The sequence below is a fragment of the Agelaius phoeniceus genome, chromosome 3 (genome assembly GCF_051311805.1).
Source record: "Agelaius phoeniceus isolate bAgePho1 chromosome 3, bAgePho1.hap1, whole genome shotgun sequence".
NCBI lineage: Eukaryota > Metazoa > Chordata > Aves > Passeriformes > Icteridae > Agelaius > Agelaius phoeniceus.
Genome location: NC_135267.1, coordinates 47,610,082 through 47,872,905, shown reverse-complemented (window position 1 = coordinate 47,872,905; position 262,824 = coordinate 47,610,082). Strand labels below are relative to the sequence as shown.

At 42.6% G+C, this 262,824-nt stretch overlaps 4 protein-coding genes across 10 annotated transcripts; 3 read left to right on the top strand and 1 right to left on the bottom strand.

Moving 5' to 3' along the window:
• The first annotated feature begins 4,276 nt into the window (after window positions 1-4,276).
• Window positions 4,277-17,634, top strand: TUBE1 (tubulin epsilon 1). Of its 2 annotated transcripts, none has more exons than XM_077175209.1 (12): window positions 4,277-4,383; window positions 4,457-4,530; window positions 6,284-6,336; window positions 7,488-7,542; window positions 8,099-8,214; window positions 9,199-9,320; window positions 10,610-10,797; window positions 11,603-11,778; window positions 12,559-12,699; window positions 14,210-14,350; window positions 15,224-15,398; window positions 16,451-17,634. In XM_077175209.1, exons 1-12 carry the CDS (start codon window positions 4,359-4,361, stop codon window positions 16,607-16,609), a joined length of 1,425 nt encoding a protein of 474 aa, XP_077031324.1. In that variant the 5' UTR covers window positions 4,277-4,358; the 3' UTR covers window positions 16,610-17,634. The 2 variants fall into 2 exon arrangements, with proteins under 2 accessions (XP_077031324.1, XP_054485871.2); XM_054629896.2 differs by having other exon boundaries at window positions 7,485-7,542.
• A 420-nt stretch (window positions 17,635-18,054) lies between these two features.
• On the bottom strand, window positions 18,055-25,425 carry CCN6 (cellular communication network factor 6). Its single transcript, XM_077175210.1, has 5 exons — window positions 25,363-25,425; window positions 21,817-22,090; window positions 21,220-21,462; window positions 18,930-19,123; window positions 18,055-18,525 (listed from the first exon to the last, which is right to left on the bottom strand). The coding sequence occupies exons 1-5, from the start codon at window positions 25,423-25,425 to the stop codon at window positions 18,244-18,246; spliced, it is 1,056 nt and encodes a 351-aa protein (XP_077031325.1). The 3' UTR covers window positions 18,055-18,243.
• Window positions 25,426-88,709: 63,284 nt separating this feature from the next.
• Window positions 88,710-226,727, top strand: FYN (FYN proto-oncogene, Src family tyrosine kinase). 4 transcript variants are annotated; one of them, XM_054629023.2, is made up of 15 exons: window positions 88,710-89,111; window positions 149,955-150,025; window positions 173,815-173,949; window positions 186,247-186,504; window positions 187,034-187,130; window positions 191,656-191,754; window positions 192,853-192,956; window positions 197,170-197,319; window positions 199,116-199,280; window positions 199,756-199,911; window positions 203,531-203,710; window positions 205,486-205,562; window positions 205,666-205,819; window positions 214,335-214,466; window positions 224,824-226,727. In XM_054629023.2, exons 4-15 carry the CDS (start codon window positions 186,258-186,260, stop codon window positions 225,030-225,032), a joined length of 1,770 nt encoding a protein of 589 aa, XP_054484998.1. In that variant the 5' UTR covers window positions 88,710-89,111; window positions 149,955-150,025; window positions 173,815-173,949; window positions 186,247-186,257; the 3' UTR covers window positions 225,033-226,727. The 4 variants fall into 4 exon arrangements, with proteins under 4 accessions (XP_054484998.1, XP_054484997.1, XP_077031322.1 ...); XM_054629022.2 differs by lacking the exon at window positions 199,116-199,280 and having other exon boundaries at window positions 88,711-89,111; XM_077175207.1 differs by lacking the exon at window positions 199,756-199,911 and having other exon boundaries at window positions 88,713-89,111.
• A 7,331-nt stretch (window positions 226,728-234,058) lies between these two features.
• TRAF3IP2 (TRAF3 interacting protein 2) lies at window positions 234,059-260,697 on the top strand. 3 transcript variants are annotated; one of them, XM_077175206.1, is made up of 10 exons: window positions 234,062-234,521; window positions 241,779-241,864; window positions 242,107-242,856; window positions 245,929-246,118; window positions 248,342-248,517; window positions 250,010-250,098; window positions 251,794-251,862; window positions 254,145-254,261; window positions 255,375-255,449; window positions 260,093-260,697. In XM_077175206.1, the coding sequence occupies exons 2-10, from the start codon at window positions 241,849-241,851 to the stop codon at window positions 260,237-260,239; spliced, it is 1,629 nt and encodes a 542-aa protein (XP_077031321.1). In that variant the 5' UTR covers window positions 234,062-234,521; window positions 241,779-241,848; the 3' UTR covers window positions 260,240-260,697. The 3 variants fall into 3 exon arrangements, 2 of the variants coding, with proteins under 2 accessions (XP_077031321.1, XP_054485937.1); XR_013181339.1 differs by lacking the exon at window positions 260,093-260,697 and having other exon boundaries at window positions 234,059-234,521; window positions 251,794-251,857; window positions 255,375-255,454; XM_054629962.2 differs by lacking the exons at window positions 234,062-234,521; window positions 241,779-241,864; window positions 242,107-242,856; window positions 245,929-246,118; window positions 248,342-248,517 and having other exon boundaries at window positions 250,023-250,098; window positions 251,794-251,857.
• The last annotated feature ends 2,127 nt before the right edge of the window (window positions 260,698-262,824 follow it).

Genomic DNA, 262,824 nt, shown 5'->3' with positions numbered 1-262,824 from the left:
AGACTTGGCTTACTCTGGATAAAGAACTGCAACCTCTGGATACACAGGCACAGGAACTCTTCAGTAGCTAGGACCCCATCACAGACTCTCCACTTGCCTCTAGAGTCCAGTTTTGGGTGGTAAGGGAACAACACAGTGTGGCTCCAGTAGCCACTGCCTCTCCTTTCACCAGCCTCGTCAGCTCTGCTCATACTTTCAGCCCCATTCCTCTTCTGCTTGCCTTCTCCTGAACACATCCCCTTTTCCCTTCCCTGCAGCTCTCAGGTAATATGCTCCAAGGACTGATTCCCTTTCCAACTCCAAGCTTACAGATACCCCCTTCACAGGGGAGTGATATATAGACCCTTCTTTTCCTCACTCCAAAGCCCACTGCTCATGCTTGAGAAGCAAGCATGAACAGTATCCCTCTGCAGTCTCTCTGGTTCAGGCATGGATCCTTAAATCCAGTTGCCTTCAAATGCCATCGTTGTCTCAGGCACCAAAACCAGTATGCTTGCTCAGCTTTTTCTGCTCCCAACTACTACCCAAAAATGGAACAGAAAATTTAGGGCTTTTGCTTCAGGAATATTTTATTATTGGTGTTGAGGGTGAGTATCCTCAGACCAGTGAGCTGGGTTCCCAGTGGTTACAGAGGCCATGGGTGGTGTCAGAGCTGTACAGCTGGGAGGAGAGGTAAAAAAGGAAGTCTCTCTCCTCCCAGTGCCAGTGAGTTGTTAGATTGGCTCAAAAAAGCTCATGACATCACAAGCTGAGCTAAGCTTCCTCAGGCCCTGGTCTCCAGGACCCTGTTGCTGGAGAGAAAAGAACAGCAGATTCCCTGCTTAGATATGTTGGTTACAAGGATTACTGAAATTCCGTTTGAGTTGCTCGCAGCTGCTCAGCAGAGATAGCCAGGAATAGCAAACGCTTGTGGCCCCCAAGAGCATCAGAGTTTAGTGAATGCTGGGATTAAGTGGAGCATTGTATGTTAACTGGTACACACATACTCAGAATGTTTTTCTGTCTCACACCTACTTCAAACCAAAGCATATTTTCTCATATCCACATCCAAGCTCTGTGAATAAACAATATTTCTCTTAGCCATATTTGCTGCAATGTGATTTGGTTTCATTCTGTGGATTTTGTTTAAGAATTAGTTTTCTGATTTAATCAGTCCTTTGCATACTTTATATATGGAAAAGTAAAAATACACTAAAACAGTGTATGAATAAAAACCAATTAAAATTCATAAACTGCTACTATTCAATTTACTTCTCTTTACTATATCACCAGCTAATCAACACAGCACTATTTTGGAGGGTGTCTTCATCAATTTTCCCTTCTAGGCTTCAGAGGTGTGGGTTTTCCCCCTGCAGAACAGGGTTTGCAAAGAAAAACACAATAAACCCGAGGATACTTGCAGACTCAGGAGAGAGCAAAAAATAATGTAAATTTCCCTGCCCCCAACATCCACATAGACCTTTAACATTGCCATTTCATATGTGCCTAAGAAAGCCAGTCTGTGATGCATTATATTGCACATACCTTTGCACTCATTTTAAGGGCTGCTGGTGTTTAAGAGAGGGCAACTGTCTAAAGATAAATCTTCCCAGAATTCAATTTGTCTCCTGTATCTATCTTAAAAATTATACCTTCAAAGTAAAAGCCTTCATCTACAAAGATTTGGGAAAAACCTTCAAGTTCTGAGCTACATTGTCAGATTGTCCATTTCCATTTTTAACGTGAATATAACTATCTAAATTCTGCAGAAAGCCTACAAGAAATGAGCACTGACTCTAAGTAGATTATAATTTTTCTCTGGCACCTTCAAGGTTTTAATAAGTGTTGTTATAGCCATTATCTAAATCAGGGCTGCAGCTACACTGTTACTGTATCTCAAAATATTCTGAAACTGGACATTTGCATGACTGTGTAATAAAGAAATCAATTTCAAGATCAAATGTTCAGGAAACTGCTCCAAAATAGAGGATTTAAATGAGATCTCAGCCCCCTCTATCTCTTACACCTCAAGATTTGTAGAGAATACCCTTCTCCTCAAGAACCCAGTGTATGGACAACAACCTGAACAGAAAAATGAAAGATGAAGTGTTACAAGCTTGACAGTAATTTTCCAAAATACAACAATTCTAAATTAAAAAAGACTCGAACAAACAAAAAATGGACCAAAAAAAATCAAAATTACAAACCAACAAACCTTCATATGTGAACTAAGTCACAATGTAAGTCAAAGGATAACATTAGTTCAAATTCCAGTGTATTCTCCCTACAGCAGCATGTGGCTTAAATAGTCAAATGACTTATTAAAAAGATGCTGAAAGCATAGCACACATATTTCACTTGTGATGCACTTTTGGCTCTTGTTACAGTGTAGGATTTAAAGGTTATTCACAGATTCACTGTGGTCCATGGAGATTCATTTCCACTAAAAAACATAGTAAGTTATTTATACAATTATCCAATTTGTGTCCCAAAGCTGTGGAACACCATTCCTGTATAACACATCAGCAAAACGTTACTGAGAAATTAAGGGTGAGAAACACCTATTACTATAAGTCTGTTGTCAATTCACAATTCTTGGTGTTTCCAAGCTCAAAGAGAATAATCACTTTATATCTGCCTTCACAGACCACTTAAAGAACACTGGAAGCCAAAGCTCAGAGTGTCTTGTTGCAACATCACGATCAATAGAGTGAATCTGACTAAGCTGAATCTTCATGGGACATAGGCACAAAAACTACAACTAATTTAAAAAAAAGTTGAAAGTGGAGCTAATTACACAAGAAGAAAGAAAATCAGATACAGTAATATCAAGAGATTCTGTAGAATTTAAATTAAGCATTAGAATGCTTACAAGCAATGTTGTACTGCTTTTAACTTTAATTAAGGCTGAGAAGACATGTGAAGAGAAGACTTTAAGGACATGACAGTAGGCAAGAAGTATAGAAGCGGTTTGACATCTAATAACATGAACAGAGCACAGCCTACGAGTTTGGACCACTTCAAAAAAACACAGGGAACAAAATTAAGTTATAGTTACATCTAATCTGTCCAGAGAGAAAGGACTACCTACTTTCCTGTTTAATATTCATGTAGTTTTATACTGGTTATTAGTTTATAGAAAAGACAAGTTTGAAGCAGTAGTACTGTATTCATGCTAAACATGCCTTTAACGCTAAAGCCATTGGTCCTTTTCACACATTTCATACGTGACACTTGCATAAGCTTGGGCCACCCAGTACTTTTTCTTAAGAACAACATGATTTCAATTAAGTTTCACAAATTTACTCTGTGTATCAATTTCTTGTATATAATGCATGCTGTACAATATTTTATTTGCTGCAATATATACATAATCTTCCCAGGAAAGTTGTTTTGATTTTTTTAAATAGTCATTTACTAGAAATTTATTTTCCCATAGACCTACAATTAATCTCTACCAAGTCATGTCTAGGATTTAAAAAAAATATTTAACAATTTTTTTGTACACCAGAATTATAAATAATCTATTTGGAAAAAGAGTATTTTGTTGGAAGGTTTCAGCCATAAAACTTAATGGACTGGGTTGCATGGAATTGCTTTTGTCCTCCCACAGGAAGCAGAAATGCCATCTGTGTCACAAGACAGCTTTCTGCAGGCTTTGCATGTCCCACGTTCTTTACTGTTTTAGTCCTGGACTTGGCAGTGCTGGATTAACAGTTTATGGTCTTAAAGGTCTTTTCCAACCTAAAGGATTTTATTATTTTGCAGCCGAGCTGTGTTGCGGACCAGGCTTGCCATGCTGAGACAACAGCATCTCTACACTCCTTGTTTTTTCACTGCAGACAATTATATGCACAATATGAAACTGAGCTTAATGTGCAAGCCTGGTGGGAGGGTACATTACAGCATTTCCAAATGGCCGCTTTTTCATTTAATTTTTAGTTTGTATTTTCACACCGTTTCACACATTTCACGCTCTCTCCCTGAATTATGTATTTGGGCAAAATAAAGCGCTTTATTATTGCAACATTTTATCCATAAAGGATAATGAACTGTACTGTATGGAAATACTTTTGTTCTCTTGTACAGAGACTTTATGTTGGGTTTTTGTCAGGCCTCCTGCATCTGGGCCTCAGCCGAGACCCCGCAGCCCCTCTCGGGTCCCCCTCAGACCCTCCGAGTGTCTGCAAACCTCACCACACCCCCGTGCTGTTCGCCCCCCCCCTCCCCCCCGTTCCCTAATGGCACGTTCCACTCGCGGCCGGGAGCCGGCGAGCGCCCGCGGCTGAAGCGCCGGTTGGGACGTTCCACCGCAGGAACTCGGGGGGCGCGGCTTCCGGGCGCCGATTTCGAAAGAGGCCTGCGCCGGCGGCTCTGCCATGACCCAGTCGGTGGTGGTGCAGGGTAAGGGGGTCGCGGCGCCCGGACCTCCCGCCGCCCCCTCCCCGTGCCTGAGCCGTGTCTCTCCCCTTTGCAGTGGGACAGTGCGGGAACCAGGTGGGATGCCGTTTCTGGGACCTGGCGCTGCGGGAACACGCCGCCGTCAACAAGGTAAGGGCGCCGCTGCCCCGCCGGCCCGGGCGAGCCGCCCTCGCTGCCGTCCGCGTTCGTCGCTGTGTCTGCAGAGCGCTGTGTTTGTTTGCTTAAACCAAGGGCTCTTCACTGTGGGTACAACCACCCCCAGCTTCTTGTGCCGTTTCACTAATCATGAAAACAAAACGTAAGGTTAACTCTCAAGAGACCCTGTTAAATCAGAGGGTGGGCAGTCACCAGCCGTGTGAAGTTTAACGGGGATTAGCGCATCTTGCATCTGGGATGGGACAATGCTGGATGTATGGGCAGACTGGAGAATGAGAGGCTGGGAAGCAGTGCTGTGGAAAGGGACCTGGGGGTCCTGGTCGATGGCAAGTGGAACATGAGTCAGCAGTGCCCCGGAGGGCCAGTGGTGTCCTGGGGGGCGTCAGGCTCAGCATGGCCAGCTGGGCAAGGGGGAGGATTGTCCCACTCTGCTCTGCACTGGGGCGGCCTCACCCCGAGTCCTGGGGGCAGTTCTGGGTGCCACAATGTAAAAAAAACCACATTAAGCTGTTGGAGGACGTCCAAAGAAGGGCCACGAGGATAGTGAAGAGTCGAGGGGAAGCCATATGAGGAGCAGCTGAGGTCACTTGGTCTGTTCAGCCTGGGGGAGACTGAGGGTCTCATGGCAGTCTGCAGCGTTCTCCTGAGGGGAAGAGGAGGGACAGACACTGATCTCTGTCATGACCAGTGACAGGACCCAAAGGCATGGCCTGAAGTTGTGTCAGGGAACATTTAAGTTACGTATTAGAAAAAGGTTCTTCACCCAGGCGGTGGTTGGCCACTGGAGCAGACTCCCCAGCGCCAAGATTGTCAGAGCCCAAGAAGCATTTGGACAACACTGTCAAGCACATGGTTTGACTCTTGGGGTGTCTTTTGAAGGGCTAAGAGTTGGACTCTTACGTTCCTTCTAGGTCCCTTCCAACTCAGAATATTCTGTGATCACTAATTCTGGCCAGCTTTCTCCAGCATTTGCACCCTGGAAGCTCAGTGTGTCTGCCTACAGCCAGGCATTAGCAGGTCTGAGGCTGTTAACAACACAGGACTTTGCCAATGGCAGTAAAGCAAAAGAGGACACTCCCAAAGCCCACCATTGTTTTCCATGTTAGTTTATGCCATGGCTTGCTGTGCAGTTTTACTGACCAAAATAGCAACATGAAGGGGGCATAGGATTGTGCTGAGTACCCTGGACAAAATCACACTTTTCTTGCTGTGGCTATAAAGCACTTAAGGTATTTAAACTTGTCAGATCTCTTTAGTTTTATGTTGGGGTAAGTAATTGCCATTGAACCCCTTGGCAGGGAGTTCAGGAATCAGTATGATTGGGCTGTCCCCTTTGCAGAACTCCATGGGCATTGGTATCACAGGCTTGGAACTCATGATGAACTGAGAGTTGTATCAGTGATGAACTGAGTCAGCTGAAGAGCAGCTTTTCAATTTAATCATTGCATTGGGATCTTCAGTAAACGACTACAGTTGCTTAATCTTGTGCTGAAAAATTAATTTCTTAGTTACATTCTCTCAGTTTTTAATAACAAGCTGATGTTTCAACGAAATGTTCTTTTTGGAGATGACTAGAACTAGCTGGGTTCTACAGAGATGTTAACTCAGTTTCAAGTTGTGAAGTTTGACAGGTATCCTTCAGAGGTCCCTGCCAACTTAAATTATTCCATGAAAAAACACTGAGAATTTTTGACATTACACGTAATTTTGTGTTGTTTCCTTTCAGAAAGGAATTTATGATGAAGCCTTAAGCAGTTTCTTTAGGAACGTAGATACAAGGTAAGTTTTTATCAACCAGTTCATGAGATTACTCATGATCAGAAGGTAGATCAGAAAAATAAATATTGTTTTGGGGTTGGTTTTATTTCCTCTTTGAATTCTGTTAGTCCCTGAAGAGAAATTCTCTAGGAGGATTTACGGTGCTATAGTATAGTCCTGCAGGTGTCATGTAGGCTGGAGGAATCACATGGGTATTGGAGGCTGCTGTGAGCTGCTCACCTAATGAGAAGTGTCTAGAGACCATCTCTGAGTGACAAGTTGGAAAATTCTTCAGTAATCCAGTGCAGCCCTGTACTCTTTTCCCCTTGTCCCTGATGGGACTCGGTAGGCTCAGAACATCAGTGCTGAATTTTAGCTGATGTTTTGTGAATATAATGGTGGTTAAATGTGGGATGGTCTTAAGACATACCTTAAATTTAGGCTTGGCCAGCTCCCAGATTAGGTAAGTAATGGAAGAGGAAATAAGATCAGTCTTCCAGTATCCCTGCCTTTTTTTCCCAAAACCTTGTGCTGAATATAGTTTGGCCAGACTCATAGTTTGGCCAGTATCTCATCATTTGAGTGGGAAAAAATGTAACATAATGTATAGTCCCCTATGTTGGCTCAGTACAACCAGTCCTGGGAAAGAAGGAGGATTTAGCTGTGTCAGCCCAGCAGGATTGCTGAACTGGTAAATCATAATAAGCAGAACAAGTCAAGCACAGAACTGTGCTGGTGCAGTTACAGAGCTTTCACACCTGGAGCCCAAGCACAGCGTTGTACTGCTCCCACTGAAAAGCTCATGTGGAGCTTTTTTCCATTGTTTGATGAGGATACACGTATCACATGCTGATAAAAGATAATCCTTTCCAGTTTTGGCAGTGCTTGTAGAATTGCTACAAAGCAGAGGCTCTGTCTGAGAGTGAACTTTTATGCTTATCTTTCAGCTTCTTGAAGTAATGTTTAGGATAATTCTGCGTGAGTTCATGTCCTGTAATTGCATTACTTTCAGGAATTATAAGGTATTAGCAGCATATTCAAGGTGTTTCTGTTTGCCTGCGTTGTCATAGTCTTCCAAACACAATATATAAGAGATAAAATTTTATTGTAGTATATATTTTATGCTGCAAATATGATCTTTGATTTTTCTGTTACTATTTTTTTTTCAGAAGTGGTGATAATGGTCCTGATATTTACAAAGGAAAAATCTGCTCTTTAAAAGCACGAGTAAGGCAATCTATAAAGGTCACTGTTTTTACATTGAATATTTATGCCCAACTGTGTGGGAATTCTCATGAAGTTCTTAAAATTGCATGCAGGTTTAAGTATTGCTTTCAAAGTAAAATTTCTAATACTTTTATTAATGCAGTAATGCACTTTGCTGCCAGTCTTGTTGAGTAACTCATATTGGAATTTTAATAAAATGATTGCAGATATTATTAACTAAGGGTTGGATTTCTTTGAGCCACTTTAAATGATTAAGAAGCAAGGAAACTTGAAACATAAAAATGTTTTAATTTTTTTATTCCTAAGTAGTGGGACAAAACATTATTAAATTTGAACAAAATTTCATCTGAAATGCAGTCCTATCAAACAACTAGCAAATCAGCTAGGGTGAATCTAGTTGGTCTCCTAGTCAACAACTAGGGTGGGAGAAGGTTTCTCTGGAGCAGAGTAAAAACAGAATTCCTTTTGTATTGTCAATAATTTCATATTTCTTTGTGTGATTATTTCAAGGGTGGTTTGCTTACTGACTGAATTTAAATTCTTTCCATTCTTGAAGGCACTGTTGATTGACATGGAGGAGGGTGTGGTAAATGAAATTCTACAGGGACCATTGAGGGATGTGTTTGATAGCAAGCAGCTTATCACAGATGTTTCTGGTTCAGGAAACAACTGGTGAGAACCTCTTTAGAACACATTTCTTAGCAGCTAATTAGATGGTATTTGAAAGGGGAAATGAAAACCGTAGCTTTCGTTCTGCACCTGGAGAGCTGCAGCATTTTACCAGCAAACTTGGAGTCACTGTTGCCTGGAGGAGGGCTTTGAAAAGGCTTTTACAGAAGAATAATTCTGCTGATATATCATTTTATCTCTTTTTTCTTCTTTTTTGATTTTCTTTACAAAAGAGTGTGCTTTTTATTTTTATTTCTTTGGCATTCAGCTGCTTTCATTACTTAGTTGAAGCCATAATCTAGTTTGAGACTGTGCAGCTACTGTGGAAATGAGATATATGAACAAATGCACTTCTGATTTCTAAGCAGAGTCTGGCTTTGTGCATATAAACTACATTACCAAAAGAAAAATTCAGAAAAAGATTGGTTAACATAATGAATTCCAAATTTTCACAGAGACCTTAAGGTGCTCTAATAATATTCAGTGCACTACAGACTGGAAAGCAAATCACCAGCAAATGTACCAAAAGAGAGTGCAATATGGAGAGTAAAGCAGTCTTTACCATCTAGCAGACAAGTGTGTTGAAAATGAGCTGCTTGGGGTTTTTTGTTACTAGTAGCAACTGACTTGCATAGTACTCAAAAGATTATCTGTACATTTATTACATGGGGATATCCATTGTTAAGGACTATGTAGCTTTCATTACTACAACTGGATTATCCAGCGTGGGAGTTTTTCCTTTCCAGTACAGAATAATAAGTGTATACTCCAAAGTTGTGAACTTAGATCTCTTTGCATCCTCCAATTTAGAACCATGTCCTGACTCCCATATGCTCGTATGTAGTCACAACTTAGAAACTCTCACAGATGAGGTGTTGCACCCAGCTTTGGATCCTGAACTCTAAAATGTCACACAGAAGGATTTAAAATTAAAAATTTAGTTTGATTTTTTGGGGGAAGGTTTTAAAGTACTTTTCATATCCTCAGGGCTGTGGGTCATAAGATATATGGCTGTCAGTACCGGGAAAACATAGTGGAAAAGCTGAGAAAAACTGCTGAACATTGTGACTGTCTACAGTGTTTCTTTATAATTCATTCCATGGGAGGTGGTAAGTAATCTTTTTATGGGGAGTATGACTGCAATAGCCACAGATGAAAAAAAAAGCAAACATGGATATTGAAAAGAAAATCAGTATAATAATCTATGTCATTCAGAAAGCAGATTAAAAAAATTAACATAGTACAATTAAGTGGACCTGTAATTATTTATCACTAGTTATATTAGAGCACTGAGGAGCTCTGATGTGCTACCCAGAACACAAATGCAGCTAAAATTCTAAAGATGAGGCAGTGAGTAGGTCAAGACAGGTACCAAAGACAAACACTGAGATATTACTGATCAGAAGAAGGGTCAGTGACTTCTGAACACCGACAGCATTGTCATAATCATTTTAATTGTGGGGAAAGAGTTTTCCAAAAGGCTTTGAAGGAGACTTCTAATGTTGCTTAACTTTGGAAAAACTTTGTTTTTCTATTTTCCTTCTTCATAATTCTCTTGAATCTGATCTAGTTAATTAATAAGCCAAAAGGAAGAATCCTTTGTGGTGTAAGTTTTGTCATTATTGCATTGCCATTAAGCCTTCCTACCCCAGAAATCTGAGAGTAGCATGTATTGTAACTGGTTATGATGTGTAAAAAGACACAGAAAATAGCTCTAAATATGAAGCAAGGATTTTGTCAAAGGCCTTTTTTGTGGCTTAATTTCAGATACCCTGGAGGTACTGTTTCTGTTATTCTGAAAACTGCTGTCTTGTTCATAGATTAAACTGTCTGCCACTGAGAATGTAGCTGAATATTCAGAAAAAGACCACAGTTCAGTTCTCTGTTTCGAACTCAGGGCTGTGTGCTTAGTGTTAGTGAGGAAAAAAGCCTGTCTGCTGGGGGGAAGGGGCAGTTCTGTTTTTACTGAAGAATGAGAAAATTTCATAAAGAAACCCTAAAATGAAAATAGTATTGTTTGGGGCAGTTCAATGCTTTTAAGCAAATGTTGTGTTTCATAATTCAAATTAAAGAATTCAAAACAAGAAGTAGAAATACTAGGTCAGAAAAATGTTTGTTACATCGTAGGCCTTTTTGGTTTGCAGAAATTTTTCAGACTGTATTCTTCAGTCTGACTGACATACTGTGGGAAGTAATTTTATTACATAATTAATTTCCTGTCTGGGACAAACCTTCCTGCCTTAATTATATTTGAGTACCCTCTACTGTCTGCCAAATGCTTCAGAAAATATTCATTAATATATATAATTGAAAAGTTGTATGTCTCCTACATGAGTCGTAGAGCCTAAGATAATGTGGGGAACCTGTCTTCTCTCATTATGTCTTCATTCATAATTAGGGACAGGATCTGGTCTTGGAACTTTTGTACTAAACTTGCTTGAGGAGGAATTCCCAGAAGTATATAGATTTGTTACTTCAGTTTATCCCTCTGGTGAAGATGATGTTATTACATCTCCATATAACAGTGTTCTGGCTATGAAGGAGCTTAATGAACATGCAGACTGTGTGCTACCAATAGAGAATGAAGTAAGAAATAATATACTATTTATGTAATTTTTTTTATTAGAATGTGGAAATGTCTCTTCCTTTTCAGTACTGATTTGCATACAAAATATCCGAAAGCATAATTTCAGTTTTTAAAGTAATAATTTAACTTCTAAGTCGCAAGCTTTTGAAATGGACATGGGTATCACTAAAAAGTCGCTCTGCTCCTTCAAACTAAGGTAGAGTAAATTTTATCATGTCTATTTCAAGATAAACGTGAAAAACTTCTATTTACTGAGATAGTGTCTTCAATTCTTTTAACAATCAATTTGTGCATGGTATTAGTAGGGTGCTTCAAGGACCTCTGATCTCTCCAGATTCCAACAAGCTTAACTGTGCTGATTAGTGATATGGGAATCATAGATATACCTGACCTTGCAAAGTGCTAGACTCATTTGAATCTAGCTTCAGTGGCTGTCTTGGTGTTTGTTTATGAAAAAAGCAAGAGAAAATGAAATTTAGTTAGAAACTACATTTTTTGCTTCACAGGTGTTCTCTTCTAAAACTGCTTTTTAAATTTTCATAAGCATTTTGAATAGTTGAATAAAGTTCAAACTTCTGAGTCAAGCTGTGTATGTATTTGTGATATGTAAGGCACAGACTTAGAAACACTTCTATCAACTGAAATTGCTCAAAAGTTGGACTTAGATGTATCAAGGTATAATCTTTAACCTAACATTACAATGTCTGAGCTTTCAAGATTATTAGAAATTAAATGTGTGGTACTGAATTTCAAAGTTCTGTACTCAATACTACTTCTGTGCTTTTTTTTCCCTCTCTTTCAAAGTCTCTGTTTGAGATAGTTAATAAAATTCATCAGATGATCAATTCTGGGAAGTTAGGATCAACTGTGAAGCAAAACAGCTTGGTGACATCAAGTGCAGGCAGTGCAAAAACAGTACCTGAGAAGCCATTTGATGCAATGAATAACATCATTGCCAACTTGCTGCTGAACCTGACAAGGTAAAGTTACAGGTTATTCCTCTGTAACAAAGTAGGATTGCTGGAGGTGGTGGGTGCTGTAAATATGCAGGCCTGCATCAACTTGAGTAGTATTAATTACTCATATTACAGTATGAGTCTTCTCTTTATAAGAACTGGTTACTAAATGCTAAAGTACTTGGAAGTATTCAGATTGTAGTGGTGCTGCTTTAGCCATGATAATCTTAAGCCTGAGGTAAGTTTATAGGCAGAAGGAAATTGTCTTTTACAAGTGCCTAATGGAACCCATGGAGGTTTGGCTTTCTAGGCATTATTTTGTAAATATTGTCAGATCATTTGTGCTCATAAACTGTCTATTGCTGCCAGAAATATACTTTATACTTCTGGTTGGCCTGTTTTTCTTTTAAACAGCTTGTCAGGAATGCTAAGTCACATGTGTTTTACTATAGCCTGTTTAGTAAAAGTGGTAATAATTAACTGGTATTAACTAGCTGGTACTAATTAACCAGTATTAAGTGGTATTAAAGATTATTAATGATAATAAATCAATGCTAAAGACTCCAATTGGGAAACAAGGAATCGCTCTTGGTAACTTACTCTTCTTTAATGAGAAGTATAAGTAAGACATAGCACTGTTACTGACAGATGTGAAAGTTTTGTGATTATACTCGAACACTTGCTTAAATGCCATGTTGTTTTACAGTTTTATTGTACAGAACAGCTGGAAAATAGATTTCACTGTTTTATAGAAGTGATGTACTTAGTTTGTATCAGTTTCATAGCAATTTGTTAATTTTTCAGCTCTGCTAGATTTGAAGGTTCCCTAAACATGGATCTTAATGAAATCAGCATGAACTTGGTTCCATTTCCTCGACTTCATTATTTGGTTTCAAGCTTGACTCCTCTGTATACACTGGCAGATGTTAATGTTCCTTCTAGAAGGTAAGAAAAAATATTATTGGAGTTTCACATTTAAAGCTTAATTTCTGATTTTTCCATAGTTTTCATTTAAAAATTCTATTCTGTAGTCAAACTAAGGGTAGAAGTTCTGAAACTTGTATATCTGCCACATTTTCAAATTCATCCTGCTGATTTATGGAACATCTGCTGTCCCTTTTCTATGTAATGGTTGAGCCAGTAAACTTGACATGCTTTTAATCTCTGCTGGAAGTGGTTCTGTTGGGAAAATGTATTACTTAGAACCCACACCACAAGTTTTTTTGAATAACAGCTTGTACTTGACTGACAAAATACTCTAAAGACAAACAAGGGATTAACTAGGCTCTTTGGGGAAATACTTCAGTATTTATCTTACTTCAGTCTGGAGATGCAGTGAGGGCAGTGAGCCTAGTTAACATCTTGTTTTAATGTGTCAAATTTTGTGAGATATTTATCCCATTGGCATAGCAGAAAGATTACCAGTTAAAATAGATTTTACTGGGTTTGGTGGATTATGTTCAGTCAGCAAGAGTGAGATAGAGACAAATAGTGGTAGAGACAGCTAAGGGTAAGTGATGGAAGTATGCAAAGTGGAGAAGAGGGCAGGACCACACTTATTTTCCAAGTTGTGACAGTCAGATCTGTTGAGAACATACCTTGAGGATATGGTGTAGGGCTGGGGGAAGGTAGCTGACTATGAGGAGGTGGTCAAAGATGTTTCAGAATGAAGAGGGAACAGTAATATTTTTATTGCCTTTATTTTTTTGTAATAGGCAGGTTGTGGCAGAGATGATACAACAAAAAAAGAAATAGAGGTTATAAATGTACAGTATTTGGAACCAGTGGAAAGAATGTCTTAGATGTTGTGAGTCCACAGAACACCATCTTTGGTATCCCACAGTACAGTGAAACTTGGTTAAGGAAGTGAAGAGAGAAAGAATGTGATCTGCAGTGTCATCTTTTAAAGTAGTCATGTGTGATAAAATTAGAATAAGTAGACTAGGCAAGTAGATATAGCCTGTCTTTTCCCAAATCATTAATCAAAATTAATACAGTTCTATGACTCATTGATCCTTTTAAATAATGAAGTGTAACAGGCAGATAATCAGTTCTGTAAGGGTCAGCACTTTGATATCCCTTGTCAGATCCTTTCCAGTGAGATTGTCCACTCAAATTGCCACATAACCAGAACCCCAAGTAGTTAAATCCTTTTACATAATTTTAAGACTTTGTAACCATTGGCCTCAAATTGTCTTTATAAAGGCAACTTCTCTGATTCAACAGTGGGTTGTAACTTGTGGTTGAGGAAAAAATGGATCTAGTGTGTTTTTAAAAACTCTATTACCAACATATGTATATATAAAGGTTTGAATCTTTCCTATCATTTATGGTCCTGGGTTAAATGTACCTTTATCCAGGATTTTATGAACTTTTAAACCCTGAAGGGGGACATTCTGAAGAGCCTTTGTATCCTACTTTAGTAAGAGTAGATAACTGTTTTCTTTTCACCCAGGTTGGATCAGATGTTCTCAGATGCCTTTAGCAGAGATCATCAACTAATTCAAGCAGATCCAAAGCACAGCCTCTACCTGGCCTGTGCACTTCTTGTTCGAGGAAATGTGCAGGTTTCAGACCTTCGCAGAAATATTGAAAGGTTTGTAATACCACACAGAGTAGTCATGGGATTTGTACAGATATTGGCAGTTGTCCAGAGCATTCCAGCTTTTCATTTGAACAGTTTCAATACCAAATCAGTTTAATCCAACTTCCTTTTCTTAATTTTAGAAGGGAAGAAAACATAATTAACTTATGTAATGAGTGAAAAAAAAAGTTATTCCTGGATTTTCAAATAAAGGGAGGTGCTACTCCTGTCTTCCTCAAAATTGCAAAAAAAAACAAAGTCCACCCTTTCAGGGGTCTCCCAACAGCAAAGGATGTTGGAGTAATGAGTTCTGTAGTAGAAGTTTGGTTTTGCTGAACAGAAGGCCCTTCTCTTTCCATGGTTACTTTCACATAGGTAGGAAATAATCTTTATTTTAACAACTCTGTGTTGTGTTAGCACCCATTTTCTTTAACAGTATTGAGCTACATAGATGTAACAGGAAAGCCAGGCAAAATGGAATTTATAGGCAGACAGGGTTGCATGGGGAAAATTTCTGGGAATCTAAAGTATTTTACTTATTTCAAAACTACAGGTAGACTGATTACCCTCACAAAGTATTAATCTGCCCCTTTATTAAATTATTAAATCTCAGAGTGCTTCCAGTCTCTTTTATAGAAACAGGTACTTGTAACTTCACTTTTCAAATCCTGATGCATTAAATTAACAAAACACAATTGATGTTTGCAATTTAAATTTAACATAGAGACACAGTGGTTTAGTCTGAAGTCTAAAATACCTTATTCACAGTGATAGTTATAACTGTCTTCCTTAATCCTGAGTGCATAAATGTTAATCTTTCAGACTGTTAGTTGTTAGCCTTTGTGTTCTTTATATTCCTTAGTTAATTAGATTTTTGTATCACAGGTTGAAGCCTTCTCTGCACTTTGTCTCCTGGAATCAAGAGGGCTGGAAAACTGGTTTGTGTTCAGTACCTCCTGTGGGTCATTCCCATTCCCTTCTGGCTTTAGCAAACAACACCTGTGTAAAACCAACTTTCATTGAACTCAAAGACAGATTTATGAAGCTCTACAAGAAAAAGGTGCAACTCTTATCATTATAACATCCATAGTCACTAATCACTAGCATCTTGCAATATAGAAACCCAGATCTTAGTGTTGTGAAGAGACTGTTTATAATTAACAGCCCAAGGGTTTCATTTGTGTGACCAGGTGACTCAAAGCCCCATCCAACCTGGCCAAGAACACTTGCAGGGATGGAGCATCCACAGGTTCTTTGGGCAACCTGTTCCAGTGCACAGTAAAGAGTTTCTTCCAAATATCTAATCTAAACCTTTTAGTCCGCCGAGCTTTCTCTCACTTCACTTTCTCAGCAGGACCGGAGAAAAGTACAGTGAAAAACTTGTGGGTCAAGATCAAGACGGGGAGAACAACCACCAGTTATTGTCATGGGCTAAACAGACTTGGCATTTGGAAAATTAGTTTAATTTATTGCCAATAATAGTAGAGTAGGATGGCAAGAAATAAAAAAAAAAACTGAAAACACCTTCACCCCCACTCCACTGCCTTCTTCCCAGCCTCAGAATTCTGTTCCTTTTTTGCTGATCTTAGTGTCTGCAGGACTGTTTCTCTCACATTTTCTTGAGTCTTCTGTCACAGCTGTTGTGCAGCATTTTTACCCCCCAGTTGTCACAGAGGCATTACCAGCATCACTAGTGGTCTCAGCTGTGGCCAGTGGCAGGTCCATAGTGGAGCTGGCTGGGATGGTTCTGTTCAGCATGGGGGCAGCTCCTGTTATCTTTTCACAAAAGCCACCCCTGCAGCCCTGCACTTCCCTGCTGCCAAACCCCTGCCATGTAAACCCAATCCACAGCTGGTCTGGTGTACCCAAGAACGCAATATGAAAAGATGGATTTTAAGAAGTCAGTAATATTGACTGTGATTCACTAGGGGATTGTTACCAGACTTGCCAAGTGTTTAAACAAGGGATGTCATGATACAAATCTCTAAGTGCCATTTCAACACTGCTTGCACTCCCCCCCTTCAGTACAGGCTAACTGGTATTTACTGAGCCAAAGCAATCAAATACCAAGAAAAGGATAACACTGATTTTTTTTTTTTTTTATCCTCTTAGGCTCACCTTCACCATTATCTGCAAATAGATGGGATGGAGCAAAGCTGTTTTTCAGAAGCTATATCCTCTTTGTCTGACCTAATAGAAGAGTACAATGAATTGGATGCTACAAAAGGTGGGCCTAGAATAGATCCTTCAAGACTGAAGATAGCTGTTTAAAGAAGGAAGAACTGATTTTAAAAACAAAAAAGCACTTTCCCTAAACATCCAGCCACTTCAGTTAACCAGAATGACTTTCAGCATGCCTGGCTATTGTAATTCCAAAGTGGGACCAGCAGAACAGCTTCCTTTCCTCAAGAGTGATCATTAAGTGGGGAGCCATGCCTGTGAGAAAGATTTGAAGGCACCTAATTGTGGCTGGTATCAGTAAGGACAGTAATCCTAACTGTGGAGTAAATTGACACACAATATGCTGTGAAGAATAGGAGGAGAGGTTGCATGTAGCAGCCAAAAGTGTAATTATTTTCTTAGACTTTCAACTTCCAGTAAACTAAAGGTTGGTCTTGCTTCAAGGAAGGATCACCGTTGCTAGATTTAGTTTTTAACAAGCAACTACAAAGAGAAGAAAAGCCCATGTAGTCTTTTCAAAGATGAAAGCAAGTCTCTAATGAAACTGCTTTCTTACACTTTGCAGTAGACATTTCAGAATGCTCTAAGCTATGTTCCTCATTTTGGTATTTCTGCTCCTGTGTTGTAGTTAACTATATTAGAGGATTCTCAGTTAATACCAAAATCAGCAATAACAGAAAATTTTAAAAAATAAATTTTGTTTCAAGTATTATGCTTGGAATATTAATTAATATTTTAATGATTCATATTAATGAATACTGAGTTGCACTTGATAATGAGATAATACAGAATACCTCTGAGTAAAACATGCACTTATGATGAAGTTAATACCATTTGTAGAAAAACGCTTATAGCCTTGAAAGAATGCAAGTAAAATAGATGTTTTAATATTTATAATTATCGGAGTATCAAGCAGCTTTTTATATTACAGTGAGAATTTTTCCAGAATAGAATGTACAGCTATTTCCAGTTGCTTGCCAGTGAGCTGTTACAGATCAGAATGGATTGATTTCTTGAAATTTGAAGTCCTTCTAGTAGAGTTGGAGTGGATATGTAAGTAAGCACAATTTTGAATGTGTAAGCCCAGAAGTATTCAATAAAGTATTGTGATAACATTTGTTGAGAAATGAAGAATGTTGAGAAAGAAAAAGTTCTAAAACTATAAATTTTCTTAAGTCTTGCATCTATTATCTGCAGTTGCCCACTTATTTGTTCCTTTGCACATCCAGTGTTTATATCCATAACACTAGAGAAAGACTGTTGCAAAAAGCAGTCTGAGATTGAAGTTGACAACTTCTGTTTCAATATTTCAGCATTGATGTGTTTTACTATTTCAGATGTATAGCAGAAAATGTTAATTTAAGAATGAAGAATGACAGATGAAGTATTACAGGGCAATACATCTATTTGTATCTGTAGGCAAAAGCTTGTTACCATGGGGTATGAAGCCCTCTTGCTGTACCTTTCACAGTCACCAAGAGTTCTTGCTTGAGTACTGCTAGTGTCGGATACATCCTCAGGAATGTATCTCCTCAGGAATGTAAAAACAGTTACATTTAAAAAGATGCCCTCTGGCGTTTTACAGGTGCTAGTTAATAAATGAGTGAATATTCACTTCTGCAGTTTCATGATAAACACTGCTGTGGCAGGGAGTCAGGCAGCTGCCTCTTCAGGGTGTGAATGTGCTGTTGCACTCCCTGTGTTACAGTCAATGGTGCAATTTGTCATAGGAGTTTGAGTTGGGAAAATATATCTCCTGGAGCACTGCAAATCCTCTGGCACACACACGATGTTATCCACATCATCTTCCACCTGAAGAAGCCTTCGTTGGGACACTCAAACTGTACAGTGATCATTTTGGACTTGTTAGGAATGCAGCACCTCTTGTCCAAGCATACACCACAGAAAGTTAGTTTATATCTTTGAGTAGTTGAGCATCCAGAAAAAACTAGCTTCTCTGCTGTTGGAAGCTGGAAGGTTGGTTGGCATGTTTTTCCCTTTGGAATCTTTAATATTAAAACAAAGAAAACTCTGAACATTAATTGCAGATCATGTAAGAAAAAGTTGCAACATTTACTTAGAAATATCTTGAAAGTTACGCAGTCTGAAAGCTGCCTGTTTTTTCCTTTGTCAGTCAACAAACAGGAGATCCTTTCAGAGTGACTGTGCATCAGGACAGCATTAGCAGCACTTACATTTCAGGACATTACATTCTTTTGTTTGAAATTGTACATCTGTAGTTGGCTATTGAAACAGGAACATTAATGGTAGAAAACATAGAAGAGTTATTTTAAAACCCATAAAAAAGAAAGAAGTAAATGTTTTATTAGTACTTGCTAATATATCCATTTTTCCATTGGTTCCAATATTTTCATTTTCTATTAGGAACTAATTTTATGCTAGAAAATACCTTTATTTTCTTCAGCATATTGGTCAGACAAGGCTGGATGAAGCATAATCTCTTTTCTTTTTTCATTTCACATTTTCTGTTGTCGTTGGTCACTCTGCTGGATATGCCTATGCCACAGGTCCTGGAACAGGGTGTCCAGGGAGTTGCCTGTATGAGGCACTTTTTCTTCAAAACTAGTGGTAAGCTTCTGTAAGCTAAGACAGCAATATTTTATTTATGCAGCCCCAAAAGGATGAAATGAAAATACAAGGATAAGAATTTGATTTCTGTTCATGAAGGTACTTCTGTAGGTAAACCTAAAAATGAGACATAAATAACATTTATACAAAATTCAGCTGAGCTGCAGTTACACTTTGGTGATACTGGATACTCAGATCCTACCAAGGACTATGAAATTGCATGTATTATATCACCTTCCAGTTTCATTTGATGAAAATGTTGTGTGACAAGAGATAATTGTGGAATTCTTATGAAATGTCCAGATTTTTCTTTTATTTTAGGCCAAGCATAGTTTATAAAGGCTGCTGAGAACATTAATATTTGTGTCTTCGTAGAAATTGATAAGACTTTAGGTTTTGTATTGAGGAATGAAATTATCCAATCACTTTTAGATACCACTAAAAAGCAGGAGGGCTGGATTAGGTGGAGTGTACTTAAAAATGAAACAAAATTGCCATGGAAAAGTTCTACAGAAAATCTGTGTGGAATCTGTGCATTTACATAAGAGCACATGCAGAATTACCTGGAATTACCAGAACTGCTGTCTACTTAGAAAGTAGACAGCAATTTAAAGATTTCATTGAAGTAAGCATTTTAAAAGCCTGTCACAGATCTGCAACAAATAAAAGGAAGTTAAATGGTTGTTTATACTTGTTACATTTTTTAAAGTATGACCTAGTTACATCTCTGTGTATCTGAATTAGGTAAATCAAATTGAATAGAAAGCCAGAAAACAAAGCAAGAGGAGTAAAATGAAACTTAAGCACTTACTATCCACTCTAACAGAAAAGGGACTTTTCAAAATACATATTAGCCCATTGAGCCATCCATGGAATTTATGGACAAGTTGACAAGATAATTCTGCTGGACTGGGAGGGGGAAGACTTTACTTGGAAAAAAAATTTCCTGGTATTTTTCTCAGAAGGCTCCCAAAGAGCACCATCGTACAGCCACCACAGGGACAGGGTGATGGGTCCCTGAACTGAGCCCAACAGAAAATGTGCTTTGCCAGCTGGGTGTCTGCTCTGAGGACTATGCTGTACAGCTGATCCAAATTCCAGAACCATAATTCGAAGTAAGGATGATTTTTTTTTTCATTTGGCTTACTTGTGTCACCACTGCTTACATGTGAGAAGTTGTCCAAACTGGACTTCAGGTTTTGTAAGCAGGTCTATTTACCTGCAGATTGATTGATGTGCAGCAGCTGATTTTCTCAGCAGCTTTTGATAAAGTTTTTCTGATAAGTGTTGCTATCCTTTTATTTTATTGATCCATGATAGTGATTCAGTCTGCTACCAAATAAATGGCTCTGCTTTCTGGTACCTGCATTGGCTGTAACAAAGATGACTTTCACCATGGAAAGTTGCACATGCACAGGGAAGGAGATGGCACAAGCATAGCAGCTGTGGCCAGGGAAGGGCTGGCATAGCTGCTTCTGGCAATGGTGCTGCCTTAGAGTGCAAAAGAGAACTAGTGTTAGCTGCAGAGCAAGAATGGACTTAAAGGGACTATCCACTGACCCTGGCAGAGCTGCATGGACAAGCTGATGAATGCTTTTCATCAGGCTGAATTAAGAACTGGGTGGGGGGAGTATTGTTCTTGCAGTGACCAAAATTTGTGAATGCAGGAAAGCCACTAAGGCAATTTTTATAATTTTCTGCTTTCTATTGAAAGAAGAGACCTGTGTTTTGTTAATATATGTATGAGAAAGCCAAGACTGGCTAACACCACAAAGCAGGAAAAAGTGGGGCAGTTCCCAGGCTGCAAAATGGCTGTCCAGCAGCATCCCTAATTGGGCTGATCCGATGAGCAGCAGACCTCTGCAGAAAGATGCTTTGGCCAATTCCCTGGTGACAGAAGCCAAAAGCCTTTCTGCTTTTCACATTTATTAGGTTTAGAGAAATGAGTCTGTGACCTGAGAGTAAGAGGGGTAAGTGGGACACAACAGTCACTCTTGCAAAAGCCTTGAGCAAGAATTGGGCAAGGGCCAGTGTGCTGGCTGCTGGAGCCAGGGACACTAAATGCAGAAAGGCTCATGTGCAGAAAAGTTTACCAGTGTAGTCAGGCTCACCTGACATCAGTCTGTAGTTGGTTGATTGAAGTTGCTTGTCCTGTCCCAGGCCACAGATGGATTGTCCTGGCTTCTTTCTGCCTGAGACCTGGGCACAGGTGCTTCCTGTTAATCTTGGTGTGAATGCAGGGGTACATCCGATTGTACCACTGACACACAGGCACTTATAAAGCCGGTTGGGCTGAAAGGTTTGCCCGTTGGTGTAATAAACTCCATTGAGCTCACATCCTACAGCTACCAGATCTGAAAATGGTGAACAGCAGTTACTAATATGGGAAGAGCACATGGGTCTTGCTAAACAGGGTGCTAAAATGTGGTCAGTCTTTATGACATCCACAGCTTTGTAAATCGGACATCAATATGTCTGCCAATAACAGGCTTGGGCACAATGACCTGGTTTCACTAATGCAGGTAAGTTGAAATTCAGTCCCAGCCCTACTCTCAGATTCTCTGACTGAGCAGTTGGAGGACTAAATTAGGATGAATTCTTTAGCACAGAGCTGTGCAGCACCTGCAAGCAGTTTTCCTCCAAAACCATTCACCTGGTGGTCCCCACCCTCTTGGATTTCAAGAAGGGAACATGAAGGAGCAACTTACATGCACACACGCCTGTTTCATACCTAGGCTCGTCTTCTGAGTAGTCACAGTAGAGCCCTTTGTGGGGATCACAGACATCTGCTTCATTGCAGGGCTCTCCTGCCTGCTTGGCACAGACCTTACAGCAGCCACAGCCATCCTTCACCAGGCTGACCCCAGGGGTGCAGGCTGGCACCGGCGGGCAGCGGCACGGCCAGCGGCAAACCTCCTTGCGCTGGACTTCACCAGTTTCTCCAGGTTTATCTCCAGGCTGCTCTGGTGGGCTGTGGAAAAACTTACACAGAGCGTGCTATTTTGAGCACTGAATGCAGTATGTGTAGCTGGAATAGCATAAAATGAAGTCAAGATGGAAAAAACTGACAAGTTGCATGAAAATGCGCAACATTTCTCATTTGACAAGATCAAAAAGTGAGAGCGGCTATGAGGATTAGGTAGAAGGCAGAGGACCATTTTTATCAGTATCATACACTGAGATGTTCCACCAGTGAGCCTGGCCTACTGCTTGTACAAAACACAATTCACTGGTTTTTCCCTTGCCTTCTATAGAACAAAACTGAAAAGAAGTTTTTAAAAAAGTATTTTAAAGTAGATGGTGGTTTTATTGTAAATATTTCTTCCTAGAAACCTTCTATCAAATTAATTAGCTTTTGATTCCTCACAGTGTTTTATAGCCAGCCACAGTCCTGTGTGCCAGTTCTGATGGCAAGACCCCTTTAAAATAGGGAACCTCTTTTGAATGTTACTTTTGCTCCAAAATTTGAGTAGATGCTTGGGAAGGAGCATTATAATATTTACAAATGCTCTTGTGCTAGATGCAAAAAATTAATCCTAGTGAGGGAGGTAATAGCTGTACTGAGTTTAATAGGTCACTTTCTAAGAGTGCATTTATTTGCATGACTAAGCCTTCATTGAATCCAGAGCTTACAGAGCAAAAACACATCTCATTAAAGAGATTTGTATCGGCAGCAGGAAGCTAAGATCTAGCCAGAATTTACTGGTTTACACATTCTGTCACAGAATTCATGTCTTTTTCTCTTTTTTTTATTTATTTTCTTTTTTTTTTTCTTAAGTAAAGGAAGGACAAACTAATTCTTGATGGGCCTATTTTTCTGAGGTATGGGGGCAGATTAAGTTAGCACAGTGTGAAAGGATCTATTTGAGATAGCTATAGTCTATCTGCATATTTTAAGAACTACAACTAAAACGTAGCAGTTTAGGTCTTAGCATTCAATGTTTTCATGCTGCTGATTTCAGCAGAAATGCAGATTGTGGTATAGTTATTCTCCATGGATGACTGGTTCTGTAGTTAAGTGGGGGCATGCACAGCATTGGCCACTATACAGCACAGGGCCTGGAAGCCCTCTCATCACACAGCTCTGACTGCCCAAAGAGCAAAAGGGAAAGAAGACCAAGCCCTTCATCAGGTGCCAGTATCACCATCAAGCTTGCAAAAAAACACCCAGAACATATATCCTATATTTTTTTTCTGGGCATGTGAAGCCCAGCCTATCAGTTTCTGTCTGTTCCTGCAAACTGTGAGGATCTGCTGGTGTAGAAATCACGTCCAGCAGACATGCTGAGGGAAAGGGTTCATTCAGCTGGGGTTCCTTGCTGCTTAATTTCCAAACTGGAAGTATCTGCAGAATTCAGCATTTCATATGTCATAGCCCAGGAAAGCTCTTGCAGCATAATTGAGCTGGCTTAATTGAATGCAGTAGTAAATGACCTTTTAAAAGCCTTTTTTCTACCCCTAATTTCCATTTTTCATGGTCATTTACAACTATACTTATGATATCTTAATCTGCAGCCACTAATGAAGCTCCAAAGTAGTAGCTTTCAAATCCTTTGGCTGAATGATTTTTAAGCTAGATATTAATTTACATAAGCAATTCATATAGTAGATGGATGTTAAACAATGTCATGGGGTATTCCATGCAGTATAAAGAAGATAGTTTCATAAATGTGTTATTTGTTAAAGGATTTCTTCTAATCCTTTCTACCTAAATTCAGCAATAATACAGAAACAATTAACTCAAGTATACTTTTTAAGGCAGCTAAGCCTTTCCTATAGACCCTAATGTTAATTTGATGAATGTGTGCATTGGAATATAAGGGTTCTTAAAGAATTGTTCTGGAAACAAGACAACCAGGTGTTCCTGTACATTTAGCAGTCTTTAAGACAATGCATTTGCTTTAGGAAACAGTTCCTTGCTGCTTCTTTCTTTAGAAGCAGAATATTATTATTATTTTTGTTATTATCATCATCAGGGATTTGGCCATATGCCAGCAATATGAGGTTATGTGGCTTGAATCAGATATCATGTTTCAAAATGGGTATGTGTAGCAGGAAGTAATCTTATGAGCTTCACCCAATATGTTTAATTTGTATTACAAATTGAAACATGCTTTAAAAACCTACCGACCTCTACTTAGGGGAGTCTTCTCTCCTTTTTTTAGGGAGAGGTGTCTGCTGAAAGGTGGGAGACAAAAAAGTCCTTACAAAGTAAGAAAAACACCATCGGGTGAATATCTGACAGTTTTAACTGTGGAATTACTGAGAACTTCAGCTGACATGAAACATCTTCACATATCTATTAAGTTACAATGAAAATGTAAAGTTTGCTTGTACAGTTTACAAGTTAAATATTTTTCTAATTTGTGCTTCCCCAGGTTTCTATACCAAAGCTATTCACATCACACAAGCCCCTTGCATATTTTTCCTGATCCTAAGGGCAGATCAGAAAAAGAGACCACTGTGTAAGAACCCTTCATGTTTTGTTTGTTTTCCCATGTTTTAAAGATCGAACAAGGTCAGTATGGCATAAATAAGCAAATATCAAAATAGGCAATGTACTATCACTAATGTTTGATTATCTTAGACTAGCTTTAAATAGGCAGAAAGGGGAGGGAGACAGCCATTTGAAAATTCTGTTGACATTCATCTTAATTGTAAAGGAAAAATACACTGTATACATGTAAAGTGGATTTTCAAAATTAGGTAAGTAAGTAATGAAATTGGCCTTTGACACAAACACCTTTAGGAAAAGCTGTCACTTAAAATTGTCTCATAAGAGCCAAAGTATAGCACAGCCCAGGTTCTTTTCTTGTTTGTAAAACTAGGCTGAAGTCCGACTGCTGCATGTGTTTATATATATTTGCAAACACATGTATATATGTATATATGGAATATAAGCATGAGTAAGATGTTTACTTTCTTACTGCATCAGGTAGTAATTTTTGCTTATTTAAAAAAAAAAAGAAAGAAAGAAAAAAACAAAGCAAGGTCAGTGACAATTTAAGCTTCCCTAACACTTTTGTCTTCCCACTAAGTCATACCAGTGTACAGAGAGAAAAAAAATTACCAAAACATAACCGATGCAGCAAATAAGCTGCAAATGAAATTTACTGAGGAGTAGGGAATGGCTCCTTATTCTTTATGAGGAATTTACTTCTCTGAAATTTAATTTGTCATAAAGCAAATAAAAACTTTTAACCAGGACAAGGTGAGGAAAGGGAAAATCTTTTTCTCCTTTTTAATGAACTTACCTGTTGAGTATAAGGGATGATGAAGATGGTGGGAACAAGGAGCCACCGCATGTTCCTGCACATTCAGAAGTGAAACTGGGAGATAGGGAACAGGCTGAGCTGTGTCAGAGGAAGCACTGAACACAAAGCTCTCCTCTGTCTCCCTTGCCAAGCCAACTTTCCCCAGCACATGCAGGAACACATACACGCATTCACACTTGAAATTCTCCTCTTCATACTGAACCAGCTTCACACTGAAATTTCCAACTGGCCTTCGTTTCTCTGCCCACTGCTAGAATACAGATTTTCACACCCTGCTTGATCCCATCCAGCTGATTCAGCCAGACTTAATTGAGGTCGGGTAGGGTGACATCTGATTCTTAAAGTCTTGCTGCTAGAAATGCTGTGTTATTTTTAACTTGTCTTTAAATCTATATTGCAGGAATTTCTGAAATCTGAAGGGCAGACCCCCAAATACATGTATTTTCTGAGATGGAGAAAGCAGAGTTCTTCAAAATTTCTAATGTATTGTGCCTAGAAAATCATTGCATAAAAATTCACAATCAGTACATGCCCTCTAAAGAGGGAAGGAGATGCTATAAAGTGTTAAAATGCTGCTACATATTCAGCACTCTTTCTTTCCATGGGAAAGCCCAAACTATAATATACTTTTTCCTAAAGTATGCACCTTGTCTTATTACTGTGTCATGGAATTTAAGGACAAGATAGTTCAAATCTCCAAATTCCCTCCCCCTTAATACTATCAAGGTGATGTGTTTGATTTTTAAGCTAACATGTGAGGGTCTCCAGGGTAAGACAAAAGCTCCAGAGCTGCAGCAGTGGTGTTGGTGGTGCCCTAGTAAATGTTTTTCTTTCACATTTGTCCTTGCTCAGGCACCTCCTGAAGCCCAAGAGTTACTAGGGGAGGCTGCCAAAGACCACACTGACACTGCAGCCATGCGTGGACAGAAGCAGTAGTGGGAGTAGGGAATCAAATCCAGTCCAAGCATTTCTATTTGGCTCCTGGACTTGGAGCACCACATGCCCTCTGTGGTTACAAATGCAGCTGGAACTGCCCCTCCAAACTCTTGAGCATTTAGCTGTAAAACACTGAAAAACTGCTTTACTTCAGTACAATCACTTTGTCACATAACTCAAGATGAAGGTCCGGCAGTACCTGGGTGACAAGTGGATGCAGCAGACCATTTCATTATGTTACTCTGGTGCATGGCAGTGCAGACTGAAGCTTGTGTTTCCCCTTGAAAGCTTATGAACATAGCACACAGGTTTCTCTGAAGTCTCTTCTGTATCCTATCAAAACATAGCTTCTTTCGTAGAACCAGAAGGTAGCTGAGGCTGGAAGAGGGCCCAGGGGGTCTCTAGTCCAAGCCCAGCTCAAGCAGGGTTCCTTCTGAGATCAGACTGCATTTACTCATGGCTCTGTCTATTTGGATCTGGAAAACCTCCAAGGGTGGAGGCTGCTAAACCTCTCCTGGCAGCCTTTCAGAGGGATAATAATGAGCAGTGCCGGCTGTCTGAGGACATTCCAGGTTCAGTTTTCTCTTGCTGCCCCAAAGACACCCCTTTCCCTCTCCAGCCTGTAAGAAGTGAGGAAGGCCAGAGGACTAGCACATCCATTCTTCTTCTAGTACTGCAAGGGGAGCACACAGCATTCATTTGAAATGTGTCTTTTCACATTGCAGAGATAAAAAATGTGACCAGTGCAGGACTGGGAATGCTCTGTGTGAGCTGGCAAAGACTGGTCTGATGTTAATAATGGTCCCCAGTCTTGGGAAATAGGAGAGACATATTTCTGTAGGATTACCCATTGGTTTTATATGGTGTATTTTGTTGGAATCACCTGGAGAACATGTTATCTGAGCTTTAGAGAATGAAACTTCAAAATCGTGGTTAGAGTATAATTAAGCTGATTGATGGAAAATGTTGGGTTTGGAAGGAGTGGGAGGAATGTTCCTCCCTGAGGAAGACATTCTGGTGATATAACACATGAAAATGTCATTTTAGGTGGCCGGATGAATGCTCACATGTGTGCAAATTCATCAGCATACCTCTTCAGCCTGAGAAGGGCCTGCTGCTAGGAGCACCACTCCTGCTATAGTAGGACTCAGTTCTCCAGGACAACAATGTGCCTTCACTGCCTTTCCCTAAAAAAATGCACTTAAGTGAGGCTGGACCTTGCACTGCAGCACAAATCCCTGCATGCATAAGTAGCCATAAGACCACAAAGACAGCAGCACTAACTCCTATGCATAAATAGTGCACCAGGGCTTTGACTACTGAGTACAGGAGTCTGTGTCTCTGCTACTATTGGCTCTGATTTCAATAAATAGAGGTGATCTGCCCTTTTCCTCTCCTGCTGGTTTTTAGTGATCCCCTACAACTTAAGAACTAATGTTTTTAATGCCACGTCCAGACTCAGCAATAGTTTGTCTGTATGCATCCTCCTTGCCAAATCTCCCTTGCAGATTTGATTACATAAAGCATCATTCATTTCCTGAGCTAAACCTGCTCTGCTATCTGGTGCCATTCTAATACCACCCTGAACGGAAATGCAATTTAGTCGTATATTCAGTGACCTCTACATACTGCACACATCTCTTTGGTGAAAAAAAATCATCTTCCTCTCCGTGAAATATGCCATGTAAATCCATTGTCTTAAGAGATGGAAAAGTATGAGTTATAAACCCATAAATTGATATAACCATGCATTCTAACTGGATACAAGGTCTTAGACAAAATGCCAGAGGTACTAGTTATTGATACTTGTTTTGGGCCAGGATTTTCAATACTCCCTACCGGGCTTGGTGGAGTTACTGCAATAAAATCCATCAAAGCCAGGGTTGGGTTTGGTCATTCCTAGTAACTGGGTTTTAGTTCCAGATCCACATCAGATCTGGGAGTTCACCTTTTGGCAGGAAGATTTTTGCACATTGTCCTGTTTCATTGTTCTTTGGGCATGGATGTTGCAGAGAGGACTCAGTCAAACTTACAGTTTGTGTCTCTTCATTCAAATAAATAGATGGGTAAAAAGAATAGGAAGATTATATGACAACATATTGCCCTTGGCTCACCCTGTCTCAGATGCTGTTTTCTCACTTGGGTTTTGGAAGGAAGCTGCCTTCTTCAAAACAGTGCCCCCAAAACACTGATGGATTTTGCTAGGAGCTCTGCTTGCTATTGCTGACAACTTGGGCACACAGAGGCAGAGACGTCTCCCTGCTGGGAGTGGCAGGTTTGGTGCCAGGCAGCATGGCACGCACAGGTCCTGGGATTAGCCATGCTCAAAGGTATGGTGAAGTTCCCAGCTGGAAGCCTGAGGCCAGGAGCTGTGACAGTCCTTGCTGAGGAATCACCCACCCACCACCAATACACTGTTGTGAGGTTCCTCTCTTCTCTGCTGGTCAGCTGCTCAGCTATTGTAAATTTGGGGCATTTTTGCTTCTCTTCAAATTGATTTTCAGACAAAAGTTGCACTCAAAAATGTTCCTTCTGGAGCGCCACCAACAACAGCACATTCTCAACAGGCTGACTAAGGAACCTCTCCCAGGATGATGGAGGTATTTCCAATGAGACAGAAATTCATCTTGTCCCGCATACTCACTGCAGTAATAGCATGTGCAACACTGAGGTGGCTGTTAGAAGGGCAGAAATGCTTTGTACAATGGCAGCTATACCATGTTCCCCACAGTGTGCCACTGTTTCTGTTTCAGCTGTGCTCTGCTTCCAAACTAATTCAAAGTTTCTCTGAGCTATAATAGGAGACCTCATATATGAAGAAATTTACATGCAGGTTTAAGACTAGGTCCATTTTCAAAACTGATTTATGCAGGTAGTTGTCTCTATCCTATTTTCTTCTAACACTCCTTAAATACAGAAAAGATGACATAAAGTGCTTGTATTCCAAAGCACACATCTCTGAAATGTGAAACTAGGAATTCTCAGAGTTTTTAAAGTTGAATATTTGTCATCAACAACATGCTGAGTTTCCATGTTTCTGGTTAACAGATCATTTAAAAATATCTGTACACACTGAACAGGATCAGTCTGTGCTCTGCCTAGCTCTGTGGGGCAGGCTGTGTGCAATCAATCCAGAAAGGCACAGCCTGCAAAAAGCGGCCAAAGTGAAGGAATAAAAATGAAGACAAATTGGGGGCCCACTGAGCAAGGCAAAGAAGCTCAACTGCACCGAGCTAACCTATTACACGCTGGAATTGGCTGATTCTGCACACAGTGCTGCAGCTCTGCTCTTTTCAGTTTGATGCTGAATTCACTGTGACAGAACAAACTCAGATCAGCCCAAACCATACTTGCAAATCAGCTTTTCTCCTCATGGCCCAGCTCTGTGGGCACCCCAGCACTGGCAGCTCCAGCCTCTCCTTCCTTTCTCCCCCACAGCTGGGCTGCTTTGCAGAGCAGGCAGGCAGCTGCTCCTCAGGGAGAAGCGCTGTCAGGATAAATATTTGAGCAGGGCAGCTAATCCTGCATGTCAGGAGACATGTGAATGTCCGCTGAGGCTTGTACAGTTCTCAAAGGGTTTCCATTGTTAGTTAGAGGAGGAAATGGTGAAGCAGCTTCCCAAGCTCCTGAACTATTTACACATGTAGTTTGTGTGCCAGCTAAAAAACATTCCTGATGGAAATGAAAATAAGGTCCTAGTCAATGTCCTGCCCAAACCTTCCTTGAGGGTAAGGCATGGGAAAGACACAAAAAAAGAGTTGCATTTTTTTCCCAAGCCATCAGTTGGGTTTTTTTTTTTTAATTTTATTTTATTCACAGTACATACTTTATTAACCTTTAAAAAAAACCCCACATAAATACTAATGCATTTACATTGCTGTCTCTGGATTTATTTTGGCACCAAAACACAAACTCATCTCTTTGGTCTCCACAGGAAAAGTACATGATGCTCTCTACAGACCCAGAAACACACAAATTGTAGGGCACTGGCCAGACCTGGTGCCCATTTTTCATGCCAAGTGTCTCAGGAAGTGAAACAGCTAGAAAGGGGAAGGGAGGCTGTGCCTGCTCCTCTCCCTGCTGGTGGCATCATCTCCGCTTCTTTCTCTTCATGAATGAAGAAGGTCACCACCACGCCCCCCCTCCTGCATGATGCAAGGAAGCTGCTCCAAGTTTCAGGGCTGAAAGGATTTATTCCTTCATTCAACAGGTACATTAAAAATAGCAGAAGCTGGGAAACCAGTGGTGGAAAGTCCAAAGAGCAAATTCTGGGTAGGCACAGCAGATCTGACCAGGGTCCAGGGTTCACAAAGATGGTAACAGCCCATGTTCAGATGCTTGAATGGGAAGATTTTGGAAAGGGCGTAAGAGAGTTCTTGTCCCAGCCCTCAGGCTACGTCTTTCAGGGTCTACAAAACACTAAATTATCCAAGAAAAAAAAAAACCCATACCTGTTTATGACAAGGGTATGGAAATGAAGGGTATGAAATTTCTTGATTTTTCTACTTTAGAATCTCACCTCAGCATATTTGTATCAAAGTTCAAAACCTATGGGAAACTCAGCCTTCACACTTGGTTGTTTTTTTTTCCATTTTCCTTTAGAGAAAAGGCACCAAAATCGACAAACATCCAATCAAAACCCCACATCAACTCAAAAGAGGGATTGCAAGCTTGCAGGAAAATGCAGCTGAGTGGTATTGGGTTGACCCCCTCAACTATTCAGTTGTACAATTATCCTTCCTCTTGCATGCCTACTGCAGAATTCCCTGCAAATCATCAGGGGAAAAGCAAACACCTCTGCTGCACAACTATGTCCATTTACTTTATCCCAATATTTTGGTCCAAATAATGTGTTCACCATCACCATCAAGATGAAGAAGAAGAGATGGCAGGAAGGACTCAGCAAGTGACTTGTCCTAGTGTCATTTGCCATGTGGGTGGAAGGGGAAGGATAGGAAAAAAACAGGAAAGGGTTAAGTCAGAAGTCTCCTGGCTGAATGATTGCACCTGAATCAGACATTTCCAATCCAGAAAAGCCCACAGGAGAGTTCAAACAAGAGAATAATGTGTCTGGGATCCAAGGTTTTCAGTACTGTTTTGCTTAAAGGATTATTTCATTTGCATTTTCTATAAATCTGTCATGACCTATTGAGAGCTTCAAAACTTTCCATATCTATTTCTGCAAAAGTTGCACCTCAAAGATGTCACCTTATGGTTTTTTGCCTCATTACAATTCTCTCTCCCCATGTGGCGGGGGACATGGTGCTGACTCCAAGTGGGACAATGCAGTGGCAGAAAGCAAAACCAGGGAAATCTAAATGGGAGAGAGAAACAGAAGGTTTAGGGCTGCTGGAGCCAGATCATTCATGAGGCAGGTGTCCCCTTGTAGGAGAATAGAATATAAGAAAATAAAGATAGTGTAGAAAGTAATCTTACCCCTAAGGAGTTGCAGCTGGGCCAATTATCAAAGATTAGGAAGAGGCCTGACTTTAACAGGCCACAGCTGTAGCCAATGAGAAGAAGAGTGCTATAGAAGAGTGGTTGGCTGGCTGAGAAGGGAACTGGAGTCGGTTGGCTGCTTTGTGAGGAAGAAAGTGTCAGTGCTCTGAAGAGTTGCCCATGAGAAAACATCAAGGTATGGAACTTTTGTGATAAGGAGACAACAGTATGGAACCCCTGCAATAAAATGACCACATCCCCTCATCACTGCTCTGGTCTCCTACCTAGAGACCTCAGCTACAGCTGAGGGGTGCAGGCACTGCACCTAATACTTCATCCTGCCATTCCTGCTGGCCAGTTAGCAAAGGAAGGATACCCTGGAGTACCTGGGTAGACACCCAGCAGGCTTCTGAATAAACCAGGCATGGCTAATTAGGAAAAAGGAAGAAAACCTTCCCAATGTAATTTGAAGCAAGAAAGATATTAGGGTTTTCTTTCATATATTCTCAAAAATGCGTCCATCCCTCCACCACTTGCCTTTTTAGATCTCTTTCAGACCACCTTAAATTCACTGGAGAAATGTTCAGTCTTGCATTAGGTACAGCCCTGCCATCTGTCAGATTTTTTTCTTTAAATTAAACACTTGTTTAATATCAGGGGGAAAAATTGCAGCAGTGTCTTGGTTTTTTTTATTTCAAATACATGTTTGCTCTCCTAAATGAGTTCAGAAACAAGCAGTAACCCTGACATTTCCTGGGGAATCCAATTCATCTGGAATCTCATCCAGACATCCCAAGGTTGGACTCCTGCCTCAGAGCCTGTCTCACCAAAACTGTAAACCAGTTTTAGTGATTGCAATATCCCCCTTCTGTGGCCATCTTCATGCATGAAAAGGAAAAGGTTCATTTTAAGGGAAAAAGTTTGGGGTTTTTCCTCACAAGACCAACAGGTCATGCATGTTTATCTATACTCCAGAGAGACTCTCTGGGAGAAGACTACCAAGGTAGCAAGAGACCCTTTAACCAAAGAAAGAGAGGGGATAGGAAGACAGACAATGGGAACCTCAAACCAGACAAATTCTTGTATTTAACAGAATGAGCTGCAACACAATATATGGAGGGATGTAGCAGTTCTCTGCCTTTGTTTTAGGTAAGATTCCTTTAAGTGTTCTCCAGTGGGGACAGGTACATGTAGCTAGGAACCCTTTCTGTTTCTGGAGAACCACAAGTACTTTCATGGTGCAGATCATTTCTTCAAACAGACACTTCATCTTCAAGCTGAAATGAATTGCATCTGTTTGAATATCTCTGTACCTTTTTGTCTCTGGTGACCATGCTGGGATCTTGGGGTGACATCTGATGAGACAAGTGTGAGTTTTCTGTCCAGGCATCTCTCTGGCACAACTACTTGAATGAAACAAGCAATTGTTCCCAAAGCTTAGGTGACCAGGTACACTGTAAAACTTTATGCGTAGACATGCTCAGGTGACCCACAGTGCCTTCTGACCTTCTCTCTGAGTTTCTGAAGCTGGCACCACAGCAGAACCATTAGCATGGCATAGGCAGTCAGGACCAGCCCGTGATCCAGATGACTTTGAAAAGTGCTTTTGGTTCCCTGCATCATATGAGGGGCAATGACAGAGGATGGCCCTTTGGCAGCACCCAGAGGGAAGTCCCAGAAGAAATCCCCCAACAGCAAGCATTGACCTGGCAGCTCTGCCCAACACAGCACCCTCTAAAAAAAAAAAAAAAAAAAAAATTAAAAAAGACTCACTAGAGCACCTCTGAGCATGGAGGATTCATTCATTGTCACTGTTCTGATTCACTCTTCTGAAGATGTTGAATATGCTCACATTACTCATTCACTCTGAACAGAAGAAATGAATGCTCTGGCTTCTGTTTCCATGCACTTAAGCTACATTCAACAGAAAAGAAGCCCCAAGTGGCTTTTGTTGAGAGACCCAGGTAAGGTTAGATAAACTAGCAACTGGATTTTTTCCTTATGAAACTATGAAAGGTTGTTGTCATTATATTGCAAAGGTTGCATATTGTTGTCCCTTTATTGCTAGAGTTTTGTACCTCCTTGATGGTTCTCATAGGCAGCTCCTCCAGGCACTGACTCTTTCTTCTTCTCACAGCAGCCAACTGACTGCAGTTCCCCTCAACCAACCAATCCACTCTTTTATAACACTCTTCTTATTGGCTACAGCTGTGGCCTGTTAAAGTCAGGCCTGCTCCTAATCTTTAATAATTAACCCAGCTGCAACTCTTTAGGGGGTAAGATTACTTTCTATACTACCTTTATTTATTTATATTCTATTCCCCTACAAAGGTGGTATTTAGAAACTGCTTATTTGAGATGCTGTTGCAACTGTGGACAATGGCAGATGTTCCCTGAAGCATGCTGTTTGTAAGTAGGATATTTAGAACAGTTGCTGTATTCATGGTTGGGAGCGTGCATTGTGCCTCCAATGGTCTTGTCCAGTTTCACACAGTAACTCTTATTGCTGTGTCAAAACACAGGCAAATTTCCTCTCTGAAAGCCAGCAGGCAGATAAAGGAAACAACTGCAAATAATGCTGTGGAGTTTCTATACTGACACAGAAACAACAGGAAAAAACTCCTATCTAATCTGTACTTGTGAGGTTTTCCCACCCTCCAGAAGTTCTTCCCCACAGTGGACTCAGACTAACTCAAAACCTTTCAGAGGACTTAGTCCTGCCCCAACTACAGCTAGATCCTGACAAAAACAATGGAGAACCGAGGCAAAAATGCCTCCCTGAGTCATGTATCTGATCCAAGGCAAGGTCACAGTGCTGGGAGGCAGCCCGGGGTGCACACGCATGGATGAGCGGCACTCCTGACACCCAGCCTGGGTTATGATGACAGCAGAGAGAAGGTGACATTAAATGCAGAACTCACGCTCCAGACCTTTGCCATGGGCAAATGCACTCCCACAGACATAGCCCAGAGGATGTAACTGCAGTGGTACAGAAGGGTAAAGCTCAGCTGTCAATTAAAATCTCAGCAAAGTCTCACTTAGCACCCACATTGCTCATGGGCAGCCTGAACTTGGCCCAGACACAGAGGAGGCTGGAGGGGAGGACAAAAAGACACACCACTTCAGGCAGGGTGGCCACACCATCTAAATTTAGCAGCTCATGTATGGATTGTAACACCCCAGCTCCATGCACAGCCCACATAGTCTTCCGGCATCTTCAAAGCAATGAACCAAACTCAACTTTTCCTCAGTGATGCTGGGCCTCCAGCTGCTCACATTCTCCCAAACAAACAGGGCTCAGCATGGGTCTGGCACCCTTTGCAGGAGTTAGGGTGCAGACACGGATCCAGTTTTGGGGGGAAGTGAATTTACTAGTACAAATATGAGCAGTGCTGTGCCTGCAGCCCTCAGGGCCCGGTAATGATCTCTGCTCTGTTTTATTATAGTGGAGAGGCAGCCTCTGGGTCTAAAATGTACCTGGTTGTTTTTCCATGTACCTTCTGCTAACAGGATCCAGAGTGCAGTTGCCTATTATGCATTAAATCAGGAAATTACTATCATTAAAAATCACTTTATTCAATCAGTTTTATAGTCATCTGGCAGTTGCCAACTTTTGTCTTCAACTGCACACTGAGACTGTGTTTGTGTGACTGTCAGCCCTTTGTAGGTCTCTCGAAAATACCAGGTACACCTTTAAAATATCTACCTGGGGTCCTGCAAACAGAGTTGCCATGGCAGCATGGAAATCTGGCCCAGCAGAATATCTTTGCTTGCCTTTTCAGATGTGACAAACCATTCAGAGAATCCAATGGATACTTCTCTAAAACAAACTGGGCTTAAAGAAAACCTGGTTAGTCCCTCTCTCTTAAAACAACAACCTGAGACCTAAAATCAGTAGTCACATAAGAAAAGGGGGAGGCCAGTGGCATGAGAGGCCTGATAGGATCTGAAACTGTGTAAGCCTGTCCTGAGATCAGAGCAAGTCCCCAGCAATGGAAAGACACACGTGTTGCTGTTGGTGGCTAGAGCAGCCCTCAGCACAGCAGTGTCTCAGCTCTCCCTTTGCCTTCTGCTGATGTCTGTCTCAGTAGCAATTACTGCTGTTGAAAATACCTGCCTTTATTCTCCTTCCTTCCTTCCTTTCCTTTTGACAGGATAAACTACTGCACTCGAAAAGTACACAGCTTTTGCAGTTCTCCTGAATATCAGTGCTGCTATAAAACGTTTAGAAAAAATGCACACAATGCAGAAAATAATACTGAACAGCAGTTGTTATATTTTCATCATGCCATAGGGGTGCCTAATATTTAACTGGTATTACAAGCTGAGAGTACCTTCCCTCCAGGACCCCAGGCCTCACTTCTTCAAAGGCTTCAGGATGTGCTTTCATCTGACCAGTGCAGTTGCACTGAGGGGCTATTTGATGTGCATAAAGGTTTGTGCCTAAGTGTTTGTAGGGCTGGAGCCTGACCTATGAGCACAGAACATTGGAGAAAACTACAAGGAGTAGCAGATCAGTTCAATCTTGATTGGATGAAATCAAAGCTGAGGCACTCAGCAGCGCCAAAAGCCATTTAGGATGAGTAACTTCTGACCTTTTGAGAGGGAAATACAGAAGTTCTTCTTAAATGCTCAGACTAATTGAGTCCCATCGAGGCCTGAGGCATAAAAACATCCTCAGCTCTATCAGGTTGCTCACATTATGTGTCCAGATGTACAGTGATGAACACAGGGAATCCCTCCTGATTTATTCCCTGTCACTTGACCTATAATTTAAAATCTCAGAGATCCCTACATCTTTATATTCAACCTCACCCAACACAGAGCTTTATTTTGAGCCAGATACTTCCAGAACTGAGTGCAGAAGCTTCCTGTTGACCTACAGCATTTCTGCCTGCAGATTGTCCAGTCTAGATTTGAGGAACACTTTCTCCTGTGTAAACAAGTCCAATGCATATCCCCAGCCTATCTGACTCTGAAGTTCAACTGCTTGACTATCTTGCTTCTTTTAAATAATGACCCTTTAATATTCTCTGAATGTATCCCAGGCATTTATGTATAGGCTATAAGGAACTCCCACATTGATCTTCTCTTGTGCAGGCTACAGGACTTGCTGTATCTTCTTCTATATTGGCCTTCTCCTTTTCTCTATCAGCCTTTTCATCTTCTTTTTGTACTTTGGCTCACCCCCAATCTCTGATGGAGCTCCTGCTAGTGCGAGTTCCAGCACTGTGCAGGGTGAGTCCTTTTGGTCCAGATTCCCTCAGCCACCAATTCTCACAAGTGACTCCTTGTTCCCAGCATGGATCATGCACATCAGCAGCACAACAGAATAAGGGATCAACTAAGCTGCAGCTTTTCTCTGGGTGCTCTGTGCCCTCTAAGATCTCTTTGCTTATAAAGGGTGGGAGAGAATGAAGGAGGAATAGAAACACATCTGGGTCATATCTTCTTTGTTTGGATTTTATTGCCCCTCCTTTCACTTAGGAAATGTCACTAATTTAGAAGCCCTATAGTGGAATGCTCTTGTTGACAGTCAGGGTCAGAGCAACACGTACTGGAAAAACCATAACAGAACAAAAGCTTTTACAGATTTTCTACAAACTCAGCTGCCATTCCCAGCCAAGAGTAGCTGCTACCCAGCAGCCCAAAGCAGAAGCACCCCATGGGATGGCCTGAGTGCCCCTGTCCCCATTGTCAACCCCTGCCAGCCTCAGCACAGGCTGGCCTTGGCTTACAAGGCAGGGACAGTGCTTTACAAAGGAGCTGGTCACTTATTCATGGGTTGGGGTTTTTCAGACTTACTGTTGGTTAGATAAGCCAGTCTCTCTTGAAATTGAGGGAGGAGTTGCAGCATTAATAAAAGACAAGACAGAGAAGCAATGAACCAGACCAGCATGGGTACCTGCATGCCCAGCAGCCCCAAGGGAGGCTGTTCAGGGGTGTCTCCACTGGCCATGGCCACTTGGAGAGCAGGGCTTGACTTGACTGTCAGCTGCACTGTCTCCTGGTTTTGCCCAGGCTCTTGTAGACAGCTGCCTTGGTAAGGCTGGCAGGAGACTACAAGCCCTTGTTCCTGAGGCTGTCTGCTTTGTCTAAGTGTGGGTGGCAACACACACTGTTTCACAATCATTATTCTCCTTTACAGAGGGGCAGGAGGAGAGTTTGGGCTAAATTTTGTAGTGGGGAAAGACTGAATGTTTCACAGTCCCCTTTGTGTCCTGCCAAGGTCTTAAACATCAAAGAAATCCTTATTTCTACAGAAAGCAGAATATCTGCTGGGAGATAGGAGAGAGTAATTGCCCCACACCCAGCAGCAAGTCCAGCAGATCCAACATTTCTCACCACTTAGGTTATGAATGCCGTTTTGGAAGTGTCAAGCAGAGCACTGTGGCAAAGCCTATATCCTGATAATCAGGAAAAAAACCACAGAAAATGTGAAAGTGGCTTTGCTGTGATATTCCTGGATGGCTACAGCTCTGAGAGGCAACCATTGAAGAGTTCTATTTATAGCAACAACAGCTCTAGTGTCACCTAATGGGGACTGAGAATTTGGGTCATAAGCTGGAGCTTTTGCAAAGGGACTTTTCCAAAGGTGGCTCTGCTCTGTGCAGTGCTGCACACTGAGCATCAGCAGGTCGAAGAGGAGAGGAGAGGGAGAGGGAGAGGGAAACTGTGGAGCTCTGGGCAGGTGGTGCTGCAGTGTCTGTACAGAGGGGGCCTAGGACACAAACCAGGACTTCAGGCAGCTGCCAGTGCCAAGCAGGAGCCAGGGCAATTTATAGAAGAGAAGTACATGCTACCCATGATTTAGCAGCTTACTTTGTCAGAGGGAAGCAGGGAATGATTATGGTATTTGCCCCAGAGACACGTTTCAAAAGCTGAGTAAGTAAAGAGGAAGGCATAAGCAAAATTTGTTGTGAGACAAGAAATATTAATAATGAATGGATGCTTTCCAGAGTGGAAATAGGTTAGTAAAACAAGCTGCTTCTCTGACCAGTGGCAATTTGGGAAAAGATTTAGAGAGCGATGTGTTAATTTGGCTAAGAATAGAAAAACAGAATCACAGAATCACAAGGCTGGAAGAGACCTTAAGATCATCGAGTCCAGCCTGTTCCCTGACACCTCAACTAAACCATGGCACCAAGTGCCACATCCAGTCCTTTTTTAAGCACATCCAGGGATGGTGAGTCCACCACCTCCCTGGGCAGGCCATTCCAGTACTTTATCACTCTTTCTGTGAAAAACTTTTTCCTAATGTCCAACCTATATTATATACATTTAATTTAAGCACAGCTGTAATGTGCCACAGAAGCTACAGATGAGTGTCTACAGTGACCATGACTGGGATTACAAAAGAAAAAAGTTTTGAGACTTAGGAGATGTTTTGTGATGTAACACTCCTGGTTATTCCTGCGGGCTTTTGGGGGAGGGTCCTCTGTGCTCCCCCTTCCCAACAGCTGGACAGAAAAGGCTTGGGTTCTGCAGCAGCAGCTGCATTTCAGGAATCACATCAAACAGCACAGTGTTGCAGAAAAAATACACAGTAAAAAAAGCCCAACTTCTTTCATCTGAAAAACTATCCAAATTTCACTCCATAACAAAGCTGGGCCAAGGCATGACCTCTGATCAAAATGAAGGGGCAGCAGCTGGGTTAGATACCCCAAACTACCTTTTCATCTGAGGCTGCAGGACACCAGCTCTCTGCCACAAAAGAACAACACAACTCCACAATTTGCCTGGAGAAACTAAAGATTTGGAGCCAGGGCCGTATTTTCTTGGAACATCAACTGAGTATCCATAACTGTCCCCAACCCAAGGAGTGGTGCCATGTTGACACACAGGGAAGAAAGAGCTCATCCTCCCAAATGTGAACTGATACTCCTAAATTAACACACTCAACAACCATGCCACAAACCTCAAAACTCGTAAAGTTGTTTTGAAAATCACATGATTTTTTAAAAAGGACATTTCTATTATTTTTCTGTTTACTCAGTCTCTAGACTTCTGGTCCCTGAGGTTAGCTCTGCAGCCAAAGGGCTACAAACTTTTTCCAAAACTGAAAGCCTGGTTTGCCAAGGAATTGTTTAGTCACACAAACTGAGACTGTAAGGAAAAAACACCAAAGATCACAAGACTCCTGATAATTTTCTGGACTTGTCATCACACATGATTTGTCATGTAAGCTTGTGGAGAACGATGGTTTCAAAATCCTCTGAAATGCTCTGGTTTTATGGAAACTCCTGAAGAAGTAAATACTGGATTTCCTTTTTAACTTTTTCTTTTATTTTTCCTTTTTTCTTCTGTTTTTCCTTTTTTTCTTTTGTGGGGTTTGATTTTTATTTTTTTTTAGGGGAGCCGGGGAAAGTTCTTCTGTTTGTTTGTTTGGTGGTGGGGTTTTTTTATTTTGTTTTTGGGAGGGGCTTTTTTGGTGTGGGATTGGGTTTTTTGACTAGTGCAGTATTTTTAGTGGTTTTATACTTAATATTTCAGAATCTATGTAAGGGAGCATTCAGAAAGAAACAGATTTATGTCCATCCAGCTGGATTCAGCTGGGAAACATTCACTCCTCTCTTCAGCACATTCCCTAGTTCAGATTTTCTAATAACAGAAGAGAGAAGTAAATACTCCTTTTATTGAGCAACAGGACAGAGAGAAATGGAATTAAATGCGTAATACATGAAAAATTAGTTTGTAAAATAGGTCAAAAGAACTTTTTTGTCAAATTTTATAATTTGTAATCCCACACACAGTTCTGTTAACCTGCCAGTTAACAGTTACTTTAATAAAAAATAAGAAGCAGCAAAACATTTCATTACTTTGCCTTTTGTCTGTCTGTACTGTCAGTAAGATACCAAAGAGGAGTAGCTAGCTATCAGAATTAAACACCCTCTTTTCCAAAGTCTGATCATGTACAAATATATGGTACCAGGCACTAAAAGAGGGATTTTTACAGCTGTGGAGTTTCTGTGTCTGTCACCACAAGACCTTTCATGCTGGGGTGTGCTGAGAGAAAGGCAAAAGGCTCAATGATACCCATGCCTTTCTGCCTCCTGATATTTCTGCCTGCAACCAATGCCATTGCCCTGTAACATCAATAAAGCCACAACCACGCCAGGTCTCTCCCCTCCTGCTTCCTCCCAAGCTCAGTAAATAAACTTCCTGTGGCACTTGCTAAAGTCCAGACAAACATATTTCTCAGCAACTGTGAAAGCTGCAGTCCCTCTTCTCCTCACCACATGTGTGTAAGGAAGCTCAGTTAATGTGCCTAGCCTTAGCACTGAAATGAAATTCTGATTTTATCATAACACACTAGCTTGACAGTCTCTCACTAAAAGAATGAAAAGCTCCACAATACTTGTCCTCCCAACCTCACATGCCACTTCCTCAAGGTTAAATAGCTCACACTGCACTGCTGTCTCCACTACTTGCACATAATTATATTTTCTGTGTAAGTTTGTGTGTGTTCCTCATCTCACAGCAATTCATATGGACACACTCAGGTGGCATACTCCTGTGCCAGCCTTTGGAAATTGTCTGTTTTCTGTGAGATTAAGTTCTTCCCTCCTAATTAAAAGAATTGCTCAAATTTGGCAAAATTAATTGAATATACTATTAGCTAATTTATTTTTAGTTAGACCTAAGGGAAAATCCAATTATAGATGACAAAGTTCTACAGTGGATCTCCATCTTCTCCTTTCCCCTCAAGAAACTATTTCTGAAGAGCCAAATCCTCCTAACATTTCCTACCTCCAGTACACCACCACCACTGCAGGCTGTCTGGAGAGCCACTTGTGACCAGCCTACAAACCAGGGTGACCCCAAGGACCTGAAGTCTGGGTGCTGGAGGTGGCTCTGAGGGATGGCAGCTCCCTCCACCAGCCTGCATTCTGTAGAAAATCAGGCAGTACCCACTCTCTGTAGCTGCAGTGTCTGCCCCAACTGGTGCCCAGGTAGGAACTTAAAACAATTCCCTGGTGATTAAATTGAATATTTGCTTAGGAAAAATATCTTTGAGGGTAAACATTTCTTTGAAGGGCATTGCAGTTCTTCAGCCTGATGCTTCATAGTTATGCACCTCAATGGCTTTTGGACACCCTGGTATTTCTCAGTGGAAGCTCTCCTGATGGTGCACTGACAGTTTCCCCAGGCAGAGCTTTGTCTTGGTAGAAAGGAGCAGTACTGCAGCACTGGCTGGCAGGCTCTGCAGGGAGTGCTCTGAGGAGCACAGTGCATGGAGTGCATGCACACAAACTGAAACTGCCCAGCTGACAGACCACAACAACTCCATTTTACCAGGCAGGGACATAATTCTCCCCTTACAAATAAGAAGAAAGTGAAATTAAAAAAAAAAAAAAATTAGTTCTGTGCTAACACTCACCTGAGAGGCCTCTGGCATTCAGGTCCAGGGCAGTACGTGCACTCTGGATTTAGGATGCCCTGTCAGAACCACCTTCTTCCCAAATCAGGATGTTTTTTACAAAAGGGCTCTGCTTCCCTCCTGAATGGGAAGGGAAGGGAAGGGAAGGGAAGGGAAGGGAAGGGAAGGGAAGGGAAGGGAAGGGAAGGGAAGGGAAGGGAAGGGAAGGGAAGGGAAGGGAAGGGAAGGGAAGGGAAGGGAAGGGAAGGGAAGGGAAGGGAAGGGAAGGCGTTTCAGTGTGACAGTTTTCATGCACAGCTTAGGACAGCAGTTAAAGGTGTGTTTCCAAAGGAGACTGACTAGCCACAGCAGAAACAGAAGATTTCTATATGCATACATGTACACAACACTACCATAGATGTGTTGCACAGTATAGCTAAACTGGTAGTAGCTATTATATAGTTATAATATTAGTAGCTATTGTTCAGGTGAACAAAGAGTAGAAAGGGAAAAAAATAAAAACAAAAAAGGAAAAGAAAACAGTGAAAAGAAGAAATCAAGTTGTTCTCCCAAATGCACACAATAATTACACTGGCTGTTTGCTGTGTGCCCCTCTACAGCCTCAAGGCCAATTCACTGCCTCTCCAGAGGCAGAAAATGCCAGTGACTCTCAGGAGGGTTGCCATTCTGCTGTGAGAAGTTTCTCTGTCCAGACTGAAAATGTTGCATTTTGCAGTCTGCATGAAAACTGGATGCTGCTGCTTTCATCTGGCCATCCTCAGCACTTGGTTTTCAGACCGCATTTGCATTTCCTTCGCTGTAGGGCAAACCAGAGCCTCCCACCACTTCAGCATGATAGCAAGTGACCTCAGGGCCCTACAAACCCCTCAGGGCTGGTGAGGGCAGCCCAGCTCCCCCGAGGGTGGCACCAGCATCCACCTCCATCTGCAGTCAGTCCTTCTTGCTGAGGCTGTGCAGCAGGAAGCCAGAGCCTGGCCCAGGCAATGGCACCCCTACGAGGAGGCTGCCTAGAGCAGCTCTTGACATTGCTCCTTCAACAGGCCATGCTCCTCTCAGACCCCAGCAGGGGTGTCCCTCACCTGGGTGCAGGTACCTGTGGTGTCAGCAGCCAAGGAAGAAAGAGGGTTTGGGGGGGCTGTGCTTCAGTGGAAATGGCCTGACAAAGCACTGCAGGGTGAGGTTTGCTGCCTATTGAAGGGTCACCTGCAGTTGTGGATCAGCATGGGCTGTGGCAGGCACAGCCTTTGCCAACCAGTTCCCCAGAGCCAGCTCACCAGCTCCCAGCCACTGAGCCACCAGCCACTGCCCTGAGGGCTGGAAACAAAACTGCCCAAAGGCTTAGTGATGCTCTCAGCAGCATTGCACAGCTGTTGAGTGCCTGGCACTGGGGAGAGGTGGTTTGCAGCTCTGCTGGTGCCTGCAAGGCAGTGGTGACCCATTGGAGCTGCTGCTGAACCATTTCCTCTGACCCTTCTGTGGGGTTTATCTTTGTGTTCCACTGCAGTGACCGAGAGATCTTGCTGCTGGGACTTGGCTCCTCCACTGGGAAGGCTTGGGGCTGTAATTTGTCAGACCAGATGCAGCTGTCTGTAGGGGTTTTTTTGGGTTTTTTGAAGGTCTTCAATTGCAAACAAGGCAGATGTTTGTTCCAAATACACATCTAAGGATATCCAGCCTTCGTTTGTCCTAGTGATAATAGTTTTTATCCATTATTCTTTGTGTGCATTTTGTTTTCTCAGAAAGAGGGGTCTAAGCAAGTCAAATGATTCACATGCAAGAAGGGTCTACTCCTGTCCTTCAGCTGGAAGGGGCACATGGGGTGCCCAGGGCAGCAGTATGCAAGCAGCAGAAATGCTCCCCAAGACCCCTCCTGGCTTCCAGGAAACCCCCCTTGGCACTGCACAGAGATCTGCTTTCAACACCAGCAGCTTTTCCTCCTGTGAGCACCCTCACAAAGCACAGAGCACAGAGAATCCTGCTGTACAAAGAGAAGTGTGTATTTTTGTTACAAACTCAGTGGATATAGTAACTGCATGCATCACCTTTTTATGCAGATTTCTCTCTGCCCGGGTGAGATGCTGTCACTTCTCTACTACAAAGGGATGCAACTCTCAACATCTGAGCTCTCATTTTCCCTCCATGCCCAGAAGATCTCACCTAGCCTGGAGAATAGCCAGACATCTGTGCTGTGTGCAGGGTAACAAGTGTCCTCTGTTTTCTCCCATAAGAATGATAAGGCTTTCACTGGATGTACTCAGAAAGAGCAGACCTCTTGCTCTGCTATCAGATGTTCTCCCTTATGGAAAATGCGAGCCCCAGGAAATAGTTATGGCTCTACATCATTTCAGACAGGGCCTGGCCTCAGCCAGATTTTCAAAGCCCTTTTAAAAATAGATTTTCACTCCCCAATTTCATTTTCTATCCAATTTTCTCTCAGTGCTGCACCACGCCCACTCTATTTCTCCTTAAACTGAAATGCTTCCCACCACTGCTGCCTTTCAACACCCCTTGCCAGGCTTGTCATTTACTGTACATCTGCATTTTGCAAGCCACAGCCAGCAGCCAAAAGGACAGAGCCTTTCATGTTTTGCTTAGCACCAGAGGGGGAGGAAGCAACATGTTAAAAGGAGGCACCCACAGCTGACAAGGCACCCCAAAATGGGATAGGTGTGAGGCTGAAGGAGCAGTGTGGGAATGTCTGGTGGCTCCACAGTACTTAAGCAAGGAAGATGCTGGGGCAGTCTGACACATGAAGGTTATTCAGGGCTAAGAGCCTTCTTGAGGTAAATGTTCCACTGCAGTCACCAAAGAGAGAGAGCAAGTTTCACAGTCAAGTCAGTATTGCAATTTGGAGAAGAGCCTTAAAATACAGTGTGAGCTAGATAAGTTGTAGAACTGAAGTGCAATGAAACTGAGATTTAAAAAGACAAATGTGAAATGCTTCCTATCTAAGGGAAACATCAGTTGCATAAACACAGAAAGTAGGGATGTTGGTTTTGCACAGCACAGCCCAGCCTCAGATGAGAGTGGATCCTGAGCCACACAGGAGCACTGCACATGCATCCCAAACAGGACCATTGCTCATGCTAAAACCAGCAGGGGCTTTTCCTGAGGTAGACTGGCACAGATAGGTCTTGGTGTGAGAACAGCATTTATCTGTGGGGCATCCTTCTGTCACAACTGACAAAAAAAATGCTGGAGGAAATCCTGAGAGAGAAACAAACAAAAAGAGTTTTAAACAATCTGACAATTGAAAAAGGTGTAACTAAATGTTCGAAAGAAAGAAAGAAAGAAATCAGTGAGGTGTAGAAGATTATTTCTACAATTGCACAGACCACACCCCCTTCCATTTATTGAGGACAAAATAACAAGCAGAGCACAGAGAAAGCAAGGATGAAATTAAATGCACTTTTAAGAAACCATGCAGAATTTCCACAACTGATGGAAATAGATGGGACATGCTGTATTGTCCAAGCAGGCCTGTGCTCCTGGCTGCAGCTACTGTGGGCTGCAACAGCCAGAGTTTCATGCAGCAGCACAGCCCTGACATCTCCTGCAGCTGCAGGGTGCTGCTGTACCAGGTTGTGTTAACCAGGCTCCCTCCTCCTCCCACCCACAGGAACTTTGCCCCATTGCCCCTCTGACAACACTTCCCACACTCCATTCAGTCTAATTATCTTAATGAGCATTTTCAACACAGGTATCCTTGGAAGGATTTTCTTGCTCAGTACTACAGGCACTTTACAATGTTGCTCATCTTGCCCATAGAAGCTTTTTTTCCCCCCTTTGTTCATATCGCAGCTAATCTGTTGAAAATCATGTAAATTTATTTTGTGTGGGTATCCAAAATAATACAATCAGCCAGCAGAGAGAGGTGCAGAGGGACCTTCCCACAATGTGGCACTTCAGAGGGTCACCCTGTCCTCTGGCTGGAGCTGGACACTGCCTCCTGCAGAAATGGTGAGTTACTTTGAAATGCTGAGGAGGAACTGGTAACCCTTTTCCTAACTTCAGGATTTCAATTTTTTCCCAAAGAGTGTACTGTGGGTGTTCTGAAAGATTTATTTTGCTGTTCAGAGGAAGGCTATGCCATGCTATAGCCTCCTCCCACAGCTCTCTTCTGCAGAGGCTGGGGACCAGAAAGCTCCTTGGAGCCCCCCAGTGCTCCACAGCTCCCCAAAGCCACTGGGCTTGCATGGCAAAAGCAGATGGGTTCATTCACTGGAGCAAGAGGTCTGCAGGGAAGTGTCTCATGGGCTCAGTGAGCAAGAACACGGGAGGACTAAACTGTTTATGGTTTCAGCTGCCAAATTTTATGTCTGCTTCTCTGTAGTGAGGGTCACACTGCTCTTGTCTTTCATCAGGCACTCTGGTGTTTAGTTTAGCCAGCACCCTCCATATCAGAAACCCCTGGGCACATATACAGGCCTGGGTTCTCACTTGGAGACAAGGGATACCATGGCAAGGCGTGGCAGATGCCCATCAAATTTTATATATCTGGCTACACCAATGCACAAAAGACGCTTCTTCTGTACAACAATGATGAGAGGACTGCACACACAGTGTGGCAGCAGGAGGTGTCCCAGTATCCCAATAGATTCCCTCCAACATCTGCCCAAGAATAGATTTTTCTTTTGCTTTTAATATTTTTTTCAGTTTGAAAAGTAGAAAACACGCAAAGCCACAGGGTACAGTAAACTGCTCAGAAGGGCAATGATCTGAAGTTGTAGAAATCACCACAGTGCTGTGTTAGGACACTGGGAATTCAAAATGTTCAACAATAAAAGGACAGCTCACATTCAAAGGTGACATTCAAAGCAATTCAAACAGCATAATAAAGCAGTATGTAATGAGGTACACAGCTCCTATCAAAGGTCCTCTTATTAAAGAGCTGCTGAGTGTGCTGTGCAAAAGGATTTAAAATAGACATTTCTGGTTAAACAAGGTCTCTTTCTAACATATCTTCCTTTTTGACTGTTCCTGCAGTCAGGGAGGTCATATCATAAGGCTAAATTTGTGACGACACAGCTGTTTCCATGGCAGCTAACTATTGTCATAAACACTGAGCTTTATGATTTCACAGCTGGATTAAGAAAAAAAGAGAACCAGGCTGGAAAGGGGGGAAGTTTTTTATTCCAATGAGAGTTAGGGGAATACAGAAGATTGCAGGCAAAGAAAATTGCTTTTTGCGTAAATGTTCTTTTTTAAGTTTACCCCAGTGTGAAAGTCCTTTTTAAGGGATGTAATTTGGGTAACGATCCCTCTCCTATTTGAATGCTCACAAGGCTAATGAGCAAGCTTGTCTATTTTTGGAACACTTCAGCAGTAAGGCTGGATGTTTTGCAGCAGGAAGCCAACAGTACTAAAATGTGTTTTCCTCACTTTCCTGAAAGCTCCTGACCCCTTCCTCCATGATTTTCTGTAACTTCACCATCTAGAAAGCAATGCACAGGTGAGGTTAGGTTATTTATGATGGTGAATAAACCCCACCAGCCACCCTTCACCTCCTCATTACTTGAATTATGGCTTCTTTTCTCAATTATATTGAAACGTCCGTGACTACTGAATGAAAATGCCTGTCAAAGTGGACAGATTGAAATACAACTGTGTTTTTAGGAAGAGTTGTTTTCCTGACATGGTGATTTATGTCCTTAAGTTAAATTAGTATTGATAATTATCAGTAGCCCTTGAATATGAATATGCAGTCAAAGAGATTTGGCTGTGGGAGACCAGAAGTGGTCTGTGGTGCCAGACCACCAGAAAGTGAAATATACCATCACACCTTGGATGACAGGACTCATTTTGCCAGGAGCAAATCCCAGGACAGCTTTGTGGGCATGAAAGTCCATTCCTGCATCCCCAGCCTCGTATCCCAGCCCCTCTATGGGCAAGAGTGAGGCCTGGAGAGATCCCTGGTGCCCATCACTTGCCGAGGGCAAGCTCCTCTCCAAGCAGCATCCAGCTCTGCCTCCAGGGGAAATTAGGCTGAGGTGTCTGTAGGTCTCTCCAAGGAGAGGAGTAAAAGATTCAGTTCTCTGGCAGCCCTCAGTGGTCCCTGAGGGGTGTCTGGCAGGTAACTGGCCTGTGTGAGAGGGCTCCTTTCATGCAGCTACAGTGGAACAGGGCAACCTCCATCCTCACTGTCTGGGAAGAAGCAGCATCACACAGTGAAATCCACAGTATTCCTGTAGGAATACAAGTGGTGAAACATCCTGTGTTGGCCTCCATCAAAGACAGAGCTCAAAGCTAGAGGAAGATTATTGCTGTGTGTCCTAGTGATTCCCCTGGAATTTCTACAGCAGAAACAAGTTAAACGTAATTCATCTTACAAATAATTAGCACATTTCATTTCAAGAAATCCCAGCTGACTTTACCTACTAGGCACTAGATTAGTGTGTCCTGCCCTAAAAATGCATCTGACATTTAGCTTTCTAACAAAGAAAATTCATGTGCAGGTAATCTACCTTGTCAAAATATAAAAGAACAGCACAGGCAGTGCTACAGGCTGCAGAATTTCTTCCTGAGCCATTCCAAAATGAAAATGTTTTGGAGCATGAAGGCTGGGCAGCCACAGATCCAGCGTGCTGATGTAGCCTGAGTTTACTGACTATTAAAGTCTCAAGGGAGTGGGGTTTTATTTTCTTTGAAAGAAACCCAAAATAAACAGAAAGGTCACTTTGTAAGGCTGCTTCCTTCCCATGAGATGGAAAATGGCCTTGCTCTGCAGGCTGGAATTGCTAGCTCTGGATACTGAGAGCTGTACACTAGAGGTCACTGCTATAATAAAGGAAAGAGCTGTCTAGCAGCTAAGGCACCCTATTTATTATAAGGTGACTCACAGTGAAAAGCAACAGCTAACTGAATTATACTGTATCAAGTGCAAAGAATCACTGAATAATCCTTATTCAGCTATGGATGAAAACTGAGAGATATTGAGATTTTTGGAGAAAAGGGATAAAGGCACATATAAGGCCCTTTATTTTGAAACACCAGTTCACTTTTATCAGTTTCTATTGCTTTAATTTGAACTTGATAATTATGTCAGCCTGTGGGATTTCTGTCACACTGGTCCTCTTCCTTATTTTTTTTTTTTTCTCTGAAATGGGTACTACTGGGTTGGCTTATCTTTACCAAAAATCCAATGCTGCCTTTATCTCCAGCATTCAAGTTCTGCTTAACTATACTAGCAATAAATGGACACAAGGAATTTTAATATGAGTCAGAGATGCAAACCAGTGGGTAATTAGTTGAGGATTACAGATGGGATGCCAGTGAAATAATTTCCTGGGGAGAGATTGTCACTGCTTACTGTGCACAAGTCAACTTATCCCGAAGCTTCCCAAGTCTCCAAGCATGCTTGCCTCCTTGTATCTGTTTCTTTATACTCTTAATTAGTGTCTGGGACTGTTTGTTTAATGAGGCATCCCACACTGTGGCAGTGTAGCTTCTCTCTCACACGCATCTTGTAGGGCTGAGCACAGATGATCAGCCTCAATTTTCAGCCTGTATTTCCCAAGCTTGTGTCATAATGTTATGGTGCTAATTAAGTCTCTTTTTTCCCAACCTTGCTGAATTATTAATTTCATTCAAGATCAAGCCATGTAACCTGTCCACAGCCTGTTTGCTGATGATTCATGACATTTCCTGTTTTGTTTCCTTTATAGGAACCATGGTTCCTGATGATTTTGCACATCTTCATGTGGCACATCCTGTGCAGGGAACTTCTTATCACAGTAGACAACAACATATTTTGTCAGCTGTTTCTCCTTATTCAGTCTTAGTTCCAGCATTTCCCATCCTTCTGGCATTATTTTATCCCATGCACCTAATTTTCACAATCTCATTTTTCTCCTGCATCAAGTGGCATGTGGAGCAGGAATATGACAGAGAAAGATATTTTTTTAGTGGGCAGCTGTGATGCAAGGTCAGCTCATCTCCCAGTCCTGGCCGATGCCCATGCTCACCTCTTGTAAAAGTTCTCATGTTTCATCTTGGTCACGTGTCAGACACCAAGAGACAAACTCATCATCACTACAGAAGCCACCTAAGGCCTGATCAGCTTTGGCACAGATCACTCCATCTCTAGAAAGCATTCTGCCAAAACATTTTTAATGAAACTCAGTTTACATATTTCTTTTGTAGCTATCATCTTTCTAATACCTGAGTAGTCTTCCTTTTTCCTTGCTTGCTTTCTGTCACTAATGAATAGTCAAAGAATTACTTCTCAGTTCCTCTGACAATACTATTCAAATGTCTGCAAATTATTTTTTCCCTTCTGAAATCTGATCTGCTGTTACACTTTTTAGGCTTCACACCTGCAACTGAAATTTAGAGTCAGCTTTGTAAAGATGCTTTATACTACAGGTTCAGGTTCAATTCAACCTTTGCCTGTCTGTTATTTCTCCTATGCCTTTTTCAGCATGATCATTTCTCAGGTTTCCTACATCTTCTTGAGAATCCATTTTCACTTTGTATACACCAAAAACTGTTTCCAACATTCATCCCATTGCTGAGTCACTCCCCACCCAAGAGAAAGTTATCGGAGAAAAATTATTAGGGTTTATTTTGGTCTAATAATTTTCATTTAAAGTAGCATGCGTTATATAAAGTATGTAGTGTGCTAGAGCAAATTTTGGGAAGCAGCAGTTTGGACCTATGAGTACTGGTAGTGTTTTAAGCGAGTATTAAGACTGCTTTCTACCAAAATGTCTCTGGTCATGTCCATTAACTTTCTACACTTCTTTGTGAAGCTGTTGAAATGCACACAGGCTTAGGGGAAAAAAAAAAAAAAAAAGACCAATTATTTTCTGTGCCCTGAATTGAATAAGCAAAATGAAATATGTTGGTCATTTGGAGGAATTCCTGTCATAGCATAATTTCCCTGGTGTTGCTCAATAATTGCAAAGCTCTTCTAGAAAATACATAAATTTTTCCTGCCCTACCATACATCTGCTATGAAAGGAAGTCCCCAGAAAAGCCCCTGAGCAACCCAGGGTGTCCTTCTCTGCTGCTCCCTCGAGCATCCTCTGCCACAGTGCCTGTCCTCCAGGCCTCAGGAGCCTGGGTCCTGCTGCAGCCACTAAGCTGCTTCCTGCCCTCCTTGTCATCATCAACTGCCAGGCACCCTGCTGGCACCCGGCCTGCAGCATCACTCTGGGCCTCCCTGCAGTACAAACAAATAACAAGCAAGGGGGTTGCCTCAGAGCTGCTGCCCAGACGGTGTTTCCAGGTCAGTGGTTCCCTCTCTTGGAGCTTGGAAGCACTCATGGCAGTGCCACTGCCACTTGAGGCCACGACAGAACAAGGTCATGAGAAGAAAAGTTTAAAAATCAGTGCTTCAGACTGTTCATTTTTCTCAAATGGGGCTTTCTTTCAAATGCCTTCGTAGAGTATTGCTCACACTGACCTTTCCAATGTTTCATAAGAAATAGGGAAGACTACACTCACGTTGGGTGTATTTTGGTGCTGTTACATGCAATAAATCCAGAAGCTGACTCCATTTCTGGGCTGGGCTGCTGTACATGCTCTTAATTGTCACATACTCTCCATTCCTTCTCCTGGGGTCTAAACATGTGCGCACACATGGTTTATTCAGCTTATACCCCTACTCCTTTATTTGAAGGTACCTTGGCACCCTGAGATCTCCAAGGAGATTTTTTACATGAGCATCAGCATTGTCTGGAAAGCTTTTTGGTGATGTGTACATGATATCTGGGGAGGGCAGAACGTTTGTCAGAAGACCACAATAGGAATGATTCTGAAATTTAGTCATAAAACAGAAGCAGGCTATGTAGCTGACACCTTCATCAATTTTTCTAATTCATACCAATTCATTCCACAGAGGAGTGGTTTTGAAGACTCTGGTAAGACTATAACCTAACCTACATTAAATTCCAACTCCACATTTTATATAATACTTTTGTTGAGTGTCTATTTCCCTTTTGCAGTTACAGAAATTCTAAGCTTGCATATGAAGAGAAGAATGAGTCATAAGGTGTGTTGCTTCATCACTTATTTACCTGGAATGCATGAAGACACATGGTTGCAAATACAAGAAGCAATTTTAATGTCAGATCTAAATGTTTCCAAAACATGGGTGGAAGAAGGACAAACGCCCTAGTTAGCTTAAAGATGGAGCTGGGGTGAGATTTGGGATACAACTTCCTGCAAGCACAAGGACCTGACCTTAGTGACCTCCCAAGTCCTTTCCAGGCTGGGATTTCCACATCTGCTTTATCCAAGTTCCCCAGCGGGTCAGTCTGATCGCAGCGCGCTTCTCCCTGAGCGAGTTCATGCTCTCACATGGTATTTGTATGGATGAAGCTTTTCATTGTTTTCAAGTGTTGTCAAGGAGTAGGATTGCAACTTTACACGCGAAATTTCATCATATCACTTGGCTGAACGCTCCTTGGGGCTGGGATGGAAGCATAAAATGAATTTTCAGATACTAAACAAATCAGTATTTGTATTTAGCAAGTTGTACAGCTGAGTCATGGAAATTTGTGTGTAGAATTTCATTGTTTGAATGGTTTTGGCTTTATTTTTTTCTTGTTAAAATGCCTAAGTCCTGGCATCAGCTTCTTCTTGCTGTTTTCCAAGGATGTTTTTGGAAAGATCTTGGAGTCTAATACCACACTGTGCAGACAGACTCAGAAACCACAGAGCTCAGCCATTTGAGACACTCTCAAGATTTTGGGACAGGAAGCTCTAAAACACTTTGATTCCCTCATAATCTAAGTTGTTTAGGGGAACAATGTTTGTCCATGTTATAAAAATAGCCATGTGGCCCCAGAGCGCTGTCCCTTTGAGTAGCACATGCTGGCCACCACTGTACAAGACATCTTCACTGGGACAGCGAGCATGGCTAGTGTAGAGCCCATGGAAAGGTCTGGGATGACTAGAGAGGTCCTCTGAGCAGTAAACCTTCTCAGAGGAGCTTTTACATACCATTTTCAAAACTCTTTATGTTCACAGACTGATAGCTAACATAGGGTTAAGCTGTGGGAGCTCCTGAGCCTCTGTGACTGTGGAGGGAAGGTTTCCCTGGTTTGCAAAGGATCAGTGGTAGGCAGGCTGCTGTCCAGCCAAGCCATGCAGATGGCCCACATTATAAAGGAAAGATCACATCTCCTCATAAAGACTTTTGTTCGGTGCTCACCTGCTATTCCTCCTTTCCCATTCCATTTTTTCCCAATCAAAATAAGAGTGCATTGATTGTGAGCATATTGCCGTCCTTCGTGTGTGGAAAACATGTCAAAACAAAAGCAAGATATCTGCAAAGGGTAATATTAACAATGTCTCTCTGCCTCAGAGGATTCTAGAGAAATTCATTAATTTATTTGCAAGATGTTCTGACTAGAGTAAGGATCCTGTAATTAAATTCCATTTACTCATTGTCAATGGCTTTATGTGTTCTTTGTAAGAAAACAAAGGAAAACATAAACATGCAAAGGTACTCAATTTCAAATAAGACACACAAAGGACTCTTATGCTCACATGGATGATTCTTTTTTCTCAGGCTTTCTCATTGCCCAGATTACTTTCCATAGACATGTGGCATTTCATAAACTGCATCTCCGTGACTACAGGGATGTGGGATTTCTGGAGACAGCACAAGGTGACATGTACCATCCTATCCTCCCTGCCTGTGTAACTCCTCCTTAATGGATGACTACCTACCACTATGCCACCCTGGCAGGACACTGCCTCATCCCCCAGCTGCAGGAGACACCCTTGCTGCAGGAGACTTCCACCATGCTCTCTCTCTCTCTGGCAGACCCTTAGCTCAGAAGGGCTCTGAAAATTAACTTCTGGAGTTTCATCATCAAGCAGTTTGCAGAGACAAGGGCAGGGGGAGCACAGCTCCCATCGCAAGGCTAGGAAGAAGCATTACACAAGCAAGGGGGAAAGGAAAGTCTGATGGCAAGATCCTGGGACTCCCTGCATGCAGCAGGGGATGTGCTTCTGGGACCACAAGTATACATGTACAAGCAGAGAACTGGTTCATCAGGCCATTTAAGAGATGCACAGGGATAGAAGATACAACATCTTGGTCACTAATCTGAAGAACTTTCATTTTAGCAGAGCTGCTGAGGCAAAATCTTAAGAAGACTGTTAATGAAATAATTACCTATGATTATCATTGACCCCTGCGTGAATCTGCATTTCTGTGAAGTCTGGATCAAAACAATTTTTTTTTTTATCAGAAGAAAGAAATTTTTACAGAACAATGCAAGGTTATCTGCAAACTTAAGTGGGAAGCACTGTGGAAAAATGAGCTCAGTGGAAGGTGCTAATTGGGCTGATCTGCACAGTGTCTGAAGGAGATAAACAGTCTGCAATCTAAAACCAAACTAATTTTTTAAATGTTTTGGGGAAAAAGGTGAAGAATACACCACAAAGCACAGCCCTTTCATGGCAAGTCCAGGGAAGCACAGGGCTTGAACTTCTTTGATTCATTTGCTTATAAGAAATACATGTCTACACAAAAACTTTCTCTTACTGGCTCTATAGTGGGTATTGCTGTACCCACTGCTGCCATTCAGACTGGACAAGGAGCTAGCAGATGACTATTTTCCAACTTGATTAAAAGAAGTCATCTCAGAAAAGTATTCTTTGTCCTAACAGTCATGCAAGAAAAATGTATATGTCAACATAGAGGAACAGAGAGAGTCAGATCATCAGCTCTGGTAAAATTAGAAAGAAGCACAATGGAATCTATTAATGCTACTCACAAGCAATAGGGACTGTAACATAAAACTGAAGAAACATAAAAAGCTTGATCATCCACAAAGATTACAACAAGTTAATCAGAAATAACAGCAGCAGGGGACTTCCTATGCCAAGAACAGACTTCACTTTCTTGAATATCATGCTTACAATAAACTATTCTGGACAATAAGCTGCAACATGAGCATGAGGGCTCTGGAAAATTAGAGAGCAGTCCCATTTTAGTTTTTGAGTTAGTCTTGGTTCAGAAAGAAAGATAACAGAAAGGGATACACCCCTCAGTTGGTGTTCACATGGAGGATACCCACCTACAAGGAAATCTCTAGGTCCTGAGTATTGCTCTTGCTAGCACAGGGCAACACTGAGGGCACTGCCTGTGATGCTGCCATCAAGAAAAGATCCTCACATCCATGAAGAAAACCTGACACAGACCTACAGCCAAAAAGCACAGCCAGCAGTAGGTACTTCTTGCAAGGATGACAGTAGTACTTCAACCAAACACAAGAAAAGATTCAAGCTCAGAGGCTAAAGGGGTCACCTGGGGGTGCTGCTTGGCAAGAATGTCAGTGATTGCATCCTGATGTGGTTTCACCCCATCCAGCAGCCAAGCCCCACACAGCTGCTTGCTCACTGCCATGCCAGCAGGATCAGGGAGAGAGTCAGAAGGGTAAAAGCTGGAAAACTCACAGGCTGGGATGAAAGCAGTTTAATAGGGAAAGCAAAAGCTTTGCACACCAGCAAAGCTAAACGAGGGATTAATTCACTGCTTCCCATGTATGGTAGAGGTGGCCATTGAGTCATGGGGAAAATGCATGTATTGTACTTGAATATCTGTATAGAGGCTTGCCCCGGGAGGTGCTGGTTGTCCTTGATGGGCTGCAGCTGCAATGTCCTTAATTGGGCTGCAGCTGTGACCAATGAAGATAACTGGGATAAAAGGGGGCAGGTTAGCCTATCAGGGAGAGCCTTGAAGGAGCCCTGAACTGAGAATGAACAAGATGCAGAAGAAGATGGAGTCTGTGCTGTGAAGATCTGCAGCTGTAAGAATACATCGTGGAGGTATGGACTCTAGAAATAGAACAACAACAATATGGGACTCTAGAGAAATAGAACAACAACACCCATGGGCAGGTGGGTTTTCAGCCATCTCCAGGAGAGCAGGGCCCCATCACACATAATGGTGACATGCCAAGACATCATCACTTCAAATGTCCTCCTCTTCCTCCCTATTCCCTCAATTTTATATAACTATTATTTATGTAATGTACCTGATGTCATATGGTCTGGAACATCCCTTTGGTCAGTTGGGGTCACCTGTCCCAGCTGTGTCTCCTCTCAGCCTCCCATGCACTCCCAACTTCTATGCCAGTGTGGCAGCAAGAAAAGCAGCAAAGGCCTTGGCTCTGTGTAACCCTGCTCAGCAAAAACCAAAACATCTCTGTATTATCAACCCTGTGTTCAGCACAAATCCAAAACACAGTCCCATACTGTGAAGAAAGTTAACTCTACCCCAGCCAAAATCAGCATACTTCTCCAGTCTGCTGCTTTGTAAAGTAAGAAAAAAGTCATGAGGATTTGGGATTTTTTTTTAATTAAAAAAAAAAGATTTGGGAATTCTCCCTTCAAAACAGCACAAACTTAAAACTTCATGGCTGCTCTGCATATGAGTATGTGCATGCTGGGCCCGTGTGTGCATGCTGGGCCATGAGAAGCAAAATGTGTTAGGAAACCAGAATAGTAAATTGTAATTTAATTTACCCTACCCAATGTAGAAAAGGGACCTAGCTGTTTCTTCACAGCTTATGCAATATTTCCCATTGAACACTACCTCACAGGTCATACACCTCCTTTCCAAACATAACACTGCCTCATAATAAAACTTAGGAAAACATATTGAAAGGTCAAAATAACAGTAACAAGTTATAAAACTATTTTACTTATTCAAGGTTTCTATTTCCAATATCCTCTCTTTAATCTTACACTTTCAATATTTGCATACACTTTTGCAAACTTTATTAGGGTGATATTTTGAGTTTGGGTGGACAGTGTTAAAGTGTTAATCCCTGAATGCATTTAAACACCCCCAACCAGACTGTATAACTAAAATATTTAATGTCTCTGTCTCTCTCTCTCTCCACTTTCTTGTGAGCAGTTTTCCTTAAACTAATCCTGAATGCCCTAGCAGAAGTTCACTTTTCTGTTGAGATGTTCTGCCAGCATCAGTTGGTATTTTAGCCTCATCAGAGAGGGGCTAAACTGGGGTTGGTCCAGATAATGGAAAGCTCAGCAGAGCAAGCAGTCTCACCCTCCCAACATGAAGTATTCCTTCTGATGGAAACCAGATCATGGAGAGCAAAAAGGGAATTACCTGTGTTCAGGTACTGTCCTCACTAATTTGAGACATTTTTCAGTGTCCTGCTATTAGACACAAGTTAAAATACCTTCTCATGATCCAGCTTCTGGGAGGTAATCACAGACACTCAAGGAAGTTGCATCAAAGGAAGTTTCCAATTTATTATTTTGAAAAATGTGCATTTAAGCAATTTTCCCAAAAGCATAAAAGAGGCTGATGCATACCTAGAAATGGGATTTTGGCCACCCTAGACTTCAGTTCTTCAGCACCACTCACTCTCCTGAGACTCAGAGCTCATGGTTGAGTGTGAATCCCACAGCTCTGGCTTCAGGAGTTGCTGCTGACCTGTGGGGATGCTGCATTTGTTGTGTGCAATATTCACAGAGCACATGTGTTTCTCAAACTGCTAATCACCTGGTTCCACACTGTTTGTCAGCACCTCTCTGTCCCTGGCTACCTCCTGCCATAACAAAGCAAGCAGAGTAGAACATACATCTTTCCGTCCCCTGCAGCAGCTCAGGCTCCATCACTGATGTATTGAGAGAGGTCAGGATTCCCCCAAAGGTCCCTGACTTGTCCCACCTGTCAGGCAAATTGCTCCCAAAAAACAAGTGATAGAACGTGACCGGGGCTAGAATGTAGGAGGAAAACGGCAGCAGAGTTTTATACTTCCATACATTTTACTATGACAGTATTTGAGGGCAGGGGGCAGATTACAGCCTCAGACTTGACCAAAGGCAGAGTAGTCCTGCTTTAGGTTAATCCTCACTGAAGCTTGGTACAGCAATGTTACCTTGTGCTGGTTATGAAGGTTATGAATGGCACATTGACAGCTTGGCTAACAGGCAGGTGTAAAATGAATTTGTGCTAACGTGATTTTGTGCTGTCTCTTCCTTCACATCTGAACAATATTTCTTGTGGTATCACGTGAAATGATGGTGTCTTAACTGAACCTAAAAGCTCTGAGTCCTTGATGGATCCTGAGGCTTCTGTGACAACAAAATTGGGTAATGATTCTAATATGAATGAAAAATTTCAAATATTAAAGCTGCTACTACAATTTCTCTGTTCTTAGCTGTCTCTCTCATCCCAGTTTTAAAGCTTTTTCTGACTCTGGCAGGGAATGCAAAGCCCTACAGGATTTTTGCTTCAGTCTTCAAACTTGTGTGGCTATCGTAAATTGAGAGTGCTGGTGGAAAAGTATGGTTGATTTTCTGAGCACTACACCAGATGCTGCATATCCTGTCCTATATCCTCCTGCTCTGCCTGAGCTACAAGTGGAGCTACACATATGCTTTGGCTGTGGCTCTTGCATCTTCAATGAAACAACTAACGCTTTCAATTGCGCACATTCAGGATGCAAATTGAACTTCAGTAGCTTCAGCTTACTCTCTTGGACTACAGGCTTAACCACAGTGATGTTACCACAGGAAACCTTTGCACCTTTGCATACAGGACATTACTTTTATCTGCAGGAGCAAAGGAAGTCACGGTTTCCCCCGCACATCCGCCATGCTTCGTCTGCTCTCATCAGCACTTCAATACATGGAACACAACGATTTATTCTCATCAAAGGGGTCCAGGGTCCGGGCTGAGGTGCTCCTGGAGGCATCCCGCTGTCCTGTGGCACCGGCAGGCGGTGGCAGCCCGAGGCAGAGGAAGATGAAGATGCTGAGGGTCTGCCTGGGCACCAGAGGAAGCTCGCACGGCACGGCTGGCTGCTCACCGGCAGCGCCTCCGGTCACTCCACAGCTCAGAACTTCCCCCCCCCATGTCTTCTTAGCACGAACAAGGTCCTGTCACCTGTGTTTAGGAAGAATGGAGAAAGACCGGGAAGAGATGGAGCCTCGCAGACTGCTCCCCGGAGACTGCGCCTCGCCTCAGCATCCGCTGCACGCTTCGGACGTGATGGATGGAGGGCTCGGTGCTGGGAGACCGGATGAATCATATTTTCCGTGTTCAGCTGTAATCTGTGTAATTTCTTTATCACAGGGCAAAATGCATTAAAGCCAGGCGGCTGCAGCGCTCTGTGGGCTGCACTCTGGTTTCCTCTGCCGTCAGGACACGGTGCCATCCAGCTTGTGCAATCCCTGGCGTTCTTTGGGGCGCTCGCCTCCTGGCAGCTGTCTTTCTTCTTTCCCTCTGGTGCAGAAGGGCTCAGGGGTGCTGAGGGATGACAGCTCCTGCTCAGTTGCTCACCTTTGTGCCCCAGTAACACAAATCAGCTTGGAAAAGCTCACAGAGAGCATTAGCAAAGTGCTTCTCTCATCTGTAGCCCTGAAACATATTTCGCTTCTCCTCACCTTGCCTTTCCTTTAGGAGGTTTGGTTCCTCCTGCTGAGCATTGCTGCAGGAGGAGATGGACCATGTAAACAGGGAGCTGGAGTTGAGTGATGTTCCCTGCTCAGCTACTCCTACCTGCTCTGGCTGTGGAGGCAAGATGTGCCTGTACCTCTGAACCGAGCACGGAGCTTCCGCTCCTGAGCACATTGCCAGGAAATGCTGCGTGCGTCTGTCAGCCTCTCCAGGGCCCAGAATAGCTGTGCTCCCTGCCTGCCCCAGATCTTCACCACCCATGTGGATTTGCTTTTTTAATTCTGTCACAGCCGTCACATGAGCTGCCCAACTTAAAGCAAATTTCTTAGTCATCTCTCTATCTACCAGACAAAATGTCACACCAGTCACTGTGCCTGTCCATGTCACAGAGTCCTGGTTTTGACTCTCTAGCTACACCTCCACCAGTAAACACTGCTGTGTCATGGCTCTTCTCCTGGGGTTTTTCCACACTGTCAAACTATCCTTGTGGTTATGCTTCATGATTCACGCCAACACCCCTCAGCACTGTCTTAGATGGTGCCCAGGACCAGTTTTGGGTTAGCAGGGACAGATGCCATCCTTAACAGAGAGGGTGGGTGCAATTACACTGACCTGGAGGGTAAAATGTACCACTCTAAGAACAAAGCCTGTGTTGTGCCCCAGTGACAACAAACAGTCCATTTTGTGGATGGGGATAAGAGCCGGAGAGCCAAACTTCTTTCTCTGTAGAGTTACCACCCTCTGACCATCATGGGATGCACACCTGTAGGTGGGCTTCACCTCACAAGCCTTTGGCTGTTTAATCATCCACTAGCTTCTCTCTTAGTGAAGGAACAGAAACAGGAACCTCTAATGGGCAACCTAAAATAGATGGGGTGAGTCACCAACAGGAGACATCTGTTACTATCCACTAATTAAAGATGGAGCCAAGAAAACCAACTCAGACAACTTTCTTCACCCAGCTAAGCTTGGGTGACAGCAATCTTCCTTTATGTGGTTTTGCCTCTACCTAGCCTACTGAGCCCTAGGACAAGGCATTGCCATATGCATGTTTAACAGGTACACTTGTGCAAATGTATGAATGCAGAGTTTCCTATGGATTTTTGAACTGATCATTCCTGATTTTCAAATAATTATCTCTGCAGAATTAACATTCTGAACATTTGCTTTCCAGAGGAATATATGTCATGCCACACAATCTGTAATGTGCAAGATTCTAGATTCACATAATAAATTAATTTCAGATATATTTTTAACCAATATATTTGTTCCCTGATTATACCACATGGCTGAAAGAAAATACATACTTCTCTTCATCAGATCCCAGAGCTCAAGCAGCTATGTATCAGTAGTAGTGACTCTGACCACTATTTGTAACAATATCTTAGCAGCACCATCATTTTATACCCACTGAAGGTAGCATTTATGTCAGCAGGAATAAGTGAGAAGCTAAAAAGTGGTTCTACCTGAGTCCTGCTCTTTTCCACTTATCCATTGTTGCAGCAGGGACGAGGCAGGAGTGTCAAAAGAATGCATGTTTGCTTCTCCAAAATACTGGTATGACAATTCTCTTTGAAACTGGGAATAAAACTCATTTTCCTCTTGTCTCCATGTGCTCACAAGTGTGTGAATAAATATGAGCTGACACAGGATTTGTATGAGTGCCATACTGCGAAGCACCACTTTATTTTGCACCGCCAAGCTTTTGGCACATCTCATGAGGAAAGGAACGGTTCACAAACCATGCAAGTCTCCCTAAAACACACATCATAAAACCTGTGGTGTGTTCCTAGCCACTGTACATGCTGTTTGTTCCACTTACTCCCTTCCAGTGCTAGTCTTTGCCTTTCAGAATCCTCTGATTCCCCCCCTCTCATTGAATAGCATTAGTTACTATGGAAACTGATCTGGGGATATGGAACTTGGTGACATCCACATGGAAGGGATGCTTCCCAGGAACCTAAATATCAACTGGATGGTTATATGCCAACACTGCATATGGCTTAGATTTTGTAAAAACCCACAGAAGGTCACTGAGGGAAAAGAGGTATCAGCTGAGGTTATGATGAAAGAAACCCCAAATCCACCCACTGGTATGTTTGGCAGTCCCATGACCTTCCTGGTGACACAGCCCTGTGACTCAGAGGGAGAAGAATCAGAGACAGGCTGTGCTGGACCACAGGACTGTGGGTTCCTCCCAGGAACTGCTCTGTATTCGGAGAAACACACAAGGTCACTACAGCTTTTGCGGTGAGCTTTAATGATGCTTACCAGAGAATTGTTAGCTAAAGTTAAAAGTAATTAAAGAAAAAAACAATGCCATGCAGAGCACACCAAAAATATTTGTGACCTAGCTGTTTCAAAGAGGTCCTTTCTCATAACACAGAAATTCACCTATTGCAAAAATCCCTTTGTGAAGATACACTTGGCTGGGTGGTACTTTGCTGTGTCACTACAAGGAGAAAAACTTCTTAGAGGGATTGGGGCCCACCAGAAAACAGCTGCAAGGAAGAGAAGAGAAGAGAAGAGAAGAGAAGAGAAGAGAAGAGAAGAGAAGAGAAGAGAAGAGAAGAGAAGAGAAGAGAAGAGAAGAGAAGAGAAGAGAAGAGAAGAGAAGAGAAGAGAAGAGAAGAGAAGAGAAGAGAAGAGAAGAGAAGAGAAGAGAAGAGGGCCCTGCTTTCAAGTGGGCAGCACCCAGCAGAGGACTAGGAGCAGGCAGGTACCAACCCCTTTGTAGGTGTCATCCTGTGCTTCACTGGAAATGAGCAGCACCACCTGGGCACGTAGAAATACCTTTTGGTCTCATTGCTCATTAAAAGCTGATTTCTGTTCTTGCCAATAAACTTACTAAATATCACCTCCCTCTTGCCTGACCTCCAGAGGCCAGGCAGAGGCAGTGTGGGGAGGACAACCCCCTTTCCTTCTGGGCAGAGGGAAACCTGTGGGGCAGGCAGGAGGGAGCTGGCAGTGCAGGCAACAGGGCAGAAGACTGGGATGAGAGGACTGGACACAGTGGGACCTCAGCCCAGATTTATGGATTCCCAGCTCTTGTTTGATAAAAATGTGCATGCTTTTCCAGAACAGAGGCACACAGGCTGAGTTGGGGCATCATGCTGCAACCAAAAGTGGATGTTTTAGAGCATTGTTCATATAGATTTTTTTTTCTATCTGTGTTTCTAGATAAGTAGGAGACATCTCCAATCACCTCCCAAGTCACTGCCAGGGCAAATGCTGCCAAATGAGTATTGTAGGGGGATAAAATCCTTAGAGTGCAGGGACTGTTTGACTTGCTTTGGGTTGGGTTGGTTTTTTATTTATTATGAAATGCCAGAATAAAATCTGACCCAATTTCAAGCTCCTCTTGAAAGATTAAAAAAAAAAAAAAAGACATTCAGTACTTTTTGGAGGTTGGTGCCTTTGCAGCAGTAGCAGACCTAGTATGGGCAGTAAGGTAAAGAGGTATACACTGCATACTCTAAGTGGAACTATCCTCAAAAACAACGAAGCAATTTAACGCCTTGCACTGTGCTGTCACATTTTTGTTTAGCAGCTATGTGAAAAGTCATCGTGTCCCATTTTTAGACGGCCACCTCCCTGTTCACACTGATCTGTATAACAAGCACAAAAGTGCCCATTTATATTTAAAGGGGGATTTTTGCAGAAATTTCAGTGTGATAGAGATTTTAGGCTGAATACTGACAAGTACATAAAGTGATGAGTTTTGCTCAGTTTCCCTAAACTTTCAGGACCTGTTCTCTCTTGCCAGGCTTCCCTCTGGCACTGTCCCCATCCTCCACTTCTCTACTCTCTCGGGGCATTGGCAGAACACAGGCTACCCTAGAGAGGGGAGTGGCTCTAACACTCCTCTGTCATTTCCCAGGGCATCAACTGTAGGGATTTTCCAGAGGGCTTTTTTAGATCCACCTGCTGTTTGTTCAGCCAGCCCCACAGAAACATATAAACCTGTTTTACTTGAAAAGGGAAAGCAGGCAAACCTCTCTGTGCAATTAGATTGAGCTGTCTGTCTACTTTCAGCCAAGAAAGAGCTGCCAACCATGTTGAAGGAACAATTTACCTGGCTGACATCTGAAGAGGAACAGAGTCCCCTAAATGAAACTTTCTCTTCAGCCTCAGGAAAAAAAAATCTATTCTATTCCCACGGTTTTGGCTGATCCCCTCTGAGTCTGTGTGAGGCATGATGGCTATGAACTGCTCTTACTTGAAATAAACTGGCTGACCCATCCCTAATCAAAACCAGCATTTAAAATGTGACAGAGGAGCAGCTGTCCAAAAATTAACAACAAGCTGATGACCCAGATGTAGAAATTAACTGCCAAAAACTTGGGTTCTAAAATACATGTATTCAAAATTAACATTAAATAAATATTGCTAGATACCAATAAATAAGGTACAGAAATAGGCTCAATCTACTTCTGGCATTGTAGGAATCTTGTGTGCTACACACACTTAAAAAAACCACATGGAAGTGAAGCAATAGCTAAAAAAAACAGCAAAAATTGCACTTGATGGGAAATCAACTGGCTGAAATCCATGCTGGTCAGAAAGAGAATGACTACATGTTATAATAAGTTGTGCTGAGGAATAACTGAATGGAGAAATGGAAAGAAAACTGAGCAACAACCTCTCCCTGTCTTTTCTAACAAGAAGATGTCTCAAAATTCAGTGACACTTTTGAGATGGTAAAAAGTAGCTTCAAAGCAATCAGCAGGAGAGCTGACACCCCAGAGCTACAGAGTTCCAGACAGAGTGGAAAAAATGATGCTGAATCTGATTGCTAACATACTCTGTCCCTATACAAGCAATGCCACAGGAAAAGGCAGTGGAAATTCCAGAGCCAAGGCTTGCAATAAGGTCAAAAATGAAAGCCAAGACAGGAAAAAGATTAATAGAAGGGCAACACCATCCTCTGCTCACCTGCATCAACCAGCAAGACCTCTCCCTTATTTGCATTTGTTTTTGCATACTGATGTGAGCTCCAGACTTGGAGCCAAGGGACTGAATTTTTATTAGGCATGGGCTGTCAAAGCTCAGACAGCAGCAGCGCAGCAAGGCTCACATAGCCTCAGCTGAGCTGAGCAGGACCACGGCTGCTCTCTATAAATACACGTGTGGGGTAAGCACCAGGGCAGGGGAGAGCTATTCCTGAGGGGAGAGATTTCCCAAGAACAACAAATGGCTGGAAAGGGAGGGCAAAAGCCCTGCCTGCAGAGGGGACAGGCTCTGCCACTGTGACCGCCCTGCCGGGCACTGCCTGGCCTCAGGCAACCCATTGGGAGCAGCAGGTGGGCTGGAGTGTGCCCGATGCAGGGATGGGCACGAGAAGCAATGCAAAGCCCGTGGGCTTGCCAAGGTGTGCTCACAGGACTCAGGGCAGCATCCCTCTGCATGCCAGGGACACCAAGGCTCCCAGCATGGGGCACTGTCACACATGGCACCCTGGTCTTGTGTGCCTCTCCAGCAGCATCCATGTCTCAGGTCCGTGTGGGACAGCCACACATCCAGTACAACTTTCCTAAAGCCCAGATTTCAAAAGAGTGGATGGGATGTCTCTATGCTGCCAGCAGCAGTGACTGTGAAATGAATACTAAAAATTAAATAAACACTAAAAAATGCTCAAGGAAGAACTGCAGTGTAATTCTTCACTGCTGGTGTTCAGAAACACTCAGTACACAGCTGGACAAAGGTTCTGCTTAGACAGTGAATTATCAGACTTGAATAATCTCCACGTTTCCAGGACAGACAGAGCAGAAGAACCGCGAAAGAAGGAAAGCTCCACCATAAAGGGTGGCAAAGAATGTAACAAATGGGACACGTGACAGGGGAGATCCTAATGTGCCTTTAGCCCAGGGCTCTGGAGAGGCAGAATGGTGCAGGATGGGGCCTTGGCAGGGAACCACGCATCCCTTTGCTCCAGCAGCTCATCCCTGGGCTGCAGGGCGTGCTGGGCCCAGGTGCAGCTGGCCTGTCGTGCTCTCAGCCCTGCTGCTGGACCCCAACAGGAGGGCAAATTGGTGGCCACAGACCCACAGTCCTCATGCAGGGCAATCCCCAAGTACCTGAGTGCAGCACAGGGTTTTTCTCTCATCAGTGCTAGGTGGTTATCATTATATTTAAAAGCTACTGTCAGCTTACAGACAGCCCACTTCTTTTTTTCTCTTTTATTTTTTGCCAGAACTTGAAGTAAATAGAAGAGAAAAGCAAGAAGGCAAGGCTGTAGACTGTAGGGTATAAAAGTTTCCCCCCCAAAAAATCTTCCTTTTCGAAACTAAAAGATATCAGAAGAAATCTAGTAAACACTGGACTCTTGAGGCCTAGTATGAAGTATTTGTGCAGAACAGGCAAACAATTCTGTGAGAAATAGTGATCTCTAGGTTGAATCCTTATGTTGGTTTCTGTCCAAATTTACTTAATTCTTAATTGTCAAGATCATATCAGGAGGCAGGTCTGTGGCTTGCAATCATGGCTTAGCAGCAGCAGGATTGCAAGATGCAAAATCAAGCTGCCACCAGACCTATCTTAATTCCCACTGCAGTTCACCTTAATGTTTTAATCACATTCTGACTGCACAAGGCTATCACTGTAGGATTAGAGCCCCCTCAGAAGGGTGATTTGGAGACCTCCAGCACTGAAGGTGTTCAAACAAGCAAATAAATGGTCCTTGTTTGTTGTGGATTTGTCTATATTTGGTATCCATCTGCTTTCCTGACAAGACCATCAATGGCATAGTTTGCAAAAAGCATAGTGCATTTATTGCAAAATGCATTTATTACGCCTGCCTGGAAATTACCTCACCTAAAAAGTCTGTTTCAGCCGATTAGTTTGAAGTACTGTACACTGCAAAAATACTCATCTTCAACCATGTAATCTAGAGCAAACCCAGATTTTATCAGCCTCCTTCCTACATCAGCCTGACTTTCTACATCCCATATCAAAGCCCTTCACTTCTCTGGTGATACTTTCTAAACATAAGAGGCTTTTCCTAAATGTGGGATTTATTCAGCGGGTCACACCGGGATCTCATTCATAAGATAAACCATGCTCTAAAGGAGATGGCAAAGAGACAAGAGCTAAATGGCTTTCCAGCTGGGGGTATGAGATGATACAACTTTAGAAAATGCTGCTGGACTGAAGGAGAGCTTGGTAAACAGCAGCTCAGTTCACCTGGACAACACATATGTGTAACGGAGCTCTACAACTGGCTGGGAGGAGTTTTGCTGCAACTCACAGCAGAAACCAGCTGTTCCCCTCAAATTTTGGCAATCTCACCCATTCCTTCTCAACATGCTGCCTCCTGAAGCTCTGTCTACCAGAGTTTTGAGGAAAAGCCTCAGGATAACTGAGCATTTTCCCTTTTTATCTGGAGCCGGCCCCTCGATGAAGTTCACCCAGAATCAGCCTTGGCCAGGGTAATTTGAAAAGCTGAACCAAGCTGTCAGCTCCCCGTGCCTTCTAACCTACCACCCTCCTCTCTCACCCCTCAGGACAGTGATGTTTATTGTCACAGCTGATTTTGACGGCAGTGTGGGGACTTGTTTTCATTCTTTTAGTTGACGTGCTGCAGAGGTCCTGCTGGGAGCGATAAACATCCCCATCCATTCACAGGGACCAAAGCCCACCCTGAGGTGATATTTTGGGAGTGCAAACAATCAACTTCAGTGGAAAATTGACCAGAAAAACCATTTCCAAGCAGCAGTGCTTATTCCAAATATGTAGAGGGGAATTCAGCTGTGTTAAAATGATCCCAAGAAAACAACATAATAAATCATTCAAGGGGAAGAGTAGCCCCATATCCCTTGTATCTGCCTTGCAGTGGAGAGCTTGGCATTGATGTGCCTCCTGCCCCCCTGTGTCCAAACAGATCCAGAGTTACCAATGCTCATGAGGGGATTTTTAAATCTGCAATCAGCATGCATTCAAGGACCACCTTGGCTCCATCACCCCTGGGCAGAGACGTTGTGCATGTTCCATGGGACTGTGCCACATGTGGGCTCCTCACCCCAGCAGCTGGCCTGCCCAGGCAGCTAGGGGAGAGCTGAGCTGTCACACCCACCTTGCTGGGAAATAAAACACTGCTCTGCAGGGCACACCCTGCACCCACAGGGCCCAGTCCAGAGCTGGGTCCACTCAGCACTCTGCCAGGGGAGCGTGGGTGCCAAGGAGTACTGCTCCAATGTTCTTTGGATGGGGACTCACATTTGGATAGCAGGGAAATTTACCCACCCCCACCAGTCGGCCGCAGCATCAGTCAATGCTGCCTTGTTTCACTCATTTGCAAGTAAAGCCAAAGAGCAACTAGGGGTCAATCCTGCCTTCCAGACACTTCTTCAAAATTTGCACAAAGAGGTATGGAGTTACAGCAGTAAATATACAGCAGCATATTATTGTATATTAATTTTAAGATTCACTTGTCCCTCTCATAGGAGAGTGGCAGTCCTTCATTTAATAGGAGGGAGAAATTCACATTCCTGAACATGGACTATTGGACCTCTCCCAGTGACTGTTCCTACCATGTGATCTGAAATTCCTGTTTTCCTTTCCCCAAGCTTGCAGCAAACAAAAGCATTTGTTTAGGGGGAAGCTTGTCTAGAATTATGCAGTTCTAAATAGAGTCCCATGGAGAAGAGAGAGGAAGAAAACATGGCTTAGGTAGGAGAGGTGGAAGGCTGGAAGGTTTACTCCAGACCTTCACAAGAGGTTATGAATATGAAAAGATGTACACAGCCCTGCAAGAAGTTTAGCAGTTCCATCATGGATGGGCTCCTTCTAGCTCATCTCTTGCCTCATGGCAGCCATGATCTAAATATAGATCCCAGGTACAGCTGCATGAGGAATACACTGCCCATTTTTTAGCAGCACCAAGCCTGTGTCAGTGCATGCAAACCTAGAGAGGGAGTAAAGGCAGTGGCAGTCATGCCTGTGTGTGACTGGGTGGAATAGCAAGATGAGCAATGCTGGAATGAGATGTGACTCCACTGAGGTCACAAGGGCTTCTGACTGCCCCCAGTCAGCTCCAGCTTCAGACCTGGGAGGATCTGGGCATGTATAAAAATAGGGTGTGGAAACAACCTTATCTTTTTAGCTGCTTTCCTGTTTTACATCTGCTGCCTGCTTTAAGCCACATCCCAGGGGCTGGGCAGTTATGCCAACTCATTCTTGGCTCCCTGATGAGAGAATCCCCTCCCTTACTTTTTGTAGTGCCCAAGTGCTGCCAAGGGATCATCACAGGACTTAGCACAGAGCTCATGTTCTGTCTCACTGTATATTGTACTGTGCTGTTTTTCCTTCACTTTTCTGCCTAAGCAACAACTGCAGTAACTTTCAATCCCCAGGCTAATTCACCAATTAATCCAAACAGGGATTTCCATGAGCTGGCACACACCTGTGTCTGGACAAATTTTCTTTGTCTGCCTCATTTAGTGCAGGCAAGAGATGGGAAAGTCGGACCAGTGAGTAAATCTACCCCAGCTTTTGATATCAGCTGGCAGCCAGCAGACAGGCTCTGGGTAAGGTGTCCAGATGTGTCACTGCCAAACTGCCTGGTAACAGAGAAATATCCCCTGTCACACCAGGCTTTTTTAAACTTTTCTCCACAGATCAAAATCCCTGTAGCCAAACTAATGTCGTTTGCCTCATAACTGTTTCTGCCAGAGGAAAGAAGAGTGGACCTGCCTGGGGACATCTGCTGTACACAGCCACTTCAGGCAGAACAAAGGGAGCTGCAAACAGAGGAGCCTGCAGCCCAAGACTGGCTGCCAGAGTAACAAGCCATATATTTCCCAAGACATTTTCACCTTCCTCTCCTTTCAGGAGGCCTTTTTGGTCTCAAGAGTCCACATAACTCTACAGAGAGGGGAGAGGAAAACCTGGATTTTACACTGTTGGTGCTAACCCTGGGAGAGATCCCCAGACACATCCCTCCTCATCATCAGCTAGAGCCTCATCAGATTTACACTGAGTTTTTATGGAATCTCACTGCTAGTGCCCCAGCTACAGTGGTCTCTTCTGTTTAAGGGTGCCATGGGATTCACACAAGGTTGAATTGCCTTGCAGCCCATACATTTAATGGGAAAAACAACCAAAGCCCACCTGAAGCCCATAAGAGGGTCACAGGCACTGTGCACAAGCTGGTGGAGAAAAGCAGGATAGGGACCAGACCAGTTCTGCTTTTGTTTTGTGTGTGTGATCCAGCTACAGCATGAGCCTGGGATGACTCCCCTGAGGAAGGAGGGATCTCCCTGAGGAAGGGTTTCTAAAAGAAGCTTGGTTTCTGCAGCCAGCTACCACACAAATCTTGGCAACTTGCAGCACAGACCCTTTTAAAGGCTTTTTTTCCCCCTTCTTTCCCTGCCCCTACCACAGAATGTGTATCATGCCCAGGACCCCAGAGAGCAATCAGGGCAGGAAAACAGTTTGAGTAGGAAATCTTTCCAATGTCAACATCCTCTATCCCAGGGCCTTGCTTTCCGTGAAAGTATGGACTTTGTGTACACATTTGTGTGGGCTGGGCTTAAAGGCAAAGACCCATCCTGTGGGTTAAAAAAAAACAACTTAAAATATATTCTACCACCTAAAAAGATTGTGCTCCCTGAGTACTCCAGTGATGCATTTAGCAACATTTAAGAACAAATTTATTTAGACTGAGCAAAACCTTGGGCATTTCAATGTAGAGAAGTCCTGGGGCCACAGGGTTCTATACCAGACCTCATTCATCAACACTGTAAAATGTTGCTCCAGTCCACAGCAAAAGTTGTGGAGTGATTTAGGCACTCCCAGGCTATTCAGACTCCCAGGATCTGGGCTAGAACATCTATGGCTAAACAGATCCCTAAGGCTTTTATGTTATCACCCTTAATTTCTACTGGAGCAGGAAAGCCCTGGCTTGATCAGTGCTGTTACTTTTCCATGTGGCCAGCCCAGCTAGGGGAGAGATAAGCAGCTGAAGCATTAAGGCTGAAAGTCAGGCTGGTGGTGGCTGGTCCTGAAGAGCAACCCAGCAGGATCTGCTGAGCTGCACCAGTCAGGGGAACCACTGGTTTGGGATTGCCACAGCATCCCTGTCTCTCTTCCATGCCTCATCCTTCCTCAGTCTCAAGGCTGATGAAAGGTAATCCTTGATGCAAAGCTACGCAAACTATGTTTCCTTTAGGGACACATATCCCTGCCAAAAGAATCCATAAAACAGGGACATTCATGACCATCATGCTGAAATATTGCCATCTCAATAGACATACCATAAATTCTGCAAGGCAGGAAGGCATGAGCATTTGGAGAATGCACAACACCAAGAAGCAGCTTACTTCACAAGACTGACACACATATTATTTTGAAGGAAGTAGTATCCATGACTAAAAATAAACCTGTGCCATTTCCCTGCTTGAATTTCCTGTAGATCTTTAAAGAGTACAGAGACCTAACCAAGTCATTCTCTTTGAAGGAAACATTTGAGATCATTAGCAACTTGCCTGCTGGGAGGTTCTCAAATCCAGATGTCTTTGTGGTAAATTTGCACAGAGTGTTTGATACCTATTTATCCCCTCATTTACAAACCACGTGCAGCTCATAAAGTCAGCACTACACTAAGAGAGGCATGACTGGCGATTGCTATGCTTGCAACAGACAGACCTTGGATTAAAATGAGGTTTTGTTGTTAAGTGAAAAGTTAACTTCCAGGCACAGTTTTTAATTCAAAACATCTGAAAAATTAACATTCTCATTTGGGCAGTTTTCCAGGTCAGATGGTAGTGCCTGGAGATTCTCTGGACAAACTATCTCATCCACACTAAGAGTCTAAATATTTGGCTCACTTCTCTAATGTATGTAAGTGAAGAATTATGTTGTTTTTATTAATCCTCCCAGAATAAGTTCATCATCCCTCATCACAGGTACTTGTTCCTTTGCTGTGTTTGGCTCACCAAAAGCAGAGCACATGTTACACCCTCTGACAGTCCCCACACATTTTGGCAGTTTCATATTTGGGTGACTCCAGTTGCTTTCATTTTGGATAATTTCTTGAATCCTTTCAGCACCTGTCACCTCTAGAGCTTAAATATGCTACTGGTCTGGGGGGGGGGTTGAAGTTTATTTTTTTGGTTTGGTTGGTTTGGTCTTTTGGGTTTTGGGGTTTTTTTGGGGGGTTTTGTGAATTGATTTTGGTGGTTTTGTTTGTTTATTTGTTTTGGTTTTTTCCTACAAGTTAAAATCTCTTAACTCATTTATATTCCATGATTCCAAGCAGATTTAAAACACAAAGGGACGGTCCACACAGTGCATCCTACAGTGGGTCCCCACTTCTTTGGTTTGTTTTCCAGGCTCTCCTTATTACATCTTCAAATAGCATCTCTGTTCATGGTCACTGTAAGCCTGAGCAGCCCTTTGAAGGAAGTGACTTGCACCTCAGCTTGGTGGAGACTTGGGTTTACCAGACTGAAGAAGGTTGCATGGGGTCTAATGGACTCCAGTAAGCCACACAGAAGAACTTTTATTGAAGCAGGTAAAATAATCCTGGTGTTCTATTTGGTGCTTGCTTCTAATGTCTCTGATGGAAAATATCCCCCCAGTCTGGGGCACCATCCTTCAAAAAAAGTCAGAAATAAAAAAATTAGTGTGTAGGAAAAATGAGCTGCTAGAAGGGTTAAAGTTGATTGGTCTAGCAGGAAAAAAAAACTTATGGAGAGACATTAAAAGCCTTTAAGGAAAAGACAGATGTAAAAAGGGAGAAAAGAAATTATTCATATGTTCTTTGGAGATAGGAAAAGTGTAATGTATTTTGATTGCACCAAGAGAGACTAAGGGTTGGTGCGAGAGACAGCTTCCTCCAGTGATAAGGACAGTAAACAGTGGAAAAGATTGCCTAGGGAGGTTGTGGAATATCCATCACTCTTGGCTTCTAAAAGCAAATGTGACAGATGTGAGTTGGAATCATTCTGGTATAGCTGGACTTGCTTTGGGCAAGGACTGTGGACAAGTTTATTCCTTGAGGCAGTCTACCAGAGCCATTTTTTTAATACTTGGTGATAATGTGCCTCATAGGCAGAAAGGATTAAATATGTAATAAAATTTTAAAAATATCTCAAGAAAAGAAGGAAGATAAAAAGGCCTTGGACATCACCAAGTTTAGAGAAGCTAAAGGTATGCTACAGTCTTCAAAGAGTCCTCTAATCTGTTTTTGTTTTGCATAAAGTTAATATAAAATATCACTTTGTAGGCAGCATTATGAAGCCTGTTGACTTCAGAAAGGTCACTTTAGGGGGATAAGCTGGGTGGGTACTGGAGTTATTTCAGATACCTCATCGAGTTTCTTGTATCCATCCCAGTGGTGGGCCTCATGAGAGGAAGTGCACATACTGCCTGGCCAAGCAAAGATTTGTGCTACAAAGTTCAGAATCTTTTTGGAAGAGATTCAAAGATTTTTTTTTTGAGGAAAAAAAAAAGGGGGGGGGCACACACAAAACTTCACTTCCAGGAGGAAACTGAAGTTTAATGAGCACATTAAACTTCATACATACATACATACATAAAAGAAGAGAGAATTAAGCTGGCCATAAATGTTTATTATGAAAATATTAGAGATCTGCTCACTGTGCAGGTCATGGAGTCTCAATTTGCCATGTTTCATACTGTATACAAGGATTACAGGTGTCCATGTGGAGGAGGAGGTTGCTGGGTTGTCCCTCTTCCCACAGAAGAAACAAGAAGAGTATGTGTTTCACAAAGCCAACAGGACCATCCTTCCAAATCCCAGTTAACTTCCTCTTAAATCATCCAGGATTCTTATATAAGCCTCCTAAATCTTCTTCACAGTTACTTCAGTAAAATCTAAAGCCACATCCATCATATTATGGTGCCTTCCCCAATAGCAACTCATTAACTCTTCCAAATTCTGACTTCACTGACACAGTATTTAATGAACTGCTGAGATTCAAAGCAGAATTCAAATGATGGGGAAATTGAGATCTATAACAGCAAAGACATAAGATGACATATTTCCAGGAGCTTCATAGCCTTTATTTCTGTGAATATTCCTATCTGTGCTAGTATAAACTGGGAGCAAATCCACTAAATGTGACAAAAACCCCCAATAATTGCACACCAGCATAGTCCCACTGTGGCATCATGATCAGTCCTGAAAGTGCTGTCACGAATTACCATTTAGATCATACCTTCTTTGAAAGCCTTCAGCAATAATGGAGAAGAAAACAACTTCAATAAAAGCACCTCACAGTTCTTATCACTGCATAATGACATTTGATAAAAAGAGAAAATCTATATTATTTTTTGTTTATGAAGCTGATGTGCTTTCCAAATGCATATAACAAAGTCAAAATACTTAAAACAATAAAGCATTTCCAAGGTAAATGTTGTTAGTTTCAGGACATTGTATGAAAAGTAGATGAAAAAATGGCATTTGAGAGGTTATGGGTACATTGGAGACAAAGAAGAAAAAGACTGCTTAAAATTACATACAGGGTGTTTTGATAGTCAAGATTTTCAAGCTATGGGAAATGGACTTGTAACAGAAATTAATGTTTCCCTTTCCTTTCCAAATCACTCAGACCTGTGACAAATATCAAAGTTCATTCAGAAGCAAAAAAAAAACCTCAGAGAACCCCCCTCTATCCTGATACAAGTGTAAACTTTAAACTCACAAATGACTGACTGGAACAGTCTGTACTCCTTTAAATAACTTTAAATTAGGAAACTTTGGATCATGATTTGAGGACCACTTAAGTCTCATAAACAATATGCAACTTAGTAATTTTTTTTTCAGCTGGAAGGTTGGAGAGTTTCCAACAAGTGTTAATTTCTTAGATTTTTTTTTTTTCCTTGAAACAGAAAATTACATTTTTTTCATTTGGTACAAACCAAAAGTATAGTCCTCAAACATACCTAAAACATAGGCTAAATCTGCCAAGTTTGCATAAAAAAAAAGGGGGGAGGAGGAGGGAGTTGGGCAGAGTAGGAGAAAGAGAATTACTTTGGAGCTAAATGACAGCAGTTGGTGAAGATGAATGAAGAAATTTGAATTCTTTCTGTGTGTTTGTATTGTGTGGTTCAATTTATGGAGCCTGAATGTCTTTGAATGCTCTTACTATGGATATATGAATACTTTTGATCAAGAAAAACACCCTTGGTGAAGAGTAAAGAAATTACTAGATTTCAATACTTCTAAACTCTGCATGAAAAGCCCATGCTGAATATGAACAAAAATCACAGATTCTTATAAACAAGTACAATTAGTCACAGTTATGTAAACATGAGTATGTATTCAATTTGTAAGCACATATTAAAAGTAAATATGTTAAAAAACATTTTCAGAATAAAACATATTATACTGAACAAAGTCATAGCACAAATAGGGAATTTCTTTCCCAGGAGAAAGTCATTACAATAGAGGACCCTGGGGCTGCCAGAATGGACTGTATTGGACTGAGAGCTCACCACAGAGCCACATTTCTCTCTCTTGGCCACCTGAGGATGCTAACACTGACATTCTTTTCTCTGGCAGCAATTCCAGTTGTGTAGAAGCGTGGATAGCTAATTCCATATATGCTTATTTTTGGGGTGGGGTTTTGGTGGGTTTTTTTTGTTTGTTTGTTTTTTGTTTTTTTTGTTGTTGTTGTTGTTGTTTTTTCTTTATTTGGCCCTGTGAAGCACAGTTCAGGTGGCCAAGACAGCTTGCTCACATGTATTTTACGACTGAACAGAGGATGTTCAGGTAATGGGCAGAGGTCTCTATAAGGCAAGGGACTCCTTGGTCCCTTACTTCTTTTATTTGCTATCTGTCATGTTTCCTGGGGTCCTCTAAACTTGCACCTAAGCCTCATATTACTGTTCTAGGTCATAAATTGGTCAAGTTCCTCACAGCTACTTTCTCCACTCCCTCTGCTCTTATGTGAATGTTCTGATACAAAATGAAAATGTTGTAGTTTCTAGATATGATACAACCTCAAGTGGTACTTATCAGACATTTTTGAGCATCTCAGCTAGCTTTTGACTGATCAAACACTCTTGAAAACTGTTTCTAGCATTTCATTTGTAACTTCATGCAGCTATTAATTAAAATAAAATCCATACTACAACACTTTTGCTTCCTTTCTTGCAGACTTGACACTGTTCTGCAATTGTCCTAGCATAGATCATATCACTGTCAATAGCTGATCCTTAGACTGGAAAATGAAACACTAAATATGCACTCTAATGCCAGCCACCACATTTGTTGACTACAGTTCCAAGACAACTTTGCTCTTTGGTGTGCAAGTTGCTGTGACTGCCAGTAAGGCTAGAGGGATTTGTGGTTCTACAAAGGCTCCTCTGTGCCAGCAGTGTGAGCATGGAGTAAGCCCAGTGAGCATGCTGGAGTGAGGGCTACCACAGGAATAGAAACTGGCTCTGGAGGCATGAGAGAGCTGCTGGAGGAATGGTAGGTACCTCTTCCTCTCTGTTTCTTCCCCTTTTAGTTTCACTTAGTCCAGCCCTCCAGTCTTAGTGTGATAGATGAGTAATGTGATGATTGACTCTCACAATTAATGGACAAATGTCATGTATATAGGTTAATAAAAGTTTTATAGATTTATAGTTATGCTGTACCCCCTCACATGGTTATCAAGGGACAATGGGAGTTGGGACATCTGGGAGGGCTGGCTTGTCACTATGGTGACATCTGACCTCCAATCAGGATTTGAGGAAGAGATCTCCACCACTGGACAGTAAAGTAGGGGTTGATGGACAAAACTTCGGGTTAAAAAGGGAAAACCTCCGTTGTGAGGGTGCTGAGCACATGGCAGGGGAAATCTTTTGCTCACAGCACTGTAACCTTATTTCTTTATTCAGTCTTGTGTTGTATTTTTATAAGGTTTAATAAACTTTCCTAAACTATGAAAAGTGAGTAGCTATTTCTCACATTAGTGTCTGCCTTTCTTTCTCAAGAGGATCCTGTTTAGCAGCTCTGCTTGATTTTACAGGTGGATTGACTCCAAAGACCATACATTTAAAATGCCTGAACTCGCCAGATGCCAAAAGTCTTGCTCAGAATTGCATGACATGAGGCATACAAAGCACCTAGCAGAAATCTTTGCCTTGCTTCCCAAAGCACGCATGAAATTATCAAATTTGTTGGGAAAACAGGCAGCACAAGATGTCTTCCCAGTCTAGAAGAGCTCATATGATGCTCTGGTGGGGCTCTGCAGTGTGCTGCACTGCACAGTGCTAAGTAATGATGCCTTTAGTTTCATAGGGTTATTAAAGCTGATTAGATCTTAAGTGTCTGCACTTAAAAAAGATTTGGGACAGGACAAAAGTACTGTGCCAGCAATCAGAACAAGGAGGAGAAGCCATAGATTGCTGATTTTCTGGGCATTTGGGATTGTTTATGGAGCATTTCCCAGATCTATTTTTTTAAGTGATAGTATTTAACCATACCTGTTTTGCATAGAAAACCAACCAACTGATACTGTTTCATTACTTCCATGAGATGTGCTTATAGTGAAGCCCATTGATTTTCTCACTGTGCTGATCTAAGAATTCCCTTAGAATTCCCTGGGTAATTACAATGAGTTTTCATAGAGCTAAGAATCTGGCCCATCTGACTCCAAGCATCTGTGAAGTGTGAAGTACAAACCTCTGAAAATGAGATTGTTTTGTCAAAAAATCATCTTAAACTTTAAATATTCCAGAAGCAAAAGATGTCAAAATAAATTTTGCACACCTCAAAGCAGAACAAAGTAACAGGCCCCAAAGAGTAAATGGAGATTCCTGGCTTGTGATTTAAGTGCTCCCTTCTCTAAATTTAAATACCAAAATATTTTTCAAAGTATGAATCTCTTGGGCACTGTCATATTTTGTCACAAAATAACTCATTAAGGACTGTTATCTCTACCTCTGCTGTTTGAAGTGCCAGAGGTTTCTTTGCCTGAAATGGCCTGTTATTCCCAAGGATGGATGGAAGAAGAGGGCTCTCTTCGTATTTTTCTTTCTGAGCACAATGGATTAAAAACCAAACAAAGAAATCCTAAATAATGAGATAGTGAGGAAACTCATTCTAAAGGATTCTAGCATGCTGTAATAGTAAGTCACCATCTATAGTAGGACAAGGCTCTGTTCCCTCCCTGTGCACAAATTGCTTGACTGCTTTCACTGCCACAGTTTGCTTCCTAATATTTGGCATGACATTTCCTGTTTCTAGCCTTGGGCTTATATGGGTTTGATCCAGCCTGCCCTGAAATTAATGGAAAGACTACTCTGTACTTCAGTGTCCCCTTTTCCTCTTGCTGGAGCCTGTTGGCTGCTCCAGTGATTTATCTCACTTTCATTTTGGCCGGCCTTCAAATCCTTCCAAAACATCATGCCTCTTGTTCTGTACACACGCACAGACAGAAAGAGGGAGAGACAAGACAAAAATCCCTTTGCCCCGTGTGGTGGCCAAGGGGCATGGGATGGTTCATGGGGCAGCAGTGTAGGGAGCAAACTGGGCCTCCTGTCCCAGGCAGCCCTGGGCAGGCGCCCCAGCCTTCCCCCACTACTCCCACCCCACTGCAGCTGCCAGAACCAGCAGAGCCAAGAGTTACTGCAACTCTCTACCTTTGTCAAACACTACATGTTGAGTTTTTGAGGTCCCCAGACACAATCCCATACCTGATCCTGGTATAATGCCTCCCACTTGGGTGATTTGTCTTGCAACATTTAAATTTGTCTCAAAAAATGAGAGTGAATACTGCTCCTTGTTCATGTGTTAAGATAGCACTTAATTATCTCTAGAGATAATCTCTCTTTGAGTGATCTTGTTTGACTGCAAACACCCTGGGTTTGTGAGGCATTGTAAAGAGTCAGGTGCATACTTTCTAGGTGCTCAATACCAAAATATGTATCAGGCTATTCTCCCACTGACAACAGCCTTGCACTTCTGGCGGTGGGGTATTTAATAATTGTGGGCTGATACTTTCTCATCTGGCTTTATCAATTTAATGTTAAGTTCTTGGAGGACCATAGTTTGCCCACAGTGGCAGGCTTTGGCCCATAGGTATTTCCCTTTCATCCTATTTCTTGCTCTTACTACCACTTCTGCTTGATGGGAAAAAGTACCAAAGGTATGTATTCATCTTGACAGCAAGCATTTTCACCAGGCTGCTGCTAGCACATTCTGCAGGGAATGTTACTATATTCAGGGATGGCTTGGCATATATTTTCTTTTTAGCAGCTTGCTTTTATAGGTCTGTGGCACTTTTAAGAAGGGATTAAGCTTTATCATTGTAAAATGATGGTGGCGTAGGACTCCTCTTCCAAGGTAAATCATCTGAACAGAGTGGCCTGAGTCAGGGCTATTATCTGAAAGCACGAGGCTGAGGGTACCAGGCCTGCTGAAATGATTCCTGCTGTGGTCAGTGCAGTGTCTGGCAGTCATCTGCTTCCTGTCAGACTGAGAGACAGTCCACAGCCTGTGCACAGACAGGGAGGGATGGGCAGCCAAGGCAATTTCAGGGTCTCAGGTAGGTCAGCTCAGTCAGGCAGCAGCAAAAATATCTGTGGTGTAGGTGCAAGGGCACAACCAAGATTTAACTTTTTCTGAAGCACCTGTAACTATCTATGTCTATACCACTGAATAAGGGAGGATCAGGGACTGATTCCTGGTCCCAATTTTCAAATGGAACACACTAGATCATGCCTACTAATCTGCAGGGTAGTTGCTTGAAGAAACCTAAGTTTGAATCATCCAAGAGAAGCCAGGAACAATAACTAAACAGTGTGGACAATGTGCTTCCAATGCTCAAGTTCATTCCCATGCTCTCCCTTATTTAGAGCACAGGCAAACTAAATGTTATGTACATTTCATCAGCTTTGGGTTGCTTTGGCACATACCCACATGAACCTCAACCATTTACCAGGTCTTTGATATCCCTGGCCATGCCTGCCAAACAGTGACATCTCCAGGTTTTTGGAGACATGCTTCATTTTCAGAAGGTGCTCTGAGGAAGCATCTGTGATCTGAATGCTGTGAGCCAAATGCCTTTATCTATGATGCTCTATCTTGTATGCCCAGACTGCCTCAAAAATTCAAGTACTCTGTGCATGTGGGTGAGAGTTCTCCTTTGGCACATGCCCAGTTCCACAAAATTATAGATATAAGCGCTTGTTTCATATGGTTTGTTGTCAGCTTCCTTTCAGATGCTTCCTTGACAATGGTAAATAATTGGCTTGATTGCTTTCTGTGCCTTTCTCTTACCCGTTTTTCTAGCAATTTGAGGATCTCACATCTTGGTTCATCTGCTGTACTTTCATGACCAGAAAATTAAGTCAGCTATGTATATCTAATTCCCTCTTTTTGTTGTGTACCTCAAAGTTGTAGCATTGCAGTTCCAGCATCATGAAGAGTCACAAGCAATAGCTCTTTTAAAATGCTCTCTAGTGATTTAGTGTCATTTTCTACTTCACTTGCTTTACACCCTCAAACTTAATGGTGAAAAGACTCACATCAAACATGATTGCTAGACATTTCTTCTTCCTTTGGGTGTCTTTCAGTTCTGTGGTGACAATGAATTCAGTCAAAAAGCTAACAGCTGTCTTCTGCTGTAGGAATTGGTACTCCAAAATACAACTCACTACAGTGTTGTCGCCTTTTCAGTCAATACAGCCTTATTTTGGGACAGGATAAATGGTTGTCTGTTTTCTGGTGGTATGTAATGGTTATATGTGGTAACCATGTCTGCGCTGTTTTTTTTCCTTTTTTTCAGAATTCAGCAGCTGTTTGATGGTGGGAAAATAGTACAAATAATGTCTGCTAGTTTAAAAAACTATATTAAAGGCATTTAGAAACTATCTTTAGATGCAGCTTTGTGGCTTTTCCCTCTTTGGCACATAATCCTAAGGAGGTCAGCCAATGCATGTGAATGACATGGCAGAAAAGTACATTTTACTGTGGTTACAGTCAAATTTTATTCCACTTACTGAACTCTATCAAACCAGGTTGTGGCCAGCAAAAGGTTGTGAGATACATGCTGCTCCCAGGAGATTCAGCTAATTCCACTTATGTTGTTGACAGGGATTACTCACTTCTGCAGATAGGAGCCTAAATGCCACTGCCAACTTTCTTTATCTAGATAAGGTCCAGAATCTCACAGAGGAGCAATTTGACTTACCTAGGTGCTTTTAACATTACCACAGTTAGCCATGAAGCACTGGGAATCATGCTGCTCCTCCAAAGCAAGCAATCCTCATCCAGGAAGGTATTTAGTCATGAACTCCAGCTGTCCTGTCCTGGCTGCTGTGCTTGCTGAGCTTTTCCTCATCCAGTCACAGCACAGGGAAAGTGGAAGCACACTTACATACAGGCTTCAGCAACACCCAAAAGGCACTTTTGGGAAAAGGGAGCTTGATTACCAGCCAACCCTTCTTAGTTCTCAAATGAAATAAACACTGAAGAGAAGCATGGGTATCTGAAAAGAAAGGACATCGTGCTGTTCCTGATAGGAAAAGTGTGTAAGAGAAGAGTGCAGCAAAACACTCATGCACAGAGTCGATGTGATCTGTGTAACAGAAGATGCTTATCCTGCCTGAGCTGGTACAGTCATTGACACACTGACACCATGACCTGTTGACCTCACCTTCAAGGGACTCAGAGCAATGCTGGCAGATTGAATTTTATACTATCCTACCACTATTATAGTACTTTGGTTGACTGAGTTTTTTTCTCAGAGAAGACTGAAATCTTATTGCTTCACATATTTCCTACTATCCTACTGCTTCTTTTGCATTTGATTTCCTGAGGGGTTTTTTAGTTTGCATCATGGGGTTTTATCTCAGAAGAGGTTTTTTGATGCTACCTTGTATTCATATCATTAGGTTTTCTGAGGTTTACAGCATCATTCCTGTTTCCATGCCCTTGCACCACATTAATAACATGTGTCTGCAAAATCTGACTCTTGGTCTCACTTCCTGCCTGCTTGACAATGTTATTTTGTATTATTGCTTTTATCAGTACATTTAATCTCAATGACTTCTCTTTCCATGAATACTGTATACAAAGTCTGTGTGCAGGGAGATCTTTATTATTCCTCAGATTATGCATTTTTCCCTTTTAATTTTGTTTGTCTAGATTTTGCCTCTGTGTATTTGGGTTTTGCATTCATATGGGTACCTTTCTGTGTTTTTTCTACTAGTGGATTAACAATTCTCTGTCTGGTTCATTTTAAATCTTGCATTTATATGGAACGCTGCTCCTCACCCTTGCAGGCAGCTCCAGCTTTGGGAGGCTTGTTGAGGAACAATCTCATATTTAGGTACTTTAGGATTTGATAATCAGAGGAGCTTTGAACAGTTCAGCAAAATGGTCATCTGTTCCAGACTCAGCAGATACCGTTTTTGGGTAGAAAGAGCCTTAGAAAGTTTTTAATTCTGCTCTTGGGTGAAGACAGCTTAGTGGCTGTGCATCTCAGAGGGCAGTGTAGCCACATTTATTTCATTCCTCCAATGTTCTGCCTGGCTTCACTACATCCTATATCTGTTTTCCAGTGCAGCTAGGAAATGTCCAAATGATGAGCATGGTCATCTGTATACAGGCAGCTATGGCACAGTGCCATGATTATTGCTTTTTCTGTAGCTGAGGGATCCAGAATTCATCCCTAACGACAGATGCAATTGCAATTGCCAAGCAATAAAGACTCCCAGTTAGAAAATAAGCCGATGAGGGCACAGGTTCACTTTGACATTGTCAACAAAATAGTCTTTTCAAAAATACTACAAGAGGTGAGAATGATGGAAAAGGAGGGCAGTGGCATTATTGCAGCTCCACAACAGCATTCCATGGTGCTGCCAATGTGATGACAGCAAGGTGAAGGCTGCTCTGTGGGAGGTTCACACTGAATCACATCCATTTGCAGGTGCCAGCAGACACAGTGTGGGAAAAGAGCACGATGAGCACACTGCTGGCTAGGATGTGTTTTCCTTGGAGATAACACCAGCGGAAGAGGCTCTGATTAATAAGCTGAAAGTAAATGCAAATCTTATTAATGCTTGCTTGGAATCCAGTCCACAAGTCAGCATCTCATTAGAAAGAGGGTTACTGTCAGTAAAACAGTGCATCAAGGCTGTTGGTGTGTGTGATAGGGACTAACAGATGGGGCACTAGAGAGAACACAGCCTCTATGAGCACAAGTAGAAAGGGGCAGATTTGGGAAAGAAGGCATGTAAGACAATCTGGGAGAAGCTCAGCCCCCACCCCAAACTGTGGAAACACCCACCAGCACTCCACTGTCACCAGAGAGCTGTGAACTCGCTGCTCATATATGTACTTTGTACCTTCCTAATAATTGTCCCAGGCAGACAAGGACAGCCCCCTGCTTCTGGGTGGTAACTGCAGCCTCCAGGAGGAGGAGGGCAGGCAACCAAAGGACTCTCCCAACCTTCTAATAAGCTCATTAGCATATGTCATTGCTGACGATACACATGGAACCAGACAACTTCCAGCTGACAGATCTCTGGGTTATTTTACCATTAGAGGAAAAAAAAAAAAACCACCAACCAAAAAAAACCCAACAAACCAAGAAAACTGGGAAATCACACCCAAAAATAGATTAAAAGAACACGAGAAGTGGAAGGTCAAGAGTTCAACAGTTGGGTAGTGCCAGAACTGGGACAGTTTACATAACCTTGCTGTAGCCTCCCTGAGTGCATGCAGCAGTTAGTCACAGGAACATGAATAGTTTTATTTTTTTGAGAGGATCCTGACTCATTTGGTGACGTAATGGCCAAAAGGATTAGAGAGAAAATAGAAGTATGCCTCTCCTCATATTCAGGAGGTGGCACTGTGCAAAAATTCAGCCCCACAATGGAAAGAGTATTACTAATTTTCTTCATGCTTCTGCAGTACAGCCTGCCCAGAATATTTATAATTCTTCACAAATAGTAATTAATCTTCAGGCTGCACAAGTAAGAAGATATCTTCGTCCCCATTTTGTATATTGGGAATGGAAGCACTATAGCCAAAGTGCTCCCTCGGATAATCTGAGTATCCTCATGGACTCAGTTAGTTCTTAGCACATGCTGACATTTTAGACCTAAAGATTGCTGTGTTTGTTCTGTTACACAGTGTGGCTTGGAGACAGTGACAGACAAGAAACTGTATACTTTTATTTTTGGCATTTGGAGTTGGTTCTTTGAAAACTGTATGCCTCTGGGAATCACAAAGCTCTACGTGGGCCTATTTCCTGGAAATATATCTGCAGTTTATCAGTGCATCTACTATGGTGTTGGTGTCTACAAGTAAATGAAGAAAGTAGTATTTAAGAATAAACTTGGGCTTTATTCTGCTATAGGAAGCCAGCCTTCCCAGCATCCTCTGATGCTCAGTAGAGGGCTAATGCTGACAGCAGAAGGAGGACAATGGCACATCTTTAAGCATATTATCTGTTCTTCATCTCTACAAAATTATGTGATGTAATATACACACTGCCTTCTGTATCTTTGAAAATATCCCATCCCAAGAAGAGAGCTGCTATATTCCTTGGCTGGATTATAAATGCAACAAATTACTGTTCTTATCCCACAGGCTCCTCACTGTCATTTAAAAAATATTTTTACTGAAAGTCAATGCCTTTTACCAACTTTCAGAGAATTTAACATGTTTATTTGAATACATAAAATAAGAGTAAGAAATTTTTTTCTGACTTGAGTAGTATGTGACTTCTAATAAATCTGGAAGTTATGAAAAATGGCTTTAATATTTTTATGCTATTTCTGGATTTCCTAAGGTTGTCCCATGTCTGTTTTTTCCCCTGTGTCCATGTGTAGCCACAGAGAGTGCAAACACATCTGGAACTTATAAACACGGAAATTTGACTTTTAGAAAATGCATGATGCCATTTGAAGATGCTATTCTTACAGTTTAACACCTTTTCTGGTTTTGGAAAACGTCTGTGTAGTGTCTGAGGAAACACCTCTTCTAATTGTTGGGTTTGGGATATTCTGAGACAGTTAGAAAAGCAGGCTTATATGAATGTAAATGTTTGAGATTAGACCCTCTACAGCAATAAGAAAGGCCTCTTCTGTTTATTCCTTAAATATATGAGGTGATGTTTCTCCTGTCTACTTGCTCCCACAAATGATCTACCTAACACACAAATGTCAAAGTGTTCTTTTCCTATCCCTGCCAATACCTTTCCTTCAGCTTCTGTGTATTAGTGTGACTATTGCTGATGAACATGAGGAAGCACTCAGTTCAAACCTTCCCTTCTGCTTCCAGGTTGCTGTTCACACCTCAGAGATGTTGTCCCCAGGGAGGCAGACCTGTCACCTCAGCATTCCCTGGCAGTAATCACCTGTGAGTCAGCAAGACCCATTTAGCACTCCCCAGTTGAAGCACCTCCTGAAAATACAGTGGGATGTTTGAGGCAAATACTGTCAGCCTCCTAAAATACTGTAGGCAAGTTCAGATCCCTTTCCCCCTGCCACTACTCTGTAATTATTTATAATATGCTATACATGACAGGCTGGTAAAATACACCCAGCCAAAACCAAAACAAATGGAAGTGTTGCCAAGTTAGCAATGCAAAAAGGGAGGAAGTGTAAGACAGAAGATAAAATGGTGAAGCAGATTAGTGACCTATCAGTCTGTGACTAGTGCATTGGTTTGAATGAAGAATTTAAGCATGATGTTTGTTAATCCTTATGAAAGGTAATCTCAATAATAACATTTATTAATAATTTTAAAAAAAGAAAAAATAAAGACACTATAACATTTAATACTTTGGGGATCTTTTAAAATACAAGTTCCTTAGGATCTAACTTTTACAAATTATGGCTCAGAAGTATCCAGCAAATAATTCTGATGGTTATTCCTGACAGTCAGCCTAGTTTTACCAAGAGTGGTTGACACAACCAAGGAAACTGAACTGATGTCAAAAGAGCTGCTTTTACATTTCATTGCTATTACAGCTGTGAGTATGTTTGGCTTCTCAAAATATTACCTTTCATTGAAAACTGTGGACATTATTTATTCAGCATACATTCATGATAGCTGTCAGTGACTTCTTGCACACTGACAAGTCCAAAAGACACTTGTGTGTCATTTTGTGACTGCTACTCTGTATTCCCAGCTGCTAAATTATTTACACCAACAAATCCTAATCAGACTCTGTAATTTTCATATTGCTGTGAGAAGCCAAGTATCAATATAGGAAGATAGAAGCAGGGAATAGGAAGGAGGGGAGAAAATCTTGACACCACATTGTTTAGCATATGTGATTGCACATTTTAGGTTTTGACAGTATTTCCATGAAAATGACTGATGGAGAAGCAGCATTTCAATGGACATTATTTCAACATTTTAATGAATAAGTATTTTAAAGTGAGGTTGGAGAAAGGAGAAAATAGTTTGGCATGAGGAGGAAGGCTACAGAGACAAAGGTGGGAGAAAACAGTGTCATGAACTTAAAGGTTAAGGTATTTAGAAAAGTTGAGAGAGTAAGAGGAGGGTATAAAGAACTGTTCCTGTGTTATGTAGGTAAATCTGATTATTTTTTCTAACTGGGAGAATCTCTGTCAGGTTTTCTGGGTGATTCCTGAAGGCAAATATCAATACAGTCAAACCATAGAGATGAGTACTAAAGAACAAGACTTGTGTGAGGAGGAGCTGCTGTGGGGACAAGCGGGCTTGGCTCACACGGAGAGAACACTCCAGCACATCTCTCCTCTGCCACTGGGGCTGCAGGAGCCCACAGCAGCTTTGTGATCCTAAGGGAAGTACAGATACCCTAAAGGGAAAACCCAAGGCTTCTTCCTGTGCTGCCCATGCAACCACCAGCACTCGATTCCTGCTCCACACCTTGCTCCTCTTCAGCTATATTAGCTCAGAATCAGACTTTCAGTGACATGCTGCTGAGCCAGTTTGTCTGCCCAGGCTTACAGCAGTCCTGTGGCTGCTGTTATATTGCTTTGGTCTGATTTCATTGATTAGTTGGTTACTTTCTAGTTCGGCTCAAAAAAGAGTGTCAAGTAGGATTTTGTCCGTTTCAGGTTTTTTTTTCTTTGTGCCATTCTAGTTTTCATTCAGAGCAAGAGCATTCAAATTTCAGACAGAGATTTTTTGACTATAAAATTAGGTGCATTTCTGTCCTGTAGCTTTTGCAGAAAGAATATCTGGTTAATTATTTTCCAAGGTGCTTAAGGTCCCTAAGGAACCTCTATAGTCTTGTGGGGAGGTAAGATTATGTATAAACCCATAGAAAAGGCAAACAATGCATGCAAAAATGCCCCTTTCCCTAGAGCCACATGCTGGCTCTCTGCTGAGGATCCCGGAGTATTAAGACACCATTTGAAGTCCTGATAGTCTCCAAGCTGGATGTCCATAAATCTGCTCTGCCTCCAGACTGCTCTGGGCCAGCTGAAGCTCTGTTCTGCATGAACTGGTCCCTGTCCCTGTGCCCAAGGGCTGCAGCCTCAGCTCCCCAAAGTCTACAGCATCAGGATCCCAGTGGGTGCTTCTGGGAAGGCATAATCAGACCCCTCCACCGAGCTGCAGTTTTCATCCCACAGGAAGAAAATCAAAGGTTGTTTATTCAGTTGATCTATACATTTCTACTGTTGTGTTGATTATACATTTTACATGGTAAAATAAATGATTAAAAAAACCAATCTGCATAGAAGGATTAGGATGGAAACAAAAAATAGCTACCTGGGAGCCTGAAAAACGTGTTTCTTTGTACATCTACAGTGAGGTTTAAAATGAGAAGTGACATAAGTGACATTTTATTTCAGAATTCCCCATCTTCTCCAAATTCTTTATGTGAACTTGTGAAACAAACTCTGGTCCTGAAGTGTAATGATCAAGAGTCACCTACACACAACTTACATAGTCACCCAGACAGAGGGGAAAACCTCTTTTGTTCTGAGCACTCAGCTGTAGACATCTTGATAAGAAACAAGTTTATATTTGAACTTGTAAAACTGTAATTTCATCAGGAAATCAAATTACCAAGATGACATAATTCTCTGGTTAAATACCAGCATACAAAAATTAAATCCAAGAAGAAGTGGGAGAGAAATGTAAACTTCATTTATTGAAAACTTGTGTTATAGTTCTCTTTGCTATTTCAACATACTTAATTAAGTTTCTCTCCCTCTGTTTTTGTATGTCTCTCCTGTTCTTGATGAAGCCTAAACTGCAATACTTTCAGTCCTAAGGCAGAAGAGCTTTCCAGCCTAGGAGACAAGTGACAGTGAGATGTGCCAATCTGTCAGTATGGGAGCACTCAAGGTCACAGACGGGGCGGTGCTGGGGACAGGACCTGAAGCTGGAGCATGCGGTGCTTTCAGTGGGCGTGGGAGGTGCATGCAACACCTTGAGCAACGCTGGGAGCATTTATGGCGTTGCTGAGAACCTGAAGGGAACTAAATGTACAGAGAACTTTTCCAATCACCTGCCTGTGGAGCAGGGTGCCCCGGGACTGGGGGACAGGGCTGCCCGCACATCTTTGACTACAGAGCAAGACCGAAGTCCTAGCCGTGCTGTGGGGCAGCAGGTACACCCCTGAAAGACCAACTTCGTGGGACTGGCGTTCTTCCCAAAACGGCTGGCTGAATACTCCGCGATTAAATGTGGAATATGGAATAAAATCGTAACTCTGGAAAACCTCCACGTATTTCATTCCCGCCGTCGCTTTATCATCCACTATTGCCAATTTCAAGAATCACGTTTAAAAAACAAACCATAGTAGTAAAACAAGCCGTCGTCTTTCACAAAGACGCATAATCTGCTTAAGATTGTTCTCCCATTCATCGGGGATGTTGAGACGTTCAGCGCACTCCTCCCTCCTCCTCCCGAGGCGCCCCAGCGGCGCTCGGAGCATCGCGAACCGCTCCGGCGCTGGCAGCTGCCGGCCGCGAACCCCGACACGGAGCGACAACCCCTCCTCTCCTTCCTCCTCCCTCCTCTTCGCCCCCATCCCTTCCCTTCCCAGCCCGGGTCCGCCTCCGTCACGGCCGCGCCGGGCGCCCGGAGCGGCGGCCGCTGCCCGGGGGCGTCGGTGGGCGCTGCCCGCCCGCGGCCGCGCGCCCCGCCTCCCCCGCCGCCCGCCAATCAGAGTGGCGGCTGCTGCGGGCCGCGCCCCGCCATTGGCCGCCACCGCTGTCAGTCAGGGGCCACCCCCGCGGAGGGGCGAGGCGGGCGGGGGGTGCCGGCTCCGAGCGGGGCCGGGCGGCGGCGGCGGCGGCGCTGCGGTTGCGCCATCTGTCAGAGCCCCGGTGGGAGGGAGGGACGGAGCGCCCGAGCCGCGCTCGCCCGGGCGGAGCGGAGCGGAGGCGAGGCGGCAGCGCGGACAGCCCGTGCGAGCTCATCCCTGCCTAGGCTGCGGCTGTGCCGCCTCACGGAGCCGCCGCCTCCGCGCCCGGCCGCGGCTCGGCGCAGCGCGTCCGCCCCGGGAGAGGCAACGGCGCCCGGAGCGGCGCCCCTCGCTGCGGGCGGGCGGGGGCAGCCGGCGGAGGAGCGGAGCGAGGAGGATGCGAGTGCGGCGGCGCCGCCCCGGCCCCGCGCTGCGCTGAGCTAAGCTGAGCCGAGCCGAGCCGCCTCAGGTAACGGAGGGGCCGGAGCCCGCCCGGAGGAGCGGGGGCGGGGGGATGCATGCATGGATGGATGCATGGATGGATGGATGGATGCTGCGGCGGGTCTGTTTCCTTTGTGCGCCCGAGCGCTGGCGGGGTGCGGGGGCTCCCGGCGAGGGGAGGCGGCCGCGCTGCTGCGGGTCTCCCCCACGCACGAACACGCGGACCCCGCGCCCGCCTCCCCCGCCCGGAGCGCGGCCGCAGCGCGGGCAGGGCCGGGGGCAGCGCCCGTGACCGCCGTGCGCGGCCCCTGCGTGCCCGGGGGTCGCCCGTGCCGCTGTCCCCCGCCCCCGCGACACCGGCCGGGGAGAGGGGAGGGGGCGCAGCACAGGGACGTATTTGTTGTCGCCGAACTGCGAAAAAGGGGAGGGGGGGAAATAAATAAAAAGACCTTCTCTCCCTCTGAAATAAATCGTATAGGATTTGCGCGTCTGTGACAAAGGCCTCTTTCAGGGAAGAAAGAAGGGACGCACAAAATGCCCAAGGGTGGTAGGATGTGAAAAGAGGCTTGTTTCTTGTGTCTCCCCTAGAGCCTCTCTGTTCCTCCCCAGACGAGGCCGCTGATCTGGTGCCAGTTCCTTTTCAGCTACATTTGAGATTAGGGAGAGATACCAAACGCCACACCATGGGTGCCAGCGTTTTGCTGCGTCTGCAGAGCCACAGTGTACGTGTCGCCCGACCTCCTTAATAATGCTCAGTTTGGCCTCTGCTTCCTCGGGATCTCGCCCGATTTCTGCTCTGTGTGGGTTCTGCGTGTGCGTGAGCTCTGGGAGAGGGCTGGCCAGGGAAGGGGGTCACTTTGTGGGAACAAGCCCATGATACCTCGGTCCCTTCAGCAGTGACGGGGAGGGCAGGGCTGAGTAGGTGCTGGTGGAGAGGGTTTTGGCTGAGTGGAAAGCAACCCTCTGCAGTTGCTCATCCGTCACTCTGATATGCTCTGATTCTTAAAACGCTAAATAACGAGTGACCAGGGCAGACCGGGCTTTTGAAATGCAAGCACAAGACTGGGAACGCCTTTGAGACCTTGTCATTTTCCTCCTTGTATACAACCTCCTTAACTCCCACATCCTTCCTTCCACCATCCCTGCAGCTGTAACACTTTTTAGTATCTCCTTCCCACACCCCTTTTTGTTTTCTTTTCTTTTTTCTTTTTTCCTTTTTTTCTTTTTGTCTTGATGTGTTTTTAACTAGCGTTCTGGAAGCTGAGAACGGTTGCAGGTGAAGATCTGTTTGTTTATATGCTGGTGGAGGAAGTGTTTTCATTAGGGTTGACTCGCCTTGTCTCCCATGAGGAGGAACAGTAAGCTAAAGGGACACTGTCAACTTGAAATCTAGAGAATGTGCGTGATGAATGGAGAGCTGTGTCCAATATTACACCCACCGTTGAGCTCCCTGCTGGAGATCTGTGGTTTTTATAAGCCTGTCTTCTGACTGTGTGGGTTGGTCATGCAGTGAAGGAGTAAAAACACACTTCAAACAAAGTCCTGTTAAGTGAACAAAGGAGTGCAGAAGAAAAATACCAGAGTGGGAAGGGAGGGAAGGCAACATCTCCAACTTCTCAGTTACATCCACTGCAGCCACTGCTTGACCCAGTGGGAAACTGGAGGGGCTACAGTTAATTTTTACAGGGGCACATTTATTTAGTATCACTAAACTGGAAAGGTTGTTACTTTGGCCCCAGTGTTTCAGGAGTTTTCAGCACCTTGATGTGTGTACTCAGAAAACTAGTAGCACTTGATGGATGTCAGTAGGTCAATGTCTTTTCGCAATATAAGAACAATTTTAGGAATGGCATCTCTCGTGAAAAAAACATTGGGTTCCTTCTTGAGCCCTTTTTACCCCATAAAGTTATAATTTTGATGAAAAAGAGAAAGATTGCCTAATTAATGCTTTAGAAATTTGTATTTTGCTGCTAGTAGGCTGCAGATTTGTTGAAATGTTCAGATGCTTCTTAGAGGGTGCCTGTAAGCATCCTTCCACTCCACCTCCAACAAATTACTGCCTCATCTGCGTGGCTTGTCTTTGGCAAAAGAAACAATTTCCAATATAAAGTTGTCTGATGGTAGGCCACTGGCTGTGGTGTTTTGTGGTTTATGCTTCAGGCATGTTGTTTCAGAAACTCTGTGTTGCCTGCTGGTGAAAGACATAGTGGCATAAAATACCAGTTAAGTATAAAACTCTGAACAGCCTTCTCTGGAAATTATTTTGGTGTCGAGTAAATACATGTCTTCAGTGAGGGACAAATGACTTTGGCATATGGGCATGGCAGACAGTGTAAGCCAGAAATGAATAAGGTGGTGTAAAGAAGTTGGATATTAATCATTTTAACAAGTGTCTTCAAAAGTTAGGACCCCGTGGTAAATTTCTATTGAGTAAGAAAATGAGTATTCATATGAGTAAGAAAAACATTGCTGAGGAACTTTTTATTTTTGACAGACTACAACAGATTCCACAATACCTTGATGTGAAATAGCTAAATGGTGTCATCTGAAATCATGAGTGGAGTCTGGTATGGTGAGGGCCTCTGTGAGCACTGGCCCTGTGGCTTAGCTGAATACACTAATCTGGACATGGTGTCATTAACACTGATTTACAGTGTAATAAAATTGTGGCTAAGGTGAGTGAAAACTGCCCAACACATTTGGGATGATTTCACACTGTAATATGGTAATATGGTACATCTACAGTGATGTTTATATATGTTTAATTATGTTAAGGAAAGTATAGAGCTGTTTGCCATCTCATGCCCAATTACTTTTATTTAATCAGCACCTTCACTCTTCTGTCTTGCTGCATTACTGTGCTTTTTACTTCAGGGAGAAAAAGAGTTGGAGGCATGTGCTTTCCCTTCGTCCTTCTCTCTGGGGTGCACATTAATATTTGATTCAAACTTGTTCTGTAAAGTTCTGCTTAATTCAGTTTGGGCACTACTTTGAATGTATAATAATGGTGTTTGTTTGTGTCATGGACAGTGCTTTGTAATTTGCTTTATGGGCAAGTCTGCTGCTGGCAGTGTGTATTGTCAAAGTGACCTTCCTTTCAGAGGGAGAAAACCAGTAACTCCTGGCCCTCTCCCACCCCTGCAGCTCCCACAGAAGTGTCTTCACAAGTTCTTTGACCCATTACTCCAAAACCAGGACTTGAACCGACAAATCTGGTTCACCCGAGCAGTCTCATTGAAATCCAGCAATTAAGGATTCTTTTGGTGACAAAAGGCCCACGGATCTGTATTGTGCAAGTCAGCCATTTACTTGAGGCAAAACCCACAAAAGGGTTTGCGTGCCTCCGTGAGGAGCACCCTGAGCTGTGATCCCTGGAGATGTGGCTCTCCTGAACCAGGGATGTGGCTGTTTGCTGTGCCATGCTGAACACACTGTGAGCCTCAGAGCTGCCTTCCCAGCAGCCAGGGAAATGCTGCCAGGGCCACCCAGTGCAAAGTGCCTCAGAAGGAGGTGAAACTTCAGGGCTGCATCTGCCTGCCTGCTGGGTGTCTCACTCGGTACCATGGTGGCTTAAGGTTAGCTATTAGAGGTTGAAAACCCTAACCTTCTTTTGGTGAGGTGGTAATAATTTATATATATATATATTAAAAAAAGAAAACACACCAAAAACCCAAACAAACAAAAACCCCTGACAAATTACAAAACCCAAACAAACAAACAAACAAAAAAAAAACCCCAACCAGCTTTGCATTTCAGTAGACGATAAACATGCAGGTGTAGAAGAATTGGGATTTCTAGCATTTGCATCCTGTCATGGATTTTGCCCTTAGTGCCTGACTTCCAGACAGAGAAATGACAGGTGCAGATGAAACACGAAAGGCTGAAGCTGTTTCAGTGCATGTGAGATGTGTGTGGCTCTCCTTAGGGAGCGAGAGCCCCGTTAGCACTGTGCTCCAGAGCAGCCTCACCTGCTGCCTCGGGCAGGGCTCTGGTTTCGGGCAGGCAATCTGCCTCCTGCTTTGACAGTGGTCAAGTGAAACCTGTCTGTGGGAGGTGTCCTTGAGCCCTGAAACTGGGAACAGGCCTGACCTTACAGGAGTTGCAGTACCCTGTTGCTGTCCTTACCACTGGCTGCAGGAAAACAATCGCATTTTGTAGAGCTTTTTTGGAACTTTAGTTCACTTGGAACGGAAACAAAATTGAACGGTATCACTGCTTTTACTGGGGGAGGTGAAAAATCATATTATTTCAAGTCAGTCAAAACATGATGCCTCATCTTGCTTCTGACTGTTTTAAATGGTAACTTGCTGTGAAAGCAAGGATTTCAACTCGAAATACTGCCACCTGTTTGGAGCAAAATAGAACCTCTGACACCTTGACTTTTTACTGGAGTATAAAATCAGCAGCAGTTTTACAGAGCTTTAAGGTGTCAATAGAACTAAATCATCTGGCACAAAATGACTGTCAGACTTTTCCTGACCAGCTCTATTCCTTGTATGCCATGAATTTGAATGAATGTTTTTAATCTGAAAAAGCTATCAAAAAAGATAGCCTGGAAGTATCAACTGATTTGAATTAGATGGTCCGGGTTAAATCTTTTTTCCAAGAAGGATGAAGACAGCAGATTAATTTTAAACTTGCCCTTCCTAAAATGCAGCTCCTTTTTCGTATCAAAGACATCCCAGTTTGAATGGATGATGTTGGTTGTGACAAGGTGCTATGGGGAGAGGTTAGCCCACATTTTCCTGCCCAGCTTCTCCTGATTCAGAGAGGTCTTGCATCTCTGAAGGTTGCCTCTCCCACACTATAATTTTTTTAAGTATCTGTGAGTAATAAGTCCTTCTTGCTTAAGGCAGAAACCTAAATTTTTAGAGCAAGTTCATTGATGTTCATCGTACTGAGATGTGGTTTAATGTGGTGAACTCTACAAGGCAGTGGCAACGTGAGAATGTTTTGATGAGAAAGGGGAAGGTGACCCTTCTGTGCTTATTTGTTTTGCTCTGTTTTGGTGGATTTTTAGGAGGCAACAATGACTGGAAGCCTTTTCTGGCCTAGGGAAATTCTTTGTTCCATGCTGCTTTAGGTTCCCTGTGGCTACAACCAGAAAGGAGGGATGTTGAGAAGCGGCTGTGAGTGATGTGTTCAGTGCTTTAAAGTACAAAGAATGCCAGTCAGAGCTCCTCAGAGGAGCCAGAGACACTTTTAATAGTATCGAATCCTGTGCTGTGAGAGCAGCTAGTCTGCTCCCCTCAAAACAAAGGCACTATCAGCAACCAGCCCTGAACAGAAAGACTCCACCTCACATAGCTCACTTTGCTTCACAGCTCTTGGCATGGCCTCTGGAAGATCATCTGCACATCCTCCAAGCTCCCTTGCAGCGGCTCTGGGAGCTCTAAAAGACAGGTCAACATCTAAAGCTTTGGCCGTGTAAGGACAATTATAACCTGAAACTGAGACCTTACATTTCAGACAAATTGTACCATCAGTACTGAAGCTTCCAAAAATGCTTGCAAAGTACTGTTTTATTCACCAAAATGTGAATAAAAAAGTGGTGAATTTGGAAAGTGTTTTGAAGCTGAAAGTGATGGTAGTGGCACCAGGACAATGTATGAAGGGGAGGAGTGGCAGGGTGGAGGGACATTGAACAGACCAAGGGAAGAGCTGGTTGAAGCAGGCAGAGGAAGCTGCCCTTGTGTGTGTATGATTGAGCACATTTGCTTTAACAGAAAAGAAGTGTTTGGCACCATTTTAACATGAAAATAACTCTTGTTTTAGTGATTTTGGGAGGAGTAAGGAGGAAACCTCAAATGATTGGCTTGGCTTACATGAAATATCTTCTCTGTTTAAAATTGTCCTTTTCCTCTTGGCTCCAGTTTTCCTCTGTTAACAGATTTGACCAAAATAGTTCTTGATCCTTTTTGGTATAGTCCAAGTAGAAAATATTTTTGCCAGATAATCTCAATCAGGGCAGGTCTAAATTTGCTATATTCTCTATACAGAGAAGTTAAACAGCCTGTGAAAATGAAGTTTAATCTTAAATGCCCATTCAGGTTTGTGCTTTTTTAAAGAAAAATTTTACCATTCCATGGCAGTTCCCTAGTGACCTGTCTGGTGATTCCTAGCATCCTTTTTCTTTACAATTTCAATTATTTTACTTGTTGGGGGTAGGGAAGGGGTGGGGTTGGGTCTTTTTGTTTTGCTGGTTTTTAACAAATAAACTTTAACATTCATTTGAAGGTTTTTTATTGTATTAATAAAGACCTTTCAACCTCCCTTGTTTTTGAACAACCTGTGTGTGAAAGAGCACTTTGCGTAACGATGATCTTTGACTTGCAGCTGTACCACTTACAAAAAAGACAGCTCTGAAAGTTTTCCTGGCATGACTTTGGAATATCATGTATTTCCTGTCTTGGCTGCTGATAACAATGTACAGATAACTGTGTTGGGTTGGTTTTTTTGGTTTTTTTGGGGTTTTTTTTAACATGTATGTTGGGTTTTTTTCCCCCTTTGTACCTGACCTTTAAACCACAGAGTTGCTCTGGGGCTTATAGTTGAAGCTGATGATCTTGCCCAGAATAATTGAGAAGAATTGTTGCTGGTTAGTTCAGAAGTTCTCCAAGCCAGGAGCCACCACAGTAGGTGATGAAAGTGCTGGGCACATAGCTTCATCCCATACCTGGTCATCCTTTAGGGCTTAGCAGAGGAGACCAGCTCATAGTCCCTGTTTGGAAAATGGTGGTGATTGTGTCCTCCAGCCAGCTGCTTTCACCCCAGAGGGGGAGAGCAGGTGTAAGCAAAACAAACTCTCACACCCTTAAAAGAGAGGATATTTGTTCTTGGGACTGGTTTTTCTCTATGGGCACCCCTCACTAGGCAGCTATGATATGTTTTTTTCCAAGAAAAAAGAGCATCTCTGAGACTTGGTATGGAAGCCCCTGTTATCTGAGAAGGCAATTAGACTGTTTCTTGTCTCAAACTATATGTAAATGCTCAGGTTTTGTTCTTGGTGGTGAGGTTAATGGTGGAGGGCATTTATTATGGTGAAGTTAATGACCTCTTGCATGCTTTTAGAACTTCCTGTGAACAGGTCCTTTTGCATGCTGTCACTGTATGCCAACAAATTTTGAATTACAGAGAGGGAGCCCATATCCAGCAACATTTTTGTCTAAAGATCAGCCAAAGTTCTAGTTCTGTTGCCTGTCTTCCTCTCTGGGAAGTAACTGAAAACTCTTGAATTTCCTTCGGGGTTAATCTGTGAGATAGCCAAAAGATTATGAAATTTTTGGATGTTATCACTCTATGAAGCATTTAAATTGGTGATTTCATCAAGAAATACTCTCACTCCCATTTCCAAATTAATTGAAAATGTCTTGCTGGTTTCTTTCTCTTCAAGAAGGAGTAAAACTATTTAAAACTAATCTTTTGAATAGCACAGTATCTGAGGTTATTCATAATTTTAATTTACAGTCTTTAGCTAAATATGCAGGTCTTTCTTTCCAAATATTAGATTCTCCAGGTATCTTTGAGTGGTCAGTGATTTTTATATTCATACGACCTCATACTTTGGACTTGTGAAGAGAAATAGCTATTGGATTTTTATTTTATTTTTATTTTTTTAATATCTCTTCTATTTTATTCAGAAAGGCCGAGGCAAACCACCTTTAAAAGGAGAAAAAAAGTGTTTAATGAAACCCATTGTACTAGCTGTATTCACTGTTGAAAAACTTTGTAAGCCCATCAGCCTACAACTGGGATAAGATCAGTGTGCAGGAGCTGACAAGCTGAAGAGCCAGATTTAACTCTCAGTATAGCAGGCTGTATGCTCTCAAAAAAACCCCACACATAGCATTGGCTTCAGTTTCTTTTGAACACCTCTCTAGGAGTTTCTCTTTTGCTGGAAAAGTAGTGAGCCCAAAAATTTGACTGAGAAGAGAGCTGCTAAATGTTGTGACCTTGTGGAAGAAACATCCCCTACACTTGAAGGTCGGAAGTGACCTTTTGTGCACGGGGGGAGGTAGAAGACAAGCATTGACTGTCTTTCTTGCTTAGGGCAGCATTACTGGCCTGTCTAAAAACTGCAGAACTCCTTGTCCTAATGTTCAAGTGGGGCTGCCAAAAAGGAACAAATAGGGCTGCAGATAAAAGTGTGCAGGGAAGACTGTGTCCCTTTTCCTCCTCCTCAGTCATGGCAGGCAGGGTGGGGAGAGCATCGCTTTGCACTGCTTGATGACTCGACATTCACAGAAATTTGCTGCTGGCCCTGTAAAAAGTTTTAAAAAAATCTTGCATTTATAGATTTTTTTTTTTTAAACCACTGACCATCAGTGTGATTCAGTGACTTCTTTAAGGGTGAGGTAACCTTGTCTCTGCCCTTCCTTACATTTTCAGCAAATCTTAGTTCAAAATCATGAGGTTACATTGTTGGGGTTGGGGGATTTTTTCTCCTCCCTGTGCAGTAGAGTTAGTAGGCAGTTCTGCTTTATGAAGCTGCGTGTACAGATGTAGGTGTTAAACGAGTCAGCCTAATCTTGCTTTTGTGGTCAACTCCTCCACGATTTGTCATGTCAGTTGGTGTCTTACAGAAGATATCTGTCATCCTTTAGAGCTGGTGTGGCACGGCAGGACTGTGCTGAGAACAATCTGCATGGCTTTGGTTTTATTTCCTTGGGTAGGGCAAGTCTGGGACCCAAGATACCCAAGTGCCTCCTCAGCACTGCCAAGGTGGGCAGAGGAGCTCATGTGTGAGATTCAGGAGAGCCCCAGCAGCCCAGAGGAACACTGTGCTCATGTGCCTGCACTGCTTCCAGGACCACCATGACGTGTTCGTGGTTGCTGTGAGTGTATTTGTGTGGTGTTGCAGAGGCTGTGCTTCACTTCTTGACATAAAAAATAAGAGACAAGAGAACAATGACCAGAAAGAGTGGATTAACTAGATGAATGTTCATTTTCATAGCATCAGACTACTCAAACTAGCTTTTTTAAAAATTGTAACTAAACTTATTATTTTTTAGTATTATTGGGGTTTGTTTTTTTTTGTTTTTTACATTATCTGCCCCACGAAAGAAAAGGATTATTATTATTATATTATATTATTATGTTCCATAGGGTCTTCATCTAGAACAGCTACCCACAAACTTTGAGGTGACACAGTGGTATGATAGTATGCAATGGTGCTGTGATGCTATGCAATGTTTATTTTCAATCTACCTTGTTTAGAGAAGCATGCATTCAAATTGTATCATCGTAAGAATTTGAGAGTAATTCTTGGTGAACAAGGTCTTACCAAAGTAAACTAGTACAGAGAGCTTGTGGTTCAAGTTTAATTTTGAAGTTTTAATACATATCTGTGGATTTCTTAATGCCACTGGACTGCTGTTGACACTCTCTTCCAAAAGTGAAATATCACTAAAATATTAAGAAAATGCAGGTGTAAGCAACTCTGCAAAGGGAATAAAATCTTTTTGCCGATAATGTAAGTACCCAAAACTGTGATAAGAATTTCTTCTATAATCAGCAGTTGCCACCGTGAGGTATAATTTCTGAGAAAATATCTTGAAAATGGCAGTCAAAGCACATCATGTAGATTTACTTCATGATTGTTGGTATGGGAACTTGCTAAACAGTTTTAAATTGTGACAGGTATGTAGCTTTGAACTCTTTCACATCATACTTTAAGAAGGGGGTGGAGGACAATGGAGAGAAACGATTAATGTTGTTTAAAGGAGTGATCACCTATGTATTTTTTACCCAGTCATATTGTAATAATGTTCAGTTATTTTCTGTAACTGATCTCTCTAGAGATAACAGATTTCCTTCTAGAACTACTTTTTTATTAGCTTTTTCATTAAACTACTTTTTAATAGTTTTTCTAACATCTCTGAGGTGAGCTGTAGGTTTGAAGGAAATAATCTCCCTGAAGAGAACAGGGGTAACTTCAAAGCCAGGGCCTCATCCAGGCAGGTTTTGAGTATCTCCCAGGACAGACTGAACAGACCCAGCTCTTCAGTCTCGCCTTCATATGTCAAGTGCTGCAGCAGCTTTGTGGACATGCACTGGCCTCACTCCAGTACGTCAGTCTTTCTTTTCCCAGGACTCCCAAAGCAGAACGCGTACTCCAGATGTGGTCTCCCAAATGCTGCAGAGAGAGGAATAATTACTTCACTCCACCTGTCGGCTAATTAAATTGCTTATTTGGTGCCAGATCTTCAGTTGCTGCCAGTTATCTTCATTTCCCTCAAGCTGGAGCTGGTGGAAACTCTCCCTTACAGGGGAGTACTTGTGGGCTCTGTCACCTCAAAAAGAGCTGGAGCAGTGGTGGTCCTCTGATTAAGTTTCACTAAGGAAGTGACCAACCCAGTGTTTGTGTACAGAAAACTGCAAAGGTTTTCAATTTCCCTCTAGTGAATTTTTCCACCAGTCCTTCAGGCTTCCTCCAGCAATATAACCTGAAGCAGCAAGATTTTATCACATTTTGGTTAAAACAGTGAAGAAAATGCATAGTAAACAGCATATGTAGAGATGCCTTGTGTGTATTCTGTTTGTTTTCCTGGCAGAACTTTGGCTATTAGCTGAGTTACATGCTTTAAAGTTAATGTTTGGTAGCAAATATGAGGATTGAAGTAAGAGTTGTGCCACCCAGGTGAGCCTCATGGGAGCTGTGGGACAAAAACTTGTGCTTAAAATTTTATACCCAGAAGGTGTTTTCTTCTCCACTAGATTCCTGAGGCTCTGTCATTGTGAGTGGGCTGTTATAGCTATCTGACGTACTATGTGTGATTTGCTGTAGTTTGTGTTTTTTAAGGTCTAATCTTCCTACACTATTTGATTATTTTTTTCCAAACACACACAAAATGAAAATTTCATGTTTAGTGGTTTAAGTACTGAAATTAATATTTGCCTGAAAAAAACACAAAACAACTGGAGTACAAGGTAAACCCCAACCATCAGCAAACCTGTGCACGTGGGACTTACCCCGCAGTTGTTGCTGCTTCTAAGAGAGTGTGGCTCACATCACCTTGCTCAGAAGTCCAGTGTGGGAGATCAGCTGAAGGTGTAGATTGTATACCTGCATGTACCTGCTTCAATGTGTAATATATTAATGTTTAGTTCAGGAAATTCTGGCTCACAGGTAGCTGTGGCAAAGTGTCTGAGGTGTTGAGTGTATGCTGTGTGCTGCCTGCCTGACTGGTGGTCAGGGAGATGGCTGGATTGAGTGCTTGGTGGGCCTGGAGGACCTCCTGGGTATCTATTCCACCTAAGAAAAAGGAAGTCTTAAGAGCCCATTGGTGTAAAAGGAAGTGGTAGAGAGGTTTGAGCAGGGGAAGGTTGCCAAGAGAGGGGAAATGTCAGGCTGCTCTTTTTTCTTTTCTTTTTTTTTTTTGATTTAACCTTTAATATTTATTCCCACCAGAGAAGTTGTTCAAAGTCTCCCTTCCTACTCTGGCTGTTGCTACCACTGTTTTCCTCCTCTGATTTTTCTTTGGGTGCTTGTTCTAGCTCTGTGGCACTGGCTGTTGCTGACAGAAGCTCTTTTAGTGCTCCCTCTTTCATCTGTTCTGTTCCCATAACCCTGCTTACAGCAATCCTGTCTTCATGTTTGCTTACCTTGGTCTTCTCCACTGCTCACCTTCCTTGCCTTACCTGTGAATCCTCTCATCTCCCAACACAAATGAGCTGTTTATCCCTGAGCTAATGGGTGTTCACAATGCTCTGATCATAATGTTGCAGAACTGCTTATATTCACGGTGATTAAAAATTAAAAAGATGGATTACTTTTTTGCCCAGCCCCAGAAAATTAGTTGTATTTTTTCCACTCACTACAGTTATCACTGTAGGATGAGTTGTTGCAGCTCAGAGTGAGCAAGAGGCCCCTCCTGGTTTTGAAACAACCCTTGGGTTACACAGCTCATTCAGGTCACTGAGGCATTGTTACAGAGCAGAAGGACTTTGTGCAAGAGATATTTCAAAGTGGAAGCTTACTACTAATCTGATCACTGGTTTGTGGGGACAAATGAGGAGCTTTGCCTGTTCACAGTAAATAATGGGCACACACACAGCCCCCTAACCCCCTGGGGACACATCCTCCCCAGGTACTAGTGGCAGTGTGGTGAGCAGCTCTTACCATGGCCACTCAGGTGAAGTTCACCTGCTCAGGAGGGTGCAGGCTTTTATTCATTTGCTTTTATTTAATCAGAAACTAGGGTCACTTGGCCCAGTACTTAAGCTCTCATGGGGGAGAGAGTGAGAGTTGAAAGTATTCAGGATTTTTGTTCCAGTTTTGATTTAAGTCATGTGAAGAGCTCACAAGCTTTCTGGTGTTCGGTTGCAGCTTGAGTAAAATAGTTCCAATGGCAAGATGAGGGGGATGTGTTTCAACTCACATTTAATATTTTTTTAAATGGGCTGTGCAAGATTAAACTTAGGTTATTGTCAGCAAGATAGAGAAGTCAAAAACTTCTTTTCTGAAGAGTGTGATGTGTATTATCTTGGTAGAAACTTTGGGACATGAGGCAACAAACAGCACTGAGTGCAGGAGAGCAGTACCTACTCCAGACAATGCCAGCACCTTTAGTCTTCTTCATCATAGCCCTGAGTAAAATTTGGATGGTGGCAAGACCAGAAGCCAGTGTTACCAATTTTAAATATTTAAATACTTGAGTGGTTTTGGAGGAGAGAAGGAAGGGGTGGGAGTTTAGAGCTAGAGATATTACATATTCATTTGGCCACTGAGCTCCAAGGTAGTGTGGTGGCTGCTGCTGCTCAAGATCTCAAAGGTGACTATCTTTTTCTTATGGAATAAATGTGTGTGCACTTGTCAGCACCTTCTAATTAAATCGAACACATTCAAATTGTGTTGGAGGTCGGCTCCACCAGCGTGACTCAGGTATTTTTAATATATATATACTTTGATTGCTCTGTCTGGAAGACTAGTTGTTAGAGTTGATTTGTGGCTGATCTATGCTGTTTTGAAATTGCTGATGCATAAATGGGCGTAGTAGAGGCTGATCCTAAAAATATTCTTAATTTTCTTATGTTAATGCTGGCAGATGTTTCTAAGCAATACACTGACTTCTTTGTATATTGTTTTTAATCTCTTAAAAAAAATTAAACAAGGGAAATCCTCTATAAAAGGAGTGCTAGGAGCTGGAGCATTGCTCAGTATGAAGCATTTAACACTATTTTCTCTTCCCTGTTTTGCAATAGTTGAGGCATTATCAGTGCTGTCCAAACAGACAAGCAAGCCCACTGACTCCCCGTGCCCTCACCCCTTCCAGCCTGGCCAAATCTCCAACCTTCCTGGAGATACAGATGCCCTCCAGGATAACTGACCTTGGCTGTTCAAGCACACTGCCAGCCTGTGTGCAACATGTGTATGAACCAAAAATGTCAGAAATGGTCCTTTCATCTTATAGATGAGAGTCAGTTTTTTTTTTCTCCTCTTCTTGTGACTCTATTCTCTGACAAGAGTGTGGTGGCTTACTGCTTGAAAAGAGGTGCCTTGGGGTTTCACCCAGAGCACATCAGGTATTGACTGCTGCTTTAAGGGGGCTTCTTATTCCCTCTGGTTCTTTGGTGTAGGAATTTCCAATGCCCTTTTGTCAAGAATTACTTTTTAGGAACTTAAAAGAGCAATTACCACATATGCTAAAGAGGCAAAGTAAGGCATACACTGTATTAAAACAAAAGGATTGGGAGGATCTCAAGTAACTTTATCTCTGAATCATAATTTTGCAAATTATGCAAAATTACCTTTGCTGATATGCTTAAATCTGAGTGCATGCCTCATGCTTGGACTAGATGTGTAGTACCTGCCATTGCCTGTATATATAGCTAACCGGTTTTGAACACTTTTTCCTTTGAGTTTTGGTTTTTGGGGGAGTGGGAGAACATGTTGAAGCTATCTTACCCCTTTTTGACTCAAAGGAAGAGAGACCTAGATGATGATTTATATTAATTAGCAATGGCTGAACCTAGAAGAAAAGCAGCATAAACTACAGCCTTCTTGGCTGTAGTTTTGCTGTGTTTTCAGGGCATTTTTTTCTTTACCTGATGTTCACAAGAAACTGCTGACCTAATTTTGGTATTCCTATGAGAGCTCATTTGTGATGACTTGCCAGAATTCCTCAAATAAATTTTAAGTTCCTTGTTGGCACCTGTAGTTTGGGTTTCTTTGCTTCAGTTTTTAATACCAGTTCTTTTTTTTTTTCTTTTTGCCTGTGTACAAATTTGCATTCTTATCAAGCAATCTAAGAATAAAATGAAGTATAAGAAATTCTTTGGGTTTACATAGTGAATATTTGAAGATTCATGCCACTTTTATGGGTTTCTGAAACTGTACCTTCGGTCCCCTGTCCCTGTAGTGTGAGGAACCACACAGTACAGCTGTCTGTGTATTGCAAAATTTAAAATGTATTAAGAGTAGAGTGAGGTTTTTAGTATGGAAAAGAAATAAATGTTAAAAACATAGACTTTTGTATATTTTGTTTCTTGTAGGCATAAGCCTTAAGCAGTTTGTTTGCTTGTCCCTCAAACTTGGAGTCTTTTGATGTCTCAGAGTAAATTTGAAGATGATTGTGAATGATATTCATGACCAATGTTTTTCAGAATAGGCAGGTGTGTAGAGGAGACTTTGATTTTAACGCTCCTGAAGGGACTCTTGGTGCTTGTGGATGTCAAACACCTGGATGCTGCCAAACCAAGTCAGCATGTATGCTCTGCTTGACTAGCCATAGCTCTTCTCTCACCTTTTCAGGGTGGCAGGAGACATGGAGCAAAAGGGAAGGTGAAAGTGAAGGCTCAATGACACAACTAACTAGGCAGTAAAGGGGAGAAAAGGAGGATACATTAGTAAGAAACAGAGCTTTGTTGGCCCAGGGATTACAACTTGATATTTAAATTCAGTGCCCCTTGTCTCTAGGAAGTTCAAACTGTAGCTGCTTGATACCCAAAGTAACAATTTTTTTTTTTTTTTTAGTGCAGAATCTTTATCAGAAGATTTATTTATCAGGCTTTTATAGAGCAAAAGTAACCCAAGCCACTTGCACTCACAATGCTCTACAGAGGGTTTGAAAACCTGATAGCCAGTTTGCCTTCTAGGCATACCCAGCAATCTCCCAGACTTGCTCCACCAGCCAGTCATGGCATTTTAGTGACATTACTTGGCTGCATCTGCATCTCAGTAATGTTCCTCCTCGAGTTTGTTGGAAAAATAGTTAACTGGTGTGTCACCAGAAATAATGCCTTACTATATTTAAATTCACATGGGTAGTACCCAGAATGTGTAATTTTCAGTCTCTTCTTCCTAAGAGTAGAGATTTTTAATGTCCCAAAAAAGATGTTTCATTTGTATCCCTTTCATTCTCCAGAAGTTCAGGAACTATCTGCTTGATCTCTTTGAGGTCTTGCTGGTTTGATTTCAGTGACAGTTATGGAAACTACTTGGTATAAGAAAATTTTAGGGGTGTATGAAAACTTTTCATTCTGTTTGCAGGCTGAGGTTTCTATGTCTGTGCTTTATTCTAGAAGTTTTGCTAGGGCCAGCCCTTTGCTCTGGGAGTATCATGCTCTGACATTTCATATTTGTTCTGCATTTTCAACAGCAACAAAGGTACCAGCCAACATGCTGCTTTTTTTCTTTACTTCTTTTGCTTTTACTGGAGTTGAGATAAATTCATCCTCTAGAGAAAAAGAAAAAAGAAAGAGGGAGGGGAGAGGAAGAAATAGATTGCTGCAATATTGGGTGCTGAGAAACTTGGTGTTTCTTGAGACTTCCTGTTAAGCATTGAATGGTTTGTCACTTTTGTTAACCACTCTTTTTGTGAGTAAGCATCCTGCATTAGTTCTCATTGAGTAGAGCTGGACAAATTGTGCCACCTTGGCTTAAACTGATAATATTTTATTTAACTGATACAGTGAAAAGGATTTATCTACACATGTGTGAGCTCTAATAGATTTATTCAAGATTGGACAGGATTTTGGGGTGTTTTTTTGCTTGGTTTGGGTTTGGTTTGGCTTTTTATGTGTTGTTGGTCTGGGGCTTGCCCTTCTGCTGGATGCTACTGAGTTGGACACTTACTAGTTGCTCTGGATTACATGGTTTGTGTTGGGTTTACCCTCCTGCAGGCTGCTCACACCTAGGCAGCTTGCTTTGGCTGGGGTGTTGGCCTTGCACCTGGTGGAGCGGGTAAAGGGGGATGTAGGTGTCTGTCCATCTGTCCACACTGCTGTCAGCAGAGTACCTGGGCTGGCAGGTTAGTGCAAAGGCACCCTACAATTGTAGGCTGGCTGAGCTGCAGACACTTAGTGTGGATTCTTACAATGACACCCTGAACCTCCAGAAGGTTTAACAGGCTACTCACATCCAGTAGAACTCCTTCTTTTCTTCCCAGTGATCTTCCCCTAAACTGCTACGCAGACATGTCTAGTAGAAAAATATAATGCACATAGTAATTTGTTTTTATGATCTTCTCTGTATTATATATTTGAGGAGTCTGCTAATAGATGTCCCGAACAGATCATTTCCCACCTACCTCAGAGAGTTAGAAATTTGCAGTTGCAATAGCTCTGTTGTCTTTTGAAAGGGACTTTCTGTGTGCCTCATAGAGGAGAGTGGAGTGTTTGGAGATGTGTGGCTCCTAAGGTATTGCCAGTACTTCTATACTAATAACCTGCTGCTTCTCTAAGGGAAATTGGTCTTCTTAAGTTCAGAAGAATAGCCTTGAGTTGCCAGCTCAGTTGCAAATAATTGCCCAGAGCTTTCCAGCTGCTGTTGGAGTGTGTACATCAGCAGTGTTCAGTAATGGTGCTAAGTGGGAGGAGTGCCCACCCATAATCTCTGCCAAGTATCTCTCATGGCTTTTTGCAGTGTCTGTATCCAGAACTGACACAACATGTATGTATTTACATCAGCACTGACTCAGGCTGCCTCTTAAACCACAAAGTACACAAGCATGTTGAAATAAGGGCAGGCAGATGCCAGCTGAGGTTTTGTGAATCTTGCTTTCCTGAGAACAGCTTCTGAGAGTGACACAAAACTGTGCATGGTAGAAATTTAAGATATGCAGGGGTCTTAAATCATTCCAGTCCTAATGGCACAAGTTAGGATACAGTGAACGCAGGTCACTGCCGATTTCCAGAGAGTTCAAGGGAAGAGCATCTCCAACTGCTCTCTCCACCCTTTGGTTATTGGAGAGTTTTTAATATCTAGCTGTCATCAGTATTTGCACAAAGCATCTCTGTTACCTTCAGTGTACTCAGGGGAACAAGGAAACCTAAAGGGAACAGGTCCTGGAAGTTTGTCTGTTCCTGCCTGCGTTTCTTGTGCTAGTAAAATGCACTGTCACTTTGTAAAAGCCTTCCTCATCTTTCAAGGCTGCTCATGTGTTCCTTTCTCATTCTCTCTCCTTTTTAATCATCCTGACCAATTCCTCTAGCCTCTCTGAATCTGTTTGCTAGCAGAGAAAAGACCTTAAAGCAAGTTGAGCAAGAAGTCAGGGATTACAGAGTCTGCCTTGTCTAATCTGGAAGTATTTGAACTGAAGTTTTGAGGGTTTGGGCTCTTCATTCTGCAGGTAGCAAGAACCCATGAAATCTGTTGATAAATGGTGTGTACCCCTTGTTCTCCTCCTTGACTGTGGTTAACCCAGCAGTAAAAACAGCATGAAGTTTCCCATTTCTCCCTGAGCTTAAAAAGGAGAGACTGTGCATCAGCCTGCTGATTAATCACACACACTCATATGATGAGAACTTCTCAGGGGATGGGAAACATTTGCTTTTAACAATCTTAAAATAGTCTTATTTCAAATAATATTTCCTTGATTTTTTTTTCCTGATGTCAAGGATGCTTAAGTGCTTGCAGTATCAGTGTTTGTGTGTTACATTTTGGGTTTTAGTTGCCTGATGTCATCCTGGGCTTTTCAGCTGAGAAGATCCGTGTTTACTTTAGTACCCCGTGGAGCAGACCAAGGCAGTAGCAGCAGTAGCAGCAGTAGCAGCAGTAGCAGGAAAGATTGTCTCCTGCTGAATCACAGCTTCACCTGTTGCAGGAGCTGGGAGGTGCTGCATGAAAGCAGTGGGGAAGTTTGGAGGAAGGGAAAGGCAAGAACCTGCTGGGCATCTGGGCAAGAGGCTCTAGTTAAGCACACTTTGTTAAGAGAAGTGACTTATTTTGCTGCATTGCAATCCAATAAACTCTGGGATAACTGGAGAAGTGTCAAGTTAGTGCAATTGCAAAGGAAGTCAATGGACTCATTGCTGTGGATGTACTGAATAATCGCGCCTTGATTCTCTCAAACTGGGCACCTAATAAAGAACTTTGGAGTTTATCTTGTCTTTGTCATCAAGTACCAATAATACTCCTGGTGTCTTAGGATGCTATAAAAAATGCATGCTTTGTGAGGGAGAACTCATGTGCTGAGCAGTGCAGGGACCCATGAGTGAGCTGGTTGTGTTTCTGGAGCAAGCTGAGAAGGTCATTCTGTAAAATGACAGTGAATGTCAAAAGGAAAGAAAAAGTATTAAACATCCACATTGAATAAGCACCAGCCATTTTAGGCACTGAATAGGAGACTCTGCTCTTATGGGAAACTTTCCATGTGACCATGTAATTAAGAGCTTCATCACAGTAAAGTCTTGGGCAAGCTGGGGGAGGGCAGGCAAATGCAAGTGGCACAACCAGTGACAGCTCTGGGAGGTCTGGGGTTTGGTGCATAACTTCATACATAGCCTTAATATTTTTGTCATGCCAAGGTGTGTAACTGGTCGTTTGTCACAAATCTGCAGTGAGATGGGGAGAGCAAAAGCTGAGGCTTTCTGTTGTTCAGGTATGAAGCAGCACACTCAATAACCAGAGAGGTCTCTGTGAACTGGTGTTGCAAGTCAGCACATGTGAACCACACTAATTTGCTGCTGCCTGCAGTGCTTGTGGCAAAGATGACAAACCAGCCTTTGTGCGAGTGAGAAAGCAGTGAGGCACAATGCAGAATGGAAATTGGGTGCTGTTGGGAGGGTAGGCGTGCAGGCTCCTCACCTCTCCCTTGCCGTGGCTGCCAGGGGGTTGTGCCTTGTACACATGTGAGTGTGGGGGGAATGCTCTGAGCCACAGGCTGGCTTTCCAAGCGCTCCAGCGGGTTAGACACAGCATGGTTTGTTCTACAAGGAAGCCCGGCACCCTGGAAAGAGCTTACAAATGGGGCTTCTGTTTTTCTAATTACCTGGCTCTAGTTTGGGGTGACCAGAGTGGTTTTGTTTCTTTTTGGTTTTGGTTGGAGTTTTTTTGTTTGTTTGTTTGTTTGTTTTTAACACTAATATTTAGGAGTTCAGTCTGTACCATGCTAAGAGCTCTTCAGTCAAAGAATGTGAAGCAGCTCTCTGTATGAAATCTTACTGTCCTTTACAATACAAAGCAGAGTCAGAGCATAAACAAGCGATCCCGTGTCTGTCAGCACTGTTACTCTGTTTTATTTTAAACCTAATTATACTTGAAAGGTTTAGGGGAAATTGAGAACTTGACTTTTGGCACTTATCAGCACAATCTTAATTAACCATCAGCACCTCTTTTCGTGGATTTCTACAAAGAGCTCATCCTATGATCTCACTTTCCTCATCTCATTTGACAGTTAGTACTCTCAGGTTAATTTCTCTTAACTTTATAACATAGTTTATCATCTGTTTAAAAATAAGAGGTAAAAAACTTCTGAAAGCTGTTTGGCCTCCTTGCATGTCAAAGGACAAACTCATCAAGCTGTCCTTTTCTGACTCTCAGCAATAGGCTTCAAGGATATCTATATAAATCTCTCTACTGTGGCAGTGGGGTGATAGGATATTGTGAAATGCACTTGCACTGGTGAATGAGATTATAGGATGAACAGAAGACATTAAAGGATGAAACTACATACAAATTTTACTTGCTAAATGAGGTGTTTGTAAATGAGCCCTTTGTTAAATCTGAACTGAAATTTTTTGTTGTTTTTAGTGACAGAGTGGAAGTAGAAGGCATTAAAACAGTCATTGAACAGCTGGCACATGTCAATAAAAAAAAATAGAATAGAACCAAAAGGTTGTGTTCTTTGTGTTTTTCAAAAATTTCTAGTTTTCAGTGTTACAATGACTTTTACCTTGAACATGACAGGTTTGACAAACTGTCAGAGATATTGAAAGTTGTTGGGGTTTTCTGCTTTATTTTTTCCTTTCATTTTTGGGAAACAAAAATCCCCCCCGATTTTGTTGTTCTTAGTTTTGTTTTGATACTGCTACCCTGGTTTTAGAAGAAGGGAGAGGAGAGATTGTTAGAGGAGGTCAGTGGTGAGGAGATCTTTTTTGGCAATTGACTTTTATTTGTAGTAAAGATATTTTTAAAGCCACAAAACTGCACTCGAGTCATATAATCTCTGGTGTGTTTGTATAAGCTGCATATGAATTATACTGAAAAAAGAAAATCCTGAAAAGCCCATGGTCAGTAGTATTTGGACACTTGATAAAACACTTAAAAGAGTCTAAAGAAATAATAAAAATGCAATCACATCCTGTGCCTATTAACATTATTGTATGAGTAAAAGCTGGTTCAGTGCCTGCACTGCATGTCCCCAGCACAACATTGATGACATTTTGAGAGAAGTGGGTAAACATTTATACTGTGCTCTGAGAAAAGGTTACCTGAAAGCCTTTTGATGGAACTTGGATTTGCAATTACAGTTTTGTTTCTTTAAACACACAAAAAACCCAAAACTATACCAACCCCAGGTCAGTTGTGTCTGTGAGAGGTTTTCTTCCTTGGGCTTAATGGAGCAAATCATAAGTGATATATATGTATAAGATTGCTTCTAGACTTAAATATATGAATATTTATTTAAGACTATATTCATATTCTTCAACATACTAATAGTAAGATGTTTTGCAAAATGTGACGCTGCTTGTGGTTGTAACTTTAAGAAAAAATCCATTTGTGTTTAATGACACAACTTGCCAGAGTGTACACTTACTGAACTGAAAGGAACACATATCCTGTGACTGGTTTCCTGTGAACCCCAGAGGGCAGAAGTCTTTTCCACTGTCATTTTGTCTGTTGGTGTAAAAAAGAGATTATCTGCTGTCTGCCATTTCCTCTTCTCCCTCCATCTCTTATTTCTTTCTGGGGAGAGGGGGAAATAAATTTTCTGTCTTGTGCAGATGTTAGCACTGCAGGGAGCCTCTCTCTCTCCAGCTTCAGGAAGCATTTCCCAAATGGACTGTATGGTCCTTTGTCTGTTATTTCTTTCTGTTTGGTTTTATTTAGGATCATTAGTGTTTTGTGCTGACAAATTTTACTACATGCCAGTACTATGTGTTTGTGGAAGAGTAATCATGTTGTGATTCATTGTGGAGGCACTCGTGTTAAAACAGCACATGAAGGAAAAATTATTCAATTTAAAAAATTCTGAAATACAGCTCTAGTGCATTTTGCCTCAGAGTCCAGAAAAGGTGCTTTTAAGCAAGTTTACAGTAGCACATATTGTACTGCTGTGTGGTCAAAGCATCTGTGTGACAAAAACACTGTGAGAAGATGACACGTCCATGGTATTGAGAGTTCACTTCTTCAAGGACTGAAATTTTCTACCATCTATTCATTAAGACCCCTTTCATTCCACCTGTGGAGTGGGATGAAACCCAGACTTCAATCTTCTTGTGTCTCAGTACAATGAAAATCTTGCTTGCAAAGCTCCTTCTTGCAAAACAAGAAGGAAGCACCATGTCTATATGATTTTCAAACACTTTTATGGATCAGAAATATTTTAAATGTGATTTTAATTTATTTTTAAATGTTTTTCCTTGCCCTCTCCCCCACCAGTCCAGTAGTCTCCAATACCAATGTACTGTTTCCACTCCCAGACAGAGCTGCAGCCTAGGCTAGTTGGGGAGGTCAGGGAATGAAACAGAGTGAAAACCATATTGACTTACTCTGTGTTCAGGACAAAAGTGGTGTCAGTGGAACATTCAGGAGAGACACTGCTTGTGCTATTTAGTCTTTGAAGAAAAAGTCGTATCTATCTACAAAGTGAGAGATCTTTCTGCCAGTCACAAGTCCTGAAATAACCAGTACTTGAAAGTCCTAGTCCCACTTTATTCTTTTGGTGCTTACTTGCAATCAAATTGCATTTCAGTAATATCTCTCCTGATCTTTAGAGCTCATGGAAAGCTCAAGTAGTAAATGAAAACCTTCATGCTTGTGAATAAAGTGGATAATAAAGGGATTGTGAACCCTCCTGTGAAGCTGCTGAAGTCAGGAAATCAGTAGTGAGAAAGAAGGTGCTGGTTCTTGCAAACAAAATAAGGTTTAAGTGGAATGGTATTATAGCCTTTGCAAGGAGCAAAGAAATGAAGATCCACTGACAAAAACTTACTAGAAATCATGTGCTTGCAATATTTGCAATATTTCCTTTTCTGTGCTGCTTCCCTCCCTTTCTCAGTGGAGGCTGTTTATTTATATGGAAATAAAAGCTGTTCTCTCTTTGAGGTGGACCAATGTTGTCTGCCAGGGCACAGCTGCAGCCAGCACTCTTTTTGATAGAAACAACTCTAGTGGGGTGCTTCTATTCCAAGGTAAAGGAGAAACAGCAGCAGGGTCCAGGTGGGGCTGGCTTTTTTGTTTGGGTTTTTTTTGTTCCTCCAGTGTGTGTTACAGGGGGTGCTGGGGGCAGAGATGCCCAGAAGGGCTCTGAGCAGAGCAGCAGGCAGCACATCACAAACAAGCCTGGGAGTTTGAGCAGGCATCTGTCAGAACATGGGTGAGGTGAGAAAGAGAATTTGGGTGGGGTTTTGTTGGTCTTTTGGTTTTGGGGGGTTTTTAATAAAGGTTGAGGAAAGGTTCAAGGGTGGAGAGTGAATGCAAAAAATACAGCCAGGACAGGAGAGCATCTACAGAAGGCAGAAACTGTAAAGATAAAGCCAACAATGTAGCCATGAAATGAGAGAAAACCCACAGTCCCGTATATAATAATAAAAGTCCTGTATATAACTAATAACAGTGGGTTGAATCCAAGAAGTCAAATGGAGTTTTTTTAAAAATACTTGAAGTGCTTTACACTCATTGCCCAGAAAGCTGCATGGTTGTGCTATTATAAAATGTAGGCATATGCATTTTGGTATTTCAGAAAGTGCTTTTCCTTAGAATGTAGTAGGCTGGAACGTTTTGTTTAACTTGGTTTATTACTAGAGAGTGGCATAATTGTTTCTGCATTGTCTCAGTCTAAGCATAAGGCTGGTGAGACAGAGGAAAAGATGCTGAAATACAGAAATGCTGAGTCAAACTGAGGGCAGAACAGCTCAGAACAGCAGGCATGGAGGTGGCTGCAGACAGAAGGAGGTTGCAAGGCCTTGAGGAGGGATTGAACTGGGGAGAAGGAAGCAAGAGGCAGCTTAATGTCTTGTTTAATTTGTGAAAGTGTTTGGCAGTTTATTTCTACACATATCTTTGCTTTATCAAGCATGCACATTGTAATTGCAAGTTCATTGACAAATATGCTTGATGAGGAGAGCTAGGAGAGTTGGCAGCAGAAGTCTCAACTGGTGGGAGAAAAGATGAGAATTTTTATTTGGAAGATGCAAATTGAAGGTGGTACTGAGAGGAAAAGTTGCTGTACAAGAGATTTTTCTGGTGTCTGCCTGGAGAGTAAAATTTAAAAATAAAAAGGAAGAAGAAAGAGAAAAGTGCTTTGTTGAAGTGTGAGGGAAGAGATTTGGACAGTGAACAAATATCAAAGTTCAGACCCACAAGTCAGATGAGACTTGCTCAAGCTATTATAGTTTTCCAAGACAAGTTATTGAAGAGGATGACAGGCAGGTGAAGTGCTTTCTGCTGGAGAGGAATGGGAATCGTGCATGAGGAGCAGGGGACAATCTCCTTTCTCCTGCCATCCACAAGACAGCATCCCTCTAGGGAATGGGAGAGAAGCTGAATTTTCTGGGTTTGTGGCTTATAGGGGCAGGAGATCTGATTAAACTGATAGGAGACACACTTAGTGTTTCACAAGCTCAGTTTCATAAATCAGTGGATGAGCTATTTTTGAAAAATCAGACCCCACTGCAGAAGGCAGGATCATCTCTCACATTCATCTGAAGTAGAGAGGCTTTGGCTTCCAAGGAAATTTTCTTACCACAGTGATGGTGGAGCTTTGGTGTAAGTCTCTCTTTGTGAGAAGGACAAAGTTGCCCAAAGTTATTAAGGTGAAGAGCAAGTTAATCTTCCCTGAACCAGAGCTGTGGGCCAGGAGCTGTGGCATTTTACATATTACTTGGGATAGGAAAACCTGGCAACCTCTCTGCCTGCTGGTCCATACATACACATGCCAAAATGTCAACACAGTTCTCCATAGTTGGAGCTGCCTTGGAGTGGGGGATGTACTGGTGTAGGGCTCTCATGTTTGTTCTCAGTTGCTTCATAGTCCTTTCTTGGGTTAACACATGGAGGCATTAGGGGTTTTTTGCATTTTGGTGGGGTTTTTTTGGAAAGCTGTGGTCTGCAGCAGAGGGGAAGGAGCAGTGAGTAGTGTCAGGGAATGGGAGACAGCCAGGGGTGGACTTAGCTGTACAAACTCCCATCTGTCCTTCTCCAGTAGGAAAGCAGCATAATGGCAGTAACTTTCCTTTAATCCTCTTCTCTCTGCCTTTGTCTCAAGATAAACTGTAAAATTCAAAGTATCGAATAAAGGCATTGCATAAAGGGCAACTATTGCTGTACCCTGGAGCATGATATGCAGCACAATGGGAAACTCTTTAGCAAACCTGGAAATCACAGTGAGGAAATAGGACAAATGTTCAAAAATGCTTTTAATTAACTTGCATTATCAGTAACTGCACTGAGTTGGTTTCTCATTTAAAATTTCAATCTAGAGGTCCTTTTGACTGGGGTATTTCATCATTATTGCTGCAATTTAGCTTTTGCAATTGGGACACTTCAAAAGTGATGGCCTTTACTATCTGAGAAAAAGCTGCTCCAAGTTCTGGCTTTTAAAGCTTAAAACATATTCTGATATAAATGAGGAAAGCATAGCTTTGCTATGAATCTTACTTTTTTGTTTGAGGAAGTTGGGATGTTTTTATATTTATTTAGATACTGATGTTTTAAAATTTGCATACAGTTCTTTGAAACTCCACCTTTTATTGCCACAAATGTAATTTTTGGTTCAAAATGAAGAATGATAAATACTTTTCCAGGAGTCTGGAGCTCAAGGATTAATATGGTTGAACTAGTTAAATGTTAAATCTATTCAAAGTAAAGCTGCACAGAGACTGCAAATGTTCTTGCATGCAAGTAAATCCTTTTTATATTGAGTCTGGTTTGCTAAAGATGTAACTGCTCTGCCAGCTTGTTCTGTACAGATAAGTTATATATGTTATAGGCACTCTATCTTAGGGTACTGTATTTGCTGTTCCTATTAATGCTGAGCTGAGATTGCAGTTTAATTCTGCTTTTTTAAAATGGGAATCAGCCTTTTTGAATGGAAAAGAAGTTGCTGTAGCACACAGTATATTTTATACACAGACTTCATATCTCTGGTGTCTAGAAATAAAAGTTTCTCAAGGAAATTATATGGATCATGATAAAAGTTTAAATATTCTCTCATCCCTGCAAGTAATATCTCTTCAGCCTTCATCTGATAAGAGTTCTCAATGGGCTTTAGTTGAACTTAGTTACATCTGTGAAATGTAAGTATCAAACATCCCAACACCATCATTTTGTACAAATAAGCACTGTTGAAACTTGTGTTTATCAAATGACCGAGAAGTGTTAAGTCCTTGATTTAGCAGACTGGCTATCTGTTCCCTTATATCTAATTTTAAACAGGAAGATTTTGCAAAAGAGTAATCAGGATGATGTTTTTATTTCACCTGACTTATAAAAACCCGTGGATAAAACACTGTGGAAGAGCCGGTTTGGAATTCTGAGTTCAAGTACTCACAAGTTGGATAGTGAAAAGAATTTATGCTGGGACAAGTTTCAATGCCCTGTGTTCTGAGAATAAAAGGTTCCCTTTTTTGCCCAGCTACATTCTTGGAAGTGACTGGGTTGTTTTGGCTGCAGCTCCTCAGAACACTCAGCCTGAACTCAGGGCATACAACTTCAGCACAAAAGGTCCACAGACACAAAGGTTTCCTAAGCAATCAAGTGCAATGTGTTGGGAAGTTACAGGTACCCCCAAAAGTAAATCACTGCTTTTTTCCCATCAGGATCTGGGATTTTAAATTTGCATGTCAGAACTCCATTTGATCCATTTCTTCCTTTTCTGCTGGAATCATCACACAGCCTTTTTTTTTTCCTTCCTCTTTATTAAACAAAAGGCAGAGTTGCCACACCTAGGTCATACCTGTGGCCCAACAAGTCTAGTAGCTCGTTTTGACTTAACCAGATTGTGTTGCTTTGGGAAATGTTTTTAATACCACATGAGACAGAGAGTAGACAATGAATCTTCTCTTACCTGCTTTGTAATTAGACTGTAATAAAATCTTACTCGTGACATTTAATAGCCCTTCTAACACCATTGGCAGCAGTGCAGCAAAGCATTGCTTTGCTGTTCTGTGTGTAGCAGATATGGGGGGATGGACCTACATTCCTGGCCCACTGATTTCTCCCAGAACCACAGAGCAGTTTGGGTTGGAAGGGTCCTTTAACTGTCACCTGGTCCAACCCCTGCAGTGAGTGGGGACATATTCAGGTTGGTCAGAATCCTACCCAGTCTGACCATGCAGACTACTAATGTAGAATAAAACTTATTCCTTGTATTTTGGCTTAATTTCTATAATGGGTCTTCTTCCTGAGTTTGAATTCCTTAAGGGTCTGCAATATTCAGAGATGCCCACTTTGACTTCAACAGCAACGAAGCTGCCCAGATGGTTCTGCAGATGTTATCAAGCACCATCTCTTCACACAGATTTTTCTATAGGGGGTGTTAACCTGGGCTTCAGTGTTTCTTCAGGGTTGTTGTGGTCCTGAAATAATTAAAAAAAAAAAAAAAGCTGCAGGGCATATGTGCAGCTAGTGAAATTTTTGATGGCAAAGATGGGACTTGAGATGTAAATGTAGTGTTAGTTTTTCAGAGTAGGGACTTGAGGGTAATCTGAAGGCTTAAGGTAAGAGTGTATCTGTGAAATCAGGAGAAGAGAATTCATGTAATTTGAGGCTGTTTCTAATTGCTTCTGCCATGTGATATTGAAAAGAAGAGAATGATTTCTCCCACTCCTGGTTGCAAGATAACTAAACTGTAGACCAGTCATCTATAAATGGAAATATCTGTAATTTTCTTTGTTTTCCTGACTAATTCTCAGTATTATGAGAGCTGTAGAATTACTGTGATTGAATCAAACATAAACCCATCCAAGAAGTAAGCAGAGTGTTTCCAAAAATTATCCTGGTTGGGATATAATAAGTTTTAAATCGGTGCGTTTATATATAAAATCTGTGGCCAAAAACTCAGTAAAGCCTTCAAAAACTTCGTTTCCACTTCAAAGAGAAGATTTATTTAGCTTTCAAGTAATCACAAGGCAAACATGGCTGTGGTCTGTAATTTTTCTGGTTGTAGTTAAGAAGTATTTTTGGGGGCTTGAGAGCTGTTGATAAAATGATGAACTACTTGTGCTCCACGAGCATTTCCCTCACTTTGGAAACTGTGAATGCTCTAGACCGTAGTGGTGATAAGTTATGTATTTCATCCATAAATAATACATGTTTATGTTAATATATTTAATCATTGGTGTGGCATATTTGCAGGAATTATTCTGTCTCCAGCCTAACTACCATTGTTGCTTTCTCTTTGTCATTACTTAAGTTCTCAAGAAGTAGCTGTGCTTCGGGGGCGCGGACTGGAAGGTGGTGACAGTCATCTGTCATACTTCTCTCAGCTTTCTTACAGGAAATAAAGGCAATTCCTGTAAGAAGTGGTTTTCTGGTCTTCTAAGTGTGCCATGGGGGAAAGAAGGCTGTTTGTGGCTTTCCCTTTCAGTGTTTCATTGTCTGAGATGCCATTGCCTGGCTGCTGCTCCCCAGGACCTGGGTGACAAGAAGTGTGCAGAGGTCCTGGAGCTCACCTCCTTGCAGAGAGCTGGGACACTGGGGGAGAAGCAAGCTCAGCCTAATGGGGTGCATTTGTTATCCATGGAATTCAGAAAGGCACACCGAGAGAGGGCTGTGTGATACTTCATTTCCATGCTGTGGAAATGTGACTGTGTGACTGCTCTTCCAACACATCTGTGTGTATGGGGTTGAGGACACTTCCTAACCTCCTGCTGGGATGGCTGGGTGGGTGAGACCTCTCCATCTGAGCCCTCTTTGGCTCCTGCACAGGGAATGCAGGCGCTTTTAGACTTCCAGGAAGTCACAGCAGCCCCTCCTACAGTGAAGTAATCTGCCTTCCCTTCCTTTTTTATCTGGTTAGGTTTGCTGCTGCTGGTTTTTTGTTTGGTAGCATTTTCCTTAATGTAACTCTGAGAAGCTTCTCAACTGACACTAATTGTGAACAGCTAAAACAGTGGTTGTAAACTTAATCCTGTCAAATTTTCAGGAAAGACACAGTTGTTCTTTTTAATTAAATCAGACGATATCTCTACCACAACTTTAAAAATGCATAGGAAGATTTTAAATTCTGGGAATATATTGAAATGTAGCAAATTTGTAATAAAATGGATAAACTTCAGCCACGTTTCTTGGAATAAATGTTCTGAGGTAATTGTGTCAAATTAGCCTGGTAGAAAAGATAACATATCACATGGGAAAACGTACACCTTTTAACAGACTTGAATGTGCATGTATTTGTTTGCAAGAGGCTCGTGTTGCCTCCTTCACATTTTTCTTTCTTCCATCCTTCCTTTGTTGTCTTGTGCCTTTAATTAGTTTTGAAATCCCAAGAAGCATCAGTATCTGTGCTGTGTCTCATAGGGTAGAGACACAGTGATGTCTTGGAGCTCTCTGAAGTGCTGCAGAATAAGCTCTAAGAAGAAGAAATGAGAGAGTATAGGCTTCAGCAGAGATTCCTTTCATCAGGATATTCAGTGTTGCAGCCATCACATAAACGGCAAAATCAGGTCAGAACTGCTAGACTTCCCCTTTCTGAAAAAAAATTTTGTGTAAAGCTACCACTTAAAACTTTTGGAACAGAAGACTTTATAAACAAGTATCATTATGGGTTATAATACAGAAAACAGCATTACAATAACTATGTTGCCTCAGGCAGCTTACTTTAGAATTTTTCTTCACACAGTTTTGTAGTATGTGTGGTGCATAAATTAGATCTGTGTCCTGACACTTCTAATGGTTGGGGAGATTCTAGTGATGTGCTTGCTAGTGCACTCCTCGGTGCTCCAAGGCTTTTGCCTTGGGCTTAGCTCTTTGATTTTTCACCCTGTTAAAATGAGGCGAGCGGTTATGGCTTGGCCCAGCGGGTGCTGGGGCGTGTGGCCAGAGCCACAGAAGAGGTTTCTTCTCATCTTTGTCCTCTGGAGAAGGTATGACAAGCTGGAATGGAGGAGAAAGCCTGCACTCCTGTGACGTGACCGCCCTGAGGGAAGCCGAGGCTGCCACGTTAAAACAGATGGGTGAACGAGCCCCTGCTGCTTCTCTTCTGTTGGTAGCCTTAAATCTCATAACTTGCAAAGCCAGCTGGGCAGAGGAGCCAACATCTGTGGTTATACAGTGTAGGGAGCTTGGATTGGCATATTGGTGCAGAGGGGAAGCTCATGTTGCTACGTGCAAGGTGCAAACTGCTGGTGGAGCTTGGAGTAGCTGGGTGGACTGAGAGATGAAACTCCTTAGTTGTGAAGGAAAGGCTTGTGAAACACTGACTAGTTTGTGAATGAGAGATGTGGCTCTCTAGTGTGGAGCCAGATGGAGAAAGTGCTCCCCAATCCTTGCCCCCAAGTTGTCTTGTAAGGCTTTGCTCATCATCCTGGTCTCATCAGTCTGTATTTTTTGAGATTCCTCAGGACTCTCAAGTCCTGGGATGTAAAATGAAAAGCTTAACTCCAGTAATTGTTGTCCTCTCTGTTGGGTTTGGCCTCTTTTGTCTAGTGGTTCACATTAGGATAGTGGGCAGCAAGATGGGGAGCTCAACTTCCAGTATTCTTTCCAGTCAGCACCTCTGTGTCAGCATCAGCTTCTTCTGTCCTCCTGTGAATCTCTTCAGACCAAGTTTGTGTGGCTCTGATAGAAGGGAAACAATGATTTTCCACCAAACTCAAGTACTTGCTGAAGGTCTCTGCTTTCACTACATCTGTCACTGACAGCTGTAAGAAAGCCAGAGTCATCTTGGCTACTGAAGCAATTTGGCAATTTATTGTGTGTGTTTCAGCAGTACTAATCAGAGCTAGATTTGAACAAATTGAATTTGTTTGCTTCTTCACTGGTCAATGGAGGTATAATAATGTCTTCTGGGAGGCTGATGAGATTTCACTGCACAGGCCAGAAGGGTTTCTCTTAACTGAGTCTGACCTCTAGCAGTTCACTGTTTTTGTTTGTTTTTCAAGTCTTCACTCTAAGCCTGAGAATGCAACCTTGACCTTCTGTGACCTAAGCTGGGGCTGCTTGCATATGAAATGCCACAACTTGGACATGACAATCCTTGTGGATCCTTTCCAACTCAGCATATTCTGTGATTCTGGTGCACTTCAGAGACATTTCCTTTGACAACATGACTCCTAGATTGCCCCATTTTTGTAGGGCTTAAGCAATCATGTTTTACAAGTACAAAAAATGTTGTGTACTGCAGGGTTTTTAGTGGATGGATTTGATTTGTTTCTTTTTGGGGGAGAACTGCACTGGAGATTGTGTTTATGCTGTTGACATGTAAATTTTAAATTAGTAGTATGTTTATAAATGCTTCCAGCTGTTTTTCTGTTTTATTCTGGAAATTAACACTTCAGCTATTTAATTAAAACATTTGGGATTTTTATCATTTTTTTTAAATTTCAGTTTCTCTTTTTAGTTTAAATGTCTTCTGTATGACTCCTAAATCCAATTTTTAAAGTACTTTTAAATGGTTGGTTGGTGATCTGAGTTCTAGTGAGTCAATATAATTTTCTTTCTAAATTTGACCATTGAGATGAAGAGCAATTCAAAGTTTTCTGATAAGCATGCATGGAGCTTTGGATTATTGCTTTCTTTCTGTGTATTCTAATGAGTACAGTTTCATCCTTTTGGTTGCTTCCAACAGGGAAATTAACTTAGAAGATATTTGCCATCAGTTCATGCATGCAAGAAAAAAATTGCTTGCAAAAAGCTTTTAAAGGTAATTTCAGCATGATCTTTATTTAGTATTGCATCTATTAAATGAGTGTGGGGAGCAGTAGCTACTTAAGAGAAATGAGGTGTTAAGAGAAAACAAGAAGTGTGGAATAAGGTGGGGTGTGTTGCAGCTTGTGGGTTTCGGAGCAGCAACTGCTGTAAAAATTCTCAGCCCTCTGTCTGGAGTAACTCTGGGCTTTCCTGCAGCTATAACACAGCAAAAAAGTATGCTTGTGGATAGCTAACACTCAATACACACCCTCTACCAGAAGTTCACAAGCTGCCACAAGCTACTATATAGCATTTGGGACCAGAACACGGGACTTGGCCCAAGGTTCATGCAATTTGAGCTACACAGATTGTGTCTCCATCTACACAGAAGTTTGTATGAAACACTTACCTTGTAGTCATGTTAGTGCAATCTGCATTTTAGGACAGAGGGCTGCTTTGAAGGAGGCCATTGCCTTCCCTCATAGAACACAATGTTTCCTGATTGATCTGGGTAAAGACTGTAGTTGCCTTTGTATATGTGCTTAGTTCCATTCCAAATGGCCATGACATTTGAAGTTTCTAGATAAATCTTCATCTGTCATCATTTACAATACGCAGATTCAGGATTTAATCATTCACTTGAGCTGCCATTGTTTTCTGGTGACGTGTATCTTTGAGACTACTTTAAAATAACCCAAAAGTGTAAGGGGATAGAATATGCATAAATAAAGGTAGTATAGAAAGTAATCTTACCCCCTAAAGAGTTGCAGCTGGGTTAATTATTAAAGATTAGGAGCAGGTCTGACTTTAACAGGCCACAGCTGGAGCCAATAATAAGAAGAGTGTTATAAAAGAGTGGATTGGTTGGTTGAGGGGAAGACTGCAGTCAGTTGGCTGCTGTGAGGATAAGGAAGAGTTAGTGCCTAGAGGAGCTGCCTATGAGAAACATCAAGGAGGTATGAAACTCTAGTAATAAAGGGACAACAATATGAAACCTTTGCAATATAATGATAGCACAAAAGTAACTAGATCCTTGGCTTGGTTTAGTTTTCACTGTTTCATAGTGTTGGTAATGTAAAATGAAACCTTAATTTTTTATTATTTTTAAATTACTTTTCTTAATATAAAGAGATAACACAAATTTAATTCCTTGTTAATGTGTCAAGCTGATATGTATCTTGGTGAAATCATAGAGAAGTCCCAGCTTTGTTGTGGTAAAGAAGCCAAAAACTAAACAACACTTAGCTCTGGAGTAATAAAGCAAGGATGGAAGCAAGAATTGATGTCTTACTTTTTTTTTTTTCCCCTCCCCAAAATATTCTGATGCCCTATCAAATGATCACTAATGAAAAATAATTTTGCTAGTGTATTTTAAAATTATTTTTCAGTTTTGTAATTGGGCCAAAATATATCCTGCTTGTGTAATACATGATGCTTGTTCACATGATGAATGTATGTTTATGTGAACATATCATAGGAGCCAAAAATAAAAGTACTGTTAACAACTGCCTCATATGTAATGGCTGTAAACTCTAATGCAAGAAGCTCCACTTCAACATGAGGATGAGCTTCTTTACACTGAGGGTGGCACTGGAACAGGCTGCCCAGCAAGGTCTGGAGACATTCCCATGTCACTTGCTCTTGGAGACCCTGCCTTGATAAGGTGGGTGAGCTAGATCATCTCCAGAGGCCCCTTCCAGCTCTGACTGTTCTGTGATTCCATATCCAGTTCAGAAGCACTGATACTCCCCTCCCACATGGAGCTTTCTTCACAGCACTGAGGGCTGTAAACTCTCCTGTGAGGGGGGCTTGGTGAAGGCTGTTACAGTGCAGGGTGAAAAACTGCCAGCCTCAGCTGTAAGCTGAGTCTAGATTGTTTGTCAGCCTATTTTAATAACAAAAATCTGGAGAGTGCTAGGGAACTTGCTGAAGTTAATGGGAAGACCCTAATCAGTGGGATTGAACCAGTCATTGACAGTGCAATTCTTTGGCAGAAAGGCCCTTCTGTGGCATTCTTTCAAAGTACTTCTCTAAAAGCAGGGTGCCATTGGCTGCATGGAACCATTTTCAGTCCCTTTCATGCGCTGGTTTCTCTTTATCATGAACTAGTTAGCAGCTCTTTGTGTTTGCTGGTGGCATGGCTACATGTGCAGTGCTAGTGCTGGCTGCTGAACAGCAGACTCTGAATGAAGCCTTTGGGTGTGCACCCAGAGCTCAGCTGCAGATGGGAAGTGCCTTTCCTGTGGAATTTAGATTAAAATTGCCACATGTAACATATCATTCTGCAGTCAAAAAATGTAGATTAGGCTGTAATTCATGAAACAGATATTGAAATTTTAAATATAGGATCTTGATGGATTACATCTTTCTTCCCCAAGCTCAGTGTTGTCTGTTATCTGTTGTCTGTAATAAAGCAACTTCATGAAATTATACATGAGTGAAGAAAGTAGACCTTAGATGTGAGCCTGGGGTTGAAATATTTCTGCATATTATTTCCTATAAGTTCTCTGTTCACATAAGTGTATAAGTGTGGGGTTTTTTTAACATGCAGATGTATCTGTAGATATCAATCATACTTAATCTAAATAGGCTTTTCAAATATACCTATCACACAATGTGGTTTTGTGTTTAATTAAACATATGTCTAATCCTACATTGTTAATCTGTCAAACTACCCTTGGAATCTCTAGCCATCTGACCAAGTAAAAGAGGGCTGGATAAAATCTCATACAAGATTTTGAGGAAGTACATGTCTAAGATAAATGTTTGCTCCTAATTTTAAATAGTATTCTAGTACCATGTAAGCTTTTAGTTATTTAGCATTTAAAGTGTTTCCTCCCATTTTGATGGTGACTTGCTGTATCTGTATAATTTTTCTTGGATCATTTCCTGTCCACAAAAGACTTTATCTTAATACTGAGCCTTTCTAGTAAACACTCAATAGATAGGAAGTTATAGCTTCATAATAGACCACATCTCTCTGGAAATCTGTAAACATCCTTTTACCTCCCTTTTTTTTTTTTTGAGATTTATTCATTAGTCATTCTTGCTATGTTGTTTGATTTATGTGAGAGCTTGGCAAGGCAGTGCTTGTCAAATAGGAACCTTTTCACTTTGTTCATTCACCAACTAAAGCTGTATACAGAGAAGATGTATCAGTTTGAATGTTAAGGTATTTTATGTAGCCTCAAAAACAAAGTTAATAACCTGATAGGCATCTTTGATGGCCAAAGGAAGGGCTTTGCACAAGCACAAATGTTGCATAATACCCTAGGAATATTTTTTTCCCCCATTAGCACTTTGGAAAGGGTTGGTATCAGGAGAGGGATAAGCTGATGACCATAGATTGAATACCACTAGTAGGCAACCTGAAACAGTAATTTTTGTGCTGAGCTGCTGGTCCTGCCCATAAGCTGATCAGAATTTTTACCTGGTTTACAGCTTGTTCTCTGCACACTGAAGAATATCAGTGTTAACTGGTTAGGGCCCTGGCTCACCAGTTTTCATGCCTGGGGTTGTTTCCACAGCAGAACTCCTGTCCTACTCCACATCACAAGTTCCAGGAACCTCAGCACTGCAGTAGGTACATCTGGGACTGGGATGCCATGCCTGGCTGCCTGCTGACCCTGCCATGCCTGGTCCTGGTCCAGCAGGAGAATGCAGCACCACGAAGCAGCTGTAGGGCTTGTGCTTCCTCCAGCCACGGCTTCTCTGTGGGTGTGCCCCATTGTACATCCCAGGGAGGAATTCTGTCAAAAGCATCTGCTCCACTGAACATCTCTTTTTTTGCTTATGGATCAAGACAAACAGAAATTGGCTCAGTCGAGACCAGCTTCTTCTGTACCTTTTAGTATAATTTCTCATATTTATTGGTTCAAAATTTGAGATTTATTTCCAAGAAATTCCTCTGTGTGTGCATACATAATACATAAAGATTTCATCATCTGCTTTCCATGTAGTGGCTGACTTAATTATAATGGATCCTAGGAGAGATGCACAAAATATCTTGCCTGAAGTTGTTTAAATTAAGACTCTAAGGCCTGAGAACCAGACAAGTCTTGATTTTTAATTCCAGCAACTGCACTGCTGATGTTCGTGCTTTTAATTCCTTTTCTGGTTAATTTGGCAGAGTGATGGTGAGGTGATTTTCAATAAGAAACCTCCAAATCATGTCAGTTTTGAAAAATATCTATTTCCTTTCCTCCATGACTTCTAATCTCACTTAAGAGCCCATGAATAAGTTACATCACCTAAGGGAACCTAAGTGGCATCAGAGGTGGCTGATGTAACTTTTCTGAAGCCCAAAGCATTGCTCTTGAGGCAGCCACCTGAGTCCCCTCATTTTGGCTCAGTGAGTGTGACTCTTGCTTCTGCATCTCTCCTTTCTCATGTGAGCCAAAGAGCAAAAGGATGTGCTGCCTTCATCCTGGCTGAATTGAGGTTGTGAATTCAGTGGGTCTGAGGCCTGGGGAGCGTTACTTCCCCTTCACATACTGAATTTAATCTGATTTTTTAAATTATTATTTTTAAAATCAGTTATCTAGGAAAACTGACAAAAACATCATCTCAGGTCAGGCTTTACTGTGCTGCTATAATGCAAACCAAAAGGGGAGATTTCTTCTGTGTGTCATAAAAACTAGCTTTACTGGCTTCTTTGCAGAGCTCTCTCAAATATGTCTACTTTCATCTTCTTAACCTTCCTGTTTTTCTCTGGTGCTTGCACCCTGTACAAAATACCTGTATTTCTGCATGTCTGCTATATATTGTTGGATGTTTTTGGAAAAAGTGAGTATCCCTTTCACAAAGCCTTTTGGACAGCTGGTATAAGGAAGGAAATGGCCTGATTTGTGTATTTGAATTACTGACGGCCTCCAAATACTTCAGATTGCCAAGTCAGGAAGGTCTTTTCAATGAAAGCAATACTGCAGAGACCTAATTCTTTCAATTAGATAAACTATGCAGAATCACAGCTCTGTACCTCTTTCTGACAGATCTAATGTTATTGATGGATTATGAGCGGTGGTGGGTTGATCCTGGCTGGATGCCAGGTACCCACCAAGCCACTCTATCACTCCTCAGCTGGACAGGGGACAAAGAATATAACAAAGCATCCATGGTGCAAGATAAGGCCAGGGTGAGATCACTTGTGAGATCACTTGTGATAGGTACTACCACAACCAAAGCAGTTAGGGAAAGTTAGTTTAATGTTACCAATCAAATGAGAGTAGTGTAATGAGCAATAAAACTGAATCATAAAATACCTTTCCCCCACTCTCCCTTCGTTCCAGGCTTAACTTTACTCCCAGTTTTCTCTACCTCCTTGCCCCAGCAGTGCAAGGGGGATGGAGAATGGGGGCTGCAGTCAGTTCATCACACACTGTTTCTGTTTTTGCCACTCCTTTCTCCTTAGAGGGAGGACTTTCCTTCACACTGTCCACTTGCTCCAGTGTGGGGTCCCTCCTAGAGGAGACAGTCCTTTCTCCATGAGCTTGTCCAAAGCACATCCTTCCTGCGGGTTGCAGTTCTTCACAAATTGCTCCACTGTGGGTCCCTTCCAATAGGGTGCAGCCCCTCAGGAACAGGCTGCTCCAGCATGGGTCTCCCACAAGTCACAAGTCCTGCCAGTGAACCTTCCACAGTGTCACAGCCTCCCTTGGGTCTCCACCTGCCCTGGTGTGGGGCCCTTCAGGGGCCTCAGGTGGATCTCTGCTACACCATGGACCTCCATGGGCTGCAGGGGGAGAGCCTGGATCGCTGTGGTCTGCACCAGGGGCTGCAGGGATTAAAGTTCTCTGGAAGGCTGAGTGTTGTGCTGTTTATGTTTATCAAGAATTAGCTTTTTTTTCATGTTTTGTGCCTTCCATAATCCAGAAGAAATACAGCTGGTCAGGTTTTTTTCCCTCCAGATAGTGTTCCGTTTTTATTCCTCTATGAATTAGCAGCCAAAGAAGATCCTGCAAGTCTCCTGTTTCCCTAGCCTCATTTGGAGCTAGCAAAAAGGAAGCAAATATAAAGCCAGTGTTCTTTGCTCTGATAATGGCACATTCTAATACATTCTTTCCTTAAAACATTCAATCATGGTGCCCTTTTCCATTTACTCATCAGCTATTAAGTACAATAAAACTTTAATAGAGACTCAGGGATTAGTATGTGATAATCAGAGTAAGTTTAAAAAAAAATGAATCAGCAACAAACAAAAGCATCCAAATAAGATTCCTTGTGTATTTTCCAACATGAAAATAAATGACTGCAGCTTGTATTACATGAGTCTCTTAATAATTAACCAACTTCTGGTGAATCTGTAGTTGATTAGTATCCTGTGGTACTTCCTAGGCAAATGGTGGACACAGATGTTACAGGTCTTGTCTCTACCTGAAAATAAGAATATGTAATTAGGTAATTTAGTAGAACTGGTAGTGAACATGATTTTTCATGGGCCTATATTAACTGATAAGCTGCAGCTGCCATCAGTGTGTTTGGTCCTGTGAAGTCCAACTGGTGTGTTGAAATAGTAATATTCTGGGTACTAGTGCCTTGTGCTTAATGCTCCTTCCTGTGTGGTGGCACTTGCTGTAAGTGTCCTGTGCTCCAGTGGGAGGCTGGTCTCTGAGGTGTCACTGTGTCACCCCTTCCCAGCACTAACTGGTCTCCTTCCCCCGCAGTGTTGCTTGTGCAGAATTGCCCCTTGGCTGCCCATTGGTGAAACTGGAGCACTATTTCAGATGCAGGCATGTGACTTTCCAGTTGCAGATCACTTACTTCCTGCAGAAAGCCCTGAAGCAGACCCGTGTTGTAATGTCCTCTGTGCAAACCACACGTAGGTGTTCTGCTGCCATCTCTGGTGCTCGCTGCTGTGCAAACCATGCACGGGTGTTCCATCACTGCTGCCATCACTGGTGCTTTTGCTGCACTGGAGAGAGTGAGAAGATGTCAGACAGAGCTCCTTTCTGCAGAGCTGCCATCCTCCCTGCATGCTGCCACACTGGCTGGGGAGCAGGTCACGGCAGCTGCACGTCCTGCCAGGCATGGACATGGGTAGAGGTGCGGAGGAAGCGCTGGAATGAAAGCTCTGATCTCATGGCATATGGTCAATATCTGAATTAATTATATAGCTGTCTTCTCCTGGAGTGACTGCAAAGCAAGAGATGGTGGAAATTAGAGCGGCTTCCTATTTCCTACTAGAATATAATTTAATTGCTAAAGAGAATGAGGCGACTGTTTACAGACAGGGCTGACTGTAGACTGATATGCAGGCAGAACTGCAGATCTGATTTTTCCTACCACCTACTGATTTTTCAACTGTAAAAGGAAACTGGTGAATAAATAATAAAGATTACCTGTTTCTGTGGAACAGTTCTCACTAGTAAGTGTGAAGGGAGGTAGCTGCCATGACCTCCTGTGTAGGAGCTTATAACTGATGGTGCAACAACTAGGTATCTCGAGAATCACGTGGCCTTGAGGAAAAAGGAGTAATTGCTTCATATCTCTGGCTTTCCTTCTTCACAGCTGTGCTTTTCAGTGCTGTTCAAGAATCTCCTGCTCAGGTATGAAGGGAGAGGGTTGTTTGGTGTGAAGTACCCTGCATCACTGTCCCATCCTTGAGATCTGCATGGCAAGGCTTGCCAGCTTGAGCATTGGTAGGGACATGTACAGTGTGTGATTAATCTGAGAGCTAATTAGGTTCTTACCCTGACTGTACTAATGTGTGTCTCATGGGATGTTCAGATGGGCGTTCAAGATTTCATTCTTCTCCAAGTCTCCCTGTCCAGGCTTTCTAAGAAATAAGGATGTGTATGATTTTAATCTCTTAACTGTTTCTGGGGTGCCCAAAGGTGGTGTTGTCATAAAGTGACTTCTGATTTTTTGGGACTGTTTGAGGAAACTGCCTGGAAAAATCCAACCTCATTCAAATGCCAAGTTGTATGCCTAGGATAACTAATCACTTTTTAAAATAGTAATTGTCATTTAAGAAGCCTACTTATTTTAGTCTTTTAGAACTGTTTTGTATAATTTTCAACTCCGTATTTGCATAGACCTTGGAGTGCTTTGTAGACTGAGTATACTTTCCTAGCTTGGAGTAGAGTCCTACTTTTAATGTGGGATTTTATTAGGAGATACTCATCATTTTTCCATTTGAGGTTTTGAAGAATCATCAGACCAGCAATTTTAAATTGTGCAAGTGCTGTTCCCCCAGGATATATAGAGTGAATAGTTTTGGGGTTGTTGTATTTTTAATTCTGCACACTGAAACCTTGAGCTTTTATTATCTCATGTACAGATGAGGAAAAGGACATGTGTGAAATCCTTAATTATTTGCCCTTTTCTAGTCTTGGTTTTGGGAGCTGCACCAGTAGATTCTTTGGATACTCAATGGATGATTTTTCTTTTTGGGACACTTTTCTTTTAGGAACAATACGATGCTTAGGTGCCGGGGGTATTTTGGTGTCAATGCAAATCTCCTGTGAAACAGCTCTACAGTAAAGTTTTTGAAACTGGAAGGTTTTTTTCTTTTATGAGATATCTGGCCTAACTTACTGAATTACAGGTAAGAGAGCACTCTTTTGCTGAAGTTGCCAGTGTCCTTGGTGAGCCCTGGGCTATTCTCTCTCTTTCTCCACAATGAACGCCCTGCTGGGGAATTTGGCAGTAGGCATCTCAGATAGCACAGAGCCTCTGTGAGGGGACTGGGGTTTGTTCCTCACTGCTCCCTTTTTCTCCTGAAGAAATGCTGGTCAGTTTGTCAAGGTCCTTACATTTGCCCGGAAGAAAACTTATTTTTTTCTTTCTCAGAAAGTTCACTGATACTTGCAATTCCTGTCTCTGGCACCTAAATTTCCCACCCTAAAATGGGTGGGGGATTGTCTAATGAGTTGCCATCCACACTGGTTGCAGAAGCCTGTTCAAGTATGACCTGACTTTGCTTTGCCAGCTCTGCTGACCTTGGTGAAGCCAGAGGATGTTCTTTTCGGGTGCATTGAGAAGCATGGAGGCTGACCACAGAGACAAATGCATCACTGACCTTGCTGCTACATTGCTGTTACCAATTTACCTTCCTCTGCCAAGCTCACATGACAAATCACAGCTACAGACAGCTGAAAGGAGATAAGCTTAAAGGGAAAGAGAAATCAGACTGACACAGATGTTTCACAATATGACAGTTTTGTGGTCACCCATGTAAATCAGGTTACAATTAAAGAAAGCTTGTGTTTTACATTCAGACATATATCTAATGGCTGCTTGCAGTTGTTTGGGTGGGTGATTCTAATGCAGATTGCATTCAGAAATATCAGTGCAAAGTTAAATCCTTCATGCTCAGTTGCTTGTGCACACCACAGACTTTCTCTTATTTTATTTAAATAAGAAGCATGTTCTAGTTATTTTGCCACATTCCTCTTAATGGAAATAAAAACACAAAGTTGAAGGAACAGGTGATTAATCAAAATGTTGTTGGCCACCTTGTTAAAGTTGTAAAGCTAAAGTCAGGGTGATCCTTAAACTTATATTGAATAAAATTTAGAAGCCAGTTTCCTAAATACCATTTTTGGGATTCTTCTCTAAATCTTTTAAGTCACTATGATCATCTTCACAATTTGTCACAGCTGAGAAAACTACTAACCATCTTTCCATGTGAAAGGAGATGATAGAGAAGAGTGCATAAGTTAAAGGGAAGCAGCAAAATTGTTAGACTGCTTTTTACTACCCCGATGTGAAGTTCTCCCTAGTTACTGCCCAGAAGCCCAGAGAACGGAACAGAAAGTGAAAGCAGGGTCTGCCTCCATAACAACATAGGCTTCCTCTAAAACCCCTGTGCAGTCACCTGCCTCTGCAGAGAAGTAAGGTGAGAAGCCACTGCTAGCACTGTGTTTGCACAGGGGACTTGCAGCTGACACAGCCTGCATCAGCATCCACCCCTCCAGAGGGATGTAGTCCAGAGGGATATGTCAGATGCTTCCTCCTCAGAAACCACTTACTCTTCTGAAGAAGTGAGTAGTGGCTTCATAGTAGTAGGAGGTACTTAGCTGGAAGGAAATGGTGGCATGAAGCAGATGATGCTTTATCTTCAGACAATTGCTCATCACAGCTCTTACACAAGCCTGTGGGGCTCTGTCTCCCCATGCTGCCTGACCAGAGTCTGGGTGAGGTTCTGCCTTATGACTGTTCAGGGCATGTGCACACAGATACCCTAAGGCACAGCTGTTGGAGACTTGGCTGTGAGGTGTGCAGCAGTAGAGGGGCTCTGTAGAACGTCCTTCCCGTCTTCCAAAGTAGAGACTCCCTTTGGTGTTTCCAGAACTTGAACCCCTGTACATTTTTGATCTTTTGGTTTTCACAACTGCTGTGAGTGGTGCCACCCTGCCCTGCTCCCCACCAGGAGGGCATTGTGCAGATTGGAGAGTAGATGCTACCAGTGCTAAGCTGCTTGTGTCAGGGAGGAGTATTGGTGGGGGGTTTTTTTGTGGGGATAACTTCTTCCCCATACCCACTGCACACCTTCTTCACTGTCCTGAAAATTTCTTCCAGTAACTGAGCAGCATCACCTGGCATTGAAGTGCATTGAAATTACATTTCTTTCACCTTCTGTGAAGGACTTCCTTCCACCACTATTGGGCAGAAGGAAGTAGGTGTTTACCCCTCACTACTTTCTCCGCAGTTTAAGATTTTTTTCTGAGGTTCCTTCTGCTATCAACCTGCCTCCCACAGTTTGGGGTTTTGTAGCTAGGCAAAGATGATGCTTTGCATACTTTTTCTAAGCACCCTCCAGAATGAGTCTCTGCCCTCTGAAGGGAACTCTCAGGTGGAAATGAGAGGCTGAGGCTGGGCTGCCTGTCTGCAGTCCCTGCTGAACGCTCTGGGACTTGCCCCAGGGCTGTGTGCATGGGGCCACAGGTTCTGCTTTCACCTCATACGTCAGCCATGCTCTGAGCAGGGGTGCTGATGGGCAAGGGGGTATTCCCCAGCTGGGTGTAGACGTGCTAGGGGTGCTCTCTGGCTTCAGAGCTGGAGAACAGCTCCCTGGCAGAGAGGGAATGAAGGGGGTCATCTGGAGAAGCACCTGGGTTTACTTTTCCAATATATTCAGGAGTTTGCTTATGTTCAGGGTTTTGGGCTCATTCTCTTTCAGGTGTTTGCTTTGCCTTGGGATTCAGGCCACTATGGAAGTGTAAAGTTTAAATAAAAGGTTCCAGTTCCTATCTGAGGTTTTTCAAACCAAAAGGTTAAATGGTTTATTTGTCCCTTTTATCTTTCCAAAGTCCTGCAATATATTTTCACTAAGGTGTCATACTTTATGATAGGGAGAATACATGTGATTTTGGGAATGCAACATTTGTGGTGGGTTCTGCTGCTCCCTGAAAAGGAATTTATATTTTACTGACAGTAGGAAGCAGTTGTTCATGTCAGAAAGGGCATGCTCCTACAGAAATGAGTGAGAGTTTTCCCATTGAAAATTAGAAGGATGAGAAGAGCAATGCAAAGCTGCCACACTAGGAGTCCTAAGTGATGTTGATCCTTTTGATGTAAAGCATCTCACCTTGTCCTTGTGAAGATCCTACTCCATAAAATCCCTGTCGATGAGAGTGGTGAGTTCTGGATGCAGAATGATTACATAAAGCACATTTCTTCTCTGTGGCTAAGCCTTTCAAATTGTTGGCCCAGAGAGATTATCATCAGAAATTCTGTAGGACAGAGGGTATAAAAGAGGAAAAGGCCACAAATAGCTGATGACTGTTTGCATCGTGTAGACACTTAATGGCATGAAGTAGGCTTCACAGAAGCAAAAAACATCAGGAGCATTGAAGGTTTGTCTGAAAGTGGGCATGGCACTCTGACATTCCAGAGATTTAGTGCCTGTGACTTAACATCCTTAGCTCACCCGAGTCTAAAGTATAGAATTACAGCTTTCTAATACAACATGGAAGATCAGCTTTCAGGATTTAAAAAAAATATAAAATTTACCTTTTTTTTTCCTTGCTAGTATTCCAGTAATGTGTGTATGTTTAATAAAAATTTTACCTCTGCTAGAGGAAAAAATAGAACTTGTAAAAGTTCATTTGTGAAGTCACTAGACTGGCAGAGGGCTAATAAGATAAATTCAGAGGCTAATACTTCAGTTTGCCCAGAAATCTTGGTCTTTAAATCCAAAGCTTCAAGCAAAGTTTTGCTCTATGTTGTATATAAGGATAAGTACAGGAGACCTGATAGGACAGTCTGTACAAGATGTGTCAGCTGGAGCTTTGCTGTATTCATCTTCAGCGCCAAGCAACTCCAATTCCTCTTTGGTCAAACAAACTTTTTATTCATTGAGGTACAGTTGTTTGCCAGAGCTATTTGCAGTCATGTGTCAGAGGGGGTACAATTAATATATTGTAAAAGTTTTGGGTTTTTTTTAATGGTGTATGCTGTGGACATTTAATAGAGCCCTGCTGGCAGTGCTCTGAGAACCAGTGCAGGGTAAGGATTTGCCAGATCATAGAGGAGCACTTGAAATTCTTCAACCAGCAAGAAGTAAAAAGTGTGTGAGAGAGCCCGTGGGAACTGTATTTTGGTTCAGCAGCGACCGCTAACATTGTCAAACTGCCTGTCTCAAACTGTTAAGGCTGATAAATTGCCAGTAATTATCATTTAGAAAATTAGCGGCTGCCAAAACCATCACACACATCGCATGTGTTGGTTGGACTGGTTTGAAATTACTTTGCTTAAAAAAAAAAAAAAAAAGAAAGAAAAATTCCTGAGCCTGCATCTGCTCCAAGAATAGCGTGGAGTTTTGACATGTGACAGTTGGTGCTGGCAGAAGTTATTTTTGTTGGTCGATGGGGGATACTTTCTTGGAGTGCGTCACCACTGCTATTTACCGGCCGGGTAACAGGACAATTGAGACCTCTGAATATTTGCAGCAAATCTAAATAAAAAAGTGAAGTATGTGGGATCTCCTTTCCCTTCCATTCTCTCTCCTTCCTTGCCTATGACACTGGACAGAGAATAAAAAATACCGGTTGCCAGAAGGAAAACTTTCTTATTTTGAAGTTGATTTCCAGCCACTGCAAAGAAACTGAATCATCGTGGAAGGGCTGGACAGGGCAGAGCAAAAGCTTAAAGGCAGCTTTGGCTGCACACCACCATCACTTCACGTCCTCACAGTCCTCCCAAACAGCCCATATGTAAAAAACATGGCTTGAGGCAGAGCAAATTTCATTAATTTCCTCCCAAAGGAAGCTGAGGCCACCACGACAAAGATCTAGGGATGATATGAACACAACTTTATCACCCAGATCTTCCTGTGAAGGGTGGTGATGACCATGATGAGGGTGGTGAAATGACTATGTAGAAGCTTGCACAGTGTTTTTCATGCAGAGGTTTGTGATTTAGTCAGTCATCAATAAACAAGTTGGTGCAAAGTATCTGAATCAGTGATCTGTAAGTCTGAAGGACTCAGAGTTGTCAGCACAAGAAAATATCACTTATATTTAGGCTTACATTTTAGTAGGTGTACCTTTCTATTTCTGTTGAGTGCAAGGATGTAAAAACTTTGTGTGCACTCTGCTTTTCCCTCCAGGCTGTGGTTCAAGACAGGACTTCTGGGGTGACACAGCCAACTTCTGAAGTTCCTGCTCTCCTGTGTTGCTCACTCATCACTGTTCCATCATTTAAACCAAAACATTTTGGGGTGATAGATAGTAAACCCCCCGTGTCTCAAAGATTCAGTGATCAGTGCAATGTAACCAACGGGAAAATCACGTGAATTGAGGTAAATGGAGAAATGCATCAGAACAGCCTCTGCTTCTAAGGGATAGGGACAGCTCAGGGTTTATCTTCATCAGCACTTCTGATTTGTTTTGGAGTACACCTTTTCAATAAGTGATGTTGTGTATCAGCTTAATCAAACTCTTTGTGAAATGCAGAAGGAGAATTTTCTCTTTTCAAACAAAATTTCTGGTACTGTGCAGCAAGTACTCAAGGAGTACCAAATGGGAATGGAAATGAAAGGAAAACATATTGCATTTCGTTATTTCATCTGTGTGAACACTTCACTGTGTCTAATGCTGTTAATCTAAAATTATAAACAAACTTAGCCTGATATAATCTAATTTTCATTATAGACACCAAATGCTATTATGTTCAGCAACAAATTGGCTTAAGATAATTCTGTCTTTACAAAATAAGATTGTAATCAACAGATTTATAGTTTAATAAAGTCTCATGATATATGTATACCCTATAGCTTTTAGAGCTTTATTTTCAGTTCAGAGTTCCCATTAGTCTAATTTAAGATTATTGGTACAATAATTTAAGATATGCCTTTTTATAAACCAACTAAGAGTGTCAGCATGAGATACTGAAAGGAACCAGTGTGAGGGAACCATCTATGAGATGTTTTATTGTGGAGTTGTTGATGGATGAGACTTAGTGAGAAAAATACAGTGAGAGTCTGTGTTCTCTCAAAAGTTTGCAAAGGGCAGGGGATACTGAGGATATCTGGGGTCCCAACTGGGAAAAGTGAGGTTATTTTAGTTTGAAATAATGCTTTTTGCCAAAATATAAAAACTTTTTGTAGGTTAAAAGACATTTTTTCATTATTTTCTCTTTTCTATGTCAGTCTAAACTGTAATCTCTGAACACCAGGGTCTAGTTTATTGGCCAGATAGCACTGATCTTGAGATATAAAAGCTTAACAACAGAAACCTTACTGATAGGGATATAGAAATCAATTGCATCTTATTTATGTAAGTACTTAAAAGAAATTAGGGATTTGTATGTGTGTGCATGTTTTAGTTTCTGATTTATTCATCTATTGCTTTTGTACTTTGAAACAGCAAATCTGCTCCGTTTTGCTTTTTTTTTTTTCCAAAAAGGTTTTGGGTTTTTTTTTAATAGAATCATAGAATGGTTGGAAGGGACCTTAAAGATCATTTATTTCCAACCACTCTGTCAAGGGCAAGGACACCTTCCACAAGACCCCATTGCTCAGAGCCACATCCAACTTGGCCTTCAACACTTCCTGAGATGTGGCACCCACAGCTTCTCTGGGCAACCTGTCCCAGTGTCTCACCACCTCTGAGTAAAGAATTTCTTCCTTATCTCTCATTTAAACCTACTCTCAGTTTAAAGCCATTCTCCCTTGTCCTGTCATTACATTCCTTTCTAGAAAGTCCCTCTCCAGCTCTCTTGCAGCCCCCTTTTTGGTACTGGGAGGTGAATAAGGTCTCCCTGGAGCCTTCTCTTCTCCAAGCTGAACAACCCCAGCTCCCTCAGCCTATGTACCTAAGAGAGGTGCTCCAACCCTCTGATCATCTTCATGGCCTCCTCTGGACTCACTGCAGAAGGTCTGGGGCCCCATAGCTGGATGCAGCATTCCAGGTGGGGTCTCACAAGAGCAGAGGGACAGAATCTCCTGCCTGGCCGTGCTTTGGATGCAGCCCAGGACAGAGCTGGCTCTCTGGGCTCTGAGCACACATTGCTGGGTCATGTTTAGCTTCTCGTCCACCAACATCCCCAGGTCCTTCTCCTCAGGGCTGCTCTCAATCAGTTTTCCATCAGGCCTGTATTTGTGTTTGAGACTGCCCTGACTCTGATTGCACTTGGCCTTGTAGAATGTCATGAGGTTTGCACAGTCCCACCTCTCAAACCTCCTAAGGTCCCTCTGGATGACACTCCTTCCCTCCAGCATTTCAACTGTACCACAACCTGGTGCCAGCAAACTTGCTGAGGGTGCAGTCTTGTGCCTGCAGTTTTCTCAGCTTCTTGTCTGAGCAAACTGGCAGAAATAATTAATTAAGCTTGCATAGTAAGCAGACTGTGGATCTGGGTCATTTGTAACAAATAGGTGAGACTTCATGTAATGATTTTGCTAATGTGATGAGGTTTGTGAAACTCACAGGAATGTGAGTTTCTAGCTGGCTGGCTGTGTGTCATCAGAATTAAGGCATACCTTCATTTCAGAAAGTGTAAGAAATGTGAGGATATGTACATGTTGCTCTGATTTGGGATGTTCCGAAGGGCTGGCTGGGGAGAGACCGGGTTCTGTCCCTCTTGGTTTGTCCCTGTGCTCTTTCAAGGAGCTGTAATCTTCCTTAGGTATACTTGGATTAACGTTGCCTAAGAGCCTGTAATTAAACATTCAGGTCTTCAGGAGCCTGGAAAGAGCAGTCCTGCTTGATCCTGTGTGTCCATGAGCAAGGAAGGCACAGCTCAGAGCTGTGAGCAATAGCCATGGCACAGGCAGCTCTGTCACTGCCACCTCACAGCTGAGGGGGCTGGGGAAGGGTGCTGGGACTGCTCTGGGCTCAGGCCATCAGTCCCTTTTGTGCCACAGCACAGGAAGACCTTATCTCCAGTATAACTGGAGCCAGCAGGGTGTATGTCAGAGAGTAGCTTCCCTTTCCCCATGCCCCCCTTCACCCATGCTTTTAGAGTAAAGAGAGGGTTTCTCTGGCTAAAAAGCTGCGTTTCACGAGGACAGGAACCAAGAGACAGTTCATTTCTATGGCGAGATGCTATAAATAGCTTGCTCTGTTAACATAAATTCTTTCTGTGAATCCTACAATCAGGGTTTTATTCCAAGCCTACAAAATGCTTTGTATACCCTTGTTACTTTGTGCATGCTGGTGCTGGTGCTTTCCCCCACAAAATGAGAGGTAAGCCTGACACTTGCAGGGCAATGCTGCCAGTTCTGTTGATGGAGTAAAGGAGCCAGTCTTCCTAAACAGGCCTGTTACAGTGTTAATTTTGTACATCACTAATACCAAAAGGACCAATGGACATTTTTAAGGCAAGTAGGGCAGGACTTGCTGAAGTCCACACACATCAGCTTTTATTTACTCACCCAGGCTGCAATGTTTTCTACTCCTCTGCTCTCTACCAATGCTTACAGTGAGTCTGGGTCAGAAGCTGTAGCTACTGTAAGCCTTGAAAGCTTTGCAGGGCTTTTAGGAAGCTTGTAATTGCTCCATTGTGAATCCTAGAGTGAGAAAGAACTTGCCTAGGAGGAGAATGTCTACTCTTACTGCTCATGCAGTGAAAACTCTATGGACATAAATGGTCCCAGCTGTATGATATGCATCTGTCACTCTATACCTTCTTATTTTCTTCCTTTTACATAGTCCTGGTACTGGAAGCCCTCTCCTTGGGAGATGAATTTCAGTTTCCATTTAAATCCATTTCTGCATTTGACTATCTGATGCTCAGTCCACAGCCCTTCCCCCTCTTTACATGAAATGGAATCCAGTGAGCTGTTGAAATTTTCAGAGAGCCGAAAGATGTGACCCAGAGGTGTCTGTCCGGAAAAGGGAAATGCTTTGGTGTTCAGGCAGTTGATAAAACACACGTGTTTATGAGGAACCATTGCTCTCTCTTACTTTTTGTTCTCTTCTTTTAAATGCATCCATCTGGTTGTGGAGAGCACTGTTTTCACTCCCCATACATGTGTATGGCAAGGTGAAATGCAGATCCCTTTCTTGATACCCTTCCATGCATGAGGTGTTTCAAAGTACTTTTTGCTCTCTCTTTGTGAGGGTGGGCTGGAAGTGCAGTAAGCAGTGGAGAAGTGCAGTAAGCATGTGTAGCATGGGGAGAGGAAGCAGACCAAGTGCACTGGTTGTTGTCCAAGGTGAAAACTGCAATGTGTGGTGAGCAGGGCATCTTGACATGTGCCAATGGCTTTGTGGGACTGTTGTGGTCCCAAATTCTATGGACAATTTGTCATTTGATGTAAAAGTATATGCGAGGAAAAGGAACCGGATGTTTTTATCATGTACAGTTTAGATTTAAAATATGACTATTGATTAGCTGCTGATGATGGTGTATACTGTTGAAATCTTCACAACTGGCCCTTGCAGCAGCTCCCAGACTGTGCAAATGGTTTTTTGGAGGGGAAATTAATTAGCTGGCTTGCATATTCCAAAGAAAGAGGAAAAAAAAGGTCTCGTCTCTTTGTTGCTCTCAGGCGTGCATCCTTCTTTTTTCCATAGGATTGTTATGGATATGTACTTCCAGGGATTGTACTGTCAGCCTGTACCATTCATGCATTTTGTGGAGTTCATAATCGAATGCGTTCAGGGCTGAAAGTGGCACACGGTCTGCTCTGAATGCTCCTTCTCAGATGTCTCCTGCTGCTGGTAACCCACATTCTGCAGCTGGAGGCTGCGCTCCAGGCATGAATGGGGCGTCTTGTGCTTCAGCCAGGCAGAGTGAACTTGATTCTAGGTCAAAATCAAATGTGACATTTCCTAAATGTGTGAGTCCAAGCTAGTTACAGCACTAAAAAGCAGAGCCTGTGAGTACTTTCTGTGTGTTATTTCTCAGTGATTTGCAGTCTATTTTACTCAAGATGGGAGGGACATTGAATGTGGGTTTATTATTCTGGTTTTACCTGCAAAACTGAGAGTAGGAAGAAAATAAACCAGTGTCACCTCATCGCATAGGGGGGCAAAAGACTTACCCTTACAGTACCAAAAAGCCACTTCTGTTGTTCCAGGGTGAGGGTATCCTGTTTACAAACAGTGGCCTAGATATTACCTGCCAGCACAGCTCCTTAAATCCGCAGCCTGCTTCTCCCTGCTGCACTGTTCTTCCCCACGGTCCTCACAGGCACAGCGAGAGCAGGCAGTGACCCAGATGCGCTGCTCTGAAAGTGCCATTTGTTTCCAGCACTCAGCATGCTGGCAGATTTGACACATGGCTACACACACATCCATCACTAGACCAAAATACGCTTCTCCCGTGCTGTAAGGGGTGTTGTATCAGATAAGCCACTGCTGACAGAGCCAGTAGCTGTTCACACATCCTCTGAGGTGTGTGGCAGTGTGGGTGCATGGGACACCTGCCCTCCGAATGTGGAAGGATTTGTTGAGCTGCATGATGCAGTTCTGGTGCTAATTTTCTTTTTGACTGCTTAAACTTTCCAGGGGGTTAGCAGGCAAGAATTTTGCTACTACATGCTTTGTTACCAATGCTCCAAATAAAGAAAAAGGAGAAAGGTTTTTTTCCACTTCTGTTTTTTATCAGGCAGTACAGGGCTGTGTTCTTTCTCTTCTCCTATTCTGACTACAGCTTTATCTCTGATTCCTTTGCATACAGAGCTATGACATGTATGTATGCAAATATGTGTTTATACAAATATGTATTTACACACACAGACACACACACATATATATATAAAATCACCAGTCATAGATACATAGGTATATAAGGTTGTTGAGACTGGAACATAAAACTAGTTTTCTCTTCCCTTAACCAAGCTATAACCTCAATCAGTCCTTTTACACTTCTTTGTGGATACCAAGCCATCAAGTCTCATTCAGCATGACTAAACAGATATCCATTGATACCTCTCTTCCTTCCTCCACCTGCAGTTCTCCACATTATCTCACACTGCTGTTGCCATGGACAACATCAGTGTCCCTCAGCCAGGCCAAAAGCTGTCCATCTCCTAGTTCCCTGTGTCTTTGCTCTGAGATCAGCAGATTCTTCTTGCATACAGTGTCTTTATAAATGCCCTGTGCTATCCACCCCACACAGCTGAAATTCACATCTAAGTACTCATTTGTTGTCTTGAATTACTGCAATATCATTTTCTCTGGCGCCTTCAGATTGTAATTCCATCTGTCCAGAATGTCTTCACTAAAGAAATTTGTCCCATTTCCTCATTTTTTAGCAGTTTAACCTTCCCTACACATTCCTCTACTAATTTCATCATTCAGCACAAGATGCCTATCTTTATCACCAAAGACCCTCCCTTCCTCTCTATTCCCATCTGTCAGCCAGCTCCAAGAGGGCATCTTTCTCCTCCAGCCTCCTGTGATGCCTGTCTCCTCCAGTGCACAAGCTGCTTTCTGACATGTCACTACAGATTTTCTGCTGACCTAACCCTCCTGGTTAATATCAGCAGGACTACTTTCTTCTTGTCCTTTAGGTCTCTCCTTTAAAATGTTCTCTTTTTGTCTGGGATGCAGGCAATGCAGAGCAGCTCACCACCCATCTTCAGCTTTCAGAGTGCAGCACTTGCACAAGTAGTAAGCACTCATTGTAATTTTAGACCTTATTGAGATTAAGGCCTTAACCAGCATCTCCTGTCATTGCAGGCTTTTAAAAATAGGCTCAACATGCACGGTAATAGCAGCATGGTTGTAACCATGGCAATGCAAGGAAGGCAGGGTTTGCAGGCAGGGATCTTACCAGACCAACTGGCGTGTCTGAGGGCTGGACCAGGGCGACACAGGGGAGAGGCTTCAGGCTTAGCAAGGAACTGTGAGCCTCAAAACACATCTTTTTTCCCCCAGCCAGGTCAGGTGGCCTAATAAAAATAATAACATAAGTGTAGTTGTTCTGCCTTGAGCAGGAAAGCCACCTGGATGGTCATTCAAGGTCCCTTTTGCTCCTGTAGCTCTGCTTTAACAGGCAGAGCTGACTTCTCCTTGTCCATGTGCCGTGCGTTCTGATCTTCTGCTGACACCAACAGAAGGCCTCTGAACATCAAGAAACCAGAATATCCTCATTAAGGATCTTCTTGGAGGATAGGAGAGTAACGTATCGCTCTTTGAGCCGAGGCTGGCTTTGTGCAGCAATAAAGCATGAATATTAAACAGGAAATCAATGACACTTCTGAAACATGTCTGAGACAGAAATCCAGATGCTGTATGGGGATATAGGCCCTTAAGCCTTATGTCTATGCTACTCCTTTTTCTTTTTTTTTTTTTTAAAGCTGCATCTGCATAGTTGGTGGTGTAAGATGGGGACATAGCAAGAGAAAAACCAGATCTTTTACCCTAGTTTCATGAGGAAGTGGGGGTTAGGCTGTAACTCAGCGTGTTTGTACACCAGTCCTTCTCTTTCTAAGTTTGCAGGCTGTCTCCAGCCAGGGAGGGGCCTTCAGGGGCAGCATTTGACTTCCCTGCCCTTTCTCCAGGGCATTCGCTGCTGCAGGTACATGGGCTGGGCGTGGTGGCAGCAGGAGCAGGGTGCTGCAGACCCCCCTGGAGCAGCTGAGCAGTGGCTGCAGCAGGGCTTGTGCAGTAAATGTGACTGGGCACCAGGCATCTGGGGCTGTGGGAGAGCCAGGAGCACCGGGATGCAGTGTGGGAAGGACTCTCATTGTAAAGTTACCATCACACGTCCGGATGAGCTGGAAATTCAGTTTCTTTAGTTCCACTGATCAGGCGTTCACTTAATCTTGAAAAAAAAAAAAAGACAAAAAAAAAATAGGGAGGTTGTACTGAATAGTGATGACATTTTAAATCCTTAGAATATTTCAGCAAAATAAATGCTTTTGTGTGGCTTCTGCGCTGCAAAGAGGTTTATAATAATGTAGCACAATCCTGGAATTACATGACCCTTGTGTTTTTCTGGTTCACACTGGGACACTTGCTTTCTGAGGGAAAACCTGTTGTCTTTAAGGGCAGTGTGAAAGAATAAAGACTTGATCTAGAGCTTGAGGCTGAAGCATTACATCAGTGTAAAATCTTTTCATTCATAATTCTAGTGTGTTGTCCTGAGAATTTAATTTCCTGTTTGCACTATGGGAGAGTCTTTTTTGGAAGCCACTAAAGAGCAGGGGTAGTTGTTTAAGATGTTTTTTGTAGGTAAATTGTCAAAATACAGTAAATTTTGTGGTTGGTCCTTTTATTTATGTATGCATTTATTCATGTTATTTCCTGAATATAGAACCCAGCAACATAAAGTTTCATTATTAAAGTAAGTAAATAAATAATCAGTGAAGTAGCATGAGGGGCAGCCCTCTTTTTTTTTTTTTTCCACTCATCCCCATCCTCAGCCCATTGGTGATTTTTTCCTAGGTTTTGCAATGCTTCTCAGATTTCAAGGTTATATTCCCTTCCGTTTTGTCTTATGTGACAATGAAAGACCTTATTTATTTTCTTTACTTGTCTCACTATTTAAAAAAATAAACCAGAAAGTCAAGTTTTTTGTTCTTCTATTTCCAGTACTCTTGTTTATTTTGAAACTTCCAGAAAGAGATAAGAACAGCTTAAGAAAAACGCTCTCCAGAGTAATCCCTTAAAGAGCAGCAAACAAACACTGCAGATTGGTCCTAAAGGCTGTGCTTCCTTTCTGGGGAGGGAGAGAGGTGGGGAGAGAGGATGTTTTCTTTTTAGCTGTGCTCTAATCATCCGATCTGGGATTTGATAAGCTCCACAAGTCTGAAACCGCTGCCTCCTCCCGTCTTCCCCCTTCCTGCCTCTCAGAAGATTAAAGTGAACATGGCAAAAAGGAAACAGTTTATTTTCAGCTTGTTGTAGTTAATAATTAGTTTACAGTGCAGCATTCTCATTGTTTGTATTCTAATCGTGTTGCTATATTCTTTTCTTACACTGTTTACTTTTCACATCACGGGCCTTCTTTGATACAGAAATAGGTTTACAAATAGCCTATTCTTGCAGAATTTCACCCTCTTTTCAACATTTTTATAATGCATATCAGGAAGTGTGACATGTAGGTGGGGTATCTTCTGCAAAGGCTCACCTTGCCTGCCCCCCCCCATGCTTTCTTTTCACTCTGGGACAATTTGGAATTACAGCAGTTGTGAAACCACAATAGGAAGTGATCAAGCCATTAAAGTATTACATGTACAAGATATGAGTATCATTTGGCTCATTTAAAATTAGCTAAATCCATGTATTGACTGAACTACAAGAAGTCCTCAGTAAACACCCCCAATTTGTCCTAAGAGATACTTGTGCTGAATTCTTTTAACCTTTAAAGCCTTGAAGTAAATTTGCCAGGACTTTGAGTCTGTGTTTTCCCATGTGTGTATTTTTAATGATTTCTTCTATAATGGGAATGACTGACATTATGGGTACTGTAATATTGCAACAGTAGCATATATATTCTATATATATTCTCTGTGTATGTGTTTATTGTATGTCATGGAAAAAATGTCCTTAATTAAAACCATGCACACTGATCAAAGCACAAAAATATTTATTGTATAACTAAGATTCTCTCTTACGGGGAAGGGAAAATTTTTTTATAACAATTGCTTATAAAAGCAAATTTTTGTATACAAAAAACTACATTTGCTTTGCACTGTAATTGCACTTCTAAATGGCCTTTTCTGCTTCTGCAGAAGGTTTGTAAATACACTGTTTAGCCAGTTTCTGCTAAAGGTCCTTCTGGGTCAATCCTGTATCTTTATAAGGAAGGCATTTTCTTCTTTGAAACAAACTGGAAAATCAATTATTAAAGCAAAAGCTTCTGAAACCTTGAATTATGCATGGGGTTTTTTTCCCCTGCTGTATTTTTTAACTTTCATAGTGATGTGAGTACTTATTTCTGGCCATAGAAGTGTTTCACTGATGCCACTGGGATACTGGGCAGGTAAGGAGGAGCAGGCTGGGGGTCTGGGAGAGTGATGCAGCACTGGCTGTAGCCACCATGTCCCCACATCACTGTCTGCCTGTGCCTTCCCTCAGCCCCAGAGATGCCCAGCAACATTTCTAGGAGCCACCTCAGAGGGATAGAGAGTTCAGTCTATTTTTAGGACTATGGCCTCCATTCATTCATTTTTTAAAAAATTGTTTGGGGCATAGTACTTCTCGTCTTTCTGCAAAGTGAAATGCAAGTGCTCTTCCCGTAATTAATGAAGTATTTTTTCCTACTATTTTGAGAACTGAACTGTGCTTCTGCAATCACATGCCCCTCATATGTGACACTCTCAGTCTGAGTGCCTACTCAGTATTGAGCTGGCTAATAGCTTCCCCTATGGATTGCTCAGCCCCCGTGGCTGCCCACGGCCTCCTGACCCAGGGACGGGAGTTCCAGGGGGAGGCTGAGCTGTGCACAGCATGTGCTGCCTTTCAGCTCACACACAGCTGCACACTTGCCTCTCTCCCCAGCACTGTGGATGACCAGGGGTGCCACAGGGTTTGGGTTCTTCTCAGAACACTCTCAAAGGGCAGGATTTAAGAATGGGCCCCAAGTGCCATCGCCATCGCCTTTCTGTCACCAGTGGCTTCACTGTGCTATTCTCCACTTGCTCACCCTAACCTCTGGCTGTCCCACTGAAGGTTTCTTAAAGCTGTTGGCATCTTTTGATTCTTTGCATCTGCCTCTGCTGGGTGTGTGTACACATCCACCCTCTCTGCCTCTGCTGGCGCTTTCCAGGCAGGAGTTGCTGGTTGGATGGTGCCATGTTTCCAGATCCTAGCTTCATGCTTTCAGCTCTGCCATTACAAAGCCAAGCTGATGCATGGAAAAGGAGATGTGGATGAAGATTTTATTTAGTTTATCCAGTTTGAAAGTAGAGAAAGGGGAAAGGTATTGATCAAAAGTATCACTGATACTGAGCTAGCAGTATTGAGAGGCTTGAACTGCCTGGGTGAGTGGCATAGCCCAGGGTGAAGGAGAGCAAGCAGCTTTGGCAGGGCTGGGAGCCACAGAGCATGGGCAACAGCTGACAGCAGCACGTCTGCTAAAGGTGAGTCAATACAGCAGCTCAGCTTTTGGTCTTTAGCACAGTTTGTGGGTTTCTTTCTCTTCATAGCTCCATTTTATTAAATCAGAAAAAGCTTGAGCAAAGGCTCTGTGTTTTCCTGGTGTTTTCCTCCCACGTTTCCTGTTTCTTAAAACTTGTTGCCACTGCAGTGGTGACTTTGCATCTGAGTTCCTTCTGCTCCAAATGGAAAGGGCAGACGTGTTTTTAGACAGGAACAAGTTTAATGGTGCAGACAAACATTCTTGTTTTGAAACTACTAAACTACTTTTGGACTCCTTTAACAGACGAACCTAGTGATCCTTATTTACATCCTGCATGTGTGGAAGCTTTCCAGTAACTGTTTTAGAAACCCAGTGACTTTGACATGAAAAAATGTGGAGTGCCTCTCCCATAGCCCTGTCCTCTTTCCAAGTTTTGGCACTGTTGCATGGGAGGACAAACCACTAGAATAGTATTGTCTTAGTATAAGTTTTCTAATAGTGTTGGTGGTTTTTTTTCCTTTGCTGTTGTCCAGGGGTGTGTCTGGACTTGTTGCAACAGCAGATTTTCTTGGGAGCTTTCTCTTTCTGCCCTCAGCTCTCTCTCCCCAAGCCCGTTGATGACAAGGCTTTTTCATATCATGTGCCAGCTATCTGGGACCTCACTTAGAAAAGGGATGGTTTCAGGCTAACAGGGAGGCTTTTGTCTCTGTGTAAGAACAAGCCTATAAGCTTCCCTTAAACTTTAAATGTTTTATTGTTGGAAAGCTTTCAGATGTTCACAGGATAAGGGCTCTTTATATGTAATCTGGCATTGCACAGTAAAGGATTACTTTATGTAAGTTAAGATGTGCAGTTCCTTTATAAACTGGCTGTGTGAATTCAGCATGTAGGATATTGTTTTTCTCCTTCTGTTCAATGTTGCTTCTAGAAGGAGTTTCTTGTGTTTGGTCAGTTGGAGGTTTTTTTGGTTAGTTGGTTTTTGGTTTTAGTAAGGTTACAAATCTTAGGTGATGGGAAGAGGTGGAAAATGCTGCATGCACTCTATTAAAAACTGAACATGTGTGCTTCCATAGATTTGTTCAAACAGCCAGTGTCAGCAGAGTCCTGGGTGACAGAATCCTCAACCAGTCTGTAAAGAGTAACTTGAGATTGCTAGAGCAGAGTCCTAGTAACCTACTACTGAAAAGAACTTTCTGGACCAATTCATGGCCCCAAATCTGTGTGGTATGATGTAGTGTAACATAAGCATGACTGACATTGAAACAGATAAAAAAAAGCAGGCTATTGCTCTGAAGAGACTAACCAACACTTTCTTTTCAAAATGGATCCAGCTTATTTACTGGTTACACATCCTGATCCAGACATGTTCCTTTGTAAACTGTTCAGCATGAAAAACTTAATCTTCCTAGTTTTTGCCAAGTAAAATAGCAGCCCAAGCAGCAGGAATGCCTGCTTCTACTTGAGGTTTGAAAAAACAGCAGCAGAAGCATGTTGCTAATAGAAAACTGACAGATGTTCATAATTATGTAGATTTTCTTCTGTGTTTGAGTGCCATAAACTCAATTGCATCTACTGGCATTTGAAAAGTATGTAAGACCACTTATGACTTCAACCAGCCACTTCCTCCAGCTGGGTGAAACTCATATGAACTGCAACATGTACCAGACCAGCACCCTCTGTGTGGCTGTTTTTATGGTTTCAGTCATGTTATTATCTGTTTTCAATGGTGAGTAAATTGTCACTGAACAGTTTTTGCTTCAATGAACAATCGGGAGTTTTGTGGGTTCCCATCTAGGATTATTCACAATGCATTTGATTCAAAGACCCTTGAAGTTGGTGAGTGCTGATGGATTTGGGAGTGCAGGGTTGAGAAAAAAGCATTTACCATGTCTGCTTTCAGTGATTTCTCTTTTGTCAGTAGTAATAAACTTAATTCTGATTCCAGTATGAACTGACAAAAACACATCTGAAAGTTGATGGGGAAAAATAGAGGTTGTCTCGTGAAGCAGACAATGTCATGAAACCGAACACGCAAATGATGTCTAGTTATGCTGCTTGCCACATTGTTTCACAAAATACTTCTTTACAAAAAGAAAGTGACTTTTCCACAAGGCTACATAACTACACTGCTGATATATACGTAACACTAGAAGGGGGATATGGGTTTTTGGTAAAAGGTGGCAGTTTGTGGAAGCTCGTGCTGCCTGCAGGAAAAGGCTGGTCCTGGCAGATAATAACTCTCATTGTCCCCCAGAAGTGTTTTGCTTTTCTTTAATGTTTCAAATCATGTCACTCTGAGATTCAGCACAACTTTTTGTATCCATTAGTGTGCTAAGGATTTTCTGTGTCTTACCATGTAGGAGGAGATGCTTGGACAGCTTTCATTTGGACACTGCTTGGACAAACCGTTTGTTTCCTCTTCTATTTGTTATACTAATTGTAAAAGAAGCCTATATTGGTGTGCCTTGAGGCCTGTATTAATTTATTTTTCATCTCCTCTGCTGTACTCTCCAAAGTGAGCAGAGCTTTTCTAAAAAGTGCTCATCAAAATTTGGAGATATGTATCATGATCCAAAGCCTTCAAGAAAAAGGGATATTTCCCCTAAATTCTTGGGTAGAATGAAAATCATTAAGACTGAAATTGAGTTCTGTATGGGCCCCTAGACTGAACGCAAATAAAGAGTGAATAATCTTTGGTTTACTCTGCATGCTATGTCCTGCCCTCACCCTCAATTATGCAGCAAAATACTTCCCTTCCCTTCTCCCTCCCTATTCCATCTCCAAGCCTCTCTTCTCCTTTGTAGCCTAAGAGATGGAGCACATTTTTCATCATCTAAAATCAAGCAAAAGGCTTCCCCAAACTTTCTATCTGCCATCCCTACAGTTCTGAAGATCTTGCAAGGCTAGTGATATGGCAAATTGTGTGGCTGCCTCAGATTTAACAAGACACCCCTTTCCCTAGCCCTCTTGCTAGTTTTGGTCATACATGGTCTCAGTGAAAGGCTTGGGCTAGACTCCCTTGGCGTGTATTAAAGTAGCAGCATGCTGTAACGTGGGAATGTTACAAGTGGAGCTGTACTCTTGGTCCATCCTTTCCATCTTTTCCTCCCTTTTACCCTAGAGTCACCACAGGCCTCTTTCTTTTTTATTTCTTCTTGTGTTATTCTATTCTATTCTATTCTGTCACTCACAAACTTGTCTGAAGAATTTCCCCAGTTTGGTTTAATCCTGGTTGCTGCACAGGCATTTGTGCTGGGGTGAGAGAGGAAGGGAGCACTGCCAGGGCTGCATCCAGAAGCTCCACACCAGTGCTGGGGGGAGTTCAGCCCCTTTTGGCAGTGGCGCCAGCCCTTGTCTTTCAAGTATTCCTGGGACGAGCAGCATGAAGTACAGAGTTCCCTTATTTGTCACTCCTCTAAGGAAATTTTTAAATCAGTCTCATGGTGTAGAAGAAAATAATGAGCTAATCCAGAGTTGAGGTGCCATTGGATTGTTTTGGACCTGGCTCATTTCTTAAGCTTCTAACTTTTCTGCATGCAGATTTTATCCAATTAGTTCGGAGGCAGAAGTAGAGTTTCTTGACTTGATGTTTTCTTTCCAGGCCAAATGCCTGGAAGCTAGGGAGGGAAATAGATGGTGCTGGAATAATAACCACCTTCCCTGAGTTTGAGCAAAGCAGTTAAGACCCACGTTTTTTTCAGTGTTTTCATAAACTCTGCCAAGCTGTACAAAAGGCAATGGGAGAGGAGGGGGTGTTCATTTTTTTTCTTTATTCCTTGGTATACCCACTCTTTTTCTCAATTGCTAAACAAGGAAAGCAAGCAGAGACGATGCTTACATTTTTACTTTTCTGTTAGAAAATGTCTGTCTCTAAAATCTCTCACAACAGCCTCCTCTGATTTGTAATGATGCTTTTTTTCTTTTCTCCCCACCCTGATCCCTCCACTCAAATGAAGTCTGAGCTTTATAATATCAAATGCCTGCTTGCTAATCAGGACTTAGAGCCATGTGATTCAGTTTCCATGTTTTAGAGGAATATTTATTTGGTTATTCCTTAATAGAAATTCTAATTTCGTAACTGCTTTTTATGTAATGATGACCAGTAAAAATAACTTGATTTAAGAAGCCATTCTTCTTTTGTTTCCTGTTTATGCCTACAGCATCTTTCAGGAGTGGTGCTGGCACAAGAGTTGCTGTTTCTGCAGCTGAGGCAGGTTTTCATGATCAGTAGTGCAGGGCTCCAAGTCATCCGTGTATAGCTGTGAAGTTACTCATCCAGCAGTAATTTCACAGATACCTCTCTGGTGAAAAGTTCAGCCACGTACTTGGGGGAGAATGGCACTCAGAAGCAGTTCAAATTTAGTCTGTCTTCACTGGTGTGGCTTCACCTGGGCACTGAAAGTGATGTTCTTCTCCATTTGCTGCACAGTTACCCCTCCCAATCCTGAGCACCAGCAGAATCCTTGCCTCCTCCCTCTTCTAGGAGTTTACAAACTAAACGTTTTAACATCATTGTTAGTCTGTGCTCCATGAGTTATTCTTTCAAAGATTTTGCCTTAAGGGAAAATGAAGCTTAGCTGTCATTTGAAATTTACTCAGGGTCGGCAAAATGATGGCATTTGTCACTTTTGCTCTCCATCTTCTTCAAACGGGCCCTAGTGTGTGTCAAGCTGGATATTGTGTTGGCTTCCTTTTTCTCCCTCTTTGTTCTCCTAGAGAATGCCAAGTAATTAATACAGTCTAAAAATGAAGTGTGGCACAACCCCTTTTTTCCCTTTTCAAACAAGGAGGCTGTCATGAACCTATGTGCATCCAATTCCAAAACCAGTTTGTTAAAACAAAATGACTTAGAGATACTGGGTTGACCAATTTTTTTTAGGGTTGGATCTAAAATAATTGGCACACTTGCTGTGTGCTGCTGTGTGTTTCTTGTTGTTGACCTTGTCTCCCTGAAGTCTGAATAGCCATCATGTCAGTGACAGTGATGTGTCTGAGCAGTCTGAAGGAGTCCTGCAATTATTTTAATATTTTGCATAATACTAGTGGAATTCAATAATTAGTTGTGAAGGTTCAGATCTAATTACCTCCTTCCCTAAACCAGGAAAAATGGTGGAAGTTGGTGATGAATGTTAGGAGAGAGAGAAGAAAGTGTCACATAATTGTGGTGTTCCAGTCACTTATTATTTTTCTCCTTTTCTTCTCTTTATTTTACAGGGCATGTTTTCAAGCCATTTGTGAGGAAATGTGGTGAATGTAAACTTGCTCTCTTCGGGGGGGAAATTGTGGTAAGTGGTGCTGTCTTGATCAATTTTGGTTTTCAATAAGAATTGCAGAAAGGTTGTTTTAGCTTTCTTCACTTTTAATTTTTTTTTTATTATTTTTTTTAGCTCTGGAAAATGAACAGGTATAGTTGATTATATGTGTTCTTTCTCTGGTACAGAGACTCGCAGTATGAGAAGCATTGACAGAGAACAGCACGCTGGGCCTCAGGGCAAGGAATGTGTTTTCATTTGCTCCAGTGGCATCTGCTTATTGTGTTTGTAGCTGTTCCATTCTGCTGAAGAGTGGTTGAGCTAAAACCTGGAGTAGAAGAAATAAAAAGGCCTAATTAAAAAACAAGGGGTACAATAAAGCATGCTAGCTGTATGAAAGACCAGGAGAAAGGTAATGCAGAGGGAGTATGTATTTCCCAAAGTGGTGGGGGTGTCCAGTCCCTCTACAGTCTTTCCATCTGTTCCCAGAATGTCTGACTGACACCCTTGCCATGTGGAACTGGGACGGTTTGCTTATGTCTGAGAGATAAGGAGATAGTTAATGTGTGCTGTACCAGTTTTCCTATTCCTCCTTTCCATACCAGATGACAAGCTTTGCTGCTTGTCTGACTGTATTGTATGCAACACTTCCAGAGGCATCAGCCTCCGACAGACTTCTTTCAGTGCTCTGGAAATATTACACATCATGTGTCTGTGCTGCTGAGCTTCACCACTCTGAAGTAGGAGGAGAGAGAGAAGAGAGGGAGGTAATTAGTGGCATGTCCCAACTAGAGGGAAGTGATTCAGAGAAAGCCCTTCAAACCTGCAAAAAATAAAGGCTGCAGATCTGGAGCAGTTAGTGGGCTCATCTTGCTTTCCCCCTAGGAGACCATCAATATACACAGTTCTGGATAGTACCAATCAATCACCCTTGGGAAAAGAAACATGTCAGCAGAAGACTGTGTCCCTGCTTTCCCTTGGCCAAGCAGGGTGTTGGGCTGGTGCTTTTTCTCCAGGCAGAATGTGCAGATTGCAGACGAAAACTGGCTTATTCTCCACTGGCAGAAGACTTAAGAGTCAGATAGCCTGCGGGATAGAAAACTGAAAATTAAAGACTGGCTCTGTGAGAACACTCATTCTTTTCTACCATTTAAAAACCCCTAGATGTTGTTACATCATATAGAAAGATCTGGATTAGCTAGCAGATGTTTAAATGTAGATCACTTACCCTTCTGCAGAACATTTACTCTAAGAGACAGAAACAGAGGATAGAGAAGCCCAGAAATTCACTAAGAAGCTGGCCAAACACATGAAAAGTCCTGCCCAAATGTACCTGGGTAAACCCTACTGCAGCTCATTTTTTTAAATTATTTTCTATCCTCTAATCAGCTTTTCTGACAATTGTGCATGTTATAAGTTTGCATCTATATCCCTATGAGAAATACAAACAACAATTTTTTAACTAGAATTTGGTTGTAGGGTCACAGATGAGCCACGGATCAGAGCATTAGTTCATGAGACTTCCACAAAACTTTGTGACTTTACTACAAAAGAGGGTAGGATCTATATCTAGTTTTCTTTTTGATGGTAGTACTGATACTTGATCCTAAAAGTTGTCCAGTGTTCTTCCTTACAAATTGGCTGAAATTTTTGTGAGGTATGACAAAGTTCACAGGTGAAAGAGGAGAACTATTTGGAAATAGAGATGCTATGGAACACCAAGGGAAAAAGGTTTATCAGCAGACCTGGTAGTTGGATGGTTCTGTTCTAATTTCCATTCAAAGATGCTTATTTTAAGGTCAGCCTGGTCTCCATGGCTGGCCTTAATAAGAGAGCACAGTTCAGGAGCAGCAAGGGGAAAGTGACAGAAGCATGCTTCTTAAAATCATGGAATAATCCTGGTTGGAAAAAACTGCTAACGAATCTGCCAAGAAGCTTGTACAAACTGTTGTCTTGTCCAAACTCCCACTTGAAACAGCTCCTATTAGGTCAGGTTGCTCAGGGCCTTGATTTTCAAAATTCAGCTGGCTGGAAACTTTACAGCCCTTCTAAGCATCTGTTATGTCTGACCATCCTCAGAGTGGAAAAGGTGCTTTCTTCTTGCTTCTTGCTGTTGTTTGCTGTCTGTCAGTGCAAACTCTGCATCTTCTCTGCCTGTGAGAGGGAGCTCTTGAAGGAGATCTCAAAATCAGGAAAGTTGCTTCACATGGCTCCATGTAAATTGCTGTCATGCAGATGCAGTAAACTTGCTAGTAGGGACAAAAACCAAATGACAATCTGCTTCACAGAGGTTCTACTTGGGCAATGTTTCTCAACCTATAGTTGATGTTCAGACTCAAAGAGCATGGCTGCTTGACTTGGTTGAATTTTGAAATGTGGAAAAGGATTAGCTGACAAACTGAAAATTGCCAGCTTTCCTCACTTGCTTATAGTGATGTAAATCAATGAAAAGAAGCACTTCTCACTGCCGGATTGTAAAATCCAGGAATTTTTTCAAGCCAGTCTGGAGCAGGGTTTGTGCTCCAGGATTTTGCTCTAAAATTTGTTTTCCTGCAGCCATTAAGATACATAAACTGAGTTCAAATTTTCTTTGTTTTCAAAGCTGTTCTTTTCATGCTTCCCACTTCAAACTGTTTGCAACATCTTATTTTGAGGTAGAACAATCAGGGACCTTGATTTTCTCATATGTGAGGATCTCTGAAATATCTCTGACCCTACTGTATGTTTGCCTATGGCATTACAAATTCCCAGGGAGTTTAAAAATAATTGCAGAAAATGTAATGACAAGGAAATAGTTTTGCCCAGCCTCTGTCCCTAACCTACTGAATCCAAGAAGTACTGGACATCAAGAGGACATTTCGAATTTATCTTGACATAGCTCAGAGGCTCAGCAGTTATTTGTTCATCTTGTATCAAAGTCCTAGAAAAGGTCATGCAGCCTCTAGATCAAAAACTCATAATGGATTTAAGAGCTGATTAGAGATGTATACTTGAATGCTGGGAGGGGAATCTTGGCTGAATTTAAAACTCCCTCAGCTAAGCTGATGACAGTGTGAGAAGACCCTTCATTTGATGGGATTTCTGTGAAGCAGCCTCGTGGATGCCAGAGCAGATATTTGTGTGGCTCTGTAGGTTGACCATGGCATGTCACGAACAGCCACCCTTCCACATCACAAGGAGTCACAAGAAGCCTGACTGATGTAGGACAGAAAACCTTGGGGTGATCTCTGTTGTATTTTTTCCCACAGTCACACTGCTCTTTGCCAGTCCACACTACCCCTGAAACTCTTGCCTTTCATAACATTTTTTGTATTTCTAAGCATGACTTACACTGTACAGTTTGGGGTTCTGTCCCTGTCCCTGGTTACAGCCATCAAGATCAGGGGAGGATAAAGCTGTGAATTGAGGGAGTGCTGTACCATAAACCTGACCTGCATCTCTCTACACCAGGTGTGCAAGTGAGCATTCATTCATTTCCTATAGATTTCCTCTTCCAAGAAAAGCTGTGAATGCTTCAAACACAGGCTTTGATGTTGAATGTGTATCTCAGGGCCTGGGAGTCCATGGCTCTTTTCCCTCTGAATTTAGACAGGGATACCTTCCCAAACTGAGGGCTTTTTGATGTTTCAGCTGAAATCTGAGAAGCTTTGCTTCTATTTGCACTCTTCTCCATAGACTAGAAGCAACTGCACATCTTAACCAATGGATTCAGTTATTATATCAGTAGCTCAGATACATCAAGGAAAATTTGGATTTCTGCTAATACAGTCATCTGCTATTTTGGGTTTTCTTTGCCCCTATTAGAAGAGTCAGGTTTTTCTTCTCTCTTTACTAAAAAAAAAAAAAAAAATAGCATGTAATGGCTGCTTTGATTTTAAGAAATGATATAAAACCAGCATCTTTATACATAGTAAATTTGTTTGCCTTTAGAAAGACTGTGATGCCCTATGCATTCCTGGATGTCCAATTCGTATGGTACAATTATTTATATCTCTGATGTCTATCAAAAATGCTCTTGAACTTCTCTTGGTAATTCTTCACACCTGTCAGGTTTCTGACAGAAAGTGTTATAGAGCAACTATGTATTATCTGTGCTCTCACTACAAAAATAAGCTGCTGGGGCTTTATTACCTGTATTCTACCATACCCACAAGAGGATTTGCTTGAGTCATTAGCTGTTCTCTGTAATTAGGGATGACCTGGTGCATTTTGGTCCAGCTTTTAGTTTTCTGAAGTCATTCATTTGGGCACTGGTGTGCCTCAGTAGTGTTCTTCTGTTGCTTATCTTCATTATCCCTTCCTATGGGCTGAATATTATCTTTCTCCTTAGGAAGGAAAGTGTGGGAAATGCTTTGATGTATTTGAGGCTTACCAAGATTTGCTATGCTATGCTTGTAGTTCCTTCAATTTTAGTCTGTTTCTCTTCTTCCAGTCAAATCCATTCAGAAGATGTGAATGCTGATGCTGCTGGGTGTAGTAAAAGTTAAATCTGGTCCATAAGATTTCTGAGGAATATGGTTTGCCCCCTGCCCAGAACTGCATGTGTCCAGTCCCAACCAGATTGGATTTAGTCTGCTCTCTGTGAAGCATTGTTATACTTGTGTTCACTTTATTAAATCAGATAACCCTACACAGCGAGGTTACGTTCCAGTCTCCTGCAGAAGAGATGTTTGTGTCTCAGACTCTGTAATTTTCCTACATTTCACTGGTAATTCATTTAATATAGCTTTTTGTCCCATCTTCCCCCCCATCCCCCCCACAAAGTTTAAGGTGATCCAATTGTTGGAATTACTCAGCAAAAGAGAGTTGATCTGTGGGCCTTCTATGTGGATGTCTGTCCTGCTGTAGCCACTGGAGAAGAAATAGGGAAGGACAGGTAAAACAGCACATGGAACAGAGCACTTAACATAAGAGAGTTGTATTTCCCAGCTCTCTTGGCTGGCTCAATGGCAAAGATGTTTGCAGTGGGTCATGATGTTACAGCAGCTTGAGTATCCATGATAGGGTTTAGCAAGTGCTAAATTGGTTGTGATTTTTTTTTAATCTAGATAATAAGCCTTCCAGTTGCTCTGTTAAAAGAAAAACATTACATTTTGAAAATTCAGATGTTGCATTAGGAGGTGTTACATCAGTGTTGCTGTCTTCTGTATGTGCCTTGGTGGAGTTGATACAAAAGCTCTTGTTCCGTTACTCGGACATGTTTCACACCTTATGTTCCCCTTCCTCCCATGCAGAGAACTGGATGCAAACACCTATACAGGGCCATGCCACCCTTCAGGAGCTCAGAATTAGCTATGGAGCAGCCTTGCAGCTCTGTCTCACGGCCAGCTCTGATCACTCACAGCAAAACTGCAGGCAGGTGCCACCCAACTGGTCGTGGGATCCTGGAGCATTGTAGGTGGGATCTCCAGGGAAATTAGTTGCTAGGAAGCATCACCTCCTTAGTGAGCTCATGCAAATTAAGGTTTATTTTTTTCAGAGGTTAGTAATTTTGTCATGTTTGGGAGTTTTTTGCAGAGATCAAAACACAAAGATTTTGCCTTGACACTTTGCAAATTTATGGTCCAAATCACAAAACCTCTCTAGCTGTTCAAGGAGAGACCAGAAGCTTTTCACATGAATAAATCACTCCAGTTTCCCATGCCTTGCTTCAGAATTAGCTTGAAAAATTTTGGCTGACGTCATGCCAAAAATCCAAAACAGCAACAAAGCAAGGGGGAAAAAAAGCCTCCCAGCAGACACCCAGCACGGAAAATATTGCCAAACTTGGGTCTGTTTGTGCCAAGTTTATAATCAGGCAGCAACAGGGTCTTAGTAGGTAATGCTCTCAACCCACAGCTAATGAGCTCTGCAGTGTAGGGAGTGAGGAACACTGTAGAGAGAGCCTGCATAATGCTGTGTGCAAGACACAGATCATATCTGGGAATAAAAAGAAAGGAGAACATGATCTCTGGGCATCAGATAAGGCCATTTCTGTGGATATTACTCTTACTAAAGGAATAAGTGTTGTAATGACAAATAGAACTATAGGTAGATCTAAGGCATGTGGGCAGATGTAGATTTTCCTGACCTAAGTGTGCTGTATTTTGCAGTCCCAGCCACAGCACTGCTTTTCTTCTATATTTCTTTTATGAAATACAGGAGGAGGGAGATGGTTAAAGTAATTTTCTCAACATTATTTCTGCCTCATCAATACTTTATGGATTTAATAGATTTTACAGTCATTTGGGAGACTATTTTATCAGCCAGGTTCAGTGGAGGTTGCTGAAACTAAGTGGAGGACAGAATGCATGTGTGTGTGATACAGGATGCTGTGGTATCAGGATTTAATTATTATGGGATTTGCTTAGGAGATTTCTCTGTGCTATTTGTGGAGCTTTATGTTGGGCACTAAATACATTGCATATAGGCAAGTGATCTCTTCAATAAGAGTTTGGCATGGATCTCCAGGTACAAGTGTGTTTCCACCTCATAGCATAAGCACACTGCTCTAGTTCTTCATCTCTCATTACATCTGCCTCTCATTTAAATGCTCATCTGACACAAATGTAATGAAACTGCATATAAAGGATCATGAAGAGGAGGAGAGATCTCATTGCAGATTACCAAAGCTGAATATTTTTGGACATTGAGTTATTTATATTATCATTCTGCTAAGCTCAAAGATAAAAGAAAGCCTTGGATGCAATCCAGAAAAATCAAGAACAGAAAGTAGTGTAAAGATGATGCATTAATGCGTGTCTTGAGAATGCCTGCAGTGCTGTATCACAATACCCATGCCAAAATAAAAATTAAGGTGGGTGGATCCTGAAGGCCAGTGCTCAGTGATGGGGGAGATTACTGCTTGAGGTGTCACACTCCATTAGCTGAGGTGGAAAGCTCTGTTAGGGAGTGTGCCACATCATTCTGCCCTGCTAGCAATGGGCAACAACATTCCTGTGCTCCAAGGGGTCCTCTGCAGCCTCCACTGGTCTGGAATAGTCAGCTTTTCCCAAGACATATTATCAGGCAACTCACTGGTGGTGATTTTTAGAAAATATCCAGTGAGCTTAAATTCATGACAAGTTTGTGTTCGTGTTAGCTCTGACAACCTCAGAGGTTTATACAACCTTCTCATAAATAGCATTTTGTCCTGGTGACCTTTATACCTGTTCAGCACCCACCTATAGGAGTCTACCTAATATAGCAAGTCCTATTGCTGCTATTGTTTTTAAGAAGAAAAAATAATAAAAGATTCAACTGTGTAAATGTCATTCCTGCCCAGCCTGCTTAGTATTACAAGACAGGGAGAAGTCTGCTTTGAGATTTTCCCTCTGGCAAAAGCTTGAAAAGCCTTGAATATTGTGTGCATCCTTGATCGTGTCCTGCAGTGGTAGTAGTGAAAAATACAAAATCTACTGTCTCATTCTGCTAGGGTTTTGAATGCTGTGCTGAGTGCTGAGTACTAGTCTTCCTAATCCTACAAGGGGGTGTTGAATCCTGTAACAACCTTCCAGGAATGCTGTGACATAGCTGCCATGATGGGAATGTGGTAGGATGGCTTGCATGACAGGAGTGCTGCAATGGATGGCTACAAGCTCTTCAGAAGGGACAGGAAAGGAGAGGAGGCTTTGTGAATTAGGGAGCTTTCAGACTGTGTAGGGTTGAGGACACTGACAGTAAGGTGTGGAACGCTTGTGGGGCAGCTGAAGGAGCTGGGGTTGTTCAGCCTTGAGAACAGGAGGCTCAGAGAGAACCTTGTCACTCTCTGAAACCACCTGAAAGGAGGCTGTAGCCAGGTGGGGATCAGCCTCTTCTTCCAGGCAAGCAGCCATGGGATGAGAGGACACAGCCTTAAGCTGCACCACGGGAGCTTTAGGTTGGACATTAGGAAGAATTTCTTCACAGAAAGGGTGACTGAGCATTGGAATGGGCTGGAGTCACAGTCTCTGGTGGTGTGTAAGGACACACACAGCACACTTAGTGCCATGGTCTAGTTGACCATGATGGTTCTTGGTCATAGATTGGACTCAACAATCTCAGAGGTGTTTTTCAACCTAATTGATTTCCAACCTATGTGATTCTGTGATTCTATGATTTCAGACAGCATTGATTTACTGACATAAGTTTTGTGCTGTTACTTAATTGAACTGCATTTCTTACCTTCTATTTTGTTTTATGCAAAATCATGATAACTAAAGGTAGTGACTTTGCAGGCAGAAGGATAAAAATAGCATAAGACATTTTAGATTCTTTGTGAAATTATTAGTTAAAAATAGACATAGGTGTTAAATAGGATCTGAAATGTTAACTGCTTTGATCCCTGGTTAACAGACTTTCCCATTTGTGCAGTTAAGATGCTACATGGAAAGAAGACTCTATGTGAACAAAACTTCAATTGTAGGCTATGGAAACAGGGGTTTGGGTCTTCTGTCTTGTTTTGCTGCACATCAAAAGTTAAAAGTTTCTCTTTTTCTTCAGTGGAAACTTACACCAAATTGAAGTACAGTATGCTTTAAGCTAGTGATTTCATCAGTCACCAGCATCTGTTACTGAGGGGTGCTGAGTCTGGTTAGCTGTAATTGGACAGAATCATCAGTCTGGGGAAGTCCTCATTTTCCATTATATTTGTTGCTTGTGCGTGACACTTAAGAGTTTTTGTCCATTTTTCCTCCTCTTCTAATTCCTCAATATTAGGGAATTAATGTCTCTCTGCATGCCATTTACTATCAAACATAATCCCCTTTTCCCCTATTTCCTTCCATTTACATCCTTTGATGAGAAATATTTAGGCCACTACATGTCTTTTTTCTTGTCAGACAGAGGCTGATAAAAGATCTGTTACAGGAAATTCTGCTCTATCTATAGAACAAGGCATCTCAAAATACATGCTTAGACATATAGAAAGCAGAGACTGACAGCTGATAGATGCTGTAGACTTCTCATTGTTTTCTACCATGGTCATCATGCCAAGTGTGTCAAAACACAGGGAAACAAATTAGTATACAAGTGAAGGGGCATATTTTTTGGCAGGGAAGACAATGCAATATCCACTGTCCTATTTTGAAGATACCCATTATGACCATTTTGGTATCTGCTAAATGCCTTTGTAGAAGCCCAAGATCATTCCATTTGCTTTTTTAAATGTTTTTTCTCTTAAGTTTTTTCCTCTAACTGACTGTAATTACACAGGGAGGCTTAGTTTGGGTTTAACCACTGGCTTTCCTGTATGTCATTAGATAGTGTTGGGGGATTATCAGGCACAGTTGTAAACTACAGTATATGTCTTCATTTTCTTTTTTAGCTTAGACTGTTTATAAGCCAAGTGTTTCAGATCACAGAGAGAGAGCATTAATCAAAGCTGACAAAGCAGAAGGAAAGCCTGTGTTGAGCTACGAGGCAGTTTGCAATAGCCTTTTGCTCACCCCAAGGAAATAAGAGCATGCTGAAGACACAAGCTGCATTGCTAGTGTAAAACAGAATTCTCACGTGTTGGTACTAACATACTCACCATTTCTGTGTTAGTGCAGCATGTGCCTTCCATGTGTGGTCACCCTGTACATGTGGTGTGCTCTTATGCAGATATCTAACATCTCTTGCAGCAGTGTGCAAGGGGACTGTGTATTACATAGCAGGCAAAAAGCAGCCCAGCTTGAAAACACTTCAGACGGTGGATGGATGTTGGGAAGAGCTCTGAAGAAGGAGTTTGTTTCCAGGCAGAGGGAGGAAGCACTGGAGCTGCTTGCTGTGCACAGCCAGTGGTCTTTGGGAAGAGCTCACGTTCATATTGATTTTGTGAGTTTGCTTTACCATCCAGTTTAGGTCCCTTAACTTGCACCTGCTTTTATCTCTACTTTTCTGCATGTGTGATTTGGGTGAATGCATGTGAGACCTGAATTTTAAATTTTGTGGGAAACAGACCTGTTACTCTGGTGTTGCAAGACCCCTTTTATATCACTTTTAAGTTTGCAGAAATCAAAAGAAAATGATGGAGTTTGTTTTGAGGCATGTGTTTGAGACAGCACTGAAAATCATTTGTGTTCTAATTGCTGTATGAAGTATTTCCATTAGTATCAATAGCTTCTATTACTGTATTAAATATTTCCCTGGTTGTGATTCTGATTAAAGAAATAAAAAATTCCTAAGCTGTCACTTTTGACCACCTCTTCTTCTCTAAGAAAACTCTTGCTCAATACTATGAGAGCCCAGTACCATTCCAGGCCACCATCCTGCTTCAGTAGGAGCTGTAAGAGTGCTGCTGGGTGGAGAATTTTTGTGTCAAGTTACCAACACTGTTCTGCTTCCACTGTAACCAGCAATTCTCAGGGTTTTGTTTTTTTGCCCAGAATATTTCTCCCCTCTTTGAAGCTCCTCATGAATGTAGTCAATGGCTTGCTATGCTCTTTTGAATCTCTTATGTCTGGGATAAATTCCAGGAGCTTTATGGTATGGCTTTAGGCTCCACTGAGTTGGAGATGCTTTTACTTGTCACCCAGACAAGAACTGTCCTTAACTATTTAACACAAGAAAGTAAAAAAAAAAAAAACAACAACAACAAAAAAAAACAACAACAAAAAAACAAACAAACAAACAAAAAAACCAAACAAAAGGTAAATGAACAATTCAAAATATAAAACCATTTACCTGTACCAGGATGGAGGAAGAAGACACCCTTGGCACAACTGGCAATTAGTTGTATATTTTCTTCAGGTTTTTAACCAGCTGTCATAGAAATGGGATTTTGATGGGCAGTTCTCTAATGATAGTGGACAGTGAGAGCAGCAAATTTAATATGCTCTGCAAGTCAGGGATGGTTGAAGTACCAGAAAACTGTGAAAGTCTGAGAGAAATGCCCTTGGAGCTTGCTTTGTCTGCTCACAACTTGCCCTTTCTTGTATTTAACCAGTTTGAGTCAAGGTTGTCTGCTCCAGGCTCCTCTGTGTCAGGGGAGTGGGGGAGTATGAAGGGAGCTGGTTTTTAAATATATATATTTTTTTTTTTTAATTTTATTTTTAACCCAGAACACATGAGCAAAACAACAGGCTGTATGCCAGTTGAAATCATGGTGGCTGATGCAAAGTGTCAAAGTAGCTGTTGGTGCTGTCAGAAATCTGTTCTTGGTTAGTTTGGCAAGGCATAAACTAGTAAGGGACTCTCCAGAGGTACTTCTGTGATTATGTGGCAGGTAATGACACATTTACTGTGTTAACAAGCTTGACTGTACCTTGCTTGACATGTCCAACAACCTCCAATTAAACTTTAATTTACAGAAATAATTCCTTCTGACATTGCATGCTAGTACTCTGCAAGAGTCTAGAAACATCTAAGCCATCCTAATCCATTTATTAAATTTTATAGGTGTTGCTTATCTTATGATTTAACAAAATCTTGAGAAACAGGATTCTTCAATGGAGCCCAGTTAAATCTTTTGCAAGGACTGCTAAAGCTTGCAAGTAGAAGAAACTGGCACTGCAGATCATTTAAATCTGTATTATCTCATTAGTGGGTAATTTCCAAACCCCACTTATTATGTAAATGTATTCAGTAACCAGAAGAAGGATTAAGTATGTGAGAAATCATACTTTTATGTGATGTAAGTCATCTCACCTGTGTTATGTTTGTTCTGGGTGAAAAACATTGTCTGACTGTGACTGGGAGCCTCTCCAGGGATCTCATCCTCAAATCTGCAATGCTGTGATTTACAGGAACAGCCTTGTGATGCTTCTTGAACCTTTTGGAGCTTCCTGTTTCTTTCTTATTTTTTCCAGGACTAATGTAATTTTAGCTACTTCTTAGCAATTAGATTAGGCACAGGCAATTTCCTTGTAAAATTGCCTGAGCAGGTTCTTCCATAACCTGTAATAAACTTGTTGTGGCTCAGCAATGTTTGGCAGAACAATTAAACTGGACTTCAGTGCCACAAATAGGTATGTAGTTAAAAACCACAGCTCTCCTCAGGTGCTTGTTTGAGTTTCTATAAACATAGTCTCTGTCATGGCCATATGTGCCTTCTATTTATGGCTTCTGCGGCAGTCTGTGCATCATTCACTCTGGAAAATCATGTTTTAAGTACATTGGAAGATAAAGCCCTTGCACCTCTTATCCCTCAAATGTGCCAACAGTAGATGGTTTCAATTTGTGCCATGTGTGTCTTTGGGGTTTGTTTTAGAATAACACTGTTGTAAAACAATACCCTTGAATGTTCAGGGACCTTAAGACAGAGGAAAGAGAGCAGTTAAAAATTTCATAAAAATCAAGACTCACCTTTGTGAGCATCTTTCTACATAAGCCTGAGAACTGTACAAACCTGACAATTTCTTTTCCATGCAAGAGCTGTATTGATTTTGTGCAGCATGACGTGTTCTGCTAGGTCTTTGTACAAAAGAAATTGTGCTAACCTCCTGCCCCTTCCCCTATCAACCTCATCACTTTCTGACTGCATGTGTCTGGTGCCCCTGCAGCTATCCCCATAAACACAAATGCCCCTTTAAACATCATTTCTCAAGCGTTTTCCTCTCCGTTTCAGAGAGCACAGAGAAAGCAGAGTGTCCCTGTTCACACAGAGAAATACCATTACATTTCCAGCCAGTAGTCTGATTGCTAAAAAGAAAAAAACTTCACCCATGGGTAATTAGTACTGTGTGTGTAGTTAATCGATTTAAAATTAAATGCCACTGGTGCTGCTGAAAGGTCATGCTAGGTTTTGGTATTGCTTTGAAAAAAAATCTGGTTTGGTGAAGATGTCTCTGAGAAGGAATACTGGTTCTTTGTGCACTGCCTGTGACAAAAGAGAAGCTGGGGGTGCAGTTTCCACAAAGAATGCTGTAAATTTTATTATCACCTAGATTGTGGTGTTTCTGTGTTGATTTTAAGAGAGAAGCCTTCAGTGTAAGGACGTGGCTGTATCTTCTTACTCACAGCAAAAGGAGCTCATGTGCTAGCAGTCTTGTGGGTGAGATAGGAACCTCATCTCCTGCTTCTGAGGCCATCATCCTCATCATTAGATGATTCTGCCTCCCAGGCAGACTGATTACTTCATATTTTCATTCATTAATGATTTATCAGACAGCTCCTCCCCTAAAGGCTCATCTCCTCTGTTATACTCACAGCCCACACGCAACCAGCAACACGTAGCTGCCAGCTGGCACTCTGGCTTTGGGAGAGCAGGCTGCTGCTAGCCCTTCCTACATCTCCTGCTGCCTCTCCTCCCCTCCCTTCCCAGCTGCTCAGCTCACCTGCCTGCTCCTTGGTGGCCTTTTAGATTGCACCAAAGCCATGAAATGCCCATGCGTCTTGTCCTCCTATGCCATCTCTCCAATCTGGTTGCTTAATGTGCTTTTCACAAATATTTTTTCAATTATAAAAAAATAGAAAGAGAGATGAGGTGACCCCACCTGTAATGCAGCCACACTTGTGTCTTTGTTACAGAAAGAGTGGCCTCTCATTTTGGTGAGAGGCTTTGCTCAGTGGTGACTTAGAATTTAGTAGAGAAGTGGGAGTGCTGGGGAGAGACTGAGCAGGCTGTGTCTGTGAGCAGGAAGGTGTGGGTTGGCAGCAGTTTCAGGTTTTGCTATCAGGTGCTTGGCACAACAGTTCTGTTGAAATCCCTCTCCAGTTGTCTGTGTGAGAGAGTGATTTTTATCACATTGCTAAAGATTAACTCTATTCTTGTTCTCTGTTCTGCTCCCAGGAATCAGGCATGCTCTGAGGTCTGGGAAAGAGAGTCCAAATGAACTCTCATGATGAAAGGGGGGAAAATCCAGAATTGTTTGCTACTGTCCACCTTGTCCTCTGCAGGCAAGTGGTTACTGAGAGCAGTGGGAACAAGGGCTGCAGGACAGGAAGAAAAAAATATAAGCTAGGAGGAAAGGAGTAAATGAAACTCCCTTGAGTAATTTATACATGAATGTATAACTTTGGAGTGCTTTATCTACTCTTGGCAAGTGGTGACTGATAACTGATTTTCTCTCTTACCTCTCCCACATCCTCCCAGCATCTTCAGAAAGGACATGTGACAGGAATAATAAATCTCATTATTTTGACAGGCTAAAATGGAAATTATGGATTAAAAATCCTATGGATGCCTCAGTAGAGAGAAACTGACTGTTCCTAGGATGCCTAAAGTATATTTTCATTTGCACTGGTTTTGAGATCTTTCTGAATTATTCAGGGCTCTCCACTTACCTCTTTGGCACAACACTTCAAAGTAAACCAGTGTTAAAGGCATCAGTGTCCAATTGAGCAGCTCTCTTGCTTGAGGGTAGCTAGAGCCTGAGACTGCTCAGGCTGTGGGAGAAGTCTGGATCTAAATCTAGATTGGATTATCTTTTACTCTAGGTCTCTGAGTTGGAACTTTGTGCTACTATTTTAAGCAGGGAGATGGAAGGTGAAGGGGAGTTCAGGCTGACACAGTGGTGCTGCAAGACTGATCAGTTTGGATGGCTTTGGCTTTGGAGCAGTGAGAAGTGTGTGAGAACAGCAGCTGGTTGTGTTCTTTGTGCAGCCAGGTGTCTGAAAAGCCAGTGTCAGCTCTGAGGGTGTAGGAATTCTTGCTGCTCCATGTCAGAGGTGGCTTCAGGGCTCTCACAGAGAGGGTGGAAGACCATGGCAGGGCTCTGCTCACACAGGCTGAGGGGAAAGTGCATTGTACATGACTCAGGTCAGAACAGGGGGAAAACTAAGAACAATAGCAAGTAACTTATTTCAAGGGGTAGTCTGTGAGCAGAGCAGGGACTTGGGGCATGGCTCTTGCAAGCCTCTGGACCAAGGACACAGCCCATTGCTTGCTGTGAGATTGGTGCATCCCAGAACTGTGGGTGAGGATGGCAACCAAGATGGATAAAGCACTTCATGTGTTAGCAGGTGTGTCAAAGCTTCTTCAGGTCTCTCAGTAAAACCTGTCAGACCTGGCACACAACTGTCACAGAGCTAAGAGCTTCTTGCCTGAGGAGATTTCCATCAGAAAGCTGAGTGTAAATTTACAGCACCTGACTACTTCATTGTCTGTTCTCTGGATGTAGGGTGTGCATAGGATGCATTAACTGTGCAAGAAGTTGCTGTAGTGCAAAGAGCATGCACAGAATTTCCACCTAGAGCTAACTGTCTGGGGTAAAGCACAATTTACCAAGCAGTTGTTTGGTTTTTCCTTGCATTCCATCTCTTAGCTTTACCACTGGGATTGGAGCACAGGACATAAGAGGGACTGTGAACCACACGTGTTCCCTGTAAAGTGTGTACTACACTTTGTTACCTTACTGAATTGTTGCCTTTGCCTCTGTCTTGTAAAAGGAGTGAGAGGAGGATTTTTCTAAGTGCAGCAGGTCTTCACATGACCTGGCAGAATCTCAAACTGCTGCAGTTAGAAAGGGTGTCTGGAAATCATCCACTCCAACCCTCTGCTCAAACTAGGGTGAACTTAAAGTTGGTGTCTCAGAGTCATATCCAGGTGGGGTTTGGATATCTGCAGCAATGGAGACTCCACAGCCTCTCTGGGCAACCTGTGCCTGTGTTCAGCACCCTCACAGTACAAGAGGGTTTTTTTCATGTTTAAACAGCATTTCCTGTACTTTAATTTGTGTCCATCAGCAGTTACTGGAAACCACTGCAAGGTCTTGCCTTGTCTCATTTACTGCCTTCCATGAGGTATTTATACACATTAAAAGAGCCTCCTCTTCTCCAGGCTGAAGAGTCCCAGCTCTCTCAGTCTTTCCTTATAGGATGGATGGTCTAAAATCTTAACTATCTTTGTGGCCCTTTTACTGGATCTGATCAAATAAGTTCATATCTCTTCTGTACAAGGGAACCCAAATTTTCAAGGATCCCTAAATTGAATCCAGCACTCCAGTCATGTCTTGCCAGTACTGAATACAGGGGAAGGATCATATTTCTCAACCTGCTGCTTTTTCTGCTGCGAGCCAGGAAGTTGATGGCCACCTTTGCCATGCCATAAGGGAGCATTGTTGGATTGTGTTCAGCTTAGTTTCCACTGGAACACTCAGATTTTCTCCTGCAGTGCTGCTTTCAGGCTGGTCAGCCCTGGATTGCCTGAACCCTGCTGATCCAGGTTGGCATTTTCAGCTTTTTCTCATGTTTAATGTGTCTGTGGCAGCTATTTCTTTGTGCAGACTATTTGGTCATTTTACATAATTACAGTGTTGAACTAATTAAACTATCATCCTGAAATCATGTCCTGTGGAAAGTAATTCACAAAACAAGGCTCAGTGAGGCTTGCACCAAAATGGAACATGCAACCCACCTAATGTATTGGGGTTTATTTCCTCCCTTTTTCTCACGCTTAAATGTAAAATAAGCATTATACTGAAGGAACCAGGCAAAGGCTAATTTGCCTCATTTGAATGTGAAAAGGAGCCCACATCCTTCCTGTGCCCTGCAAAGAATGCAGAAAGACTTTACAGAGAAAACAGATGTACTAATATGTATCACTCGTTGGGGGCAGGGGGAATCCAGGGTGCTGCCATCACAGCAGTGCTGAACTTGCAAGAAAACAAAAGCACCAGCATACAAAATATAGTTCTGGGAAGCTGGCAAGGTTGGGGACCCTTTTCTTTTGCTTATATTTATGCTCCTGGCATCTGAAAAATATATATATATACAGAAGGAAACATGGAGCCTCATTTTTCATGCTTCATCTTCGGGGAAGATGATTTAGTGCTCAAATGCAAACAAAAAGCAGAGGCTCCAGCCCAGCCGTAGGGAAATCTGCATTGCCTCGCCAGGAGAATACACTACTGACATCATATACAAAACAAACATAACTTTGGGAAGTATCCCTTGATTTCATTTGTGTTTTAAATACCTCTCTAACATGTAAATATGAAAGAGTTTGTCCTCTTAGCTCACAAAAAATGCAAGATACAGTGGGGAGTTTTAATGGTCTGATGGTTTTCAGCGTGAGAGATAGAGAACAAATGAACTCAGATGTTATTTTTACAGCTATTCAGAGTTCTGTCCTTTCCTGACCCATCTGTTTATCCCTTTCCAAGAACTTTGGCATTGAGCAGTCAGCAGTGACTGGTCAGCTTGTGAATTTGCTGGTGTTCATAACTTACCAAATTCAACAACTTGCCTGATGCAGATTTGGCCCTGTAGCAGTATAGAGTCTCTTGCCAGCTTTTAGCTTGCAGACTGGAGGCAGTAGCATGTGGCAATTTATAATTTATTATATGCATAATTTATAATTTTTTATATACATGTATTGTCAGTCCCAGTAATAAATAGGAGAATGCTTTAAAGTTTTCTCTTAAAAGGCTACCTCAGACTTCCTAAATTAAAAACTGGTTTTTCAAAAGCAGAGAAGTGAAATGTAGCAGTTACTCAGATTTCTTTGTTCAGCAGTGGTAGCTGAGTAACATCCATGGGTAGGTGCAGTGCTTAGTGAAGATGTTGTGTTCTTTTCCCTAAATGCAGCACAATGGACATTTTCTTACAGTCTGCAGTACTGAGGTTCACTTCAAATTGACGTTTCCTGTTCTTTCCGCTGTTTGCAACTTTGGAAAGCGTTCTTTATTCACAGGAGTTTTAAATCTATAGCACTGACATACAAATATCTGGCTGTGCATAAGACAGGCTCAATAACCTTGAAAAGAGAAATTTAAGCCCACTTACCTAAATCACTTTGATGAACATGAATGGAACACAACAGCTTGAGGTGTTTGAGTTGCAGTTTAAGTGCTGGCTTGTTTTGTGCAATCAGGGTAAATAAAATCTTGGCCTTGAACTGGTATCTGTGTATTGGAACAAACATCTCAATGCAGCACACTGCAGAAGGAAGGAAGCAGAAGAGAAATTAGATCACTTTCCTGCATTATTTCTTGTTAGTGTAGTCTTCTTACGTATGGAACACACATTTCCTGTTGTAAAAATATTGTAACAGCCTGCAGTACACAAACAACAAATAATCTGCTGTCGCTGAAAGCTGGAGTCAGAGGAGCAGGTTTAGAGGGAAGTATTGGAAGACTGCAGATGATTGGATCTCTCATGCTCTGAAAAGATAGAGAGTGTGAACTACATAACCACTGCTGTGGGTGTCCTAACAAGCACAGCTTTACAGTGTGGAAGAAATAAATAGACTGACTCTTCACACAAATGGCAGTGTAAAATTTGGTTCTTGCTTTTTGTGCAAGCAGGAAACCTTGCTTGGTTTCTTGTGCCTTTGGTTCTTGCTTTTTGTTTTATGTCATCTGTGCATTTAGACAGAACCATGTGGGTATCTTAATCCCCTCTTCTTCATGTGCCTTTATCCTGGAGTGTACATGCTTCCTTTATCTCTGTCTGCAGTGGTATGGGTTTGTACCCATATTCCACACGTTCTCTCACAGCACCATTAAGTCCCAGCTGCATGAACTGCAACAGCTGTGTTTTGTGAGAGGAATCACAGAGGTGAGAATCCAGTTCAGTAACAGAATCACCAGTCACAGAATTGTTTGCATTGGAAGAACATTTAAAGTTCTACTCCAACACTCTTGCCCTGGACAGGGATACCTGCCACTAGACCATGCTACTCAAAGCCCCATCCAACCTGACATCAAACATTTCCAGCAACAGGACACCTTCTAACTTCTCCAGGCAGTCTGTTCCAGTGTCTCACCATCCTCATTGTAAAACATTTCTTCCCATATCCAATTTAAATCTACCCTTTTTCAGTTCAAAACTGATTGTTTTTAAAAAGTCACTACAGGTCCTGGTAAAGAGTTTCTCTTCATGTTTCTTGTAAGTTTCCTTTAAGACTGTTCTTAGGTCTTCTTGGACTCTCCTCCATGCTGAAGAACCCCAACTCTCTCAGCCTGTCTACATAGCAGAAGTGTTCCATCCCTCTAATCATCTTTATGGCCCTCCTTTGGACCTGTTCCAACAAGTCCAAGGTCTGGGGATCCCAGAGCTGGATGCAGAACTCCTGGTGGGATCTTACAAAAACAGAGTAAAAGGACAGAATCACCTCCCTTGACCTGCTGGCCACACTGCTTTTGATGCAGCCGAGGATCTAGCTGGTTTTCTGGGCTAGAGTGGAGTCCCATGTTTCCAATTTTTCCCAATATTTCCAAAATTGGAAAATTTTCCAAAAATATCCAATTTTTCATCCACCTGTACCCCCAAGTACTTCTCCATAGGGCGTCTTTCAGTTCCTTCATCCCCCAGTCTGTACAGATGTTGGTGATTGCCCTGACCCAGGTGCAGGACCTTGCACTTGGCCTAGTTGAATTTCACAAGGTTTGCACAGTCCCACCTGTCAAACCGGTCAAGGTGCCTCTGGATGACATCCCTTCCCTTCAGTTTGTCAGTGGCACCACTCAGCTCAGTGTCATCCCCAAGCTTGCTGAGGGTGCACTCAATCTCACTGCCTATGCCATTATTAAAGATCTTGAACAAGGTAGGCTTAGATGAGATATGAAGAAGAAATTCTTTACTGTAAGGGTGGTGAGGCATTGGAACAGGTTGCCCAGAGAAGTTGTGGATGCCCCATCCCTGGAAGTGTTCAAGGCAAGGATGGGTGGGGTTTTGAGTAACCTGGTCTTGTGAAAGGTGTCCCTGCCCATGGCAAAAGGCTGGAACAAGATGGTCCTTAAGGTCCCTTCCAACCCAAACCACTCTATGATTTTATGACTAAATTGTATATAGTTCCTGATGATTGGTGGGCTTAAAATCCTTATTGCCTGAGCCTTGTGATGCTAATGCAGGTGCCAGCACAGAGTAAAAGATTCTGCGGCTTCTGACGCTCAGCCAAACTGTGGACCACAACTTGTGGCCACATTCTGGGGGCAGGTCACATAAAAGGCGGTAGACAAAGGACAAAAGTCTGCTTCTACTTTGTGTAGGGGTGGTTTAACGTTCTACATCAAGGAGCTTCAGTGGCTCTTGCACATGATGACTCCTCTCTCAGACCACACTTCCTACGAAAAGTTACCATTAAAAATGGTAATCTTCATCTGTCTCTCAGTCGTGGTCAGGTAACAGATGCAGGCTTTTATTGTGGTAGAGTGACCCACACAAGTAGCTGCAGAAGAGCAAAGTGAGAATCCTCACAAGACTTTCTCTTCCTGGAAACACTCTGGGCACACAGAAAGGGGAAGCCTTAAGTATCTCATCTGTTTTTTGTGTTAAACCATTGCAGACAATCTTTCTGTATGGACTGATGGGGGAGGAGCTGGAGGACTGGGAGAAAAGAAAAACTGTAAATAGCAGAGCTGGAAGCCATTCTAAGGAGAGGCAGTAAAAGGGAGATGAAGAAATGAGCTTGAGATCTGCTTTTTTGTTTGGTTTTTATTGTATAAAGTTGAGGACCAGCCATGTTCAACCCTGGTATTTTCCCTGGTGAGTTCTGAAAAACTGTATCATTGATGTGTGGGTCTTCCTCTTTTTACAGAAGTCATTTCAGGAGCAACATCACCAGGTGGAGAAGAAAATCTTTAGCTCAGTCTTTTATTCTCAGGATAGACATTGTGGAATCCTTGATCTGGTTTCCCACCATAATTCATCTTTCTTATGGAAAAAATATTCCCAGCTTCTCTTCTTGTTGTCCCTGTGCAGAAAAAAGTCAGTGTTGTATCAGTGTTCTGACTTCAAACTATGCAGCCCCAGAGCATGCTAGAGCTTGGATATTTAGGTGAGTGGCAAGGCAGGAAGGTATAGTCCTGACAATTATATTGAGAGCACGTCGAAATTTTAGAAGCATGTGAGAAAGGGAAGAAGAATACTTTACATTAAGTAGAGGGAGCTATGTTAGGAACTCTTTTGAAGGTACTGTGGTCATAAAGCACTGTTTGAACAGCCATTAAGCTGTTCCTGGGGTTTTAAATTAATACTTCCTATAGGACAGATATTTCATGCATGTTATGTGCAAAGAGCCAATGATATACACAAGTTGTGTAAATTTAAGCTATGAATGAAATGCTGTGTATGCATACAAATGCTACTTTAGGAACGTTTTCCTTGGTTCTCCCTTTCTTAGCATGTATCAGTATTGCTGCTGGGAGGTGGGCATGTTGTTTGGCTGGGGTTTGGGTTGTGCTTTGTTTCCTCTCATTGTTTTCTTCAGTGAGGAAAGGAGATTGGATAAAACTCTTTTCTGGTCTCTGTTGACATCAGCACATTCGATCTGCCTGCGTCCAAAAGAATTATGTCAAAGCAATTGCCTGCATTTGTTCCTTAGCGTGTTCTCCAGCAGCACTGTCGCTTGAGGGTCAGACTGGAATACATTAAACTGGAATTGGGGCAGAAACTGCAGCCAGCCTCAGGTCAATGATGCCTCTTGAGATTTGTGAAAGTGACACTTCTGGGGTTCATTGCATTAAATTCCATAGCATTTCTGTGTCTAGTCTGGGTGAATTACAAAGGCAGATGGGATGGTTAATTTCACATTCTCCTATTTAATTCTGTGTCTGTGTGTCTAGAATAAAAGGAAAAGCCTTGCATCTGATTTATTTTGCAATATTTCAAAAAAGAGTTTTTTTAAGTCCATGTATTAAAGCTCTTTACTTCTATGTAGTTTTTAATGTTTATAGTTAGGAAGATTATCACAGTTACTTCATCTGTAAAATTCTATTTCTGGAGTCTGGCCTATGTGATCCTTGGTACATCTTTTGACAGAAGCCTTTACAGTGTTTAAAAACACAGTTGCATGTGTGCTTAACAGGACATCCTCATGCTGTAGGATGTAGCTGGGGTTGTGCCAGAGGGAGAGGGGGGAAAAAATGTATCCAGGAGGACAAAAAGATGCACAAATGCTCAATTCAAAGTGTACTTTTGCAGGCTCTGATTCACGTTTTATTAGTAGCTCTGAAACCTTGTCCTCGATCAGCTTTCCCTAAACTTCTGCTTTGTTAGTGACTAAGGAGTTGCCAGTCAGAGTTTTGAGCTGACTGTTGGTAGGAATGCTGGATATAGCAGAGCTGAAGCAGTGGGGTGTGTGTGAATGCATGTACACATACATGTACATACACACCACACTTGGACAGGCCTTTTTCCTCCCTAAAATTTTTACAATCTTTCTTGCTGTGATTCACTCTGCAGAAGCTTTGTACTACATGTTTACTGAAGACAGGATCTTTCTTTTATGTTTGTGACATATCACCAAGATTTTATTATGCTGTGCATGCTGTGTTTTAGCAGGCATCACTTACTGAGCATAACCAAAAGTTTGAAAAGCACATTTTTTCCACCTGTTTAACATAAAAATAACTGTGGAACCATAATTAAATTTAATTAGATGTTTGTATGAAATAACGCCTTCTAAATCTCTGGAGTGGCATATGTGAACTAGTCCCGAGTTCAAGTAATTGAGATTATTTTATCTGTTTTATTTGCAGAATTTACACTGCAGCATTCAGTCATAAATGGGTTCATTCCAGAAGCTTAAAATGAGATGATGCCAGCAACTGGCACAAATCAAACACTTCCAGCCTTCCCACTCCTGCACATTGATAGGATTAATACTTTCTGGCCAAAGGCCCAGGTTAAGACAGACAGCACGCACAAAAGCCTGTGCTGCCTCCTTAAAAAACACCAGATTTAAATATTGGCAGGCTGTGAGATGAAGCAAATTCAGTCACCAGGGCCCCACAGCTGAACACATGGTCCTCAGGAGCCCAAATGCCCAACCCCAGCCTTGGGACAGATAGCTAAAAGCTTTCTTGGCAGAACCCAGTTCCCTCAGCATGCAGAAAGGGAAGGAGGAGACAGGTAGATGCCCTGAGTGACCTGGGAGGTTCCTGCAGGAGTGGTGCTCACATCCATTCATTCTGCATAAAGGATTTCTATGAAGAAGGTAGCTAGTCCACTGGTTCATCCTAAAAGGGTGAATTTGGGAGAGGAAATAGCAGTGAGGTATGGAGGACTCTTTTCCACAGCATGATTCTCTGAGGTCACCTTCTGTGGCGGGGTGCTGCTGGGATGAGGTCCCAGCCAGATCCCCAGGACAAGGTCCCAGTGGCACGCAGCAGATGAAGTGAATTGCTGAAACAAGGAGTCACCGGTGCTTTCTCAGTGGCAGAGTCATAACAACACCCATCTGTTTCCTAAAACTGGTTTCCTTGGCATCTCAGTGTGAGGAGCTTTGTACAGTGAGGTTTTATACACAGCCAGGTCCTGGGAATTGAGGCTGCCTGCAGATCCTGCAGAAGATGGACAGTTGGGCGTCACCCGTACATAAATGGCACCTCATCCCCAAAAGCCTGGGGTTTCTCCAGAGGTATTTTGTAAGCTGTGAGCAGGAAGGCTGCCAGGATTAATACCCTGCAAGGAGAAGGAATGTTTCTTGGTGGCAACATGGAGCACAGTGTGGTGCAGTGACCACTCAGCTCACCTGCAGGAGCTCCTGCTTTGTAGCCATTTACCCGAGCCGTGTGGGCACGCATCCTTTTTGAATCAGGCGCAGTTGCTTTCTCAACTTTGCAGAGGTGGGCAGTACCTCATAAACTGTGGTGCAAAGGGTTAATTACTGGTTAATTTGCTATAACACATCATTGCTGAACAAGCAGAACAAACTTGCCTGTTCACAGCCTGGATTGGAATAATTTTCAGTCCTGATGTAATTTCTACCTTTGCTAGATCAGAGCCTGCTGTTATCAAATTTATTCAGTGTAAGAATACCGCTATACCATGAACAAAATAATAAAATTCCCTCTAAAATTTTTGTTTATAGCGAAGCCTTCGTAGCCCAGTGTTTCCAGTTATTTAATTTCTCTTCCCTGAACACTCTGCCAGTTTTTCCAACAGTAAAATGGAGCAGCAGAACCTGATATGTTATTCACAGAGCAGAGGAACAAGAACCAAACACAGCATCACCGTAACCTACCTACTCATCTTTTGATTTTCATTTGTTTGTACAGCTGAGGCTTGCATTAGCCCTTTTGGCCACAGCCTTGCGTGGGGAATTCATGTCGAGCTGATTGCTTCCCAGGACCCCCGGTCTCACATTCACTCTGTGCTTTGGAGGATAGAGTCCTCTCTCTCCCTCTCATCCTGTAAGTATGGCCTGGATTCTTCTCATAAGGGGATTTTGTACTTGGCCATATTAACACCTAAATTGGTTTCTCCCATTTTTCTACAGGCCCCATTTGCTCTCTGTCAGGCTTGTTCTTTTGTGGTTTGTTTTCTGCCATTCCTAGTCTCATGCCTAACCACAATGACTTTACTTTAATCCAGGTCACTGGTAAGGCTATTAAATAGTAAAGGGATGATCACCAATGCCTGTGGAATCCAACAGGAACCCATTTGTTTGCTAATAAATAGTTTCCAATTTACAGTTGCACTTTGGTTTCCTTAATTTAGCAGCTTTTTAATGTTTCTAATATGACTGTGGACTCAAAAGTGACTTCAGTATAAAACAGGTTCAAGGTTTTAGCCTGATCTTATACGGTGCTCTCCACCAATGGAGTCCTGTTCTCCCTGCACAGATGGAAACATTCCATGTCGGCTTCAAAGCATTCATAAAGATATTCTACAGAACTAGTCAAATGACTTAGGTTTGTAATACTGTTAACGATGCTGCCTTTATAAGTGTACTTGTAATTTTTGCAAGAAATTACATCAAATTAGTTTGACAGGATCTATTTTCCTTAAAGCCAAGTTAATTGACTTTAATTACAGAGCTTTGAAAAAAGTTATTAATTGAGGCCAATGCTGGTTGTTCTATGCTCTGCAAAATACTGGAGACTCATCCAACTTGCCTGTAATTACTTTCTACCCTTCTCAAATAGTAGCCCAGTATGAGCCTTCTTCCTGTCCTTGGTCCTTCCCCAAAGGCCAAGAACTGCTTTAGATGCAGTAGCAGCTCCAAGGCTACCTCTGTAAACCTTCTGAGACAAGTTTATTTCTAGCAACTAATCTGAATCACCCAGAATCGTTTATCTACTGCTTAACATCCCCTCTCCAGGGGCTGCTGTGGTGGGAAGAAGCTATTTCATTATCATCATCATAAACAGATCATCCAGCCTTTTACCTGTGTGCTAATCGGAAACATTTACTGAATAACTTCTGCTGCTGTCATATTGTAATGAACGTTTCTACATTTTTTATTGTTTGGGATTCGTCTTTCATAATCTGCTTTAAAAAATTTAAAATGTATTTCTGATTTTATGTGCCGCCTTTTTTTTCTAGTATCTTCTTGATTCCTGTATATAATCTTTATTTTAGCTTTTTTTGCTACTTATTATCTCTTCCTCTTTCCCCTTTCATGTGCTAGTTTTCTATATAACATTTTATATGTTTTTTCACTTCCCTGATAAACCCAGCTGTTGGGTTTTTTTCGTTGTGTGTTATTTTTATCTAGCCCATTTCCATGGTTGTAACACTGTAGGCATTTAGGAAATGTCTTAAACTGCTTGCAGATGTCAGCAACTTTCTGGATGTTCTGACTTCAGCCTGATTTGACTCCCATTCGCTCTAGTTTTGTGAAATTGCTTCTCAGAAAGCATGCCACTAGATTTTAATTTATGTATCTATAAAGAGCGTACGCTCACATATTGCATAAAATTCTGGTCTGGATTTGATTGCAGACAATGTTAACTATTTGCACAGGAAGTGTTGGTCCTTTTCAGTCTAAACAACCAGTAACTTCTGGTTTGTGACCATTTCTTCTCTACTGACAAAGTCTCGAGCAGGGATGCTCTGGCTCCCGTGCTAACCCATGTGTGACTCACAGGCAGTTCAGGTGTGATCACCGTGGGGTTGAGCTCGTGTGTGGTGGAGCTCAGCTCTACACCTTGTGGTGATGGTGCTGTGAGCTGCTCCTGTCCCCTTTGCTGCTGCGAGGCCAGTGTTGTAGATGACTCATTGGCAAGAGTTTAATTTCACAAGGTTAGGAAGGCCAATCCTTTTTTGAATTTAGGGGTTAGTAACTTGTCATTTGTAGCCCTTTGGAAAGGACAGGCCTGTGTTAGTGCTAGTGACATAAGGTCTCCGGAGTAACTCAAGAAGGGATTTTGTACTTCTTGTATGTAAGTGTTGAAGAAGTGTATCATCCCTGTAACTCTCCAAGATTATTTATTTCCTAGTTGTCAGTCGCTCAGATGTCATTTGTGACACATATGGCCTGGCACCACCCTCTTCCATTTGGATTTTTTAAATTGGCTACAGCTGTTTCTGTTAATAATATAATAGTCTAAATATAGCTATTATTTTTCAAGAGTACTATTTTGCATAGGCAGAGGGTTTATCCATTTTTTTCAGAATCCTGTAATTAGCATATATGCAACTGGAAAGGGTCATCTTCTCACAGCCTTTGCTTTGGTTGATGTTCTCCTCGATATCCGGTTTGTGCTAAATGTTCTTGTGGTTGCTTATTTGACCTGACCCTCCCAGCCAGCCTGGCTTAGAGTGTCAATTTGTTCCTTGTCAAGAGGTCCTTTTCCCTTTACAACACAATCCACAAATCTGACATGTGTCCCCTATGCTGTGGGGACAGCACACTTGTTAATTTCAGTGGCCTTCAGCTTTTTGTCTCTTTGTGCTAAGAAACAGGGAGGAGCTCCAGACAAGATCTCCAGATCTCCTGAATTGTCAGGAGTTGTGTATTTCACAAGGTGTATCACAGAGCACTCATTTTCAGTGAAACCCTCCCTGTCTGCTCCAGATTACCACCCAGTTTTGTTTTAAATACACACAAATAGGGAAACCTCTGTGGACTCTTCCTCATATTCTGAGGGTGTAGAATATACCTTTGGTCAGTTGGGTTCAGCTTTCCTAGCTCTGTCCCTTCCCAAACCTCCCCCTGCCTACTTGCTGCAGTGGCAGAGTGAGAAGCAAAGAAGGTCTTGATGCTTTGTGAGCAGTGCTCAGCAATAACTTAAACATGGCTGAGTTATCAACGTTGTTCTGCTCACAAGGCTGAAGCACACACAGCTGGGTTTGGGATGTTGTGGAGAAACTGAACCCCATCCAGACACAGTAAACTCACCTAAGATGTCATCTAGCAGTCAGCTGCTGTCATACACTGAAACCACGGTGGCAACAGCTGGGTTTGAGAGAACAGGTCTCACTAGAGAACTCTTCTGTGGGGGTGTGAGCATAGGCACGTTTTCTGTGTGTCCCCATTACTCAGTACTGTCAGCACTCACTGCCTTTATCACAGTGTGGTTGCCACCCAGTTTGGGGACCCCACCTGTCAGCATCTTTGCTGTTGTGGATGAAGCCAGCTACAGTAATGGTGAGAAAGCTGGGGGTTTCTTGTGGGCTGGTCACAGGCAAATATTTGCTCATGTTTAAGAAGAAGAGTATTTTTCCCCCAGTGTAACTGGACAAATAAGGGATTTAAATAACTATATTAAAATGTTAGCAGTAGCAACCTAGAAGAAATGAGAGCCCCTTTAGGAGGGAATGGTGTCTGCAAGGGTTTCAAAGTAAGTCTCCTGATTTGAGACACAGCTTGCTCCCTTTTTCTTGCTGTCACATCCTCCAAGTTCTCCGATCACAACACAGAAATCAGACAAGGCAGAGAAGGGGTTCACTTCATTCCTGCATAAGTGAAGAGGGATGGGGAGGAGCAGCAAGGGGTTTTTTTGAGAGAAAAATCTTTTTCTATGCCTCTTTCATAGTCCACAGTGGCAAACAGGCAGAACTTCTTTACTGTATCCTTCCCCTTTCTCCCCTTCCTTCCCTGCCCATCCTCATTCACATTTGGCACTCTGCTCTGCACTGCTCCCATACTGTGGGTCAGATGAACACCCATTAATCCTGGGTAGAATCTAAAAATAAGAATTGAGAGAAAAAAATCAGAACAGTGTGAATCAACCTGCAATCATCTTTCTGTTCTCCTAATGGGAAAAAAGAAAGAGGAAATCAGTGGAGACACTGTTTTATTTCTTCTCTTTCTAAGACAAAATTATTCTGGCATTTGCAGCAGTTGTTCTCTTGCTATAGGTTTTCTAATTTACACACTTAAAAGGCACTTCAAAATTTAGGTGCATTAGCTCAAAATGCTTATGCAGACCATCCACCCCCCACTTCTCCCTGCTCATGAATAGAGCTGCCACAAGCAGCCTGATGAAGGAGGAATGTAGCCTGAAATCACACGGTTGAATTTACATGGTGTTCTCTCAGAACCAGGGATAGATCTGTCCTTTGTGGGGGTTAACTCTAAAGTAAGCAGTGTGTTTACTGTATGTAGCTGCTGCCATTAGTTCTTAATTTCAAAGATTCTTTTAACACATTTTAACCATAAAAAAATCCTGTGTGCAGTTTTGAGTCTGAATTGCTGTTCAGTTCATGAGAGTAAAACCTGCAGGCCTTCCCTCTGAATTTAGTTACACATAAGATGTTTTCTTTCATATTACAAGTGAAATTTGGAGGTTAGTGGGGGAAGAAAAAAAAAACACAGAAGAACCCTTCCTCAGAACTACTGCATTTTTCTAGGGCATCTTTTTTTCAAAATAATAAAAGCCCTGAGACAGTACAAGGCATAACTCAGTTACTGTAACTTTAAGAGATTGCAGCATGAGCCTTTAATTGCTTCTTGTGTTTTGTTCTGGTTTGGTTTTGCTGAAAAGGATGTATCACAGGGAGTGGAATAGAATTCACTGGTTTTTGAAAAAGATGAGGCCCTGACATTCACAGACTTGGCTGGCAAAGAAGCTGCACAAAACCAAAAGGGTGGAGACGTGTCCTTTCATGGGCAGTTTGGAGGGTTTATCTTCTCTTCTTGCACTGGGGAGCTTTTGATTAGGGCTGCTCAAACAGCACTGTGGTAATGCAGCTTCCTGTGGCCTTGCCAGGTGACATCCCCACAGGACAGCTGCCAGCCAGCCCCACCACCACTACTGACCCTCAAAGAACACATGGACGTGGTTATTGTTCCTCCTGCCCAGCTGCAACACTGACTTCCTTTTTCCTCTCTAACTTGCAATGAATAGATCATATAGCTAGATGGATAATAAACAGATTGTCTGGGTTGTAGTAAATCTCTTGCCAGAGGGGGACCAAGACATTCATCGCTCTTCCTTCCTGGCCCTGGGTAACCACTCGCCCTGTCCCATGGACAGCTGTGCTCACAGCCTCTGGCAGAAGCCAAGGCTCTGGTTGTAGCTCAGTGAAGTCCTTCCACATGCACCTCCTCTTCCCTGGTCCTGACCCCCAAGGCTGGATGAAATTAAACCGGCAAGGTGAAGCCCAGACCTTCATTTTTCATAACTGTCTTTTAGTTCCTGTCCCAAAGGGGAAAAGAGGGAAGGCAAGCACAGGGCCAGGCTTTGCAGGCATGTGTTACAACTTAAACCTTGTCTGTGGTGTCAGGAAGCTGTTGTTTCCAGGGCTGTGTCCCCAGTCACTCAGTAATGGGGAGGAACAGCAGGGCAGAATATGGCACTTCAAAGCCCCTTCCAGGGTCTGCTCTTTCATAGCAGCTGGAGCTGGAGCTGCTCCCTTTCCTGAACCCCTTCTGCCACCATTGTAGAGGACTTCCAAAGCAACTGCAAGCTGACAAGAAACAATAGTAAGAGCACTCCAGCACTGTAAAAGGCATTTGCTTTGAACCAGGGCAGTATGGCAGCAGGAGCTCAGCTGAGACTGCTCTTCCTGCTCTTCCAGCCATGGATGGCCATGGACACTGGGCAGCAGCAGCCTGACTTTTGACTGCTGCACATAAACAATTGAACTGCTGAGTTTTTTCTGCTCAGACCACTAAAGCAGAATCTGGGAGTGAAGCATTAAAGGTCTTCCTTAAAAATCAAATTGTGCAGCCCAGGAATTTTTGAGTGCTGTTTTGAAACATACTTGAAGTTTTGCCCTGGTGTTTCTGGCTTTTTGTTCAGGAACATGACTTTGTGTATGTGAGATTTTCTGCATGTCTTTAACAGTCAGAGGACATCCAGTGGTAGTACTGTGTCTTCTCTGATTTACATTTATTTAATGCATCATGACAAGTGTGGTGCACATGTAGATTTGCAAGAATTCTACATAAATCTCCAGCTTTATTCAAAGCTGAACTGAATCTATCACAATGCAGTAAAAATATATTCTTTCTGGATCAGACCTTAGTGTAAAAATTATATGTATATATAGTAACCTGCAACCCACAAGCCTGGGGAATAATGAATAACACCCAGGAGTTTTAATTTTAAATTTTGTATGTCTCTGACCTTAAAACTGGGGAATCCCTGGCAAAGCTGGAATGTAGGCAGTCCTCTAAAATGTCCCAGAGTTAATAGATAAAAACAAAAAAATAATGCAATAAGTGCTGCTGTTTTATTCCATCTGTTTCATTTGAGTTGGCTTGAAACTGACACAGTATTAATTCTGGAAATCCAAAATGCTCCCATCAGCATAGATATGAGTCAAAGAGAGGTCAGCAAGCAGACAGCATGAGAATTACTGACCTACATAAAACTGGTTTAAAGTGCCTATTTGTTGCCCAACTTGGAATGCCTTCCTAGTGACTTGTAATGGTCAAAGTGGGTGAGCGAAACTTTTCTGAAAATTGGGGGTTTAATGTGTCTCAGAGTTGTGTTTCAAAATACCCAATCCATGAGTTTCTCTCTAGGAGCTGCTAATAGGGCATGGACAGTAAGACATTTCAACTTCGGGGTAAATTTCCGTGTTGATTATTCCCATATACAGCCTGCAGGAGGCATTCCAGAGTCATTTTTAAAGTCTCTTTTAAAAATTCTTGGAATTCTTATTCTTGGAAAGCCTTTTCTGTCCTCCTTGAACCTTCACTGTAACTCAGAGTGTGGCATTTTGAATATTAAAATCCTACAGTAGCTCATAAAATTTGGTTTATTTGATGTCACAGACTGATAGTTCTGTGGTGCTTTCAGCAAAACATAAAGCACCAAGATGATGGCCCTTAGAGATTTCATTTTTCACAGCCATGCTGGATGCAACCCTTAGTTTGATTCATGCCTCTTCACCACAGAGACTGAATAAAAGCCAAGGATTCTGTGCTTCTGATTTCCTTTTAACATAACTATTTCTTAACTCAGCTTCCCTGCTGATGCTTTCCAGACAAGATTTGTAAAACTTGGTCAGAAAAAGGCAGTTGCCAGTTACCAGTCATCCAGCCTCTCCCTTTCATGCTTTTTACTGAGAGAAGTTATCTTAAAAAAAAAAAAATCAGATTTCATTCCAGAGAAGTCCAGGAGGAAAGAGAACGCACCCTGCAGGGTCTGAACCTGCTCTCCATCTCTTCAGCAGGCTGGAGCCCTCTCCTGTGCCAGTTCCCTTTCATTGGAGGAGAAGGGCCCCAGCATGGATCGAAGGGTACAGGGTAGACAGGCTTTTCCCTGCATCTCTCTCAAACACTCTTAGGACCTATTTTCTCTTACAACTCCAAAAAAAGAAGGTTCTGAAAATGTACCATAATTCAGACTTTCAGCTGTGAGTTGCAAAAGCTTATGAGAAAACTTCTGATGCTCGGAAGGAGTGAATTTACACCACTCTTCCCCCCATCCATATGCTTACTACTGCAGAAGCAAAGGTTAATCAGTACTTTTGGCTTTTCAGATATCACATGTTGGAGCTTTTACTTTTAAAATAGAAGTATAAAAAAAGGAATTTTCCTCCTACTCTTAGACTTTTCCTAGGTTTTGATTAGCTAGCAGAGGACAGCTTTTGTTTTTGTTAATGGTGTGGATGTCTGGCTTTGTTGGGTGTTTCAGTTTTGGCTTCCATTTTGTATCAAGAACAAAAAGAAAAACCAAAGGAGGATGATTTACAGTAATAATAATAATAATGTTAATATATTTCCTTAGCCTTCATCTGTATCCTACCTAAAAATGATTAAGGTGCTCTGACTATATAAAAGATTAATAATGATATAATTAATTTTATATCCTTGTCGACAAATGTTTCCACAATGTGGGTGGAAACTACTCTTCTGGTTAGACACATGTTGGATTGCTTGCAATGTTAATGTTGGAGTCCAAGAAATGTAATAAGGGCAAGAAAGGAGACAAATTATATAATGTTTATTTTCATTTGTCTCTAAGGAAGTTTCAAAACCCATGAAAATAGGGGGGTTTATGTTTTCATAAAAACACATTTTACAATGCCCACAAAAACACAACTTCAAAATAACCAAATTCAATTTACTTGCATTAGAAAAGTTCATTTTAATTAGACCAGTTACATACCTTTTAACTTGGATTACCTTGGATCACCAGTGTCAGACTATGATAATGCTGTGCAACCCATAACTCACACATCTGAGAAATGCTGCCTTTCCTAGTGGAAATGATTTAAAACTTGTTCCCATACTCTAAGATGCACAGCATGTTGGATGAGCAACATTGTGTGCTCATCTCTAGAGAGTTTAGTGTAAAACAGCTCCAGATTTTGTTTGGTGATCTCAGAGCTGCCTGAATAATTCCAGCCTTCCACAGCTCCAAATGCTGACATGCAGGGAGATGAAGCTTTTGGATATTAAAATCCTGCTCTGTGATACTGAAGGAGATTAGTTTTTGGATTCCATTCATTGACACAAAGGCCAGTGCTGAATGGAGGTGATATTTATTGTCTATGAAACCCCTGAGTAAGCTGAAATCACTTTAGGCATGTACACTCATACATGTATTCTCTCACATTTAGCCAACTCCCCACGATGCTCTTTCTTTGAGCCAGGAACAGACAACTTTCAGGGACTTGGCTTGAAAAGATGTGTGCATGTAACACCCTCTGTCACATTTTACAAGAGGCTGCAATCAAGCAGTTTTTATACTTGGATTGTCTAGACACTGTGACAGTGGGAGGGGACAAGAGAAAGAAAAAGCCCATTTTGTCAGTCGTTCACTTTGCATCAAATTCTCCTTCCCTGTGTGCTGCCATTGCCAGTGAAAAGATAAAGCAAGCAAAAACCAAGCAAAAACCAAGACATTCATAATTCACTGGTTCTCTATACATATAACTCCTAGTAATACAAGCCCAAACCATTTTTTAAACTATCAGTACATATATATACCATCCCCTTGTTTATTCACTTTCTCCAGGATAAATACTTGTAGCATTTTTTCTTTTTGCAGTTGATTTATCATTTCAACTTCTTCCTTATCAGTGTGTAAATGAAATATGTAGGGTTGTCTTGTCAGCAGTTGTAAATTTGTACATGAAATATTCCCAGATTTCAGTGGGGATTTTTTTTCCCTGCTCAGCTGAATGTTTGTGAATGAGCAACAAGAAAACCACTTTCCCTCCCACTGGTCTCACAGATTTCATGTTTCCTATCTCTTTTTTTCTTTAATTTTTTTTCCTACTTTCTTCATGAAAGCACATGGGAAAAAATAAGAGGAGAAACAGAGCTAGGAGGGGAAAGGGAGGAGGTGATAGAGTTTCACAGGGATGCAAGCCTGCAAGCCAACAAAAAGGCTGTGAAATTCTTCTTTAAAAAGCAAACCCTGCATATCCCTTAGTTGCTTTGAGGTGAGTAAGCCCATGTGGCAGCTTTTAAGCAGGCTGATTTCATGGCTTACCCTTCCCTGCTCAGGTGCTCAGCACCTCTCCTCCCTCCCTGCTGAGCTGGGATTTCTCTGGGGGTATCTCCCACGCTGCGTTTGCTCACTGCCCATGGTTTGCTCTCTGCACATCACAGCCACGCTTGCACAGAGGTGTAGCAGGGTCCAAGTAGAGAATCCCAGACTCATCCCTCCTGCCCAAAGCCTTCTGGGCTCTGCAGGGAGATGAGCCATCCCTCCACAGGGCTCTTGCCTTCCGTGTGGTCCTGCTTCACTCCCTGGAAGTGCTCACAGAGGCTCTGAGAGGAGCCAGGAAAACCTCAGTTCTGAGTGACATCTCCAGACAAAGGCTCTCCAGAGCCAGACTGTCCTGCTGTTGAAATGGTAAAAGCAGTAGTCATGGTTCCACAAGCAGTTTTTCTCAGCTGATATGAAGCTGGCCAGGGCACCTCTGCACCTCTGGTTTCCCTGTGGCTCACCTGGTGTCACTGCTGGTCCTAGGGATGCACAATACTCTGCACCTCCAGCTCCAGCCCAGCTTCCAGGGCGAGCAGAGGAGGGAGGTCAGCATGGCTGCTGCAGCAGTAACAGCAGCAGTGTATTTTGCAGCCTCCAGGCTGAAAACCCCTTTCCCTCAACCAGTTGTTGCTTTAGTTTCTTGGGGGATCCCAGCTCATGCCAGCCATGCAGCAAGTGAGGAGTCAGGAGTCCATTTTTCTGTTCTCCCCAAAAGACTTAAACATTTTGGTGAGGGAGCCCTGCTGAGTGAATGTGGTGTCTTGAAGGGAATAAAGAAATGCAAAAGGGGCAATTTTAAGTCAGGCTAAGTGCAAGAAAGGGCAGACCTATGCTAACTGCAAGCAATACCAGGAAATAAATAAAGATAAAATTACAGCAAAACAGAATCATTTAGGTTGAAAAAGACCTCTGAGATCATAGCATCCAGCCTTTGACTGATCACTACCTTGTCAACTAGGCCATGGCACTGAGGGCTGTGTCCAGTCCTAAACCAAATCTGGCTGGGCCTGATCCTGTGTGTGCCTTGTGATTGCACTCACAATGAGCTGTTCCATAACCTTCCTGGGCACCAAGGGCAGACTGACAGGCCTGTATTTTCCCAGATCCTCCTTCTAGTCCTTCTTGTGGATGGGTGTCACATTGGGCAAACAAAATGATGCTTGTTTTTCTGAACTGACATGTAGAATAACTGGAAGTATCTGCAAACTGTAGAAAATACCCTTCAACAGAAGTGGTTTTCTTTTTAATTAGGCAGGTGAGATGTGGGAAGCAGGTATCCAGACTGTGCACTGTCACAGAAAAACAGGGAGCTGCTGCATAATTTTTCAAGCATTAGCACTGGTGAAACATTCTTTTTCTGAATCCCATAAGTTTGTCAAAACCAGTTTCCTGTGTTGATGTTGGGATAAGGCACAGAAAATAGCCAGCCTGGCAGCTACAGAAAAATTACAAAATTTTAAAAAGCATAGTCTTTTTACTTACCCAGAGTGACAGATATTGGTCTGAAATGTGAAAAGAAATGTGGGGCAAAAAACAAATAGTACTTCACTGTATTTTTTTTTCCGTTCTCTGCATTTTCTCCCTGTCTATTTATATATTCTGAAAAAAGTATGTCTATTAAGCAATTTTTTAGGGTTTTTTCTGCCACTTCTCTTCCAGCCCCACTGTTCACAGTACGTTGTTTGTGTGCCAGGTTGCATCTAAGAGTCACTGTACTGGTTCAGATCAAGGAGGCATCCAGACAAGTATCTGATTGCCCAGGTTCATCCCACCCAACTCCAGAAACTCAGGTTTTGTGTCTAGGTTCAACTTGGGCCAATAGGAAAGAGTTCAGTAACACCACCACATGGATTAGAGAAAGTTAGAGCTAGCAGATGAAAGGCAACACCAAGTAACAGGACTAACCTTGCAGGACTGCTTCTGAGCTGTGGTGAATCACCCTCTGTCTCTCTTCATGCAGAGAGAGGCTAAAATAAACTCTCGAAAGTAAAAAGAGTTTAACCCAGGCTGGTAGTGCCCCATGAGGGTGCTGAACAAGAGGTTACAAGAATTAAAAAACACTTGAAGCAGCCTTTTTGAAGCTGTAATTTTTGAAACCCTCTCAGTTTCATCCTGTGCAGAATCTGTACTTGGAGTTGCTCTGCATTTGACGTGGTAATTTTTCTGGGACTTTCTCTAGTTTCTTAACATGTGCCTTTGCCAGCCCCACCTTCTGCTACCAGTGGTTTTAGCCTTCAATTTGGTATTGCTTGAAAAGGAACTTCCTTTTTTTTTTGTCAGCTGTGCCCTCTGATATCTCCCTCCTACTTTCCTGCTGTAATAACTCTTAGCTCACTCTGGCTGCTTTTCTGCCTGCCATGCAGAGATCCAGCAATGGAAGAAGGGTTTGGTCTTTAGGTGAAGTCCACTCCAGTGTAGTTGGCAAGGTCAAATATGAACCACAAGCTAAGTGCCTGATTCTGTGTTCTGAGGGCAGTCTTGAACACCTCCAGCTGCACTTTTTTGGCTGAGTCCTTCTCCTGCCAGTTGCATCTCCTGGCAGAGGGTGAGCAAGATGGGTTTCATCCTCTTGGTCCCTCTCTGCAAAATGTTGCCTGTCAGGGCTGGACAAAGATCTGCCACTACCCTCAGAGCAAGCAGGATCCCCTTCCCCAGGCCTCAATGGAAAACTGAGGGGAAGATTTTGTGTGAGCTTTTTCCCAACATGTTGCTGTTTATATTCAAACCACTGCAGGTTGTTTTTTTTTTTCCCAAAGTATTTAACTTTTGAGCAGTGAACTTAATTAGAGTCTCATCATATGTGTATTTGAAGGACATCTGGTGAGCATCATCATATGAGCACCTATCCTTTCCTTCCTCTCCTAGGATTTTAGATAATGGGCTGTGTGCAATGTAAGGATAAAGAAGCAACAAAACTGACTGACGAGAGGGATGGCAGTTTAACTCAAAGCTCAGGCTACCGCTATGGGACAGATCCTACTCCTCAGCACTATCCTAGCTTTGGTGTGACTTCAATCCCAAACTACAACAACTTCCATGCCACAGGAGGCCAAGGACTGACTGTGTTTGGTGGAGTCAACTCCTCCTCTCATACAGGGACGCTGCGTACAAGAGGAGGAACAGGTGAGCTTGAACATCTTATTTTAGTGCTCCTAGTGTCAGTCATGTGTCTACAGCAGAAGCCTGACTGTCTCAGCATGTTGCTTTTAGGAAGAGTTATTTCATGAAATAGTGTGAAGAATAGAAGTAGGGTGGAGCTGGGTCCTTTGCTAATTTGCAGGTTCACTTGGGGCTGAGAAATTATGTGTACATGCCGAATTTGGCTAACTGCCTCATCCCTCTACCAGGGAATGTAAAGTGTGGGCTGAGACACCTCCAGTAGTTAAATATTTGGCATGGCTATGTCTAAACTGTCTCTTCAACCCCCTTTGCCTGCTTGGGATGCTGTGACTGTGCAGAGTGAAGGACGCGGAGTGCCCACTGGCTGCATAAGACCAGAGAAATGAGAGTCATTCAAAAGTTGGAGGGTTCAGTTTGGTTTGCTCCTCAGCAACTGGAGCAGCTTACCTGTGGCTTATCCACATCATCTCTTGGGGTTCCTTTCCCTCCTGTCTTTTATGATGGAGTATAACCCACTTATCTTTTTCTTTAGGTGTAACTCTTTTTGTGGCGCTTTATGACTATGAAGCAAGAACAGAAGATGACTTGAGTTTTCACAAAGGAGAAAAATTCCAGATACTTAACAGCTCGTAAGTTTTAGGCTTGGGAATCTACTTTTTAATAGTTTCAAACTTACAATGTTTACAATAACATTTACTTATGCTATTAGTAAAATCTCATTTTGGATATTCAAGTATGGAGGGAACTTACTCTATGCTTACTTTCTCATCCTTGCATTTAGTGCACTTTTGCAAAGTGCTGTATTGTTGGGGAAAAAACACTTCAACCACATGCAGCTTTACTTTAAAAAAAGTGTTAGATTGTGTGATTTACTGCTTACCTCTTACAGTAACCCCAGATTCAGAACTGAGACTACCAGCTCTGTACTTTATCAGTAGCTACAGAGGTCCTGCAAGGCATGTACTAACATTTTTTCCAATCTGCTGCAAGTATCCCTACACAGAAATGAACTAAAAGCTGATTCACAAAAGCTATATGTGCCAAATTTAAAAGCATTTTTTGTCCTTTTAAAGGTAGGTGATGCAGTCAGAACTTCCTAGGTTCTGCTGCATCTGACATGAAAACCACATTTCCATCCTGGAAATCATCAACTTAAAACTAATTTTATCAACTGCCCATAGAAAAAAAAAAATCCCTTAGCAATTTAAAAATAACTTCTAAAACTCACTGTGCTACTGACCTATATCTGAACATCTTGTAATTCTTGGCTAAGAGCATAAAGTGGCAGGCTCTGTGTTATGTTCACTACTGCCATCATGTAGAGGTAAAAATGGCTTAACAACCAAGTATGTCACTTTCTAAAGGCTTTGTGATATTGGTCCTCTCTTTTTTTCTTATAACATGTGACAATGAGGTGAATTCACCCCTGGTGCAGCTCCTGTTAATTTTAATATAGCGACTGCAGGGTTGGAATTGGCTCAATGTGCACTGAATTTTTTTTAAAAATCAGGTAATTCTGTGGAATATTTCATGAAGCCAAAGAGCTTTGATGTAGATGAAAGCACAGAAACTTCAGTTACAATTTGTAGAGGGAGCAGCAGTTTAAAACCTTTCTGCTTCTAAATTAGAGGTTGGAAACAAACCCTTTTTAAACCTATGATCCATTTTTGTTCACATTGCCTTGTGCTTTCCTAACCTTGCACAAACTATGCCATAACCTGGAACAAGAAGTTCCACACATTATAAATACCTTGTACATGCCAGTTGGTGGAATCTGGTGGTGCTCACCAGGACTTACAGAGCTGTCATCCTTGGAGCTGGTGAGACAGAGAGATTCCCTTTCATGTCAGTGGCTGCAGTATATGCATTTTGATGCAGGTAATTACAGCCTGGAAGAAGGATTTCTAAGCAAGGAAAAAAGACCAGGCATTCATTTATGTTCCTGTAGGATCATAGAAGCTCAGTTCCCATTGTAGTTAGGTGTATTTGCTTATAAACCACACCTCTGGAGCAGTGACAGCCAATCTCCAGAAAGCTGCTTTTCTGTAAGAATGCTTCCTCTCTTCACATGAAATAAGCCCACTACATGAAATAAGCCCATTTTTAAGCACCTGCCAATGCTGCTTGCAAACAGAAAGCATATATGTGCAAAAAAGTAGTTTGTCTGGAATTTTTGGAGAGGTTTGGATTTGGATTTTGCTTTAGCTTTCAACAACCTAAATTTGATTTGTGCTTTGGAGTAAACATTCAGCACAACACCTGAAATGACATACAGGGGGTATCCCTGTGATTTGAACCCAGAAATTTTACTAAAGGCAGTCTGGGTGAAAGAGGCACCTGCAGAGTGGTTCATATCAGAGCCTGACTTTGGGGCTTCAAAGCACTGGCCATCCCCAGCATTGCCACCACCACACCCTGTCTGGCCCCATTGACTAGCTGCCTCCTACCTCAGCTGCAGGTCTGAAATTAGGAGCTGTGAAAAAAGCCTGCATTCCTCCTCCTTTCTGGCAGTGCTTTGAGAGATGTAAGCTTCTCTGTCAAAGCAGAGGGGGTTGTTCCTGACGTTGGGACCATCCACAGGAGAGCTTTTTTCCTCCCTAGATACGACAAAATACCTCCATCTAGTGGACTCTCTGCACAGTGAGGAGGAGATGGAATGGTACAATTTATCAAGCTCAGTGTGGCATAATGCCTCAGAAATATTCTACAGCAGCATATGGGGGAAGGGTTAGCACTTCACTGGCAGTACTAGAGACACAAACAAAAAGGGCCATTTGCCTGACATACTAGTGCACACAGGGTGTATTAAAACAGTGTCAACCTCTGCAAAAGCTATTTGCACTTCATGTTTCTTGAACTGTAAAATTGGAAGCGTCTCCTTTTTGACTAAGCACAGCTGTTTTCTCGTTGTTTTCCATAGAGTTTGTGCTCCTTTAAACTGTTAAATAAAGTGAAGTTGAAAATTTAAAGAATTCACCTTGACACAACCTTTCCTTCCAGTAATAGCTTAGACATTGTGTTTTCTGTAATTGTTTGCTTCCAGAAGAGGCTGAATTCTCCAGTCACATTTGATAATAAGTGTTTTATTTAGTGAACAAGGCTCTGGTTTACAGAGAGGGGAACTGAGAAAGAGTTTCTAAGCAGTCCAGAAATAGAAAAGAGAATGCCTATTAGTAGTGGTAGGAGTTAAACACTGGCTAATCTGGAGCTGAGAATGAAATAGAAATTTCTAAATCCCCAATCATTGCATCCTGCAAAAAGCTGAGAAATAAACTTCTCTTAAAGCTGCTCAGCCTGCAGCAATGTGCATTTTCTGAAAGGCAGTACCATGTCCCACTGTCTGCACCAAAGTAAGACAAAAATTCATGCTAAGCCTACAGAATGCTGCATTCAGACTGTCCTGCATGAAACTCTTCACATTTAAATGTTGTAGAAAAAGAGCTTTTTGTAAGTATTTGAAAATACAGCCTAGTCTTGTGCTACCTCCTCCAGGTGGCCAGCAGAGGGAATCTAGACAATGAAGTGTGATCCTTCAGGGCCATCTAAAATGCCATGTTGATAGATGGCTTTTTGATATCTTTGGGTTTCAGATTAATTGTGCTCATAGAAGTTTAAAATTAGCAGTGAATGTGACACTGTGTTTTGGTTTAACCTCAGAGAACAACTCAACCCCACACAGCCCCTGTGGGGGGCTTCACTTCTCCCGTGGTAGGATCAGGGAGAGAATCAGAAGGGGGAAAGTGAGAAATCTCATGGGTTGAGATAAAGGCAGTTTAAAAGGTAAAGCAAAAGTCATGCACAGAAGCCAAGCAAAATAAGGAATTCATTCATGATTTCCCATAGGCAGGCCATCCCCAGGAAAGCCATCCCCAGGAAAGCAGGCTTCCATCATGCCTAACCATGCCTTGGGAAAGTAAAGGCCATCACTCCAAACATTCCCCCCTTGTCCTTCTTCTTGCCCAGCTTTACATGCTGAGCATGCTGCCATATGTTATGGAATACCCCTGTGGTCAGCTGGAGTCAGCTGTCCCAGCTGTGTCCCCTCACACAGATCCCTGCACACCCCCACCCCCTCTCTGCTCGGGTGGGAGGCTGAAAAGGCCTTGACACTGTGGGAATGCTGCTCAGCAGGAATGAAAACATCCCTGTGTTATCAGCCAGCAGCACTGTGTCCAGCACAAATCCAAAACACAGTCCCACAGCAGCTACTTTGAGGAAAATTAACTCATTCCCAGCCAAAATCAGGACACAGCATTCAATTTGGCAATTTTCCTGTAAGCTTTTTCAAGGGTCTGTATTAGAATAATTGCTATGGATACAGTTTTCAATATTCTAGTCCAAATTCAGCCAAACCTGATTACACTGGGCTATTCTGCCTCTTCGTGCCATTATGCTGCATCTGAAAGGCTACAGTACTAATCACTGCTGCAATAATTCTAGATGTAAAGAAATATGTACATTTTTTGGGGTTTAGATGCAAACAGCTCTCTCGGAAGCACACCGGTGATAAAGAGATGAGTTGCTGTAGCCTCTTACGGCCATGCAGTTCTGGGTGCTGTTAGCAAAGTTGCCTCTGGCTGTCCTGAGCAGCCAAGACCCCTGCCAGGGGGCTCAGAAGCCCTGGCACAGAGCCCAAAATGCCTGTGGCTTTGATTATAACCCATGGAGCAAGTTACCAACCTTAGATGAAGATCTGCAAGCCACAACAAATTAAGTAGAATAATACTGAATTTATCACGAGATGAAAAAGTAGATTTTGGGATTTTTAGAATGGGGATTCAGGGGGCAAGATGGAGGGATCTGGGCATGTCCAGCCTTTCTCCTTCTTCTTCTTCTTGGCCTCCATCTTCTGCTGTAATGTTGGCACTTTTAGATTGGTTTAGAGTAGAAGCTCACTAACATAGGTGATAGGTATTGGAAAGTAATTGTAAACATTGTATAGGTAGTTTTTAGTGTAAAGACATAACACCACCCCAGGGGCAGGCAGAATGCCTGGACTGTCTTGATGAGCGGACCTCAGCTGGACAGGAGAAAGAATTTTATAGATAACATACAATAAACAACCTTGAGACTGAGAACTGAAGACAAAGTCACATCATTGTCTGTACAGCTGTGTCCTGCTCTCACTTCTCCTCCTCACCTCTGTTTCCACAGGGAAGGAGACTGGTGGGAGGCCCGTTCCTTGACAACAGGAGAAACTGGTTACATTCCCAGTAATTATGTGGCTCCAGTCGATTCCATCCAAGCAGAGGAGTATGTTTTCTTTTTCTGTTCTAAAGACCCATAATGCTGTGTTAGAAGGCAGTGTGAGGAGTTGGTTTTGATTGATTGCAGCGATTTTTCAAATGACTTACGTTATATTTATTTTAGTTCTTAACTGCACTGATAAATAATTAGGTAATTAGTAACAAAAGAAGCACGAGCTCAGTGCTTTTTCAATGTCAAAACAAAGGAAGAAAACTCAAAGGAACACAGGTCTGCTTCCTTTTTTCAACTGTCAGCTAATTTCAAGCTTTAACCAAAAGGTGTCCTTGCTTTTCCTGAACCAACTTGTAAAAATATTTTGAGTCAATTAGTGTGCAAACTGTCCATTAAAGAGGACATGTTGTATCAACAAATACAAATCCTAGGATAGGTAGGATACCCACAATGCATACACAAAGCTCTAATGAGGGCCCATCTATGCAAAGAAAAGGAGTGATGTGTGTATTCACATTATTTCCAGTATAAAAGATACAGTGGAGGAGCTTATAGAGCTGAGCAGGTACTACTGGAGTCTGTACTCCAGGTTGTCCTTGGTTGATTGTGGAACAACACAAAAACGTTGCTGCAGGAAGGAAAAAAGGCTGTAAAAGCCTCTGAAAGCCTCATATACAATCTCATCAAGGTTGAATCTCACCCTTCTACTGAGATTTTATAGCTGTGCTGCAACAAAAATATCGAGTACTAGTAAATCACTATACAAGTAAAATATTTATAGCAACATCTGTACAAATACTGCTCTTTGGCAGAGACAGTTTTCTGCCTTTTTCCCTGTGTATACCCTCCACCCACCACATCTTGGCCTCTCTCTGTCCAAGTCTGGCCTTTGTTGGAGGACACCAAACATTCTCAGCACCTGCTGATTACAGGCTCAATGCAAAGAGCTGCTGCCCAGCACGGGGAACATCTACTGTGTGGTTTGTCACATTGGCTTTCCAGCATGATAAAAGAGACAGTGTGACAAAAATGGTCCACTGTATCTGAGTAAGCACAGTTTCCACACAAAATCCTCTCCGTGTCTGGGCTTTGTGACACTATTTAATGTTGCTACATCACATTTTGTCTTACTATTTCTGGTATTTCCCTAAGGTGGTACTTTGGCAAGCTGGGCCGAAAGGATGCCGAGAGGCAGCTGCTGTCGTTTGGAAACCCCAGAGGTACCTTCTTGATCCGGGAAAGCGAAACTACCAAAGGTAGGATGGGCATTCTGACTGGGAATGGGAAGATAATATGGGAAAAATTGTGCTGAGTGTGTGAAATACTGTTGTCAGTGGTATGAAGGCAGAGATTAAGTATCATTTCTGCATGTATCTGTCTTAGGGAATTGGATGTCTGGATATCCTAGGTCTTAGGGTGAGTGTTCAAAGTAGAAAACAACCAAAGTACAAGTCACGCTCAACCCATGGTATCTGCAGTGCAAGCCACATGGTGTGATCCTTTGAAATGCTGGATCCTTGGGGGGAACAAAAAAAAAGGAGAAAAAAAAATGCAGCAGTTTTAAATTCACATATTGACAGGGAAAAGACTTGAATATACTTCTAATTAATATATTCATAAAGTATTCAACTGTATCCATTCTGCTGAAGTCAAGTGGAAGGGTGTATTTTCCTCCTTCCCTTTAAAAATATTGGAGGAGTTCCAGTTTTCTTGGCGGGTGCTATTTTTGCTTTTACGTTTTGCTCACAAAGCCTGTCAACATCTTCTTCAAAAGCTTCACATGTATAAAAAGATCTTTCTAATTCATACAACTATTGAGCAGAAAACTTGCAACTAACCAAAAACAAACCTGGCTATTTCTCAATTAACTAACAATCCAAAACAAAAGCTGTGGGAGGCATAAGTCACTAGAATTAATTCCATACAAGTTCTGTAGCCTAATGATGGTTCACATAATTAAAGCACCGACTTGCCAGTGCTTTGATCAGAGCACACTATCAGCTAGGTTTAGCATGCAGAATGTCACGGCTAGTGAAGGAGTTTAAAGGAGAGAAGCAGTATTTGCACTCCTCTCTCCCTGACCTATCTTCAGATGCTGCATTCAGTCCTCTAAAATAGTAAGCTTTGCATCATTACCTCCCGAAGTCACTGGATTCTTCCTTTGCTGCCTCTAACTCTGAAAACTGTTTTTGATGCAAAATCTGAATTGACTTGCTGTTGTTCCAGGCAGACAGTTTCTTGTCACCCCACAGCTTCACCATGCTTCCCATAGCAGTGAGGCATTCTCACCAGGAGCAAGACAGGCTCAAACTTGCTCTTTTTCTGCAAATAGCCTCCACCTGTTTTTTTTCACCAACAGTTGCTCTGATGTGTGTGAGGAGCAGGACTTCATCCCACTCTGTGCCAAGTTTAAAAATTCACTCATATGCAGCCATGGATCCTAAAAACAAACACTTCTCTAAACCACATTATCAATTTAGTCTGGCTTCCCCAGGTTTTATACAGTGATAGGGGATGTGTTTTGCAGTGCTGTTTACTTAGCTAAGTCAGGGGTTTTTCTAATTTCTTGTGAGACACAAATGCATTGGGGAAATGTAGAAATCCATCATGGATGGACTTGCAGCAGCAAGTTTAATTTCTCTGTGTTTGAACTTAAGGCTCTCTACATCTTCAAGCGGAGTTTGCATCAAAGCTATAGGAAAAAAACAGACATGTATATTTTATTGTAAAAAATGCCTATTTCCCTTTTCATCCTTGTGGTGTTCAAGTATGTTGTTAGAAGAAAACAGAGAGCTTGTTGTTTAAGAGAGAGAAAAAAAATCAATCGGGTGGGCTCAAGTGATGTGTTCTGCTGTAAGTCTTCTCAAAATGCCCTATCCCAACCAGCCATTGTGGGCTTCAGGCAGGAATTGTTCTATGACCTAGAATTGTCCCTTCTGCTTTAAATAATAACAATAATAAAATTAATCAGGATCCTGTTAGAAGTATCATCATGGATGATTTCAGCATGAATTTAACTTCCCTTGATCATGGTTGCCTTCTCTTCTTACTTTCAAAATAAATCATATGGAGCTGGCTTTTCATTTTTTCAATGCCTGACTACCCAGGTGCTTCATCAGCTCTTGTCTGTATAATCCTTCACCTGGTTTCAATCTCCACCTTTCAAGACTGTCTGGTTTTAGTTGTTTGGCTTTTTTTAAAAAATCATTAGCATGATATATTGTAATGTCGTATTTCTATCCCAAATTTTTATTACTTCTATCTCTTGTATTTAAATTTATCATCAGAGAATAATGAATAGTATAGATAACCAACAGGCTAAATAAATGAATAATGAAATACGTCTTGGTTCTTGTTTATGTCCAGGTTTGAGCTAAAGCTCCAGTCCTGCAACTTGATCTGAGGTCAGCGGGGGTCCACTGAGGGCCACCCACACAGCTCTGATTGCAGACCTGGAACCACAGATTGTTTACATTTCCCTAAAGAATCTAAAATAGTGAGCAGATAGGCAGGGAGCGTGACTAAAGAAAATACAGCTGCTGCCAGTGGATCAAAACTCAAAAATGCGGAGGTGGAGAAGACTGCCTGGAAAATTCTGAGAGGAGGCTGACAATGTACAGCCCAAAGTGGTGGTACAAAGCATGCACAAGATGTGCTTGCAAATCACCAAAAAGCTTTGAACTCCTAGTTGAGACAAATGTACTGACTCTGGGAGAGCCTCTTCAGAAAACTGTCCTAAACAAACAGTATTTGTCTACGCTTAGAAATCATAGAATCACAGCAAGGCTGGATTTGGAAGGGACTTTTAAGATCATTTATCTCCAAACCCACCAAAATAAATAAATGAAACTAAAATAAAATTTAAAAAAAAATACATAAAACAACCCTTGACACTCCTTTAAGGGTGCCTCCCATTCGAATAAACCAGAATATCTGTTTTAAGTGCTGCCTCTTTTCCTCCTATATAGGGGACAAACAACAGGGAATTTGAGAAGTCCTTGGAGTCAGGGTAGAGGGGTTTTGCTCACTGCATCTCCCTCAGAGATGAGCCACCCACCAGTGTAACCTGTTGTTGTTTAATGTGGTCAAGGAGGCTTCTTCCTGAGGATACATCCAAGAAAGACATCTTACAACGGGACCACCTTTCATGTCACAAAACACTGTTTGCTGGTGGTTACCATGTCTGCCCTTAGCTGACATGGTTACCAGTAAAAGCAGCAGAGGCTCCAGAAGGAGGGCCTTCCTGAGCTCTCTGCAGCTGACAGTTTCCTCTTCCCTTTTAAATTCCTAAATTCCTAAATGCCTAAATTCCCTTGAGTAAACACAATATTTGTCTGAGCCATGAGAGAGAACTTGTTTTCTTTGCTGCCTTTGAAAAGGGCCATGTTTTTGTTCAGATGCTGCGTTACGCTGTAAAAAAGTGGGTTTTTTACAACCAACACATGTGTCACTGGCTGTAAAACAGGACTGTCCTCCAGAGTGAGTCACCTGAAGGTGCAGGTCCCCATGGAGGTGGCTGAACTGTTTCTGCAGCCAGCAGGAAGCTGAGGCTCTGTTCAGCTGCCCCTGACTGCAGACACCGAGTGCCCACACTGGCATTATGCCACAGTGCCATAACTCTCATGGAAACTGGGCTGGGATTCAGCCACCCTCATAGCACCAGGGGCTTATGCATGGGTGTGTAAATCAAACCCTCAGCCCACCTGCAGACTGCCACCACTGCACCTGAAACTAAATCCAGCCCATCAACTGAGGTTCACATGGCCCTGAGCATCCAGAGCCATTTCAAATGTCTGCAGGGCATCCACATGGCTGGAAAATGTGACAGCCTGTGGGAAAACTGCCAAGCAGCATGTCCTGAGGCACCTCACATGGCACTTAATCCCTGTGCTAGGGCATCTGAATCCCACTAGTAAGCTCTAAAGCCCCACATGGATTTGGGAAGTTAAATGTGAAGTTCTTGCAGATCTACTGGTGCTCAGTCTTGGTGTAGTATTACCGTCCAAAGACTGTGGTGTACAAAATATGCTTATTTGGTTGTTTATAAAGAAGTTTGGGATCCATCCAGGTAACAACACTACCCACATATAAAGTCATTATCTCCAGAGCTTCCTGTGAAAATCTTGATATTTACCACCCACTGGCATTTACATAAAGGACAGTATTTGCAGTGTAACCTGACACTTAGAATAGGAAAAGTCAATTTAACAGCCTGGAGCAGTAAATGTTAAAATGTGAGTTTTCATTTACACAGAAGTCCCGGTATCTTTCTAGAACATTGTGAAAGGGACATGCTGTGAACATCCCAGGATTTCTCTGATGCTTATCTCATTGTGTTAATCTTTTTCAGGATACAGTGAGCTTTTTGGAAGCAATTTCTCTTTCACTTTGTAGCAACTGACCAGAAAACCAAAATCTTTGTGACTAAAAGCTAATTACAATTTTTTATTTCTCCTTTGCTTGGAACAGGTGCCTATTCCCTGTCTATTCGAGACTGGGATGATATGAAAGGAGATCATGTCAAACATTATAAGATTCGTAAACTTGACAATGGTGGATATTATATCACAACTCGGGCACAATTTGAAACTCTTCAGCAGCTGGTTCAGCATTACTCAGGTAATTTTTCAGATAATACATGGCACTCTGAAGTATTTTAAAACAAAAGTGTTTGCTGCTGAGCTGATGTATGTGTAAGATGCCCTAAAGAGTCATTTGATCTATGACTCTAGCTTGTTGTAATGCATCTTCTGTTATCCCTTTCCCGTTAGAGTTATAAATGTCTTTGAGTGCTGTTCACAGGATACAGCAGCAGAGCTTTTAAAACCTAACACTTTACTGTGCTAAAGGTTTTGTCAGCTCTCCCTTTTCTAAGCAAACAGAATTACCAAATTTGACTTGCACATCTCCAAGCATGAATTCCCTGTGAAAAAGTGAGTGCTAAGATGTGCCATTTTGCAGCACACTATTGCTAATAAAGCAAATAGGAATTGCATTGTGGAATTCAGTCACCTAAAACAATGGCCAAAAGGTCTGCATGTATTAGATACATTAAATATATTTTCCCACTGGAATTTTGTTCTATGTGCAAAGTATTAACATTTAAACTATGTTAAATAAATAAGGCAATATGCATGTTTCTTTATGCACACTATTTGTGTCCACCCACCAAACTTTTTTTTATTATTCCTGTGAATAAAGTGTGGCAGGCACTGTCCACTCAAAACTACATCCTGTTGTCACTGGTAATTGGTGTACAACAAATGCAACTTCAAAGCCCCCCAAACCTCTGCATAGGACAACTGGTTCTTACACAGAAGATTGCCATGCTTCTCAGCATGGTCAGTTTTTAAGCAGAAATTTGTGTTTTGAATTATTTGCTCTTTGGGGTTTTTCCCTTTACTTTAGTTTTTCATAATATTATTAACAGATTACCCCAAATGCTTGCTGCTCAAAAACTTTTCATAATTTTTACTTGGGAAATCAGCTTCTCTGCGGGGCATTTTTTCTGTATTCTTTGTATTCTGTCTGCTGCATTCTTATGCTATTCATACTAGACATCTGGCTGTCTTCTCCACCCAAATCCTGATGGGTGTGTGCTGCCAGGGAGAATTTCTAGTTATTTCTGGTGACTCTACTTCAAGCTAAATGAGGTATAAAAACTCACCTATAAGGAAGATAATTTACAACCTCACTGTACCAGTTGGTATATGTAAAATTTTAGTTTCCTGTGGTCAGCTTATTTGGGTGGCACATTTTCCATGCACAGATGCAGGAACAAATAGATCTGGAAGCAGCCATTTCTGTGCAACATTGAGGCATAATCAGTAGGATCCAGGCAGGGTAGTCTGGAGGTATGGTACTGCATATCCTAATGAAGGTTTGCTCTAGAAAGAATGTCAGACTTGCATGACACCTACAAAGCCACCTTTTCACAGAGCAAAATATGGAAAATATCTTTTCCCAGGCTACAAAAAGTCCACCAAATTTTCATGGCTGCGATTTTTCAGAAAAAGAAGTAATTCATCTTCTCCGTGTTTCTTTTATTCAGTTCAGAAACAATTCAGCTTGTAATTGACAGATTATTTTTAAAAAGCTATAATGTACCATAGTAAACCAGTCACTCAAGAGGTTATCTTAATGCAGCATTGTGGGAGGAGGGAAATCCTGAGTCTTCAAGAGAAACCAGTGGCGGTCACCTTCCATTTCAGCTTGTGCAGAGACTAAAATATTTCCTGTTCCGTCTCAAATGAATATGTTTCATTGTTCAATTCCTAATCTTCCAGGATGCTTTGTGGTATGCAACTAACAGCTGTTGTGAGTAGCATTGTTTTTTTGCTTTCTGTAATTGTTTCATGTCACACTTTTTTTTCTTTCCTCTCCTTTGCTGTTGGCTTCACTTCTGGCTCCATCAGAGAGAGCTGCAGGTCTTTGCTGCCGCTTAGTAGTCCCCTGTCATAAAGGAATGCCAAGGCTTACTGATCTGTCTGTCAAAACCAAAGATGTCTGGGAAATTCCACGAGAATCCCTACAGTTGATCAAGAGACTGGGAAATGGGCAGTTTGGGGAAGTATGGATGGGTATGGAGCAAAATAATTACTCTAAAATAGCTCGCTGTGTGGGGATTACAAGATGGAAGGTGAAAATGTAGGAGGACATTGTGACCCATGAGAAAAAAAATTAGTAAAGCTCAAACTGTTAGGAAAAATGTCTTTGGAATCATGTCTTTGACTTTGAAATTCTTTAATCTTCAACTTTCACTATAATTGATGGCAAAAGAAAACTGAAAATCCATGTTTCCTTGGAAGATCTTGATTTTGACAAATTACCACTGTCTTAATAATAAATCAAGGCTCACATAGTAATCTCTTAGCTATACCAAAAAGCTTTATACTGCAGGCTAACAAAAGAATTCCTTATCTTCAGCATCCAAAAACCAGTGTTTGCAAATGAACTTTATTGCAGCACTGAGAGACCCTCACCTTCCATCTTTCTCAATGCATGCATAATTTTGGATTATAAGTGTGTTTTTTTTATTAATTTCCTCTCCTATAGAGAAAGCTGATGGTTTGTGTTTTAACTTAACTGTGATTGCTACGAATAATACCCCACAAACTGTTGGATTGGCTAAAGATGCATGGGAAGTTGCACGTGATTCATTATTTCTGGAACAGAAGCTTGGTCAGGGGTGTTTCGCTGAAGTGTGGCGTGGTAAGGCAGAGAATATATTTTGCTTTGGATGGATCTTTTAAGGCCCTCTTGGCAGAAATAAACATTTCAAGTCTAGATCTTAAGGCTAAAAGATCAGAATAGTGTGAAATGTTAGTTTATATTGCCCGAAACAATCAAACATAAACACAGTAATCCATGGGGAAGCTTCCATTCATTTGCACACAGTGGTATGAGAGGTTAAGGCATTAAAATTCATTAATTGCCTTGGGTTTATTTGGGTGACTACACAATTGCTAGGTATTAAAATAGGAATGATGCTAAACCTGTAAGGCAGAATGGCTAACCAGAAATTAATCTGGTAAGTAGACATTTTTCTTTCCTTGTGTATTGTAGCACTGATGGAATCAGACCCTGAAAATTATTCCATCCACTCTCCCAGCTTAAAAATAATGGCAAATATCAGCAAGTTGATATTGTCAAGCTAGCTTTCCCATGCATCCACTTCTTCAAGTCTCTTTGCAATTTGTGTCTTCAGCAGAGCCCAGTAATTCAATATAGAGACCAGGGACAACAGAGGCAAAACTTGCCAGGCCCAGCTGAACCCCCACTTTGAAGTCCAGAAATATTGGCCTTTTCCAAATCCACTGACATTGTTTTCTGCACACTTGCCAGCTTAACTTGCCCATCACAGGCCTCATTCTTTTAATGAGTATAAAATAACAGCAATTTACAATATACATAAATCTTAGTATGGCCATAGCATTGAAACACAATATAGTGGCCATTTCACGAGATGTGGCTCAATTTCTATGGCAAATTGCATTCTGTATAGACTCTAAAATTACCAATTCAAATAAAGAATCACTATATGTTATTTCTTCACAAAAATTTGAGGAGGCAGTTTGACCACTCCTTTTGTTGCAGTGACACAAAAATATGTACAGCCAAAACAACCAGTGGATCCTCCAGCAGGGAGCCCAGCAGCAAGTCTGTGAGATTTACAGAATTTATAGACTAGAAATAGAGAAATTTATATAATCTCACAGAATTGCAGTTGACCTGTTGCAAAGAAAGCTGCCTACATTTCTATTCACATTTCCAGATAATTGCAGTTTCTCCTTCTTGTTCTCCATCTTGAATGCACACACAAGTTTCTGATGTTAATACTTAGTGGTCAGCTCCATGTGCCATAGACCTTAAACAGATATGACAAGTTAAAGGCACAAATGTACAAAAGAGAAAAAAAAAACAGCTATGGGAAATAAAGTGCCAAGTACCAGTACCAAGTAGCTGTCAGAAATGCAAAAATTATGATTACAATTATGAAATTCTGTTTCTTAATGTATTGTAAAAAATATGTTTACAGCCCTGAAGCATTACCAAATTGGAGTAGATGAACACAGTAAAAATTAATAAAAAACACATTAAGTAGTAACTAACTACATATGGGAAGAATTCAGAGGGAAGTCTATGCTACTTTTCTATTAGAAAAATATACTAAAACAGAAAAAGAAAATATAAGAATTTAAACTGGAATCAGGGCTGAGAGGATAAGTTAGCATTTTTGTTTTATTTTCTTTCTCTAAACTGGAGAAATTAATAAAAGTATTTAAAAACAGACTTGCTGAAAACACTTCAGGGTAATAGAACAAGTCCTGGAATTTTTATTTAAACAGATAGTACACAATCCTGTTAACACACAAGGTGGGATCCTATTTTATGAATGCCAGTCTGGTGCCCATGAAACTCACTTTTTTATTCCTGGTTTTATTCCTAGTTCATATAATTTGTGGTACCTCTGCAAAGTGGCCATGACTGATGGCACACTGCAGTCTGGAGCCTCAGTGACTCCAGACAAAACATGCTCCCTGTCACCCATCAGAAAAGATTTTGGCCACCCTGCTTGAAATTAGAGGTAAAACCACATCCTTCCCAGCTTAAGCAGGAGAGCCACTAGAGCAAAGTCCTGCTTCAGCTCTGGTTTGAAGGACTGAGAGAAATTACGGCTTCAGGAGTCCTTCTGAAGCGTGCTGGTGTAGCAGAGGTGGTAACTCAAGGCATTACTCCACTGACAGTAGAGTGAACTGTCAGTTCAGTGACAGCTGGCACTGAACTGGCAGAAGGAAATAAAGGCATAATGAAAACCAACTTGCACTGCACACTTTTGACTAATATGTGCCTCAAGCCCTGCCAGACATTTGGGATTGCCCTTTAAAAGTGAGGAGCAGCACAGGAGCAGCAGCTCCTCCACTGCTCTTCTGCTATCCTCAGCCAGGCAAGGTAGACCTGGGACCTGAGCATTTGCACAAAAAAGACCCATTTTATGGCTCATTTATATTCTGGCAGGTTGCAAAAGCTCATGATAAAGTTATTTTGGCCCAGCCAGTTCCCATGAAGCAGCTGAGCCCTGTTATTGTTCACGTACTTTTAACAAAGACAAACGGGGTTATTTTACAAGTTACCTTTTTTCATGACACAGCCTTTGTATACTTTGTGGGCTTTCTGCTGTCCTCATGTTTAAGTTCAGAGGAGTAGTTTTTAATGTGATTAATTCCTGAAGTAATTTAGTGTTGTTCTGCCTTATCACACAGCAGCTCCCTATCTACAGATCACATTCAGAGCCATGTCAGCCCTGACTCTGGAGCAGGGTTCTGGCTAGTCTGGGCAAAGGACAACCAGAAGGCAGTAGGAAAGGGGTATTTCTGCCCATTTGAATTGTCCTTCCTTTTCCTTCCCACAAAAAAAAAAAAAAAAAAAAAAAAAAAAAAAAAAAAAAAAAAAAAAAAAATTCCCCACTGTTTACCTTAATAGGTCTCCTGGGTTTTCTTTCTTTCCAGTCCTCCTCTAATACCCAAGTGAAGCCCCACCTTTTGCATGATGCCCTGAGTCAGCCTTCCCCACTTCTCTTCAGGTTCTTGTGCAGGCTTTTGGAAGTTCCAGAAAGCTTGGTAGCTGATGGGTGAAAAATGATGCAACTTGTCTATTTCAGTGCTGACCACCAGTAAAGAGCAAACTGAAGTGGACAGGGACACCTCATTTTCTGTCAGCAGCTCCTGGGGATAAGGAGGGGAAGGAAAAAGACACATTTCAGTTTGGAAACACACCTGTGTTTCTAAATTGAAATCAATTCAGGGTTTATTTCTCAGGAGGTTTTTTGTTTGAGGTTTTTTTTTGTGGTTTTGTTTTGTTTTGTTTGTTTTTTTTAATCTGACTCAGAACAAAACCAAAATGTTAAAATGTGTTGCAAATGAGAAATTCTGGCTTAACCAGTTTTGTTGTCCAAATCTGTGACTGGAGCTGTGTTGTAGTCTGGAGCAATTACTTGTTAGCAAGGGAGTACACGAAGATGGGTTTCAGCAGTCCCAAGTTTCTTACTCAGAGAAGGTTTCTGTGGAGATCACTGGAAACACTGTCTGAGTAGGACAACAGCAATTGTGCCCCAGTGCCAATGGGAGTATTATTTTTCAGTGTAACAGAAAAAGACTAAAATATGAAGGAGGTGTGGGAGGAATATAATGATAAGGCAACATGGGAAACCAAACTTTTTTCAAAAAATTTTATATTAAATGTCCTTGCTATTTTTTTCTTGCTTACATTAGGCATCAGGCAGAAAAAGGAGCAGAAGATATTTAATCTAACTAAGTGTCTGTGCTTGTAGGTACATGGAATGGAAATACTAAAGTGGCTATCAAGACCCTGAAGCCTGGCACCATGTCTCCAGAATCCTTCTTAGAGGAAGCCCAAATCATGAAGAAGCTAAAACATGACAAATTGGTCCAACTTTATGCTGTGGTATCTGAAGAGCCTATCTATATTGTCACAGAGTACATGAGTAAAGGTGAAGCCAGAGCTGCTGTGCTTGATAATATTTTTTCTTTGTTGTTTCTCCTTGGGGATGCAGAGGGAGGTGCAGCAGGGTGCATGAGAGGAAGGAGAGAGGGAACAAGAAACTAGAGTCACCTCTGGCTTCAGAAGAGCTATGAATTCCACTATGAACTGGGCCCAAAATGCACAAAGAAAATCTGTACTAGCTGGGGGAAAGACAAGTTGGTGCAGGCTAAGTGATTCCCACTGCATCAGCATCCAAACTTCCCTGATAAGATTTGCATTTTGTAGGTTTGATGATACCCCATGCTGCTTCCCAAGATCCTAGCTTTTCCTGGCATCAGAGAGTTCTTAAGACATCTTCTTTCAAGTGTTTACTTGTTGGCCTAGGATTTCTGTTTCCTTGTTTAGCCAATCCTGAACCTTGTCACTGCACCTCATTCCCAGATGACACTTCCCTTTCAGTCCACCCCATTATCATCTTAATACATGATTTGCACATATTATTCTTTCCCTCCTCTTTTTCCTTCACTTTCCCCTTCCCCCTTGTCTCTTCCTTAAGCTACTTAGCTGGTAACAGTGTAGTAAAATGAGAAAAAGAAAACTTTTTGCTCCATCAGATCTCCAGCAGGGTGCTGAGAGCAGAGCAAAAAAATCTGCTTGTTTTGGAAAAGCAAATGAACCAAATAGGAAACATAAGTTCTCACAGGGAAGTTTCATTGTACATTGGAGGATACACTCTGAAATTTTAAGTGCATTCTTTCAGTCTATTTGGAGTTGACTTTTATTTTCCTGGCAGGTGCTTGCCCACCTCCCTCCTCAGAGGCATCCAAGCCCTGACTAACTCACACTTTAATCATATGTCTCAGTGACTAGCATATGCTTTTTCCCTTTAAAAAGAAAGACTTTTCAAAACCCTTCTGAAGTATGGGGTTTATTTTGGCTTACTTTACTGGTTTGTACTGTAACATTTTACATCTTTGGATCTGTGCTTGAGGCTGACAATTTATCAAGGGAGAAACGCTTAATCATCTCTCTTTTTCCTTTATTTTTTAAACCAATTCTCTGACCTTATTTAAAGGAGACTGCTACACTTCTCTGTTCAGATACAAGATTAGGACAGAAGCTACACATCCTAGGCTCTTTCTTTAAGGCAAGAGGGTACTTTCTTGTTTTCCCTTGCACAGGAAAGTGATGTTCTTATAACTTTTGCTAAAGTTGCTTTCATTTCATCTCTTCTTTGTCTTCTAAAATTAATGATTCATGCTGTATTTAGTTCTGGGTTACCTAGGGGAGGAGCACCACTAATTTCTAAGGAGAAATAGCCTTTGCCAATGCTATCCCCCTTGGGCTCACCAGGCTCTGGGCTGACCTTTCCTTTGGAGCACATTGAGTTAGGATCTGACTTCTTCCATAATTTGTGTGGATTGGAACTGAGCTGCTGCTTTGCAGTTAGCTGAGGCCTTTAGAGAGCAGCAGCTATGTAGTTTTGAAGAGCACTGGAAAAGTTAGGAAAGATCAACTTTCTCAGTAATGGTCAGGAAAATTTAAAACAATCCTGTTTCCTTTCCCTGCAACTCTCATTGTACTAGTTGCACATTCTTCTGCAAGCCAACTTAAAGAGTGAAGCGAGTACAATAGGAGAACTTGGAGATATCATGGGGTTTTTTGAAACTGTCCCTTGAACTTGAAACATTGCTGTCTTTAATATTGCACATATTACTGCACCTCCATTCAGATGAGTTGTCTTCCTAACATCTCTCTATTGTGTCAACTCTGCATTCACAGGGAGTTTGCTAGATTTCTTAAAGGATGGAGAAGGAAGAGCTTTGAAGTTACCGAACTTGGTGGACATGGCAGCCCAGGTCTGTCTCCAGAGCACTGAGCACTGAGGTGTGGGTGTTTTATAGCCCATGTATGAACTGAGTTTGTTTTAAATGCATGGCTTGTCTCTGCTGCTGCTGGCAGGTGGCTGCGGGCATGGCGTACATCGAGCGGATGAATTACATACACAGAGATCTGCGCTCTGCCAACATCCTGGTGGGCAACGGCCTAATATGCAAGATTGCTGACTTTGGATTGGCAAGACTGATTGAAGACAATGAATATACAGCCAGACAAGGTAAATGCAGCACTGAGTGTCATTCTTGTGGCAGGGAAAGAGTGGAATGTGGTTTTGAAAAGCTCTCTCTCCTGTGCTTCAGAGCTGCTTTCAGTAAATCTTCAACTCACATTAACTCTTAGTCAGAAGTTCACTGCTGAATGCATGTCATAAAGAGAATGTCTTATTTCGTTGTCTTTTCTTTGAAAACCAAAATGAAGCAAAGGTGATAAGTGAGAACACAGCTGGAAATGACAGCAAAGACAGGATCTTCATGGTGCCATAGCAAAGAGGGTATTTTACTTACTGGTTATGAGAGTCTGAATGTGGTGATCCAGAAAAGTGTATGTAGGGTATTTCATTTGTAGTGTGCCTTCTAGTAGTTACTAACCACTATTATCACTCCTGTACTATTCTTTCTTTATTTCAAACAAATCAAAGAGTTGTGCCTCTGTGCAACGGAGCTGCTTCTCTAAGCACTCTATTTTCTTTCTTTCTTTCTTTCTTTCTTTCTTTCTTTCTTTCTTTCTTTCTTTCTTTCTTTCTTTCTTTCTTTCTTTCTTTCTTTCTTTCTTTCTTTCTTTCTTTCTTTCTTTCTTTCTTTCTTTCTTTCTTTCTTTCTTTCCTTCCTACCTTCCTACCTTCCTACCTTCCTACCTTCCTACCTTCCTACCTTCCTACCTTCCTTTCTTTTCCTTCCTTCCTTCCACCACTTCCTTCCTTCTGCCCTGTTTCCTCTTTCTTTCCTCCCTTCCTTCACACCACTGTTACACTATAGAAATGTGTCAAAGAGTTTTGTAGCTTTTTCTAAAAAGCATGTGTGTTCAAACTGAGCCATGTCACAGGCTCTTTTTAGTTATTCTTTACAAGTCATGCTTAGTTGTCAGATGTTGGTCCAAGCTGCAGAGCTACAGTTTTGTTCTCTTTCTGCTGGCAGTACTTTGGTCGTGCTTGCTCAATATGTGTTGGTAAACACGACTCCATCCTTTCAGTGCCAAAGCCAGGGAGGATCCCATTAAACCCTGTTGTACATCACCAAAAACTCTCTTTGTGGGTTTCCTGTTGTGAGTTTCTTCTCTTGAGCGAAGTCCTGTTTCAGCATGGACCCTGCCATTAATTCTGAGGAAACAGCTAACCTCTTTCTGTAACTTTTTCTCTAAGTGTTGACAGAAGGAGCCAGAGAGTTTCCAGCATGCCTTGCCCTGGCCTGGGAGCAGCAGCAGCTCTCAAGCTGCAGTACACAGTCACAGGGGTTTGGAGCACAGGCTGCATCCACCCTGAAAGGTTCCTGCTTCACAGTCAGACAGTGAGGTCCTTGAGGAACCCATGACAGATACTAATGCAGAGCCTTAACTACTATTGATTTCAGCCTGAGGGTGGGAATTGCTTCTTGGTAGAAAAAAATAGTCTTGTGTCATTCTCTCTAGAGCAATAAGAGTGTCTGGAGAGGCTCTGGCAGACAGAAAGCTGCCTGCTTGCTGTTCTCCTGTGTAAAACAAGAAGAGTTTTCCCTGAACAAGGCAGGCAGGTCCAGTCTGCAAAATGGCTTTGAAACAGTGTCCTATATTATCTCCATTTCTGCCTGGTTTGCTGCCATGTTTTTTGTTACCTTTGGAAACCACCCAATGTATAGTTTTACATGACTAATTATTTGTTTTCATAGACAAATATGTGACCTACTTCTGGCCAAATCTCTTCAGGCTCCTGATCCCTAGGAAATCCTATGATGACCTGTTTGCCTCCCAGTTTAAATCTCTCAGAATAGTTTTGCCCCCTTCACATGTTAAAAAAGCTGTGAAAACCTACCTGACTGATATAGAGGAGAAGTTTGGATTTTTAAATAAAAATCACTCAATTTGGGGTGGAGAAACTTTGAGAAAAGTATAACACCAGGCCTGGCAGGGAGAGGGAGCATTGTGGGTATCTTCTGTCCTTTTTTCATGGCAGAAATCACTTGTATTGAGGAAAAAGTGTCTGGGAAGGGAGAATTACTTTGGCTTTTAAAATGCATTGCTGATGATCTGGAGATCTGAGTCATGTTTGCCTGGCTTCATCTCCTTGTGCCAGTATGGAAAGTCATCCATCCTTCCCATACTTGAGGGCAATGGACAATAATTCCTTCCCCTGACCTCCGAGTCTGGCTGAAGTCCTCAGAGCTACAGAATTCCTTAAAAGAGAGACCCAAAGAGCTGTAACCACAGGTATCATGTAGAAAGGTTTTCCTACTTTCATTAATATTTTTTGTCCCTTTGTGATTTGCATTTTCTACATTTGATGATACCACATGCTGCTTCCCAAGATCCTAGCTTAGGACCCTTCCTTAAGGAGTAGGAAGGGATGCTTTTTTGACCAAGCAGCACACACTCAATTTACATTTCATTGCAATTAACCTGGCTTCCAAGCCAGGGTGAGCCCAAGACCTTTGATTTATTGCAGGAGAAAAATGGTTTCTAATGCACCAATGGATCTTTTTTTCCAACTGGAATTCAGTTCTGGCTTGTTTAGTTAAGCTTCAGTTTGAGCAATGCTTGTTGGAGACCACAGTATCAGGAGGAAATGGTTGCCTCTGCTTGTTTCCCATGACCTATTACTTCAGCCTCCAAGGGGATGCATCTGGGGACTGCTGTGTTTATCTAGCTGACTACTGCTTCAGTGGGAATTTTGACACAGGAGGAAAGCTTGGCCAGCAGAGGGGAGGGGAACAGGGAGCGCTCCAGACTGGCAGCTCCTGTGGGAGAAAGGAAATGTTTTTCCTTGCAAAATCTGAAGATTAAAGTCTCTGGTCACTCTTCTCAGCAGCCATCCTTCTTTTGGCTTAAGTGTGTTAGTACAGAGCTCATTGTTGGCATGGGGAAGAGGTGGTTTTCTCCAGCTTCGCTTGATCTCCTACTCCCTTCCCCCACTGTCACTTTTGTCTCTGATTAAATATTTTGAAAGGAAACAGATGGGGATGCTTTGAGCCCCAGCAGGCTAGAGTGCAGGATTCCTGGACCTGTGTGGGTATTACTTAGACTGGTGGTAATGTTTTACTGACCGGTTTATTTTCTTTTGGGTTTGAACAAAGGAGGCCTGACTGCTCCTGATTTATGAGAGGTAAATAAAAAGCAGTTCGTTGTCTGCACTGCCATTTCTCAGCAATTGTCGGGAAGAAAAGAGATGGTCATGCCACTAATGATTTAAAGTGTGTGACTAGCAGCCATACACTGCCATTAAATAATACAAAAAAGAGTTCTTGGCTTGTAATGAGCATTTGGCTCCTATTGCTTTTAGAGGAAATGAGTAATCAAAGGGGAAAAACATGCCTGTTTGGAGTGACACCCATTTCAAAGGCTACACTGGGGGACTGTATTGCAGCCTGTCCCATTGCTTCTTTTGGCTGTTGATGTTGCAACATCTTCCCCACACACAGTGTCGGGCATGGAGTGTTGCTCCCTTCCATTGGTGATGATGCTTGTGTCAGCCCTGTAAGGCAAGATTTAAAACTTCTGGTATCCTACAGGACAAACTTCCCATCACCCCCAGCAAAGGATTTCCCACAAAGTTCTGCTATCCTTGCACTGATATGGTTCACAGTTAAGTGGAGTTCTGGCCGAGCACATGGCATTTTTGTGGAGAGTGCCAGTGCTCCACAGAGGCACTGGGTTTGAGTTTTTACTATTAAGCAGCAGCAGCTGATACAAATTTAAAATTTTCTCAATAAATAAAAAGTGCAGAGTTGTTTTCCAGGCCATGTTTCTACTGCACACACCAGCAGCACTTGCAGTAGTGCCACTCTAGGCACACATGAAACAATAAGGATCTTTCTGATGCCTTCCAGACGAGTCAGAGCTATTTTGGGAGCTCTAGTACGTGTTTGTAAACTCACAGATCATTTTTGCCTCCTTAACACTTAGAATTAACTCCTTCCTGCCCTTCTTAAAATCAAGTGATGCTTCTTAGTTTGATTTCCTAGAAATAGGCAGGGATTTTCCCCCCTCCCCTTCCAGGCTCTTTGCAGAGACTTGTTCACCAGCTAATCAGAGCTGGTTTGTTTGTGACTGACTGCACTGCAGGCTGGAGCATCCAGGGCTTTGTTCTCGCTCTTTACCTGCGGTTCCCTGAGCCATCCCAGGAGAGAGGGCTCCTGGTCCTCAGCCAGCGGGTCCGGGGCATCCCGCTCCGCTCCTGCAGAGGCGCCTTCTGCCCTGCCCTGGGAGGGAAGGAGCGCGGCCAGGGCGAGGGAAAGGGCGAGGGAAAGGAAGGGAAAGGAGGGGAAAGGAATGGGGGCTGCAGGAGAGAGCCAGAGGGGTGTTCAGAGCCGCTTCCTGGGAGGGGTCCGCCTGCGGAGCCTGCTCCTCATCGCTGATGTTTGCCAGGCTTGTCATTCCACGTTCGCTCGTTCTCACAGCACAAAAAATGTGATCGCACGGTCCCTCCCACACGGCGCTCATCATCGCCTGCCGAGGCTGACTCGTTTCCTGTTTCATGCTTGCTTCAGCACTCCGTTTTTACCTTTTACAGCTTTCCCTTTGCAGCCCCAGCAGCAATCCAATTCCACACTGCATTCCCTGATTGCTAACCCGAGCGGTCCCCGAGCTTTTGGGTCATAGAGCTTGGAGTCCTCCACTGGGTTTGGTTTTAAGGTACAAGAGGTAGCAGCTTTGTAGCATTTCCAGAAACAGGATCACTATCGAGCTGGCAGTGGCTCTGGGGCATGAATTTCAGAGGTTTCTACTTCATCAAGATTTAGATCTGAAAAGAGACCAAAGCTCTGCGGGATTTTGGCTTGCCTCAGAAGAAACCATGCTGAGAGTTGTATCTCAAGGTCACTCAATCATCCCAGCCCCCTCTGCTCCTTCTCATCACATGACCCGCTTAAAGCCAGCAAAGAATTAAAACAGGACCAGGGATTGATTTTTCCCAGGGAAATCCTCCTGGGAGATAACCTGTGTGAATGCCTGGGCAGAGTCGGGCAGAGGTCCCAAGAATAGGGCTGAGCCTCACAAAAATCCTCTCAGGCTCGGGGCTGCTGCTCTAACCATAAATTGTATCAGCACCTTTGGTTTCATGTGGTTACAAGCAGTGCAGAAAACCAAAAAAGGCTTTCCCCAGGCTGTAATGTTTTTTAAAAAAAAAGAGGGACGGAGATAAAAGCTGCAGATTAGTACTCTGTTTTGGGGCAAAGACAGGTCATCCTGACCTGATGAATGCAATCTGCTGTTTGTGTCCATGCATGGGGTTACTGATGTGCTGGTTTGTAATAAAACAGGTTCCAGCAACAAGAAGAGAGAAATCCCTCCCCCACTGATGCAAAATCTGCCTTCAGAGCAGGAGATGGGCTGCCTTGTCAGCTGGGGTGATTTGTCTTATCAGATTTATTAACATGCTTGTCCGTAATACACGTTTTATCTGATGCTGTAATTTGTTTGCAGCACAAAGTCAGTTTGTTTAATAAGCTTCTGAGGCCTGGGCAGAGAGAGGCATTGGGGGTTTTAATCAGTGTGTTGGGAAGAGAGTTAAGCACAGAAACTGTGTGTCCATCAGGAACCACACACAAGCATCTGGGCTGTGCTAAGTCCATGGAGCTACAGCAAGCAGGAGGCTTCAGGGCAGTGCTCAACACATTTGGGAATTTTTGTGCTTTCACAGCAGTGCACTGTCTCTCTGTCTCCAGTTCCAGGCATTGAATGAGGGGCAGCACCTTGGAGGATCCCTGTCAGACAAACACACACCCCCCCTTCACACAAGCTGTGTGTGATCTCCTTATGTGAGGGCAGGGCATGTGTTGTACCTGCAGGTGACCAGCCTGGTGTGTTCCCCCTGGTCTCTGCTCTCCCTTCACTGACACCTCTGCCATACTGGACTGCAGACTCTCTTGAACCATCTAGCCTCCAACATGTGTTGCAGGGCCAGAAAACCATGAGGCAGGGCTCTGCTAGCAAGCTCTCTGCCAAGCTTGCATTTTTCTCCTCCCCATCTAGCACTCCAAATCTGTCATCTATCAGGAAATGCTGCACAAACTGCAGAACGTGATTTTTTGCATTAGTTGCTTTAGGCAGAGAGTCATCCACAGCAGGGGCAGCATAGAGAAGTAATGAATAGCTGTCCTGTCATTGGAAGATCCTCAGCACAGACCATTCATCTTTCCAGCAGTGCTCATCACACCCCAGTGAGGATGGTACTGCTCTAGCTCTCAGGAAAAGGGATGTCCTGGAATTGATCCCCCTTCTCAGGGACTTACCTTGCTTCTCATTTTCCTGTGGTTTGACAACATGCTGCATACTCATCTCCCAGTGACACACTGGCAGTAGGTTGAGGAAGAAAAAAATACTGGGGGAGTTGGCCACAAAAGAGTCTGAAGAGATTTCCTTCCTCCAAAGATGAGTTGTAGGTGGTTGCTACCTTTGGATATGAGTTTGAAGCAAAAGGGAATTGAGCAGATTTGGCTAAGTTTCTCAGACAAACACAGCTGATTAAAGAAAAAGAAAATTGTTGAATAAAATGTGTGCAACGTGTGAACAATCAAACCCCCCCTGCATGTCCATCTCACCCAGCACCATCCAAGGTCCAAAGCTTCAGGCTCCTGGCCAGCCTGGAGCTATTCCTTCATCCAGCTGGCACGGGGTGTGTGTACTATCTGGGCTGCACGTAGGAGACAGCAGAGGAACATCGGCCCTCACATCCAGGGCTGCCTGCACAGGCCCATCTAAAGGCATGCACTGCTGGCCTGGGCAGCCTCACCACAGATACATGCAGCTTGCAGATTTTCCAGGGATTGGCATGGGCTGTACAGCCCCAGGACCTCCTGGCAGCTGGAGCAGCCAGTTGCCAAGCCCATGTGGCTGCTGGTGCTGCTGGAGCAGGGCCAGCTTCCAGGAGAGAGGCTCAAGTGATGGCAGCTTCTGCTGCAAAGGACTCACACAGCACAGCCAAGGCAAAAGGAAAAAATGAAGTTCTGCAAATTTTGAGTCTTGTAGGCTAAGGTTGGTCACACAAAGAAGTGTAAGTGAAGGAGGTTGAGACTGAGCCAAGCACCCAAATTTTAGTTCTGCCTACCTATCAACCAATGAAGATACATAAGAGACAGATTTTAAAAAGTGAACAGGCATCCAAAATCCTCCAGCACCTTTGCACATCTAGCCAGTGATGTGCTGATGCTTAACTAGTCTTAAGTTCCTGACTTCAGGCATTAGGTATCTGAAACTTTCTCTTGCATCTTTTTCATCCTTTAGCAGGACATTTTCCTGTTATTTAGCAGGACTTATTTGATCAACTGCAATACTCCCTAGGAAAAAAAAATTATTTGTACTAGAGTACTAGTCTCTCTTAGGATCATTTACATGCAGAGCAGAAAAGATTTTAGCACATCAAAGTTTTACTAAGTAAGGAGATGAGGATTACCATGTGTACTTTTTACTCTAAGTAACATCAGATTGGGGTGTGTGGCAGAAGTTACAGGACATTGAGCCTTGGATGTGACGGTGGAACAGTGCTGGCAGGGAACTCTAAACAGTGCCATAAGGTCACTCCCTGAGAGTGATTTGTCCACGTTGTTACACTTTCACGCTCCTCCTGAAAGCAAAGGGAGCTTTTATGAGAGGGTGATGTGAAGTCAAAGTCAGTCTGTTTCCAAATTCAAGAGTGTTTGTCACTAGGGATCAGCAATAAGCAATGCAACTCTTTTGCCTGTATGTTAATACAGGGCACCAGGGAAATGTCTGCATATTTTTTGTACATTGTATTTTTTTCTTATTACCACAAGACTTTTCTTTAAAGTCATACTGAAAATATTTTTCCTAAGAAAACAGTCAGTGATTGGAAAAGCAAATAAATCAGTGTTTAAAGGTTTGTTATCTCACTATCCTTACTGCAACTGGCTCCTGCAAGCTCTGATGATGGATGAGCACATTAGAGCTGCACGTATTTAAGGCACTACAGGCTTTGCAGTTCCAGGAGCTTAAAGTATACTGTCAAGTTATAAATCACAGGCCAAAGTCGTGCTTTGACATCAAGCACTCCAAGCAACTCGAATGGCAGTATTATTTTAAAGTCCTTGTGTGTTTCTAATGAAATATTAGATTTGCTTTGAATTTTTGTTTTCACCATGTTTGTTCGTTTGTATTTTGCTCAGCTTGAGCAGGCAAACTGGGAGGTACATATCCAGTATATCTGAGTTCTGCTTCTATATAGTAACTGTATTTGATTTGCAAATATTTAAAACACTTTAGGAGAAGTAATTTCTATTATATTTGGCTTGTTTGTTTTTAAAACTGGGGTGGGATTTTTTTTCATTTTATAAAACTTCAAACTTGAGTTAAAATGTCTTATTCTTCTCTTGTGATGTGGGACATGACTGACCCTTTCCCTACTTAGTCTTTCCTGATGCCCTACATGTTCTGCCCACCTGTCCTCTCTGAGTGTACTCTATGGAGCTGTTGGGTAATACTTGTCTGCAGCTCCTTCCACCTGCACATGTTGCAGAACACAAGAGTCACCTGTGACCTGGTGCTTTGGTTCTGTCTCTGTTCTGGTTAAGCCTCATGTGTTCTCTCTTTAGGTGCAAAATTCCCCATTAAATGGACTGCCCCAGAAGCGGCACTGTACGGAAGGTTCACAATAAAGTCAGATGTGTGGTCTTTTGGGATCCTGCTGACAGAGCTGGTAACAAAAGGGAGAGTGCCATACCCAGGTAAGAAAAATGTCCTGCTTCACCTGGGAAAAGGAGTGGGAATGGGCCATATGTTTAAGCTGCAATGTTTATTTATATTCACTGAGCTCAAAGGAGAATGGCTATAATGTTTAAATTTTGTGTATGCTTGAAAACAGTTCTGACTCAAAGCTGCTTTGCCATGGTCATGATAAAAATGACAAGGGGACAATTCAACATATTCATTTCTACTGTTTCAATTGTGCTCAATTCAATTAATATAATTTCTAGACAAGTAATGAAAGCAGTGGAAAATTATTATATTCTGGAGCAAATTACTCTCCACAGTATTGCATTTATTTTAAGATACCTACAGTTAAACTCCCACAGAGGCCTCACTCCATTTATTCTGTCAGTCTGGTTCACTGCAAGGTTTGATGACTGTCTGAATGTCTGGTACTATCAAATCTCTTTTTCATAAACTCTTAAATTTTAATCCTTGCTTTTGAGATGGATGGAAAGGGAAGAAAATAGTTCTGTAATGTGCAGACCAGAGCTCATGGCAGGGTCACAGCAGGGCCAGATTCTCTGCATGGGGGAACTGGAGGCCCCATGGCTCTTTGTTGAAACCCTGCCAAGTGTCCAATGGATTAAGATTTGTAGGAGGGGGTGATTGGATCTGCCTATGCAGAAAGAGCTTTTTATTCTTGTTGCCCCCCTGAAGATTGTGGGCATTCAGGTGAAGAGGAAAGGGGTGACGTGAAAGCCGTGCATTACATGGAAAAGAATTTAATCCCTTCTTTTTCTCATCAGCACAGATATTAACAGGGGATGCCCTGCATTTCAAGATGCCTCTAGCTGCATTTTTAGTCCTTTTATTTAAAAAAAAATCTAAATACTCAACAGTCTGGCTGTGTGCACTGCAGCTGATTTAATGGAAAATGCCCTAGAGCAGTTTCAGTTTTCCAATCTGTGCTGTGATCAAGCAGTCAGATCCATATATCAAATTAAGCAGGAGAAGCATCAAGGTGGAGTTCAGTTTACCCTGTGGTGTCTCACACCACTTCAGAAGACTGAACTCAGCAAAACAAATCTTCCAGACTTTTACCAGGAATTTCAAGTTTGCTAGCACCTAGCAGCCAGTAGCTGATATTTGAGGAGAGAATAATGGGGACAGGAGGGCATCTCATGATCAGCAGTGAACTTTGGCATCCTTAACAGGGAGCAGCTCAGCAAAGGTGTGGCTGTGACAACTGAATGAGGTAGCAGAAAATATAATGGCATGTTTCTGTGGAATGGATGAGTCCCTCTGCCCAGCACTTCCCCATGTGGGGTGTTGCCTCCAGTCAGAGCAGCTCTGTCACCAGTCAGCACAAAAGTCTTCCTGCCACAAGGATTCCTGGCAGTGATGTGAGAAAGCTATGATTTCTGCAGGTTTATTGAGGGTTTAAGCAGACATTGCATGCTGTGCAAAGGTCAAAGAGAGAAAAAAGATGTATAAACTTTAGTTGGTGCAGTGTTGCTCCCAGAGGGTGGGCAGTGTTCCTGACTGGGCTGCAGGAATTCTCTACTCACTGCCAGCAGAGTGGATGCACAGGGGCTGTCACCAGCCAGGGCAGAGTTAAGGTAAAAATACCATTCCATGCAAAAACAACCATTTAAGCCCTATGTTTACTCACAAGTCTGTAGCTGAACACAGGGTTGGCCATGGCTGCAGAGGATGTCTGCACTTCATAAATGTTTCTTTCCCTCACCAAAGGAGAAAGAGTCCACAGGATGTGCATTTAAGTGCCTGCAATATATAACTTCTTGTAGGAGCCATGACAGTAATCTCAGGCATGGGCTGTGTCCTGAAATTCTGGACAGTTTTATTACGTGGCAGCTTGAGCACATCAAAGACAACCAGTGGGATCTCTCCTCTTTCAGCACCATCCTACCCCTTCATCCCTCACTACATAAAGCCCTCACATGCCAAAAGTCCTTCTGGCTCATTCTCCTCCACCTGCACTAGGAAGACACCAAGTAGCTGGAAGCAATTTTTTGTGTGTTATATTTCACTAAGTCAGCAATTTTTTGGACAGTCATGTCCTGCCTTGGTTACACCCTGCCCAGGCTCTGGGCCAGGGCCATTCCTTCCCACCAGGACTCCCCTGTTGCTCATCTAGGAGGTCTTAACAATTCTCATGGTCACCATCACTCCCCTCTGCCAGTTTTACATAAGGGCAGCCTGGATCTTACATTTGAGTGTCCAAAGTCTTTACAGATTTCAGTCCAGTCTCATTTCCCAGACCCTAAATGGGAAAGCTTTTATAGGCTGAGGCAGCAGTGGAGGGGAACTGGGGCCTTCTCAGAAGGATCTGTCTTTGCAAGTGGATTGAAAAGAGAGCTTGGACTTCCCAAGGTGACAAAGACCTCCTGATCTCCTTAGAAAAGGCTCTCTTTTCCCCTGACATAGAAAGGACCATCTATCTCCTGTTTCACACTGGGAAGAGGAAGGATCTTCCCAGTGAAGAACAAAGTTTTGTGAATACCTATCCCTGTCTGAGAGAGGCAGTAGGATTCAGATGAACCCACAGGGCTTTTCTTGCCATTATGGCATGGCTTGCACAAGGAGGAAAAATGGGATTTCTATCACCCTGAGAGGCAAGACTCAGCCCTCTTCACCCAAGTGGACAACCCATAGGTGAGAGAATGCAGCTGCATTCTGTTGGCACTGCCAGTACTTTGGTACCCAAGATGTGACACTGAAAAGAGTCAGCTTTGAAACAAAGAGGGTCATGGAACTGTCTGCTGTAATATCCAGTTTCTGAAATACTTGTGGGCATGTTGTCCTGATGTTTCTGCTTACAGCTTGTAGCAGGCTGGGAGAAGTGGAGAGAGGCCCTCAGACAAAGGGATTGCTCTCTTGCTTGACAAGCTCTTAGTGCCTGGGGAACTGATTTACAGCACACATCCCAGTCCTGGGGTGGTACCCATGCCTGCAGGACACCATACCTCGTGCCTTCCCATGTCTGGAACCAGGCATTGTTTTAAGCTTGTGTAGAAGGAGGGAGAAGCACAATGAGTAGGACAGAGGGGGAGGGCAGGCAGTTTACAGCAGGGAAACAGACTGGGTGGTACAGAATTTGGCATTCTTTGTCCTACAGATTTCAACCAGTTCCTGTCCTGATGCCCCATTTTGAAAGAGAGGCTGGTGCAGTGGTGAGATGTAGGAGCTGTAAAGGTTTCTGCTGGTGGAGATAAAGATCAGTCTAGAGTTCATAATAAAGCCTTGCCCCAAACTCTATAGCTCCCACCAAGCCTGTTTCTCTATCAGTGATCATAATGGGCCACTATGATAACTAATTTATGCTTTTTTATCCTTTTCACAAGGCAACAGATTCAAATAAGCAACTTTCACACAGAGTCTCTATTTCCAGTATTACAATGGAGAAATGAAAAATAGACTGGGCCAGAGGAGGAGCCAAGCTTAAGAAACAGTCTGCTCAGTGGACCTTTTTCAGTGTCAGTTTCTTTTCTCTTTAACAAATGCCCTTCCCTAGCAGTAGTTGAAGAATCTGTGGGTTTTTAACATGCTGCCTTTGGGATAGGGAGAAATATCAGCCATACCAAACAAGTACCAAACAAGTACCTCTGACCTTGCCCCTTGTAATTTCTGCTGCAGTTGTCACATCAAGAGCATTTTCATTTTAAGTCTAGTGTGACAGCTGTGGTGCTACTCACATTGCTGCCTCTGGCCAGGCAGGTCTCTGAGCCTGGGCTCCAAGCAGCCCTGCAGCCTTTGGGCAGCTGTATTCAGCCTCCTCATCCCTGGGGGAAGCTGGGCCACAAGTGCCAGAGAGCACTTGCTACCCAAGTGCTACCCAAGCCTGGGGCCAAGTACATAACAGAGAGCCAGCGTAGGTAGGTGGGTGTAACAGCATCAGGGATGGTAAATAAGAGGTTAAGAAAGAGGTGTACTCACCACATAGGATAGATAAGGTCAGGTGGGTTTATTTGTGAGCAAGGAAGCTCTGCTCACAAATGCTGTAGCTCAAGGTTGCATCTATTCTGCATCTATTCATCTGTTATACTAAGGAAATAACTTCTTTTAGAAAATAAAGCCAAAGCAAAAAACAGATATTGATAGTCTAGCTTTGAGGATGAGGAGATGTTGGGGGTTTTCAGGCTTTAATTTCTAAGTGAAGTGGCATGACTTCCAGAGTTTTAAAACTTGTTCCTCCTTTTCCCCAGAAATAACTTGGTTTGCATTGCTCAGTAAGAGCAGCATTCAGAGGTTGTCTTCCTTTAGGAGCAGCTTTGCTGTCTGAAACAGCAGCTTCACTGGTCTGAAAGCATGCATTGGGTCTGGAAGGATCATTCCCAGTCTGTGTATTGGGTTTGCATGGCCAAGCTATCATAGTGGGAGGATGGGGGGTGCCTGAGAAGAGGCTGTGACCTTGTGGGAGGCCCGTGGAGAGAGGAGCCCCTGCTGGAGCAGCCTGCCCTTGAGGGACCATGGGAGAGTGACCCACGTGGCAGTCTGGGGAGGACTGTTGCCCATGGGGTGGACCCATGCTGGAGAAGTTCATGGAGAACTGTCTCCCATGTAGGGACTCATGCAGGAGCAGGGGAAGGACTCCTCTCTCCCTGAGCTGCATGAGAAACAACCAGTGATGAGCTGACCATAACAGCCATTCCCTGTCTCCCAGCACCACTGAGGGAGGAGCTAGAACTGTTTTTAAGGCCTTATTTTACTTCTCGTTATCCTGCTCTGATTTTGTTAGCAATAAATTCAATGGATATCTCTAGTTCTAGCCTGTTTTGCCCATGACATTATTTGGTGAGTGATCTATCCCAGTCCTTAACTCATGAACCCTTTGTTGTATTTTCTCTTCCCTGTCCAGCTGTGCAGTGAGAGAGAGGCTTTGGTGGGTGCTTGGCACCCAGCCAGGGTCAACCCACTATAGTCTAAGAGAAGAAAACAAGAGTTAAACAGCCTAAAACAATCATTCTCCTCACTGGACTTCACAAGTCCCAGAGTAATCTGTATGGCTTATTAGTTTGTATGCAGGGACACTCCCTAGTTACAGTAATGTTTCCTGTCTTCTGGAAGAGCAGCATTGCCCAGATCCATGCTATTTGCACATCTGCTGTGCTCCATCTAATCAAACCCCTAAGAGCACACCAAAGTACTTGCCAGTGTTTTCTTCAGTCACAATTGGAAACTCCACATCTTTTTTTGTGTCATAGTAACTCTTAAAGTCACTGTAACTTAAAGTTCCTACGACTTTTCTAAGGAAAGCCAAGCAGTATTGCAATTCTGTCCCCAGTCTATATGGGCAGTAGATTTTTATTGTACTGAGCATTAGAGTGTCCATATCCTGTGGCATCCTGAGATTATTGAAGGTTTCACTAATAAAGCTGGATGGTGGAAGGTTATTTGATTTTTTGTCTTCTCAGGGAATAAAAAGCTAATGGAAAAGCCATCTTTTGGGAATTGGATGTTTTCTTCTTGGCCAAATTGTAATTCTTGAAACATCATGAGCACAAGCTGATTTTTCATAGAATTCTACAAAGATAGAATAGTCTGGGTGGGAAGGGACCTCTTAAAGGTCATCTAGTCCAATCCTACCATAAGCAGGGATATCTCAGGTTACTCAGAGCCCTGTCCAGCCTGAACCTGAATGTTCCCAGGGATGGGGCATCCATGACCACTCTGGGCAACCTGCTCCAGTGTTTTACCACCCTCATTGTAAAAAACCTTTCTTTCTTATACCTAGTCCAAATTTAGTCTCCTTCAGTTTAAAACCATTACCCCTTGTCCTATCCCAACAGGCTCTGCTAACAGATCCCCTTCAAGTACTGAAAGGCCACAGTAAGTTTTCCCCAGAGACTTCTCTTCTCCAGGCTGAACAATCTCGATTTTTTTTCAGCCATTTCTCATTTCAGGGCCCTTTTCTGGATTAGCTCCAACAAGTCCATGTCCTTCCTGTGCTGGGAACTCAGAGCTGGATGCAGAGTTCTGGGTGGAGTCTCACCAGAGCAGAGCAGAGCAGAGGGGCAGAATTCCCTCCCTTGCCCTGCTGGCCAATCTGCTTTGCATGCAGCCCAGGACACTTTTGGCTTTCTGGGCTGCAGGTGCTGCCAGCTCATGTCCAGCCCCTCATCCACCAACACCCCCAAGTCCTTCTCAGCAGGACAGCTCTTGTTCTATTCGTCCCCCAGCCTGGATTGATACCAGGTGTTGCCCCAACCCAGGTGGAAGAGCCGTACCCAACAAAAGAATATTGCTGAGTATTTTCTTTCACAGATTTAAGGATTTTAGGATAAACTTTTAAGGGGTCTGGAAGCACACTGCAAGCAGAATGTAATTTATTATTTATTAAGAGTTGAAACTCTTGGGTATTCATTAGGAGAGAGGAGTTGTACAGACTGCTCAGATATTCTCTCTATGGTGTTAGAAGTGAAGATATGACAGACTCCAGCTATCAAAAGAGAAATGCTAAAACTTGCAGGATGAGATAAGTAAGTCTATAGAATAGGTTTGTAAACATAAATAGGCCATTTAAGACATAAAATGTATACCTGAAGCACTGCTATTTTTATAAGTCTGACTAGTAATCCAATTGATTTAGACATAAAAGTCTTTGAAACTCTGTTTTTAAATTAGCAGTTCATGTCAAAACTAACAGAATTTCTTTGGCAAATCCTAGGTACTTCAGCCCTTGCTGGATGTATGAATTCCAGTGAGGAACATGAGGATTACTTGCTTTAGTTTCATAACCGGGGTTTACTGTGGGGGAAGGGAAAGGGGAAAGGAGAAAGGAGAAAAGAAAAGAAGGGCATTTTCCTGGATTAAACTGTGATGAAAAAACCTGGCTTGACTCACTTTCCAGGGACAAAAAAATGACTATGATTTCAGACAGCAATGTCTCTTTCATGTTCTTTTTTCTACCTTTTTGTTAAACAAAGGGAAGTGAAGAGCTGTTTATGTTTTTCCTCCCCCTTCTGTCTCCTCAGGGTTTTTCTTCCAGCACACAGTTCGTTATCAGGTTTCAGAGTGTGCTTTGCAGCACTGAGTAAAGCACTGGATAAAAATACCAAACATTTGATATCTTAGAACAACAAATCAGTTGGGAAGGAGCTTTTCTGCTGCTGTTGCTTCCATCCATGTTGTACTTAAGGATGTACTGCCAAAATAAAAGCAAAGAATGCAGTTTGTTAGTGGTTATTTATACACAAACAGATGAGTTACCAGTAACAATTATTTTCACAGCCTTTAATATGTAAGGGAAGCAAAGCAAAGAAGTTCTCACCCCAAAACACCAGGTAATTCAGCTGCTTCAAAGACAAGGATATGAAAAAAGGTGCAGATTTTTGTTCAAAGCACAAATTTATAAAACTAATATTGAGAACACAACGTGAACAAAAGGTGCATGTTTTTTTCTTGTAGTATCTTGAAAACAGCAAGGCCAGAAAGTTTGGGTTGATGCAGCCGTGGGTTTGTGGTGTCTAACAGACCAGTAGGGTTTTGTAGTCTAATGAAAAAGTAAAATATCTCTGGAAATGTTCCTGCTGGATAGTGAGGAATATCCAAATATTTGTTCAGTGTGTTCTGGTTTGTTGTGAGCCTCTGTGACCTAACAACATCAGTTTGGAGTCAATAATATAGGAGAACCTTAACTCTATGCAGAATCTGATGTCTGCAGAGGCTTGTTATTTATTAGTCTATTTTCATAATTTTGAAGACCTAACTATGGTCCACTTTAGGAGCCACTCAAAGCATTTGCTTCTAGTTTATAAATACCTAACAACAAAAATATGGTAGGTGGATGCATCTGGTAAATGAAACAAAAGAATCCAGTGCTGAAGTCTTGGTCTGCAGGTTAGGGAATACTGTAAATCAGTAATCTAACCTTTCTTTTTGCAATTTTGCCTGTGAAAGGGAGCATTAAGGAGAGGCCTGTAAGAGTATGAGACAGTTTTCTGGAGAGGCTCCTCAATGCACAACAGGCAGCAAAAGAAACAGTGCCCTACTTTTCCTTTCTCCTTTCCCTTGCCTTGCAGTAAAACCCATTTATGAAATTAAACCAAGTATTCCTCGTGTTTGAAAATGGGAGGTGCTGCAGTAAGCAAAGCAGAACCATGCTGTGACCACAACATGGATAATTGAGAGCCTAAATATAAATACAAGGAATATGTGAGGAAACTATGCCAGGGCTGGTTACAGTGACAGGATAGGAATATGATCCTTGCCCAGACACTGCAAATGGATATCAGTAGGAGGAAATTACCCTGACAAGATAAGAGGAAGAGGGGTTTTGTAATCCTGACATGAAATGAGAATCTAGAGGTGGATGGTCAGGAAAGGCTGAATGATACAGATGGTTTTTTCTAAGCATCCTTAATAATTAAACACAGCCAGGACATGAAGATACAGACTAAAGACCACATCCAAGGTTACAGCTAAGTTACTGGCCTAAATGCTATGTAATGTAAGGATTTTATTCCCTGTCACGGCTTAACCCCAGCCAGTAACTTAAATACCACACAGACACTTGCTCACTCCCACTGCCCACCCCCAGGCCCCCCAAAGGTGGGATAGGGAGGAGAATCAGAAAAAAGGTAAAACCTTTTCTTTTTATCTTGACAGAGTAATATCCTCCTGCTGATATCCAAGAGGTTGAGATAATAACAGTTTAATAACTGAAATAAAGTAAAATATAATAATCATTTTATTTGAAATGAAAAAGAGAGGCATATAAGCAAAGAAAAACAAATTATACACAATACAGTTTCTCCCAGCTTCTTGTGCACCTCCTCACTGGCAGAGAAGGAGAAACTGAAAAGTCCTTGACGTAGGATGAACTCTACTTATCAGAAACTAAAACATCAGTGTGTTACCAACATTATTCTCATACTAAATCCAAAACACAACATTGTACCAGATACTAGGAAGAAAGTTAACTCTATCCCAGCCAAAATCAGACATTTCTACAAGTCAAAGTGTAGAGTGGATAAATGAATCTCTATTGAAGAAGGCGATTGAATTATTCCTCACAAATAAGTTTAGAAAAAAATAAGAGGTTTTGGGACTCCTCAAAAGGACATCCTGCAAGAAGAAAGTGGAGGTTTCCCAGGAAAGGACAGTGTCAGGGAAGGGGAAGCCAGGAAGAGGATAAGCTAACACAAAGTGCAACATCAAGGTGCTGGTTTCTAGATTCAGTCATGGAGAAACTGAAGTGTCCCTGCTGGTTCTCCTGCAGAGCTGCTTGGCAGGACCTGCTAAGTCAGGAGAACGAATTCTGCAGATATTTTTCAGCAGGGGACTGGGGCAGGTCAAGCACAAAGCTTGCAGTCAGCGTGCAGGCTTGTTCTGAAACACTTCTGCATGCCTGTGGTGCCAGTGTTACCTCTGGTACTGTTAAAAAGAGAGTACTGGGAGAGAGGTGTAAACCAAAGCTTAGAGTGGCTTGCAGTTAATGTTTGGTGAAAAGCACTTCAGCAGAGGAATCAAGGGGTTACAAAGAAAAGAAAAAGTAGCAAAGAGCCTGGCCTTACTCTCAGAGTCAAGCAAGATGAGTCACCATCCCTGGAGGTATTTAAAAGTCTGTAGGGACATGGTTCAGTGGTGGACTTGGCAGTGTTAGGTTAACAATTGGACTCAGTGATCTTAAGGGTCTTTTCCAACCTAAATGTTTCTATGATTCCGTGAAGGTAATCGACTTTTTTCTTCTGAGTGAGAGAGAGCTGCAGTTCTTTAGTGGAGATGTTTTGCTTGGCATTTGACTTGTCTTGTGAGCAGCTTCGCTCTGTTTTGGTTTGGGAACAGTCGACTATGATAGAAACTGTACTAACCAGCACAGAGGGTGGGAGTGCAGGTCAGCAGCAATGAGCTTCTGGGCTGACACTGAAGGCAATGCTGCTGGACAACCCTGGTAGCCAGGAGGAGCCCAGTTTGTCTTGAAGTCCCTGCAGCATGACCTTACAGAATGTTTTCACAAAGGCCCATGCTCAGCGTGACGGTTTCAGAAATTCATCTTAATTTCTAGAATTTTGAATTTTCCATTTTTTACAATGCATTTTTTCCTTAAGCACATCACATAGTACATTTCACAGTTCCTGCTGTCAGAGAGGGAAAGCACGAAATCCTGCCCATTGTGAGTAAGCCAAGAGAGTAACCATGGGAGCAGTGTTCTGCTCATCACCTGATCCTAAAAACCCTCTACTGAGAAAGAAAATAATCCAGGTTACCTTGCAGTGGATGAGGAGCTGAAATAGGACATCAGTGTGGTTGTGTTTCACTTGTCTTAACCAAAAGAAATTAGTATGATTGAGCAAACCACATGTGTTGTAGATATAGTTGTACTTGGTTAATTTTCCTGTAATTTACTGTGGCTTTGTATGCCCTTCACAGGCATGAATAACCGGGAAGTCTTGGAGCAAGTAGAACGAGGTTATCGGATGCCGTGTCCTCAGGACTGTCCCATCTCCTTGCATGAGCTTATGATTCACTGCTGGAAAAAAGACCCAGAGGAGCGTCCAACTTTTGAATATTTACAGGGTTTTCTTGAAGACTACTTCACTGCAACAGAACCCCAGTACCAGCCTGGTGACAACCTGTAAATCCCTGGTTTCCAGACACTGTCATGAATTACCAGGAATTTCTCAGCCCTGTCCCACCTGCTCTCCACCTTCCAACTCTGTGATCGGCTTCTCCAGAGTGCAACATCTTCCAGCACTGCAGTGCACAGGAGGGGCTGCAGCTGGGAACTTCCACAGCCCTTGCCTATGACCACTTGTCCTAATAATCTGAATGTCCTGGATGAAAAGGAGAAAAACACTTGTTTTTTCTTAATCAAAGACTCCAAAACTGCATTGTATTGATGTTATGTAAACTGCAAAACCTCTGTTCATTGTAAATAGTAACTCAGTGCCAATAACTGATCCTAGTGCTTTCCTTTTTTTAAAATGCAAAACCTATGTGATTTTAACTAGTCTCCTCCTGATTCAACTAAAAGTATTATTTTCCAGAAGTGGCCTCTTTGTCTAAAACATTTTTTTTTCATGTTTTAACAAATAAAAAATCAGGACAGGTGTTTGGGTTTTTGCTTTTTTTATATATAAAATATATATAATATATATACATACCTGTACATACAGTATATGGGTGCTATTGCAGAGGAGGCTCATTTGGAATTGAATGAATCCTGCTGCAGCTGTACCCAGAAAGCGATAATTTTACTGCAGACATGAAAACACTGGTGGGATTCTGAAAGCCAGTGATCTAATTTTTGGCTTTTGCCAAGCATGATTTTTTTAAATTGGATTGCACTTTTTGTTTATGATTATGTACCTGTAGATGGTTGTAACTTTGCTCTTTCAGGAATCACGTGCTGTATTTACAGTAATGTTTCCAATGTTTGACAAGTGTGTGATGATTTGTTCTTGAAATTAAAACGAACATATTTAAAGCAAGAAAACTACACCATCACCGTTTGAACTGGAAAATTGAAACTGCAAGGACTTCTTGTATCAAAACATGTATACTGAATTGTTTCAAAAAGATTTATTAAGCAGTGTAACCACATTCAGATGGTCTTAAAATAATAGCATTTTAGCCATGTCCCCCTGCTAAACTGTTGGTCATGCAACTAGGATTTTTCTGTTTTATGTGTAACATTTTTCCATTGTAAGATAAGTGTGTTGAGTGTCCTGTACTGCTAATGAAATTACTTTCTCTGTGTCTGCAAGTTCTCCAGTGGAATTACTATGCACTTCTTTACATTTCATGGGGGATGCACAGAACAAAGTATTACCTTTTCAGTTGTCTGTACCAGCCTTGAATTACTTACGTTTAACCAAAAAACACAAAAAAAAATTCCTTTCTATTTCTATTGAGTTTTTAATACTGAGTTGCAAATTTTAAAGTCTTAATTACATTTTGTTATGGTTTATTCACAAGTTTACATTTTAAAACTGTTTAACTTTCTTAATTTAGTAATTAAAAAAAAGAGCATTTTACATTTGGATAGTTGTTTTTTTGTTTAAACTGTGGAGCTAATGGTGGACATGAGATTAAAAACTTTTCAAGAAGGGTTGTCATGCCATTTGGGGCATCATATTTCATAGGAGTATGCAGACCAATTACCCATGGGACATCATTTCCCAAATTATGAAGTCAATATGTTTTTAAATAGCTGGAGTTCAACTGTAAGGAAGATGGCTGAATGCATAGCTAGTCTCTCCTTTCTCTCTTCTACAGCAGTTTGTTCTTTATTAGTTCTGTTGCATTTAACATGAATACTTTTACATTTACAAGTGTTGCAGGAAAAGCTTTTCTATGTCTTGTATTGCTGTTACTGCTTAAAAGATTGTGGCCAACTAAGACTTCCTGACAGTTTAAACTTTTTTTTTTATTATTATTTAGTACTTAGACTGTGAATTCATATTCTGAAGATTCACACATTTTCTAAAGAGAACCTTTCTTCGTTTGTGAAAACTAACCCAATAATCAATTGAGATTCAGAGAACAAATTGTCATCGTTTTAATATTTTCTATACAAAACTGACTGAAAATCCTCTTGCAAAGGAGGCTTCCACACTTAGCCTTTCTCAAAGTGTGAATTTATACGGCAATGTTGCTTGTTACCAGATTTCCATGATAAATTGGTTAACGTTTTACATGTAGAGTCTATAAGTAATGTTATGTACATTATCTACTCAATGTTGCTGTACCTGTAGCTGTGGAGTACTGAAGAGGCCATGATCCTTGTTGGACTTCTAGCTTCCTCTTAGTACTTACAAAGCAAGTCGTGGCCCTCTTTTTTTTCCCACAGCTACCCCCCTGCCTTAAAATATCATCCATGGAACTGAGGACTCCATAGTAACTCAGCGGGCTGGCGAAGCCAAAATGTCACCTCCTCAGCCCAGAGCCCGGTGGCGAAGCGTGGCCACGCTGCCAAGTTCCTTAGCAGCCTTTGCTATGCCACAAACTTAAGTGCAGTTTCCATCTGCAATGCGGGACAAGCCTAAAACGTTAGTTTGCCTATGTTTCTCATTGGAAGTAAGACTCAGATGGGGCATTGTTGGGGTTTTATGGCCTTTATTTCTGATTCTTGGGTTTGCTGTTTCTTGTATTGCATTCAGTCTCTGAGTACCACGTTGGTCTCTGCCGGATCTCTGCCTGCAGCTGGCTTGTGTGCAGACTGGTGCCACTGTTGAGTGGCAAATCCAGACCATTTCTCATCGGTAGCTCTTCTGCTTCTTTTTCTTAATGTTGGGAGTTTTGTTGTTTGGGTTTTTTAATCTCTCAAATAAAAACATTAGCAAAAAATTTAAACAAGGTTGTTAGGTTTTTTTGCTATAAATTAATAAAAGCCTTTTCTTAAGCACTGTGTATACACCACAAGTAGTTGTGTGGTGACTCTAAAAGTAGAATTTGTGAGATTAAGAATCTTCTGTTCCTTCCAATAATTTTTAAATGTAAGACTAAATAAACTCCACCCAGGTAAAAACAATTGGCCAAATGCTCCCCCCACCAGCCCACCTGATTCCCAACCAATCCATGGTGTGGTGGCTGATTTCCAGAAGAGGTCTTCTAGGAGACCTACCAGCAGCAGAAAGGACTCTGTGGGGAGAGACAGGCTTCTCTAAGCCATGTTTAATCCAAGACCTGTCTCAGGAAAAGTGACAGGTGGAAATGGGACACTGCTACAAAAGGATGGTTAGTATGGTTATTATATTTCTGTGAGAAGGCAATTATGTGAGACTTGGTGGTCTTTGAAAAAGACAAAAGGCACTAACATGATATTCTTTGGCTATTGTAAACAGTGCTCAATGTAGTTCTGGGTGACACTCTGGTTTTGATTTAATTACCACTGTAGAAAAACAAAGTAAATACAAAACAGAAGAGTGATTAACTGCTAAAATTACAAGAATAATCACAAATGGAAAATCTGTCTCCAGTGCGAGTGTTTCTCCTGAAGCCTCTAGACTGGAAAGGACTACCTGCAGCCCAAGGAGGCAGATTGCTAAATATCTCGATCTTGCCACATAACTTCAAGGTGAGTGGAAAGTTGCTCCAATTTATTTTAACATGCACCATCCTTTTCTCAAGTGCTGCAATAAACAATGCAGCGCACTAATGAACGCTACCATATTGCACCCAAGGGGTTTAAGGGCCTCACACGAGGCTGAGCCCAAGCATGCAAGAGCTATTCGGAGATATACAGTAGCTCCTCTTCTGAAGTGTAGACAATATTCATTCATCAAAGGAGCCCTTTCCTGTCTAATGGGAAATAACCACCAGCAGTGCAGACAAAAGGATATTTATTTTCTCCAGTTGTGTCAGTTTGAGGGTCTGTCTGTCTTTCAAGAATAATTGAAGTCTGTTTGTAGCTCAGAAATCTCATTGTGTTCTGCAGTCTTGGAAAGCAGTGATTATAATTTCCTGTGACTCATACACAGGGATGTTTTATCACTGAGGGGACTCCTGTCAGCTGGAGCAGCATTCCCTGCCATCTTAACTGAAGAAAGGGGCACTTTAGTTTCAGACTTTCCTGCACAGACCAAACCAGAACCCGTGTGCTTTCTGCAGAAAAGGAAAAGAGGCCCCTTGCTGGGATTGCCACATGAGTAGGGTGCTAGTGTCTCCTTCTCAGTGCTTCTAAATTTCTCAGAACTTCTGACACCTAAAACCAGGCTGCTGAGGTCCATTTTGAATGTTAGAGAGGAAATGCTGGCTTCCCTTAAGTCCATGAGATATTTTCTGTTGACTTTTAATACAGAGCCTGTTCTTATGTGTGTGTGTGTGTACAGTTATCTGTAACTCAAAAGGAAATTCATACATAAAAACATCTACACAAACATCCATCTATCTCCTTGTATTCCTCCCCCGTAGCTGAAAGCTTAACAAAAATGTAAAACTGGGACATGAGTAGATTAGAGGACAAAATGCTGTTAACGACAAAAGAGCTGCTCTTTTTTTCTTCTTGTTTTCCTTTTTGTTTTTTCCCCTGCTGATTTTCACTACGTGATCTGTTACAATCCCTACTCCCAAACCAGGAGAGGTGTAGCAGCAAGCACTGCTGCTACAGCCCAGAGATGCCGTGGGTCGCAGCCTGCAGCTATCCTAAAGTCAGGGAGAGAAAACATTTCTCCCAAGGGCATGGCTGCAGTTTGGAGCCGGCGGTGGGAGCGTGCAGGAGTGCAGGGAGAACTGCTCTCCCAGGAAAAGCAGGTCATTAGCTGGTAGGCACTGCATCGTGTGGTGGAGAGGCAGAGGCAAAGGTTGCAGCAGCAGCTGTGTTTGCAGCACCAGCTGTGCTCACAGCGCCTGTGCTTCCTTGTGCCCAGGGATTTGGGTGATGAGATTAGAGCAGGCTGAGGAGCGTGAACTGCGGTTTCTGCTTCCAAATGTAAATATCTTCTCTGTTACAGCATAGAGGAAAATAGTGTACGTTCAAGATGGGGGGAAAACCACAGGATTGGTGTGGCCTGTGACTGCGAGGCAAGTGTTGGTTCTGCCTGACCAGGCCAGATGGAAGTTTGATTGTTTGGCTCATTGTTGGGAATAACTCGGCATTAAGCTCTGTGAACAGCTAAAAGGGCAAAGAGTAAAGAAATGAGATTATCCTTCTTCCCCTACAGCCAGGCTAGAGCTTGCCAAGGGCTCTGGTTTGCGTTTTTGTGCATCAGCATTTGTTGCTGAGCTCCTGCACCCAGAGCCTTGTTCAGCTACCTATTGTAACAGCTTCACACAAAATTCCTGAGCCCTGGAATGGATGAATTCTAATCTGGAAAAAGAAAAAAGAATGCAGGGCTGCTTTGTGGCTGTTGGGGCTCAGCCTCATGCCAGAGGCTTGTCTGTGAGCCCTGGCATTCCCTGTGATTTATTCACTGCTGCAGTTCAGGCTCTGGACTGCCTCTAAATCCCACAGGCTGCTGGAATTCCCCAGCTAGAAAATGCTACTCATATATATATAGGAAGGGTCCCTGGTGTTGGGAAAGGGCTGCAGGGGTCCCAGCACACCGCTCCTGGTACCACGCAGGACCTGGGCCATCACTGTTCCTGGGGCAGACTTCCCAGGAGAGAGTGGCAATGCATAAGGGGCCTGCAGCTTCCCTGGAGCCCCTTGGACACCCAGGGCTGCCGTGCTCTGCTGGCAGCAGCTCGGGCAGAACTGTGTGGAGCTGCTGACGGGTCTTGGGGTGACTTGGCCAGGGCTGTGCTGCTGCAGCCCATAGTCCCAGTGACAATGGAGAACCAGATGCTGAATCCTGCCCTCCTAAAAATGCAAAGGCAATGAGCCACATGGGGAACAGCTTTGTGTCTTAAAGAGAGAGGACTAGGTATGTTTGATCACACGAGAGCTCAAGTGTTCCCTCAAATTCCCATGCCACCCAAAAGCAGTGCAGCCACCAGCTGAGCTTTGTCTATGACCTCATATACATCCAGTGTATAAAGCACATACCACATATTGAACATTTGCATATGTTACATGTCTTTTGTTCCACTTGGGTGGCCTCTGCCTCCCCTTCCCCCACCTCTTGCCCCATTACTCATCCACACAGCTCCCATCATGTTATTCTGGACATGTCATTTCTGAAGGACTACACATCCCTGTCCTGCAGAGAGTGGGGGCTCTGTTAATTGTCAAATGTTGAGCGGGTAATGATCAATGGGTGACTAATTGGACACAAGAGGGAATAAAATAGGTATTACTTAGCTTCTGCTCTTAATTAAGAGCTGTGGGGAAAATCTTAACAAATAGCAGGAGAGGTTTTTGTCATTATGCAGGGTTTAATTACATGCATTGCACAAGCTAACATCCAGGTACTGTTTTCCTTTCATTCAGGTGTCTCTCCAGGGTCTGACTGAAAAATGCCAAAGCAAGACCCTTAAAATAAAGTAAGGGGAAAATATGTTTGCAGGCATGTGCCTAGCAATGTAAACAGCAAGAGATGGAAGGAAGCTCCAGTTTTTCTCACAGTGCAAAAGCAGCAAGGGACAAGCCACATGCAGAGAACCAGAGTGAGACCAACATGTGCATTATGCTGAGGCAGAGGGGGTTAAAGACTCACTACAACGTCTCCAGGTTAATTCACAGCACCAATGTTAAAAGAGGAGCAACATGACAGTGCTTTATTTAAACAGTTAATCATCTGGAAGCAAAAAGAGTCATGATTTATTTCTCCAAATACAGAGATGTGGTAGGAAATATGAGAAGGAGCACTCAATACTAACACTTTCTTCCTAATGAAAAAAGAAATATTACAACTCCTGCAGGATTAAGAACCTTTTTAGAAAAAAAAAAGGTCCGTGTTACTTGCCTTGCCAAAGAAAACCATCCTGCACTTGAATCTGTCCTTTCTATGACAGGCCCAATATGACTCATCATGCTCTGCTTGTAAATAATGTACAGATGAGATACCAACTTTAGAGAGTTCAGAGTTTTATCTGGCTTTCAGTGAGTGAAGTCAGTAGGGTAGGAAGACTTCAAATACATAAAAGAGGCCTTCAGAAGGCAATTATGATTGCTTCAGTTTTGGGGATGAGAAAGGTTTTTGAAATGCTGAAATAAACTTGGGTATCTGTTATCCAAGTTTCCTAATCCATAAATGAGTCAACTGACAACAGTTTCTACAGCTTTGTGGGAGGGTACTTAGGTTTGGAATGGACCTTTGAAACCCACTAGGCAGACAGTGCTGTTAACAGAGTCAGCAGAGTGTGACTTTCAAGCTATTTTTCCTCTCTTTGTCAGGCTGTTAATAAAGTACATAAAGCTCAAGTGAGAGGAAACTGCTCCAAATATCTGCTGTTTTCTCAGGCTTGGCAAGTTAAAGAGGGGACAGAGACTGGTTCTTTGGCCGCATCTGCAGACACCATTAGGTCTCTACATTTCTGGACCTGGAAGTGCTCACACAAGGGACAGATCTCACAGGCAGAACCTTCCTCCCCTGGCCAACTGGCAGCTGTCTACAGGGGTGGCAGGCGGACACTGTTGTTTGCTGGATGTTACAGACCAGGCTTTGACCAGAGGAGAGCAGAGGACTGTCCATATCCATTGTCGGTGAGGGAGGCCATCCACCGTGTGAAGGGAGGTGCTTGTTGGCTCCATAGCAGAGCCTTTTACAAGGAAACCCCACAAACGTGGGTATTGATGAAACATTCCATGGGACACTCTGCCTGCAGAGTCCCCATGCTGCCTGCATTCCCTGAGGAGCTGGCCATTGCACAGCAAACCCTACATGCATCCCTCACATACATCCCAGGAAGGTCAGGCACTCCCAGAGCAACTCCCCCTTCGCATTTCCACCCTGTCATTCATTCACCAAGGTCCTGGTTTTGGCTCCTGTGTGGCCGTGGGCCCCTCGCAGCCCTCACCCCCTGTGGAACACAGGTGGCAGCGGAGCCATCACTGCTCCCAAGCTGGAGGCTGGTGGGAGAACTGGCAGGAGAGGCAGCCACCCAAATCCAGTGTGCTGCAAGTCGGGGCTCAGGCAGCCTTGATGAAAATGCTGGCTGTCAGGGTGTTCATGGTGCAACACAGCTGTGCAGCAGAGGCCAGGCCAGAGGGATTAAACCTTCAGCTGACTCAAATCACTGTGGTTATAATGCACTACTCCAGCTGTAAGCATCTAGTGCTCATCACATCTGGGTCTTGCTGGGACCAGCAGGGACTGTCCACAAAGTCTGGCAGCAGTCAAGGACAACTTCAGGATGCTCCAAAAGGGAGCCCTGGTGGCCTGCTGGCCTTTGCCTTGGCACAGGAGGGAGGGAGTGGGGAAGAAGGGAGTCAGGATGGCCAGCTCCAGGGCCAGATTGATGTAGGCTTTCTCAAGGGGGAAGGTAAGCCCAGGCTGCAGGGCATCACTGCACTGTCAATACAATCACACTTGGTGCTCAGCTGGGGGCACATGTTGCTCCCAGCTGCTTGAGGTTTCCCTCCAAAAATGTGGCCAGTCATTCCCTAATGAGAGGAGATAATTGCCTGGGTCACAGCTTTGCCTTTGGACCAGAAAGAGGGGCTGGCAGAGTGGTGGGCATGCAGAGAGAGCCCTTCCCAGGGACAGGAATGCTGCACATGTGGCTCCTTCCTCCACCGCCAGTGTCACAGGGAGGGCACAGGAAGGAGCAGCGGTGGCACTGGCAGAGCGAGGAGCTTGGGGATGGTTTAGATGTCCCTGTGTGCCCAGGCAGAGCTGCCAGGCATTGAGGCAGCAAGTGGTGCCCGCCTACGGTCACCTGGAGGATGAGGAGCCGCGCCCAGGCTGCAGCTAGCTAAGTGAACCAACCCCCTTCTAGGGTTAAACTGAGAAAATGCGGCTGGACATGAGGAAGAGCTTCTCGGCAGGGAGATGCGCTGAGAGGAGGGTCAGGACAGTGCTGAGGGCTGGGATAAAGCGGCCGGAGCGGCTCTCCTGGGGCAGCTCTCCGGGCATCTCCGGAGCTGCTCGGCGCCCGGGAGCTGTGAGAATGCGGAAGTTTCAGCTGGTAGGAAAAGCGAGTTTCTGCTCCTTGAGAGTGTAGAAACTTGGAAGTGTCTAGAAATCTAACCTAAAAGAAAGAACCAGTCGAGAAATCTTTTTCTTGATGTTCTTTATATAGTTCTTACACGCATCATGTGATTGTCTTCAGTAGTCTGAATCACAGCTGATTTAACATTTGGCACCGACAGTAAGCGGCCGAGGGCTGAAAGCACGGGATGACTTTCCCGACGAGGCACACCGTTTAGGAACCACACCGGGGTTCCCCCTGAGTTATTTCTCCGCGGCGCTCAGGCAGAGGCCGCCCGGCTTCCCAGGGAGAGGCGCCGAGCCGCACGCAGGCATGGCCGTGGGGCCGTGAGCTTCCCTCCAAGTGTCACTCCCCCAACAGAGGCTCTCCCGCCGGCCGCCGCGCCGAGCCCTGCGTGCTCTTCCACTTCCTGCTGCAGAGCCTGTTCTGCCGCTCACCTGGGAGAGGCAGGCAGGGAGGGAGGGTGTCGTAAAAGGAGGGAAAGCCGCCCGGCCGGCTGAGGAAGGAGCCCCGGGCGCGGCGGGGAGCGCGGGAGGCGCGCAGCCCTCTCGCTCTCCCGGGGCAGCCCAGCGCGAAGCTCCCTCGCCCGCAAGGTAAGAAGTGCCGGAGGTGCCGCCTCTCTCGGCCCCTGTCTGCCCTCAGCTGCTGACCCGCGCCGGGCTCTCGCTGGGGCTTCTTTCCCCCCCTCAAATCGCTGTCTCGCTTGCTTTCTCCCCCCTCTCTCGGGTCATGAGAGCCCGACTCTCACAGATGGTTGCAACATGTTTCAGCCATTTCGCTGCAGTTTGTTTTGTTTGCTGGTTCTTGTTCTTTTTTTTTTCTTTTTTTTTTTTTTTTTTAATCAGGAGGGGTTTGGGGTAAACGCTGGGGACGGACACGCCTGGTGTCGAAATGTTGTCCTGCCTATTTACGTAGTTGCCTGGCAATGACTGGCGGCCAGGCCTGATCCCGATCCCGCCCTGCCCGGCTCTGCAGGCTCAAGGTGGTGTGTTGGCCGATGGCCCTTTCCCTCTCCCTTTCTCTCTCCCTTTTCCTTTCCCTCCCCTTCCCTTCCCCGCCTGACCTGGGACTGCATGGGACAGGTCCACAGACCTAGTGAGGGAGAGGTGGCTGCAAGGTGTGAAGGAAACAGGATCACACATCGGTTTTGCCCCGTCCTCTATAGCCTCGGCACGGAAACAAGTGGGAGCAAGGTGATAGTCTTTCTTTTTGATTAGGATTAAAATCAGCCATATAAAACCCACTCCCACATAAAACCTGCTTCCATTTCACCCAGTTTCAGGATACAGGTTTTGTACCCTACAGGTTTTGTAGGGTTAGCACTGGCTCGGCGCCGAGATTGGCACATCTGGGCTTACTGGTCCTCAATCACCACCAGCAACCCTGAGACGAGAAATTCCCATTTCCTGCAAGCCCTGGGTGGGTCAAGGCCCGGACTGGCCACACCAGTGCCCCACCATGACCAGATGTTGCTGTGACACCCATGGTGGGTGATTCCAGAGACAGGGACATGAGGGGCACAGGCAGCTGGGCCAGGCTGGGCAGGTGGCTGCCAGTGGTGCTGCTGCCTGCAATGCCATCAGCCTCTGAAGCTGGCCTCGCCCATGCAGAGTGCTGGCAGTGTCTGGAAGCACGCTGTATTTTTCATTTTTTTATTTTCCAATGGAGATGAGTTTTCTTTCTGTTTTCCTAAGGCAGGAAGCAAGGCATTTGCACTTATGGTGTTCGTGTCTATCAGTGCCCCCCACCCCCAGCAGTGGCTTTTGAAGTTTGGCAGAGGGTACACGTCTGAAGGATACACGCATTTCTGCACGTTTCATGACTGCAAGCGAGCAAGGCTGTTCTCACGCCAGCTGAGGGAGACACGTCAGGTCCCACAGGCTTCCCTCAGCCTCCCGCCGCCCACGCAGCGCACAGCCCTCGCGCTGCAGAGCAGGCTGGGGATGGGAGAGACATCAGCCCTGTGAAATACCTGGGACTCTTCAGGAACCAGAGCCTTCAATGTAAGGCATGAAGCTGTAGGAAAGCAGGCGGAGGAAATTGATGCTTCTCAGAGTAATCCCCCCATCCCACCCCACTGAGTCTGCCCCAGTTTTGTGACAGGAGTTTTGGATGTCCCAGGGCTATGGAACATCCCAGACTGGGGGTTTTTAAATGCCTGTGAGAGTTTTATCAGCACCAGAAATGGGTGGGAAGTAGCCTCTGGAAAGCAATCACATTTTTAAGAATACTGAAGATAATTGTAGATGTTTTCATATTTCACAAAGTTTAGAAAACTGCCTATATCTGAGATGCCTGTTTGGGTCCTGCTAGAGGGTGTCACCCTTCTAGTTTCTTACTACTTACTGTCCAGCATTCCTTCAACATGTATATTGGTGTCTACACTAAAAAGGCAAAAAATATCAGGTCTGCTCTAGCCTTTGCACCATGGATTGTCCAGTGAAGCAGCATTAGTGCTGCAAAAGAGAATGTGAAGTTTGCCATGCAGACAGGATTTGAAGTATGTTCTCCTGGCACATGCAGATTTTCCTGCCATGGCTTCAGAAAATACGTGAGAGCAACCATATAGCCAGAGGAACATTGTTTCCTTATTCTTTTTCTAATTTTTCCAGAAGTCATAAAGATAAGCATTACCTGCCCTAGAGAGTTAAAGGTCTGGGCTAGGAATGTGACATGTTGCCTTGCCCTTTGCTGTGGAGGGTACCCAAGGGAGAGGGTCAGCGTCCATGAGGACAGCAGCTGAAATTTCTCCCGGTGAAGTGCAAAACTCTGAAGCTTGGATTTCCTTGGCAATGCTTATTTAAGTTGTAGACCAAAACCAGTTCCCGCATTTGCACTTGCTCCTCCTGTAAGGATTTTCCTCTGGGATTTTCTGAGGAAAGTTGTGTCTCGTGTTTCTGTAGAGAAAGCAGCACTTGGAGCAAGTGCTCTTGCACATTTACATTCATCTCACCCCATGGCAACAGCATTCCTTGGGATCTCAGCATGTGCATCCTCACAGCAGCTTGCAGATTCTGCATCCACTTACTCCCATCCTGCAGATGGATATCAGCAGCACCAGGGAGCTTAAGGGATTCAGCCAAAGTACACAGGAATTATTTGGAAATCAAGAAATACCTGTCTGTCCCCACCCCTTGTGATCTCAGCTTTGCCTTAATCTCTACCCATGCCATTTCATAAATGCCGTGACTGGCAAATAAAAAACCCTGTCCTTGTGTGTTGTGCACCAAGGAAGGTGAGGTTTCTTTCTCATCCTAATGTTTTCTGTTTTAACAAGGTAGACAAATAAAACTTTGATCAAAAGAGCAAAAATATTCTCCCCCTCTCCAGAAGCAGCAGAGAGCACAACTGTGCTCATGTTGCAGTCTCTCTCTCCTCTGTTTCTTCATGACAGAAGGTTTCTAATCAAAAGCAGATAGATGGTTGGTGTGTGTGTTTTGGGACAGCGCATCCTGACAAGTCTTTCTGCTGGAAAACAGATGAAATAAATACCTGATGGATTTTGCAATCAGCTGCAAGAAAACAGCACAGATGAGCTAAGACCAACACCCTTCCCCTTGTCCCCTTGACTCTGTGGGAGGATTTTTAGGGAACTTTGGCCATTGCTTCAAACTTGGGTGCTCAGGCCCATCTCTACTGACCTGCAGAAGAATTTGCTCCCCTTTATGCTCTCCCTGCAGGTTTCCAGGAATGGCCATGGCCAGCAGCAGCTGGATGTAAGTAGGATTTCTGGGTGGGGTCCCCTGTCTCCCTGGCAGAAGCAGAGGAAGAAGCTCTCTGGGTGTGGGAAGCCTCACGAGGAAGCTGGAAGGGGGTTCTTCTCAGGAGCTTTAATCACTGAGCACCCACCCACAAAGGTTATTTGCTGAATTAATGCACACTGCAGAACTGGGTGTATAAGGAGAGGAAGGAAAAAGAGTGGTTTAAGGAGTTCCCTTGACATTTTTGGGAGCAGTCCAGGTTCTGTCCCTCTAGGAAGGGCCTCCTTACTTTATTACAAGCAGAAATATATGCAATGGCTCCAGCTGGTTATCAGTAATCTCCTGAATAGTCAGAGGTGCAGGGGGGATATTAAATTCTTGATGTTTTCTGGCAATATCATGAACTGACTTGAAGTTGCAGTGTCTTTCCAAATGAGGTTGGGCACGATCTCTGCTCTGCAGCAGCCTCTCTGCCAGAAGAGGGATCAGGCTACAGGTTTCTGAGGGTATTTCAGTATGCTGAAGCATTCCTTTCCTCTAGTTCTTCAACACAGGAGACCAAGCAGGTAATTTTTCTGCCCTGTGCTTAACTGTATTTGCAGGATAAGCTAACTAGAAAAGTCAAAGGAAGCAAAATGAAACTCAGCAGCACAAGGCAACATAAAATACAGGGATAATGGGCTCTTTTGGGTCTTTTTCCAAAAGCCAAGAATCTTCAGCTGAGCAAAAACAACACCCTGAAGTACTGCTTTTGGAGGAGGATGTTTTTTAAATAATCTGTTATATTTTCAGCAGTGTGGGGATTTCTCTTGGGAATTCCCATCCACATGCCACTGCCAGCATTGCTTAAAAGATGTTCAGCATGTCCTGGGGTTAATTTATCCCGGGGGCCATTGCTACAGACAGAGCTCTGCTGTTGTAACAGCTTTTCTCTGCAGCCAGGGCTACTGAGGGAGGAGGAGGAGGAACTCACGTTTCCTAATTTTTTAATGCCAAAGCTCTCATCCCCTTGGTGCCTCCTACCTTGATCCTGTGAGAGCAGGGGCTGTGCGTGGGTGTCAAAGCTCAGCTTTTGCTTACACCCTGCAGTGGGGTCTAAGCAAAAACCTATCTAAAAAACCTAGAATTTTTTGCAGGTAAAAACATAAGCTATCAAATTAGTTGTGTCTTCTGTCTGACCAAATCATTTCACTCAACTATCTGGAGTAATTTTTTGAGGTCATGTTACACAGGAAGGAAATAAGGCTGCCTTTAAAATATTAAGTTGATTTGGGAGATAAAGAGGCGTTTATCCATTCAGAGTTTAATAGGAAAGACATTTTTGAAATATTCTGAAGCAAGACGTTTGAAGAGTTTGGTGGCTGATGATTTGTGACACAGTTTATTAGAATCCCAATATCACTTCTCCAAAAGGCAGACTAAATACATTAAATAGCAAACTTTAAGAAAGCAAACCTGAAATTTTCTTGCCCATGTTGTCCCTTTCATTAGATTCATGCAGTTCATTTCATAGATAGTCTGATGTTAGCAATGGAACTAAAAAAAAGAAAGACCAAGAACTTTGGAGGTTGTAGCCTCCAAACGAATTTAGTGACTTTTAACTTTCATCTGACACCCAATCCAAAACGTACAGAAGTCAATAGAAAGATGTCCATTTACTTCATTGAGCTCTGGATTGAGATCTCAGTTTCTCCACAGAAATCTGTTCTTCTTGGCATGGTGCTAAACTGAAGGCTATTGAGTATAGAGGATCCAAATTCAAAGTATTTTGTAGTATTTTCACCCAGGTACTTCAGAGACCATCAAAACAGCATCTTGTGGTGTATGAGGCATTGCAAATTTGTTTCTGAAAAGTCAAGTTTGTATGTTTGCTAAGGATTATATTGAATAGAGGCATGATCAGACAATGCATGTGGCCTACGAGGTGGAGCTGTACCCCAGTGCTCAGCTGAGTTGTGCTTTGTGAACACCAGGGTGAATTTTGCACAAGGAACCAGTTAACTGGAGATGCTCAGAAGGGAAGTAAGAGATTGGAATGTGATTTGTGCTGCTGGAGTGCAGTCATTCACTTTACAACCAAACGTACAGAGATATCCTCAAGTTGAAGCACGTCTGAGCAGGCACTTCAAGGCCAGCTGATCCAAGGATCAGGTTTACAAAACCGTTGAGGTAAGCAGAAGACAGATGCTTTGCAGGGCATTTGACACCTCTCCTTCACAGGTGCTTCTCTGTCAGGGGACCACTCAGCAGCTTTACAGCCTGGTTGGTGTAAATCTGACTGTGCTGTGCTGCCCTGGTGAGTCACCACCCCAGGGCAGTCATCATTTAAACTGACTGTGACCAAAGGTCCCAGGCAAAGGACACTTGGCCATCCCTGCACAGCATCAAGTTCCTGACACTGGTGCTGAGAGCTCGAGGTTTTCTCTTTCTTGTCACGTCAGTTATGCCGGTCAGGAAACCAGGACTCAGTGGGCTTGGCTGATTTTTGTGACCTGGTGTAGAGGAAAAGGGGTGCAAACCTCAGGGAGAGATGTGATGGTGGTGAGCTGACTGTCAGCCTTTCCAGCCCGGGTGCTGGAATGGCAGGAGCTGGTTTGGCACCAGACCCAGCTCGCTCGTGCAGGGGCTGCAGCTGTCAGAGCAGCAGCAGCAGCGTGTGTGCTGTGCTGGTGCAGCTAATAGCTGCTCTGAGGACTTGCCTACATGGGAAAATTTACCAGTGTAATTATCCCACTGTAATTATCCCAGGATAACTCTCCCTGTGGATGTGCTTAATATAACATAGGGTATGTATGAATATATGGCAAATCTTCTGCACAGATGGGGTTTAAGTTACATAGAGGAGGAATGTTTACATTGCAGCCCAGCAGCAAAGCACAGTTTATATCCTACTTCCCAGCAAATGTTACACCCAGAATTTTCTGTGCCAGAGGTACTTTCAGGGGAAGTACGTGTCATTTGATCTGATCAGCAAAAATGTAAAGCCTCAACCTTGCCCTGTAAACATGGGGCACAACATTTGCTTTTACAGAATCACTGTGGAAGCCAGGGTAAAGGCTGAGACACTGCTTGGTACCTCTCTGTGATCCTGTTCAACTCTTTTTTTATAGAGTGATCATTTAAATTTGTTGTTCATTTGACTTTTTTTGTTCAAAACATTGTGACTGAAGTTGGGAGAAACCCTTGGATCTCTTCAAACACATTGTGATTTTGACTTTCTCTACCAGGCTTTCAGGCCAGATTCTTTCACCAAATGTTGTCATTCCCATTGCTTGAGTGCTTAGTTCCCTCTCCTCTGATAACTCTCCTACTTGGAATTTTAGCTTCTTCAATCTGATATAAGGTGAATGGCTGGGGAAATGATGAGTACCAAGCGTGTTTTTCTATACTCCATGGTAAAAAAAGAGAATTTGCTGGGAGGAAGCTGAGCTGCACCCTGTAAGAGGATGAAGATGGCTGCACTTCCTGCCCAGCATTCACCCATCACTGCTGCTGTCATCCTAACTTGGGGTGAAGCAGAGGTCTCCATCATCAGGAGTCACTTGGCCAGACCAAATTTACTGGGATAGCAGTCCCAAAAGGAAGTGATAATTTTGTTTTGGGCCCAAGTCAGTTCTGAAGGAAAGAGGAAAAAAATCCAACCAATAACCAATCTCTCTAAATTATCTTTTAATTTTCAACAATTCAAAATAATGAGAGTCATGTGATGGTAGACTGGAAGAAACAGTACAATAAATTAAGCAGCAGCACTTGGAAACAAGATTTCGAGTTGAAATTACTCAGCTAGGTGTGTCATAAAGTTTAGATCCAATGCATCAGCTGTTATTAGAAGATCAGGAGTAAAATAATTGCAAGTGGTTGTGTTGCCTGAATTATGCCTAAACCAAACCTCCAGACCTAAGCAGTCTGATCTACTGTCAGGTACAAGAATTACTTCTGAGAGACAGTTCATCTGCTTTTGCCCCCACCCAGTGTCAGCAGGAACTGTAGGTTCCAGAAATCCCATAAAAAAACATTTGATTTGCGCAACACAATTTCCAAAACTTTAACTGCTATTTCTTTTCCAGCATCTGAGATAGAGTTATTTTAGGATTATTGCCCATGTGAAACAGTACTGTGTTCACAAGAGTCCTTTTTCTTGTTTTCCAGTTTGCTGAAAAATCCTGGCCTTGCAAGTAAGGCAGCTGACTCACTTCCAGTTCAACAAAAAACTTTGGAAATGGCCTCTGTGTCAGGTTAGTCCAAATTATAACTCTCTACTAGCTTCACTCCAGCTAACCCTCTACTTTCTTGTTTTGCCAAAAGTCAGCCAGACCTTTCTTGCTGTTTTCTGCCACCTTTTTAAAAAGCATTAAAGATTATAAAGAATACATATTGCTCTTCAGTATTCCAGCTCACAGTCAGGGAATGATGATGGATGACAGGCATTTGCCTGTGTGGCTGTCCCTCTCCAGTGATACTTCTCTCAATTTTTCAGGCACTTTCGTGGGTCGAAGCATACCAGTCGAAGTGGATGAATCCCTGCCGTGGTCCCAGTTACCTGAGCATGTCTTGGAAAAGGCTTTGCAGCCTTCTGGAGAGGCTATGGAGGATGAGGAGTCCCAGAGCTCACGTGTTGCTCAAACACCTCAGGCCGATCCATCTAGCCTTTGCAGAGCACCAGCACATCATCACTCAGCACTGTCCGTGGAGCCAGACAGCAGCTTGTGGTCAAAATATACTGATCCTGATGGAGGTGGACACTCCTGTTCCCCTGGTGAATCAAAATCAGGAGTATTTCCCTCAAAGACACATTCTATAGCTATGGACAAGCCAGGCATGCAGCCAAGATCACAGCTTTCAGCTGACACCAGGCACAAGTCCAGTAAATCAGAGCAGATCTTGTCTGATGTTCCTGAGGACTCACTGGAGGAGAGCAGCCAAGGGAGTTCACAGTCACAGCAACCCTCAGGAAACAGACTCCTGGCAGAGCTGGGGACTGTAGATACTGGCTACAACTCCCAGTCACAAGACGTCATGGGCATCAGGCATCTGGAGCCCCCCTTACCGTTGGTGTCTGTGCTCAACCCCCAGGACCTCCCAGGACCACTGATCTCCAGAGAGTTTTTGGGACCTGAGCATCAGCAGTGCCCCATGTGCCATCACTTGCCCCATGCCAACACGCCCTCGCAGGCCCACGGCTGCCTCAGGCACGGCTGCCCGGCCCAGCAGCCCCTCCCAGGCCCATGTGAGTAGCACCTCTCGCCCCACAGGAGTTTCTCTGGCTGTATCTCAGCCATCGTTCACCAAGGGCGTGTTTCCAGCACAGCATGCAATTATTAAGCTCTTTAAACATCTAATTGCAGTCCATTTTACGATTTCAGATTTTTGGGTTATGTGGCTAGACTCTGCTGCAAAACCTCTGAACCTCTTAAGTTAAAGAGGTCGTGGTTACTCATCGAGTGCAGGCGAATGATTTTGCTTAGAAACCAGCCTTTGTCGGTCACACTGAGCATGCACAGCCTCTCCCTGCTGTTATTTCATATTCTAGTCATTTCCTTCCTCCTTGCATCAGTCATTCGGCAGCCTCCTATACCCACTCAATTCCTGTTGTTTTCATAGATTTCCCTGCTCCCCCTTGGATCCCTAAAGTTGAGAATTTCCTGCCAGGATCAGGATGGGAGGTTACCCTTGATCTCCATAAATAGTATCTCCCAGCACTATGACCAGACTCACCCATGTGTTTTATTTCTATGTGAAAAGAGCATGACATCCATCATCCTAATTTTTTTTCTGTTGTCAGCTGAAATGAAAGCTCATTACTTAAAATGGAGCCCTCTCAGCTGCTGGTGATTGTGTCGCTGAGCGCTGATGTGACTCCCTCAATATGGGCGTTCTGGCTCTGGGAGACTACAGTGCAGTTTACAGCCTGCTATTAATTAGTATTCCTTTTCAGTCTCTGAGATTTTTATCTGTTATGAAGTGAGCTTTGAACATTCAACAGCAATATCATTGTTTTAATATAATTTATATTACATTAGGCTCATGAGACCCTGACCTGTTTTGGGCTGGCTTTGTAATAAAAAGCTGTAGGCCTGTTCTGATAAACCTTTTTTGGTTTTTAACCTTTTTTTTGACTCCACAGCATTTATATTGCATCTGTTTAAGGAGTTTTGCCATTTTACCTATGTGCTGTAATTAGGTATATGAAAGAGAAGGGTTTCAGAAACTTGGTTCCCAGCTCTGATTTTGGAACTTTGTAAAGGGGAAGGGGCTACAGATGGACTTTCAACAACATCTACAGCTTAACATTTGGAAAATGTGCTCTGGTTTTCCTTTCCTACCTTCTCCTTTCAGTTCAGCCCTAAGCAGACAAAGAGCTGGTTGCACAACACCCCTCACTATTTACCTCAGTTTACCTCCTCCACAAGCAGGCATCGTGAGAAGTAGGACATTTACTGAACGAGGACATTTTGTTTGAAAGCAGGAACTCTGAAAGGTTTTCTTCAGAAAAATCACTACCATTCCAGCCATATCCAGAGGGCAAAAAGAGTAAAGTAAACTCAGATGGCTGGAGCAGATTTGCTCAGGACCAAGAAGCTGGCAACTGTACTCCTGTTTCTCACATGCCTGCTACAGCGTAAATCACCTCCTGACAGCTCCGTGTGTCTCAGATAATTGTTGGGCAGTGGCAACCCACAACAAAGCTCTGCACCTCCCCTGGGGAATAGCAACTGTGCCCGGAGGCGCTAAGCAGGCTGGAGCACCTGCTATTTGAGATACAACAACAAAACTGCCTCTGAAGTCAAAGAAATGTTCACAGCAATGCCTTGTGCCCGGGGACCATAATTTCAGATATTTGTCTTTCAGGGATGTGGGGGTGTGTGGGCACATACGCCTGGCCGCGCTGTGCTTTGAACTGCGGCTGCATCCAATACACTGTAGCAGCAGTCAGATCTAAAGGAAACTGGTGAAACATTGGCCTTAAAGCCTCCAAACCAAACCGAGTGTCCCAAATCCCTGTCACTTTCCCTAGAGCTGGTCATGAGGAATCCAGGAGGAAACCATATTGACTTGCAGTATGGTTCTCCCAGTCCCTTTCACCCTGTCAAATAGATGAGAGGGGGGTGGGAAAATCTCCTGAAACAATCTCCTGAAACAATCTCAAAAAATACAATGTTGCTGACTCACACTTTCATCAGGAATCTGTGTAATTATGGGGTTGGTTGGAGGGGTTTTTTTTCTTTAGTGCTGGCTCCTGGAATTGGAGTATTCCATTAAAGCTTTGTTTTCTTTCTTTATCCTCCCCTTAAAAAAAAAAAAAAAAAAATATATATATATATATATATATAGATGGTCCTATGGCTGCTAGGGAAAGGGAGGCATGACCCAAAAATAGCTAAAAGGATTTTAAAAACCAGTTTTGGGGGAAAAGAGCATTTGAGTACTGCAGCTTTTAGAGACAGCTCATAACACCATAATCATGCAGTGCTAATAAGCCCTGCCAGGCTGGACTTTGATCTGCACACAGCAGCTTGGAAGTGCACAGAGCTGCTGCCTAATGAAAACCACAAGCAGAAAGACTGAGAGGGAAAAAAAAATTCCTTTTCCCCAATTGGGAAACAAACAGCTTACATTGCTTTCTCTTTCAGTTTATGCCAACAGTTCCACTGTACAATAGTTATTAATCAGTATTATGTGTGGCTAGCAACAGTAAAGGTTTTCAGAATTACTTGAGCAAAATTATCACTTTGGGCTTCCCCTGCAGCCTCTCGGATGGCAACGGGAGCAGCAGCAAGTCCTTAAAATGTCACTTTGACAGAAAATTCACACAGGGTGGAGTAACAAACTAAGCGATTATTTTTCCTCTTTTCGTTTACAATAATCACAGTCTGTTTAGCCTTAGTGTTGCAAACTGATTTGTTCCAGGATTTTGCATCTGCTTTCATGAGAACTTTGGGATGATTCATTTTCACAAGTCATTGCCAAAATGAAATAAAAAAAAAAAAACCAAAACCTACCAAAAAACACTGAAGCACAGTAAGAACAGGGACAAGGCAGCTCTGAATGTTTAACTGTCAGCTGTCCCAACAGCCCAGCCCCGAGCAGGGATCTGAACCCTGCCGTATGTGGATGGGAAATAGCAAGCTTCAGACTCCAAAACATTCCTTCATCTGGCTCCTTTCAGAGCGAGATACCTGCAAATGCCTCCAAACTGCTCAGTTTCCTGAGACATGCCTGGAAAGGAATAAACACAAACTGAGGCAAAAATGTGTTGGCTGAAATGATAGTTGCTGCCTTTATTTTCTCACCCTCCCAGATGGCAGAGCTCCTTACCAACATTTTGCTGAGCCATCGCAACCACTTCCTCCTGTTCCTGGACCTTGCATGCGAGTTATCCGCCCAGCCCAGCAAGTCATCCCCAATTACTCAAACCTCCGTGCTCCCAAAGGCACTGGAGACCGACCACCCCAGAGGACGTGCTCCTCCCCTGGTCCTCCTCGATTCCTGTAAGTATGCCTGGGGGGGTGGGGGTTGTGGGAAGTGGAAGTTCCTCTGATCTGATTTTGTGGGTTTTCAACCAGTAATTCTGAATCCTTGTACTGTGAGCGTGCCCAGGCTGCAGGAGTACACGTGAGATGCTGGGTTGTTTTCTTTATTTGCTGTTTTACACCCAATGGGGGCCTGACCCTTTCCTAAAGGACTTCAAAGCTGGATACCTGATAGGTTGTCAGAGCACACCCTGAAATGCATGCCTTAAGGAAGATAAATGCTTGAAGGTTAAATGGATGAGGGGTTGAAAAATATCTCAGTTGAAACCTTAGAGCTCTCCTGCTCATGGGCAAAGGTCAGTTTGGTGGCTTGCTGGGTCTTCAGCTTTACACTGTACCAGCCTGGGACAACTCAATCACTGGCTTCCAGTGACTTCCTTCTTACATCTTCTGTGGTGCAGAGAAAAAGGGAGGAAATCCCATCAGTTGCTGATATATCTCTGCACTGCAGTTTGCAGCCTTTTCTATGATTTTTCATAGCAAAATGTCTGGCACTTTTCATCCAGGGCTTTTTGACTGATTTTCAGATATTAATTACCAGGCCTTCTATTCTTATAAGTATCTCATTAGCAGATGGGAAATCCTATTCATGCAGGGGTTCCTTCAGACTCAGCTATATAAAAACAAATTGAAGCTTCAGGTTTTGAGAATATCTGAAATCAGACTGTTTTTATTCAAATGCCACAATACTTATAGAGGTGTTACACTTGCAGACATCTGTGCTTGAAAATGTCCACTTACATGACATGGTCTTGGCAGGGAACTGTGAGTATGGGCAGGACAAATGAGGGTAGACAGTTGAAATATCATTCTGCTCTGGCCTTTGAAAAATTAAGGACTGTAACAGAAAAGTGACAGCAGGATCAGGGAGTGCCTGCAGCAGAGAGAATTGCAGTGAAGAGTTTGTATGAAAATGTAAAAATATTGGGAGATAGTGGGTGTCCTTTGCAGTAGTAAAATTTAAAACCAAACTCCTGATTTTTGGCACACTTGTTAAATAAGGTGGAGTTTTGGGAAGATCTGTAAATTAGCCACCGGGAGTGTTTTTTGTGGCCATTGATGAGGCATGTGTTGCTTTTGTTAGTACTTTCTTTTGCTAAAAGAGATCCAGAATACTCAGGGTCTGTCCTGTGGCTGCATGGCTGCTGCTTGCAGGCTGACTGCAGGAACAGCAGTTATATGCTGGTAATATTTGCCTATAGAGTACTTTGTAACAGAAAACATCTGCACCAAAATGAATAAACCAAATCTTAATGTGACAACAGAAAACATGCTGCGACTAGCCTGTCATCATTCATTTAAGGAAGGCTAAGGAAAAAAAGAGAGTGGTCTTGATTGACTAAGCATCATGGCTCTGTGGGGAAAAGCTCTCAGAGAAACCTAAAACTCATCCAACAAATTCAACCCAGCAGATTGCAAGCACACCTCATGTAAAAATCTCTATATATTCACCTTCCCGTTGACTTAAAATCTGAAGCCAAAGTGTAGGACAAGAACTGCTAAACTTCCTAAAATCCTCCCTCTCTCTCTGTTTGCTACAATGGAGAAGACATTAGGCAAGGTTATTGCAGGTCTGGAATGCCAGTCCCTGACATGAGCAACTCTTGCTTGGGTCTGCCATTGCTGGTCAAGAAATTAACTTTGTTCCCTTTGGCAAAACATTGGGTTTGTCCAAGGCTGGAGGGCCTCCAGAGCTGGAGCTGGAGCTGGAGTGCCCTTGTAAACCCATTTTCCCAGTTTCCAGCTTTCTCTGAGCCTCCTGCACTGCACAGGACATCATGAGAGCATCTGAGGTGCCATGAAGGGTTCTTTAGATAATGGGAAGGCATTACCCAAGGGCCACCCTGCTTCCATACATGCATAACAACATCCATGACATGCCATTATTTCTCACTCAGAAAAGCCTTTGCTTCTGCTAATTGCAAACTGAACAGCTTTCAGCTTACTTCCTGTGATTAATGTTTCTCCGATAAACTGCTTCTTGTGGTGGCCTGTCACCAAGGTATCCGTTCCAAAGACACTGTAATAACTAAGCAGATGTGCTGAGCCAAGCATTTCTGCAAGAACTTTTCATAGCTAATATGCAGATAAAGTTCTTAGTGTGTTATTAACAGGAGAGGAAATTTTTAATTTTGCCTAAAAATAAGTATTTTCTAAATCCTCCATTGCTTTTCTTTGTAGAAACCAGCTATACAACCAGCTACCTAATGGTCAGCTGCCCCCCAAGGCATGTGGCCTAGATGAAGCATGTGGTTGTCCTTCTGACAATTTTCCATCTCCAGCTGCTGTCCCAAGACCTCTCAGTAACCCTGCAGCCAGGGGAACTCTGAGAACCAGCAATCTGCCGGAGGAGTTGCGTAAGTGGTTAGCAAATTTGTTCTGTGCAAGATTTTACAGCATGGCCCAACAGCTTTAGGTGGGAGAGCTCCAGAGTGGTGAAGGGGGGGAGGAGAAGGCAGGGGAAATGACATTAAGGCAACAATAAAAGAAAATACCAAGTGTCACCACATCTCTTGGGTGTGAGTGTCTGTGTTTGGTGGGATGTAATTACCCCCTTGAATCCTGAAAACATAATGGTCATTAATTGCTTGTTATTTTGTTCACAAAAAGTAAATACTGTTCAGATTGTCTTCATGACTCCTTGCTAAACAGGATGTCCCTTTGAGGCAGGAGGGGCTGGAGCTTACAGTAAAAGACTAAAAACAAACAAAGCCTGAGGGATAAAGTGTTTCTGCCTGTCCCAAACCAGACAAATATGTTGAACCCTGACCTCAGTTTCTCCCTGAACTGGTGAGTTTGGAGAGGACTCTGGGACATGCTGAGGGCAGCACAGGCTCTGACTGACATGCTTCTATTGCCACCAGCACCACAGATGCATTCACCTTCCAACTCTTAGGGTAAAGTTAGGTTTCAGAAAAATAGCTTATTTCTAAATGCCAATCTGACTAGTACGTGAGATGTACCATTGCTAAGAACCCTCCACAGCTCTCCTGAGGTTTTGATTTTTCCTTTATTCTTCATTCTGCATATCACCTTTCAAATCCAGAGAGTCACACCTCTCTGGCCTGCAGGGGAGTGAGTTATGATACCAGATGCCACTCTTGGATAAACCCTACTTTATCAGTTAGTGTGTCCTAGATGGAGGAATTACTGGGTAAAACAGGGTCATCTGTGGTAGATGCACAGCTGGATTAGATCAGCCAGCTGCTTCACCCTGATGCAAAGCCATGAAAACCCCTCCCACAAGGGCAAGGGCATTGCTGTCACCAGCCATGCATCCAGCCTGCACAGGGTGTTAATGCTGCTCCAAGGAGAGGCAGTATGACATGCATAAGGTCCCCTCCAGCTCTGTCATATCAGTGGGTCTGGGGAAAGCTGTGCTGGCTGCAGCCAGTGCAGGTAACTCCAGCTGTGGGTGAGAGCCCGGGCTCAGGTATGCCCAAGCATGGGAGAAAGCAGCTCTGGCCACAGGGCAGGGGGAGCAGCAGAGGGATTTACCCTCTGCAGCCTGCCAGTAAGGCAGAAGGAGCTCAAATCTAGAGCAGGTCTTTGTGACAGGGGGTTGGTTTCAACACTGAGCCACTGCACTATCCCACATCCATTTTGTAAACAATCCAAAGAGACCTAAGTGGGCAGAACCTGCAGTGTGGTGGAGAAGGAGGGCTGTGACAGTCTCAGCCTCTGTATGGGGTATTTAAAGGAGGGCTGTGACAGTCTCACCCTCTAAATGGTGTATTTAAATGAGGGCTGTGACAGTCTCACCCCCTGAATGGTGTATTTAAAGGAGGGCTCACCCCCTGAATGGTGTATTTAAATGTGTTATGTAGTCATACAGACTCTCTCTCCCAGGCAAGGTCTTTATAACCTACTCGGTGGATACGGCAGTGGAGGTTATGAAATTTGTGAACTTCCTGTCTGTAAACGGATTTCAAACTGCTGTAAGTATTCCTTCCAGAAAAAATGGCTTTCAACCAGGGAAGAGGTTTTTTTAAAAAAAGCAGAAGCAATACACTGTCCATTTAAATGTTTTTCTGGTTATGGTCACATTTTATAGGCTAAAGAAGATACAGATAGGATGAACTAGCCTCATTTTTGCAAGCTGTTACTTAAATGATCTGCCTCTTTGTTTGTTCTCCTTTTAACTGAATTTTGTGCTTTGAAATATGCTTTTATAATGATCCTGGAAAATTTCACTTAGTGACACCAGATGGGCAATTAATATGAGGTTTTGTGAGCTATTCCATTAATATTGTCTCATATTTGATCTGTAATATCAGGATTACAAAAGGTCAATTTTACGTTCTTCCCATCCTACCTTTTATTTTCTCCAATGCTGTTATATCATTGATTCTTCAGATGTGAGTAACTTTCTGCTAAAAAAGAACTAAAAGTAGATTCTAAAATTCATACAACTTAATGAAACAGCCTATCTCATGGTTTCATTTGCTTTGTTATCCCTTTAAAAGTGATTTTGCTTTGTTATACTTTTAAAAGGGATTCTGAAAATCATTGGCCTGAAAAGGTCTGTGTCATACTCTCTAATCCCATAAGCCATTCTGACTTTTACTGAATTTCTCATGAGTTTGCTTCATCTTAGAGGCCCACAAAGGCTCTAGGATTCAGTGTTCATCAAAATCTTGATTCATATTTTCTTATTTCAAGAGCATATGCTACCTGACCCCTCAACCTTCACTCTTTGGCTCCAATTCAGGAAAGCATTTAAGCAAGTGGCTATCATTAAACTGAATGAGACTCAGTGGGGAGCTTTGCACATGCTTATTTATTTTCATGAATCAAAGATTTTTTTACGGAGACTGCAATTATACTTCTCTCCAGCAGTTCTGTACTATGACCAATTCATAAGAAAGCTTCTGGGCACCATAGCTTTACAGAGTAGAAGGCTCATTAATAGCACCTTTGCTGGACAGGCAACACTTGGAGCCTGTTGCAGAATAATAAATACAGCAAAATGGCCCCAAAGCAGGGAAACAAGTGGGCTCTCTGCATTCAGAAAGGGAAAGACTTGAGACATGAGAGCAGATCATGATTCTTATCTCAAAAACTTGGAGAAGTTAATAATTACTCCATTGGTCACAGTCACTGATTGCTGGTTTCTGGGTTTACTGGCTGTGCAGAGAAGCCAGCAGTGTTGGTCATATTCAGTCCTGTGAAGTCTGTCACTGAAGTCTGGGTAACTGCACCCGGTTATCAGTGACCTGGCTGACTTCCCACCACACACCCTGAATATTTAGTTCAATATGAAGCTAAAGCTTCCCACTCAGTAGACCCTTGCAGTCAGAAAATAGCAGGCATTTGCAGCTATACAGATGGAGAAGGTGGACTTGCTCTGTCCAGTAAAAAATGCCTGGGAGGTGGGACTGGCAGGGCAGCCAGTCAAAGGGCCAGCTGAGTGGAGCCCAAGGATGTGCCTGCAGCAGCCCCTCTCTGCCTGCTGCCTGGCCAGCTTGATTCAGGACTGCATGGAAAGGGGAGAAGTGCATGTACACATTTTTTTCCTAAGGAAATTGGAAATGCTTGTCATAAACAAAGAAAGGAGTAGTTGCTCTATCAGTGCTCTAAAATGGGGAGGAAAGGTGAAGGGATGCTCACTACAGACTTTCATTCTCTTTCAGATTGATATCTTTGAGGACACGGTACGAGGTATTGACATCATTAAGTGGATGGAGCGCTACCTAGGTGATGTATGTAAGGGCAATTTAACCTTGTTTATAGCAGAGGTGACCTGAGGAAAATGGTTGAATTATTCTAATACACAGCAGGGACAGAATGAAAATGCAAGACCCTACTGTTGTCTTCCCTGCCCCTGTAGAAATGGCAGAGGTATTGCAGAGAGAGGCAAATCTCTCTCACATCTGTATCTGATGGTCCCAGAGCTCTTTCTTTAAGACATGACAGGCTAATTCCGGCATTCTTGCAAAATTCCAATGCTGCCTGTTACATCCAGCCTGAAGCTGCCATTGGAAAAGTTATTCCTCCATGCCCTTTTTAAATAGTGGGGTTTAGCTGTGCTTGGTTACAATGATACCTGTATTTCATCCCAGGCTGCATAGTCATGGCTAATGTTCATCTTTCTCGCCTGTAGCTTTTACACTGATATCTAAAACACTGAAGGCTTCTTCTGGATAAACCATCCTACATTTAAACTGGAAATTGGTATTTTCTTGGTTGATACACAGATTTGCTCTCATCACTTTGCATCTATCTAAGCAGTAAAACAGAGATTTATCTCACTGCCAGTGCTGTTCCTTGCAGCAGCAACTTCCTCTGAAGTTCCCCTGAGCAGTGAGTGCACATCTCCTTTAGGATCAAGCCAGGTGGTTGGACTATACCAGCACAGCTGGGTGCAAACTGGCAATTCTGTCACTGGACAGGAGCCATCATGGGCTGCCTTCCTTGGATTCTTGCCTTGCTGAGTGTCCACTGGGTCTCTGACTCACTCTGGCCAGATCTCCATGGTTCAGGAACAGGATGACAGAAGTGCTGGACTCTCCTCCACCTGAGCAAGGAAACTCAGCCATTTGAGGCAGCCCTACACAGGTTTCCTGCAGGTGTCCATGCAGGCAGGATACAACTGCATGCAGAGCCAGCCTGGGACCTCTGCCATGGAAATGCAGTCATGCCTACTGGGGCTTGCATCAGGACAAATTAGGCTTGGGCTCACTGTGTGTAATGTAGGTAATGAAACCAGAAGACAGGGTGACTTTGCTTTTGCCAAAAACATCATTATCACTTAAAGTACAAGCTGGCAGATCTCCTCTGGGACTTGTGCACAGTCAGTAGGAGAAACCAGTACGTGCAGAGAACAATCTCCTGCCTCCACCTGAGGATCTTTCTCTGACTACCCACCTCAGGAAAGTTTGGTTTCCCTCACTGACTGTAGAGGCAGTTTCTAACTTCAAAACCCTTACATGTGTGTGGAGGAAGGGACTGCTTGGACACAAGCAGAGGAAAGTGTACAACTGGGCATGTCTCTTGCAAACCCTCAACATCTGTAAGTGCTTACACACATGTCAAGCACAAGCAAAAGTAATTCAGGAGTATGTTGAGTCAGTGAAAGGGATAATGGCTCCTTACCATATTTGACCCTATGGTGGGGCAGATTCTCTTGATACAGCACAGAAGGGAAGAGTTAATTACATGCCTGGCAGACTGTAAGATTTGGAAGCCTTACACAGGCTTCATGTGCTGGGGATAAAAGGCAGGCCCCAGGTAAACAAAAGCAGGAAGCTTTCATCTGCTGCATTTCAACTGGCCTGCCATTAAGGAGGAGAGATGTTTCCCAGATATAAAGGATGGCCCCTCTCTGGAAACCTGAGTTCAGTGTGGGGCTGGGATTAAACAGGTCAGAGGCAAGATCTGGGCTGTCCTAGCAAGGTGGAGGAGCATTGCCTTCAGCCCATCATGACAGAGCTGTCAGGTACCCCTAAAGCTGCCCATCCACAACAGCCCCCCTCTCTGCACAGCCACCTCTCTGCACACTTTGCCACTAAGATCAGCAAGAAAATACATCATTTCTGCCACTGAGAGCCCTAGAAGTAGCTTCCATAGACCGCTGTCTTTAGTAGCTTTTTTATAAAAAGCCGTAGATGACTAAAGAGATGCACTTCTACATAAGATGTTGGAAAACATTTGGGTCTGAATTTAAAGACAAAAGTTTTCTGTGTATGCACATAGACACTCTACACTGATAAAAAGTGGCTTTTTATGACAGGGATTCCAAGTGTCAACTGGTAGCTGCTAATACATCTCTTGACATTTAGATTTTCTATATTGAGATGTTGAGAAATAATGAGGAGAACGAGTGTGTGAGTTCTCCTGTATTTCCTGCCAGAATGAATGAGATCCTCTTGTGTTTGCCAGGAACACAAAGATCACTTAAAACACAAACTGGCAGATTTCCGATCTGCCTCTACCAAACACGCTGCGTTTCTCAATTTCATGAAAGTGCTTTTCTCCCTAACAGAAGACGGTGATGATAATCATAGCAATCAGTCCAAAATACAAACAGGATGTGGAAGGGGCTGAATCCCAGCTGGACAGAGATGAACACGGCTTACATACTAAATACATCCACAGGATGGTAAGCAAGGACATGCATTTGCTGTTTTACAAAGACTGTCTCTTCTTCTCAAAAGACAAATCTGTCTGCAAATGGCAGGTTCTTTGCTTTGTTTTCCCTAATCCCCATAGTTAAACACCCCTCTTTGGAATTCATTAATCCTTCCTCTCATCAGCTCAGTATGCTCATTAACATCTGCTAAGAGGTTCAAGGAAGAAAAATCCTATTAAACATGCTCATCTTATTTCTTCATATTCTTTATTGTTTGGTGTTTTTCCCCTCCTTCACCTTCTTGAGCCCTTGTACAGCCCTGAGCACAATCTTATCTAACAGTGCCTGACCTTCCTCCTCTAAACCAGCCCCTGTTGCTTCAGCCATCCTGGAGCTGAGGTCTTTTCTTAGGCAGCAGTAGAGCTGACTGAAGGATGGAATTGCAAAGCAAAGGCCAGAGATGCAATGTGGGGCTCCTGGGGAGTGCAGAGAGGTGCCAGAAGACCAGACACCCATCTCCACAGCCTCTCACAGGATGCACATTCAGCCCAGAAGAGCCCATAGAGCCATGAAGCTGATCCTTTCTCCCTTGGTTTGCAGTTAGCTGCCTTTCTCAGCCTGGAACCCATCTGATCCCCCAGCTGGAATCTGCGGTCAGGTTTCTCAGAAGCTGTCACCAGCAGCTGAGCTCTCAGCAGTACCTTGCTGTCCATACCAGCCCTGGGATGCCTGTGTCCAGGGCCATGGGGAACAGGCTGGGCCCTGGCTCAGACACAGACCTGGCCTCTGGCTGAAATCTTTCACCCATCTGTAGGCCAAACAGGGTGTTAGTCAAGTCAGGCTGCACCAGTTCGAGATGGATTTCACGGGATTGCACCTGCAGCTAAATCCACAATTATTTCACACCATGAAACTGAATGTTCAAGAAATGTTGACATATCTTTCCTGTATCCTTTCTGTAGCAATGAAGAATTAGATTAAGTGGCCAAACCAAACAACACCAAGTCCACCAGCAATATATCAACTCATTTAACAGAAGAGCAGTTTAAGTAAGCAGGGAATGTTTTTATACATAGGATTCAGATGCATGCAGAGAAAAACTGTCATGTTATTACAATAAAACTGGCTTTTTTTCTATTCTAGATGCAGATTGAGTTTATACAGCAAGGAAGTATGAACTTCAGATTCATCCCTGTGCTTTTCCCAAATGCCAAAAAGGTAACACACATGCATGCTTATATACTTTCCACATGATTAAGTGCATATTATTTTGATCACAGTGCAGCAGATGGAATCTTAAAACCCAAACACTCAATTTCTTGGTTCTTAAAAGCCTACAAGTAATATTCAGAGCTTATAGGTTTATGTATTCCAAAGTTCATAGGTTTGTGTACATGCAAATAAAAAACATTTCATCCACAACATAAATCAGTGTATAAATGTATTTCTGATGATGAATGTACAACTAAAACTCCAATTGCCTTGTGCACTGAAAGAATTTAAATGGAGAGGGGCAATCTATCCAGGAAGCATGCTTTTTATATTAACCCTTTTATAATTTGTCCAAATGCAATGCTGATGAGTGAGATGGGCAGGATTTATGACTGATGTGAAGAGAGGGTCTGGAAGAGGGTGTGCTGAGAATATAAAATAAATAGTATAATAAATACTAAAGTACTAGGCTGTTTCTTGAACTGTGACGGGCCCATCAAAGGCAAACTAAGATTTTTTAGGACTTGCAATTTCATCTGCCCTCCTTACTTGTTTTGAAGATTCATTTGAGAATAAGAAATAAGTAATGCAACAGATTCCCATCTCTTCTACCTCACTCAGAAAATCTCTTGGATTTTTACAAAGACAAAATTATTAAAAGACTTCAGTTATAGCTTTCTCAATCTCCTGCACTGTATTCATGTTTACTTTGCATAACGAAATGCTTTGTGCACTGTTGGGTAGCCATCATGTTGCCCTTAGGTACAGCTGCATTTTAGAAAAGTATGGAAAGAATCTCTATATTTCTTTGGGTGCCCAAATTTTGGAACATGAGTCAAAATTTAAAAAATGTTATCAATGGTTACAAGGCTGTGCAGTCCCACAGCACTTGTGGATTTTACTGTAATGAAGTTCCTTATTTAAGCAGCGATTTAAGATCAGAAATTTGAAACTATGTCCCTGGGTTTGTAAAATATTTGAGGTCCTGTGGGTTGAATAATACCCTTGGTATTTCATGTCATTCATATCCCTTCCTGAAGGATCTCAGTCTGCTACTTACCTTAAGTAAGTACCTGGAAGACAGCAGTGGTGGGAATGGGGCAGGCCAAAGGCAGAGAAGCACCCAGCATTTTTTCGGTCAGTCTTTGGTGGGGGAAAAGGGCTCCTGACCTTGGGGCTACTTGAGTGCCCACCATGTGAACAGACCACACAATCTAGAGCCACTTGGCACCTTAAGGGTTGCAGAGAGAAGTGTTCCAGGAGACACTCTAGCTGTCTTGGGGCTCTGAGACAGAACAGTAAGTTATGTTAATTTGGGCTCAACTTTATCAGAAGATTATTTAGTGTACAGCAGCAGTTCTCTCAGACAGTGGTCTGTAAGGAATTTCCAGGGTTGGTTTATCCAGCTGCCTCTATCAAGGCATCAGGCTCCAGGAATCCTTCCTGTCCACCCTCTGTAGTTCACATAACCCTTCAGTTTTTCAAGAGGTGCCTTTCTCATTAAATTTGCAGATCAGCATTTTCTACTGCTGTTAAGCCTTAGTCTCTTTCTCAGTATAATCCTTTGGTACATCACCTACGTTCATCTAGCTCCTTAATGATAATGTAACTGAGGACATCATGGGTGGAAGGAGAGCATCAGAGCCTGAACAAGTTGCAGTAATGAAGTCTGGAGGCAGTCAGAGGAAGTGAGGTACCTGAAAAGCTGCCAAGTATATGGACAATTGGATGATGTTGGCGGGAAAATTACTTCAATTTTGTCTTTTTTGTACTGTCCTTTATACGTTCAAGTGTTAGCATAGCTGGCAGTGGAAAAAAGCAGAAAATTAGGATTTGGAGGTTTCATCTGGGGATGGGGCTATTAGATGAGTTAATCTCATACACAGCACATCATAAAGCACTGCTGGTATGTGAAAATTAGTCGACCTCCAACAGGAAGAGATCTGTGTGATCCAAGGAGCGTTCATTAGGAAGCTGAATAATGAGGCGAGGAATGCAGAACACACAGTTAAGGTGGAACTGGCATTTCCAGCTACACTGCGAAAGGAAAAATGGGTCTTGCTGGTTCAAGGTTTGCATCACAACAATCCACAGAAATGTGTCCTCCTCATCTGGCCACCTGATGACCAAAGCAGTAAGCCAAGATTGCCCCCTGCTAGAGGCTTCCTCTGGAAACAACCAAGGGATAAGATGAACAGGGCTGGTGCCAGGGAAGGCAGGAGACGTAAAACCATGCTCTGCTGGTACAGCCCTGAACAGTCCTGTCCTCTGCACCAATGCACTCTGCCCTCTTCCTACCAGTTTGAACTGTGGAGTTATCAAATACTCTCCCTGTGGTATAGAGAGAATGTCCTCTCAGCTCACAGATACACAGCCAAATTTTAAAAATGTAAAGGACAGTAACAATTTTCCCATTACTCCCACCTGCAGTGACAGATGCTGTTGTGTGGCAAGGAAAAGCCTCTTTCTCACTCTGGATAAAAACAGCAGCTATGGCTATCCTTTACCCCTACACACCTCCCTCAAATTAAAACTATTGCCAGAGCTGATTCATGTCCAGGTGCTTTTTGCACTGACTTCATTATGGAGGGTATTAAACAAAACTGCACAAGCAGTTTTGGAAGCAAGGCACAGAGCTTGTCTCTGGATGTACAGTGCCTCCCTCATTATATCCCCACTTGCTGATTTCTTACCTACTACACATTTCTCACACTAATTTCCATCTTAACTGAGTTACCCACGTGGACATCTATCAAATGCATTTCTGCAGTCTAGACTGACTATATCTCCTGTATTTCCTTTGTCAAAAAAATGTAGTTTCTTATCAAAGGTAGAGAAAGGGCTCATTTGGTAAAACCCCTGCCATATTTAATTGCATTTCCTTCTATAGCTCTTAACAAGATTTAGTAAAGAAACAAATTCCATGTAACAAGGGTATGTATGTATGTGCATGCAAACATAGTTATCTTTCTTTCTCCCAGTCACATTTGTCTCTTGGCCAATTCCAAAGACCTTTGTCAAAGGAGCAAAATTCACAAAGATTAAAATACCTTCCAATGCCAAAATAAAAAGACTAGCAGGTGGAGGCAAGAAGCCTTATTTTTGCTCCTACCAAAGGGAGTGCTGTGGGATCTTACCCCTGTGCAGTGAGATGTCCATCTGGAAGAACAGCCTCTGCTTTAGGAGACCACTGACCAAAGCCTATCCTTTCTCAGACACTGGAGAAAGAGGAAGGTCAGGTTTGATAGATACCTCTGCCAGTCACAAAGCTGCTTGTTCAGAAGCCTAAGTGAGTTCACACTAATGGGTCTGTAGGTGCCTGTGTGACTCACCTCCTTCTTCCTATACATAAATCCTGTAGCTCTAACAGAATGGTTGCATCAATTACCACAAACTGCTCCCTGAGCAGGGAAAGCGATGCAGCCTTGTTCCTACAGCTGTACAGGCCAAGGCAAAGACAGCCAATTTGAGAAGCATGATCATGGGAATGAAAGGTTTGGACTGCAGTTAGGCTGTGTGCTGGCAGCAGGACATGTGCAGCCCATGCCAGGGCATCCCCTGGTGAGGTGCCAGAGATGTGCATGCCAGCAGCTTTTTGCTCTGTCCTCTTGGAGCTAGCTCCACTAGCTTGACAGGAACTGTGCTGCTCCTAACAGGGGCCATCTTGGGAAAACACTGCTAAATAAGAGGTCCAGGGACCAAGTGCTGGATGTCCTGGCTCCTCATGTTGCTTATCTGCTGTCTCATTTTGGCTAGGTTCTGGTGTTTCCAATTCCAAAATAAATCTCTGTCTCATGGTGACCATGAACTGGTTTTGGTCAAGGATCTGTCCCTCTGTTAATTAGTGGTATTATAATAGCCCTTCACCCCTAACATCCAGACTGTCCATATGAAAACTTCCCAAGGCTGTGGGAACATGGGAACATGAGGTCTGAGCAGGCTCATCTCCGTTAGCCGGCTGTCACTCTCCAATGCCATGCCGGTCCCAGCTTCATTATGTTAATGGACATTAGCCAACCCCTGTGAAGAACTGCACCTTTTCCAGGATTGGTGGAAGTTTGATCCTGCTAATCTGGAGATGCATTAGTCTCTCCTCAAGCTCAGTATCAGCCTCAGCCTTCTGCTCAGTTGGTCAGAGCACACCATGCTTGGTGAAGAAAGGTGCAAAGGGGGGGAGAGGGCTACCAGCACGTGAAATGTTCCTGTGGGGTCCCAGGCTTTCCCTACTGGTCCTCATCCCAATGTTGAACATGCTGTATAGATTCTTTAGCAGCTACTAAGGTGGCAGCCTTTCCTTGCTAGGAGCACTGAAATCTCCTCCTCTCCCTCTCCCTCTCCTCTCCTCTTTATTTTCACAAGCTATTCGATGCCTGTCATTGACATCAGACTTCCTTTGAAACATGATGAAATTAGCCAACGTGATGGCAGAAGAGAGACAGGCAAGCTGTGGGATCACACAAAGTTCATTTATTTAAGAACCCAAATACAATTCTGAAGCCAAATTAACATTTCTTGTTGTTACAGGAAGTGCCTAGAACAGACAGAATTAAATCTTCCCTGGCAGGGTGTGACGGAATCTGAAAGATTCTGCTAGAGATTCAGAAGGATTTATAGGATTTAGCTTTTATTTTCCTTGTGTTTTTTTTCAGGAACACGTGCCTACCTGGCTGCAGAACACTCACATTTATAGCTGGCCAAAGAATAAGAAGAACATCCTGTTGCGGCTGCTGCGGGAGGAGGAATACGTTGCTCCTCCAATAGGACCTTTACCAACACTCCAGGTTGTGCCGCTATGAACATGATAACTTCAAGCACATGAGGAGTGGTTGTTAAAGGGTTGTTCCTGGCAGGGAGCCAGCACTCTTCCAGATGGCTCTTTTTGATGACAGAAGACACTCTTTCTGCTAAAGGAGTTGGTTGTCTTGGGTTACTCAGGCTCAGCTTGTTCTCTACCATGTTAAACATCTATTTCCGAAGCTGATGGGGCAGAACTCTCTTCTCTAGATTTTTTAATAAGCTACAAATGGAAAGAATGCCCACTTTTATTTTAACATCTGGTTTTAACATATTCCTTTTATTAGTCATTATAGCAAACAAATACCAGAAATAATGTTGCAATAAGTGTAAAATAAAAATTACATCCTCCTTTTCGCTCAGGGTTTCTTTAAAGATATTCCTGCTTTGTATAGCATTATTGAACCATCAATTTGTATATACACTATTAAATATATTTGCATTTTGTAAGGCAATCTTACATACCATGTCCACTTCTATTATTGCTGGGTACAATGGAGAAGTGGGTTGGGTAAGGCAGATATTCCTTAGCCTGTCGTGCATAAAGGGACTCATCTTCAATTAGAGGACTTTGAGATCTGGAATCTCTAGAGTTCCCTTTCCTTACAGCTTGGTCCCTCACACCTCCAGCGTGTTGCAGCAATAGTCCCCACAAGGAGAGCTGAATGCATGACTACGTGTGTGCTGCCAGTGCCATGGAACACTGCAGTATTTTTTATGGCAGGCCTTTAGCCTCACTATTGCTCTTCAGCCCTTATTTAAAACAGAGCATGTCAAAGGACAATTGGCATTTGGGAAGCCAGCAATTGTTAACAGAAAGAACATTGACTCCTACAACTTGCAGTATGCAGTATGGAACAATAAAATAATCAAAGATGGACAGCCACAGGATGCTGGCCACCAGGATGGCTCAACAACATCATGTCTGCTAAAATTAAACATATTTTAACAGACCACATAAGCATGACTTTGGTGAGGGTTTTTTGTTTTTTAACAGCTGTGACCTTACTGAGGTAACAGTGGACCCTGTTGGCTTAAAATTCTGCAGCCCTTATTCTTTAGAGCAGTCGTACCAATCCTCCCCAGCTTTCATATTTGTCATGGAATGACCCAAACACAGCTTTATAAAAAAGTACATGTGTTTGGTAGCCTAAAAAGAAAATTAGCCCAGAAGTTGATACTCCTAGTACAGTATCCAAATTATTTAATTAGCTTTCCGTGGAGGTGGTGCCAGCATGGTGTGTTGATGCAGCACATGCTTTCTGGTGCTTATGGAGAAAAAATTAAAACTCAGATTTTCCTTCAGCAGACTTCTGCAAAAATAATTGCAGCCATATAAGAGAAGAGTGTGTTCAGTATTGTCAACTCCGATGATTTTTATTGTGGTATTTTCTGTGCTTCTTGCCACTCCAGTTTCAAAAGGGAAGCTAAACAGCTGAAACAGGCTAATACCTGACATGCCAGCAGCTTCCTGAGAATAAAACTGCATTAGGCAGTGGTACTTCTTGGCACCTACTTACATGTGGGGAAGGGAGATCTGTTTTTCATGTGATAAATTTTCAATTAAGAAAATAATTTTCTAGTATGTGGTGACAGCCTAAAATCATGACAGAATTTTATCTTAAATGGTCACCAAAGTAAACACAGAAGGAGTGGGATGTGGGTTGACATTTGGGGTCACCTGGAGTGCACTACAACATTGAGCTCAGCCTCCAGGTTCAGTGAGTCTTCTGAAATGCTGGGACATTATCTGCCAACTCACTGTGGCTGCCTCTGTTATTTTAAGGTATCTGAAGTGTTCTAGCACTATGAAATAGTCCGTCTCAATTGGCTTCTGAGCCTCTTAGCCAATTTCTGCCACATTTAATAGGGAGGGCTCAAAGACAGTAAGTGCCTCTGAGTTCCATGGAACGACTTACCCAAGCAAAGAGCGAGCCCCAAACCCACATGCTGAGGAGGGAGAGGTTCTGGTCTCTTCCCAGAGGTGGACAGCTGCCCACCCTGGCCCTGGCAGGGGGCTGGGAGGCCTCCTGGGCTACACAGCCTGCACAAGTGTGGAGGAGAGAAGCACGTAGGGAATGAGGCTGTGTCAGTTTAGCTGCTTGCAAAGCAGCGTATTAGGGAGTGCAGTTAAGCATTCAAAATGATTAGTGAGGCTGGGTAGTAAATTCCTTTCATCATTTTGGCTGTCATCTGAAAATATCTGCTCTAGATTTACCACAGATTTGCTTGGTTTGGGCCAGGGAATTTCATTAAGTAATTCCTGCATCATGTGATGCACAAGGTTGCATTAAATGGTCTGGTGATTATTCCTATTCTTCTGTTTCAACGATCCTTTTCTGCAAAACAATACTAGCAGAGTGAGGAAGAAAAACTAAGCTTTGCTGTTTGGGAAGTACAAAGAGCCCAATCTACTTAACTGCTGGAGCCTTTTTTTTTTTTTTTTTTTTGTTTAATCGAATAACAATTCCCAGGATTCATTGATCTTTACATTAGTTAGAGCATCCTACAAGGACAGAAACCATGATGGGGAGAGTGTGAGTAATGAGCTAGCAGCCTAGTGAATCATTTCCCCTAAAGCTTTGTA

Excerpts from the sequence above, each read along its gene's own strand:
- TUBE1 (XM_054629896.2), top strand. The coding sequence starts at position 4,359 with ATGACCCAGTCGGTGGTGGTGCAGG. Across the intron at positions 7,543-8,098 it reads TCTGCTCTTTAAAAGCACGA|GCACTGTTGATTGACATGGA; the intron begins GTAAGGCAATCT and ends CCATTCTTGAAG. Across the intron at positions 12,700-14,209 it reads GTTAATGTTCCTTCTAGAAG|GTTGGATCAGATGTTCTCAG; the intron begins GTAAGAAAAAAT and ends CTTTTCACCCAG.
- CCN6 (XM_077175210.1), bottom strand. The coding sequence starts at position 25,425 with ATGTGCAGGAACATGCGGTGGCTCCTTGTTCCCACCATCTTCATCATC. Across the intron at positions 22,091-25,362 it reads TCATCCCTTATACTCAACAG|TTTTTCCACAGCCCACCAGA; the intron begins GTAAGTTCATTA and ends GCTCTGTGTAAG. Across the intron at positions 18,526-18,929 it reads ATATGCTGAAGAAAATAAAG|ATTCCAAAGGGAAAAACATG; the intron begins GTATTTTCTAGC and ends TTAATATTAAAG.
- FYN (XM_054629023.2), top strand. The coding sequence starts at position 186,258 with ATGGGCTGTGTGCAATGTAAGGATAAAGAAGCAACAAAACTGACTGAC. Across the intron at positions 191,755-192,852 it reads GATTCCATCCAAGCAGAGGA|GTGGTACTTTGGCAAGCTGG; the intron begins GTATGTTTTCTT and ends TATTTCCCTAAG. Across the intron at positions 205,820-214,334 it reads TGAATATACAGCCAGACAAG|GTGCAAAATTCCCCATTAAA; the intron begins GTAAATGCAGCA and ends TTCTCTCTTTAG.
- TRAF3IP2 (XM_077175206.1), top strand. Across the intron at positions 242,857-245,928 it reads GCAGCCCCTCCCAGGCCCAT|ATGGCAGAGCTCCTTACCAA; the intron begins GTGAGTAGCACC and ends TCACCCTCCCAG. Across the intron at positions 251,863-254,144 it reads TGGAGCGCTACCTAGGTGAT|AAGACGGTGATGATAATCAT; the intron begins GTATGTAAGGGC and ends TCTCCCTAACAG.